This window comes from Monodelphis domestica, chromosome 7 (genome assembly GCF_027887165.1).
Source record: "Monodelphis domestica isolate mMonDom1 chromosome 7, mMonDom1.pri, whole genome shotgun sequence".
Classification (NCBI taxonomy): domain Eukaryota; kingdom Metazoa; phylum Chordata; class Mammalia; order Didelphimorphia; family Didelphidae; genus Monodelphis; species Monodelphis domestica.
In genome coordinates, this window is record NC_077233.1 from 184,671,651 (window position 1) to 184,960,008 (window position 288,358).

Sequence of the window (288,358 nt, forward strand, 5' to 3'; positions counted from 1 at the left end):
ATTTTCCAAAAATACTATTATATTGTGTACAAGAGTTTTTTCTTATTATCCATTCTGATTTCTTCAATTTATTTTTCTTTTCTTAGTTGAAAAATCTCTTGTTTTTATTTCTGTACTTATAGTCACTTTTTTGTGGAAAAGAATTGAAAATTAAGAAGATATCCATCAATTGGGGATAAATGAATAAATTGTGGTATTTCTGAGCTAGTATTTCTTGTACAATATTGAAGGAAGTATCTGAGGCTAGATTTGAACCCAGAACCTCTTGTCTCTAGGCCTGGCTCTCAATCCACTGAGCTGCCCCCTCAAATGTTTTTAATTGAGAATGAGTGATATTTTGTCAAAACCTTTTTCTGTATCTATTGAGATAACAATATTAGTTTTTGGTTTTTTGTTACTAATATAATAAACGATTCCTAATTGTCCCTATATTGAATTAGCCCTGAATTCCTGGCCTAAATCCTACTTGGTCACAATGTATATTGTGAAATATTGCTATAGTCTCCTAGCTAATATTTCAATTGGCATTTTTGTATCAATATTCATTGGTGAAATTTTCTAAAATTTTTCTTTCCCTGGTTTTGCTCTTCCTGGCTTAGGTTAGGTTTGTGTGTGTGTGTGTGTGTGTGTGTGTGTGTGTGTGTGTGTGTGTGTGTGTGTGAATTTACTTAATATTGGAATTAGTTGTTATTTAAATATTTGGTAGAATTCACTTGTTAATCCATCTGGCTCTGATGGCTTTTTCATAGGAAGCTCATTTATGACCTGTTCAATTTTTCTAAAATAGGTTTGTTTAGATATTCTATTTCTTCTTCTGTTAATTTGGCAGTTTATATTTTCATAAGCGTTCTTACATTTCACTTAAATTGTTAAATTTATTGGCATATAATTAGTCAAAATAACTCCTAGTAATTGCCTTAATTTCATCTTCATTGGTAATATATTCTCTCTTAGTTTTTGATATGTTATTTGATTTTCTTCTCTTGAAAATCATATTAACTAATGGCTTATCTGTTTTGTTGTTTTTTCTTTCATAAAATCAGCTCCTATTTTTATTTGTTAATACAGTGGTTTTCTTACATTCAATTTTATTCATCTCATCTTTAGTTTTCAGGATTTCCAATTTGCTGTTTAATTGGGGATTTTTCATTTGTTCTTTTTGTATTTTTTTAAATTGTACACTCAATTCATTGATCTCATATTTCTCTATTTTATTGATGTAAATATTTAAAAGATATAAATTTCCCTCTGATGACTACTTTTGCTTCCTCCCATAAGTTTTAGAATATTGTCTTGTTATAATCATTCTATTTAGTAAAATTATTGTTTTTATGATTTGTTCTTTAACCTACTCATTGCTTAAGATTAGATAAGTTTTTCCGTTTTTAATCAGTTTCCATGGTCTTTTATTAAGTAATTTTATTGCATTATGATTCTGAATAGAATGTATTTGATATTTCTTCTATTCTTCATTTGATTATAAAGTTTTTATGCTCTAATATTTGGCCACTTTTTGTTAAGATGTTGTGTATCATTGAGAAAAAGGTATATTCCTTTTTATTCCCTTTCATTTCTCTTCAGATGTCTATCATATTAAGCTTATAAAAGACTATTCATCTTGACATCTTCCTTTTTTTTTGGTTAGGATTTTTCCAGTCCTTAGAGGGGAAATTTGAAGTCCCTCACTATTATGATTTTTCTACTTCCATCTGTAATTCACTTACATTTTCCTTTATAACTTTGGATACTATTGTATTTGGTGTATATATGTTTTCTATTGCTATTATTTCATCATATACGGTACCTTTTAGCAAAATGTAGTTTCCCTGATTATCTCTTTTAATTAAATCTATTTTAGCTTTAACTTTGAGATCATGATTGCTACCTCTACTTTTTTTATATCAGTTAAAACATAATAAAATCTACTCCAAATATATATTTTTATTAAATATGTGTCTCTCATTTTAAAGTGTGTTTCTTGTAAACCACATATTTTCTGGTTCTGGTTTTTGATCCTTTCTGTTAACTGTTTCTGTTTTATGGGTGAGTCCATCCCATTCACATTCAAAGTTCTAATTATTAGTTGTATATTTCCAGCTATTCTATTTCCCATGTGAACCTTACTCTCATCAGAATTGACTCAATGAGGGAAGAACATACACAAATCAGCTGGGTATAGAAAACTACCCTGTCCTTCAGGAAAGTAGGAGGGGAAGGGAATATGGTAAAAGGGATGAATGAGGCTGATAGAAAAGAGGGCAAATTGAGGGAGGTGGAGGTCAGAAACTAAATGGGGGTAAATAGGATGGAAAGTAATACATAGTAATCCAAATGGTGAAAATTTTTTTTACAAGTCTGTCTAATAAAGACCTCGTTTCTCAAATACCTAGAGAAATGAGTTGAATATATAAGAATACAAATCTTTCCCTAATTGATAAATGGTCAAAGGATATGAACAGGCACTTATCAAAGTAATTAAAACTCTCTACAGTCAGGCAAAAATGCTCTAAGCCACTATTAATTAGAGAAATTCAAATTAAAACAACTCTGAGTGATCACCCCACAACTATCAGATTGTCTCTTATGACAGAAAAAGGAAATGACAAAACTTAGAGGGGATATGGGAAAGCTAGGACATGAATGCTTTGTTGGGGGAATTGTGAACTGATTAAATCATTCAGGAAAGCAACTTGGATCTATGCCCAAAGGGCTAAAAACAGTATATATCCTTTGACCCAGCAATACCATTACTAGGTTTGTATCCCAAAGAGGGAAAAAAAAAACAAATCAAAAAGTGGAAGGAACTATATGTGCAAAAATATTTAAAGCAGCTATTTTTAGGGGGATAAAGATTTGGAAAGTGAGGAGATACACTTCCTTTAGAGAATGGCTAAGTTATAGTATATGATTGTGATGGAATACTATTATGACAAGCAGGAAGATCTCAGAAAAACCTGGAAAGACTGACACAAACTAAGGCAGAGTGAAATAATCAGAACCAAAAGAATATTGTACACAGTGGCAGGAATACTTTCCAATGAACAACAGTGAATAATAGTTATTCTCAGTAATACAGTGAATCAAAATTATCTCAAAGGACTCCTAATTTTAAAAATGCCATCTACTTCTAAAGAAAAAGAACTGAGTTCAAATCCAAAGTGCTTTTTTTGCTTTCTTAATTTTTTTCTATTTGAGTTTCCTTCTATAAAAGGATTAATATGGAAACATGTTTAACATGATTACACATGTAGAATCTATATGAGATTGGTTAACATCTTGTGGGGGAAGGGGAGAATTTGAGACAATATTCTTTGAAAAATGTTGGAAACTTTTCACATGTAATTGGGAAAAAAATAAAATCTGATACCTTAAAAACGTTATAAATATGTTAGTCAACAATTTAACCTTATTAATTCCTTTTTGATTAGTATTCCATATTTATCTTCTAATGTTTGTCTTGATTCTTGTATTTCAAAATCAAATTTTCTGTTTAGTTCTGGTCTTTTCCTCAAGAATGTCTGAAAGTCCTTTTATTAAATAAATATTGATTTTTTACCCCCTTATATGATTACACTTGGTTTTGTTGGATAGGTTATCCTTGGTTGCAAACCCAACTCCTTTGCTCATGGAAATATATTCCATACCCTTTGGCTTTTTAATGTAGAAGTTAATCTTGTTTTATACTGTCTGTGGTATGAAAATATTTGAATTATGTGAATCTTAAAAACTGCTCAGACTCTACCTTAGAAGATTTGGTTAAGCTATTCCCTTATTGTAACAAATGGAGGTACTTGATCAGGAATGTATTTGGGAATTTTAACATTACCCCACCCATACTTAGGCATACTTTAGGGGAAGATAAAGTTGTAAACTCCTGATGGAACAATGAAAAAGTCCCTAACTCACACTTATAGTAAAGCTAGAACCTTAAGCCAGGTCTATTTTTAGATCTAATACAAAAGGGTGCTAAGTACCTATAAAGGTTAAATTAATCACTAAAAGGTCAAGCAACTTACAAAGGGAAAGCTTAGCAAAGACATATGAACTAAGAATGGTCAGTCCTAGGGAAAACGTCTAATGTGATTGGTAGATGTGAAAATTTAGGGGAGGTGACACATGAGAAAATTTCTTTAAAAGGAAGGAGAGTTTGAAATTGAATTAGTTGGAGTTCAGACTAGTTGGATTTTGCTGTGGAGGGGGAAGTTTGGAGTTAGTTTGGAGGAGCTGGTTCAAGAGTTGAGGATTTCAGTGAAGGAATGGAGTTTTGCTTGCGACAAATCTTGTGGTGAGTGATAAAAGACTGACTAGTCTCTCTTAAAGGTTCAGACCTAGGCCATTTGGCCTAGGCCCTTCATACTAATTTCTCTTATTCTCTCTCTCTCCCTTTTCTTAATTCCTTCATTTGTATTAATTAAAATCTCCATAAAACCCAGCTGACTTGGGTATTTTCATATTTGGGAATTTTTCCCACGGCGACCACTTATTTTTTATTGAAATCAAGACACTAAAAATTATCTTTACAGTTTTGGCAATTCACAAGTCTTGAAACCCACATTTTCGTGCTTACAATTATCTCTGGCATTGTTTATAATATTTTCTCCCTATCCTGAGAGTTTTATAATCTAGCTATAATGTTTCCTGGAGTTTTCATTTTGGAATCCCTTTAAGTTAATGGTAGTTGGATTTTTTCAATTCCTATTTTACTCTCTAGTTCTAAGACTTCAGGGCATTTTTCCTTAATAATTTCTTGAAATATGATGTCTAGGCTTTAAAAAAAATCATATCTTTCAGATATTCCAGCAATTCTTATATTATCTCTCTTAGATCTGTTTTCTAGATGAGTTGTTTTCTAATATTTCATGTTCTTTTCTATTTTTTATTATTTTGATTTTATTTTATTATTTTTTTGATGGCATGTGGAGTCATTAGTTTCCTCTTGTCCAATTTTAATTTTTAAAAAGTTATTTTCTTCAGTAAGTTTTTGGACCTCTTTTCCCAGTTGTTCATAATTTTCTTGCATTACTTATATCTCTTTGCTCCTCTTTTCTGATTCTTAAAGCCCTTTTTAAGCTCTTTAAATAATTTGTTGGGACTTGTGATCTCTTTACATTTTCTTTTGAAACTTTACAAGTAGATGTTTTTTACTTCATTGTTCTGAGTTTGACTCCTATCTTTTCTATCACCATAGTAGGTACTTAAGGATAGGGTCTTTTCTGCTTGCTATTTACTCATTTTTAAAAATAGCCTATTTTATTTTAGGGTTAGACTTGCTCCCAGAGTATAGGGGATAATATCTCAGGCTTCATGTTCTTCTGTGCTATTATTCTCAGTGCTCTACCTGTAGATCTTTAATTCCTTGGTTCTTCTGATGTGCTACCAGGCTCTTGCCTTGGTCTGTGAGTGACCATAGGCACTCCTCTTTGTCCCTGAGCCAAGACTAGAGCCTCCTCCCTCCCCCACTATTAATGAATTACTGGCTTCTGTTCTTCAGCTGTTGCAAGCATCAGTTTACCCCTTTGCCCTGGAATTAAAACCAGGGACTCTGCTCTCCTTCAAGTGACCACAACCAGTCCTTTCAGTCCTGGAGCCTGAAGCAGGGCCTCAGCCCCTCAATAAACATTCAGCAGCATGGGCTTGTTCCTTGACAGCCTGATCAACTCAAACTGGATCTTACTTAGAGTATAAGCCAGGGAACCCTCCTCTTCCCCCCAATCTTCCCCTGATCAGTCACCAATTCTCCCCACCCAATCTGTGGGGCAAACGTTATGGAAACCTGCTGCTGACACAGCTTGCTGTTTATTAACATGCTAACCTATTTCCTTCAGGCTAGATCACCATGGTGTAGTTAAAATCTTTCCTAACATTTTCCCAAGTTGTCTTAGGTTGCACAGTGCTTTACCCAGATTTTTTATTATTTCTGCCACTCTAACAGTCAATCCCAGGCATTGTTTTAAGTTATTTGTCTGGGAATATGAGGGAGCCAGGTAATTTCCTGTTTTATTCTGCCATCTCCCATGATCTCTCTCGGAGAAGATAATTTTTAGGGGAGAGATATTAATCATTTTCAAGCTGAGGTGTCAAACTAATAGACCATAAAAACTGGAGTACACCTGAACTAGATTAAAATGTAATTGGGAGCGGTGGCTAGGTGACTTGGTATATAGAGGGCTAGGCCTGGAGATGGGAGGTTCTGAGTTCAAATTTGGCCTCAGACACTGCCTGGCTATGTGACCCTGGGCAAGTCACTTAATCCCAATTGCCTGGCCCTTACTGCTCTTCTGTCTTGGAATAGAATGACTCTAAGAAAGAATGTAAAGATTAAAAAAAAAATTAATTGGGACATGTTTAACAAAATAAATAAAAATATAATACAATGCATATAATGTTCTTTTGTGGTTTTCAAAGTGAATATTTAATAATTTAATTTATAATTATATACTAATTTAATATTATTTATATATGATATATGATATAATGATTTATATATGATATATAATGATAATGATATAATGATTTATATATGATATATAATGATATAATAATTTAATATAATTTAACAATATTTAAATTTGATCCCTCTAGTCTTCAAATATTTGAAAGTCTATCTTACATAAGAGAGATTAAATATATCCTGCTTAGTCTCAGAGAGCAATTAGGAACACCTGGCAATTTGCTGACAAGTAGCTTTAAATGCTTGAAGTGTAACAGTTAGCACTTTCCAAAAGCTGAATGAGATGTTCAGGACACTGAATGTTATATGTTGTATAATGGATTCTTTAGGTAAGAGATGACTTATATGGCTTCTGATTCCTTTCCAAAGGATCATGGATTTAGAGTTAAAAGCCGTGTCAGAGGTCATCTGGTCTAGTTCCCTCATATTACAGACAGGTAACATTTCCAGGGTCATAGTGAGGATTCAAGCCCCACTGTTCTTTGATTCCAAATCTATCACTTTCTTCTCTGGACCACTTGCCCCTGAACCTGAGATTTTGTGCATGCCGTTGTCCTATGACTTTGTGGGGGGAATGACAGCCTCAGAGTCAAGATGATGGTGTTTTCATCAGTAATAGGGAAGTTTGGAAGAGAGGAGGGTTTTGGAGAAAAGATTATCAGTTCAGTTTTAGACATGTTAATTTTAAGATGTTTATAGGACGTCCAATTCAAGATATATATATATATATATATATATATATATATATATATATATATATATATATATATATATATATATAGGCAATTGGAGATGCTAGATTTGAGGTTGAGAGAGAATTTAGGGTTGTACAGTACATTTGTATAGATATGATAACTGAATCCATGAGAGCTTTTGAAATCATCAAGTGAAATATGGTGGGAGAAGGTTTAGTACAGAGATTTGGCGATGAAGCGTTAGCAAATGAAGTCTGGATGAAAATCCATCAGCCGCAAAAGAAGCAGTAATCCGGTAGACATAGAACCTGGAGAGAGCAGCATAAGGGAAAGCTAAAGAGAAAGGGAGGACAGTGTCAAAGGCTACAGGGGGATCAAAGATGAGGATTGAGAAAAGGCCATTCATTAGTTTGGGCAATTAATAGGCAACTTTGGAGAGAAGTTTCAATTGAATGATGAGATGGGAAGCAACAGTTGAAGAGAGAAGAGAGAGCAGAGGAAACGGAGGCATCTATTTGTAGACAACTTTCTCAAGGAGTTTAGATGAAAGGGAGAAGAGGTATAGAGCTGTACAGATTAAGTAAGGGGTTTTTGTTTTGTTTTTAGGGGGAGACACGGACATGTTTGTAAGCAGTGGGGATGAAATCAGCAGACGGGAAAATTGCAGCTAAGTGAGAGAGAGGAGATGGTAAAGGTGGCAGTCTGAAGGAAAGAATGGGATATCGCTGGATCACAGCGCTCATATCCCAAACCGCTAAGAACTTGGGGTGGGACTCCCCCCTTCAAGGCGGGTCCCGCACGGGGTGGCCGAGAAGCTGGGCTGTCTAATTAAGAGGCGGGCATGGGTCGAGAGAATGCCATTATGTCGCGACAACAAAACATCTCAATGTGAGAACTACGTCACGCCTTCTAGGTAGGAGACCTTTCTTAGCACCCTGAGGGAAGAGAAGCACCCCATTCCCCGCCCAGGGCGGGACTCGGTGAGAGGAAGCGAGGCGGGGCCTCGTGCCCCTGCGGGGACGTGGCTGGCCACGTGATGCGCGTCTGTGTGCGCTGTTTCCGGAAGTCTCCGTCGCGCGCGTCCCCGCCCTCACCACCACTGCCGCCGCGCTGCCACTGCCACCCGGTGCAGTTTAGCGGGAGGAGGGCTTGAGTGCCGCTGCCACCGCCGCGGTCACCGCGACGCTGCCGGGGTGGGGGGGGAGGGTGGGGTCACGGCGAGGCTGCAGGATGGAGATGATCCGGAGCAGTGCGTGCCTTTTCTCGTCCTACTAGCCGATTCCGCTATGTTCTCTCCCCCGTCCTCCCTCCGCCCTGGGCCGGGCTCCGACCCCCGGGCCTCTGTCAGGCCTCGGGGGCCGGGCCTGGAGACTGTAGGGCTGCTGCTTTCGGCCCCCCAGAGCTGTCCCAGCGGCACCTTTGGTTCCCGCGCGGAGAGCCCTCTCTCCTGGAGTCCCACATTGCTGCTGCTGTTGCTTCTGCTGCTGCTGCTTTTGCTGTTGCTGCTTCTGATGTTACTGCTGTTACTGTTGCTGCTCCCACTCCCTCACTCCCCATTCCCACCCCAGCTCCCTGCTCTCTAGGCAGCTTTGGGACTGTGAGTGCTTTGGAAGCCTCCATCTATTTCCTCCCCTCCCCCTCCTCTTCCCCTTCCCTGTTGCCCCGTCTTTAGATTTGTAGGGCTGAGCCTGGGGGTTCCAGGGCTGAGCCTTTTCTTGGTTTCTCTGCAGATTTTAAAAATAATCTTCACAAAGTGTACCAGGCAATAGAGGAGGCTGATTTCTTGGCAATCGATGGGGAGTTTTCAGGTATCCCGCCCGGCGTTTTGGTAGTGTCCTCTCCTAAAGGTTGCTTAAGGCTAGGGGCTCGAGATTGGGTCTACTTTGATCCTACTATAATAATCATACATTATATATTTGCCTTGAAGATGCCCATTATGTTTGGGTATTATTTTTTTTTTAATTTTGGAAACGTTTTAGGAGCCTCAGATGAATGTTGCCATATAGGAATAATATTTATAAAAACAATTAGGTGGGCTTTGGTGGTGGTAGGGCATTTTCTGTTGATTGGGAAATGGGACAACAGCTTACAAATAAGGATGAAGTTCTACATAGTTGTTTTAAGTATTATTGAAAATCCAGGGGCTATGCATGTAATGTTGGACCGTGAACCTACTGCTGTCTTTTTTTGGAACAAAACCCTACCTAATACTGTTAATTAAAACTAGTTTGATCACTTTTTTTTTCTTTGATTCAGACTCCTACATTTGTTCCCAAATTGACTGATGACTGAATTAATTGGCAAATGTGGAAAACCACTCAAGTGTTTATAAAGGAAATTGATGGCCTAGTTGGTCCATAAATTTCTCACAGTTCAAGAGAGGGTTTACAGCTTGCTCTTTAATTGGTGATATTAACAAAATTCTTTTTTTCTATTCCTTGAAAATGTTTTTGTTAATGGTACTAAACATATTTTTGGCCAAAATGTTTGATTCATTGGCTTTATGTAAATTTTTTGATCATTAAAACAACAACAACAACAAACTTCCCTTCTGTTATAGTATCAATTCCAAGGCAGAAAAAAGGCAGTGACTAGGTAAACTGAGTTAAGTGACTTGCCCTGGGGTCTGAGGGCAAATTTCAACCCAGGTTCTCTGAACTCCAAGCCCTGGCACTCCATCCACTGTGCTACCTAGCTGTCCCCTTGGTCACTGTTAAAAACATTTTCAAAAACAAGAAAATCTGTTTTTTGTTGCTGTCACTAGTTTATTCACAAAATGGAGATTGATATAGCTAGAAAAATATTCCTTACCTGGAGGCCAAACTTATGAATTATTCTTAACTAGGCAGGTACTTCCATAACAATACAAAGTCTTTATCTGGGCCTATACTTGAAACTTTTTTAGTTTCATAGGATCTTTTTGAACTTAAATTCTGCAGGCATAGACTAGAACCTAGAACTACCTCTACATCATGAATAATGCATCTGGTTAAGACTTTAATGGAGTTATTAATATTCCTAAACTCCTAATTTATACGGCATGTTGATGTTTGCAGATTTATTTCCACTTTTGAAAGAAATTAATTGTTAAGTGAACCCATTTAAAAAAATAAGATTGCTGTCTCAGGTCAAAACTCTATTGTGAAATTTTTTAGCATTGATTTTAGATTGACAGATGATTTGATATATGTTTATAGATGTTGTGATTATTGTTAATAATTGTCCTTGATATGAGAATTTCTGTTTAATTATTGCATGTAAAGATGTGAATCTTTATTTTCTGGAAAATGTTGCCTTTAGCAATGATTCATCACTGCATTTCTATATGATGTGTTTAATATTGAAAAGTTGTTAAAATATTAAATATATTTCCTAAATTTAGGAATCAGTGATGGACCTTCAGTTACTGCATTAACCAATGGTTTTGATACCCCAGAAGAAAGGTATCACAAACTTAAAAAGGCAAGTTAATTAAAAACATTTATCCTCTCTTTTTTAATTGCTTCCCCTACTGAATTTTAGTGAAGACAAATCATGTAAAACTTGTTACATACATTTTTTTAACAAGCCCCAATTATAAAAACAGTGTTTCTAATTAAAATGACAACATAATTATCTGTAGGAAAATATTTTTATTATTTGATTGACATTTGTGAAAATTTCAACATATTTGATTTGGAGCAATCTAAATATGGCTTTTTAAAAAAAAAATTTGGCTTTTGCCTAATATGACTTCTTGAAAGAAAGTAGTGACCCCAATATATAAATATTACAGTTCAGATATAAAGGTTGTTTGAGTGCATCTGATGAGATTAGTTAAATAAATGTCCTACTTGTGTTGAAAGTGGTCAGGTGATATGTCCTAGAAGCTTTCTTCCAAGATGGAATTATATGATGTAAAAATTCTATTTGGTTGAACTTATATTGCTTCAGTTGAAAGAAACTTCAGTCTCTTCTGATAGTAGTTGAAACGCTATTTTCTTCTTTTCTAGCATTCCATGGACTTTTTGCTTTTTCAGTTTGGCCTTTGCACTTTTAAGTATGACAGCACAGATTCAAAGTAGGTTGTTTTTTAAAGCATTAATTATTCTGTTATTGTGAAATAATATCATCTCTCATTTTTGCTTGTATTTTTCATTTTCATAGGTATATAATGAAGTCATTTAACTTTTATGTTTTCCCAAAACCCTTCAGTAGAACTTCACCAGATGTCAAATTTGTTTGTCAGGTTAGTAGTAAAATTTAGTTCTTTTTATTTGTGGATACCTGCCTTTCCATTATTTGTGATCATGAATGTAATCAAGGATACTTTCCATCCTGTAGAAAATGCAGAAGATGAAAAGGCCTCAGAAGGAATTCCTGAACAGATATTGAAAACACATAAAACCCTCAAAGGAGCCCTTATATAGTTTTGAAAATTCAAAAAGCACTCACAGTATTTCTTCTTAGAAGGAACTGGACTTACATTTTCCATTATGTTAACTTTTTGAAATTTACAGTAATCTCTTCTAAAGATTCCTATGTAATCCCTCTCAAATTCATAGTCACTTTGAAATTTAAATTCCCTCCAGAAAAATCATTAAGTTCAACTTGCTTTTTCTCCAAAAGCCTTTTGTTAAAGCTAAGTTTCACAAATAGCAAAAGGAATTAATTTGAACTTCCTCTTCTTTCAACTCTGTATTGTCACAGAATTTTGTTTGAATCCAAACTTTGTAATCATCTAGTCTCTCAGTTTATGGGTGAAAAACTGCTCAAAGTCATAGTGAGTAGCATATACTAGATTCAGACTAAGGTCTTCTATAACATGTTGCCTCTGCAGGGGCTGACCTAAGTGATCTCCAGAGTTCCTCTATAATTTCCTTAAAAATAAATTTCATATTTTTCAGTTAATGAGCATTTGTCTTTTTACCTTTACACTGCTTCCCCAGGAAAAAAAAAAAGTCCTTCCCCCTACAAATTCTCTTAGGCAAACAGATTCTCACATTAGCCATGACTAAAAAAATGCATGTTCTATCCTGCCTATCTAGACCATCGCTTCTCTTTTAGGAGGTGGGCAGCATTCTAAATTACCATCATCCCTGGAATCATGGTTTATCATTTAAATAATAAAAGTTCTTAAGTCTTTTCAAAATTGCTTATTTTTACAGTGTTTTTTCTTATAGTAGAAATTATTCCCCTGATTTTGTTCACTTCATTTTTTATTACTTCAAGGTGAGGTTCAGGTGGTTCCCTCTTTTTCCACTCTTGTTTGTAGTCTTCTATTTATTTCTCCACCATTGTTCCTCTTTTCTTCTCTGGCATATTTTTTTCTTCTATCCTTTTCCTTTCTTCTTTTGAGATCATTATGACATAAGAAAAAAAACACTTCCTGACCCCCATCTCATTTGACTCCCTTTATAATCCAATTGACATTACAGTTCTTCAGGGATATTTATATCATTTCCTCCTCTCCTTCCCATTAGAATGCAATCATATCAACTTTATAAATTCATTTCAAATTGCCCACTTATATTTATCTTTCTATTTCTCTATTCTTACATTTATGTTTTAAAGTTTCTACTTATCATTGACCTTTTTATTAGGAATACTTTGAAGTATTCTTCCCTCTGTAAGACCATACTCAGTTTTGCTTGCTAAGTTATACTTGGTTGTAAGTCTTTTTCTTTCTACCTTTTGGAATATCACAATCCATGCTTTCTGCTCCTTTATTGTAGTGGTTACTAAATCTTATATTGCTCTTGGATACTTGCACTCATTTATTTGCAGTATTTTTTCATTGACCTAGGAAATCTGGATTTTGGGTATAATGTTCCTAGGAATTTTCATTTTGAGTTTTTTTTCAGGCAGTGATGGTCAGTTTTTTCTATTTTCAGTTTGTCCCTTGGTTCTAAGAGATCTGAGAAATTTTCTTTGAAGATAGCTTGAAATATGATGTCTAGGCTATTTTTTTTGGTCAAGGCCTTCAGGTAGTTGTAATTTAAAAAAATTCTCTCTCCTTGATCTGTTTTCCAGGTCAGTTGTTTTTATACGGGACAGCTTAAATATTTGCCTATTTTTTCATTTTTGACTTCATCTTAATATTTCTTCTTGTCTTTTGGAGTCATTAAATTTTTGTCAACCCATTCAACTTATCATGGAGTCTGTTACTTGGGTACAGTTTTGTATCTCCTATGCCAGGTTGTTAATTCTCTTTCCTAGTCTCTTCTCCCTCAAGCATATTTTTCCCCCACTTTTTCTTCTTATCATTATACTTTCATTTTTATTTTAAAATGAATTTTTGTACTATTGCATCATTTATTCTAATAGTTCTGATTGATGTTTTGGGTAAGCAATGGGGTTTTTTCAGGCTTTGCTTGTAGCATTTTTGGAGTTATTTTCTTCTTCTGAGTTTGTGTTTTGGTTATCCCTGGATTAAAATAGATGTTTATCTATTTTTTAATTTAGTTATTCTTTCATCAGTCTATTCTAGGCAACCTCCTATTGCTGGCCTAGTTGAAAATTTTTTGAGGTTGAGTCTGTGATCCTGGTCAGTCCAGGAGATCCTGTTGTGCTGCTTTCCTAGACAGGAGGCTCTGGACACTGAGCTGCTGGTCTGGTCTGGGGCTAAGTTGAAGATCAACTCTTGACATCCTTGCACTACACTCATAAGTTGGAACTCTGGAAGCTGACTTCACTGAGTTGGTGCTATGTTCCCAGTAACAAGCCTTAGTTTTGGAGTCTGAGCTGAAGACTAAGCCATGGGCCCTCTGGGACAACCTTTATAGTTAGCTTGTACCTAGGACTGAGTGTTAATCTTTGGGAATCCCTGTGCTCTTGGCCTACCTACCTTAGAGCTCTGGATTTTGAGTATATGTTTCTGCCTTAAACTTTTTGGAAAGATCTCAGAGCTGATTCTGTGATCAACTCTGAATGTCCCTGAGCTTTTCCCCTTGCTCAGTTCTCTTTAGCCATTGAGTCTTTGATCTCAGCCAACCCTTGTTCCATAGTTCCTGCCCTGGTTACTTGCCTATAGGTCTAATTTGTCTTCTTGGGCAGGAAAGATGTCCAGGAAAAGTCATTTCTCCTTCAGTTTTCCATTTGCTACTCTGAGATTTTTCTTAAATCACTGTTGGTGTAGTTATGTGGGAATTGGGCCATACTATTTCATCCTACTTTTCTCCCTACTTTTCTCTTTTGGACACATCCCACTTTATAACATTTTAAGATTTCATACAGTCAAGAAAAATGTGGGTAGAAAGGCGACAAACACATATACCAAATACCACTGTTAGGACCTAGATAGCATCCTTTGAATTTGGAAAGTGCTAAATGTAGGACAAATGAAATAAAGTATTATAAAGTAAATAGTAAGCACCCAGAATTTTAGCTCCGCGAAATAGTAGAGACTGATAATATATAACTTGAGGAAAGGTTTCATAAATATCACTTGGTTAAGGGGAAGACCAGCATTTCTTTAACTTTTCAGGTTTAATGTCAGGGAGGACTACTATGCCCATCTACAACATATCCTTTAGTTCCACTGTTGGTAGACATATTGAACTGGATACATCACATATTTAATCCATTGTAAGAATAATGAAGCACTGAATTGTGAAACTTTTGTTGTAGAAGCAAAGAAAGCAGGACTGTTAACTTAGCAAGAGACAGTGAATGCTGGTTACAGAATTGAGAGAAAATTAACAAATGGTTCTGATGTTACTTTGCTTGTTATCAAATTCCAGGAAACTGCTGAGTATTTGTATTTTTTTAAAAAGAAATTTAGGTTTATATTTTCTTTTGTAGGGGCTGTTGTTCAGTTTTTGACCTAGAATATTATGAAAAACTAGTTTGAGTTGAATGTTTACTTTTGCAAAGAGACTAAAAATAATCTTCCATTCAGTTTGATGGGACATAATATTAGTTTTCTAAGTATGACATTTTGTTAGGCTGCCATACTTCTGTCAATGTGCCAGTCTACCAACTAAAAACTTTGTTTCTACCTTTTTTGTTTGTGGTGTAAATGTTGTTTTGCTTGACTTACACATAGATGTTTTCCTGATATGGTGAAAAAATTTTATTTGCAAGAGATACAAATCAAGAGTTGGTATTAATTAATAATATAAATTAATGCGAAATGAACTCTTGGTCTATCTTGAAATTGAAGCCCATTTCTATCAAGGTAGCATATTGCTATTTTGACTTTTTATCTTTACCTTCTTCCAGAGTTTCTTCTCTGCTCCAAGGGTTATATTTATAGGGTATATGCCATTACTTATTTCACTATTAACATGTGTGTTTTCTTTTTTGATAGAGCTCAAGCATAGATTTTCTGGCAAACCAAGGATTTGATTTTAATAAAGTTTTTCGCAATGGTAAGATTAGTTTTCACTTGTCTTCAAAAGTAATGAAGCTTCTAAATTTAGTGGGGCATGGATATAGGTGTAATTTAATTATAATTTTGTAATATTACCTGGGGGAAATGTATGACTTGAAGAAAAGATGAGTTAGTCATATATTGAGAGTTAGAGATAACTAATGGAGAGCCCATGTCATCTATTGGTATTCGTTCAGTGTTAAGAGAGTAAGAGGATATTGGATGGATCCCATTGTGGCAGTTTTTGGGGAAAGAATGTACAGGATTAATACAGAATGAATAGATATGGTTCAGTTATGTTTTTTTTTAAAACCCTTATCTTCTGTCTTAGAATTAAAACAAGTCTTCATTCCTAGGCAGAAGAGCAAAAAGGGCTAGACAATGGGGGTTAGGTAACTTGCCCAGGATCACACATTTCAAATTTGAATATAGGGCCTCCTGACTCCTGGTCTGGCTCTCTATCCACCGAGCCATTAATTAGAGCATGGGCTGAACAACTTACTCCAGAATGGTTAGATCTATTCACAACTCCACCAGCAGTGCATCAGTGTTTCAATTTTCTCACATTTCCTCCAGCATTTATTATTTTCCTTTTCTGTCATATTAACCAATCTGATAGGTGTGAGTTGGTACCTCAGAGTTGCTTTAATTTGCATTTCTCTAATTAAGAGTGAGTTAGAGAGTTTTTTCCATGTGATTATATATAGCCTTGGTTTCTTCACCTGAAAACTGCCTATTTATAAACTTTGACTATTTATCAATTGGGGAATGTGTTGTATTTTTATAAATTTGACTCAGTTCTCTATAGATTTGTAAGACCTTTATCAGAGATACTTATTGCAAAATTTTTTCCCCAGGTTTCTCCTTTTCTTTTCATCTTGGTTGCATTGGTTTTGTTTGTGCAAGAACTTTTTTGTTTAATATAATCAAAATTGTCCATTTTATATCCAATAATGCATTCTCTGTCTTATCTATAGATTTGAAAGGTAGACTATTTTATGCTTCTTTAATTTGCTATTATTTCCCTTTATGTCTAAGTCATGTATCCATTTGGACCTTATCTTACTATAGGGGGTGAGATTCTGGTCTGTACTCAGTCTCTGCCATACTTTTTTTCAGTTTTCTCAGCAGTTCGCTTGGGTATTAAAACTTAAATGAGAATTTTCTTGATCCTTCCAGTTGTTAGTTCTCTTTTCCTCTTGGACATTAAATTTTTACCTGTCCTAAAGAAGTTAAAAGCATTATATAAAGTAATAAGAGGAAGAAAAAACTAGCTTTTATGCTGGTTCTTCTTGTTCCTCGTCTATCATGTTGCAACCAAACAAAGTACTAACAACATGAGTAGATTATTGATTTTAAAAATATGGGCCTTTATTTCTTTGGAATGAAACCTTTCCTGATCTTTTTCTAATTGTACTCTCTTTCTTGAAATTAAAAAAAATATTTTGGTAAATATGTTGTATTTCTCAGTAAAGTTGAATATACACTGTATATTCACTGTACACAGACATTTAATTGTTGAACATAAGTATTAAAGAACTGAGGGAGAAACAAATGAACCCTAGCAAGTAATGTTCTTTCCTGAAAAGATTTTTTTTTTTAAACTCCTAATGAATGTCTTTTCTTCTAGGCTATCTATGAACTGTCGTTGGAGCTTTTTAAGCTTTCATGGGTTCATATAGGCCTGACAGTTAACTGTTTCTAATCATACATTTCTATTTTCCTCTAGTTTATGAAAACATATATGCTTGAGGGAAGAAGTGCATCCTATCAAAATTGTCTATAAATGAAAATTTAATAAAATAAATCCCATTTCTCATTAATTTCTCTTTTAAAAATTGGGAGGGGGCAGGTGAGTGGCTCAGTGGATTGAGAGCCAGACCTAGAGATGGGAGGTCCTAAATTCAAATTTGGCCTCAGATACTTCCTAGCTTTGTGGTCCTGGGCAAGTCACTTAACCCCCATTGCCTAATCCTTACTGCTCTTCTGCCTTGGAACCAATACTCAGTATTGATTCTAAGACAGAAGGTAAGGGTTTAAAAAAAATTAAGAAACAATTCTGTTGCTAGCCAAGTAGTTTACTCAGCATTGTAGGCAGCTGGGTGGCGTAGTAGATAGAAGGTATACCTGGAATCAGGAAACCCTGAATTAAAATCTGGCCTCAGATCCTTAGCTGTGTGTTTGTGCCTGGGCAAATCACTTAACCTGCCTGCCTCAGTTTCCTCAATTGTAAATGGGAATAATAGCATCTACCTCCTAGGGTGGTTGTGATGATTAAATAAAATAATATTTATAGTGCTCTTAACACAGTGTCTGGCACATAGTAGACATTTAATGCATATTTCCTTCTTTCCTCACATCTGATAAGTGAGAATTTTTAGGGTATACTTTGAATCTCTGATAATGGAAGCTCTTTGTGAGTGAGACCCTAATAATGAACCTTTACTATTAAGACTAAAACTTTCATATTTTCAGTTAAAGAGAAAATTTATGGTGCAAAATATCAATATTTTCAAGTTGAATTAGAGATATATCTCTGTTGATTACATTACTGGAATATAACAATATGGCAACCCAATAATTATTCTTTAATACTTTAAGTAGGCCATGTTTGATTTTAGTATTTCATAACTAAGTGATCAATTTACTGGATGTTGTTATTTTTTTCTCTTTTAAAAATAATGTATTTAATATGATTGTTATATATATGTTTATGTATATAAACACATATTTATATACTTTTTCAGGTTTTATTAGTTTACTAGAGGTAGAGATAGAAACTAGATCTATAACTTCTACCCATGCAGCTTAGAGTCTTGATTATTGTTTTCAAATATATATTGATTTGTTATTATGGTCTAGTTATTATGACTTGAGCAACTGTTTTTTTGCAAAGCTGAAAATACTTGTACACGTGGCTTAATATCCATTATTGTATTTTAGGTATCTTGCTCAGTTCTGAACAATCACCATTAGAACTAAGGTTGCTAGGAATCATTCATTTAGTAAAACATTTAAGAATTTTCTGATTGCCTAATAAGATTGAACCTATAAGAAATGCCCAGTAAACGTTTTTTGATGAATAAAATATGTCAATTATATAATTTTTTCTATATTAGATTCAAAAATATTCTGTGCTTTGACCATATACAGAGACTAACCTCCCCTCTTACATTATGTACATTAAAAAATGTAAATAAAGATCTATGAAGCACATGTTTTAAGATAATCCATTACCCATGCCATTTCTAACTGTACTGCCTTTGCTCAGTGCATTTTGTAACTCCTTTTCAGCAACTGCTTTGAGAGTCAAGTTTATGTTTCTTTTAAATGTATAAACCATGATTCTTTGAAGGTGCTGATTTTTAGAAATAGCCAGAAATCATTTGGAATTTACTACATAGTAAGATGGAAGGTGGATGAACAAGTTTGATAATTCTGTATTTTGTTTAAAATGAGGGGTCTAATAAGAGATTTTCAAGTATCTGAATGGCTTAAAATTTATTCTTAAAACAGATGCAGAAGAGCAACAGCAGCTTGGTTGGCAAAGATTTGTTGACTCATGGAGGACAGTATATTTGCATATTCAAGATTTAGCATGCTGAAAGCTTTTTTGTTATTTGTCCTACCAAATGTGATTGTCTTTTATATTGATTATGGCTGATTGTAAATCTTTGCTGTTACAACTAATCTTATTTAACAAAAAATCATATTCAAATTTTGTGTCTCCTAATAAAATGTTATTTTTAGGAATCCCATATTTAAATCAAGAAGAAGAGAGACAGTTGCGGGAGCAATATGATGAAAAACGTTCACAGTCCAATGGTGCTGGAGCTTTGTCCTATATATCTCCTAATGCTTCAAAGTGTCCTGTGATTATTCCTGAGGATCAGAAAAAATTTATTGACAAAGTGGTGTAAGTTTTTATACCAATAAATAAAAAACACATTCATTAATGTAGTGAGATGACTTTAATGGTAGTTGGTACAGGAATAAAAGGTACTTGGTCAGATTCTATTATGTTAAATTTTTTATTGTTTACAGACACAATGTTTTGAGGCATTTTAAATTATGGCATATATAAATATGTATAATGACTAGCTATATTACAAATAAAATTTCATCATCACTTATTTAAACTGGTTAATCTTACATAACAGTTCTCATGGTAAAACCTTTTTATTTATTTGGCAAGTATGCTTTCATATTGACTGTTTGCAGTTTTCATTCCTCTAAGGGTGATAGAATTGTTTATTTGCCAAGAGAAAGCATGATATTAAGGATAGAGAAAGGTATTCATGGTAAATTCTGTCTTCCTCTGTTCTTTATTTTTTTTTAATTGGAAAGTAATAAGAAGGTAGTTAGTGGAAAAGAAGGAGATAACCAGGTTTTTAGTGGAGAAAGCAAAACATGGAGATAAAAGTAAATGAGAATTTTCATAGTTTTAATAGTGGTTTTTGTCTTTGATTTTTCTTAGAAGATGTAGTCCTGACTCTTGAATAATTAGTATAACTCAAAATATCTAATTGATTACTATTGAAAATATTTTGTTACTTGCTGGAATTTGAACTGAGTTTTCTAATCCTTTTTACCATCTTGTGTTTGTAATAGTGAGTAGTTTAACACTGCCATTATTTCAATCCCAAAAGAATATTTGTATGATATATTCTTTTCTCCAGCATTTTATTTTCCAAATTACATGTAATAACATTTTTCAACATACATTATCCAAAATCATAAGATCCAAATTGTTTCACTTCCTTCCATTCCCTCTCTCTAAGATGTTAAGCAAGTTCATCTTGGTTATACATGTATGATCATGCAAAACATATATGCATATTGGTCATTGATATGAAAGAATACTCATATAGCCAAAACTCTAAAATAAAAACAGAATAAAATAAAATGAGAGTTTGCCTTTGTATAGTATATTCTAAAATTAATAAGTAGAAAATAAATATGTAGCATCTTAGGTTTCTTACCTTTTTTTTACTAGTATATATTGACATCAGGTTTTAATTTAAGGAGTAAAAGTCTCATAGAAACATATTTAGATATAAAAATATATAAGAACAAACTGGTGAAAAAATAATTGTTTGCTTTTTGTTACTTTGTGTCTTAAGACAGAGCTTTCCATCTTGAAAAAGGGTGAAAATTTTTGTTTATATACTCATATTTTTAGTTTAACAAAAAAATGTGGTAACAGATTTCCTCTTACCAGAGCAGGATGAGGTGAAAGCATATGGGAAAGGTCCAGGCTCTTTAGTGCTGGTTCCATGACAGATTTTTAGAGAGATCACAGTACTGTTTCAGTGTTTTAGATATAGCCAGACCCTGTTGGATATATCCTGCATTTTGGGGCTGAAGTTGCCTAGAAGTCAGTTCCCTACCTTTCAGGGTTATAACTGTATCATGCCTCCTAGCCTCATCCTAAGACAGGTCAGGGTACTGTCTTCATTATTAAAGAGGAAGTCACAACCTTCTGCCACATTCTGGGACACATTTTTATGCCCTTTGTATCCTGTCTGCCTCTTGACACCACAGTTTTTGACAAGAAAGCTTATCACTGAAATGTATCTTCTTTGTTAATTGAGGAATTATTGCATCTTTTATTTTTAAAGCTTAATTTTTAGATAAGATTATATTTCATTAAATAAAGAATGTGAAACTGACAGTGAATATGACATTATTCAAGCTAAATAATAAGTAAATCTTCTATGATCCCTAGAAAGTTTCACTCTAACTGAAAAAATCTTACCAATCTCAATTTTTTTAAAAATGGAGAATGGCCATTACAAAGTTTTTATAAACCAAGTCTTTCCCCCCCCCAATTAAATATTCATTTATTAAATGCCTTTTGTGTAAGGTTCTATAGGAGATAGAATGGAATTATTTCTACCATAGAATTTAACTTTAAGAGAACCTCCAGGGCTATACATTGCATTGGGAAACCATAGTACTTTGGAGGTTTTCTTCTTATATTGCTTCCAAATTAAAATCTATTTTTATAAAATGTAGATCATTTAACTTTTCAGAATCCTAACCCCACCTCTCACTAACATTGATACGTTCCTGAGCAAGACTGTATACTCCCTTTGGAGTTCTAGGGGTTCCCATGGGGGCCAGTGCTATTGTTTCAAGCCTCTATTCTAGTGTGTTCTTCCCTAGTGATTAGCATCCCATGTTCTTTTAAGCAGTTATCGTTAATTACAAAGGGGGTACTCACTAAGGAACTAGAGAGCGAGGAAAAAAGTACAAATATTTCCCCTCAACACCTAGAGACACACCCTACACTACTTCAGACCCTGGGATTAGTTGACATAGACTTAAAACAGTTTCTGTAGAATAATCTGATCAAATTAATTTCTCATTATGGCATAGCAGGTGGACAGCTGATCACTCGATTGTAGAATGTAGCATCTTGGCTGTTGGGTCATCCCACACCTGTGCCAGGACACAGTTGCTCTTCAGGTTGTGCCAGCTGATTGATTAGGCTCAGCCATTCTTCATTTTTGCCATGGATTCCAGTTCTTGGGTCTCTGCTAACTTTTCTGACCTTTTGAAGTCCACAAGGTCACAGCCTAGACCTTTCATCCGCTTAATACTCTATCACCTACGGCAGGAAAGAACGGATAGAACAAGAGGAGAAATAATAGCAGGGCCATGTGCTATGGCTTAACATTGACCAGTGTAATATTTATTGGGAAAGGAAGTGGGGAATTGGAAAAACCAGGATAATGTTGCCAGTTGCCCCTTCCCCCACCAACTATTAGTCTAGTTTCCTTTCCACACCAGGCTGGTGCCAGCTCTTTCCTCCCCACCTTGAGGATTGTAGCAGTCCTTGTTTTCTCACTTGCACATAACCAGGTACGAAGCCATAGAAGTTTGTTATTTGATGGTATATTGTTTGAATGTTTAGACATTTCAATTTTATTGTGTTAGAGAATCTAACATTCTATAAATATGATTTTTTTTGGTCTTCTTATTTCATTTCACCAGAGAGAAAATAGAGGATTTGATACAAAATGAAGAAAACAAGAACTTGGATTTAGAACCATGCACAGGGTTGGTTGCTCTCCATATAACATTCTATTCTTTTTTTGGAAAAAGAAAGTTATTTGAGTGGGATGACAACTAAGTCTGCTTTGATTAAATTCACTCTGCAAACAGCCTTTTCACCATAGAATCTTGCTTGAGCTTGAGGTTAATGTTAGCTCTGTTGGAGTAAGTATAGATTGTTTATTGAGATACCAAAGGAATACTATGCCTTTTTGGTTAAGCTTCTTAGTGTGAAGTCTTGTTGACCCTAAAGTTGTGCTGTACCTTCATGTATATGCAGCCTCTAACTTTGTGTATGAACACCTCCCAAGAGAAGGAATTATTGTAATAGAAAAATACTAGATTTCTAGTCAGGTGACCTCCCCTGTCATCACAAGAAAAGCATTTTCACTTATATGGTTTCCTAATCTGTAAAAGGAAGATGGAGTATTAGCTGAACTTTTAAAGTTCTTTTCTGTTCTATAGTAGATGCTAAGGGCAGAAATTTGTTGACAGTGACTTTTAAATGCTTTCCATTTCACTACCATGAAAATATGGACATCTAAGAATTTGGAAACTGAGAGATCTCTTTTAGTAGGTGTTTTTTTTTAAACAACTTCATAAATTAGTATTGGTACTTCACATATTATTTAGATGCTCTTTACATGGTCACCAGACAAAACATTTTAGATAAATATGGATATATTTTAATATTTCAGAAATGTTTTCCCTAACTTCTGTATGACCAGTTAATTTTCTCAAAATGTATCACATCTAATAATTTTTTTTTTTGCTTTTTTAGATTTCAAAGGAAACTAATTTATCAGACTTTAAGCTGGAAGTAAGTGTTCAGATTATATTAATTTCCTCTGGGAACTCTCTCAGAGGGACCTAAGTTTTAAAGACTATATAATCTCTTAGCTTTGGGTTTATTTTTGATTTTTTACTGTTTCTATCAAGTCATATAAAGGAATAGCTCCCATGTAGTACTTTAAAAGGGAGGGATTAGAAATAAAGATAGCATTTAAAGTTGTAGCACTGGTTTTTAAACTAGTGTATATATGCTCTTTTCAAATTAAATCTAGTCCACTAGCAATTTTTTGGAGAAAAATCTTCATTGAAAATTAAAATCTTTTTAAATGCTTGTTAGTTTTTTATTTTCAGTTTCAAAGAATAAAATGTTGTCTTTTGTGCTACTTACTGTTAAGATCTTTGGCACAGTTCAAGAACTTGCTGCTTGGAGTGTATTTTATTATAATTAAGTTGCACAGTGTACTTGGGTCACAGATGAGTGCCTTTTCCGCAGACACATAAATAATAGAAAAATAAAGGATAGGTAGTCATTTCTATTTGCCTTTGGATTTTTTTTGTTTGTTTTGATTTTATAGTTTATTGTTAGATATTTGGAAATTTGCTTTGAACTTAATGATATATGTTTAACAATATCTTGATTTAGGAAGGGTAGGGATATTGTCCAGTTTGTCCAGTCTGTTTCCTTTTTTAGATATTCTTGTAACTTTCTCATATTTGAAATAGACAGTTCCTGTCTGACTTATACAATGTACATTATAAAATATAGCTGTCCTTTCTTAAACCTTTTCCAAGAGAAAGTTATTAAGTTCTTAAAATTGGGCTTGTTGCAATCTTCAAATTAAATAGAATTTGCTTGATTTTAATAAGAGCAATTAGGCAATGAAGTGCTTGTTTTCTTCTATGCTTGAAAGCAAGTTTTGACTATTTGGAAACTGAAAATTGCCAGTGTTAAGAAAATGTAAGATCTTTCTCACAGAATACATGTTTGCATTGGTAAATAGATCAAAATGAAAAAGAATTCCCTTTTAGTTTTTTTTTTTAATTCAGGTAAATTCTTAAGCATTTTGCCTTTTATCCAAAAATATGAGCAAGAAAATAATAGATAAGAAAACAATTTATTAAACATTTTTCAGAGCAAGTAAAGTTTTAGTCTTCCTATAGTGTTGTATGGTTCATAATAACAGTCATTCCATTTGGTTGAAATATAGATGGGCTTTTACTACTTTAGCACTAGGCATGTGGTTTTTGATAGCTATCAGTTACTTACTAATAATGCATTTTCTTTTTTTTAGGTATCCCAAAGGCATACATGTTGAGACTTTAGAAACAGAGAAGGTAATCCAAAAAATGAACCAGGTTTATTAGGTTATTTTATTTTATTTTTTGTATTTAAGACCAAACAAATTCTTCTGTCTTAGAATTGATACTAAATATTGGTTTCAAGGTAGAAGACCAATAAGGACTAGGCATTTGGGGTTAAGTGACTTGCCCAGAATCACACAGCTAGGAAGTATCTGAGTCCATGTTCAAACTCAGGACTTCCTGTCTCCAAGCCTTGCTCTCTATCCACTAAACCTACTAAACTGCCCCAAGTTTACATTTATATATATATATATATTTAGTTCATATAATAATATATTGAACTCACTATCTTCCAAACTACTTATCTGTATCTTAGTTTAGGTTTACAATTTCCATCAATAGATAAAAGTATAAGCTGTTTGATAGTCTTCTACAATTTCACTGTTTAGTTAAATTATTTTATAGTTGGTCGGGTTCAAAACTGGTTGAATGACCTAAAGCAAAGCATTGTTACTGGTTAGTGGTGGATTAAACTACAAGCTTCATTCCCTTGACAGTATATTTTCCCCCCATTGACTTGGATGAAGGTATAGGCAGCATGTTCATCATATTTGTAAATGACACAAATTGCATGGGATGGCTTCTCTGCTGGTTGACAAAATGTGATCTGAAGATCTTAAGAAATGAGAACAATTGACTGAAATCATAAAATTGAATTTAGTAGGGATAAATGTAAAGTATACTATGTTACACACTTGGTAGACTTTGAAACTGGTTATTATTATTTAACCATTACATCTTTTTATTTATTTTTTGAATTTTATTTTTTCCAATTATATGTAGAAACAATTTTTGACAGTTGTTTTCTGACATTTTGCAATTCAGCTTCTTTCCCTTCCTCCATCTCCCACCCCTCCGAGGTGATAAAATAATCTGATGTAGCATAGCATTGCTTCCATGTAATACATATTTCCATGTTCCCCATGTTGTGACTGAAAACACATAATCACATAAAAAACTCTTAAAAGAAATAGTGAGGGATGGTGTGCTTTGATCTGTTATTAGATTCCAACAGCCCCTTCTTGGTCTGTGGATAGCTTTTTCTTAATCATGAGTCCCTTGGAGTTACATTAGAACCTTGTTTGCTGATAATAGTTTAGTTCTTTACAGGTGATTATTGTATAATATTTCTGTTACTGTATGCACTCTTCTGGTTCTGCTTACTTCACTTTGCATTAGTGTTTATAAGTTTTTTCAGGTTTTTATGAACTTATTCTGTTCATTATTTCTTATGGTGCAATAGTTTTTTCATTAAAAACCATATACCTCAGCTAGTTCAGCCATTCCCCAATTGATGATAACCCCCTCAATTTCTAATTCTTTACCTCTACAGAAAAAGCTACTAAATTTTCTTTTTGTGTAAGTAGCTACTTTTCCTTTATCTCTGATATAGATCCAGTAAGTGGTATTGCTCTGTTAAAGGGTATACGTAGTTGTATGGCCCTTTGGACATGGTTCTCTATTGTTCTCCAGAATGTGAGCCATTTATATCTTAACCAGCACTTCTTGTGGTTTGCTATAGATAGTTGATAGTATATTTGTGAGGCGAATGACTTAAAAAAACTAAAAGATTTTAGTGGAATGTACATTTGGTATCAGTCAGCAGTGTAGTGTGACCATGAAAAAACTAATTCCATCTCAGGATAATTTAATATAGCCTTGACAATGCTAGATGAGTGCTTGTAATAGTCAGTGATAAGGCTGTTGAACTCTGGGCTGATTGTAATGAATACATCTGCCATATTTCATTAGGTTCTGGGTATTATGTATTATGGATATTATGGACAGGCTTGAGCTCGTCCATAGAGGATAGGTTGAAATGGTTAGGGATATTTAGTCTGGAAGATGGGAGAATTAGGGAAGTGATTCTTGATCACTGCCTTTACAGTTTTGAAAGATTGTCACATGGAAGCACGGATGTTGTAGTGCACCACCCATTTCAGATACACATTATGTAACACTGCTCAAAAGTTTCAAATTTTTTTTTTTAAAGTAGGGAATGTAAATATGCAAGAAGTATGGTATAATGGAAGAAACAGTGGATTTGGAGTCAAAGGAGCTAGGTTTGAATTCTGGTTCTGGTTGTATTTGTGTGACTTTGGGCTCATCATTTCATTTTTCTAGACTTTAGCTTCCTCAACTATAAAATTGGAGGGTTTAGATTACCAAGATCCCTTCTAGCTATGTGGATAAAATGTATACTTAAAAGTAAATCTAGTTTCATCCAAGATTTATACCTCTCTAATGTATACATTTATAATGCATAGGTTGTGAATATAGTGAATTTTGGTGAAATGTTTAGTTGATATATATAATGTGTCATAGAACATCAGTTTTCTTTCCTCACAGATAGCCAGAAAATCCAAGTGTTATTTTCTTTTTTAAAAATTTAATTAATTTGTTTTTTAAAAGATATTTTTCCATGTTTCCATGATTCATTTTCTTTTCTTCCCCTCTTCCTTCCTCACTCCCAGAGCCAGTAAGCAATTCCACTGGGTTGTACAAATGTTATCACTTGATACCTATTTCCAAATTATTCATTTTTGCTATAGAGTGATTTTTTTAAAGCCTAAACTCCAAATCACATACCCACATATATATAAATATATATATGTGTGATAAATTATGTCACATGTTTTGCTTTTGCATTTCTACTCCCATAGTTCTTTCTCTCAATATGGATAGCATTCTTTCCCATAAGTCCTTCAGGCATGCTACTAGTATCAAAGTCCATTACATTGGATTTTTCGACAATGTTTTACTTTCTGTGTAGTGTTCTTCTGGTTCTGCTCATTTCACTCTGCATCAGTTCATTGAGGTTCTCCCAATTTATATAGAAAGCATCCAGATCATCAATCCTTACAACACAATAGCATTCCATCATCATCAGATACCACAATTTGTTCAGCCATTCCCGAATTGAAGGGCATCCCCCCATTTTCCAATTTTTTGCCACCACAAAGAGCGCAGCTATGAATATACTTGTACATGTCTTTTTAGTTATTGTCTCTAGGGTACAAACCCAGCAGTGCTATGGCTGGATCAAAGAGCAGACAGTCTTTTAGCGCCCTTTGGGCATAGTTCCAAATTGTCCTCCAGAATGGTTGGATCAATTCACAACTCCATTAGCAATGAATTAGTGTCCCCACTTTGCCACATCCCCTCCAACATTTATTATTTTCCTTTGCTGTCATATTGGCCAATCTGCTAGGTGTGAGGTGGTACCTTAGAGTTGTTTTGATTTGCATTTCTCTAATTATGAGAGATTTAGAACACTTTTTCTTGTGCTTATTGATATTTTGATTTTTTTTATCTGAAAACTGTCTATTCATGTCCCTTGACAACTTGTCAGTTGGGGAGTGGATTGATTTTTTTTAAACCCTTACCTTCTGTCTTAGAATCAATACTGTGTATTGGTTCCAGGACAGAAGAGTGGTATGGGCTAGGCAATGGGGATTAAGTGACTTGCCTAGGTCACACAACTAGGAAATGTCTGATTTGAACCTCCCACTGCTAGGCCTGGCTCTCAATCCACTGAGCCACCCAGCTGCTCCCTAATGGCTTGATTCTTTTGTACAATTGATTCTAAGTGTATTTTTTTCATAATAAAAACTAATATCTGAAATTGCCTACATGCAATTAATTAACTAAACACAGTGCCCTATGCTAATAGCTTATACTTTTTTTTTGGACTGTAATCAATTTAGTTGAATTAGATTTGGGAAATTAGATTTGGGGGAAAAAAAAGATTTGGGAAAATATTTGTAATGGAAATGTTGACCGAAGTTTTTTGGGTGGGTACAAAATACTTGTAACTGAGTTTAACTCATGGCAAATAAGGATAAAATGGGTGACTGCTTTGATTGTGCTCAGATTATTTAATTTCCTGGGTTTTAGTTGCTTCCAGAATATTTTATTTGTAAGTTGGTGTTTTTTGTTTGTTTTTTTTTTACAGAAAGAACGTTATATTGTTATTAGCAAAGTAGATGAGGAAGAACGTAAAAGGAGAGAACAGCAGAAACATGCTAAAGAACAGGTAAATGGACTCCATTTATTTACTTTCATATAAAGCTTACAGATTTTTTTCCTAGCTTTTGTTTTAACCACAACTCTGTAATACATTAATCAGATGAAGAAAGATTTTTCATTCTGGAAAAACTTAACTTATGAGTTGAATAAAAAAATAGGTAGTAGAAAAAATTAAAGCAACCAAGTAACACAGTATAGACAAAGTCAATAAAATGAATTATGTCCTTCCACAATTCATCTTTGTTCACTCTGCATACATATGAGGCAGTCCCATAGGAATTGTTATTCTTAATCATCATTTAATTTCTGTAAAAGACATTGGGAAACTTTAACATTTGAAAATTGACTTTTCCATATCTGTCTGAGTAAGGAAATAAAATCTTGGTTATTAACTAGTTTTGCCATAGACTTTAATTCTCTGTAGTTCTATTTTAAAAGCTAATCTAATCAGTAGCACATATATTGTGAATTACATACTTTGTGAGTCTATGTGATTTTGGATAGGGGTCTGTTGTTGCATGTAATGTATAATCTAGAAACCTTATTTAGAAAAAAATTCCATTATTTTTACAAAACAGTACTGGGACATTCATCAAAAAATTTCTTTTAAATATCAAGAGGAAAGCAAATGAGAGAAACTGTATTAGTGGATTTTTGAAAGAGGCCAAGATTTTCCACCCATTGAAACATGGAACTTGCAGTGGCATCTGGTTATTTATTCCAAGTTATTTCTACTTCACAAGGTTAAATTTTATTAATGTTCTGAATTGAATTCCGATTGAATTCTTCCTGTGTTATATGTAATGAATTTTTATTTGTGTATGGGTGGCTTTATTTTAAGGCAACTTGTACTTGATAAATGGCATTTTGAACTAACAAAGTTAATTAAGTTAATAAAGTAAATTATTAAAGTTAATTGAAAACAATTAAAAATTAATTGTTGTGGGTACTTTTTATGGTGATATAGGGAGTAGCATATCTTATCCCTTCTCATCCTGTTTGACTTGTCCATGTCTTCCCTTATGTACATTTTCCAAAGGATATTAACTTGTTATAGATCTCTTGAGATCACATGGATACTGATGGAGTCTCTGGGGTGTTCAGCAAATAAATTGATGGTTGTAAATTTCCTTTTGAGGATTCTTCACTTCACAAAAGTATTCACTGTAGTGTTTTTTGCATTGTGATTACTTTTAGTTTATTTAAATACAGTTTGATATGATAGTAGCTTCTAAAGAATATGTTCATGGCTTCACAATACTGAGCTGCCACTGTGAGCAGGAGTTGTAGCCCCACTTTATGTGTTTCTCAGAGGGAACACACATATAGGAGATAATTTTAGGGCTATTTTTTGAAATCTAAGTTTTTTTCCTTTGAGTTGATTCAACAAAGAATTCTCCTTTTGCAAAACCTTTTGTTTCATGCTGAATATAATTTGGAGAGTTTCACTTATTGTTTTTTCTGACAATTCATCTCTGGAAATATTTTGCTACTACTGTGCAAGGTTGGGTAGCTAGGTGACACAGTGGATAGAATGTTGGGTCTAGAGTCAGGAAGGCACTTCTTCCTGAGTTAGATTTGGCCTCAGGCACATATTACCTATGTGACCCTGGGCAAGGCACTTAACACTATTTGCCTTAGTTTCTTCTTCTGTAAAATAAACTGGAGAAAGAAATGGCAAACCATTTCCAGTATCTTTGCTAAGAAAACCCCAAGTGAGGTCACACATAATCAGACATGACTGAAAAATGACTGAACAACAATACCTACTGATATTATGAAGCTGAATAAAACTGTTCTTGACCTCAAGGAGCTCTTGGGTTAGTAATGATGAGAATAGCCATTTAGCATGTAAAATTAATTTTTAACCTTACAATAACAACTGATAATGCCCTAAGTTTTAGATGAGTGAATTAATTGCCAATTGTTTAAGACAAGTTAACTTCTATTAAGTCATTGTCGAGGGATTAATTGCTCTTCTTATTCTAATTGCAATTAATCCAAGGAACAATTAAAAGCTAAATAAAAACCAGCTTGGATTAAAGCAGAATTTTCTGAATAAAAGAACAGAAATTACAAGAGTATTTGAGATCATCAGACCACCACACTTGTATTTCATTGTATTTATTTAATTAAATTTTCTACTTTCCTGCAGTGTTTAATTTAATCACTAGGTGGCACATTTCTTTAATCAGTCATAAGAGATTGGGTGGGGAGCAGATAAGTGTCTAAATAATTGGGCTTAGAAAGTTAACAGACTACCTAATGGGTAAAATTTCAGATTTCTTTGTAGCAGTTTAAAATGACTAATTTGACATTTATTGCTGATTCTTAGTTTTAATGACTGAAGGCAAAAAGTTATTTATATTCACAGTTCAGGTGTTATTGTAGTTATTTTGGAAAATGGCAAAAGGCCTATAGCCCAAATGAAAGTGGTTCAGTGCTTGTTTGTAGTGAGTATTGTATATAAAGCTTTGGGGCTTCTAATTTTTTATGTCCCAACATTTATTTAAGCAAGGACTGGTGTTTTGTTTTTTTTTTAATAGGAGGAACTAAATGATGCTGTCGGATTTTCTAGAGTCATTCATGCCATTGCCAATTCTGTAAGTAAATCAGACTATTTCCTTTAGAAAAATTCTCTTAGTTAAGATGTTGAAATTAGTATCTTAAAATGATAGTGTTAATATAGAGATTTAAATTTTGATAACTTAAGAAGTGATAAATATGGAGGGAAATTATTAGATTTTTATAGATAGTATGTTAATTTTTAAATGAATTTTAGACATCTAAATTGCAAGGTTCTTAAAATGGGAATGGGTTCCTACAGTGTGTGGCAGGAGTATGCTATATTGTTCTTAATTGGCAAATAATCATTATGGTTTTTGTTTGAAAACAGTAACAAATGAAAAGGGAATTGGGGAAAAAAGTAAAGGATTTGGCAAAAAGGAAAAAAGATGTTAGACAGTTCCAGATTTATTATTTTAAAATATTTCTTATTGAAAAATAATTTTGAAAAACTATTCTTATTTTTTATTGTAGAAAATGCTACATTTGAGAAATATGGGACTGTCAACCTAATATTTTTCCTTTTGCTATAATAATTATATTTAGGTATCATATTGCTTAATCATATGACAATTTGACATGTTTTTTAAAATGTGCTGATAACTTGCGTGAATTTTACACATATAGCACACATTCTCTGTCTCTCTCTATCCCCTTCTGCCTCTGCCCTTTGTCTCTCTTCCCTCTCCTTTTTTCCTTTCCTTTTCCCCCCTTCCTCCCCCCCCCCCCCCACCTCCATTAGAGATATGCTCCAGATCTGAATGATATCCACATTTAGGTATAGACAGATGGCAAAGTTTAGCATTTTTCTCGGTAAATTACTGCATCTAGATTTAGCCGGTAATTCATGGTGCTCTCTGCTTCAGGTTGGAATCTGAGATCTCTTTCTTGGAGCAGAATGTGCCTTGAAAATAATCTTCTTTAGATAGCCTCTTTGACTCTAAACTTTGAAACAGGGAGCAAAAAGGCCAAGGAAAGTTCCCAGGACATCATTACTTGGATCTGTTTATGTGGAGGAGCATAGAGTCTCTGTAGCTTTGCTTCTTGGATCAGTCTCTAAGCATAGGCGTATTCTGAATGATATTGCTTTGTACCCTGACATTCCTATACCCTTACTGATAATATTTTTCAGTAGCATTCAATCCAACATATTCTTGTGAATGATCTCTATTTGTACTATGTCGGGGATTGGGGAAGATAGAAAGTTTCAATGACATATGATGCTTTCCCTTGCAGAGGATTATTAATGATTATCATGGTTAATATGAACTCCAACCCTATTGTAAAATAATAAAATTCCACCATAGTAGTTTCTCTGAGTTCCCATTTATGTTGTTATTATAGAATTGACTTCCTCTAGTTTCATCCAATATGTTTTTTGTAGAATCTAATATTATAAGAAAAGATGTGGTTATTACCTTGCATGATATTGTTAAATTTGACAGAGGCATAGTAGATGAACCCACTTCATAGGGGAAAATCAGTTTCATAGGAACAGCAGAATAAAGGAACATCCAGATTTCTTATGGTGATAGCATTTTGACCTCCAACTAGGATGTCTGACAACTTACCAGTTGAAATTCTACACATTTTCTCTTCTTTTCAACCCTTAACTTTTGACTTGAAATCAATACTAATCATATGTTACAAGGCAGAAGAAATATGTTAGACATAAGGGCTAGGCAGTTAGGGTTAATTGAATTACCCAGGGTCACATAGCTAGCAAGTGAAGCCAGATTTGAACCAAGGTCCTCCCATCTCCAGTCCTGGCTCTATTTATCCACTGAACCACCTGGCTGCTACCTTACTTTTTTTGTGTAAAGTAATTAATGACATTTTACTGCTCTCTTAATAGTAGGGTTAATACTTGGGCGGGGTGGAGCCCAATTTCCTCTAAATTACCAAGACATTTTGAAAAATATGTCATAATTTTAGAATGCTTTTATCATTGTAAAGTTACTTAGAGATACTCTATATAATAGCATATTAGAAAAATAACTTATTTGTTAAATAGATTACTAAGCAGACAGGGACTTGGGAACACACGCAAACCCCAGTTTTCTTTCAGTTTGTCATCTAAAGGAAAGGAAAAAATCCCTTCTATTGTATCAAACTAATGTCATGGTGATTTTTGTTGAAAGGGTGTTCTATCCTCATAAATAAAAGAAACCCCCTTGTTTTGTCTCATTATTTAATTTTTAAGTAAATGGAATAAATGAAAACAATTCTTTAATTTTTGAAAATTCTATTTATAAGAAGATATCCTATATGAACTTTGGAATAGATAATAGTAACATCTGTTTTTGCACTCTGAATACAGTTGTTTTTACCGTTTAGCATTACTGTGATTGAACTTTTTAATTTTTCTTAATTTTTAATGAAGAGTTTTAGAAATAAGAATATCCTACAAAGTACATTCTGTATTTTCTTACAAGATGTTTGATAATGCAGAAGGCTCAACTTTTATAAGTTTGACACTTTTAAAATTAAACTCCTCAGATTGAATTTTAAGTTAGTTTAGATTATAGAGAATGTCAAGACAATGTCAGGAAAAAAAAAAACTCAGGATCAATTGATCCTTTCTCATCATGTCCTTGTCATTATTAAAAAAAAATCAGGGGAAGAGAGAGCATAGGCCTTTTGAAAAAATAATTCTTATTGACATCTTTTTTTACATTGTTTATATTTCCCAATGAACATGTGTCTCATCCTTTGCTAGAGGACCATTCTTCCTTATAAGAGAGAAAGAAAAAAAAGAGGAATGAAGGGGGAAAAATTTTTGTGAAGCTAAACAACATATCCAAAAAACCTCATAAGGAATATAGTTAATATAAATAGGAATATAATTAGTGTTTGCATGGAACCAGAATTGTTCTTTGAAATTGGTGTGATATATAGTCTAATATGATATAAAGAAGTTATTTTATAAACCTGATTCTCTTTAGGGCAAACTTGTCATTGGTCATAATATGCTTTTGGATGTCATGCATACAATTCACCAGTTCTACTGCCCATTGCCTGAGGTAAGTGACTTAACAATCCTTGTTGACAATTTTAGATTATTGCAAAAAGTCTATATATATAAAGTGCACATGCAATTTCTTGCATGCTATGTGATCCCATCCCTTAGAAAGGAATTTATTAGGGAAAAGAATAGATTCTTTTTTTTAAATTTTATAATATTTTATTTGATCATTTCCATGCATTATTCATTAAAGACAAAGATCATTTTCTTTTCCTTCCCCCTAGCCCCTGTAGCTGACGCGTGATTCCACTGGGTATCACATGTGTTCTTGATTTGAACCCATTGCCATGTTGTTAATATTTGCATTAGAGTGTTCTTTAGAGTCTCTCCTGTGTCATGTCCCCTCAACCGCTGTAGTCAGGCAGTTGCTTTTCCTCGGTGTTTCTACTCCTACAGTTTGTCCTCTGCTTATGAATAGTGTTTTTTCTCCTAGATTCCTGCAGATTGTTCAGGGACATTACACCGCCACTAATGTTGAAGTCCATTATGTTCGATTATACCACAGTGTATTAGTCTCTGTGTACAATGTTCTCCTGGTTCTGCTCCTCTCGCTCTGCATCACTTCCTAGAGGTCGTTCCAGTCTCCATGGAATTCCTCCACTTTATTACTCCTTTTTGCACAATAGTATTCCATCACCAACATATACCACAATTTGTTCAGCTATTCCCCAATTGATGGGCATCCCCTCGTTTTCCAATTTTTGGCCACCACAAAGAGCGCAGCTATGAATATTCTTGTACAAGTCTTTTTCTCCATTATCTCTTTGGGGTACAGACCCAGCAGTGCTATGGCTGGAGCAAAGGGTAGACATTCTTTTATTGCCCTCTGGGCATAGTTCCAAATTGCCCTCCAGAATGGTTGGATCAGTTCACAACTCCACCAGCAATGAATTAATGTCCCTACTTTGCCACATCCCCTCCAGCATTCATTACTTTCCTTTGCTGTCATGTTAGCCAATCTGCTAGGTGTGAGGTGATACCTCAGAGTTGTTTTGATTTGCATCTCTCTGATTATAAGAGATTTAGAACACTTCTTCATGTGCTTATTAATAGTTTTGATTTCTTTATCTGAAAACTGCCTATCCATGTCCCTTGCCCATTTATCAATTGGAGAATGGCTTGGTTTTTTGTACAATTGATTTAGCTCTTTATAAATTTGAGTAATTAAACCTTTGTCAGAGGTTTTTATGAAGATTTCCCCCCAATTTGCTGTTTTCCTTCTGATTTTAGTTACATTGGTTTTGTTTGTACAAAAGCCTTTTAATTTGATGTAGTCGAAATTATTTATTTTATCTTTTGTGATTCTTTCTATGTCTTGCTTGGTTTTAAAGTCTTTCCCCTCCCAAAGGTCTGACATGTATACTATTCTGTGTTTACCCAATTTACTTATGGTTTCCTTCTTTATGTTTAAGTCATTCACCCATTTTGAATTTATCTTGGTGTAGGGTGTGAGGTCTTGATCAATTCCTAATCTCTCCCACACTGTCTTCCAATTTTCCCAGCAGTTTTTATCGAATAGTGGATTTTTGTCCCAAAAGCTGGGATCTTTTGGTTTATTGTATACTGTCTTGCTGAGGTTGCTTGCCCCCAGTCTATTCCACTGATCCTCCTTTCTGTCTCTTAGCCAGTACCAAATTGTTTTGATGACTGCTGCTTTATAATATAGTTTGAGGTCTGGGACTACAAGGCCCCCCTCATTTGTGTTTTTTTTCCATTATTTCCCTGGATATCCTTGATCTTTTGTTATTCCAAATGAACTTTGTAATGGTTTTTTCTAAATCAGTAAAGAAATTTTTGGGGAGTTCCATGGGTATGGGACTAAATAGATAAATAAGTTTGGGTAGGATGGTCATTTTTATTATATTGGCTCGTCCTATCCATGAGCAGTTAATGTTTTTCCAATTGCTCAAGTCTAGTTTTAGTTGTGTGGCGAGTGTTTTATAGTTGTATTTATATAGTTCCTGTGTTTGTCTTGGGAGATAGATTCCTAGGTATTTTATTTTGTCTAAGGTGATTTTGAATGGGATTTCTCTTTCTAGTTTTTGCTGCTGAGCTGTGTTGGAGATATATAGAAATGCTGATGACTTGTGGGTTTATTTTGTATCCTGCAACTTTGCTAAAGTTGTTGATTATTTCGACTAGCTTTTTGGTTGAATTTCTAGGATTCTTTAAGTAGACCATCATGTCATCTGCAAAGAGTGATAACTTGGTCTCCTCCTTGCCTATTTTGATGCCTTCAATTTCTTTTTCTTCTCTAATTGCTACTGCTAGTGTTTCTAGTACAATGTCAAGTAGTAGAGGTGATAAGGGGCATCCTTGTTTCACTCCTGATCTTATTGGGAATGCATCTAGTTTATCCCCATTGCAGATGATATTAGCTGATGGTTTTAGATATATACTGTTTATTGTTTTTAGGAATGACCCTTCTATTTCTATGCTTTCTAGTGTTTTTAATAGGAATGGGTGTTGTATTTTATCAAAGGCTTTTTCTGCTTCTATTGAGATAATCATGTGGTTCTTGTTGGTTTGCTTGTTGATGTGGTCAGTTATATGGATGGTTTTCCTAATATTGAACCAGCCCTGCATCCCTGGTATAAATCCTACTTGATCATGGTGGATGACCCTTCTGATCACTTGCTGGAGTCTTTTTGCTAGTATCCTGTTTAAGATTTTTGCATCTATGTTCATTAGGGAAATTGGTCTATAGTTTTCTTTCTCTGTTTTTGACCTGCCTGGTTTTGGAATCAGTACCATGTTTATGTCATAAAAGGAGTTTGGTAGAACTCCCTCTTTGCTTATTATGTCAAATAGTTTGTATAGTATTGGGATTAACTGTTCTCTGAATGTTTGATAGAATTCACTGGTGAATCCATCAGGCCCTGCAGATTTTTTCTTAGGAAGTTCTTTGATGGCCTGTTGGATTTCATTTTCTGATATGGGATTATTTAAGAATTCTATTTCTTCTTCTGTTAGTCTAGGCAGTTTGTATTTTTGTATATATTCATCCATATCACCTAAATTGGTGTATTTATTGCCATATAATTGGGCAAAGTAATTTTTAATGATTGCCTTAATTTCCTCTTCATCAGAGGTGATGTCCCCCTTTTCATCTTTGATGCTGTTAATTTGCTTTTCTTCCTTCCTTTTTTAAATTAGATTGACCAGTACTTTGTCTATTTTGTTTGTTTTTTCAAAGTACCAGATTCTTGTCTTATTTATTAAATCAGTAGTTCTATCACTTTCAATTTTATTAATTTCTCCCTTAATTTTTAGGATTTCTAGTTTGGTTTTCTGCTGGGGGTTTTTAATTTGGTTGCTTTCGAGTTTTTTTATTTGCATTTCCAATTGATTGATCTCTGCTTTCCCTAGTTTGTTAATATATGCACTCAGGGATATGAATTTACCTCTGATTACCACTTTGGCTGAATCCCAAAAGGTTTGAAAGGATGTCTCGCCATTGTCATTTTCCTCGATGAAATTATTAATTGTTTCTATGATTTCTTCTCTAACTAAACGATTTTGGAGTATCATATTGTTTAATTTCTAATTAGTTTTTGATTTGGTTTTCCATGTACCATTACTGATCATTATTTTTATTGCCTTATGGTCTGAAAAGGCTGCATTTATTATTTCTGCTTTTCTGCATGTGTGTGCCATGTTTCTGTGACCTAATGTATGGTCAATCTTTGTGAATGTGCCATGTGGTGCTGAGAAGAAGGTGTATTCCTTTTTATCCCTATTTATTTTTCTCCATATGTCTATTAATTCTAATTTTTCTAAGATTTCATTCATTTCTTTTATCTCTTATTTATTTTTTGATTTGATTTATCTAAATTTGATAATGGTTGGTTTAAGTCTCCCACTCATATGGTTTTACTGTCTATTTCTTCCTTCAATTCTCCTAGTTTCTCCATTAGAAATTTGGGTGCTATATTATTTGGTGCATACATGTTGATTAGTAATATTTCCTCATTATCTAAAGTCCCTTTTAACAAAATATAATTACCTTCCCTATCCCTTTTGATCAGGTCTATTTTTGCTTTGGCTTAATCAGATATCATGATTGCCACACCTGCCTTCTTTCTGTCAGTTGAGGCCCAGAAGGTCTTACTCCATCCTTTAATTCTGACCTTGTGGGTGTCTACCCGCCTCATGTGTGTTTCTTGAAGACAACATATGGTAGGGTTTTGGATTCTAATCCATTCTGCTATTTGTCTATGTTTTATGGGTGAGTTCATCCCATTCACGTTCAAAGTTATGACTGTCACTTGTGGACTCCCTGGCATTTTGATATCCTTTCCTAATTCTAACCTTTCTTCTTCAGCTCTACCTTTTAGTCCATTGATTTACTTTAAATCAGTTCCCCTTCTACTTCCCTTTCTACCCCCCTCCCTTCTTATTCCTTCCCTTATTTTCCCCTGTAGTCTTTTTAAAATCCCCCCCCACCTTCTCCCTCCCTTGTACTGCTTCCCTCCCCACCAGTCTGTTTTTTACCCTTCTACTCCCCTATAGGGAGCAAATCTATTCTCTTCCCCAATGGATTGGATTGTTCTTCCCTCTTTGGGTCAGTTTCAAAGTACGTAAGAGTTGAGTATTTCTTATCTCCAACCTCTTTACCCTTCCAGTGTATCGATGTTCTCCCCCCTCCCACCATGAGCTTCTTTGTGACATATAAATTTACCCCCATTTGTTTCTTTTCCCTTTTCTTTTGGTTATAACCTCTTTTCTTTTTTAGCTTTAGTCATGTCTATGTATATATATATATATATATACACATGTATATGTATTTATGCATGCATATATCTATATACGTATTTATGTCTTGTCCTTTCATCCTATACAGTTTGTCACTGTTCCCTCTAAGTGTACTTCTTTTTGCTGCCAAGGTAATAACAACAGTTTTTAAGTTACCAATGACCTCTTTTCTTATAGGGATACATATCATTTTAACTTATTGAGTCTCTTATAAATTTTTTGTTGTTGTTGTTGTTTTTTCCCCTCTTTTTTAATTACCTTTTGATGATTCTCTTGAGTTCTGTGGTTGGACTTCATATTTTCTGTTCAGGTCTGGTCTTTTATTTATGAATGCTTAGAACTCTTCTGTTGTGTTAAATGACCATACTTTCCCCTGTAAGAATATAGTCAGTTTTGATGGGTATTTTATTCTTGGCTGTAGACCCAATTCCCTTGTTTTCCGGAATATTGTATTCCATGCCTTTCGATCCTTCAGTGTAGATGCAGCCAGATCCTCTGTTATCCTCACCGTGTTTCCATGGTATCTGAATGGCTTCTTCTTGGCAGCTTGTAATATCTGTTCTTTCATCTGATTGTTTTTGAATTTGGCTATAACATTTCTTGGTGTTGTCAGTTGGGGATTAAATACAGGGGGTGATCTGTGGATTCTTTCAATCTCCACTTTCCCCTCTTGTTCTAGGATCTCGGGACAGTTTTCCTGGATAATTTCCTCTAGTATTATGTCCAGGCTTTTTCTTTTGTCGTGGTGTTCTGATAGTCCAATTATTCTTAAAGTGTTTCTTCTTGAACGATTTTCTAAATCGTCTGTTTTGTGAGTGAGATGCTTCACATTTTCCTCAATTTTTTCATTCTTTTTGTTTTGTTTTATAGTGTCCTGCTGCCTTGTGAGGTCACTTAATTCTAGTTGTTTTACTCTGGTTCTTAAAGATTGGATTTCATCTCTGGCTTTTTGGTCGTCTTTTTCCTTCTGGTCTGATTTTCTTTGAAGATCGTCTTTCATCCTCTTTACCTCGTCTTTCATCTCCTTTGCCTCATCTTTCATCTCCTTTGCCTCATTTTCCAGCTGGATGATTTTGGCTTTCAGGACACTATTTTCTTGTTTTAGTTCAAGTGCCTCTGTTTCCAGATGACTTATCTTAATTTTTAAGTTCTTTTCCCAATTGGCTTCAGCCTCTCTTAGTTGTGTTTTGAGTTCTTCCACAGCCTGTATCCAATTCGCTGGGATTTCTGGTTTATCGTTTACTGATCTCTCCCCCTCTGTTCCATTTGCTTAGTAGTAGCTGTCTATTGTATTTTCTTTCTTCTGTTTCTGTTACTTGTTCAAATTCACCCCTTCTTTACTCCCTGTATTTGTCTGTGCTCTTGTTCCTCTCATTTTTTTGTTTTTTGGGGACTTCTATTGGTCTCCCCTCTTGGAGCTTTAACAGAAGATCTATTGGTGTAATCTCTGGGGGATGGTTGTTGGGGGTTTGAGCTTTCCTGTCCTCTGGAGGCTTTTGATTGGCTTAAAGTCCAGCAGTCAATGAGGATGGATGGGGAGCCTGGGCTTCCCTGTGTTCTGGAGACTTTTGATGGGATTGAGTTCAGCTTAGTTGGGCTGGGTTTACTCTGAGTTTTAAACTTCCTGGACGGCTGGAGCAAATATGGAGGATCTCCAAAGCTCTGGCCAGGCTGCCAGGTCTATGCTCCTTCTAGGCTTCCATCTTGACTTCGCCTCTAGGTTTCTGTTTTTTCAGAAGACCCTGCTCCCTAAGGGGGGAGGTACGTGGCCTCCCTGGGCTCTGAGGGCTCCTGATGGCATTAGGTTCACCTCGTTTGGGCCAAATGAGCCCAGAAGCAAAAAACCTCCTCCTCCACAATCTTTGTTGAATGCCTGGAGACTGGCCTGGGTTGTTTTCAAGGTAAGCCCTTCACCGGCACTGAGGTTTTTGTTCTTTCAGAAGCTCTGAGGGCTCCTGATGGGATTAGGTTCAGGTGGTGTGGGCCGAATGATCCCCGAGCCAAAAAAAGGAAGAAAAAAAAACAACCTCCTCCTCCACAGTCTGTGTTGAATGCCTGGAGACTGGCCTGAGTTACTTTCAAGGTAAGCTCTTCGGAGCAACCCCTTTGCCAGCCCTGAGTTTTCTGTCCTTTCAGTAGCTCTGAGGGCTCCTGATGGGATTGGGTTCAGCTGGTGCCCTGAAGCTGGGACCTCCCTTGAGACTCAGATGGAAGGACCCAGCCAGGGGGCTACAGGCTTCCCCCTTCTCTCTCTGTTTCCTTGCCGTCTGTGTTGGGCGCAAGGTGAGTCCTCAGAGCCCTGAGGTTCCTGCTGCTGCCGTGGGCTCAGCACTCTGGGATGGGGGGGATGGGTCCTGGGACCTTCCTTCTGCCTATCCCTTAGATCTGAGTGATCTAGGGTTCTGGCTTTTGGAGTGCGGTACCTTTTGATCCAAGTACAGGAGGAGGGTTCCCCAGATCTATCCTGTTGTTCAGCTTGAATTTTGGTGTCCTAGGAGCACTCTGTTTGCGATCGGTAAGGAAGGGTTTCTGAGGTCTGAACTTGCGCTGCTTCTGCGCCGCCATCTTGCAAGAATAGATTCTTTAATGTTACATTACTGAACAGACATGCACTTTATTTTAAAGTAACCTCAGTGGTGTGAAAAGGAGGAAGAAGTAGTAGTCTTCATTCAGTGGTTTTTACCTCTTTTCTACTGAGGATTCATTTCTAAACCACTGGAAATTTCTAGTTTGCTGATGATAAACTAGACTTAGTAAATGTAGGTGATATTTTTTGGGGAAAAAAATCACCATAAAAATATGGATTCTTTCATATTGGGTGGTTTTATTCAGATTTTCTTCTGATCTTCTATTTCTTTACTTAAAAAAGAAGTAGATATATTGAATTTTGATAAACATTCTCTTTCAAACACCCAGATATGCCTACATATAGGTTAAATTTCTAAAGATGACTCCTTTAATTTTGCTAGTGTTATTCTAACCTTTTTCCTCTTCCTTGACCTCCTTGACCAGCTCTGATTTACCCAGCTTCATTAACAAAAGTTAATGGCACCACCATTCTCAGAGATAACCAGGGTTAAAACTTTGCTACCATGATAAATAATGTAATTTTTAAAATCTTTTTTTAATACTATCATAATATCCCTTAGTATCTCTTCTGTACCCCTCTAGAGAGTAATATCATATTTTTTCCAAGATTATAAACAAAAGGAAAAAGAAGGGGGAAAATCAGCATAATCTAAAAAGTCCGAAAATATGTACAATGTCTATCATTCATGAACATCTCACTTCTGCAAAGGCATGAGATGGGAGTGTTCTCTTATATATCTTCTTTTGAACTTTGTTTTTTAAATTTTGAAACATCAACTTTTTGTGTGTGTGTGTGGGGGGGCATATGGTCCTTCATTTGCATTGTTGTCATATATATTGTTTTCTTGAATTCACTCTGCATTAGTTCATAATAGATCATTCTATACTTCTGTATTTATCACATTCATTATGTCTTATAGTACAATAATATTCCATATTATTCTTGTGTCATCCCCAATTGATGGGCATCTACTTTTTTCCAGTTCTTTTCTATTTAAAAAAATATTTTGGTATGTGTGAGGGCTTTCTTATCATTAATGGCCTCCTTAGAGTACAAATTTAGTCATGAAATTTCTGGGTAAAGGATACAGGCACTTTAATCTCCAGATTGTTTTCCGGAACACTGATATATAGATATGGAGATAGATAGATAGATAGATAGATAGATAGATAGATAGATAGATAGATAGATAGATAGATAGATAGATGGATGCATAGCTACACCAATAGTGTATTAATGGGTCCAGTTCTCCACAGCTCCACTAACATTGATTTTCCCCGTCTTCCTTTGCCAGTTTGCACAGTATGAGTTGAAACCTCAGTTTGGATTTTGTTTTTCAGTTCTCTAATAAGAGATTTGGAGCATTCTTTCGTATGGTTAATAGTTTGCACTTATTTTTTTGAGAACAGTTGGTTATTTATTTATTTTTTTGACCAATCATCTGTTAGGGAATAGAGAGAGAGAGAGAGAGAGAGAGAGAGAGAGAGAGAGAGAGAGAGAGAGAGAGAGAGAGAGAGAGTGTGTGTGTGTGTGTGTTTTGCATCTTCTTGGGTACCGACCTGATTAGAGAAATTTGATAAAAGATTTTTTTCCCCATCTGGCCACTTCCCTTCCTATCTTAGGTGCATTAATTTGCTTGTTCAGAAGCATTTCAGTTTCATATAACCAAAATAACCCTTTATCTTCTGTAATTATTTTAATTTTTGCTTGGTTAAATATACTTCTCCTATCCATTGCTGTGGAAGTTATATGATCTGCTTCTCTTCTAATTTTTTTTAGACATTATTTTTATTTGGTCAATTTCAACCATTATTCATTGGATACAAAAATAATTTTCTTTTCCTCCCTCCCCTCCCGCCACCTCTCCCATAGCTGACACGCAGTTCCACAGGGTATTACATATGTCCTTGATCCAAACCCATTTCCATGTTGTTGGTATTTGCACTAGGATGTTCATTTAGGGTCTATATCCCCAATCATATCCCCTTGGCCCCTGTAGTCAAGCAGTTGCCTTTCCTCGGTGTTTTTACTCCCACAGTTTTTCCTCTGCTTGTGGATAGTGTTTTTTCTCATAGATCCCTGCAGATTGTTCAGGGACATTGCATTGACACTAATGGAGAAGTCCATTACGTTCTATTGTACCACAGTATATCAGCCTCTGTGTACAATGTTGTCCTGGTTCTGCTCCTTTCATTCTGCATCACTTCCTGGAAGTTGTTCCAGTCCCCATGGAATTCCTCCACTTTATTATTCCTTTGAGCACAATAGTATTCAATCACCAACATGTACTACAATTTGTTCAGCCATTCCCCAATTGAAGGGCATCCCCTCATTTTCCAATTTTTTGCCACCACAAAGAGCACAGCTATGAATATTTTTGTACAAGTCTTTTTCCTTATTATCTCTTTGGGGTATCTTAAATCTCTTTCACGCACAAGTGTCTTTGTGCACACTCATCTATACACCATAGATGAAAATACACAAAGACAATCGTCATCCTCGGTTACCGAGAGACTACTACTTTGGGGTACAAACCCAGAAATGCTATGGCTGGGTCAAAAGGTAGGCAGTGTTTTAGTGCCCTTTGGGCATAGTTCCAAATTGCCCTCCAGAATGGTTGGATCAATTCACAACTCCACCAGCAATGAATTAATGTCCCAACTTTGCCACCTCCCCTCCAGCATTTATTACTTTCCATAGCTGACATGTGAGCCAATCTGCTAGTGTGAGGTGATACCTCAGAGTTGTTTTGATTTGTATCTCTCTGATTATCAGAGATTTGGAACACTTTTTCATGTTCTTATTAATGGTTTTGATTTCTTTGACTGAAAATTGCCTGTTCATGTCCCTTGCCCATTTATCAATTGGAGAATGGCTTGATTTTTTGTACAATTGATTTAGCTCTTTGTAAATTTGAGTAATTAAACCTTTGTCAGAGGTTTTTGTTAGGAAGATTGCTTCCCAATTTGTTGCTTCTCTTCTGATTTTAATCACAATTGCTTTTGTATGTACAAAAACTTTTTAATTTGATGTAGTCAAAATTATTTATTTTACATTTTGTGACTCTTTCTAAGTCTTGCTTGGTTTTAAAATCTTTCCCTTCCCAAAGGTCTAATTTAGTTATTGTTTTCTTCTTTACATTCAAGTCGTTCACCCATTCTGAGGTTATCTTGCTGTAGGGTGTGAGGTGTTGATCCAAACCTAATCTCTCCCAATCTGTCTTCCAATTTCCCCTGCGGTTTTATCAAATAGTGGATTTTTGTCCCAAAAGCTGGGGTCTTTGGGTTTGTCATGGACTTACTTGCTGAGGTCATTTAACCCAAGTCTATTCCACTGATCCTCCTTTCTGTCTCTTAGCCAGTACCAAATTATTTTGATGACCACTGCTTTATAATATAGTTTGAGATCTGGGACTGCAAGGCCACCTTCCTTTGTATTTTTTTTTCTCATTATTTCCCTGGATATCTTTGATTTTTTGTTCTTCCAAATGAACTTTGCTATGTTTTTTTCTAATTCAGTAAAAAAGTTTTTTGGTAGTTCAATGGGTATAGCACTAAATAGATAAGTTTGGGTAGGATGGTCATTTTTATTATATTAGCTCATACTACCCATGAGCAGTTAATGTTTTTCCAATTGCTCAAATCTAGTTTTAGTTGTGTGGAAAGTGTTTTGTAGTTGTGTTTATAGTTCCTGTGTTTGTCTCGGCGGATAGATTCCTAAGTATTTTATTTTGTCTAAGGTGATTTTGAATGGAATTTCTCTTTCTAATTCCTGCTGCTGAGATGTGTTGGAGATATATAGAAATGCTGATGACTTATGTGGGTTTATTTTGTATCTTGCAACTTTGCTAAAGTTGTTGATTATTTCAACTAGCTTTTTAGTTGATTCTCTAGGATTCTTTAAGTAGACCATCATGTCATCTGCAAAGAGTGATAGCTTGGTCTCCTCATTGCCAATTTTAATACCCTCAACTTCTTTTTCTTCTCTAATTGCTACTGCTAGTGTTTCTTGCACAATGTTCAATAATAAAGGTGATAATGGGCATCCTTGTTTCACTCCTTATCTTATTGGGAATGCATCTAGTTTATCCCCATTGCAAATGATGTTGGCTGATGGTTTTAGATAGATACTGTTTATTATTTTTTGGAAAGACCTTTCTATTCCTATACCTTCTAGTGTTCTTAATAGGAATGGGTGTTGTATTATATCAAAGGCTTTTTCTGAGTCTATTGAGATAATCATGTGGTTTTTGTTGGTTTGCTTGTTGATATGGTCAATTATGTGGATGGTTTTCCTGATATTGAACCATCTTTGCATTCCTGGTATAAATCCCATCTGATCGTAGTGAATAACCCTTGTGATGACTTGCTGGAGTCTTTTTGCTAGTATCCTGTTTAAGATTTTTGCATCTATGTTCATTAAGGAGATTGGTCTATAGTTTTCTTTCTCTGTTTTTGACCTGCCTGGTTTTGGAATCAGTACCATGTTTATGTCATTAAAGGAGTTTGGTAGAACTCCCTCTTTGCTTATTATGTCAAATAGTTTGTATAGTATTGGGATTAGCTGTTCTCTGAATGTTTGATAGAATTCACTGGTGAATCCATCAGGCCCTGCAGATTTTTTCTTGGAAAGTTTTTTGATGGCCTGTTCAATTTCATTTTCTGATATAGGATTATTTAAGAATTCTATTTCTTCTTCTGTTAATCTAGGCAATTTATATTTTTGTAAATATTCATCCATATCACCTATATTGGCATATTTATTGCCATATAATTGGGCAAAATAGTTTTTTATGATTGCCTTAATTTCCTCTTCATTGGAGGTGAGATCTCCCTTTCCATTCCTGGTACTGTTAATTTGATTTTCTTCTTTCCTCTTTTTTATTAGATTGACCAATATTTTGTCTAATTTGTTTTTTTTTTCAAAATACCAGCTTCTAGTCTTATTTATTAGTTCAATAATTCTATCACTTTAGATTTTATTAATTTCTTCCTTAATTTTTAGGATCTCTAATTTGGTTTTCTTCTGTTTTTTTTTCAAGTTAAAATGACTATTAAATTTATTTTTAAGAGCACAAGGTGATAAATATGAAAGCAGAATTTATATAGAAAATATGGTGAACATGGAGAATTGAGGCACCATGAGCTAACCCTTGGTAATTCAATGGATCTTTTTTTTTTTTAATTTTTATTTGGTTATTTCCAAACATTATTCACTGGAAACAAAGATCACTTTCTTTTCTTCCCTCCCTCCCCTCCCCCCACCTCTCCCATAGCCCACGCGAGATTCCACTGGGTATCACATGTGTTCTTGATTCAAACCCATTTCCATGTTGTTCTTCTGGGGGTTTTAAATTTGTTCGCTTTCAAGTTTTTTGATTTCCATGTCCAATTCATTGACCTCTGCCCTCCCTAATTTGTTAATATATGAGCTCAACGATATAAATTTTCCCCTGAGTACTGCTTTGGCTGCATTCCATAAAGTTTGAAAGGATGTCTCATCATTGTCATTTTCTTCAATGAAATTATTAATTGTTTCTATGATTTGTTCTCTGACTAGTTGATTTTGGAGAATAATATTATTTAATTAACAATTAATTTTTGATTTGGCTCTTCATGTACCCTTACTGATCATTATTTTTATTGTATTATGATCTGAAAATGTTGCACTTATTATTTCTGCTTTTCTGCAGTTGTATGCCATGTTTTTGTGACCTAGTATATGGTCAATCTTTGTGAATGTACCATGTGCTGCTGAAAAGAAGGTGTATTCCTTTTTGTCCCTATTTATTTTTCCTCATATAGCTACTAACTCTAATTTTTCTAAGATTTCATTCACCTCTTTTACCTCTTTCTTATTTATTTTTTCGATTTGATTTATCTAAATTTGATAGTGGTAGGTGCAGGTCTCCCACTAGTATAGTTTTACTATCTATTTCCTCCTTCAATTCTACTAGCTTTTCCATTAGGAATTTGGTTGCTATACCATTTGGTGCATACGTGTTGATTGGTGACATTTGCTCATTATCTATACTCCCTTACCTTCCCTATCCCTTTTAATCAGGTCTATTTTTACTTTGGCTTTGTCAGATATTATGATTGCAACTCCTTCCTTCTTTCCGTCAGTTGAGGCCCAATATGTCTCACTCCACCCTTTAATTCTGACCTTGTGAGTATCTACTCACCTCATGTGTGTTTCTTGTAGACGACATATGGTAGGATTCTGGGTTCTAATCCACTCTCCTATTCGTCTACATTTTATGAGTGAGTTCATTCCATTCATGTTCAAAGTTATGATTGTCACTTTTGAATTCCCTAGCATTTTGATATCCTCTCCTAGTTCTGACCTTTCTTCTTTTGCTATATCCTTTTAACTCAGTGGTTTACTTTTAGTTCAGCTCCCTATTCCCCTCCCTTGATATGCTTCCCTTTCTGGCCCCTCCCTTTTTGTTTTTTTCTTGTTTTTTTAAGGTCTGTTAAGTTCCCTCTCCCCTCTCCTTCCCTCCCTTTTTTTTTGAACTCCCTTCCCCCCAACTCCCTTTAGTTTTCTGTTCTTCCTAACCCTGTAGAAGAAGATAGACTTCAAGATCCAAATGGATCTAGATGCTCTTCCTTCTCAGAATTGATTTTACTGAGAGTAATATTCTATTATTACCTATTAGCACTCTCTTCCTCTCTCTCTTATAAGAGTTTTCTTCCCCTCCCCTTCCCATGTGTATCTTTGTGTGACAAAGATTATTCTATTTATTTTATGTCTTCAAGTATCTCTTAATACCGTCATCGATTCCCCCTCACCCATTATTTTTGCATATCATTTTATAGCCTTTAATGCCCCAATCTTTTCCTATGAATGATTCTTCTCTTTACTATAATAATGAAAACATTTTTTGAGAGTTACAAATAACATTTTCCCCATATATTAATATATATAATTTGGTCTAATTGTAGCCCTTAAAGAAGAGTTTAAATTAAAAAAATTTTTTTTTCTCCTTTTCCCTCTCTATCATATTTACCTTTTCATGTTTCTCTTGATCATTGTGTTTGGATGTCAGACTTTCCACTTAGTTCTGGTCTTTTCCTTACAAATACTTGGAAATATTCTATTTTGTTGAATGCCCATACTTTATCCTGGAAGTATATAGTCAGTTTTGATGGATAGGTGATTCTTGGTTGAAGGTCCAGTTCTCTTGCCTTTCTGAATATCGTGTTCCAGGCCTTGTGGTCTTTTAGTGTGGAAGCTGCCAGGTGTTGTGTGATCCTTATTGATTCTCCTTTGTATCTGAATTGTTTCTTTTTGGCTTTTTGTAGGATTTTTTCCTTAGCTTGAAAGCTCTGGAATTTGGCAATTACATTTCTGGGAGTTGTTTTTTGGGGGTTTAGTGTAGAGGGTGTTCTATGAACTCTTTCAATGTCTATTTTGCCCCCTTGTTCAAGAACTTCAGGGTAGTTTTCTTGGATGATCTCTTGTAGTATGGTGTTAAGGTTTCTGTTTATTTCTGACTTTTAAGGTAGACCAATGATTCTCAGATTGTCTCTCCTTCCTTTGTTTTCCTGATCTGTCATCTTGTCTGTGAGATAGTTTAGGTTTTCTTTTATTTTGTCAGTCTTTTGACTTTGCTTTATTATTTTTGCTGTTTTGTAAGATCATTGGTTTCCAGTTGCTCAATTCTGGTCCTTAAGACCTGGTTTTCTGCTTTAATCTTTTGGTATTCGGCTATGATTTCTTCATTTTTTTTTAAACCATTTCCTACATCTCTTTCCAGAAGGCTTCCATCTTTTTGATAAGCTGCATTTGAGATTTTTCCAGACCTTGTGGACAATTTCCGTTTTTTTGTTTTTTTTTTCAGTTTTGCCTTTGTTTGAATTTTGTCCAGTATTTCCTCTGAAACCTGTGTTTTTCTTCCATAAAAATTCTTGAGAGTCACAAACTTCTTTTTGGGATTTTTTTGGAAGAATTTTGAGGCTCCTGTGCACAATTAGCCATTTTCCTGGATGTTTTCCCTTCCCTCTTTAGTCAGAAATCTGAGTCAGCTGGGTAGGTTCTCTGTGTATGGAGTTAGGGAGCAAGGATTTTGCCTGAGGCAAACTCTCAAATCTCTGCCGTCCTTTGCAGCTCTTCTCAGTGCTACCTTCCCAGGGGCGCTTAGGGTGTGCGCTCACTTGCCCGCCTGGTTTTCCAGTCTAACTGCTTTCAGGGGTGTTTCTCTGGTGGTCCTTGTTAGCTCCCGAGCACCTAGAAGTGCCCCTTGCTCGCTCTAGAAGTACTTCTCACTTACTCCCTGGTTCTGGTGGGCGAGCTGGCTCTGGGCACCTAAGGTCTGCAATCCCTCACATGCTGGAGTTTCCTGCCAAGCTGCTTTCGGGGGTGGGTCCCCTGCAGTACTAGTCAACTCCCAAGGACCCAGAGGTGTTCCTTGCTCACTCCAGGGTTGCCCCTTGCTCGCTCGTCTTGGTGTGCGCTGGCTCTGGCTCTGGCTCTGTAGGTGGGGGTTGGGGAGGGTGGATGGATGGATCCCATGCCCTACTATACAGCTCCTCCTCTCCTCTGAAAATGGTTCTTAATGTGTTTTGGGGTAGTGTCTGTGTGTGCTGGGGAGCGTAAGTGAGCAGCATTTAGACTGCCACCATGTTTACCCAGAAGTCCCCTCTAATAGTTTTTTAATAGCATGAACTTTAATATTAAAGTCACATATCCATTTCAAATGTTTTGTGGAATTTAGTGTAAAGTTTTGATCTGTCTTATTTCTGTCAGACTACTTTGTAGATTTCTTAGCAGTTTTATCAGGTACAGAGTTCTTTCAAGTTTATTAAACACTAGGTTATTGAGTTCCATTGCTTCTGATTCTTCCTTATCTAGTTTTACTTATTGATCTATTTTTCAGTTTTTTAACCAGTACCTGATGGTTTTGATTTACGACTGATATTTTATAATATAATTCAAGCTGTAGAAGTGCAATTTCCCTTTTGTACCTTTCTCTTTTAATCATTTCCCTTGACATTCCAGATTTCAATTTTTCCAAATGAATATTTGATATTTTATTACTATAAAGTATCTCTGATAAATGTATTGTCGTAGCATTCAAAGTGTAAATTACGGGGGCAGCTGGGTAGCTCAGTGGATTGAGAACCAGGCCTAGAGACGGGAGGTCCTAGGTTCAAATCTGACCTCAGATACTTCCCAGGTGTATGACCCTGGGCAAGTCACTTGACCCTCATTGCCTAGCCCTTACCACTCTTCTGCCTTGGAGCCAATACACAGTATTAACTCCAAGAAGGAAGGTAAGGGTTTTAAAAAAAACAACAAAGTGTAAATTAAATTTGATAGTATTAACATTGTTATACTGACACAGCCTAGTCATGATCACTAGATATTCCTCTGGCTATTTAAATGCTTTATTATTAATTAATAATTTTATAATTTAATCATTTGGATGAATATAATATTGAAGAAATCTTAGAAATGAGTCAGCCCAACGGTCTCATACTATAGATGAGTTTGTGGAGATTAAGCAACTTGCCCCAAATTGTATAATTAGAACCTAGATTTCTTGACTTGTTTGACTTTCTTGATTTCTTGATTTCTTGACAAGCCCCATCTATGCTACCTCTGCAGTTTTTTTTTTAACTTTCCCTTATGTCTTTAAATCAATAGTTAATATTGTTTCAAGGCAGAAGAGAAATAAGATATCGGGAGCTGTGTTGGCCAATGTCACACAACTAGGAAGTATGTGAGGCCAGATTTTTGCAGTTCCCTTTGTACTCATCTCCCTGCTACTTGATTCTCATTGCCCCAATCCTAGATAAGAGCTTCTATTTCTTCTTTTAAAAAGTTTTATTGATGCCTTTCATTTTTCATATAATCATTTCTTGATATATTCCCCCCAGTTATAATATCACTTCAAACAAAGGAAAAACTTAATCAGAACTTACTGATAGCATTATTCTGTACCTGTAGTCCCCTACATCCCTAATGAGAGAAGGAAGTATATTTCATTATAAAATCATAGTAGCTATATGTTTAAAGCTAGGTAGGACCTTACAGGTCATCTGTCCTCTGGAACTACATTTGTCATATTTAATCAAAGTTTAGCTCTCACTTAGTGTTCTTTTTATTTTTTAAATTATAGACATTGTGTATATTGTTTTCTGGTTCTTTTCTCTATATCCATTCATACAAGTCTTTCCATTCTTCTCTGCAATCTTTAAATTTGTCACTTCTTATGGAACTAGAATATGACATTCATTTACCTTAGTTTGTTTAGAAAGTCTTTAGTATTTAGTAGATGTGTCCTTACTTTGAATTTATTTTTTGGTTTCCAAAAAAATGTTGTTACACATATTTAATATATTTAATATAACATATTTAATATAACATAATATATGGGATCCTTTTTTTTGTCATCGACCTCCTTGTGGTATAGACCCTACTATTAATGTTGCTTAGTCAAAGGGTATGAACAGTTTAGTAAATTTTCATGCACAATTCCAAGTTATTTTCTAGAAAGTTTAGGCAGTTCATATTTCCAACAGTGTATTCAGTGTGCTTGTCTTTCCATAGCTGCATAGTGACTACATCTACCTATTTATAATCATTGCCAATGTGATGAGTGAAAGGTAAAACCTTAGGGTTGTTTTAATTTGCATTTCTCTTACTAGTAATTTGGGGCATTTTTTTTCATATTGTTTATAATGTACATTTCCACTTTGGAAAACTGTCATTATCAGATTTTTATCCAATGTTTGATGAAAAGATTTGTCTTTTTTTCCTAGAAACCCATTTTACTTTGAGTTTTTTTCTTTTGCTCCTGCTTTTTAAATAGTTGAGATAAGACTTTTATTATTTCCTCTATCGTTTGATTATCATTTTCCTCCTAATCATAGTGGTGAAAAATCACATTTTTATGATATTACCTCTGAAATTTAGAATAAAACAAAAATTCATCTTGAATGTAAATGTTTAAGACAGTTTTTTTTTTTTGCCAAACAGATGGATCATCAAGAATTCAGATTAATAGGTGCTTTAACATCTTGAGGACTTTATTCTTTACGTAGGTGACAGAGAATTGTATAGATTGCCATCTTCCTCAAGGCTAGTGAGTAAATATTTAAAATAGCAGATACTTTAAATTTTCAATTGTGGTCCAAAGAGAAGCTTGTTCTGGCCCAAAATAGCAGTCAACCAAAGAGATAGCAAATTGTATGTCACCATCCTTGGTGCTGATGATATCCTGATTTGATTCTTTGGGGATAAAGGTTGGGACAGAGATCCCAGTGACTTCCTGAAAGACCCTCATACTAGTGAGTACCAGGGGCTCAGGGATGCCTTAGACATGCCTCCCGGCTAGCTCCATGAGCAAGGCTAGGGACCCAACCATAGTGCATTTTGTTAAGGTCACTTGCCTTTCATTCAGTTCTTAGCACCATTCACTGTCCATCTGCAATGCCTATTCACTGTATATTTTGGCTGATTCAGTGAACTGTCTGTTAACCTGCCTCAGACATAGAGACTCAATACATATTTTTCTGGATGAAGGAATTGAATGACCATAACCTGGCCTGGCATTGGATTATACTTGAAAGAATACTAGGTTTTGTAGATTAGGAAATGTTTAGGACATTTGAGTTTGGTTCTGATTCTGTTGTTTTGTATTTGAGAAAGTCAGGTTGCTTGTTTATTTCTTTCTTTCCATCTTTCAGATGTTACTGGTAGTGTCTCTGTTCCTGCCTAAGAATAAGAAGGAAATCATGAGGAAAAATGAGATAATGTCTGAAATAAAATGAGCTCCCTAGAAGAAAGACAGTTAAAAAAATTTACCAATTTCTTGGGACCTCAGTTTTCTCATATCTAAAGTGGGGAGAGTAATACACAACTTATGGCACCAGGTTTTTATGGAGAAAGTATGATGTAAACCTTAAACTACAATATAAATGCAAGCTAGTAATAATATTAATAGCCTTGTTATGCTGGTACCATATGCTCCATATTTTCTTTGGGATTCTTGTCATGGAAACTTTTTTCTAGGTGAAAATGTCTCATAATGAAATCTTTTTGGCATTTGGTTAGAGAGTAAGCAAAACCTTATATAGAATTCAGCTTTGTATTATGGTCATAATACTAATTATAGAATCATAGCTCTCTTCTAGTCAAACCCATGCCTGAAGAAGTAGTCCTACAATGTTTCCAACATGTTATTATTAAGAAAGTTGTTGTTGTAGTTTTAAAACATAAATGAATATTGATGTCATCTATTAATTACATAAAGGCTTATTAACATTTGTTCACTTGCTCTGTATTTAACTAACTTCTTGTCCTTTGCTGGGACACAGCCTGTAATAATAGAACACCAAGCATCAGACCTGGGTCCTGGGGTCAGCTCTTCCATGGGCAAGCACTGTGACTGTGGGCAAGTCCATTAGCCATTCTGGGTTTCAGTTTCATAAAATTCAAGTGTTATTCAAATGTACATGAGTAGGGGCTATTTTGGTTGTAGAGCTTTGTCATTGCTGTGACAGAATTGTTTCTGAATTTTTTCTGCTTAGATTTAGGTTCATACTGCATTCTTGTTGTACTTAATGTAAAGTTGACCATAGTCATGGAAAAGCTAGTCAGAGAATTTCAGGTTTTTTTCCTTTTGTTAATTGTAAAATTTTAATTTTGGTATTTATAGATCCTTGAAACGATCATTGGATATGGTGTGCTCCTGTGAAGCATTAATAATGTTGAAGAACAATGTATTACAAAAGGTTAGGAATATGACTTTTAAGTCTACTATTGTCATGTATGCTCATTAGTAGAGTTAGAACAATCTCATTTCAGTTCTAGACTTTCTGATCAAAATCGAATCAATAAAAATGTTTTTTAAGTGCCTACTTTGTGATGAGCATTGTGCTTAGCATTAGAGATATAAAAAGAGGCAAAAATTCCCTGCCCTCAAGGAACTCACAATCAAAAGGGGTAGAAAGCATGTAAACAAATATATAGAAAGCAAAATATACAGGATAAATGAGAAATAATTAACATAGAAAAATTCATTAAGATTTCATTATTATATTTCATTTTTCCCCCAGGAAAAAAGTTTCTATGACAAGACTCCCAAAGCAAATATGAAGCATATGACTTTAGTTTAACAAGGCTATTAATATTATTTCAAGCTTGCATTTATTACAATTAAGAGAGATTGGTAAAGGCTTCCTGTAATTGGCACTTAAAGGAAGCCAAGGAGGTCAGTAGACCAGGTTGAGGAGGGAGAGTATTCCAGGTGTGGTTGTCAATCAGGGAAAATGCCAGGAGCCAAGAGAATGAAGTTGAACAACAGTGAAGTCTTGTTGGTTGAACAACTTGGAAATCAGTGTCACTTGGTCAGAGTACATGGCAGGGAGTGAGGTGTAAGAAAACTAAAGACAGGGGAAAGCAAGGCTATGAAATGGAAACAAAACATTTTATATTTGTTCCCAGAGACAGTGGAACCACTATAGTTTATTGAGTAACAGGATGACATGGTCAAACTTGTACTTTGGGGAAATCATTTTGGTGGCTAAATGGAAGATAGGTTGGAATGGGAAAAATACGAAGCAGATTCAGCAATGTACTATAATTTTTAACCCTTACTTTTCTGTCTTAGTCACAACTCTAAAACAGAAGGACTAGGGGCAGCTTGGCAGCTCAGTGGATAGAGAGGTAGGTAGGTAGGATAGGAGGTAGATAGGAGGTCCTGGGTTCAAATATGGTCTCTCAGCTATATGACCCTGCACAAATCACTTAACTCCAGTTGCCTAGCCACTGTTCTGCCTTGGAAACGATACTTTGCAATGATTCTAAGACAGAAGGTAAAGGTTTAAAAAAAAAAAAGCAGCAGGACAAGGAAGGTTAGGCAGTTGGGCTTAAGTGACTTCTTGCCCAGGGTCACACAGCTAGAAAGTATGTCGGTTTAGATTTGAACTCAGGACCTCTTGTCTCTCTAGGCCTGTCTCTACCCACTGTACCACCTAGCTGCCCCAAATAGCAAGTTGTTGTAATAAACTGTGTGTGTGAGGTGATGAGAGGCTGCCCCAGAGTGGTGACAGTTTCAGAGAGAATGGGGCCTATTCCAGGGATGTTGCAAAAATCAAATTGAAAATCCTGGGCAAGAGATTGGGTATGGGGATGTGTAGGTATAGATATTAAGGAATCAAGGCTGACTCATAGGTTACAATCCTGAGGGGCTGGGAGAATGGTGTTCTCTTCAGTAATATGGAAGGCAGGAGGGATTTGAGGGAATGATAATGAGTTCTGTTTTGGACATTTTGAGATTAAGTTGTCTATTGGACATCCAGTTTGCAATATCTGAAAGGCAGTTGGAGATGGGACATTAGAGTCAGCAGAGAAGTTGCTGGAGAAATGTTTACTATTAGCCCTAGACTACTGGTCCTGCTTTAGTAATTGTTGGGCTGGTTGAGTTGCCTCAGTAGTTGAAGATGCTGTGTTTTAACATGGCTGAGTTTAACATATATATTTAGTAGTATTGGTATGCTTACTAGACTCACCTGACTTTTTGGTATGTTTGTTTGCTTCATGAATAATTTGTCTTTTTAATAACTCAGAAAATTTCAGTACAAACTTATTATCTTAATTTACTTGATCTTATATAAAGGCCCTAGAATAAAATTTTAAGTTAGAACGAATAAGGCATTTATCAAACATTTATTATGTGCAAAGCATTTTTGCCAAACTTTGGGAATACAAATAGAAAATTAAGATAGTCCCTGCTCTCAGGGAGCTCACATTCTAATGGGAAAACAACACATGTGGAAGGTTTTGATTGCACATCAGATAAAAAGGTCCTGCTGAATTTGCACAGGAGATACTTCCTAGGATGACTTAGATAATGGGCTAGAAGCATTGATATTCCTTGGGCTATTGGGTTCAGCATCCTGAGCTTTCTCCATCAACATCTAAGGGGAGAATTGTGGTCAATGATGGTGGATGGACTGGACTGTCACATGCCGCTCTGCTTCCTGTTTCTCTCTTTGTGTGCTTTGCTACTTTAGCTGTGGGCCTATCAAAATATATAACCATAAGAATTCTTTTTGAAACATCAGGATTTTTTTTGTATGACTACTTAGGTTAGCAGTTTTTCATTGGTACTATTATTTTGGAAGTGTATGTACATTGTTCGAATTTTGAATTTTCAAAAAATTTTTAAATTGCCTAAAGTGCTTTTTTGAAGTGACAGTTAATTTGTAAAGTTTCTGGAAACATTGCCAGAGAATGGAGAAAGGTGTTATACCTGTGTTGCTTCTGGATATGGGACTTTCATATTGAGTATTACAATTTACAGGTATTAATGTAGAATTTGTCAGCCTAGCTATAATGAGTTGATGTTTTGCATTTTAGGACTTAAGTGAGTTTAAGGAGGTAACAACATGTGTCTTCCCCAGGTAAGCTTTCTTTTTCACTATTATCTCACATGCAATAGCATTTACCACCAATGTATTGTATTTGAGCGTGTATTATATGTATATTGTAACTTGATGGGACTATGAGCCAGAAGAATAGGTTGATAGATGTTTATCCTTTCTGGATTATTTATTGAGGGTTTCACAATTTTAGCTTTGTGATTATTTATTTTTGGAACTCATATTTTAGAGATTCTCAAAATAAGACAACTTCACTATTAAGCCTGAATCCTGTGTACAAAAAGGTATTTTGTCTCTTTCTTCACATGCATCATGAAATGAAAAGAACTGAGGAAATTTGCTGAGATGGTGCTGTATTATAAAACTGAACCTTATAAATACTGAATAGTCTCTATAGAGTACTCTGTAGAGAGGCAAGAGCTATTGCAAGTATTTCTCACTTTATATTAAATTCATTGCCTTCAAATTTTAGTGCATTGGAACAATTAAAATCAATTTTTACTTCTGGAAATTCCAGGTCAGATATTAACTATAGAGCCCAGATTTGTTTTTTCATATGATGGAACTCAGTCCTGACTTTTGTCAGTGGTTTGGAAGAAATTTTAATGAAGCCAACCTGCTCTAGATCTGCTATTCCTGTGGTTCCTACACTGAAATTATTTTTCTATGGAAGGAAATATTTGGCAGGACTTTTTATGTTAGAGCAAATAATTTCTAAAATTTCTCATCTATTTGGCACTATCATAATAAAATATCACCAAACTTTAATGTTATTCATGAGTATTCTGTAGGAAATAATACTCAAAAGTTGGTAGTAACAATTAGCAGTGATGGAAGTTGCATAATAGTATGAGAATTTTATGTCCTTGAAAGTATCTTAATGGGATTAAAAAAAATACAAACCCTCAGATTGCTGTTTTAAAGTTCTTTGTACTCTGACTCCAGCCTACCTCTCTAGGAAGCACATTATTCCTCTTCATAGAGACAATAGTACAGTTAAACTGACCTACTTGCTCTTCCTTGAACTGATTGTTTAAAAAAATTATTTTTCAGTTAACAAGCATTTATTTCCTCTTCCTATTTCCTCTTCCTTACTTGAAAAGAAAATAAAGGAAAACATTTGTAACAAATATGCATGAACAGGCAGAAAAAAATTTTAGACATTGTCCATATCTTATAAAACATTTCATTCTGCTTCTTGAATCCATCTCCCCACTGCCTGTTCATAGTCTTTGAGCATTTATCAATTGTGGAATGGTTCTTATTCTTATACTTTTCAACAATTTTTTTATATGTCTTGAAAATGGGCTTTTTATTAGAGACACATACCACAAAGATTTTTTTCACAGTACCTATTTCCCTTCTCATTTTTACTATATTGATTTTGTTTGTGCAAACTATTTTCATTTGTATTTAATCATAGTTGCTTTTTATTTTCTGTGATCCACTCAATCAATTGTTTTGTCATGGACTCTTTGAACTGTCCATTTCATTTCTTGCTTCCATGTCTTTGCTCTATGTTTGGAAAATGTTCCTTCTTAGAATCTTTATCTTTTTTTCGAAGTTCAGCACTTACCTCACATAGTTGTTGTGAAGATCAAATGAGACAATATTTTTAAAGTACTTTAGCATAGTGCCTGACATATAATAGATTCTTTTTTTAAAAAAAAAAAAACAAACAACCCTTTCCTTCTGTCTTGGAACCTAATAGTATCAGTACTAAGGCAGAAGAACAGTAAGGGCTAGTCAGTGGGGTTTAAGAGACTTGCCCAGGGCTCTTTATCCACTGGGACACCTAGCTATCCCATAATAAATTCTTAATAAATGCTTTTCTTCCAACCACTACCCCTGATCCCACCATGTGCTACCTTTGTTGATCCTCCTATGTTTTAGTAATGTTCTCCATTATCAAATTACTTGTATTTACTTATTTTTGTGTATGCTATAACCTCTTTAAGAGCAGAAATTGTTTTTTGCTGTATCCTTAGCTCTTAGAGTGGCACTTTACACATAACAAATACCTAATACATGCTTGTTGAATTGAATTTGATTGAATCATTTCACTCTCTTACATTTTTGGTAGAAAAGGAACATGTGGGGCAGCAAGGTGGTTTAGTGGATTGAAAGCCAGACCTTGAGACTGAAGGTCCTGGTTTCAAATCTGTCCTCAGACACTCCCTAGCTGGATGATTCTGGGCAAGTCACTTAATCCCAATTGCCTAGCCCTTACCTTGGAACCAATACACAGAGCTGATTCCAAGATGAAGTTTAGAGGGTTTTTTTTTTTTTCAGAAAGAAAAGGAACATGTCAATTCACTGCTAGGAGTAGTAGGCAGGACTCTCTTCTTCTGTTTGCTTTGCCACCCTGAACTGTTTAGGAAAATACTGTAAGATTTCTGGCATATTCACACCAACTAAAATACACTTTTCATCCTGAAAAGGTTAGAGAAAGTGTTCTCTCCAGTGCATTTGGTGACACTAACCTTTTTTTTTAATGTTGAAAAAATCATACCCAAATAAGTAATGAATAGATTTTTTGGCATTCAAGTATATTGTGTTTACATTTTGACCCTTTTAAAATTTTAGGTTACTGGATACTAAACTGATGGCAAGCACACAGCCTTTTAAGGTAATTTCTAAATCTGAATTATCATTGCCAGTTTTTCACAATTTTCCCATTTTTTTTAAACCTGATACCTTTTGTAACTGAAATATTTTTATAACCATTTGATGTTTTTCAAGTGCCTATCATATAATTGGAATGATTACGTATTGTGGCAAAGGCATAGTTTTGCCATATCATTACCTACCATAGAACTATAGGAATAGGCTCATCCAGAAAAGGTCTGTTCTGGTTGTAGCTATATCTGACATGCTAAATATAAAACCTGCCTGCTTAGCACATTTAGTAACTTTGACAGGTGTCCATGTCACTAAAGGACATAAGGTGGCACTACTCAACATATTTAGGAGTTGTCATCTAATATAGTTCTCCAATCCTATTCAATAATAATTGCTTATTCTTTGCTGCTCTTTGCAGGATATTATTAATAACACATCCCTTGCAGAACTAGAAAAACGATTAAAAGAAGCACCATTCAACCCACCTAAAGTTGGTAAGAGTTTAATGCTAAAAAATGAGGTCTTTTGGTTATGAGTTAATAAGCATAATTGATATACTCTCTTGTGAATGAACGTGCCATGGAATTCACTAGCGATTAACCAACGTTGTGTTGCTTTTTTCTGGTTAACCTTGGTCATTTCCTGTTTAAATTTGACTGAAGCAATTCAAACTTATATATTATCTCTTGACACTAACAGCATTTTCCCCAAAATTAAAGGAATTTTTTTTCCTTTAAGGCCTACCTTTTTTAAAATAGATTCTGTTTATGATTAAGTGCCAACATTATACATTTTTTGTGCTCTTGTAAAATTTTGAGAACTGTGCCTCTATACTGGGAGGAATGAGAATCTCCATATCTTTTGTTAATGTGGTATAGAATTGGAATCGGGGCAGGTAATCAAGGTGGCAGTTGAGGAAACTGAACATATGGAGGAGTGCTTCCAAACTGAGAAATGTTTGGTCTTATCACATCTGAACTATACTCTGTGTTCACTCAGTTCCTTAATCTGTTTTCCTAACTGTATACATAATTTGTTTACATTAGCCTAATAATGTCATTGTTGTGTATTCTAGAGATATTCCATTAGATTCCTCTAATTTTAACTGAAAAATTCTAAAATAACCAGTTAAAGATTAGTACTTTATTTTAGAATATAATATCTTTAAGCTTCCTTGATTATAGTTGTTTCTCTTTCTGAATAGTAACCCAAGTAAAACTGGATAAAAGAATGAAATTAATATTATTACTAATGACTTTGGTAAATGTGTGTGTATGTAAATGAAGAGAGGTAGTGGGAGATTTAGGGAATTAAGTTATGTAGATAGGAAACATTTTTTAAAAGACAGAGGTTTTAGGCTTATTCTTATTTAAGATCTTTTGGGGATTAGGAAATTCTCTGTGATGGACATTATATTGACGCAACAGTACTTTAAAAAAATTTAAACTATTATTTACTTTAATTACTTGATTCTAATATTGTAGCTTTCGTGCCTTTTATCTTTTTTTTTTAAATAAAAATCCTTACTGTCCATCTTGGGATCAATATCGCGTACTGGTTCCAGGGCAGAAGAGCAGTAAGGGCTAGCTAATGGGGGTCGTGACTTTTCCAGGCACACACAGCTAGTAAGTATCTGAGGGCAGATTTGAACCCAGGACCTCCTGTCTCTGAACCTGGTTCTCAATCCACTGAGCCACCTAGCTACCATGCCCCTGCTAGGAAGTCTCTGAGGGCAAATTTGAACCTAGGACCTCCTATCTCTAGGCCTAGCTCTCAATCCACTGATCCACCTAGTTGCCCCCCTGATTTTTATTTTAAATGATCAAAGGAATACTATATTGATTTATCAGACCTTGTTATATCTGCTATTGTATGTTATTTTATGCCTCTACACTGGAACTGCCTTATCCCTCTGTTCACTATGGAGTAAAATTTAGTGTAAATCAAGACAAGTAGACTTCATCCAAAGAGATGCATCCAAACTAATCCCTCCACCATCTCTCTTGACCCTAGTATATATAACAAAGTATGATAAAATAGTAAAAGGTTTTTGAGTTGGCCTTCTAGTAAGATAGTCTCATAGTATCAATCCTGAGGACAGATAACATTGTTCTGAGGTTTTTGTGTTACTTTGGATTTAATTGTGCTTTCTCATTTTGCTGTTTTAACTTGGATACATAGTACAGAAGTTCCCAGGAAAATGTTCTGAGCTTGAGCCAGTAATCTTTCATTTTTCAGCAAGTTGGTCCTGTTAGATTGGGCTCTACTTGTTAATGTAATCTCTAAGGTAAGAAATCCTTCCATGAATTTGGAAAGGATTCAGAAATAGAATATTCAGAATTAGGACACTTATCAGTTGGCAATGTTGAAAACATGGCTCCTATTTTGAGGTGGGCAAGTTATGCAGTTTCTGAGATATTGCTCATTAAAATTAGGTGAAGGAATACTTTCTCAGTTCTAAGGCTTATAAAACAAACTATTTTAAAATTAGATACTCTTGTAAAAATCTCTGATATTTGATAGTTAATATTGTGTAGGTGAGGCATTTGACATTGCTATGGATAGCAGCTCTGATTGTGAATCATATTAAATCAAAACAAAGTAAGTCTTGGGCTGTGGAAGAAATAGGAAATACTTAAATTTGCTGAAGTAATGTCTTAAAACTTTATTTTCTAGGGGGCAGCTGGGTAGCTCAGTGGATTAAGAGCCAGTCCTAGAGACGGGAGGTCCTAGGTTCAAATCTGGCCTCAGCCACTTCCTAGCTGTGTGACCCTGGGCAAGTCACTTGACCCCCATTGCCTAGCCCTTACCACTCTTCTGCCTTGGAGCCAATATTGACTCCAAGACGGAAGGTAAGGTTTTAAAAAAAAAAACAAACAAACTTTATTTTCTAGTCATTTAGGTTATTTCTGTAGAGGCTATAATAGAGTTAAGTATATTCAAGATTCATTATATTTCATTTCACCCTTTTTTTCCCTTTACTTTTAGAAAGTGCAGAAGGGTTTCCAAGTTATGACACTGCATCTGAACAGCTCCATGAGGCAGGCTATGATGCATACATTACAGGACTGTGTTTCATCTCAATGGCTAATTTCCTAGGTACTATATGCATGCTTCATTAAGAATTTGTATAATTGGGAAGGGAAAATATACCTTTCTATCTTTTCCTATGATTCACTCATTTGGAGGTGGGAGTCAATATAGAAAGGGAAGATATGTGAGAGAAGATGTAGTTGGGGAATGAAGTTTCTCTCCTTGAGCACGTTAAGGCAGTGTGGAACTTGGTTCTTATAAGTACTTGCATTCCATACCAAACTTATTTGTTGATTTATATGTTTTTACCTGAACTTCAAGCCTCATGTACATAGTCGTTTATGCCATTTATAATATCCTGCTTCTTTTTTTTTCCACTAGGTTCTTTTCTCAGTCCTCCAAAAATTCATGTGTCTGCCAGGTCAAAACTCATAGAACCTTTTTTTAACAAGTAAGTAATCCATGGGTCCCAGTGCAAAAATTATCTCATATAAAACAGAGTGACATGGAGAATGAATGATTCGCTGATGAGGAATAATTTTTAAAGGGAATTCTTTTTTGGTGGTAAAGTAAATGTTTACCAATAGCCATGTTATTTTTTTAAATGATAAGAAAAGCTTTGGGGATGAAGTTTTAAGCTTTGATAGTATATTTGTTAAGTAAGTTAAAAAAATACTTCCTAAATGCAATGGAATCCTTAATGACCAAAGCATAGTTGAAGCCTAATATTTAACTTGATTACTTCCAGTAATCTTTTTTTTTGCAGTTCCCTAAAGTTGATTATATGAAAAATTAACTAATATTAATGTCACTTGAATAAAACATGATAATTTTCAGATGAAAATACATTTCAGAGATTATGTAGAATATAATATTAAAAATTTTTTTTAAATTTTGAAATTACCCATCTTATTTCAAGCTCCTTGAGGCCAGGAACTGTCTTTTGCCCCTTATGGTATCTCCAGTGCTTTAGCATAGTGCCTGGCACATATTAGATACTTGAAAAATGTTTATTGATTGTTTTAAAAAAGAGAGAGAGATTGAAAGAGAGAAGAATATATATATGGAAAAGTCCAGTGCCTGCTCATATAATTTCTTTAATAAAATCATAGCAAAATCCCACTAACATGTCCTAATTGAAAGAAAGTTTGTGAGTTCTGGAAAATGCTAGAGTCCTGGACTTTTCTTCAAAGAATTGTGCTTTCATTATTTTCAAAAATAATATACTTGCTTATTTGATTAGAACTTATCATTAATGAAGTTACAGTTATAGTTTTGATCCTTGAGTGAATCACTTTGTTTTGGTCTACTTCATTTTAAAAGTAAAGTCATACCTCCACCCAAAACAAAACACAAAATCTCAAGCCTGCCTTATCCTAAATTAGCATTCTCATTTATCTTTATTAGTGATCCATTTTTTGTAAAGCCTAATAAGAGTGGGACCTTCAGGGAATTTTAGATAGCTGAGCTTAGACAGCGTGTAAAGACTGAATGTGGATTAGAAGGACTTTTTAACTTTTGCATTTCTAGAAAGATGGCATATAAAGCTTTATTACCTTGTACATTTTGCTTTTGGTTTCAAGCATCTTCCATAAGAAATTCTCATTTCCTTTGATTTTCAAGGGCAGAAAAAAAGTGCTAGGAGAGTGTTATATTTTAGTTATTGAAATGAGGTTCAAACCACTACCAATGGTAGGGTTATTTTTAATAACATTTCCTCTTGTTTATCTTGGACTTTTGTGGTATGGAAATGATTTAATTTTTTTTATAGCCATGGTCAATTTTCATCAATTTGTAGGAAAAAAAACAGATTCAAAGCAGATCCTTTGGAAAGATCCTTTTATTCTTGAACAGTCTAAAAATATTCTTTGCATTCACATTTTATTGTACCACAGAAACTACAAAAATCACATTCCTGCCTCGTTTTTAGGAGTAATAGAAATTTCTTTGGGATACTTTGAATCTCACTCATTGAATTATAGACAGTCTTTTTATCAGCTTGTTTTAAAAAAGATTGTGTTTCTTTGTTGCTCTAGTTCTCTAAAAATTTCTGGGGGTAGAATGTCAAGGGTACTGGGCATGGAGTCAGGAGATTGGGGCTTGGGTCTCAGCTTTCCTACTAACTAGCTATAGTTAGCAGGATTTTGGAACAAGTCACATCCCCATTTTGATCTTTAGTTTCTTAAACTTTTAAATGAGGGAGTAAGATGCTTTCCCAAGATCTATCTAATTCTAATAAATCAAGTCTTGTGAGAGTTGGAGTTGATGTTTGTTTGTGAAATTTTTGTAAAAAAGGTGTCTGTATTTGCCTCACATAATTATTGTATTCTGTTATTGTTGCAACAATTGTGTTGCCTGAGATAAGGTTGCTTTATTTCCTTTTCATGATTTGGTGTTTTTGGACTGGTAGAGATGCAGAGGGCTAAGAAGTCACAATTGGGATAGGAGACCTTAGAGAGGATGCCAGGAAGAATGTGTGTAGAATAAATATGCTATAGAAAATAAGATTATTTTTCATGAAACTGAAAAAAATGCTGACAGAATATTTGCTTAATACATGACAAGATGATTTGTAATGAATTTTGACAGTAAAAATAAATGGGCTAATAATATATTGAATCAGCTTGCTTATGAACATTGAAGTGGAGGTAAAATCAGTGTTGTTTATGAGAATATTTCTTCCTCCCCACTCAGTATCTGCTCATGAAAACATCAGGCAATATCTTACTGTTTCAGATGATGTATATGTAATGGAGGAATTGAAGATTGCTTTTATATGGAACACCCTTTTCAAACTAATACAGTTTAGGAAGTTTTAGGGGAATTATCAAATTTCACATTTAATGAATTTAGGGGAAATATTTTTGGTGCCTGAATCCTATTCTCTGAAATGAAGTTGAAGGATTCTTTTCTTTTTAACCCTTTCTGACTTCACTTCCCTGGCACCAACAAAACCTTATAGACTTTATCCTATATGAATAGGTGCTTGTGGGAATTAGAAGATTGCTAAGTAGGCTTGTAACATAGTTGAAAGAGTACTCAAATTGAAGTGAGAGCGTTGTTTGAATCCTGGCTCTGATATTTACCAGCTCTTTAGCCCCTGGCCTCTCTGAACATCTGGATTTGAGATGCACAGCTATTGTTTTAACTAACATTGCCTAAACTTATTTAGTTATGGAACACTAGGGCATATATTGACAAAATTTATCAACTGTTTCAGGAGACACTTTGAGACATAATACCTCTAAACTAAAGGGAAGGTTCTAAAATTTTAGAGCAAAAAAAGGAAATTAGGTTTCTTTTCATACCTAGTGTTGTCAGATGCAGTAACTATTAATTGATACATGACTTCCATGTTTAGTATTTTAGTGGGAAGAATATTACTAATGTTTTCTGATAAAACTTCTATTTATATCATGTAAAAAATAGGGAAATGCTTATTTAGACCTAGCCTACTAGAGTATTTTTTTTAAAATAACCCAGAGAAGTTCAACTCAAACGTCATTTCCCACCTGAAGCCTTTTTTTGATCTCAGCTGCTAATGCCATGTCTGTGTGACCAACTATATGTATATATGGACATGTCTTTCCTCAGAGAATGAAAGCTCTTTGAGGGCAAAAGCTGTTTGATTTCTGTCTTTGTATCCCCAGTGCTTGCTACAGAACCTGGCACATAGTAGTAGTAATAAATACTAGTAATCATAATTCACATGATTAATAAATGATTTATTGATTGATTGAAGGAGGGAAGAAGGTTTTGAATCACTGTTTGTCTGCTATTGATATTAGCCATCTTGTTTTATCTTGATTTTGTTTTAGTATGTCTTGGTATTTCATGAGGTCATTAGTTTCTAAACTACCTAATTCTAATTTTTAAAGACTGAATTTCTCCTACAACCTTTTGATTTTCATTTTGGTCCATTCTTCCTTTCATGTCATTCTTCTTTTCTTCTGATTTTTTGGGGGGTCATTCTCCAGCAGGTCAATTCTGGCTTTCAGTACCTGTGCCTCTGCTTCCAGATGACCTATTTTGCTTTTCAGGCCACTATTTTCCTTTTGCCATTTTTCTTTAACCTGTCTCATTTGATTTTTAAATTCCTTTTTGAGCTCCTCCATAGTCTGTATTCAATTCTCTGGTTTTTTTTTTTTTTCAGGCTTTGCTTGATGTTTCCTGGATCTTGTCCTTGTGCATTGGTTCTGTTCTTTAGTTCTTATCCCTATAGAAGCTTTCAATTGTAGTTTTTTCTCTTGTTTACTTATTTTATTTACGCCTCCCCCCCCCCCCCCCAAATCCTATGGCAGTGGTTCTCAACCTGCAGGTTTGTAGCAATGAGAATACATAATGCATATCAGGTATTTATATTCCAAATCATAACTGTAGCAAAATTACAGTTTTGAAGTAGCCACCAAAATAATTTTTTGGTTTGAGGTCACTGCAACATGAGGAACTGTATTGCGGGGTCACGGCATTAGAAAGGTTGAGAACCACTACCCTATGGACTATATATATATTGCCCCTCTATTGATTTACTGAACCAGAGTGTTTGAGCTGTTATGCCCTGAGTCCAAATCTTCTGTTTTCTCAATCCTATGCTTGAATAGTAGATTCAGCTAGTTGAGCTAACCTACTGAGCTGGCCTGCCCTGAGGCAAATTTTTCACTTTAGCCAGCAGGGTAAGGGTGTCCAGCCAGGTATGCCCTCCTCATCTCTCTCCCCAGGTTCTTCCCTGCCAGTCCTTGTTATAGTCCTGGACCACATGAAAAGACCAGACTATCTGTGTGAGACCCAGGCAGACTTTAGCTGCGAGGGTTTATCTCTGACCCACCACATGTGGTCCAGGACCTTTCACAGGTCTCAGCGCTGGGTGGGGGAGGGTGCCTCTCCCTTTTCCCATGAAAATAGACAAACTGTACCTAGTTTTAAAGTTGTTTTCAGTAGGAGAGTCTCATTACTTCATGTTGTGTTTGGATTTCTTTTTTCTTTGAAGCATGATATTAATATTGGTTTGGGAAGATTGTTGGAGAGGTTAGGGCTTTAGGCACTCTTATGCTGCCATCTTGGCTCCACCCTTTGTTTTATCTTGAGCATCTTAATGTTTCAATAGCACAATCAAACCTTCCACTTATCCTTCAAAAATCCTTATTTTAAAATTTAATATTCAAGTGAAATGAATATAGGGAACTGCCATGGAGTCAGAAAGACTAGACAAAAAGACTTATTAACTTGTCACAGAACTAAGCTACTCTCTTAAGGTAGAAGTCATGGGTAAATTGTGGCTCTGCATAAGGAAGGAGTTTCTGTATCAAGAGTTTCTTACATACATGAAACTGGATCTTCCTCTTTTTCCGCTTCTCACCTACTTTCCCTGGAAAGATAGATGTCTATATGTTTAGCTGCAAAAACTCCCTTATTTAAATATATTAGGTAAAAAATTCTCAAGTTTAGTTAAATAACAATTTTGTGCTTGCATGTATAACTTCTATATTGTTACAGATTTTAGGGCAAGTAAGGTAAATATTTAGTGCTGTCACTGGAGAGAGAGAATGTTTAGTTTTTCTTTTCACCTTGAATGTAGCCTGTCCAGGGGTTGATGCCACATATAAACTCTTTGATATAACTGTGTATCTCTGGATAGGACTTTATGTGTTGACAAGGGCAATCCAGCAAGCTTCTTGAGAGAGTACTTCATGGCTATCTGTATTTTACTTTAAAATATTTCTATACAAATTGGAGTGTGAGGGAGAAACTAACTCCTTCCTGTTTGCAGTTTTGTTTTTTTTTATGATAATGAAGAAGCTGTGTAAGTTGTGAGGAAATAGAGAATGGCAGCTCAATCCTCTCTTTCAGCCTCATTATCTGGTAGAAACACATAAAGCTGAAACAGTGCCTTTCAAGTGCCATCTTCCGAGACCCTGTGGTGGTCACTGCAGGGAGAGTTCAGGAGAAAATGGAGACAGGCAAGATAGGAGAAGTAGCAAGCTGATATATGGCATTCGTCTACAACATGCTGTAGAAGCAAATATTCCCAGAACTTAAAGGTATCACTTTAGCTTTCTTTTAATGGTAGCAGCACAGAGGAACTGGATGAATCATCATCCTTTTAAAAATAGTATTTTATGCCCTTTAGGCATCTTCAGAAATGTAACCTTAAACCATGGGGAATTATAACTCAGCCTACTTTTAAACTCCAACAAATTGGGTTTATCTTGATGCCATAAACATTCATTTCCAGATAGAATGAGCTTAGATAAATGGGTACTTTAAAATAAAGGAGTTTTTACAAAAATATATGAGGGCATATTTGAAGGTAGATACTTTGGTGAAATGGAATGATAACATTACATTAGGATCTTTTAGATAGATTCAAGGAAGAAATAAGCTACTGAATTTATTATTACCCAGTAGAGCATGCATTGGTCCTACATGCATTTATTGAAGCTGTCTCCTCTTCCTTGTGCCTGTTTGCCTTTTTCTCTCATTGCTCCAAACCTCTAACCCAAGTCTTCTCAAGCATCATCTTTGTATAGGCACTTCCAGAATAATTTGCAAGTAAAGACTGCCATGAGGCAGAGAGAAGAGAAATAGGGTATTGCTTATTAATTTATCTTCTGGCCTGTTATCTGAATTCTTTATTGTTTCTATTCTGACTTTTTAGATCATGTCTGAATCAGTGCTTGCTTTCAAGACACCATTAATGAGGGGTTTGTCATAGTTTGTTATTTGTTGACCTACATTAGCATTATTAATGACCAAAAAGTCTTGATTGAAATAATCCAGTTCTATGTTTGAGGGTTTGTCTGTGTGGGAAACCTTAAATGGCACTCACCTGAACTCATCCTAGAACCTGGCACCATCCACAATACTGACACATAGAAAGCAGTATGAGGCAGTCCAAACACCAAGCTGTCATGATGTGGTAAAGATGCTTTTATTACTTTGCAAAAATTCCTCTTCAGAATAAGTATTGACTTAATATGTTTACTTTAATTCTACCTTGTTTGGAAAAATAATATCAACCCACACATCCATATTTTAGCAACTTGTCTACTCTATTAGGGGGAGATTAACAGTGAAATGTATGAAAAATCAGCCTTGCCTTGTACTTACAGGGCTTAAGTTATGCTATGCTCCAAGCAAGCAGGCAAGTGGTTCTGGTTTAAGGATCTGTTGTTATCCTTTATTAAGGGTTAACAATCTAAAAATTGAGAAAAACATTCCAGAAACTTATTGTTAGTATTAAAGAATGATAATTTTAGTAGCTTTTTGTTTTCACAAACTACCTAACCCCCCATGGGTTTTAAGAGCTGTTGCTGACTTAACTGTTTTGGGAAATCACTATGTTTAGTTTACTCTTATATTTTAAAATCTATCCATCCAGATGAAAGCTGAAAGAACTATAGATATTGCCTCTGTTGAATGGCCACTTCAACATTTTTATTGCTGTATACTCTAGATATAATTTGATGAGGTTCATTTGGTGAATACTCTTCAAATGAACCTTCCTCACATTTGGTGTTGATAATGCTACATCTCTGTTCAGAGGAAAGCACACGAATTGACCTCTGGGAACAAATGTCAGGCAACCCTCTCTTTGTCCAAAGAGCAAGTGACTTGGTTGAAAATTGTGTCTACAACTGACTAGAAGTAAAATAAATAATTCTAAAACAACTCTCTTCTGTGCATTCACTCATATTTTACACAGAAGCATTACTGAACACTCAAAATAAATAGCCTTATTTGAGACACATTTCTGCTTACCTTTTCCTCCTGACGATAAAATTAGTTTTTCATAGCCCATAAATATGTATAATGATGAACCTTAGCATACAAGCTTCTTATGCAGTGCTTTTATTGCTGTGGCCTGGAGGAAATACCGAGACTATTTGCAAGTACAGTAGACCTGGTTAGTCATTAAATGTTTCAATTTTGAGTTGAAAAGCACAGAGTGAAGCTAAGCTACAAATTAATTCTTCACTAAAATTGCATCAAGATCAGATTTTATTCAATAGTTCTATCTCCTAGATTTTAGTGGGGCTAGAGAAGCACTTTCACTTGAAAATATCTAAATCTGTAATCCTGTGTGCATAATCTCTCTTGAGGATAAGTTTATTAGAAAGATGAGTATAGTTTTGATAATAGCAGACCAAATGAAATCTACATTTGGCCTGTATATAAAGTCTTAGCACTTTGAAAGAAAGATGGAAAATTTGATGACTGGAGATTTTTCTCTGTCAAAGAAATTAGAATAAGTTTTCTTTGGTAAAATGTGCTTTGACATGGTATTCAGGGTTCTGCTGACTAGCTATTAAGTTTATATAATTGTGTGATGGTCGCTTTCCCTATCAAGTTCAATTATTCTGCAACTTTCTGGTAGTGATCACTACATTAGAATTCAGATTCCTAGAAAAACATGGTACATGTGGGTCTTTTTTTCCCACAACATACTCTTCACAAGACATGTAGAAAGACTACTCTTGAATTGTAGCTATAGCTATTAGATTTCCTATCTATTGTTTCATCCCAACCTTCCTCTTAACTAATTGAAACCTTTCCTTAGAGAAAACCTGCTTATAGGTGGGTTCTAGGATAGCTCTGCCACTGTTTCCTCGCACATTATTTGAAACTAATTTAGTGTGTATGAAAAAAATATCCTTTCTGTTAATCTTTTTAGTGGTTAGTTGGTTCATCAGGTAGCTATTGCCTGGGAATCCTGTTATCATGCAGTACGCACACATACATTTGTTAAATAGAGATATGTGCCTTACTTACCTCACCAGAGTACTCTTAAAGGAAGAGCTATCTATGTAATCCTTAAGGCAAAATAGGCATGTGAGCGTTTCTTCAGATGGAAGTTGAATTTTGGGTTTGACGACATTGTTAGTGTTACTCTTTTACTGGGTTGATGGTTTGCTCTTGTAATGAATTAGCCAGTTGAATAGGTCAAGACCCCACCTAAATGTGGTCAAAGGTTTGGAATGTGAGGTCACACAGGTTAAGGTATTGCCATTTCTCTGTAGTTTTGGCTGAGTGCTTTTATTCATCTAAAAAGTCTTAGTGCCATTTAGAATCTTGTGTTTGCTTTTAAAAAAATAATTTAAGAAATAGAAGTGGTACAAATTTTTAAAATATATGAAAGATCAATCAAATTTCTAAAATATTTTTATATTTTTATGAAAATTCAGCATAACCAATGTCTTAAATACATGCCTGTCATCAAATTTTGCTTTGTAAAAAGCAGTGAAAAGATTGCATTTGTAATCTTAGCTATAACATTATCCAAAGAGCGGGGTTTTGATGCATACATGTCATTTTTGACATGACTCTTCAATAGAAATTCTAATGGACATAGATCTGGTGACTGAGGTGACCAAACAAGAAGACCACTTTGGAGCCACTGATTTGAGAAATTATCGTGCGGAAACTGTCTCACATATAAATCATAACAACTGCCTGTCTTGCTAAAATGAAAATTTTATTATTTAAAATTCACAAAATATGTACAGAAGAAATTTAAATAATTGAACTTTCAATGGAAGTATGTAGCATTGTTATTTCAGAAATTATTAAATTTTAAAGCTACAAGACTTTTTTGGGGTACCTTACATTGTAAACTCTGTATTTGTATTGATGCTTTTTTCCCCCGTGAAAATGATAGACTCATTGGAGAGCATGCTTCCTTAGAGAGGGAGGATAATTTTGTCTCCTTTAGTAACAAGGAAGGTAGGAGAAGGGAAAGTTTAGGGGGGAAAGATCTTAAGTTCAGTTTACGATGTCTCATGGACATTCAGTTTGAGAATTTTGGGATGCAGATGGGTGGAAGGTTAGAGGTCAGCAGAAAATTTGAGGCATTGTAGGGGGATTTGAAAATCATTAGCATAGAGATGGTAATTAAATCCATGGAAGGTGATGAGATCACCACATGAAGTGGTATTGAGGGAGAAGAGATGAAAATCCTGGATATAACTCTGAGGGACACCTGTAGTTAGAGGGTATGAAATCTGTAAAAGAATCCAGTAAAGGAGACTGAGAAGAAGTAGTCAAATAGGAAAAGATTCAAGAAAGAGGGCTCCCCAAAACCTGAAAGAAGAAAGTAACTGTGAGGAGAGTGATCAACAATGTCAAAGGTTATAGAGAGATGAAGAAGAATGAGAATTAAGAAAAGGCCACCAGATGGATTTGATAATGAGGCATTCACTCGTAAAACTTTGGAAAGGTCAGTTTTGGTAGAATGATATGGTCAGAAGCCAGATTGTAAAGGATTAATAAGAGTGAAAGGAAAGAAGACGGAGGTATCTATTGCAGCTGACTTTTTTTTTTAACCCTTATTTTATTCTATTTTTTAAAAAAACCCTTACCTTCTGTCTTGGAACCAATACTGTGTAAGGGCTAGGCAATGGGGGTCAAGTGACTTGCCCAGAGTCACACAGCTGGGAAGTGTCTGAGGCCAGATTTGAACCTAGGACCTCCCATCTCTAGGCCTGGCTCTCAATCCACTGAGCCACCCAGCTGCCCCCTTAAACCCTTATTTCTAAGACAAGAGTAGCAAAGACTAGACAATTAGGGTTAAGTGCCCAGGGTCACACAACTAGGAAATATCTGGGGGCACATTTGAACCCAGGCTTTCCTGATTCTGGGCATGGCACTCTATCCACTGTGCTATCTACCTGCCCCACAGAACGTCTCTTCAAGGACCTTAATAGTTACCAAGGGCAGAAGAGATCCAGACCGTAGTTATCAGGGATGGAAAAATTGAGTGATGGGCTTTTTTTCTCCCCAGGTTGGGGAAGATAAGGGAATGTTTGTAGGCAGAAGGGACCAATCCAAGGGAGAGAATAAAAATAAGTGAGAGTAAGGATGACAGAATAATATATTGGAGGAGACAGGATGGAATGCAATCATTTGAACAAGTAGAGGGGATAGCCCCTGTGACAAGGGAATCACTTTAAAAGACTGATATATATTAATTTAAGGTCGCCAAGGAATTCAGCTATGTAATTCCTAAATGAAAACTTAAGTCAGCAGTCAATCTTTTATGGAGTTTAATTACAATAGGAGGAGGAAAGGAATTAGAGATAGAGAGAGAGAAAAAGGGAGAGAAGGGAATAGGGCTTAAATACCCCTTCTGTTTAGGCTGGGCCAAAAGGCCCAAGCCCTTAGATAGCTGGGGCAAAGAAAAGAGATCAGTCCCTATTACTCACGTGACCAAAATGGAGAAACAGTCTCAGAGGCCCCCACCTTCAGCTTCCTTCAGAGCAAGCTCCTCAGAGCACACACCAACCACACCGACCAATTTCTCAACCCCCACCTCGAGTCTTTGGACCCCCCATCCTTAAGGAAACCATCCAAGTTCCCTCCCCTCAGTCCTCACATCTACCAATCACGGGTCCATCAATTTCCCTGTGCCAATGGAGGCTCTAGCTTAACCCAGGACCGCCCAGAGGTCTGGCTTTGCACATGTCTGTTGTAGGTCATAATTTCAAATAATTAAATCTTTGATCCTTTGCTACAGCCCTTCCTAAATCCTGTTAACCCGAGTAGGGTAGAGATTGGAATAATTAAATTTTGATCTAGGCTGTAGCCCTTACTCAATCCTGTTAGGACTGAATAGGGTGGAGATTGATTCCAAGTATCTCCATTGTATCAATTCTAAAATCAATCATGACTCAAAGAAATTCCTGTTCTATGCTTAAGCATAGGTCAAAGTCCTTTCCATTGTTCAGCAAAAGGTTTCTGTCCTAAAGTAATCTTAAGGGAAGAGAAGGAACTTCCCATGCCAATGGGGTTCACATTCCAATAGTCAAGACCCACTATCAATAGGAAATTTTTCAAGTATGAAATTTCCCAATGGTGAAATTTCCAACATTTATAAGTCTAAGAAATTTTGAGGTTTATACCCCTTCATCATGTGAGATGGGAGTGAAGGAGGAGATAATGGCAGAAGGTATCTACTTTGTTGTTTATGTCAGACATAATAAGATATTCATGAAAAGAGATGGAAGAATTAATTACATTAATGGTCTGAAAATAGGGTTTTTCTTGAATTTATTTACACTTCAATAGCCACATAGCACCATCACGGAAACAAGAATGAAATTTTGTAGAACTGTTAGTTTGAGTGAACATCTCTTGATATCTAAAGATGAAAGACATTCTGATTTTTCTTTCATACAGTTCACAAGAATTATAAAAATTTCTTTTTTTTGCTTAAAATGTATCCTCATGTAAGGTGATTTATATGTAAAGTGTTTTACAGTTCTCTACAGAATTAGTGTAGACCCTGTGACAACTAGTCTGCGTGTAATATACATCCACTTAGAGGATATTATTAAAATTTCAAAGACCACACATTTTTTTCCAGCATAATGGTCTACAAGCAACATTTTACAAGGGAGATGAGAGTTCTCTGAGAGGAGTTTACCTTGGTTTTTATTCCCAGAAGCAAAACTGCAAAAACAAGAGTTCATTTCAGTCTCATGACTTTTCTTAATATATTATTGCCTGCCAACTTACATACAGCATGGAGTTTCATGTTTTGACATAGTTTGGGTTCGTTCATTCAGTGTCCAAAACCAAATCACTAAAATCAGAAGAATGGGAAAAAGTTAAGGAATAAGTTGTGTGTAAGAACTTTCTATTTGGTTGAAATAATAAGCAGGCAAGATAATGTTGTTTGGATAGCTTTTTGTCATTTGAATAGTTTTTTTTTTGTCATTTGAGTATTTTATTTTGGCTAGAAATTTTAATTCATAAAAATGTTTTATATCTAGAAAAAATTTGTAGACAACTTATAACTTAGTACAGAAAATTGACATTGCTTTAAATAGCACATATTAATGAGAGTAATGAAGGAGGACCTTTAAAAATATTAAATCATAGGTTATATATATATAGGCAGATTGAAAAGATTCCACAACTTTTCCAAATATAGTATTAGGTAAGCCTGTAACTAAAAATATCAAACAAAAAAAAGAATCCTCTGTCAATGTGTTCCCTTCCTTCAACTTCTTTCCTTTTTTTTTTTAAATAACACCTTTAGTATCAGTTCTAAGAGAAGAGCAGCAAGGGCTAGGCAATCAAAGTTAGTAACTTGCCCAGAGTCACCAAGCTAGGAAGTGTCTGAGGCCAGATTTGAACCTAGGTCCTCCCCAACTCCAGGTCTTGTACTCTATCTACTTTACTACCTACCTGCCCCTGTTAATGCCTTTTATTTGATTTTTATTTAAAAAATTTTATATTTTTAAATATTTTTCCATGTTAACATGATTTATTTTCTTTCCCTTCCCTCTTCGCTCCCCGCTCCCAGAGCTGACAAAGAATTCCATTGGGTTGTACTTGATATCTGTTTCCATTGTTAATGCATTTTAAATAATTTCCCTTAGTTTAAATTTGACCTTTTTCTCATTCACAATGAACTTCTCAGCCAGTAAAATAGTTTCCTGAGATATATTATTAATAATGTCATGCTTTCAAATATAGTCTGGAAAAGTGACCTACTAATTGAAAATTTTGGAAATTAATGCTTTGTCTATTGACTGATAATTTCAAAGATGATTCAAAGTATCATGGACTAAGAACTGGAAAAGACCTTGGAGTCCATAACCCTTGTTTTGCAGATGAGGAAACAGGCAAGAAGAGGTTAAATGACTTACCCAGCATTTTGAACAGCTTGAGCACCATTTGGTAATCATGTAATATTTGAGGTAGGGTTTAAATTTAGGGCTTCTTGACTCCAAGTCCAGAACTTTCTCTACCAAAACATTTAGCTGTCACTTTGCATTTCAGTTACTCTTCAGTTGGAAAATACTTCTATCACTTCAGGGATTCATGACCTTCCCTTTCTCTTGAATCTTAATTAATTAATACTTAGTGACTACAATATTAAAATTATTTAAAGAAGCTCTATTATAATTCTTTCATTATATGAATTATAATTCCTTTATAATATAATTCATATAATTTCTTATAATCTCTTCCTTGTTCTTGAAGTCTTATGATATTTTAATACTTTTCAGGAATATATTTCTTTTTTTTAACCCATATCTTCTGACTTAGAATCATTACTGTGCAGTGGTTCCAAGGCACAAAAGAGTAGTACAAGTTGGGCAATGGTGAGAGTTAAATGACTTGCTCAGAGTCACATAGCTAAGAAGTGTTTGAGGACAGATTTGAACCCAGGATCTCTCATCTTTAGGCCTGGTTCTCTGTCTACTGAGCCGCCTAGCCTGTTCCGCCAGAATATAATTTTTAAGGAATGTAATTTAACTCCTACTTTTAGGTTCTTAAACCAATAAATAGAGGATACACTAGAATTCAGGGATTAATTTTTTGAATTTACATATAGAGAATTTAATTTCATTGAATGAATTTTTGTGGCACAGTATATTGAGACCACTACACTATTTGTAAGAATAACTTCCCAAGTTTTTAGTTTGAATGAGCTCTTTTAGGCCAATTCTTAGATGTTAGGATTAATTTAGTAGGCAAAAAGAATCTTGAAAAGTGAGCACTTTAAAAAAAATAAGATAGACTCTCTTGAAAAAAAACTTTATTTTTAAAGACCCTTACCTTCCATCTTATAATCAATAGTGTGTATTGGTTCCAAGGCAAAAAGATGTAGGCAATGGGGATTAAGTGACTTGCCCAGGGTCACACAGCTAGGAAGTGTTTGAGGCCAAATTTCAACCCAGGACCTCATCTCTAGGCCTGGCTCCACTGAACCACCCAGTTGCCCATGAGAAATTATTTTTAAAAATAAAACTAGTAAAGATTTTGTAGTCATGAGTAGTATTTCTGGCTTCATTGAAAAAAGTAACACAATCATCATTGAGTTTATACTTGAGAAAGTAAAATAAGAAGTAAACAAGTCATGATTTAAGAATGAGGGATATGTGTGTGCATATGTGAATTGCACTGGTGGAAGTGACCATACAGTAGACAACCTGAAACCCATTTAAATATAAATTTTAATTAATATTTTAAGAGACTTTTCATTTAAGAAATAAAAATGGAAATCAGAAGCATAATTTTCTTAGCAGTTGAGGATTCTTTATCTTTTGTTTGATACTTTTATTAATCAAAGCCAAAAAAAGGCATTTAGGATGAGTGAATAAATATAGCATTTACTTTTCTTACCATGCTAAGTAAGAGGAATACAAAGCGGTAAGTAAGACAATCCCTGCTCTCAGGGATTATATAAAGAATATTCTAATGGAGAGATAATACATGTGAAAGTTTCCTGATCTCTGGGAGGTTATATTCCAATGGGGAGGTAATACATGTAAAAGTTTCAGCTACGAGTTGGATGGAAAGATCCCATGGTTCTTAGAGTAGTACAGTGATAAGGCAAATGTTAATGTCTCCTTAATATCAATTCTGCCAATAAAATCATATCAGTTTCTGATTTTGAACCATTGGAGCATGCCAAGGATTTAGGTTGCAAGAACTTTTTTAAGTTAGTAAAATAAGTAGTCTCTAATACTTTGTTTCATTGTAGTCTAAATGACTGTGTCACTTTCTATCATTTATTGTTGCTACTGATACTTATTAGTCTAAGTTACTACTTTTAAAAAATATAGATGATATTTACTATGCTAGGATTTGTGAAATAAGGTTGATTCTGTTTAGAATGCTTAAAGAATTCCATATTTCCGTTTTTTAAAGTAAAATGTAAGTTTGGCCATTATCTTTCCCCCTTTCTTGTTATTTTAGGTTATTTCTTATGAGGGTCATGGATATCCCATATCTCAATTTGGAAGGACCAGACTGTAAGTGATTTTTATTTCTTTAAGTTTGAAAAAATCGGTATGTGATATTTAGGGCTGCCAGGAATAATATCTCTCAAGAAAACTCATTCATTGCAAAGTGGAGAGTGACTCTAATTTTATGATTTCCTCCAGATTTTTATATCCAGTTTTATAGCAAAAACTTATATATCTTTTTTACTTATAGTTATTCAGTAAACTCAGCTTTTCTTCAGCAATCACCTTTAAAAAGCCCTAGTTTTTTGGTAGTATTTGGATATTTTTCTCCCATTAAAAAGACTGCATACTTAGAAGAAAAATGCTTCTTTTTCTCTTTCTTCTGTCTGCCTAATTCATGGTTATCCTTTTTTTCTGCCTAACTTTATCTAAGTTATGATTTTGTGGCTTAGGAGTGAAGAATTGAGAGACTTACATTTAAGCAAAACTGATATAAGTAAAGTTGGGCAATGAGTCTATTATCTTCTAAACCAGTATAAGGAATGAACAGATTAAAATGAGAAGAAATGGTCCAGTGAAAGATCCTAAACAAAGAGATCTTTACATCTTTAAAAATAAAATTAGTGGGAGTTACAAGAGGATTTTTGTGAGAACAAAGAATATTTTACCAAAAGGACTCTGGGAGATTTTTGCTATTTAGACAGCTGGGTGGTTTTGGTGAATAGAACACAAGGCCTGGACTCAGGAAGACCTAAGTTGAATTGTGGCCTCAAACACTCAATAGCTATATGATCTTGGGCAATTCTCTTAACTTCTCTTTGCTTCGGTTTCCTCATCTGTAAAATGATGAAAATAATAGCACTCTTTCAGTCTTTTCTACTCCCAGGGTGGCTATAAAGATTAAATGAGATAATGATCATAAAATAGCATAGTGTCTGGTACATAGTAGGTACTATATAAAGTTAGCTATCATATTATTATTATTATTATTATCATTACTACTATAGCAAAAACTGAGGTCAAGTATAAGATGCCTTTCATTTATCCTATTAAAAGAGATGTAGTTCTTGAGTACCATTTATTAATCATGTAACATTAATAGAGAATCTCCAAATTAGTCTGTGCTTGATATCTACTAGGAAATGTCTTGAATAGAAAAATAAGTTAAAGGAAGTAGTAGAGCTTAAGTTGCCTTTGAAGTAGGTAATCTAGTGTTGTACCTGAGCCACCTTTCAAATATAAACCTTCCATTAAAAATGTCTCATAGTGCAACCCAAACGAGATCATGTTCTACATGTGACATTTCCCAAAGAATGGAAAACCAGCGACCTTTACCAGCTTTTTAGTGCCTTTGGTAAGTAACTCAAAGTTACAGATTTACTTTTGTACTTTCAATTAAAAAAAATTTTTTTTTTTGCTTAGATGGTTAAGTAGTACATAGAAAGCATCAGTTTAGGAAAAAAGAAATGTTAATGTGCAAGGTTTTAACCTTACTCTTGGTCTTTCTCATTGTGGCATAATATAACCTTTGTAAAAACCATTAGAGTTATAATATTTAGGGAAAATTACCAAAAAAGCAAGATAAAATTGTTCTTGATGTAGTTAAATTTCTGTCACCAGGGAAAACAAAGAAGCCCAGATAAAGGATAAAATTTTTTAGGTTCTGTTAGTGTCTGATAATGATAAAATTGTCTTTATATAGCACTTGATGTTAAAATCAGTGATATGTAGATCTTTAAAAATTTTTTAATTTATTTAAAAAGTTTTTAATTTTTAAATTTTTTCCATGTTTACATGATAATTTTCTTTCCCTCCCCCTTCCCTCCCACCTCCCAAAGCTGACAAGCAATTCCACTGGATTGTACAAATGTTATCATTTGATACCTATTTACAAAAATTATTGATTTTTGTTATAGAGCGATTTTTAAAAGCCTAAACCCCAAATCACATATCCATATATACACGTGATAAATGATGTCATATATTTTGCTTTTACATTTCTACTCCCATAATTCTTTCTCTCAATGTGGATAGCATTCTTTCCCATAAGTCCTTCTGATGGCATATGCAGGCTTATTGCATTGCTACTTGTATCAAAGTCAATTACATTGGATTTTTCCACAATGTTTTACTTTCTGTGTATAATGTTCTGGTTCTGCTCATTTCACTCTGCATTAGTTCATTGAGGTCCTCCCAATTTATATAGAAAGCCTCCAGATCATCAGTCCTTACAGCATAATAATATTCCATCACCATTATATACCACAATTTGTTCAGCCATTCCCCAATCAGGGGACACTCCTTCATTTTCCAATTTTTTGCTACCACAAAGAGTGTGACTATGAATATTTTTGTACAAGTCGTATCTTATCTCTTTGGGGTAAAAACCCAGCAGTGTTATTGCTGGATCAAAGGGTATGCATTCCTTTAAAGCCCTTTGTGCATAATTCCTATTGCCTTCCAAAATGGCTGGATTAATTTACAACTCCACCAGAAATGCATTAGTGTCCCAATTGTGCCACAGCCCCACTAACATTTATTATTTTCCTTTATTATCATATTGGCTAAGTGTGAAGTGGTACCTTAGCATTGTTTTCATTTGCATTTTTCTAATTATGAGAGATATAGGACACTTTTTAATGTGCTTATTGATACTTTTATTTTTTTTAAACCCTTACCTTCTGTCTTGGAATCAGTACTGTTTATTGGTTCCAAGGCAGAAGAGTGGTAAGGGCAATGGGAGTCAAATGACTTGCCCAAGGTCACACAGCTGGGAAGTGCCTGAGGTCAGATTTGAACCTAGGACCTCCCATCTCTAGGCCTGGCTCTCAAGCCACTGAGCTACCCAGTTGCCCCTGATATTTTGATTTTTTTAATCTGAAAACTGCCTATTCATGTCCATTGCCCGTTTGTCAATTGGGGAATGGCTTAATTTTTTTTGTACAAGTGACTTAGCTCCTTATAAATTTGAGAAATGAGACTTTGTCAGAGGTTTTTGTTATAATTTTTTTTTCTTAATTTGTTGCTTTCTAATTTTGGTTGCATTGGTTTTCTTTGTCCAGAAACTTTTTAATTTTAATATAATCAACAGTATTCATTTTATATTTTGTAGTGTTCTCTATCTCCTGATTGGTCTTAAATTCCTTCCTCTTTTATAGATCTGACAGGTATACCTATGTTCACCTAATTTGTTTATGATTTCCTTCTTTATATTTAAGTCATTTACCCACTCTGTGTTAATCTTGGCATACGGTGTAAAATGTTGATCTAAGCCTAATTTCTCCCATACTGTTTTCCAGTTCTCCTGGCATTTTTTGTCAAATAGTGTGTTCTTGTCCCAAAACCTGGATTCTTTCTGTTTATTGAACACGATTTTGCTCCTGTCATTTATTCCAAGTCTATTCCATTGATCCATCCTTCTATCTCTAAGCAAGTATCATATACTTTTGATGATCACTGCTTTATAGCATAGTTTGAGATCTGATAAAGCTAGGCCTCCATCCTTCCCTTTTTTTTAAATCATTTCCTTTGATATTCTTGATCTTTTGTTCTTCCAGAGGAACTTTGTAATAATTTTTTCTAATTCTATAAAAAAAAAGTTTTTTTGGTAGTTGGATAGGTATAGCACTGAATAAGTAAATTTAGGTAGGATTGTCATTTTTATTATATTAGCTTGTCCTACATGTGAGCAATTGATGTTTTTCCAGTTGTTTAGATTGTTTTATTTGGGTGAAGCGTGCTTTGTAGTTACATTTGTATAATTCCTGAATTTATCTTGGCAAGTAGATTCCCGGGTATTTTATCTTGTCTAGAGTGATTTTAAATGGAGTTCCTCTTTCTAACTCTTGCTTCTGTGTTTTGTTGGAAACATATAGGAATGCTGATGATTTATGTGGGTTCATTTTGTACCCTGCAATTTTAATAAAGTTATTGATAGCTTTTACTAGTTTTTTTAGTTGATTTTCTTATATTCTCTAGGTATACGATCATGTAATCTGCAAAGAATGATAGTTTAGTTTCCTTATTGCCTACTTTGATCCCTTCAATTTCTTTTTCTTCTCTAATCACTACTGCTAGCATTTCTAGTACAATATATTAAACACTAGTGGTGATAATGGGCATCCCTGCTTTACTCCTGATTTTATTGGGAAGGCATCTAATTTATAACCATTGCAGATGATACTTGCTGATGGTTTTAAATAAATATTGTTCATTATTTTGAAGAAAAGTCATCTTATTCCTATATTTTCTAGTGTTTTCAATAGGAATTGGTGTATTTTGTCAAAGGCTTTTTCTGCATCTCTTGAGATAATCATATAATTTCTATTAGTTTAGTTGTTGATATGGTCATATGGTTTTCCTAATATTAAACCATCCTTTCATTCCTGGTATAAACCCCACCAGATCATAGTGAATAATCCTTGTGATAACTTGTTATAGCCTTTTAGCTGGTGTTTTAGTTCATATTTTTGCATCTGTGTTCATTAGGATTATTGGTCTTCTTTGTTTTTGGTCTTCCTGGCTTGGGAATCAATACCATATTTGTATCATAAAAAAGAATTTAAGACTCCTTCTTTGCCTATTTTGTCAAATACTTTGTAGAGTTATGGGGATTAATTGATCATCAAATGTTTGATAGAATTCACTTTTAAATCCATCTGACCCTGGTGATTTTGTCTTAGGGAGTTCTTTGATGGCTTGCTTAATTTCTTTTTCTGATATGGGATTATTTAAGTAATCTATTTCCTCTTCTATTAATCTAAGCAATTTATGTTTTTGTATATATTCATCCATTTCACTTAGATTGCCATTGTTTTTGCCATATAATTGAACAAAATAGTTCTTAATAATTACCTTAATTTCCTCTTCATTAGAAGCGAGATCATCCTTTTCATTCATGATACTATTAATTTGGTTCTCTTTCTTTTTCTTAATTAGATTAACCAATACTTAATTTTATTTGTTATTTCAAAATACCAGCTCCTAGTCTTATTTATTAGTTTAATAGCTCTTTTACTTTCAATTTTATTAATTTTTCCTTTGATTTTTAGGATTTCCAATTTGGTCTTCATCTGAGGGTTTTTAATTTGTCCTTTTCCTAGTTTTTTTAGTTGCATGCCCAATTTGTTAATCTGGGCACTCAAGGATATAAATCAATTCCCCCACTCCCACTCCGTGTATTGCTTTTTCTATCTCCCCCAAATTTTGATATGTTGTTTCCTCATTGTCATTCTCTTCTATGAAATCATTGTTTCTATGATTTGTTCTTTAACCAACCTATTTTGGAGAATCAGATTATTTAATTATTTACTAATTATATTTTTATCACATTATGGTTTAAAAAGTTGCATTCATTATTTCTGCTTTTCTGCATTTATTTGCAATGTTTTTATGCTCTAGTACATGGACAATCTTTGTGAATGTACCATATGCTGCTGAAAAGAAGATATATTCCTTTTTATCCCTATTTACTTTTCTCCATATATCTATTAACTCTTAATTTTTTCTAATTCATCTTTTAGTTTAATTTATCTAGATCTGAGAGAGGAAGGTTGATGTCTCTCTCTAGTATAGATTTACTATCTATTCCCACCTTAAGCTCCAATAGTTTCTCCTTTAAAAATCTGGATGCTATACCATTTGGTGCATACATGTTGAGTACCGCTATTTCTTCATTGTCTATACTGCCTTTTTTCAGGATGTAATTGCCTTTCTTATCTCTTTTAATCAAATCTATTTTTACTTTGGCTTTGTCAGAAATCATGATTGTGACTGCTACCTTATTTTTCTCAGTCGATGCCCAATAAATTTTGCTCTAGCCTCTTACCTTTACCCTATGTGTATCTACCTTCCTCATGTGTGTTTCTTGTAGACAACATATGGCACAATTTTGGTTTTTAATACACTCTGCTATTTCCTTTTTATGGGTAAGTTCATTCCATTCACATTGAGAGTTATGATTTACCACCTGTGTATTCCCCATCATTTTGATTTCCTCTCCTAGTCCTGCTCTTTCTTTGACTATTTCTCTTTAAGATCTATTAATTGCCCTCCCCGCAACCTTTCCCTCCCTTTAACTCCCCTTACCCCAGTCCCCACCTTCATTATTTCTTTTCAACTTCCCTGTAGGGTAAGATAGAGTTCTATACCCCAATATATTTGTCTGTTCTTCTCTCTCAGAACTGATTTCACTGAGAGTAAGGTTTGTGTCTTACCTATTACCATTCTCTTATAATAATATTCTTCTCACCCGCACCCATGCACCTCTTTATGTGGTATAATTTATCCTATTTTTCTTCTTCTTAGTTTCTCTTAGTACCATCCTCTTTTTGTGTCCCCCCAATGTTTTTTTACATATCATCTTAAATAGCTTAATACTACAATCTCTACCTATGAATATTTCTTCTATCTGCTATGATAATGAAAATAATTTTTAAGAGATACAGATATCATTTTTCCATATAGGAATATAATCAATTTAACCTTACTGAATCCCTTAAATTTTTTTCCCCTCTTTCATTTTTACCTTTTTATAGTTCTCTTACATTTTGTATTTGGACATCAAATTTTTCATTTAGTTCTGATCTTTTCTTTAGGAATGCTTGGAAATCCATTTTATTAAATGCCCATACTTTCCTCTGAAAGTAGTCAGTTTTGATGGGCAGGTGATTCTTGGTTGTAGACCCAATTTTCTTGCCTTCCTGAATATCATAAACCAAGCCTTGCTGTCCTCTAGTGTGGAGACTGCCAGATCTTGTGTAATCCTGACTGGGGATCCTTGATATTTTGATATATTGTCTTTTTCTGGCCTTTTACAGTATTTTCTCCTTGGCCTGGAAACTCTTGAATTTGGCTATTACATTCCTAGGGGTTTTCTTTTGGGGATTTAATGTAGGGGGTGATCTGTGGATTCTTTCAATGTCTGTTTTGCCCTCTTGTTCAAGAATATCAGGGCAGTTTTCTTGGCTTAGTTCTTGTAATATGATGTCAAGCCCCCCCCCCCCCCCCCCCTTTCTGGTAGACCAATAATTCTCAAATTGTCTCTCCTGCATCTGTTTTCCATAGAAGTTGTTTCAATAGATATTTCATGTTTCCTTCTACTTTTCCTTCTATTCTGTCCTTCTTCTTTTGGCTTTGCTTTATTGTATCTTCCTGTCTTGTGAGATCATTAGCTTCTACTTGCCCAATTTTAGTCTCTAAAGACTGGGTTTCAGCTATGATTTTCAATTTGGTCTACCCTGCTTTTCATGGCTTCCAGTAGGTCAATTCTGGTCTCCAATTTGCTTATTACTTCCTATGATTTCTGTGCTTTTTACAAGTGAATAATTTTGTCTTTTCATCTGTTATTTTCTTTTTGAATTACTTTAGTTTTTTTCCCACTTTTCTTCCCATTTTTCTTCTATTTTTTTGGTTGGTTCTTAAACTCCTTTTTTAGTTCCTCAAGATCTTGTAACCAATTGCCATTGGGGGGAAGTGGACTTTGGATATGTTTGCTTGTCACTCTCTAATGTTGCTTCTGTATTTTGCTCTTTTTCTCTTCAGAAATTATCCAGGATCAAGAGGTTTTTGTTTTTGTTTTTTCTGTTGCTTATTCCTTTTGCCATTAGTGGATTGGGATTCCTGCATGTTGGTGGTCATTACTTTCTTAGCTTCTGTCTTTCAAGGCTTTTCCTTGGTAGTTTTTTCCCTTCCCAGTCAGAACCTGAATGAGGGGAGGTAGATCTGTGGTGTTCTTTGTGTAGCATGCTTTTAAGAATTTTGCCCTGAGGCTGTCTTTCCAGCCCCTGCTCCCTAGGCTGTGTCCAGCCTTGCTTCTGCCTAAACTGTGCTCTGCTGCCCAGGCTCTACACTCTTCAGCCTTGAGTCTCAAGTCTCACTGCCAAGGCCTTGAACTGCCAGCAAGGGTAAGTCTGTAGTGCTCAGCCAGCCCTCAAGAATTTAGAGATTGCTCTGGCCCTCACTTTGACTCTGGTGCAGTAAGGTGGTGTGGGGAGGGGGGCTTTGATTAGTTAAGTTTTGTCCCCTTATAGAGTGGGAATCCCCAAACATTGCCTACCTTTATAGCTGTGTCTAGTGGGAGAGCCCCTTTACTTGCCTGGTTTTGATTTCTGTCCTTTTGAGACACTTTGTAATGATCCTGCTACTACGCTGCCTTCTTCGCTCTGCCTCCTGATAAGTAGATCTTCATGTAGATAAGAGGCTGAGTAGAATTGAGCTACTCTTTTCTTTCTCTTTCAGGAGGCCTCCTTTGATCCTCCCTCTGACTTACTTCATATTTTGAAGCTTCCCATTTCTGGCACCCCTTGTATTGTTGGCATAACTGATTTTTGTTTGTTTGGTCATTTAATGTGTTTATGGGGCCACAAGGGATTATTGAAAAGGAAATTACTTTTATGTCATTGATTATTATATTAAAACAAGGAATAAACTGCAACTATGATTTTTAGGAAGGGTTAGACCCCATTAATAAACTGTGTATAAGATATCAATTATAATAATATATTAACCATAGTATTAGAAAAGATATAGTGTAGAGTATTAGAATACTATAGCTATCAATAAAATTAAGAGCTTTTGTTATCAATTTTGGAATATTAGGTATTGAGGTATTGAGCTTGAATAAATCCTGATTCCTGATGAAGATAACAGAAACAATCATTGAGTCAGTAGTAGAAATTAGGAATTTATTACAAGGACAAGATGGTATTTGCTTTTGTAAAGGATTTACATTTACTATAGGTTCCACAGAGTTTATGGCCCAGAGAGGTGTCTTTTGAGTTTATCTTTAAGTTTACTCCCATAATCAGTATACTATAATAAGTCTGATTATGTCGGTCTGTAATTTGTAGTATCAATTAAAGGTAATTGAAAATTGTCTCCTCATCAGATTAATTTGTGTATTTTTTGTGATTGTTATTTTCAAATTGCAATGATGAACAGTGCTTGTAACATAACATGAACCATTCACTCTAGAGACTAAGACACTTAATAAAGGCCTTGATCTTTGTAAATCCTTCTGATGTTCAAACAAGGTCTTAATTGGTACTAAATCACCAGAAATTACAAGACCAAATAGGGCTGCCTTTCTTTAATCTTTGTTGGAATTTATTAACTCTCTTAGCAAATATTTCCTAAACTTTAGTAACATATATACATTTGATTTTATTAAAACAATTATGTTAATTGATTGTCAAAAGCCTATAAAATGACTGTTTACATCTAAATGAGGTCTTTGCCACAGGCTGGGTGTGGTGAGACTTCCAGCCCCAATTTCCCACTATTAAAGATGTATCTTCAGTTTAGGATGAAGGCTCAGATTTTCTTTATTTCTAATATCAGTTCATTGGAGCTGCTTGAAATGATCTTTCTTTCTTTAAAAATCTGAAATACTTTATTTAATTAAAAAAATTTTTAAATGTTTTCCCCAAGGTTAGATGATTCATATTGTCTCCCTTTCCTCTTCCCTCCCCACTCCGAGAATTGACAAGCAATTCCACTGGATTATACATGTATTATCACTCAAATCCTATTTCCATATTATTCATTTTTGTAGTAGAATAATCTTTTAAAACTAAAACCCCAAATCATATACCCTTATAAACAAGGGATAAAATTTTCTTCTACATTTTTACTCCAACAGTTCTATCTTTAGATGTAGATAGCATTCTTTTCATAGGTCCCTCAAAATTGTCCTGGATCATTGCATTGCTATTAGTAGCAAAGTCTATTACATTGGATTGTCTCACAGTGTTTCAGTTACTGTGTATAATGTTCTCCTGGTTCTGTTTATTTCACTCCACATCATTTCATATAGGTATTTCCAGTTCTTAAAGAAATAAAAATAATCTTCTCTTGATTCACTGTTCATACTGCTTTGTCATGTCTTCCTTAATTTCCTCCATATTTTACATGTGCTTATTTAAATACATGACCTATTCTCCCTGGTGAATTGTCTATTGAAGGCATAGGCTCCATCCCCTTTCATCTTTGTTTTCATTAGTATTTATCATTTGCCTTATATATAATTTAACGTTAAATAATTTTTTTATTTATTGGCTCAATAGCATTTCAGGTGATTAGATTAAGGTGAACAGGATTCAGAATTGATATTTGGAACAATATTTTGATTATGATCAAGTGATTATAGATTCTAAACAAAGAAAGGCATTTTCTTTGAAGATTGTTTTATAAAGAATCAATTTAGCAAATATTTATTTATTTAAATGTTTTTATTTTAAACTTAAACATCCAAATAGAATATTTCTATATAAAATCCTTGATTTCTGTTTCATGTTTCATACTTCTTGATTTTTATTTTTGTTAACCATATGATAAATTCTACACATTACTTTCAGAATAGTTTAGCTGATCTCCCTTCTTTCTTGACTTTCCTTTAGTTCCTTCCATTTAAAACAATGCTACAATAGCTATTCCCTAGTTGTTGAAGAAGTAATCTAAGGCATCCTTTTTGATTTTAGGTCTTTTCTTCCCTGTTCTGGATGAGGACATTCATTAGAACTACATCATTATGCCAAAATTTATCTTTCTAGCTCTCTCTCAGCTCTTGTGTTTGTATTTCAGAATTCTTACAGTTTTTCAGTAGAAACAGTTGAAAGTCCCTCTGTTAAATATTATTTCCTTTTCTTACCCATAAGATTACTCTCAACTTTTCTGAGTAAATTATTGTTGGTTGTAAATCTATATCTCTTCTTATCTTTTAGAATATTCTATCCCAGGATCTCTTATGATATATGGTAAAAGCTACTATATCTTCTGTGAACCCAATTCTTTGGTAATTGAACTCCTTTCTGGATTTTTAACAACATATCATGTTTATATATCATCTACATATCTATATGTATCTATATTTTTTTGGCAATAACATTCCTAGTATTTTTCTCTTGGGGTTATCTTCAGGTTGTGATTGGTAAATTCTTTTAAACTTTACTTTGTCCTCTAATTCTTATTTATTTACTTTTTAATTAAAAAACTCCCTTACTTTTTATGTTAGAATTGATATAAGTATCATTTCCAAGGCAGAAGGATGGTAAGGGCTAGGCAATGTGTATTAAATGACTTGCCCAGGGTCACATGGCTAGGAAGTGTCTGGGGTCAGATTTGAACCTGGACCACCTGCCTCCAGGTCTGGCTCTTTGCCCACTGAGTTACTTAGCTGCCCTTTCAATCAGTTTGGACAGTTTTCATTCATGATTTCTTGAATTATAATGTCCATACTTTTTTCTTTAAAACACAGTTTTCAAGAAGTCCAGTGATTCTCATATTATCTCTTCATCTTTTTCAGGCAATTGTTTTTTATATCGGGGGTATCTTTTTTTCCCTTTTTGCTTCATTCTTTTGATTTTCTTCTAAGATTCCTTGCTCTATCATAAAGTTACTGATTTCCATTTCATATATTTTAGCTTTTAAATGCCATTTCTTGGTTAAGATTTACCACTTCCTCTTTTAAGCTACTTATTCTTCTAATTAACTCAAAACCTTTCATTTTTTTGTCCTTCATTTTGTATAATTGAAAATCTGTTACCCTAAAGGGGAACTACATTTCTGGAAAGCCCACTGACTTCCTGTCATTACGTACTTCCTGTAGACAGAGGATATAATGCAAGGATGGGGAGAGTCCCACCTCTCTGCTTTGGCATGCAGCCAGTGGTAATCGTGGTAAGATAGGAATCTTGAAAATGGCTAACCAGACACTTGATCTTTATTTTGTATCCTCTTTATTCCTTTATTTCTTATGATCATTTAATAAACTTCCTAAAATATAATATTTTTACTATTAAGATATAATTTTAATTTTTACAGTTGGCAACCAAGAAAGGATGAGAAAATCGTCCCCCCCTCCCCCCTTTTTTAAGATAGCCTAGATAAAATTTTAAGCCATCTTTCTCCTGCCAAGGCTTTTCGCCCATCCACCCACCTCCATGAACTCTGAGCACTCCAAACTCTCTACCTGAGCTGCTGCCTTGCTCCTGCCAGTTTGTTTGTTTTTTTCTTTTTGCCTGGTCTCCCTCCCTATGGGCCTGACCATTTTCAGTTTGAGGACTCTTGCACTCTGCTTGAGGCCATATTCCTCAGTTCCTCGCCCCTGACTCTGGCGCATTGCTAATACTGCTTCCTCCAGCTCCCAACCCCGATCACTCATTGGACCCTGATCGCTCATCCAGCATCTTTGTGTATGGCTCAGCTAAGGTAGAGGGATATGAGAAATGAGGGATTGTCATGGAAAATTAATAGACTGAGGAGCTAAAAGTTCTTAGGATGTTTGAATTAAGTGATGTCAGAAGCCAGACTGCAGGGAGAGCAGAGGCTGTATAGGCAAGGAGTATGTGCTGCTTTTTGATGGTGTTTGGCTTAGAAAGGATGAAGAGAAAAGATAGGGTCTAGTTGATTGTGTCTAAGCATGGGGGAGACTTGAGCATGCTTGAACATACTAGGGATAAACTAGTAAATAGGAAGTTAAAAGTTGAAAGAAAGTAGATAGTCAAAGGAACAGTCTTCTGAAGATTGGAAGAGGTGTGTTCTAGGGCACATACATTTAGAGGAATTGATTTTGGCTAGTAGACCTTGGTCACCTCCTTATGTGAAAATAAGAGAAAAGAGGAGGGTATGGGAGATGTTAGAAAGGGACTTAGAGTTTAAGAGAGAGTTTATAGTAGGCCTCAGCAAAGTCTCCTTTGTAAAGTAAGAGACAAAGCCTTCAGCTAAGCCTGAATAAGATGATAGGCAGGCTTCCTGAGGGAAGAGTATATTTGGAATCACTTCACTGAGTATTGGGATAGGATATTAATTAGGGGGGGCTAAAAAATAAAAATATTCTCTTAAAATTCATTCCCACTTAAAATTCAGTGATTCTGAGCTACTATAGCAGTTTTCTAACAGGTTTCCCTGACTTTAGTTCTTATCCCCTCAAATCTATCTTGCCTATTTCCACTAGATTAATAAAGAGTCCAGACTCAGTGACCTGATCCTTCAAACCTCTCAGTGATCTGGACTTTGAATACCTACCTAGATTTTTTCTTTCCTTACTCCCAGACCCTCTATTTTAGCCACCTAGTCTCATTGTTCCTAGAACACATTATACTTAATTCCAACTCTGACCTTCTGTCCTAGATTTGGTTCATTCCATCTCCATCCTTGTATAACCAGCTGAATGATACATTAGATAGAGAGCTGGACCTAGTGTCAGAAAGATCTGAGTTCAAATGCAGCCTCAAACAATAAATGTGTGGCTCCTAGACAAGTCACTCAAACTTTACCTCGGTTTCCTCATACCCCCAGTGGAGATAATAATAGAACCTATCTCTCAGAGTTGTTGTGAAGATAAAATGAAATAATATTTGTAAAACACTTTGCAAATCTTAAAGTGCTATAATAAATGACTTATTATTAAGACTAATTAACCACTAAGTTCTACCTTTTCCATAACATCTTCTATCATCAAGATTTCTTAAATTGGAGTCTATCAACTTGTTTTTTTAATTATAATTAATTTCTTCTGTAATTCTCTGGATTTTAAAACTTTTTTTTTTTTAAAGATGGGATCTATAGGTTTCATCAGACTATCAAAGAAAGGTGGAAAAAGGATTGTTCTATGACCTCCAAAAAGGGTAAAAAAAAACCTGCCCTGATAAACTCCTTCTCTGAACTTATATACCACACTGATCTTGGTGTATATTATATTGTTTTTTATTTAACAATTATATTTATGGTTTTTAAAAAATATTCCCAAAGAAGATATTAGCTTCTTGAAGTCAGGAATATTGTCATTTATTTCTTTAGATCTCTGACAAACTAGCACAGTACTTTGAACATATTAAGCGCTCAATAGGTATTTGTTATTGAATAATTGGTTTTACTTTGAACCTTTCTCATTTCGATCTCTTTCCCTCTTCCTTAACACTTTGTGTGTATTGTGTTTGCAGTTAACTAAGATATCTGAGATACATTTCTTTCATTTGGTGTAGGAAGGAGATGCTTATGAAGTTTTTCTTTTTTATTTAATTATTAAATAAGTATATGTTAAGAAATTATTTTCTTTTGCTTCTTTCATACAAAAATTCAACATACAAAAGCATTCTGGTTAATTGAGAGCCCAACTAAGGCTTTAAGTATTGTAATATAATACAGATAATCTTTTCAGATGTTTATGTCAGTGCTTAATTATCTTTTTTAAGTATACTAAAAAGAGTACTTCAGATACATAAATCAAATTTGAGAATTCATAAACTCATATTCACTTGAATTGTATTTCATTGTTACAGGTAACATTCAGGTATCTTGGATTGATGATACATCAGCATTTGTCTCTCTCAGTCAACCTGAACAAGTACAAATTGGTAAGTATCTGTGATTTTTGTTCTTTCCTAATCTGATTATTAAATCATGTGTATACTTTACTCACAGAACAAAAGAAATAGTGGCTTTAGAAGACTCTTTAGTTTTCAAAGACTTGTCCAAATAGCGACCCAAAAACATTAATAGTAGAAACACTGAGTATAGACAGAAGCCAACTCAGATTTCCTTATTCCTTTAACATACTTAATCTTTAGAATAGAGACTTCATAATAGATGTTACATTTGGTTTTTTGGATGTTTTTTTTCCAATTTCATTAAAAAATACAAAATATAGCTTCAAATTTATTAGCTGTACTTTATTGCATCAATTAGGCCTTTTTTTGAGTACATGAAACAGTAGGGGTTCCTTGATCTTGAACAGTGGGAAATATGAGCTTTCTAGATAATTTATGAATAAAACACTTAACTTTTAGTTTTTATGAAGCTAGGTCTTCAAGAATGTCAGATACCTTGATGTTGAATTATTATTAAATATTAAATTAAAAAATTAAATTAAATATTAAATATTAAAAAAGTATATTTTTTAACCTATACTTTCCATCTTGGAATCAATACTGGGTATTGGTTCCAAGGCAGAAGTAAGGGCTAGGCAATGGGGGTTAAGTGACTTGCCCAGGGTCACACAGCTGAGAAGTGTCTGAGGCCAGATTTGAACCCAAGATCTCCCACCTCTAGACCTGGCTCTCAATCCACTGAGCCACTTACATGCCCCCTAAAAAGTATTATTTTAAAAAGGTATTTTTAGTAATATATCAGATTGATTTAAATGATAAGAAAGTGCCAGATGCTGAACTTACATAACCCAAAGAGAATAATTGCATTATGTGAATCTGAACATTTTTAGTTATATATGATGATGACTTCAAAGCCATAAAGACCTAAGTTCAAGTTATCTTTCTGAAATGTTAATTATGTCACCCCTGGACAAGTCACTTACACTCTGAGTACTCTAAGCAACTCTCTGAGACTGTAACTTGCAGAAAAGGTGCTGACTTGTATTAGTGGAGGGAGTTTGCTTACCTGAGAGTTCCCTGTATTAATAAGATCACAGATCCAGGCCCTATCTCTTTCCCTGTTTTCTAGTATACATATTCTCATTTTACCTTATTACATACCCATCATATCCATCATATAGTTTAGTAATCCAGGCAACCTGTGTTCATGATGTTATGTACATAGCTCAGTAATGAAATGTTAGTGTTCTAAAATGAATTCAGTATATAATGACAGAGTAAGAGAAAACAAGGAAGGGAATAAAGTGTTGTTATGGATCAGTTGTTAAATTTTTTTCCGTGGTTCAAGACTTAATAAGTAGTGAAGGTCACACACATAATAAATGGCAGAATCTTGATTTACACCAAATTCCTAAAGCTCCCAATAATATATTTCAGAGTTCAGGGTTATAGAGTAGTCACAGGCAATAGTGAATTCAAGGGTGTGACTATCCCTTTGTGGAGGATCATCTTAACTGAAGAGATTGATTAGTTGAACCAGTTATTTGCAGGTTTTTGTCAACATGTACATTGAAATCCCAACATATGAGGCCAAGAGATAGGCTACGGTGAAAAATCATTCATTGAGCATTGAATTCTTTGAGAAATGAGGACATCTGACCTGGAGACAGGTAGATGTCAGCAGGAAGGATTTTAACCTGGTGGTAATGGTAGATAGAGTGAACCTCAAACTGAGAAAAGTTGTGGCAAAGTGATAGTCTGGAAGGTAGAGGTAGAAGTTACTCTACTTGATCTTCATAAGAACTCTATTTGGCAGTATTAAATATTATGAGAGAGGATGGTATTGTGGAGAGAATAGTGGACAAGGATGAGAGTAGGATGGAGGAGATATTGATATTAGTCTTTGTTTTGCCACTGACATACTGTGTCAGACTTACTGTGAAACCTTGGGCAAGTCATCTCTAGGTCTCAGTTTTGTCATCAGTAAAATGACTTGGGGGTTGGACTAAGATATCTCTCCAAGATCCTTTTCAATTGCAAAATTCTGTTTTCTTTGTTTTTAGAAAAGAGAAAAGTAAACTCAGAGATTTCAAGTAACACTTATCCAAAAGCACATAGCTGTTAAATGAAGAAGCCAGAACTTAAGCTCAGGTCTGACTTCAATTTCAATATTTTTCCACTAGAACACTTTTCTGCAGAGCAAAATTTAGTATGTCCAATCCATCTTAGACACACTCCAATAAGATTTATTTAATAAAACATCAAGGATAGTCAATGTACCCCTCTGACAGAGACTCCTGAGGATAACATCATAGGGATATTCCAAAGTGTTTATTTAAAATGTAAACATGATTCCTTGTTTAAATGTATTGAGTGCAGAAAATATTTTCTAAGAAAATATTTAATGCCAAATTCTTAATGCTCCACCCATTATAATGGTTTGGTTTTAAACCATAACCACCAAGCAAATTATCTCACCCCTTATTTAATGAGGAAAATACACTTTTAAGATAACACAGTATTAAAGTATCTCCATGAATTCCATAGACAGTAAATGAAAAATCTTTCATGTTCTTCATTTTTTTTTCATTACTACTTGTTTTTGACACAGCAGAACCCCATCTTCCATAAAATGCATTTCCAGAAAACAGTTAAGCAGAACCACTTTATCAATGTGATTGCAATTGATTGTGTATCTTTAAAGGCTTTTTTTGCTAAAAGGAAAAAAATTTCCTATATAAATGATTTTATGCAAATTTGCCAATAGAGTTTAAATGTCACTAATCTCTTTTTTTTGTTTGTTTTGGGGGTCTTTTAATATACATAAATTCCCATTTAGCTATATGCAGTTCAGATTTGGAAAGACTTTTAGGCTGAGATGGCCATCACTGGAGACTTTGGTATTTTACCATAACTTTAGAAAATGTTCAGATATTTGATTAGAGGACTCCAAATTTGGATTTTGATAGTGATGATCTGCAAATATCCATTTAAATTACTTGGTCACAGCAGGGGAAATATTGGCAATTGTTCAATCAGTATTGTAATTTTGGGAATCATTAAATGCCTATTTATGAAGTTGTTTGTAATCACAACTTTGGATCATTTGCAACCTTTGAAAACATATTTAAGGAATTAAAAAAATTACTTGACTTTTCTTTTGTTAATGGTTTAGCACAAGGTTCAAGAGTACATTTTTACTATGCTAAAAATCAGATTAGATACAATGTTTGGACAGTGTTTATGCTTTATTTATTTTTTTAGAAACCCATACCTTCTGTCTTGGAATCAATACTGTTTATTGGTTCCAAGGCTGAAAAGTGGCAAGGGCTAGGCAATGAGGGTTAAGTGACTTGCCCAGGGTCACATTGCAGGGAAGTGTCTGAGGCCAGATTTGAACCCAGGACCTCCCATCTCTGGGCCTGACTAAATCCACTGAGCCACCCAGCTGCCCCTGTGTTTATGCTTTATGATTTCAAAAGTGTATACATTTTGAAAAACATCCAATGTGAAATACTGAGTTCATTTCTTAAACTAATTTTAAAAACTATTCTAATGGGATATTTTCACTGTTCTTAAATTAGTTAAATTGTCCTGTGTCACTCATTTCAATCTTCTTGCTTTTGCTTGTATAAAGATAATAAGTTTGTGTGATGGCTTTATTCAATAGTTGTGTCTGTCTAAAGGGGAAAAAATTACACAGCACTTGAACTTGATTTTTACATTTTGCATTAAACTAACTTCGTTTACTTCAGTTTTGTGAAATGTTGAAGTAGATTGTCAAAAATATCTCCTTGAGAAGAAACACAACCTAATTTTAATTTACTTCTTCAAGCATTTAACAGAATAATGTTAAGAAACCTCACATAGAACAAAGGTGACATCAAGATGAGGTCTTATGGAAATAAAACTTTTTGTGGTTAATGCAAATTAACAAATGCTTATTCATACTGAAGAAAATCCACAATTAAGTACAAAACCAATAAATAGCTATTATTCATTTGCATAATACATCCATAATCTTGAATAGCAATGTAGTATTGACTTTTCTCAGAAAATTACAAATATAAGTAATAGACACTTTAAATTATGACAATATCTCTTTCTCAAGGATACCTGTACCTGCAGTAGTAATCAGAAATGTTTTTGTTCTACCAGATGCTTTTCATGTTTAAATTATATATACATTTCTGAATTTCCTATTCTCTTACTACTGAGCATCATATATTTATGTTAAACATAATAAATTTCCCTCAGGAAAAGTAAATGAAGGTGAGATACAGGTATGAATGCCTCCTGCATAACTACTTGATTGCAGAGGGTAGAACAAAGCTCCTTAAGAATAGGGATTGTTATATTCTTTGGATTTGTATCACTGGTACTTATCAGAAGGCCTGAAATAGTAATTAGTAAATGCTAATTAGCAATTGATTGATCCAGTAATTTATGGTTAGTGTTGTTATGACAGGAATTTGGTGAGGAATGAACAAAAGGTAACATATAAAAATTTTTTATTCATTGGTTGGGAAGGGGAGGAAGGAACAGGGGTTTAGGAGAAAATCTACAGGTTATCTTACAATTTAATGTCTATAAACTATCTAAAACGATCTTATTAAGCTTAGCAGTAATTTCCCCCAACAGCCAAATCTCACACAAGGAGTCCAATAAAATGAGCCAGGATCTATAGTTGATTAGTGTCCAAACAGGTCCAAAGGTGATCAATACTGTATTTGTAACACCTTTTCCTTTAAATCAAACATGTAATTGCAAGATCAGTGTTAATATCTTTGAGATCTTAAAAATCTTACTTAGCATAATATTTAAATAATAGTAGCATTTTAAAAAGTTGTCAGATATTTTTCTAAGACCTTGTTATACTTAAAGTATTAGAGCAATGCTGTGTTAGCACTTAAGAGAAGTAAGTGAAGGATTATCAGTTGATGAGAAATAAGTTTTTAGTTTTTATTAAAAGTTTCACTTGTTTAAAGTCTTGATTTCTTTCTTACTATATACCAGTTTTCTAGTTCTTACAGAATCTTCACAATCTCATCATTATTAGAATATCTAACACATTTACTAACAAATGTAAGGTAATTTTTGGAAGTAGGTATTTATTTTGATTTTTTAAACACATGAACATCATTTTACTTAGTATAGTGCTATCCTACAGTGAATTTATGGTATTTCATGAAGCCTGGGTAGAAGTTTAAGGCAAGGAGATTATCAGATTACATAAAGCAATTGAAATATTCAGATTCAGAATTAAAATGAAAAATTCTGGTTTCCTAATTTATTCCTGAATCTCTAATGCTGTTTATGGATATTCTCAGCATTGGTTCTTTTTTTTTTTAACCCTTGCCTTCTGTCTTAGAATCAATACTCTGTAAGGGCTTGGCAATGAGGATTAAGTGACTTGCCCAGGGTCACATAGCTAGGAAGTGTCTGAGGCCAGATTTCAACCCAAGACCTCCTGTCTCAAGCCCTTGCTCTCAATCCACTGAGCCACCTAGTTGCTCCCATCCAGCATTGTTCTTGAAATGCATCATGGTTGGTCATTGGCCTTTGCCAAATTCAAATACCAAATGTTTTGTTTGTTTTTTTAATCACTGACACATCTAGTTTTAAGATAGTTATTGATTAAAATATAGCTTCTTTCCTTAGCAACTATTGAATAAATGTGATTATGGTATGTAATAATTAAAATTATGAGACTGGTAGCAACTTAATAACTTTATTAAATCAAAGTAGTAGTAGTAAAGAGAGGGAAAGGTAGGAGAGAAGTAGAGAGATACTTAGTTTTCTTATCTGCAGACGCCATTTGGGCCTCTAGCTAAAACTCTGACAAGGGTTCATTCCACTCTCCACACTCTAGCCAGAAAGCGGTTTACTTCTTGCTGGGTCTTCCCTTATAAATTGTTTTCTCCACCCACTAACTCTCACATGTCATAACTCAGGAACCAATCATAGTTTCTTAATGTGCTTGGGCCACCCAGCAGGGCAGTGCCTATGGAATTAGTTTCCTGTCTCATTGGTTCCTTGGTTATTTAACTTCCTTTCTCTGAGAGCTTATCTATACCAGAATTTACTCATTGGTATTTGACCTCCAGGTCACTGAGAGATGATGTTAAAAAGGTGACACAATGGAGGGAAATTTGCTTCTGACAAGTATATTTGAAATTTAAATGAATGCCTTTTGTAGATCTCATTGTATAAATTACCTTGTATTAAGGGCTAGTTTACTGATTAATAAAAAAATGACCTGATCATATAAAATAACCTGATAAGTAGCAGAATTCAGCCAACCCAATTCTAGTTAAACTTCAAATCATAGTTTCCTTGTTTTATCTTATATTCTTATAGCTTTAAGTTTAATTTCTGGGATAATTTTTCTGCTTCTTACCTTTTTAGACTCATTTCTAACTTAAGTTTTTTTTAATTAAATCTTTTAACAACTCTAGGAGATAAAAGTTTATCATTGTTTGATATTCATGATAAAGTACTATATTTTCCTAATTGATCCATTATTAGATGAAGAACTTAGTTATTCTACAAAGGACCCAAAAGTCATCATTATCAAGTCATTATTAGCATATTAGGGATATTTGGTAACTGTTAATTCATGTTGACAGTGTCTTGTATCTACAATATACCTTCACATCTGTAGTTCAAATGATTGTATTGTGTCTGTAAAATTGGCTTATAAAATAGATGGAATTTTTTAAAAGTAGCATAAAATAGATTTATAACAAGTCTTTTCTCTTATACTAACTGGTTAGTCATATTTTTTATATTTACTTTTTTGTACTCAGTTTTCATTAACAGTTGATAAGAAAATATTAGAATGGTAGAAATTATGGCAAAGGACTTAGAAAATTTAAGTTGGAATTTTTCAACTGAGAAATTTTTGTGTGCACACAGGGTGCCATCAATAGTTTTAGCATGAATAAATTTTTGAAAATCAAGCAGCAGGGATTACAGAGAGAGGGGCAGAGCCAATATTGTGGTTTAGTAGCAGTGAAAACTGAAACTGCTCTGATAGTCCTTCCAAACCAATCTTTTAAAAGTGCCCCAAAATGATAGGAGTCAAAAACCAACAGTTAGACAGAGTAAGGGGGCTCTCCCACTGAACACTACATGAAAGGTAGGCAGAGAGAGAGAGAGAGTTGATTTTAATGGGATAAGGAGGAACTGGAAGCAAAACCACACACAGAGGAGTAGTGGCCTACAACCTCCCTCTTCCGCCTCCCAACTGCACCAGATTCTGAGCCTGGTCATAGGCCAACTTCAGGATTCCAGGACCTTGGCTACACCAACAATAGAGCACCCACACCCAAGAATCACCCCTTGAAGTCTCAGGTCTTGGCAGCACCTCACAGTGAGGTCCAGAAGTCCATAGCTCTTGACCCTTTAAAGCCTGCACTGTGGTGAGGACTTCTCCCTAGGGCAAAATAGCTTGTATGGTGCCAAGTCTAACAAGCCATCAGCAGAGGAGACAGAATCATCAGCTTTCAGAATTCCTAGTCCACAAGCAAAAAAAAAAGCCTAGGAAAATTAGCTGTTGCAACAAAGAACAAAGCACAGACTCAGTAGGGAATGGTGAGATCCAAGCAACCACATGCAAAACTTCAAAGAAAAATGAAAATTGATCTCAATCACTAGAACTCAAAAAAGGAATTTAAAAAATCAAATGTCAGGTCAAAGAAAAATGGGGAAAAGATATGAAAGTAATACAAAAAGAAAATAGCTTAAAAAGCAAAATTTGCCAACTGGAAAAAGAGGCACAAAAATGTAATGAAGAAAAGCGTCTTCTAAAAAACAGAATTTACCTACTGGAAAAAGAGGCCCCCCCCCCAAAAAAAAATCCAATGAAGAAAAGAGTTCCATGAAAAGGAGGATCAAGAGGTCATGAAAGAAATTCAGTCTTTTAAAAATTAGAATTGGTCAAGTGGAAGCTAATGACCTCATGAGGCATCCAAAAACAAAACAAAATCAAAAGAATGAAATAGAAGACAATATGAAATATTCTCTTAGACATCGTTATTATAAGAAATTATCCAAGAACACTGCCCTGATATTCTTGAACAAGAGGGTAAAATAGAAGTTGAAAGAATCTACACATCACCTCCTACAATAAATTCGGAACTTCTAGGAATGTTACAGCCAAGTTCAAGAGCTCCCAGGCCATGGAGAAAATATTGGAAGCAGCCAGAAAGAAAAAATTTATATCTCATGAATCCCCAGGTTTATACAGGGTCTGACAGCTTCCACATTGAAGGACCTGAAGGCTTGGAATATGATATTCCAGAAGGCAAGGGAACTGAGTTTACAATCAAGAATAAAAATTAGGTGCCAGGCCATGGGAGTAGGTACTGGAGATGCAAATATGTTGGGAAGGCAATCGTTTTCCTCAAGGAAATTACTTTCAAATTTCAGGAGACAGTACTTAAAGAGGAGGGAAGGAAGTTAATTGAAATTTAATTTTATGGATAATAATTCAGAAATAATAGTAATAAGCATAAATATAATGTATTAGATCACTGAATAAAGTCTTAATAAGACTTAACAAATATTAAAGTCTTGTATTGATATAAATAGTCTATATTTAAACCCTTAAAAAAGTTTGGATCATTTCCTAGCATAAAAACTAGTTTATATGGTGCCATATTTTTCTTTTTTGTATTGGGTACTAAATCTTCACATCTGTTAGGGTTTTTTCAGTCTTTTTGTTCCTTAACTAAGAAAGACTTATTGTTATTATTGAGACTTATTTTTATTATTATAGCTATCTTACCAACATATCATATAACAATTATAGTCTGGTAACATATATATAGTCTGAAAACTTAAGTATTCTCCCATGGTTTCCATTATGAAATCTGTAGTATCACGTTCTTGTCTTATTATCAATAAGTTGATTTTCCTTTATTTAAATTTATTCAATCAGTTAAGAGATGATAGTATGCATAATTGATTTTCCTATAACTTTCTTTTATGAGCTACTTCGGATTATATCTCTGAAGAACTTCCAAATATACTTAAAAATGTTTGTCAGGCATATTTGAATGAATTGGCCAGCATGCCACTTACTTTCTGCCAAAAGTAATGTCTAAAAAAGAGACTGCTTTTGGAAAGCTTGTCTGTTTATGTATAAGTCCAAAGCAAAAAAAGACACTATTCTGAATATAATTTTTCATGCATAACTAAGAACATAGCCTCAGAGATATACAATTGAAGCGTTTTTTAAAAAACAGAAAACATTGTTTTCCTACAACTACTTTTTCAATTGTATTATTACTGCTAATGAAAAGAACCAAATGAGATTCATTTGAGACCTAGCCATTTCTTATAAAATGCTAAATAAGATAAAGAATTAATAATTGTTTTCTGCTTAGAATGTTTGGCAGTATGCTTAATTTTATATTTTAGCATTCATGGAAATTGTTCCATAACTTTTAAAAAATCATAACTTTTTGTTATATTATAATAATTCAGTAAATATTTGAGTATTTGTAGCTTTCATAGTACTTTGGAGAATATTAATTGCATATCTTTGTCCTCATGAAGCTTATATTTTAGTCTGAAAGAGAAGATAAACATACTTTAAATAAGGTACAGAGTATATTAATAGTATAACATACTATCAACTGCAGCACTTTGAATTCAAAAGAAGTGAGGTCAGAAAGACTTTTTGAAGGAGATAGGTTAGCAGGGCTTTTACAAATCAGCAGTATTTCAGCAAACAGGTTAGGGAAATAATACGAGTAAAGACAGGAATGAACAGGAGATATATATATATATGTATACATATATATACACACATATATATATTTACTAGACTGGTTTATATAAATATATACAGATATATATACAGATATATATTTATATAAACCAGTCTAGTAAATGAAGAGTGTTTATATAATGTACTAGTGAGAAAAAAATTTGGCACGTCTGAATCTGGACCATGGAATGCTTTGAATGCTTAGCCAGTGCCATTACACTGGATATATTTATTATGTGATCAGTGGAAAACCACTGAAAGTTTTTGAGCAGGTAAATAAGATAAAAGTATTGTTTTAGGAAGTGTTGCAGTGTTCTACAGAATCTATAGAGGAAAAAGAGACTAGAGGCAAGGAGATGAGATTATTGTTGGGATGATTAAATCAAGTTTGTGTCAAATGCTTTGAAATTTTTGAAACAATATCTAAATATTCGTTGTTAGAGAGTCCCTGTTATCAGAGTTAGAAGATAGACCTGGGTTCTAGTCTTAGCACAGATTTTACTGCTGTGAGATCCTAGTCTTGACACTTGACAACTTTGAGCCCTAATTTCCTCATTGGTTAGACTACTTCCCCCATAGAAAATTTTTGTTTTAAGGAAAAGTTTTCTAACTCTTAAAGCAAAACATGAGTTATTATATCAAATGTGGTTGGATTGTTGGGAAAATACATTTTAAAACTCCCATTGACATGATTGGCATTTAAATTTAATTAAATGAATTGGGGTGTATGGGATGCTCAAGCAGGAGTAGTATCTCTGGTATGGAGGGCTTGTCGTGCCCTCCTAGGGCTGCTCTCTAGCCTCTGACCCCCACCTGACATCCATCTCTCACTTATGGCTCCCAGTAGCTGCTAGCATGTGGCAGCGGCCACACCCTGGACAATGGCTTCGACAGGCCGGCTAAACCTTGTGAGGGTAGCCATCAGGTCATCGACCCCTGGTGAACTAAGGCTTTGCTCACCCAGCATGTGAAGACTGCTTCGGCCGAAGAGACGGAAGAAACCAATAAGAAGGTTCAACGGCTGAGATGGCGATGCAGCAAAGCACTGTGGAGTGCTTAGGGCGTGATGGAGCACAAAAGACAACACGGCCATCCAATGCAGCTGAGGAGGTCTCCAGGTGTAATGATTTTTCGTGCCAATGGACCCAGGCTTCCAATGCCAAGAGAGTGGGACTGTCTCTGTGCACCGACTTTTCCACTTAAATCTCTTTCACGCACAAGTGTCTTTGTGCACACTCATCTATACACCATAGATGAAAGTGCACAAAGACAATTGTCATCCTCGGTTACCAAGAGACTACTACTAAATGAATTGGAATTGCCACAGTGTTGTTCGAATGTGGAATCTATAAGTTTCCTTCCATTTGGGGATTATTCCCATGGAAGAGCAACGAAATTACAAAATATTTGAAATAAAAATCTCTTTTATACTTATTTCCTTCCTAAAATTTTCTTTCCTATTTCCTTTCTAAGTTTTTGACTCATTACAACAGCCACAAGATGGTGCTGTTATGCTAATGAAAACAAGATTGTAGTGTAACTCTAGTTAAAACTTTTTATCTCAAAGCATATCCATTGTACTTCAGTCTTGTGGTCTAATGAATACTGGTAATAGGAGAGGATTCTTAGGGATCATCTGGGCCAACAATTTTACAGACCTGGAAGCTTGGGCAAGTGCCCAAGACCTGAGAGGCAGGAATCACACACAGATCTTTTTATTCCAAATCCAGTGCTATTTCTACTGTACCCACATCTTCTATTAATTAGGGTATCTTGTCCACTCATCCTCCTCTCAAAAAGCTCACATATACCTATTAGCTTTTTTGATTCTTAGTAACCCTTTTAAAAGGTTGACCTAACCAAAAGAGAAATTGAAGCACAGAATTTAATCATATAGCCAGCTTTAAGGGTACTTTTTTTTTTTGGCTATATTATCAATCTAACCTGAATTTAATGGAATTCACATTAGTATATTTTTGTAAACTCAGTCATCATGTTGATTTAACATGTCTAAGGTCATATTTGATACTTCTACATCCTGATATATTTTATAGAAAGTCAAACTAAGCAATACTATAAAATATTCATGTAAGAATCAAAACCTCTTGCTAATCTAGAGCTCATAAAGATAGGCAATATGGTACTGATACATTACTCACTTGTCTACCATACTTTGGCATTTTGCAATAAGTGGCATTCTTTTTTTTTTTTAAATCCTTACCTTCCGTCTTGGAGTCAATACTATGTATTGGCTCCAAGGCAGAAGAGTGGTAAGGGCTAGGCAATGGGGGTCAAGTGATTTGCCCAGGGTCACACAGCTGGGAAGTGTCTGAGGCCTAGTGTCTAGGGCTAGCTCTCAATCCACTGAGCTACCCAGCTGCCCCCTTGGCATTCTTAATAAGAACAAGTTTTATGATTGTTTTTTTTTTAAACATTATTTTATTTGGTCATTTTCAAACATTATTCATTAGAAACAAAGATCACCTTTTTTTTCCCTCCCCCCATCCCTCCCATTGGCGATGTGTGATTCCTCTGGGTATCACATGTGTCCTCAACCCGAGCCCATTTCCATGCTATTGGTTTCCAGTTTTATGATTCTTTATATTATACCCAATCTATATATGCAGTCAACTTAATAATTTACTTAGTTTATCTATATGGAGGGTATCAGAGGAGTTTCTATGATGAAAATTGCTTTTTAAAAATATACATGCATAGCACATTTTAATTTTTTTTTATATTCCCATCACTTCTCAGTTTTCCTTTCCCATAGAACTTTCTTTTAGAATAAATAAGTTCATTCAGGTGAAACAAACATGTTGGTGCTACCTGACAAATTAAGTTTCATTCTGCTCTCATAGACCACCTTGTCTTTGCCAGAGGAGAGGGTTATGGTTATGTTAAATCCTCAGTACAATCTAGACATTATTGCTCATTGCTTTGATCAAAATACCGACATCTTTTGATGTTATTTTCCTTTATGTTATTGTGATCATATTTTTTCTTGATTTTGCTATACCTGAATCAGTTTATAAAGACTTTCCTTGACTCCTAAACCCTAAATTTGTCATTTTTTTTACAGTACAATAATAATTCATTATATTCACAGCCATTCCATAGTTAATGGGCATCTGCTTTGCTTTCAGGTTTTCTGGTTTTTTAGGGGGTTTTTTTGGTTCCATGAAAAGAGCTGTTTTTATATGTATGGTACCTTTACCTCTTATCTTTGACTTCTTGGAGTGTATGCTCAGTAGTGATATTGCTGCCACAAAGGACCTATATGATATAGTAACTTCTAGTATAATTCCAAAGTATTTTCTAGAAGAGGTAAAGCAGTTCACAACTCCATCAACAGTGCATTAATTTGTCTGTCTTCTCACAGCTCCTCCAGCCTTTTTTGTTTCTGTTATCTTTGCCTCTGATAGGTGTGAAATGAAATCTCAGTTGTTTTAATTTGCATATTTCTTGTTAGTAGTAAATTCCTGTTTTTTTCCCTGTTATTATTGATTGAATTTCTTCTTTCAAAAACTACGTATTCATACGATCTAATTGGGAAATATATATATTTTAGTGAATTCTTTGTATCATCTTATTTCACTCATGCCTTCTGATACTATCTTCTCTTTTTCAAAGCTGTTTTTCATTTTGAAGTGACCTTACTCCTTATTTCGGCTAACCCCTCTACCACACACAAGCAATCCCATTTTATCTTCTCCAGCAGATTGCTTTCTGTTGCCCCTCACTCTTATCACTTATTTTGTATTTCTCTCTCTCTGTTGCCTATTCCCCTGTTGCCTACAAACATGTACTTGTCATCCCTTCACCCAATTCTGAAAAACCTCTTATTTGATCCTACTATCTCCATTAACAATAATAATAATAATTTTGTCCTTTGTGCCCTTGAAATTTCTACAGTGAACATTTCTACTGTTTCTCCTCTCACTCTCTTCTTAACTCCTTATAATCCAGCTTTCAGCCTCATCATCCACAAAAAAAACAGTCTTTCCAAAGTTACCAGTGATCTCTTAGTTGCCAAATCCAATGGCTTTTTCACAATTCTCATTCTCCTTGACTTCTCTGTAGCCTTTGACACTGTCGATCATCCTCTCTTCTTTGACATGCTTTTCTTCCTAGGTTTTCAGGGATACCACTTTCTCCTAGTTCTCCTCCTATCTATCTCATCAGTCCTTCCTAGTCATATTTTCTGGTGATTTTTCTCATCTAGGTCCTACCTTTTAACTTTATAGGTACCCCACAGGGCCCTGTCCTGGACCTTCTCTTTTTTGTTTGTACTACTTCACTACTTCACTTAACAGCTTTCATGAATTCAGTTATCATTTCTGTGGTGACAAATCTCAAATTTACCTATCCAGCCCTAATGTCTCTCCTGACCCCCAGTGTCACATCACCTACCTTTTCAGCATTTCAAACTGGATTCCAGTAGACAACTAAAGTCAACATGTCCAAAACTGAATTCATTGTATTTTCCTCTAAACTCTCCTTTCCAGCAAACTGATCACTATCGATCACCTTCCGTATCTACTCTCTTGCCAAACCCTGTCACTTTCACCTTTGCAACACCCATCAAGTACTCTCCCTTCTATTCTTTAATACTCTCCACCACTTAAGTGTAGACCCTCATTGTCTCTTGTCTGATCTTTTGAAATAACCTGCTGGTGGATCTGCCTGGATTAAATCTCTCTCTGGACTCCAGTCCATTTTCCAATTTGGCTATCAAGAAGTAATTTTCCTAAGCACAGATCTAATTATGTCACATTGAGAAGACAGACTCAGTAAACTCCAGTGGCTCCCTAGGATCAAGTACACAGTCCCCTTTTTGGCTTTCAAAGCTCTGTATAGCCTAGCCTCTTTTACCTTTCCAGTCTAATCACACTTTATTCACAGACATGCACTCTTTGATCCATTGATACTGGCCTCCTGGCTTTTTCACCAAGAAGATATTCTGTCTCTTGATTTGGGACATTTTCTATGGTTGTCTCCCTTGCCTGGAATGCTCTCCTTTCTTCTCTCTGCCTACTGACTTCCATGGTTTACTTTAAGTCCCAACTAATATCTCATCTTCTTCAGGGAAGGTTTCTAGAACTCTTATAATTTTTTCCTCTTTATTCCTGTATATAACTTATTTGTACATAATTATTTGCTTATTGTCTGACATCCCCCATTAGATTTTTGTCAGCTACTTGAGAGTATAGAGTCTCTTTTACCTCTTTGAATTCCCAAAGTTTAGCAAAGCACCTAGCACATACTAGGTGCTTAATAAATGTTTGACTGACTACTTGACATATGATGATAAGAATTCATGTGTTTCCTCTTTCTTCTTGCTTATTACAAATTTTTGCTATACTTCTAAGTAGAGAGATACTTGGAAAATTAATATCTATAGTGATAGTCTCCCCAACTGATTATAAACATTTGCTATCAATTTTCATTTGCTAATAGTGATGGAACAGTATGGGAACACACAACAGTTTGGGGAATTATCTGTGAACTTAATTTATATTGGCCACTTTGAGAAGACCCAAAATACAAAAATCTAGATTCACCCAAATAGCTACTATGAAAGTATATTTACTTTAGAGCCTTTATTTTACAAAAAAATTAATCATAAGATTCTACTAAACAACAAATTCCTTCAGTACCGTTACCCAATGATTCAGTTTGCAAAATTTCAATTTACTCTCCTTTTCTGGAATTCCTGACTTATGTATAGTGAGGCAAACTTGTCATCTCATCTCTTTTATTACGTATTTAATCAGTGTTGGTGGAAAATAAAGATAAATTACTTTAGTTTTGTCTCCTTTCCCTTTCCATGGCCATTTAGTGATGGAGGGAGGTGCTAATGAATTGTAATAAAGTAGCCAAGATTTTGGCAGAAAGTGGTAGAAGGAAGAAAATGAAATGGATAATCTAGAAACTGAATGTTTGTTCACTTAACAATCAGCAACTGACTTATTGCAAAATTGGATAGAAATAGGCAAGTAACTTTTCTGTTTTTCCATTCAAAACTTTTACTAAAAGTTTCATGAATGAATTATGATTTATAAACATGAAAGTGTTATGCAAATGAATTGTTATTTATTATTATATGGTAAGTGTGTAAGCAAATTAGAGAATAAATTAATTTCATGTTCTTGTGGGGAAAAACCTTGAAGACCATAAATCTTTTTACCCCTACTTAACTAAATTTCTGTATATCAATTCATGAATATGTAACTGATGCAATCAGATTAGTTCAGGATTTGAGCCTTTTATGTTGTGCTCTTCTGTACTATTTTGCGTTGGCTTCTTGAATGGAGTACAAGAGCACAAGCTACATTTATTTCATGTACCTATAACCATTGCTGTCAAAGTGTGGTTGGTGTATCATTCCTAAAGGGTCCCAGATTTATCAGACAGTCATCAAATGTTTTTATTAAGCATCTACTAAATCAGACACTACACAAAGAATGAATCTGCCTCCTCAGAAGTTTATATTCTAATAGGGGAGAAAAAAATACCAATATAAATATATATAAAGCAGTTAAATACAAAGTAGTTTGGGAGGGAGTAGACTAGTATTTGTGGGGAACAGGCAAGGTCTTAGGCAGAAAATAGTGCTTTAGTTTCATCTTAAAAGAAGAAAGGCAGAAAGATGGAAGTAGTAAATTTCAGAAATGGGGGATATCTGGTGTGAAGGCACAAAGATGGAAAATGAATGTTATGTCCAGTGAAACTAGAAAGATCAGGTAGGGGAGGTGTTGCTTAGAACTATAAAAGCTAAACTGAGGAATTTATATTGATTTTAGAGACAATACTGGGGTAGAGTCACATGGTCAGATCCGCACTTAAGGAAAATCACTTTGGCAGTCATGTGGAGGTTAGATTAGTGTGGGGAAAGACTTGACATAGGCTAATTAGAAGACTATTGCAACAACCTAGGCAAGAGGTGATGAGAGCTTCAGCTAATATAGTAGCTGTGTGAACAAAGAGAAGGAGTTAGGGTTAGCTTAGTGGTTCGGTGGACAAGTACCAGACAAGAGGATCTGGGTTCAGATTTGGAATCAGATACTTCCTAGTTGTGTGACCCTGGGCAAGTCACTTAATCCAAGTTGCCTAGGCCTTTCTGCTCTTCTTCTTTAGAACTGATACTTGTATCAATTCTAAGACAGAAGGTAAAAATTTTTTAAAGAGAGAGGGGAGGTGTTAGATGCAAGATTGGTTTTGGTGGAGGAAATGGCAAAATTTGGCAACTAATTGGATATGTGGGATGAAAGAAAGTGAGGAGTTGAGAAAAATACAGAGACTGTCAATCTGGGAGATTGGAAGAATGGTAGTGTTTTTATAGAAATGGGGAAATTTGTAAGAGGGAAGGATTTGGGGGAAAGATAATGAGTTCAGTTTGGGCATGTTTAGTACAAGATGTTTTCATGATACTTGGTTTGAAATGATCAGTAGGAATTTGGTAAGGCAGAACTGAAACTCAGGTGAGAGTCTCAGTCTGGATAGGTAGATATGTGAACCACCTATAATCTCATGGGAGCTAATTTGGGTACTTAGACGGAAACAGGAAGAAAAAAAGTGGTATATATATAATGAGGCATTATATAGATAATTAGCCAGCAAAGAAGAAAAAGGAAAATCAGAGGGGTAGGAGGAAATATAGGACAGAGTAGAACCACAAATTCCTAAAGGAGGAGAGTATCTAGGAAGAGAAATTGGTCAGCAGTGTCAAAGGAAGCAGATAAGAAGACAGAATGAGAGAAGACCATCAAATTTGACCATAGAAAACTCATTATATTCTGTCACTGAAGAGAGTAATTTTAGTTGAGTGATGAGGTTTGAAGTCAGATTACAAAGGGCTGAAGAAATAAGGGATAAGGTAAGAAACGAAGAAGTGGAGATAGAGTAATAGAGAGCTTTTTCAAGTAATTTGGCTGAGAAAGTGAGGCAAGATATAAGATGATTGTTGGCATATTAAGGATATATTTATAGGATCTCTGTGCCATAGTGCCCCCACTAGGTATGTCCAAGGATAGAAAACACTACAAGGTGAATTTACTTATACCTTAATTTAGAAGTGAGGTTACAAAAGACTTTTTGCATTCTCAGTATCTTAGTTTGAACTCTGTGAGAAGATAAATGGGCATCTAGCCCATTATACAATTTCTTCTCTTACCTCTATAGTATGGCACAGTCAGTTATCTCTTGTTAGGACCTGAAATTATGGGAAGTATTGCTTAATTAGAAAGCACTTAGGCATGTTCAACTAATGTAATCATTCGATTGACTGAGCAGCCCTAACTCTGTAATTTGGCCTACAGAGTCTTTTAGCACATGAATGATAATTAAGAGAATAGGCATTAGGATTCTTAACCATTATCTGTTTACATAGGAATAGCCTCATCTCATCATTATACTTTGTACTTTCACAGAAAATTTATTTCTGAAGAAAATATATCAATTATTGACCACTCCATTAATTTTAATTTGGTATTTGTGGTTGTATATCTTAATTCTTATGTGATTTGACAGTTCTACATTGCTATTTACAGAGAATGTTTCTGTTTTGAACATTGCATATACATATAACATCATATATACTACTCACTAACATTGTATGTAGTTATAGAAAAAAGTTTAAACAAGATTTCCCAAATATTCTAGAATTTGCCTTCTCTTGAGAGGAGTTGTATAGACTTTGTTTGCAAAACTGATTCTACATCTACAAAGTTTCATATTTAACACAGGTACTTTGTAAGAATTTAATCCCAATGGATATTCTTTTCAAGCATCTTTTAATTAAAATCCTATGGAGAGATTATATTTAGGAAACTTGTATATAACTCCAGACAGAATAGGGGAATTACTCAAGGCCTCAGTGTTTTGGGACTTGGAAAATATCTGTTAATTATTAATGTGAACTTTGACATCTCTCATTGTTTATGATTTTTGTTTACAATTTTTTCTGATAGAGTTGCTATCTTTTCTGTCTCTTCCACTCATCAAATTGTCGTGTTACTCAAGGATTTTAAAAGATTCATTCTTTCAGAATTCTAAACTAGGCTAGATGAGGAGTGTAAACATCTAATCTTTGAGATTCCATAATTTCTTCATTTAATCTGAAATGGAAGATTAGGCCATTTAATATGGTGGCACAGTGAGTCTAAGTTTTAGTAAAGATAATTATGCTTTATTAATGTTAAATGAATGTGGATAATTTAACAGACATAAAAATATAGAGTGGTTTCTTTTTAGAAAATATCTGAAAAATATTTTGACAAGGAACTTAGAGATGTATATATTTGATAATCAATATTAATTTTAATGTAATTTCAGGTACTTCTTTAAGTTTTCTTTTTGCAAAAAGTATATCTTTTACTTCCTACTTTAAATATTTGCAAGTACTTAAACCATGTGACCACTTCTCTAATTTTAATTTGATCATCTTCTCCTGGCAAATTTAAATTGTCATTATATTGCAGTTCAGCAGTGGTGAATAAACAAAACTATGATGAATTAGCTTAGATTATTTGTTCTATAAGAGAAGTTTACTCTTTTGGGTAGAAAAACCTACCAGCAGAGAGTCCTGATTACCTACAAGGCAATTTGGTAAGGCAGAATTTGCCTGTCATCTCAACTGTAAAATATGCAATTCTTGGGGGCAGCTGGTGTAAAAATGAATATTCCTTGAATGGTAATAAAGGTTCACTTCACTGATAATGGTGGTGTATCAATAAAGTAAGGAGAGGCCTTCAGGAAAAGGAACAGGGAGTGAGGGAGTGAGTCTAAGCTAATATGGATGTAATAGCTGTCTCTTTCCCCAGTGATAACAGGTTGTTAGTTACCTCACTGTTTCCCCAGAAGTGGCTGAAGGGAATTTGATGATGAGCTCCCTTGTCAGCTTCACTTAAGGATTACTTCTGAGTCTCCCTTTCAGAGAGGAACTTGAGGTAAGCTCTACCAAGGGTCTTGCCTCAGAGAGAACTCGGGTACTCTTTGTGAGACCTGTCCCTAGTTTCTTGAAGTAACCTTCCAAATAGTAGTGAGAGGCTAAAATGACTGTCTGTTATAGAAGGTTTATTATTGGGGTTCAGATAAACCGAATGAGGGGAGAGGGAATGGGTAGTCCTGTTAAGATCCTACAAGGTTCATGATCTGATGGGCCTGTAATATTGCCCAATAGACATCTCCATCCCAGCTAAATGACCCCCCTCTATTATCTTATTTAACTATTAAAGTAAGAGAGTTATGAAAGAATAAGTTCAAGGAGGCAGGGAATGACAAAGGGAGCAATGCTCTCCTCAGAGAGTCCACAGCCCCTCCTTAGGGGACTGAGATGTCTTTTCCTTCAGGTTGAGGAGGCAGGAGATGTATGTTGAAGGGAGATCAGCTATGAGCTTTGAGGTTGACAGGATCCTCTCAGGTGGCCTCAGCCCTCCAAAACTGGTCCTGACAGCTTAAGGTCCCAGGTCAGAAGACCTCAAAGGCTCCTCAGAACCCTCTCAGAACCATTTTTCTTCCCAGAAGTCTTTTCTCCTCAATTACCACTCCTCCTCTTTCAGTCCTCATCTCAGAGTTCCAGATCTTTCCTGCCCCCTGTCCTTACACTGGGTAGCTCAGTGGATTGAGAACCAGGCATTGAGATGGGAGGTTCTGGGTTCAAATATGACCTCAGACACTTCCTAGCTGTGTGACCCTGGGCCAGTTACTTAACCCCCTTTGTCTAGCCCTTACCACTTTTCTTTCTTGGAAGCAATACACAGGTATTTTTTTAAAATGTGCTTCTCTGTTTTCAAGAGTTTATGATAAAATTGAAACAAAAACCTATAACTGGATAACCTTCTTGGGGATCATAAGATATTTAGGAAGTTTTTATGTTTTAGATTAAGAAGAAAGAAAAGTTATGTGTGTTTACTTTTTAAAAAAATAACAAAGCATTTTAATTCTTCAATCTAAAGATTTTAATTACTAGGAGTCATATAAAGAACAAATAATTATTTTCTCTTATCTAATTAGCTACCCCCCAGATTTTTTATATACCATAAGCCTTCCCATTGGGGGCAGATATGTGGTGCAATGGGTAGTATAAGGATACTTTTGGTAACTGTATCCAAAAGTCCCTGTTATCTGTTGTTTATAAGAAGAGGCCACCTAGCTGTTTAGGCCTTGATCTCAGGGCCATACACAATTATCAATTAACTGAGGAGACTGTTATAAAAATTTAACCTATTTTAATAAATTATAGGATTTAAAGGGTGTAGGATATATTAGGAAGGGGCCCCTAAATCTGAGGGGATTTCTAATTAATAATACACCCACTTTTCTGATGCCTCACAGCCTCTCCCTTCTTCCTTGAAAACCAGGTCTACTCTGATCTTCCTTATACCCACTAAAACCCAATATTCTATTTAATTTAATTTAATATCTTTATAAAATAAATTATATATGGCTTAAAATATGGCTCCAAAATATTAGTGCTTTAATGTCAGCCTGTCAGAGTTGACCAGGTTGAGGCCTGGCCAAAACCCTACCTTCACTCTGGTTTTTCACAAAGCTCAAAGAAAAGATCTTCTCTTGTCAGGTTTATTGCTGAAGAATTTGTCAGTCATTTCTCTTTTCCCAAAACTGCTAATTCCACAAAGGTTTGGAAAGGGAAAATCCCAGAGAGTCTAGGAAAGCCTGTGTCTTGGACCTAGCTTAGTCCAAAGACCCTTCAAACTTCTCAGTGTTCATTGGAAACTCCCCCTCTCACACACAGGATTCTAACAGAACCCTGCTCAAGATTCCAACTCACCCTCCAAGTTACTTCTGACAGAGTTTTTATATTTCTGACACTCACTTATCAAATTCTTTATAAGATATCTTAAGTCTATAATATTCCTAATAACAGAATGTTGGATCTGGAGTTAGGAAGAAGTTTTCTTTTTGAGTTTAAATTTGGCCTCAGATGTATGGCCCTGGGCAAATCATTTAAACTCTTTTTGCCTTAGTTTCCTCATCTATAAAATGAGGTGCAGAAGGAAATGGCAAACCAGTATTTTTGCCAAGAAAAGCTCAAATGTGCTCACAAATAGTTGGACTTGTTTTACTACAAAACAAGAATTTCCTTACTAAACTTTCTATTCCTCCAACATTTTAATTTTTAATAGAGTGGGATAGACCTTTATAATTCTTTTGCGGGAATTAAGAGAAATATTCTAATCTGTCCTCCACAAATCTAATTCAATAATTTCATATACCTCAATTTATTATTTATAGTAAGATTCTGCAAATTTAGTTGCTGAAAATAAGGATTGGATTTTTAATTTTTTGTGATTCTCATTATTTGTAACATTTAGTCAAAACTGCTATTAGCATTTACATAGTGCTTTAAGGTTTGCAAAGCACTTTATAAATATTTCATTTTTTCCCTCCCAACAACCCTTATATATAGTTGCCACTATTATCCCTATTTTACAGATCAGGAAACTGAGACAGACAATAATTAAGTGACTTGCCCAATGTGAAGAGAGAATTAGACTCTTATTTTATTATTTTTTTTAAACCCTTACCTTCCATCTTGGAATCAATACTGTGTATTGGTTCCAAGGCAGAAGAGTGGTAAGGGCTAGGCAATTGGGGCTTAAATGAGTTGCCCAAGGTCACACAGCTGGTAAATGTCTGAGGCCAAATATGAACCTAGGACCTCCTCTCTTTAGGCCTGGCTCTCAATCCACTGAGCTGCCCAGTTGTCCCCTCTTAGTTTATTTTTAATGGCAATCAATCAGCAACCTTTAATTTAATCAAATCAAGAAATTTAAGTATTCCTACTTATCACTTAGCTAACCATTAAGTAAGAGTGTTGTTCACAAGTCACTTACTAGAGAAAGTTCATACCTCCAAAGGGCACTATTACCCCCCTCCTCCTCCCCCTTACCCTTGCTAGGCAAATTGGGAGGTTGTGATTGGTTCCCATGAATGGGGGAGTGACAGGAAGTGACATTGAGAAAACTCCTTTAAAAAGACCAGTCAGAGGATTCATTCATTGATTCTGGTTGGTGAACCAGGCTGAAGGGAGGCTCTTGGAGCCAGTCACTTTTCCTGGTCTCGTCCTGGGATGGAGCATTCTGAGCTGGAGAGGCTGGTTGGGTGAGTGACTGACTGAAGGAAGAGGCTTGGGTTGGGGATTTCTGACTTGAAGACCCCAGGACTTCCACGTGGAGATCAGGTCTTGAGGGAGTCCTTGCCAGGTACTGAGCTGGACTTCCTCGGAGCATCACTTAGGGTGGTAGGCTAGACAATTCTCTACCTCCTTCCTACATTTCCGACTTTAATATCTCTAGCTGCTAACAGTCATTTTGACTTAAGGGCTAATATTTATATTTTATAATTTATATTTTATAATTATAAATATATTTATATAATATAATTTTATAATTGGTGGCCACAATCTTCTTTTTAACTCATAAATATTTTGTCAAACCAACTTTTTTCCTTTATACCAGGGTCATCCAGATACTAAGGCTCCAATGCTAAAATTAAACTTGGGTCTTCAGGTCCAGTACTCTTTCTATAAGAAGTTATTAGTGTGAAGATGGAAGCTGAAGAACCTAATGTTTTAGAATTCAGTTTCCAAATATGGAAATTTTTGTATCTTCACAATCCCTGTGGCTATATGTTTCAAAATTTTAATATAACTTGCATATAGGTATTCATGATACTTACAAAGTAAATATAAAATAACGTTAGAAGGGAAGATACTAGCAGCTAGGGGAAATGTGAAAAACCTCATGTAGAAGGTGTGTCTTAAGCTGAATCTTGGAGGAAGGTAAAGATTCTACTAGGTTACCATGGGGAGGGGAAAGAAAATATCAGGAATGGGAAGTCCCTGGTACAATGTGTCTTCATATGGAAGAAACTGTAAATACACCAATGTGGCAGGATTGTAGGATGAAGAGAGTGATGTTTAAGAAACCCAGAAAAAATAGGAAGGGATGAGGTAATTCAGAATTTTAAATGCCTAAGGATTATTTTGTTTTAGATGTTGTAGCAGGCCACTGGAACTTATTGAATAGGAGAATGGTATGATTAGACCTGCCCTTTAGAGAATCATTTTGGAAGATTGATTGGAGTGAGGAGAGAGGGAGACAGGGAGATTAATTAGGAAACTATTATAGTAGATGAGTAAGACCAGAACTAAGGTGAAGACTGAGAATAGAAAAGAGGGCATCTCTGAGAGATAAAAATTACAGGATAGTGAAACCATTCAAGATTCATCATTTGTTAGATGTTCAGGAGATTGTGGGGTAGGGGGTCTTCAGTGGATCAGCACATTTTTAGAAAGCCTTTCTTTGCTTTCAGACAGCAGGCAGGCTCTGGCCCACAGCAGCTGTAACAGCTCATGTTTTGGTATATTTTTGTATACGTGAACTGCTAATCCCCATAAGCGTGAAAGTTCTGTAGGAGCCAAGTTATCTTAGCTAAGGCTTAATCTCTCTAAAGAGAAGTAGAGATTTTAGACTATTGTATGTTGACTATTATGTTTCATTTTACTTTTAATATAATAGTAACAAGGTATTTATGTTGGCTAACTACATCATGGCAGTTCTTGTTATGATTGAATAATAAACCAAATGTCTTGACTAATTTTTAAAAATGTAATTTATTTTTTGTGTTTTTATATCACATTCATTCCACAATTACCCTTCCCATACCCAGAGAGCCATCTCTTTTTTAAAAAATTAAAAAGGAAAGGAAAAACAAGCAAGTTCAATAAAATAAACCATGTCTGAAATTATTTGCTGTATTTATCAATACTTTTCTACCTCTTGAAATTTAGGGAGGGCACAGGGGACAAGCTTGGTCTTAATCACATTGGTTTTATTTTGCAGGTTTTTTGTTTGTTTGTTTTTAACATTGTTGAAGTTACTGGGTATATTATTTTCCTAGTTCTGCTTTATTCACTTTGTAGCTGTTCATTAGTCTTCCCATACTTCTCTGAATTCTTTATACTTGCCATTTTGTATACTGCAGTAATATTCTGTTACATTCATGTATCATAATTTGTTTAATTATCCCCTAATTGTTGGACACTTAATTTGTTTTCATTCTCTTATTATCAGAAAGAAATATGATTTTATTTATATATAGTATATATACACACACACATATATATACATATATATTATAAGGATGATATTAGAACATAAGTATTTTTTTATCAGTTTAGAGATAAGTAGAATAGCTGACGAGAAAGAATTGGGAGTTTGAAGCAGTGCTGAGAGAGCATGTCATTTTCAAATGTTGACAGTTATAACCATTTTTCTATGTCAGTTACTCTCTCTGGGAATTGGTATCTGGCAGTTGGCAGAGATACTGACTCAGAGATTCTCAGGGCTGGAGGAAGGTAACATCTTTACCTCCCTCTCTGTCTGAGGGAAAGACCTGAAGGAGCTCAGTGTCCTTTTTCCCACTTGGGAAACACTATTGACTGTCTATTTCTGTCTTCATAAATTGGTTTATATCTGGTTTATATCTGAGATGTGGTTTTTGGTTTGAATTCTTGAGGCTCTTAAGACTGAGAGTCCTAATGTGATTCTTGTTGAGATTCAACCAGCTAGCCTTTGTTATTTTATAACTGGAAGGCGAAATTAAGAATTATAAGGATAATAGTGGTAGTTTTATTTAGAATAGTATAAATTGGGGTTATTCAGATCAGGGAGGATTAGTGTAGCCACAGGAGAAGTGGTTCCTTGCAGAACCAGTGAGTTTATTTGGTGGATTCCCTTAGAATTAGAAATCCCTTTTATCCTCACATATTTCAATAGATATTTTATTTTTTATAGTGAGTCTCTTTAGTGTCCTTGCACCTGGCCCTGAAGGAAAGTTCACACTTGAGCTTCATTTCACTTTATCACATCTATCATAAGTATCTGAACAGTTTTAAACCTGTATTGGCATAGTTTTCCCATCTATTTTTATGTAATGTGCCATTATTATTTTTACAATATATATGAAACCTTTCTGATGATAGTAAATTAGTAAGCTGGGAGGCTAACACTGTTGAGCATAAAGAGTAATATTTTCTGCTTAGTTTTCTAAGCTGTGGGTTATTGACAGAAACATCATGTTTCTTTTTAAAAATGAATAGCAGAGACTTGATAATAGTTAATAGATAATAGAGTATTCATAGCAGCACTTTACATTGTAGCAAGAAACTGGGAAAAAGTGGATGCCCATTAATTGTGTAGTGGCTAACAAATTATGGTGCATAACAGAATGTGCTGTAATAAACAATAAGTGTGTTACATTTGGAAAAGCATAGGAAGGCTTACACAAACTAATGCAAAGTAAATATCCCATACTGGATGAGCATAATTACTGTAGTGCCTAAACAGTATTGGATGACTTGTTTGTTAATCTGTGAGTCCTCTTCAAATCAAATCAACACACATTTATTAAGCATTTTACTTAGGGTTTGCTCATTTTGTAAGTTTAGAGCTAAATTGAATTTTATCTTAGAGATCTCAAATAACTGCAAATGTACAATGTTGTTGAATTAATAAGACTGGTAAGCCAGTAAAGTGGGCCATGGTAGCTATTTATAACTACTATGACACAGTAGCCATTTACCAAGCATCTTCTGGGTGCCACACACTGTGATAGGGCACAGTTAGAGCTACAAGACTTAGGTCCCTGTTTGTATAGAGCTGGTAATCAGTCAATAGGGCATATGACATACACAAAATAATTATATAAATCAATATTTATTAAGTGCTCAAGAGAAATGGGAGCTTACTTCTAGGGAGAAAAGATTATCATGTCTTGAAAGATTTAGGTAGGCTTCATTGAGTAGGTAATATTTGAGTTGGCCTTTAAAAGGTACAGAGAATTCAGTATAGGTGTAGCCTGGCTTAGGGAGTAATGGGAACAAAGTTATGAGGACTGGAAATTTTAGGGTGTATATAGGAGATAATCAAATTAGGTTGGAACATAGGATACTTAGAGGGTAATTTACAATGAGATAAAACTAGAAATAGGATGATGCCAGACTGAGTTGGCAGATCCCTAAGACAATATAAAATGTAGCATTCTTCCATGATGCTCTAAATTTATATCTAAACTGACAACCTTGTGTTGTAGAATTCATAGTAATAGAAAGTCTTGACTCTATTATTTTTATGAAATAATTATCAAGTTATTAAGGATATTACTTTTTCCACCTTCTAGTTCAGAAGTTCTTCATCACTGCTGGCCATTTCCCTTCTTTTTTTCCTCTCTTTTAGACTAACAGCACATATTTGAATGGATTATTGTACCAGGTTTATAGTTGGTGGCCCTGAGAGAGAATAGAGTTATAATTGGTGACCACAATCTTCTTTTTAATAGAGTTAGGGATGTGATCCAACACATGAACTTTTAAGAGAAAATGAGATCCTGACCTTATCACCATGATCTAAATTGCTAAAGTAATCAATCTCATGATTTAGGCTTTCATTTAATAATACATTATTTTACCTCAGAAGAAAAAGACATCAAATTTCACAAAGGGTAACAAATATGTGAATAACTTATTAAAATAAAAAATTCTATAGTTTAAAGGGAGCAAAATGAAGAAATTGAAGAGCTAGTAGAAAAATACGTCTTTGTTTAAACCAAAATTTTGTACTAAATAGTGGTGGTTCTTTCATGCACTAATTTCTGTGATCTAATTTATGTATTCTTATTTATTTATTTAGAATATTTTCCTGAGAAAAAGAAGGCAGGAGTTGCAATCATGATATCTGACAAAGCCAAAGTAAAAATAGATCTGATTAAAAGAGATAGGGAAGGTAATTATATTCTGATAAAAGGCAGTATAGACAATGAGGAAATATCAGTAATCAACATGTATGCACCAAATGATATTAGCATCCAAATTTCTAAAGGAGAAACTAGTGGAGTTAAAGGAGGAAATGATAGTAAAACTATATTAGAGGAGACCTGAACCTTTCTCTATCAGATCTAGATGAATCAAACCAAAAAATAAATAAGAAAGAGGTAAGAGATGTGAATGAAATCTTAGGAAAATCAGAGTTAATAGATATGTGGAGAAAAATAAATAGGGACATAAAGGAATACACCTTCTTTTCAGCAGCACATGATACATTCACAAAAATTGACAATGTATTAGGGCACAAAAACGTGGCAAATAAGTCCAAAAAAGCAGAAATAATAAATGCAACCTTTTCAGATCATAATGCAATAAAAATGACAGTGAGGGTATGTGGAGAACCAAATCAAAAATTCATTGGAAATTAAATAATATGATCCTCCAAAACCAGTTAGTTAAAGAACAAATAATAATTAATAATTATTGAATTAATAATTTCATTGAAGAAAAAGACAATGATGAGACATCCTTTCAAAATCTATAGGATGTAGACAAAGAAGTACTCAAGGGGAAATTTATATTCTAGAGTTCATTTATTAAAAAATTAGGGAGGGCAGAGGTCAAAGAATTGGGCATGCAAATCAAAAAACTTGAAAGGGAACAAATTAAAAATCCCCAGTTGAAAACTAAATTAGAGATCCTAAAAATTAAATGAATAAAAATGAAAGTGAAAGACCTATTGATTTAATAAATAAGATTAGAAGCTGATATTTTGAAAAAACAAATAAAATAGACAAAGTACTGGTCAATTTAATTAAAAAAAGAAAAGAAGAAAACTAAATTAACAGGATCAAAGATGAAAAGGAGACCTCACCAACATAAAATATTTTGCTCAATTAAATGGCAATAAATATGGCAATCTAGGTGATATGGATGATTATTTACAAAAATACATATTGCCTAGTGTGAGATTTAAAATGGTTGAGGTCTTAAACTGTAGTGAGTTAAAATGGTGGAAGATATAAATTGTGATAGATATAAGAGAGGGTGAGTAAATTTGACCGCAGAAAATATGTTTCACTACAGTGTCTTGGTTTTTAAATCAAATATAAGGTAGTCGCCAGGGAAATATTCCCAATTATTCAAATGCCCAGGTCAACTGGGTTTTATAGAGATTTTTTAATTAACAATACAATGAGTAATCAAAGAAAGAGAGAGAGAGAGTAGAAAGGAATAAGTATGAAGGGCCTCAAGCCAGTATGGCCTAGACCTGAGTCTTAAGAGAGAAATCAGTCAGTCAGTCTTTTAACACTCACCACAAGGTCTGCCTAAACAAGGATTCTAGTGACACCAGGCCAGCTCCATCTCAGCTGACTACACCAGAGAGAGCTCCAGCAAGACCTCCTTAGAGATTTGTCCTCCAAGAGCTTCCCTTCTCCAGAGCCTCTCTCAAGAGATTCTTCCCAAGCGATCCTCATCAGAGATCCTCCAAAAGGATTTCTCCAAAAGGATATATCCTCAAGAGATTCTGCCTTTTCTTATATAGGGTTTTTTTCTCCCATGTCACCTCCCCTAAGTCCCTACATCTACCAATCACTGTAGACGCTTTCCAAAGGACTGCCCATCTAAATTCCTGCTAAGTCAAGCAATCTCCTCAGTAAGTCTGAATCAGAAAAAAATGCTGCTGTGTCGACCAATCTCTTCAGTATGTCTGAACGAGAGAAAACACAGCTTAGTCAACTAATCTCATCAAGAGAAAACTTACCCGACCCTTTTAGGTACCTAGCATCCCATTGTATCAATTCTAAAAACAGGCCTGGCTCAAAGAACTCCTTGCCTTATTATAAGCACGGGTCCAAGTACTTTCATCGTTTACCAAGGAGTTTTTTTTCCCCTAAAGCGGTCTTAAGTACGGGTGGAGTAGAGGTCCTCCCATTTCTGATCCTGGCGAGTTCTCACATCAAAATGGGGAATGTTTCTCAGTAGGGAATTTGTTCCAATTAAGAATTCCCTGATGGGGAAAATTTTAACATTCACAAGTCTGAGAGATTTCAAGATTTACATTAGATTAACAGAAGAAGAAATAGAATACTTAAATAATCCCATATCAGAAAAAGAAATTCAATGAGCCATCAAAGAACTCCCTAAGAAAAAGTCCCCAGTGCCTAATGGATTCACAAGTGAATTCTATCAAACATTCAAAGAACAACTAATCCCAATACTATAAAAACTATTTGACATTTGCAAAGAAGGAGTTCTACCAAATTCCTTTTATGACACAAATATGATACTGATTCCAAAGCCAGGTCAAAACAGAGAAAGAAAACTATAGACCAATCTCCTTAATGAACATAGATGCAAAAATTTTAACTAGAATACTAGCAAAAAGGCTCCAGCAAGTGATCACAAGAGTCATGTATTATGATCATGTGGGATTTATACCAGGTATGCAAGGATGGTTCAATATTAGGAAAACCATCCATCCACATAAGGGACCATATCAATAAGCAAACCAACAAAAATTACATGATTATCTCAATAGATGCAGAAAAAGCCTTTGACAAAATACAACACTCATTCCTATTGAAAACACAAGAAAGTATAGGAATAGAAGGGCCTTTCCTAAGAATAATAAACTATATATATACATATATATATATATAACATCTATATGTATTTATATGTGTATATATATATATATATATATATATAATCATCAGCAAGCATCATCTGCAATGAGGATAAATTAGAAGCATTCCCAATAAGATTAAGGATGCCCATTATCACCTCTATTATTTAACATTGTACTAGAAACACTAGCTGTAGCAATTGGAGAAGAAAAAGAAATTGAAGGTATTAAAATAGATAATGAGGAGACCAAGCTATCACTCTTTGCAGATGATATCATGGTCTACTTAAAGAATCCTAGAAAATCCACCAAAAAGCTAGTGGAAATAATCAATAACTTTAGCAATGTTGCAGGTTACAAAATCCACATAAATCATCAACATTTCTATATATTTCCAACACATCTCTGCCATCTCTGCAGCAAGAGTTAGAAAGAGAAATTCCATTTAAAATCACCCTAGACAATATAAGATACTTAGGAATCTATGAGACAAACACAGTAACTATATGAACACAACTACAAAACACTCCACACAATTAAAACTAGATCTAAATAATTGGAAAAACATTAATTGCTCATGGGTAGGATGAGCTTAACACAATAAAAATGACAGTCCTACCCAAACTAATTTACTTATTTAGTGCCATACTTATTAAACTACCAAGAAGCTCTTTTATTGAATAAGAAAGATCTATAACAAAGTTCATTTAGAAGAACAAAAGATCAAGGATATTCAGGGAAACAATGCAAAAAAATGTGAAGGAAGGGGGCCTTCCAGTCTCAGATCTCAAAATTTACTATAAAGCAGTGCTCATTAAAACAACATGGTATTGGCTAAGAGACAGAAAGGAGGATCAGTGGAATAGACTTGAGGTAAGTGACCTCAGCAAGACAGTCTATGATAAAGCCAAAGATCCCAGCTTTTGGGACAAAAATCCACTATTTGACAAAAACTCCTCGGAAAATTGGAAAACAGTATAGATCAGATTAGGTTTAGATCAACATCTCACACCTTACACCAAGATAAACTCAGAATGGATGAAAGACTTGAATATAAAGAAGGAAACTAGAAATAAATTAGATGAACACAGAATAATATATACTTGTCAGATATTTGGGAAAGGAAAGATTTTAAGACCAAGCAAGAGTTAGAAAAAATTACAAAATATAAAATAAATAATTTTGATTACATTAAATTAAAAAGTTTTTGTACAAACAAAATTAATGCAACTAAAATTGGAATAGAAGCAGCAAATTGGAGAAAAATCTTCATAACAAAAAACTCTGGTAAAGGTCTAATTACTCAAATTTATAAAAAAAACTAAATCAATTGTATGAAAAATCAAGCCATTCCCCAATTGATAAATGGGCAAGGGACATGAATAGACAATTTTCAGATAAAGAAATCAAAACTATCAAACACATGACAAAATGTTCTAAATCTCTTATAATCTGAGAAATGAAAATCAAAACAACTCTGAGGTACCACCTCATACCTAGCAGATTGGCTAACATGACATCAAAGGTAAGTAATGAATGCTGGAGGGGATATGGCAAAGTTGGGACATTAATGCATTGCTGGTAGAGTTGTGAATTGATCCAACCATTCTGGAGGGCAATTTGGAACTATGCCCAAAGGACAATAAAAGAATGTCTACCTTTTGATCCAGCCATAGCACTGCTGGGTCTGTACCCCAAAGAGATAATGGAGAAAAAGACTTGTACAAGAATATTCATAGCTGCGCTCTTTGTGGTGGCCAAAAATTGGAAAATGAGGAGATGCCCTTCAATTGGGGAATGGCTGAACAAATTGTGGTGTATATTGGTGATGGGATAACATTGTGCTCAAAGAAACAATGAACTAGAGGAAGTCCATGTGAACTGGAACGACCTCCAGGAATTGATGCAGAGCAAAAGGAGCAGAACCAGGAGAACATTGTACACAGAGACTGATACTCTGTGGTACAATCGAACATACAGGACTTCTCTGTTAGTAGCAATGCAATGATCCAGGACAATTCTGAAGAACTTATAAGAATGCTATCCACATTCAGAGGAATATCTGTGGGAGTAGAAACACAAAAGAAAAACAACTGCTTGATCACATGAGTCAATGGGGATATGATTGGAGTTATAAACCCTAAATGACCACCCTAGTGCAAATATCAATAATATGGAAACAGGTTTTGACCAGTGACACATGTCAAACCCAATGGAATTGTGCATCGGCTATGGGAGAGGTTTGGGGGGAGGGTAGAGAAAGAAAACATGATATTAGTAATCCTGGAAAAGTACTCTAAATTAATCAATTAAATGAAATTTAAAAAAATATATATAGAATATTTTCCCATGGTTACATGATTCTTGATTTTTCCCAGCCCTCTTCCTTCCCCCCTTCCAGAGCTGACAAGCAATTCCACTGGGTTATACATGTATCATTGGTCAAAATCTATTTCCATGTTATTCATATTTACAATAGAGTGATCTCTTGGCATCAAAACCCTAATATCCCCATCAAACCATGTGATCACAATCATGTTTTACTTTTGTGTTTCTGCTAATGGAGACAAATTCTTTAAAAGTTTTATATTGAAAATAAAACTTGAAATTGACAAGATAGTTTCACTTCCTTGAGGTAAATTGTCAGTTTCCTAGTAACATTATTTGATTTTTGTACTATTCTTGTCTATCCCCTTTCTTCTGTTTAGCGTGCCAGAACAACAAGTTTTGCTAGATAGTTTATGTACTTTATTTTAATAGCAAAGCAAAAACTTGTCAAAATTTTTTGATATTTGAATGGTCGGCTGAACTAGTCTTCAAAGGACAGATTTCTTCCAGTTCTCTCGCTCTTGCTAAGCCCTGCTTCTACATTCATAGAAATTCTGTAGTGATTGGGCTTAAACATTGTATCTTTATGTTGCTTCCTGAAACTAAGACTGAGTTAAGATTTTTTTCTTTCATATTCTTTTTTTCCTTATTGCAAAAATTAGATTCTAAAATATAGGAAGTTTTTTTAAATTCTCATTTATTTATTTGTTTGTTTGTTTGTTTATTCATTTATTCGTCTATTTATTTATTTGTTTGTTTGTTTATTTAAAGCCCTTACCTTCTCTCTTGGAGTCAATACTGTGTATTGGCTCCAAGGCAGAAGAGTGATAAGGGCTAGGCAATGGGTATCAAGTGACTTGCCCAGGGTCACACAGCTGGGAGGTATCTGAGGCCACATTTGAACCTAGGACCTCCCATCTCTAGGCCTGGCTCTCAATCCACTGAGCTACCCAGCTGCCCCCAATATAGGAAGTTTTTAAAAAATCATTATTTTAAGAAACTCTGTATGATTCTTCAGTAGTTATTCCTTACCACCCTCCATTTTTTCCTTAAATGTCAATGAGATTGACAGAAAAGCACCGTGCTGGGAAGGTCAAGTGCCCTTTGTGTATTGATTGATTAACAGGAGGTTCACTCTGAAGTATTTGACAGCTTAGGGAGAATGTGCAGTTTGGGTTAGTTTCTACTAAGCTCTTGGAAAATCTGATTTGGTAAAACTCATTGCATGGCAGGAAAGCTGACCCTGACCTTTTCCTCATTTGTCTAATGTGTGTTTTTCTTTAGCACTTATGTGACAGGGATGCTCATTCCAAAGATGCTTGCGATGCTCTGGCAGAAATACCAAGAAAGTTAAATAATTGTCTAAATCTTGAAGCTCTGCAGAGTAGAAATAGTTGTTTTGGCTATTATATTTGTTTAGTTTTATTGTCATTGTTAAGATTTTAAGACTACTTACTAAAAGCAAAAAAGGATCATAACACCTACTGATGGTTCATTTTTTAAAAAATTGTTTTGATATCTTTTGGTTTTGTATCTCTTATATTTCCCATTGTGACCCTCACCCCATTACCTTCTGAGGGTGCTATCCTTTATAATAAAACATGCAAAACCCAGTGGAATTTCGCATTGGCTAAGGGAGGAGGGTGGAGGAAGGGAAGGGAAAGAACATGAATCTTGTAACCATGAAAAACATTCTAAATTAATTAAATAAAATTTAATGAATTTTAAAAATTTAAAAATATGGAAAAGGTAAAACTAAACATCAAAAAAATTCATATATTTAGCATCTCTATACCTGTGGTCTCCCACTCTTACAAAGAAGTATGAGAACATTTTTTTTGTTTTTTTTGTTTCTTCTTTAGCATTAAACTTATACATTGTAATTTACCAGCATTCAGTTTTGGCTGTTTTTTTTTTTTAATTGCTGATTCTGATTACCTCACTTTAACTGGTTCATAGATATATATATATATATATATATATATATATATATATATATATATATATATATATATATATAATCTTTTTTTGGTTCTCTATGTTCTTTTTGTTAATCATTTCTTATAGTACAGTAATATTTATATACATGCACCGCATTTTGCATTTTGCATTTTGCACATTCTTCACTTGATGGAGACCTACTTCATATTCAGTTGTTAGTACAAAATGTGCTACTTATAAATATTATGGTTTAATATGGTGGTGTGTTCTTATTGCCATTGATCTCCTGGGGCACAGGGCAAGCAGTGGAATCTCTGGTCAAAGACATTTGATATTTTAGTCACTTTCTTCATATAATTCCAAGTTATTTTCTAGAATAGTCATATCACTTCACAGCTCTACCAACAATGTGTTAGTGTGTCTATCGTTTTACAACCCCTCCAACACTGACCTGACCTGACACATTTTAAATGGCCTAGACAAAAGGACATGGAGAGTTATCCATAGCCTTTTCCTAATTTACATTAATAAAGTCTAATCCTCACAGTTAATTTTCTCCTATGATAAAAAAAGTGTATGTGTGTATAAAAATACATACAGGGTATTAAAAATATCTATTGAGCTGAATTTTGTTTGAAATAAATTACATTCTGGAAAGGATATTTTTTTCCTCTTAAATTTTGTTTTATTTGTGATTTGTATAATTTACTTTAAAAAGTTGTACTAATGCCTTTTGTTTTAATATTATAGTTACTTCCAAATATTAAGTTTTCTTTTCCCCTTGATCCCATCAAATAAGACCATATCAAAAACAGGTAAAGCCAGCTGATAGAGTGACTGAGGATGACAGTGTATGCAATGTTCCACACCTGTAGTTCCTCAACTCTTCCAAAAAGGGAGAAGTACTTATCTCTTCTCTGGCTTTTTTGGTCATTTGCGTTGACTTAATGTTTAGTATTGTTTTTGTTTCTGTTGTAGTCATTGTGTATATTGTTTTCTAGTAATAATTATATACCTCTGCATTAGTTAATATAGGTTTTCTCGTTTTCTCTCAAATTCCCATAATGTTTCATATTATTCATATGCCACAATTTTTCAGCAATTTATCAACCTGTGGGCACCCAATTTGTTTCCAGATTTTTTTTCTGTCACAAAAAGTGCTGATCTTAATATTTTGGTATATGTGGATCTTTTCTATCTTTGACCTTCTTGGTATATATATGGATCTCTTGAGTTTAAAAGAGTATGAACAATCTAGTGATTTTTCTTGAATAATTCCAAATTATATTCCAGAATGGTTAGACCAGTCTACAACTTCATTAGCAGAATCTTCCCTTTAGCATTCATTATTCTTTTCTTTCATCAATAGATCAATCAAACAACAAATATTTATTAGGTATATATTATGATCCAGGCATTGTGATAGGTACTGGGGGGACACAAAGACAAATTTGTAAATAAACATTGCCCTTGAAGAAGTTTGTAATCTAGGGAGCAGCTAGATAGTTTCCTGGATTGAGAGCCAGGCTTAGAGATGGGAGGTCCTGGGTTCAAATATGGCTTCAGATACTTACTAGCTATGTGACCCTGGGCAAGTCACTTAATCTCCATTGCCTGACCCTTCCCAGTCTTCTGCCTTAGAACCAATATATGGTATTGATTCTAAGATGGAAGGTAAGGGTTTTTTTTTTGTTTTGTTTTGTTTTTTAAGGAAGAAGAAAAATTTGTAGCATGGCAAGAGGAAGGAAATCCACAGGGACAAAATATAGGTTTATACAAGATATATGTAATACAGATACAGTGTAAACAAGCAGGAGTGGGTGAGAAGGAAGCACTAGCAGTTGGAGGGGCGCTGTGTTCTGGAAAGGCCTCATGTAAAAGTTGTCTTTAGAACTGCTAGAAATAGAGGAGAGCTAAATGCAGAGGCAGAAGGAGATGAGTCATCTGAGGAATTTCAACAAGTTCTGCTTGGATTCCCCTTATTTATAAGAGGAGTAACACACCAAACAATGGGCTTTGTATTTTATCCAGGGTCATATAGCTATTTGGTGTCTGAGGCCAGATTTGAATTCTGCATTTAAGTCTTCCTGTCCATTGTTCCTCTTAACTGCCTGACATGAAATATAGACAGAAATTTCAAGATGAACTGAACACTTAATGGTCTGCTTCTAGCTCCCTCTTTTCCGGATGAGAATACAGGACTGAAGAGGGGAAGTAATTTTTTCAAAGCATTCCTGTTGAGTAATGACAGAACCAAGATCTCCTGTCTTCCAATTTTTACTTTTTTACACTACACCACAATGATTACCTTTCATTGTGAAAATAAACATAACTCTTAGCTACTTGCATTTGAAAATGTGTACTCCCAAATTAGTCTAACAAAATCTGAGATTTGAGAAATTGACTAAGTAGTATATTAAACTATCACAAATTTATTTGATTTCATCTTACTGTTAAGTCAGTTCTCATGATGTTCAACTCCTTTGGTTATGTTAATATTGTACTTGAACCTTATTTTTAAGTGTCACCACTTAATATATCAAACTAAGCATAGTGCCAGTGTTTTTTTTTTAAAAGATATAAAAAGGGGCATTTCTCAGTCATTATGAAACATTCCATTCTCTGTGATGTTTTCTCTTTTTTGTTGTGGTGGTAGAGGAGGTGGTAGTTTTTTGTTTTGTTTTGTTTCGTTTTTTTAATTTGCCTATTTCTATATTGCTTAGAATCTCCCTTTTAAATATATTAGTTTTGTAATTAGCAGCAACAAAAGGGCCACAAAGCCTATTAATATTTGCTTCAATTGTCATTTTACAACTAAAACCAAATTTAAGTGTCTTATCATGAACTATTATAATGCCTTTTTTCAGGCACATATGTTATAGTAATTGTCTTGGAAATTCTCTGGCCTTTTGATTGTTTACTTTGTCAGTAAACTATCATCCCATCTTATTAGTCTGAACCAGAACTTGAATTCATATCTAATAGTTCCCTTAAAAAATAATTATATGCATCTACATACTATAGTGTCTTATATAATATAAAATATTTGATAGCTGTTTGATAGATATAGAACTAAAAGGAGAAAGCATTTAAGCTGTTTATAGCACTATGATTTTCTGTCATGGTTTATATTGGATCAGTTTAATATGGTCTCCGATCATATAGTTCATTCTTTGTTAATAGGATTATATCTGTATTCATTAGGCTCTTACACTTTAAATTGAATGAGATTCAGTCAGTGTAACAGGCAAATGAATTAGAAAATTGCAATGGTTAAATAATCCTAATAAGATAATTAGCCTTCTGATGCATGAATATCTTTGTATTCTTACTGTGGTCCAACATTTTTTGAAAATGCTCAAAACTGCAGTCATATAAGATCATGGATCATTTCCTCCCCTCTCTCACCAATAGGCAGTAGAAATGCAAGTTAATCACCAAGGATTATTATGCTTCAGATATTGATCTTTTCCAATCACTGTAATCTCTGGTTGGAATTGACAGTTAGGTTTGAAATGTGCATTAAGATAGCCAAATGATCAGAAAATTATTTTGGTAAAAAACTAATAACAAGTTTAAAACATTTTAGATTTAAAGAAGAAATCCTCCATTTTACTATCTAGTTACATCTTTTCTTTTCACTGCAACAAATGTTAGGCATTTTAAAATAGAGATGCAGTGAAATTTTAAATTATAGAGAAAAATTATTACTTTTATATAGAACTGATTTTTTTTCTGTTGCCATTTAAAGTAGTGGTTATATATATATGTGTGTGTATATATATATATATATTTCAGGAATATTTGAAGAAGATATGGTGAAAGTGGCTTGTAGATTACAGTAATGTTCATGTTTAAGGCAGAGTGTGTTTTTATACTATTTTAGTTTATTCTATTGAGCTAAAAAGTGAAATTGCAGTAGTAGAATATTAATCTAGCTCCCAGCCACTTTTTTTTTCTGCAAATGGCATTGAAAACTTATGGTATACACAAGAAAGGTGGAATACAAACCAGTTCCCATGTCTTTCTCTTCCTACTTTGTAAAAGTCACTGCCAGATGCTTGCTGTAGCATGACAGTCCATTTAGGAAGCAGTGGGGCCTCATCATCCTTCCTTCCTCAAGTTACTGCACAGTGTAAAGGGGCTGAAACCTTAGTTCAAGACTTTTAAGTTTCCCAAACCATTTTGTTGTAAAAGTTAACTTGCACAGGGGAACCATTCTTTTACCTTATATTGATAAAATAAGCATTACCTTAGAATCATATTTTGCCTCTTTATAGAGCAAGGTGACCTTTCAGAAGCATTCCTTTTTATTTTTTCCCCACCCTCACTGAGTTTTTTTATAAAATATAGATTTTACTTTCCAAACTGTAATGTAAAATTACTTTAAACTTTAAGCTTTTCTTTTTCCCATCTTAGGTTGCCTAACTAATGTTTTCTTCTCTACCTATCTGTACTTGATGTGCCTCTATCATTGACCTTTATCTGGGAAAAAAAAAAGCAAAAACAAAAAGAAGATATTTTCATGTTCTTAAGTACACGTAATTCTTAGCATCTATTTATTGTTCTTTTAATCCATGGTACAGATTGATTTGTATAAATTGATATCTGTGGAGATCCATTTCACTATCCTACTGACAAGAATAAAAAAGATTCAGACCTTCTGATTTGAGAATTTAGCCCATACACTCCGAAAACAGAAAAATATTTGACTAGAAATACTAACTTCTTTTGAATGCTGAGTTGTCAAACAATCAACTTCCCCTGCCCTTCTAAATACATGATTAGCATGTCATTAAGTTCTGTGAAAAAAAAAAAGTACACAAGATCATTTAGTTATTTCTTTTCTCAAGAATACTTATATAGTCTGAAGGGCACAAATGGAAATTAACTATGAATTACAACTTTTTTTGGCATCAGAAGGAAGGGAAAACAAAGCCCTAGGGAACATGATTAGCATTGGTTTTGCTCCATGTTTATACAGTTTGCTTCTCTGAGGTAGCCATTTCCTTAATGCATCCCACATAGCCTTTTTAGTATACATTTGCAAGGAAAAAATGTCATTGTGAGAGGAAAGAGGCAAGAATACACCTAGACTATGAAGCCATAACCTATTAGAAATGACTCAGCACTGTACTAGGCCACAAACCTTCAGAGGATACTCTTAGTTATTGCTCTTAATAAAATGGCGCCATGTTGCCTGGCAACCTGAAAGTTTGTATGTGTGTGTTTTCCCTTTTAACAGAACAGCCCTGTATCAGCTGTTGGCCATTCACATGGGGCTGAGTAGGAGAAACACTTGGCTATTTGTTTGTTTTTTTTCTTGTTTTCCAAAACCCTTCCTGCTTTTTTGACAACCCACTTTTGTTTCCCTAGTTCTTTTTTTGTGTCATGTATAAGATAGGAATTGGTCAGTATTGCCTACAAACATGCTTGTAGGGAATCAGTGCTAGAAATGGCATTCTGTTTCTATGTTAGGCTCAGATATTTTACATTTCTGATTCAGAGTTGGAGATTTTTAACAACACAAAATAGAAGTGACATTATCATAGTTTTCTGATTCTCTTATTTAATTAGATTTAATCAGAAATATCAAATTATAATCACTTAACTAAAATAAGCTTGTTCTTTTTTTAGTGTTAATGGTCCTCAACTGCTTTCCTCACATGGAAAGGGAAAAGTGTGGTGTTTAGAACAGTCACTGGAACTAAGCCATCTCATGATGGGAGAGGCTGGGCTTTTACATTTATCTTGTCATACAATTGATAGTTTTTCCTTGTTACAAGTGCATTGTGATTTTTCCTTCCAAGAAATTTGTACAATATAGTTGAAATACAAATGTTGAATAAAAAATTCAGCTTTTGGAGCAAAATCAAAAAAGTTGATAATGGGGGAGCATAAACAAAATTCATGGAAAACCATTATTTTTTTAAAAAATATTCTTTATGTTACAGATAGAAAATGTGAGTTGTAATTTGTGATTACTTTTTTTATAACAAATTTTTAGTTATAAATCCACAGCCTCAAAACAGAATTTATAGTCTCAAGTAAATATTCAATGACTTTGTTCAAGTGCTTTTTTTCATTTGCTAACTTTTGTTCCAGAAGAATAGTAGTGTAGTATTGTAGGTTCCTGGAAATTATATAGGCTAACAATTTAAATTTTTCAAAAAAGCAACAGAAATATAACAGTACCTGTTACTGTGTTCCATTTTCTTCTAGGAAAAACAGCGAGGGGAGATAATATATAATTTTCAACCCAGTCGCTTTTTGTCAAATATCCTTAAAAAAATAACATCTTAAGTGATTTCTTCAGAAGACTTATAGAGTTCATTTTGTGCATTGTCCATTAAGAGGTATCCAACGATGTTAGCAACTAAGCTTTGAAAATCATATTCTAGGAAATGGTTAAAACCCCGATGTCATCTCTTTTTTTTTTATCCTTGTTACCTCATCTCATTCTAATAAAGTAGTTTACAAGTGCTGTAAATATCTATCAAATGACCAAGAAATTCAAATGTATTTTTATTTCATTTGAAAGTTGATTTGTTTTGACAACTTCATAGTAACATCCAATATCTAAATGTAGAAAGCATTGTTTGTTGCTATTTCATGTTAAAATATCATTTAATTTACATTTTCCTTTTAGCAACTTTTAAGGTATCTCTTAAAATTCTCCTTTTGAAAATAGACCTGCCTCAGTTTTTCCTTATAAAACTTGCTCATGTTTGTAGGCATTCCCTCTTTCCAGTAATTGATATTTGTAAAAGTTAAATTAGTTTCTAATAATAAAAGTATTATATTTTATGAGGGTTATTAAGGATTATTAGAATTAAGAATACAAATCACGTGCCCATGGCTGATTAGCCAATTCAGACTCCCCACACTTAGCATACTCACTACATCTTGCAATCTCCAAGTACAGGAAGAGCTCTTGGGAGGCAGAAAGCCTGTTAAATACTCAATTGTGATCTCGCTAGGTGGGGACTGAGGTAAGATTATAGGGAATTTTGGGAAGTACCAAGGATTTCTGGGGATTGAAATCTGGGGTTCAGATCTCCATTTTTACACATCCCCCTGTGATCGTATTAGGAAACCAGTTTCCCACAAAGGATCATGGAAACATAATCAACTTAAAAATTAAAATAATTTGAGGATAAAAGGGGGGGGAAAACAATGATTACTAGGCGCATTGACAAAAAAGCCAGTTAGGGGGCAGTGCCCTTTGGCAAAAGAGTATACATACAAATTAAATGTTCACTCAACCACACCTGAAGTTCAGTCTTGATCTTCTCGTGTATAGCTTGTGGTCTGTGAAGGCATCTTCATGGTGTCTTCTCCAAACAGTTCAGTTTCTGGATTTGGAGAGGTAGCATGTTTCTTAACCTAAAATTTCTCTCTCAAGGAATTTAAACTTTGCAATTTAAAATAATAATAAATTTTACATTTTTACACCCCCCCCCCCAGAGGGTGATTGAAAAATGCAGGATCACTTAGGGATGCATGGCTGAGTTATGAGGTATATGAATCAATTGGCAAGAGAAATAAAAAACATCAGAAAAAAATACAAATAAAAAAAGATAATTTCTGGATGAAATACAGACTATAAAAGTCTTATGTGTGTGTAAAAATTCTAAGTAAAGAAAAAATAAATCTATAACAGGCCCTTGAATCAGGGCCCAATTAAAATGATATAAGCAATTAAGCATTTACCCAGTCAGTAGCCAGGACTACAGAAAGTTGCTACACTATGGAAGACAGAAAAGGGACTAGATTCTAGGAGCCAGGTAGGAGCCAAATTTGAGATACTTACTTATCTGTAAGTATTTTCATGAAGAGTATGGATACAAGGAAGGCTTACATCTTAATGTATGTTAAATGTTGCAACCTTGAGTCTCACACCTTTGTGTTGGCTTAAAATTTTCATCAACCCCATTGGGATTGGTTGGTCTCTTTGACCTTGTGCTCGATTGGCACTGTGCAGGTTTACTTTGTGCTTCTTTAGCCCTGTGCAATGACTCTTTTTGTATTATTTTGTCCTGGAATCAGACAGAATCATTAAGCAAAGTCCCATACTTTTTTTTTAAACAATTAGTGGCATCATATTTACAGTATCAAGCTTTTGGGGCATGCTTTGACATTATAGCAAATGTATTTTAAACTTATATTACTGCAAAATAAAAAAAGTTAAAGAAAATCTTAATACTGTTGACATGTGCTTCAAATATAAAAAGGAGAGAAAAAATAAAAAACTGAAATGGTATATTTTTGCACATGCAAGAAAAATATAATAATAAAAGTTTTAAATTCAAAAATATAGCTTACAATCATTGACACACTATGTCAGCTAAGGAAATATAGAATACAAGGCTTTCTCACCAAAAATGAGATCCATTTCCTCTTTCATGCCTGGCCATGATCCACTGTGAATACAAGCAAATGAATTTTATGAGGTAACCATTTTTTAAATAAAGAACAGTAGTACAAATATGTAGTTATCAATATCCCCAAAATTCTCAATAGCCCGGTTAATTAAAATAGCAAACAAACCCACTACCATATTTCACATAAGTTGCTGTATGGCATTTTAAAAAGCCAACTGATAGATATTTGTCACAAGTTTTTCAAGTGTAGAAATGTTTCAACCTTGGCAAACATTTTTAAACAGAGTAAAACTTATTTGGGTCTGGAACATCATCAAGAAATCTAGATATCATGCTGGTGGAAGTAAGTGAGCTGAAGAGTTATAAATAAGAGATGCTCCTCTTTGGGGAGTCATCCAGAGGGGTACAATGCCCTGGGATTAACTTCCCAGCTCCTTTGGTATGAGATTGTGATGTCCCATTTGTTCACATTTTTCATAAATGTGGGAGGTGGATATTATAATTGTATTTCACTTCAGCTACTAAAATGGACCTTACTCCTGTTAGAGGCAGGCAAAATGACCAGAGATTGTTCAAAAAAAATTCTAAAAATCATGTCTAAAGGACCCCTAAAAATCAATTCGAGATATTTAGCTCATTAAATTTTCCAAAGGTTGTTATACAATTGTAACCAGTTTTTATAAAGTCCATCTATCCTCTGTGTGACAATTTACAAATTCAAAACAGAAAAAGCCTGTTTTTATATGGGCTTATTCAATAATATTTGTTTAGTATAGTTATAGGGGAAAAGCAACAGAATATAACAGTAGTTAAAACCCAGTACATTAAAACTATTCAGTGTAGTATTGAATGCATTAATATATGAACTTAAAACCAACAAAATTAAATCTTAAACAAAACAATCAGCAAAATGCAATAAAATACAGAGGTTTGTATAAAACATTGGAGTCTGAAAAGCCTTAAAAATATAACCTCCAGTCTCTTTAAAGTTTGTTGTTGTTTTTTTTAAATTATCCATTTAGATACCTATTATCAGAAGGCAGAAGATTGGCAAGGGATAGACAATGGGGTTCAAGTGACCCGCCCAGGGCCACACAGCTAGGTAGAGTCTGAGGCCAGATTTTAACCCAGGACCTCCCGTCTCCAGGTCTGGCTCTCAATCCACTGAGCCCCTTGACCTGCCTCCCCATAGTGAGGGTGGGTTTTTGGAATCTCAAGATTGGGCCACAGAATTGCAGGGAGATGAATTTTCCCCTCAATCTCAGGTGAGATAAATAACAAAATCAGTGCACTCAAAAGATACCGTTTGAAATAAGCCATGCTTGTAACTTCCTGTTTGGAAAAGTCTCTTCCTTCTCCTCTTTCTCTCCCCATTGTGGTCCCCTGCCCCCACATAGAGGCTAATTGTAGCCTAAGGAAAGATCACCCCCATTTTTTACCAGCTGGTGTTGACACAAAGGGCAGCTACCACCAGCCTGGGTCCTGGGGCTGTGCCTGGGGCGATCTAGAGTTGCTGGGGACTGGCCGACTGGTCGGATTAGTTTCCAATAATAAAAGTATTTTATTTTATGAGGTTTATTAAGGATTATTAGAATTAAGAATACAGAGTAGAAAACCACGTGCCCATGGCTGATTAGCCAAATCAGACTCCCTGCGCTTAGCATACTCACTACATCTTGCAATCTCCAAGTACAGGAAGAGCTCTTGGGAGGCAGAAAGCCTGTTAAATACTCAGTTGTGATCTCCCCAGGTGTGGACTCCGGTGCGATTATAGGGAATTCTGGGAAGCACCAAGGACTTCTCGGGTTTGAAGTCTGGGGTTCAAATCTCCATTTTTACATATTAGTGAAGGAATTGGAAACAAAAATGCAAGTTCAGAGAAAGTTTTAAAAAAATGGAAGAATAGTGTTTTCAGGTCATTAAACAACATAAGAAAATAATTAAAAAGAGGAAATATTTTAAAATCTAAGATAAAACAGTAAACATGGACAAAGAATTTCTCTTAAGTGGTTGTCAGAATATTTTTATAGTTAATGTGTAGAATACAGTCTTCCAAGGAAATTAATTGATTGTTGGATAAAATTGTCTCAGTCAAGACAAAGAATAGAATAGGCTAGAAAATTTAATGAAATTCTCTTTCACTTTTAATTCAGTTTTCTAGAGCCACTCTTGGGAGAGGCAATAGGGATATGTTCCCTTGAAAATGGTTTATTTTCTGAAATAAATTAGTTATGAAAGATAAATTATATATTTCTTACATAATATATATTTCTTCATTTGGATTTTATATATATATTTCTTCATTTGGATTTTTTTTTAATAACAAATTTCCACATCAGTTTTCTGAAGTTATATGATCCACACTCTCTCCTTTCTTCCCTCATCCATAAATTACATATTTCTGAAGGCTATGTCCTCTGCAAAGATGATTTCAATCTGGATGTGAAAGGTAGGGGGCAGCTAGGTGGTTCAGTGGATTGAGAGCCAGACCTAGAGACAGGAGGTCCTAGGTTCAAATTTGGCCTCAGGCACTTCTTAGCTGTTTGACCCTGGGCAAATCACTTGACCCCCATTGCCTAGCCGTTATGGCTCTTCTGCCTAGGAACCAATGCATGATATTGATTCCAAGACAGGTGAAGGTTATTTAAAAAAAAATGTGACAGTCTTATTGCTGCTATGACTTTGAGTCAAAGATTGTGTTTCTTAGCAATAAAAAATGAGGTTCAGCATTCCCAGGGTTTTAGCTGTTTGGTAGCCAATAGCCATCTCATGACACATCCTAGAAACAGGGAGAAGTATTATGGAAGAGGAAGTGTAAGAGGTTAAGTCTTTAAAAATTTAAGTTATTAAATGTTTTGTTTTCATTATGTTTCATTTCCATACATATGCATATCACACACACACACACATACACACTGTTAAGGGTAAAATTATGGTTGTTGACTGAATATATTATATTAGTGGTCGCCAGGGATTTAAATTCAATCCCAATAAAATACTCAAGTCAGTTTGGGATTTTTTTGGTGGTTTAATTACAATAGTAGGAAGAAATTAAGAAGAAGAAGAAGAGAGTATGGGTAGGAGATTTTCTCTGACCTGGAAAAAGTCAAAGGGAGTTCAGAGGCCTCAGCCAAGGGGCCTTCTCTGAAGATTAAATCTAGCTTGGCTTCCAGCCACGAGGTCTCCTCCAAGATGAGGGACTTTCTAGGAGGATAGTGCTTTTAGGAAGTCAAGGAAAGGAGCAATCAGCCTAACCACTCACAAAGTTCACTCAGGGAAGATGCCTCACCTAAACCATACTACAGAACCAAAACCCGCAAGCATGCCAAAATGCCACCCAGAGCTCCCAATGCCGCTGAAAGAGAGGGAGAGAGGAAGTGGTGTGAAATAAATAGGCAGTTCTTTACATCATTTCCTGAGTCTCACATGTACCAATTTAGCTTAAGCTTGGCTTAGGACAGCCCGGGGGGTCTATCATTTATGTTTTGTCACTTGATATAGTACATGTCAGTCATAGGATATCCTCCTCCCAGTTAATCCTTAAGTGGGGGTGTATACATTTCTGGTTGTTAGAATTCTAAAGACTAAGCAGGGTGGAGTAAAATCTAAAATTCACCACACACACACACACACACACACACACACACACACACACACACACCCTCTGTTCCTTATAACAATGAATCAGAGTTCGAAAAAAAAGCAGTTCTGCAAAACTAATCAACAAATTTTATGTTGTGTTATGTTCAGAGTTATTGCCATTGTCTTCACTTTTATTGCTGTCATTATGTGTATTGTTTTTCTGACCTTCCATCATTTTGCCTCAGTTGATATGCCTTATGGTGCTTCTTTATATTCTTCATATTAATGCTTTTTAATGGCTCATTCATAATCCATTACCTCCATTTAACATATATAATTTATTTAGTCATTGCTTAATCAATGGATTTGTGTTTCTAAAGTTATTTGCTAGTACTAGAATATTTAATATTTGCTGTATATAGGATCTTTCTGTCTTAGACTTCCTTGGTGGTATCTGTGAGGTCAAAGATAAGGACTTTTTAAGGAATTTTTTAAAAAGCATAATTCCAAATTGCTTTACAGAATGGTCAGACCACTAACGTGAATATCTTTCCATAGCATCTCCCACATTGAACATTTGTATATTTCATCAGAGGAAACTAGATGTACAGTGGATGGAGGGCTAAACTTGTAGTCAGGAAGCAAGACTTGAAGTACATAGAAATTGATTTGAAAATTAAGATGAGGATAGGGTCCTGTAGGGGTATGTTACAGGATAAATGCCCTTTTGTGATAAGGGAGGAAGTAGGGTTGAAACTTAGTAAGTGGTAAAATAGAAAAGGCCCTGGAGAAAGTAGTGTTGGGTAGTCTGTGGATGCTTGGGGGTCAATAGACAGAAGAGTATCTAAGAAGAACCAAAGAAAAACCTTGACTGTTTCCTAATTTTTTATGGGTTCTATATGAAATGACTTCATTTATATTAATTCAATTACTCTTCACTATTGTCCTTGTAAGTTGGGAGAGACAGCTTTGGTGACTGACCCATTCTCCCAGAAGTTATGATTCACTTCAGCTGTGAAAGCACAACCTGATAAGGACTTGTCACTTCCATCTTTCCACTACTTCCCTCTCCTTCTTGGGTTTCATATGGTTAATGAACAACCTTTATTGGTTCTTTTCTCCAATGTAAACCACATCAAGGCATCCAAATAGATAGTCAACTAACCCTTAATATTACAGCAAAGAAGTCATCCATTTTTTATTTACACATACACCTACTTCAAGGTTTGGATATTAGTGATACTTATCCAGATAAGTGTCACTTATCCAGAATATCTGTAACTATAGAATGGAAACTGAGGAGGCAGGAAACAGCTACTGGCTTTCCTCTCTGTGAAATAGATTAAGCAGATTTGCACCATATCTTGTACTAGGGACTCACATGTGGAACAAATTAAGATCTGTTCTGGAAAAGGCATGTGTAAATTGAATTTTTAAAAGTTTAATCATCTTAACTGTTAGAGAATTTGAAATTTAAAGGATTTCAGTGATGAATCATTTTCTCAAGTGAATATCACCACCTCATTTTTCTTTTTGTAAGCTTAATTTTTTCTATGTTGAGATTCTTTAAAAGCACTTTATAGGTTACTTCCATAAAAGTTATTGATGGTGTGATTTGTCTTTAGTAGTACTATTTCATGGCCATCTGCCAGGGTTAATTAGACCATAATTACCTTTCTGATCCATCTTGTTCTGAATGGTTAGCAACATCTGAGAATTCTCTGAGATTTAAAGAAACCTTCTATGCCATCCTAATAGTTTACACAGACAGAACAAAAAGATACTATAATTTAGTCCTCCCTGTGGTGAAATTTACTTAATGTTCTGGCCACTTGGGGATATGTTGTTTTCCAGGATCTCTGACTTGAAATGTTTACATGAAAATTTTTAACTAAATTTGTACAGTTGGCTCATTAATCTTTCTTCATAAAGTTTAAATAATGTTAAGATTTTCCATTTCTGTCTTCCATAGCTGTCTGTCAGTTAAATATTTTATCATAGCTGCAAATGAGTTTTGTTGGACTTTTCCCGAAGAAATTATTTTCCTAAGTAGTAAACTGAGTATTTTAAAACTCAGATTGCATATCTATTTGTTTTTATATGTATTTATTTCCAAGTTTCACTATTTTTTTACCGTTCTAATAAATTTCCAAAATTATATATTCCAAACCTTCAGAATTTCAAAAATGTCTATTCATTTTCATTATAAAATTATTTATTCCCTACTTTCCTGTCAGAATATTTCAATGTTTCTGACTGATTTTCAGACTCTTTTGTGCATTTATGGATTTGTTTTTTGGAGAATTTGTTAATTCTGTACCTATCATAGACCATGGAAAAAGAGACTAGATTGATCTGCTTTAAAGCAAAATTATTTAATACCAAATAGAATAAACATAGAGATTGCACTTGTGATCTCGGGTTCCTCCCAGGAAAGAACTTTATCGATGGATAAATGTCAGTACTTTCTCTGCAATTTAGTCTTAATTATCTGGAGTGCTGAGCAGTTAAATGATCTACCCAGGATTTTCCATGTGTCAAAAACAAAACTTGAACCAAAGTACTTCCAGTTCTAAACCCATCTTTCCTCAATTTCTTAGGACAAAGTAATTAATGAAATATATTGACTTAGCCATGCTACCTCATACCAAATAACTAGAGTGAAAACATAATGTAGGTTGCTAATTAATTAATCCTCAGTGACTACACAATCCATTGCAGTTTTGAATTAATATACATGGTACCTCTATAGTAATTGTGATTCATTTAGAAACAGCCTGAGCAACACATGTAAGAATAAGTGTTAAAAAAGTAAACTGTGATGACATCAGCAGAAATGAATTAAGTAAACTAAGGTGAACTAATGATTTCAGTAATTATAATTGTAATTTGAAATTTATATTTAAAAATATTGTGTAGCACATCTGTATAAATAATTCAATTTCTGACTTTATCTTTCTGAAATATTTTGTTAAATTAGATTCATATACAGAATTTTCATTATTTTTATTTAAAATCCTATAAGCTATTGTGATATGTTGGTAATATATGACTATCTACAGTATTGTGAAATGAATGGAGAATATCTTTATATAATGTCTTAATTGAGGTTTATGTCCAACCCGTTCATCTTTTTTTTTTTTTATCCACAATTTTTAAAAAATTTAGAATAGTTTTCCATGTTTACATGATTCCTTCATTCCCCACACACCCCTCCTTCCTCTCCTCACTCCCAGAGCTGATAAACAATTCCTCTGGGTTATACATGTATCATTGTTCAAAACCTATTTCCATGTTGCTCATATTTGCAGTAGAGTGATCTTTTAACATCAAAACCCTAATCACATCCTTATCAAACTATGTCATTGATCCTGTTTTTATTCTGGTTTCTGTTGCCACAGTTCTTTCTTCTGGATGTGGGTAGCATTCTCATAAGTTCCTTGGGATTGTCCTGAGTTATTGCATTGCTGCTAATAGAAAAGTCTATTACATTCGATCGTGCCATAATATATCAGTCTTTGTGTACAGTGTTCTCCTGGTTCTGCTCCTTTTGCTCTACATCAGTTCCTGGAGGTCGTTCCAGTTCACATGGAATTCCTCCAGTTCATTATTCCTTTCAGCACAATAATATTCCATCACCATCAGATACCACAATTTATTCAGCCATTCCCCAATCGATGGACACCCCCTCATTTTCCAATTTTTTGCCACCACAAAGAACACGACAATAAATATTTTGGACAAGTCTTTTTCCTTATTATCACTTTAGAGTACAAACCCAGCAATGGTATGGCTGGATCAAAGGATAAACAGTCTAAAAGACTAAAAGCCCATTGTGCGTAGTTCCAAATTGCCAAATGCATTCATTTTGAAGCTTTTTGATGAATATTTCTCTAAGCTATTGCAGGAATGAAATACCAACACCATCCATATGCCTGATTTAATATAATTTTTATTGAGTATTAATGTTTACCATTTTGGGCCTATAACTAAAACTAAGTGAGTAAACTCCAAACTAGTTGTCATACCTTGTGGTGTATTTGGCAACATTTAGAAATAATCTTTCTCCAGATTTGTTTTCTTACTTCCAAATGCAAATTTTGTGTAGTAAATCTAAAAAGAAACTCTCTCTTTGCTCTTTTCTACTGTTATGATTAAACTTTTTAGTTTCTAGTAATAAAAGTATTCTATTTTAGAGGTTTATTAAAGATTAAGAAATAAAGAAAATATGAATATAGAAAGCATGTGGCTAGGAGGGCCGAAAGGCCCATTCAATTTCACTCACTACATCTTGGGAGACGCGTGTCCCTAGAAGCAGAAGCTGAGAGCGAGAGCCCTCAGTAGGCTTTACAGCCAGTTTGAATAGAAATTTTGATCTCGCCTAGGTGGGGATCTCAGTGATATTAGAGGGTATCTTAGGAACTAGAGCAAGGCTTTCTGGGGATTGAAGTCTGGGGTTCAAATCTCCATTTTTACACTATAGATACTGGGTTCGTTTCTCTTCATCCTTTGTTTCTTGCATTATAGGAATGTGTTTTCTGTTAGTATGTTCTTTGTAACAAAATTCTGCTGTTAAAAAAGTTTGAATAACTCTTGGATTTTTTTGGAATGAGACTATACCTATATTTTACTTTGCATTAACTTTCCTTATAAATGCTCTTCAGCTATGAATAGGTTCTGTCTTTCTGATTAGATTTTTTTTTCTCATGAAAGACAAGTATTATGTTGTATATTATTACCCTCAGGATCTACAGAAATGTGTGAACTATTTGGGACAAAATAAATGAATAACTTAATGACTTAATAAACCTGACAATTATTTTTATCTTTGTAAATCTTTTAATTTAACATGCCTTTTTGTTGCATTCACCTACCTTACGTGATTAGGAATTGAGGCCACAGAATTTTGATACATATTCTTTAATTGTTCATTGCAAAATCACTTTTATCACATTTGATATTTAATGTTCACTTGATGAATAGTCTGTTTTCCTAAGCCTATTCTTGATTATTATCCAAAGGTTTTTGGTGGGTTTCATGGTATTTGAAACCAACTATTGGAGTATGTTTGCCTCTATCACTTAGATAAGTTTCATAACCTTTTGAGATATGTGACACAGTGAAATACTTTGTTGCATTATTCCATCTTTATTTTAGTATTTCTATTAATTGTAACATCTCACACATATCAAAATCTATTGTTCCCTCAATGAGGACAAGTTTTAAGACCCACTGGAAATTTAAAAAAAATTTTTTTTCCCAAACATTTTTTTGGTTAGATGTTTAACAATCTGATTAATATGCTTGGGGCTTACAGAGTTAACTGAACTACTTCCGACAACAGATTTGGCATATTCTTGAATGAAAAAGTGAGTTTCATCAGTAAATACCTTTTTTGCAATTTTCATATATCAATCTTGGCATTATCTTTTTTAGGACAGACTTTTTCTTTCCCCATAGCAATGGTTAACAATATTTTTTTTCCTGGTCACTACATTATTCTTCCACTATCCAGAAGCTTATTCTGCATTCTAGAAGAATCAATAACAACTACTCCAGTTGACCAGGTACTTTTAAAGGTTGTTTTATTTTCTGGGGATTAATCATACAGTAGTAGTTTATCAGTTTTTGATGTTATCTCACATTTTCCACTTGCTTTTTTTCCCTTAGTCTGTGGATGTGACTATCTCTGACTTATTGTGATCTTGAAAGATCCAGCTGCTCGAATATCTTTAACAGTCATTGAATTATGCTCTTTAAAAACTACAATTTATGCACATTTCCTTGGAGTAATATCCATTCCCCAAAATCACAGAATTTAAAACCCAACCAATAAGAGCAATGAAGTTCCTTTGCAGAGTGTGGAAACCAGCCTGATTCTTATCTGTTTAGGTCAGTCTAGAATCAATAGAAATATATACAGAATAACACTAGATTAGAATTATTGTGTCCCAAATAATTTGCACACCACTTCTATAGTATAGTGTCCTATACTTTATAGTGACTCAATAAAGTATTTAATAACTATATAATTAGGTGAATTAAATTTATATGTGAATTGAAAGTAATTAATATATGCAAATGCTCCGAGTGATATTTATATTGTACACTCTTCCCTTCCTTTCTCCTCCCTATAACTCACCTTAGAGGTAGAGAGAGGAGATAATTGAAATCTACTATCAGTTTCAAGTGACATTTATATTATACTCTTTTCTCCTTCTCTCCAACTCACCTTAAAGAGGTAGAGAGAGAGGAGGTGATTGAAGAAATCTACTATCAGTTTTACTTGAAAATATTTTTCAAAATAGCATTTTATTTCTCACATTGTCAATTCTGCTGCTGAATAACTCAGCTATTATGCAAAAGAATGATGAATTTGCTGGCAGTGGCAGCATTCTGGTATTCTGTGATGCTACATATAATTAATTTCCCAACTAGTCTTAAACTTTAAAAGTCATTCAGTCTTTGTACCTTTGTGATTTATTTTGTAACTAGTTTATCTGTTATCTTATTAAATAAAAGTATAAAAGTTTATGAGGACTTGTTCTTCATTGAAAAAGAGGCTGTAGTTCTGTAAATGAATTATTCTTCCTTCTTTTTCCTCCATTAATATTTTTCAGTTAGGTGGTTTTAAAGTTTCTGTTCATAGCATGACATTTTTTATGGTTAAATATTAACTTGAAAAGTAATTCTCTACTGAATAAATTATATTTCACATTTACTAGCAAAAACCTCCCCACTAAAACAAAGTATTTTCATTCATCTATTTTTATTGGTTAGAATGCTTATAACTAAAACTTAATTTGATATTAAATCAATGACATTTTATTCTTTAATGTTACAAACCTAATTAGCCATCAAGTCAAAATTGTCAGAAAAAAAGAATACCATGAAAACCTAAACCTAAAAATACATTGTTTTTTCAACATATTTATTAAAAAGTTATATTCACCATTGGGCTAGTTAGTTGGTGGTAATGATTTTTTTCATCATTGCAAAACCTTAACATGAAATAAAATTTAAAAACTCTATCCTTAAATTCTATGTACTCTTTTCTGTTTTAGCAGTAATAATGTTAGAGTGGTAGAAAAGAAGAGATTTGTTAAAGATATTTTTAGAACACATATATTAACCTAATAGTTGATCCTCTAAATGTAAAATTCTTGGCCATTGAGGATTGAGTACACATACTGTTGTGATCTGCCAAGAAACTTTAAAATGCCTGTTGCATGTTAATTTCTATTAGTGCCACATGCCTAGGATACAAAGATAAAAGTGTATCAAAATGAGCACATGACCTAGGCATAAAGGGAAATATAAGCAAATTAGAAGAATAGGGAACATATTGCCTATCAGAGTTATGAATAAGAAAAGAGTTTATGAATAAAAAAGAAATAGAAAACATTGTGAAATATAAAATGAATAATTTTAATACATTAAATTGAAGAGGTTTGTACAAATAAAAATAATGTAGCCAGTACAAGAAGGAAAGCAGTTAAGTTGGGGAACATTTTTATAGAAGTTCTTAGATAGAGGTTTCATATCTAAACTACTTATAAAACTTTGTCAAGTATAAGAATATGAGCCATTCCCCAATGGTAAATGGACGAAAGATAGGAACAGACAGGTTTTTGAATGAAGGAATCAAAGTTAAATATAACTATATGAAAAAATGCTCTAATTCATTATTGATTAGAGAAATACAAATAAAAATAATTCTGAGATATCTCCTACCTATCAGTTTGGCTAAAATTATAAAAGGGGTAAATGACAAATATTAGAGGGGATTTGGGAAAATGGGAACACTAATATACTGTTGGTTGAATTGTGAAGCGATCCAACTATTTTGGAGAACAATTTATACTTAATTTATATATTTATACTTAAATTTACTTATACTTAAAATTTATACTTAAAAGAGTTAAAAAGTTGTGCGTATTCTTTGACCCAGAAATAACCACTATTAGGTTTATTTCCTAAAGTGAAGAAGGAAAAACACCTATATATTCTAAAATATTTATATGAACTCTTTTTGGTGACAAAGATCTGGAAATTGAAGGAAAGCCCAGTGCTACTGTGCCATAAGAAGTTACACAGATTAATTTTGGAAAAACATGGAAAGACCTAGTTGAAATTCTGAAGAGTGAAATGGACAGAACCATAATAAAATAAGACCAAAATAAAAATAAAAAACATATTATTTACAGCAACAGAAATATTGCTTGAGGAGACTTGTATATGTCTATCTCCAAAGAAAGAACTGATAAATAAAAATAAGTAAGATAATTTTTATATATACATATATCTTTTTATCAGATGATGCCTTCTCTAATGGGGGGGCAATGGAGGGAGGGAGTTAAGTGAGTATATTAATATTTTAAATGTTACAAACAGATTTAAAAAATAAAAGTGTAATAATAGTCTCTGCCCTTGAGGAACAAAGTATAAACAAAGGTAGTTTTGGAATAGAAGAATGCACTAATAATTTGTGATAATCAAGAGGGGTCTTATGTAGGAAGTGACTTGCGCTGAGCTTTGAAGAAGATTAATGAGTCTAATTGGAAGAGATGAGGAAGGGGAGCACTTCAGGCATTGTGATTGTTATTGTTGAGTTGTTTTTCAATCTTGTTCACTTCTTCAAAACCCCATTTCAGATTCTCTTGGCAAGAATACTGGAATGGTTTGTCATTTCCTTCAGGCATGGAGAACATTGCAGAGACATGGAGGTAGAAATAGAATGGGAAGGACTAGTTTTGCTGGATTGTAGGTTATGTGAAGGGAAGCATAACAAACCTAGAGTTTTAAGCAAGAGCCAAATTGTAAAAGGCTTTAAGTGCCAGAGAAAATTTAATTTCATCTTACAAGAATAATGGAACCAGAAGAGCTTCTTGAATAGGAGAATAATATAGTTAGACATGGGCTTTAGTATTATCTGTTTGGCAGCTTTGTGAAAAATAGAAAATCAGGAAGCTCAATTGGGAAGCTGTTGCAATGAAGATGATAAAGGCCTGAGTTAGTATGGTGGCCATGAGAATAGAGATGGAAACAAACTTAAGAGAGGGTATATGGAAGCAGAATTGACATGACTTGGCAATTGATTGGTTTTGGTGTTATGGAAGTGAGAAATTGAGAATGATTTTGTGGTAGGGGTTTGGAGTGGCTGAGTGATGACCTGTCAGTCAAATGAGAGTGTTCTATATGGATGGAATGTTACCGGCAGTTGGAAGCCAGACCAACTGTTGGCTGAGCCTGGTTGCCTTGAAAGAGGGAAGGAGTTTTTCAACTCTCTTGAATTTTGAGACAGAAGTCTGAAGGTGATCTCTTGATTTTGGAGACTGAAGAAAGGACAAAAGTCCAGATATCTCTCTCTCTGACTTGCTCTGTTGTGATTGTGAATGAACTTCCAGACCTGTCAGCCATTTCTCCCAATTGAACTATATTCCACCATCCTCCAATCTAAGACTCATCCTAGTGATAGGGAAACCTCAAAATCCTCTTTCCTTCCATTTCTTATCCTTCCCTGTCTTTCCCAATAAACCCTTTATTTAAGATAGAGAAGAGAAAAAGCATTTCATTTGAAACATCATACACTCACCCCTGAGTCGATTTAGAAGAAGAGAGGAGGAAGAGGGGAGGGGAGGAAAAGGGAAGAAGGGAGGAAGAAAGTAGGTAATAGCCTGATCTGTTATATATCAATTACCAATCAATAGAGTCCCTTATTACTACTTATTACAGTGTCTAGGATGACTTTTATTAGATTTAAAATAGTTTTGAGCATTCAATTGTTGTAGATAAGAAAATGGGAGCCATAAACTGTGATAATTAAAATGTTTGGGAGCAAGGGAAATATATATATAACAATTATGACCGCTGAAATATGTTTTCTACTGTGTCTTGGGTTTATATAAATATGAGATGGTCACCAGGGAATAAATTCCCAATTTATGAATATACCCAAGCCAACTGGGTTTTATAGAGAAATTTAATTTATAATACACTGATTAATCAATAGAAAAAGAGATAAAGTAAGAAAGGAATAAGAATGAAGGGCTTCAAGCCAATAAGGCCTAGACCTCAGTCCTAAGAGATGAATCAGTCGGTTGGTTTTATCACTCACCCAAGATCTCTCTAGGTAAGGCTTCTCATGCCAACCTCAGGCTCCACCTTCAAGAGAGCCTCCTTTCAAGAAAATGTTTCCAGAGAATTCTCCTCCTGACTCCTCCTGAGTTCTCCTTCCACAGCCTCCTTCAAGACCTCTCCAGGAGCTCTCCCTCCAGGACCTCTCTCCTCTCAGACCTCCTTCAGAGCAAACCCTTCTCAGAGCAAAACCTCCTTCTCTGTCCTCAGACCCCGCTATCTTTTTCCCCTCAGTTCTCACATCTACCAATCACTGTCGATGTCTCCCCTGTGCCAGTGGTGGCTCTAGCTTAACCCAGGACCGCCCAGAGGTCTGCCCCCCTTTGCACATGTCTGTTGAAGGTCATATTCTCAAATAATTAAATCTTGATCTTTGCTGCAGCCCTTCCTAAATCCTGTTACTCTGAGTAGGGTGGAGATTGTATTTTCCAAGACCTGGTTCTGTCATTCCAAGTATCTCTATTGTATCAATTCTAAAATCAATCATGACTCAAAGAACTTCCTATTCTATGCTTAAGCATAGGTCAAAGCCCTTTCCATTGTTTAGCAAAAGGTTTCTGTCCTAAAGTAGTCTTAAGTAGGGAGGAGAAGGATTCTCCCATGCCAAGGAGTTTCATATTCCAATAGAGTTCTTACTATCAGTAGGAAATTTTTTCAAGTATGAAATTTCCCAATGGTGAAATTTCCAACATTCATAAGTCTAAGAAATTTTAAGGTTTACACTTTGAAGTTGTAAACTTGGAAAACTTGAGTAGATAATGATGCCTCTAATGATATAGAAAGTTTTGAAAAGTAATAGGTCTGTGGAGGAAAATACGAAGTTCTATTTTGGACATACTGAATTTGATATATCTGTAGGACACATCCAGTAGATGATTAGAGAGATTAGGGGCTAGTTAGAGATATAGAGATATAGAGATGATCATCAAATCTGTAGAAGCTGACAAGATAACTGAGCGAGAAATCTCTCATATCAATATTAACATTCTCATTACTTAAAAGACTACACATCAAAAGGAAATTGTAGCTAAATGGAATGATGTCACACTGGACCTTCTTAAAGAAGCAAGGCAAGTAAAGGCATCAGAATAATTTCATGGAATTTATCATCTCAAACTGCAGTACTTTGATAAGTGAAGATCACTACTTCTTTCATATATGAACAGTTGGATTGCTGAAAGAGGCAGAAAAAGAACATTTGTATAAGGAAAATTGATAAAAAATCAGAAAGATTGATAAAATTTTAAGATAAGACTGATTGATCTGAGGACCCAACAAAAGGACTTCCCCTCCTACTGACTGCACCTCTTCGAAGATATGATAGTTACTGAGATAATGATAGGTACAGGGCATTGTGACCTATCAGCTTATTTGCATATGTCTGTTTTATTTTTAAACCCTTACTTTCTGTCTTGGAATCAATGCTGTGTGTTGGTTCCAAGGCAGAAGAGTGGTAAGGGCTAGGCAATGGGGTCAAGTGACTTGCCCAGGGTCACACAGCTGGGAAGTGTCTGAGTCCAGATTTGAACCCAGGACCTCTCATCTCTGGGCCTGGTTCTCAACCCACTGAGCTACCCAGCTGCCCCCTGTGTCTGTTCTTTTAAAGTTTATAAATGGGAAAAAAATTAACTTCATAACTTAGTTTTGTAATGTCACAGTTTTTCTATGATTGAAAATGCAGGCTTTCCTCTACTTCTTGACCCTGCTTAAGGGGAAAAAATCTAGTAACAGTGGCCAAAAATGCAGTTAAAATAATTTCTTCTCTTATTGATATTGTTACCATGGTAATGCCAGGATTCATATATAAAAGAGAATGTATAATTAATAAACAAATCTTATTAAATGAGATTTAAAAATTGTAACTCTTCATCATCTCAAACACTTCTTTCTACTAATGTATATATATGTGTGCATGAATACATCTAATTATGCCTATTTACTGAAATATATGCATGTTATATATTTTTGAATCAGGTAAATAATGAAAGCAATTAAATGATATTTTTGCACAATGCATAAATTTATGAGTTTATATATTCTTTCAAGATTGGCTTAAAAAAAATTATCAGGGACAGCTGGGTAGCTCTGTGGATTGAGAACCTAAAGATGAGAGGTCCTAGATTCAAATCTGGCTTCAGACACTTCCTAGCTGTGTGACCCTGGGCAAGTCACTTGACCCCCATTGCCTAGCCCTTATCACTCTTCTGTCCTGTAACCTATACATAGTATTGACTCTAAGGCAGAAGGTAAGGATTTTTAAAAAACACATACACACATACACAAACTATTATCTACTTGTATATATTATATTATATAGACTTTAACTGATAATATAACCTTATTGATTTGCTGTACCCAGTTTTACAGGGTCACAAGTTGGTGAAAGACCATTTTTGTCTTTGTATCGTTGAGGTGATCCAAAAGGAATGTGAATACTATGTCTATTTAATCTAGTAATGGTTAGAAGGAAGGGAAACAGTGGTTATGGTTGGGGTTTTTTTCTATGAAGGATGTTTATAGTGACTACTAAATTTTCTTACATCTTTGAGCATTTACTCTACTATACATTCCAAGAATCTATCCTCATTTCTATTTCAGATGACATTTTAAGAAACTATCGGTCTAACACAACTCATCTTTATGCACAATTATATGTAATGTGAAAGAAACATTACCAAGGCTTCATCAAATGAAGCACATGTTTTTCAGATCAAATAAGTTTTCCTTTAAGGAATTTGAGCATCCACCATCAAATGCTGACCATATGCCTGTATATTGCCACAAAATTGAGAGCTTAAAATGACAATGTAGTAAGTACTGTCCTAACTGGGTGGAGTTAAATACTATTTTTAGAGACCTCAAAGCAAATGCTCCTCTCTACCATATTTCTGATTGAAGGAGTTGACTTTATCATTATTGTTAATTAAAGGCAGCCCTTATTGAGGGTGGGACTTGACTTGGGAAATTTGAATAGAGTGACTGTTTTGCATATGTAGCCCCTGATATTGTGAAATACAAACTAGACTCTTAAGTTACCAGTTCATTCTGGTATTCCTATAAATAAAGTATATAATCTCTCAAACTTTTATTCTTTGTGTTCATATAGATTAGAAGTTGTAAAAGAAATCTCTTATCTTAAGGATGTATACATCGAAGTTAGATATAGACTTAATGTCAATCATCTGCTCACATATTTCAGTTGTTCCTTGTCTTTTTGTTGAAGTTCATAATCTTTTTCCTGATATTCAATATCCTTCACAATCTGGCCCCACCATACTTTTATCTTATATCTTTCCTTTTAGTTTGTGCTATAGCTTAACTGAAATAGTCTATATAACTGGTACTTTCCGACATCTATATCTCTGCTTATGAATTCCCCTGTCTCTCTCCCTCCTATTCCTGCCATTCTTATTTATCCTTTTTAAGGCCTACGTCAAACACCAGCATCAACTTGATCCCTAAGTCAAGAATAAATTTCCTTTTATGGATCTTAAATAGCATGTTTGGAGAGCCTCTCACAAAATTTAATGTATTGCCTTATGCTAGAAGTATTTGTCTCTGTGTCATATTTTCCTACTATATTCCAAGCTACCTGTGGACAATGACTATTTCTTAATCTAAACCTTTTCTCCCCTCTCCTGGTGCTCTGCCCAAAATTGGTGAATAGTAAATATTTGTTGAATTTGAATTTGAATTATTTTAGGTAGTGTTGGTGGATGGTAAGAATTGCATGTGATCTGGAGCTTTTCCCTTAGTGTGGATAAGCTCATGACCATTTAATTGATAGTGCTCATGTAATTTCATTAGAAATTGAAAATGATGCTAGGTATTGATAGAATTTACCAGGGTTGTGGAATTAATGGTGTGGAATGTTTTCATTGCTGTGGAAGTTGCATAAGTAATTAAATCTATTTCAGGGGTCTGAAGACTAAATGGCAAAAAAAATGTTCCTAGTTAAATGAGGAATCCTTAATAAATACTCACATTCCAGCAGTACTCATTCATAGTCCATATCATTTATAGAATTTTATTTCTTTAATAGTAAAGATATTACCATGGATATCTAGCTATTTTAGTTTTTAAGGCAAGGCACAATGGGGCAGTTAGGTGGTGCAGTAGATAGAATGCTAGGCCTAGAGTCAGGAAGACCCAAGTTAATATCCATCCTGAAACACTAGCTATGTGACCCTGCTGGTCTCAGTTTCCTTACTTATTAAAGAAAACCGAAGTGGGGAAAAAAGAATCATGAAGTCAGATACAAATGAAAAATAATTAAACAATAACAAAAAAGGCACAATTTATGCCATTTGTGTTGAAAATGGACTATGAATTGTCTCTTAATTTTTTAAGATAAACAGCAATGAAAATGTATAGTAAGAAATTTTAATAATTTGTAAAAATGAAATCCTCAGGAAAAAATTGACATAAAAATAGAAGACATGAACAAAATGTGAAATAGCATTGATTTTGTAACATAGAAAAGTCAAATAATTAATATGCTTTTTCCCCCCAAACTTTTTGCTTTTTAAAACTCATTCTCTTAGAATAGATCAGTTTGAAGTTAAAAGAGCAGTAAGACCTAGTCGATTGGGGTTAAGTGACTAGGAAGTGTCTAAGGCCAAATTTGAACCCAGGTTCTCCTGTCTCTAGGCTTAGCTCCACTGAGCCACCTAGTTGTCCCTTCTCAATTATTTTTGAGAAGGATAACTGAAAGGTGGCTTTAAGTAATTTTTTTTCATCAACTAATATATAAAAAGTTAGAATGTGACTAATCGGTCTGCAGTATAGTCTTTTAGACAGTCAGGTTGGAAACAGGGGAGGACACCAGTTCACAGCCAATTTATTTTGCTGATTCATGCGTTAGAATGATGGCTTTGGGCCAGAGCTTGGTTTACAGATTAAAGGCTATGAGCTGCAAAGCTGCCGGGACTTGAAGGAATGTTGGTAAATTGTTGCTATGTGAAGGCCAGAAGTGAAAGTGTGCTATTCTCCACTCCCCTCTTTTTCTTTTTTAAAATTATCCTAATGCTACATATGTTGAGATAAATTCCTTCTCTATAGAGAGGTAGTTGTTTGATACATGTGGTACAAATAGTCAGGAGCTAAATTATTGGGAATAATAACAGAGATCAGTTTGGCTCATTAATGAGCCTACTGTCGTCTTTGCAATTATGTACAATATTATCTCAAACTGGCTTGATTTCCTTTGCAGTAAAAATTAATCTAGAGAAAAAGATTATTGCCAATGTAGTCCTTTTCAAACACTCTCAAAGTAAACCTGCTAAGTTAAGTAATGAAACTTAAAGAAAAAATTCACAAAGCTTTCTTTTGCCAAAAAGCAATATGGAAAGCATAATGATTATAGAATTGATGATTTCTCATCACTTTGAGAAAATTAATCATTTTGTAATACCTGGGATCATGCTTCTGAGGAATCTACTTTAAATATATGTTGGCAACAAATTAAATTTTAGATTTGAAACCATAACCAATTAGAAAAAGGAAAACTAACATTCACTAATAAGTAAATTTCTTTTAAGAGAGTATAAGATACTATGCCTGTTTTGTGTTCCCCAAATTTGTTTATGGAGCCACCCTTTATTTCTAGATTGAGTATCCATTTTGACTTTATTCTAGTGTATGCTGTGAGATGTTAGATATAAAACTTTTTAAAGAGAAAGATAACTTCGTTATTTTTAAATCATAATTCATTACTGGTACCTGGCATATGACTTATGGACTGAACTCCTTAGACAATCCTGTGTTGTCTGTTCTCTTTGCTTTGGTCACCCCTTTCGCCATCCCTATAGGCTTTAGCTAGGTCCAAGCCACCTAGAGATCAAAAAAGTCACCACTGTTTTAAAATCTACATGTATCAATGGCAATAGGTATCTGCTCTGAAAGCTCTGAGTAAAGATGATAATTCCTGCTATTTCTCTTCCTTTAGTGTGTGCTTTTTAAAATTACCTGGATGCTAAGACTGTCTTGGAAGAAGGAGAGCCTTTTACTTTCTTGGTTTGAAGAAAGGTTAATGTTTTAGGGTAGTAGCAGTGGACTGGGAGAGCAGAAACATGCAGGAAGGTAGTAATTAGGCAGTCCCATTTGCCAGTAGGTATTTTATTCCTTTTCCCTCATAGTTTTATAGCCCCATAATGCCCTAGCCAACAGAATGTACATAGAAGAAAAAGTGGCAGCATGGTATCTGCTTATTTTGAGGCATTGAAACTGACTTAAAGACATGATGGGGAAGTCAGAACGTAACTATAGCCCTTGAAGTCCAGGTGCTGATGGGTGGGGTGGGGTGGGGATGGGAACTAGAAGCTTTGAAGTATGAAGAAAGGAATGTAAGATAAGAAAGGAGAAGACCTATCTGATTATTATAAATCTTCAATTTGCCGAGTCCAGGATAATTGGGTTTTATTATATTGGGTTTATCATGGAAGGGAGAAGGGAAACAAATATTTATTAAGGATCTGCTCTGTGTCAGACATTATGCTAAGTGCTTTTCAAATATCATCTCGTTTGATCCTTGTGATAACCTTGAGGGATAGGAGCTATTATTATCCCCATTGAATTGTTAGGGAAACTGAGGCAGGCAGTGGTGAATTGACTCACTCAGGTTTACACAGCCAGGCAATATCTGAGGTCAGATTTGAATCCAGATCTTCCTGGTTCTGGGATTGGCACTCTGTGCACTGTGACCCCTAGCAGACACTATTATGCTAGCTTTCACTACTGAGTTTTTATAGTTTTTGAACTAATAACAATTTCTATTTTCTTTGTGTTTAATGGATTCAAAGAGAGAATACTTCTGGGACAAATTAAACAATTTTTATGTATTAAATTAAAACAATATTTATGTATTAAAGTATCTTTTTCTTTCTTTTTGTTTTTCTTTTTTTTGGGGGGGGGTAGCCGTCAATACCAGCAAGTACGCAGAAAGTTATCGGATCCAGACTTATGCCGAATATGTTGAAAAGAAGCATGTGGATAAACAGAACAAGAGAAAATGGACAGAAAATAGTTGGAAGGAGGTTGAAAGAAAGCGGTTAAAAACACAGTGTACATCGTATAGCCCACAAAGTCGGTATTACTGTGTTAACAGGTAAGAAATATTTGGCTGTAGGCCATTAGTAAATCTTACTATAATTCAGTTTATTAAATTGGTATTGGGTGGAAGGGATAAAATGACATTTGTATCAATTTTTCTTTTTGTTCCTCATAGAATTCTAAATGAAGAAACTGACTTTTGAGGAAGAATGTTTTCCCACTCAGCTAGAATATGTAATCAGTACTTTCAATCTTCAAATCAGCATAGTTCCATAGCTACATGTGAAAGGAATGACATTACCATTACTTAACAAGTGTTTGAAGTATTCCTATTATAGGCAGTTTTAGTGAAATCCCAAACTTATTTTTATAGTCCTCACTAGCAATACAAATAAATTGTTTATACTTCATTGTGATAATCCAATTCATTTTTACTTTGTTCTGAGCATTTGGAACAATGAAGGACTAAAATAATAAGCTTACTAGAACTTTCTGCCTCACATTTCCTAATGCTCATGCATAGCTGGACAATGTGGCCTATAGATAAATAGTCGTTCATCTCTGGTTTAGAAGGTAGGAACTTGAATTTGGAATATGTTATTGTTTTGCATTTCCTACTCCTTTCCATATCTTGAATTGTTTCTTAGAGTTACTATAAACAGGATGCTTGATCGGAGATTTTCTTCCACATCTTTGGTAGGAAATGTATCAATCCAAATCCTGATTCTTCTTACTAAATATAGTAAAGGTGTTTAAAATTAGACTTAAATTAATCATAAAAAGTATATTCTACTTCTCACAGAGGCAGTAAGAGACTTTTCTTGATGTTCTCTATACTCTTTATATTGATCTGGTAACCACTTTCTGTGCAAGTGTTTAATAAAGGAAAAAAGAAGGATCATATAATAAAATACATTAGTGTGAGACTGAGACTATATTACTACAATAGAAATAGATATTGCACTAACAATGAAATAGAGGAGTGGAGAGAAGTTAAAAATTGAAGCAGTTGTGATTTAGAAAGTCACTTAGTTTTCCACAGGCAGTGTGGTTGACAAGCCAATAGCTGCAGATGTGAATCACTTTAAATTACCTTTAGAGAACTGACTTTGAGATCTAGCTATCTAGAACTACTTGACACCTTAATCTTTCCTCTCCACAACTAATGTTTCTAATGCAAATAGATTTCCATCTCTTCTTTGTATATTATTGGTAGTTTATATTTTCTTTCAGTAGTAGAATCAGGGTCTAAAATTAAAATTATACAAGGGTTTGTATTTGACAGATGGAAAAATATAGGGTTTGTATTTTAGGAAATCTGGCTTGGAAGTAAATTTGTTTGAATAGAACAAGACGAGATTTAGAAGTACCATGAAGTTCAAATACACATAAACATTGTATGTGTAAAATATTTTCTGTAGAATCAAATGTGGGTAAATTAATGAAATTATAATTAGTGGAAATAGTTTTGAAAAGTTACTGATAAATATAAAGTTATTCAAAGCAGTGATTATTGAGCTTCTGATTTAGTTTGGCTACCCATAAATACTTCCTTGCTTCTAGCCTTTCTTGTCTTCCTTCCTATAAGTCTGAAGTTGTAAACTTTAGCCATGAAGTATTTATCAAATCATGTATTGAAGTTATTCGCATTGGATTAGTGGCTTTCTAAAGTAACTATGTAACTTGCAATTGGAGCTGCAAAACAAAGTTATTTCCAAGCCTCATAGAAAAAATAATGCTTTGTTGAACTGGTTATAATAAATAGTCCTATGAAATATATTCTTTCTTTGATCCTCATCTATTTAAAGTCACCATTTTTTAAAAAATTACCTTTTTATTTTACATCTTTTTTTGAACATCAGCAGTGTGGTATCCTGGTAAGGGGCCAGATAGGGGTTAGACCAGTCATTTAATCTCTCTAGATCTCTGTTTCCTTACTTATAAAATCAAAGGGTTGGACTAAGATTCCTTGTAGTTCTAAACCTATGAATGAATTTGAAAATATTTTTCAATTCTTCTCAGCATTTCCCATTTTAGTATTCTAACCATCAAAAAAAAAAAAAGCTCACCTGAACTCCCAGACCACTGAGAAAAACAACACAACCCAGGAACTTGGAAATGGATTCAAATAGACAGGTAGACACATACTCACAAGCACATACATACACACACATCCCCCTCATTATTTTGTCTACTGATTTAAAACAAGTCCTTTTAGTTGTTGATTTACTGAAGAGGTGATATAGTGTAGTAGAAAGAGCATTTGGAATTTGGATTTAGAATTAGTGAACCTAGCATTGAGCCCAGATTTTACTAGTTACTAACTGTAAATCTGAACCATTCACTTCAACTCTTAGCTCAGCTTTTTTTTCTGTGAAATTGAGATAAAGATAGTATTGTGTCTTTCCACTGGATTTTTGTAAGAATACAGACTGGGAGTGTGATTTCTAACACATTCTGTTCAATTTCATCAGATTGTTTTTAAACAATATACATATCCCACAGAGTATTATTAAAAAAAAACTAGCTATGGAATAAAATCTATTTTAAGGTTTATGTGAAATTCCCAATGAAAAATTTAGATAGTTGTAAAAAGATTTAGAGAAACTAGCATTGCAACATTGGATCTGGATTAAACACTCACATGCATCCGTGTGCAATTTTAAATCTAATTGAGAATGTGATTTATTCAGGTTTGTTTAAAATCTTAAAATTATTGATGACATATCAACTTTCTGTTCAGTAATTAATACACTCACTGAGAAGCATCTGCAGTTCTTTTTAAATTTGGCATCATTCCTGTTCAAAACAGTTTCTTTCCAAATACAAATCCCTCCTATCCAAATTAGTATGATCTGTAGTATCTTTTGAAAGACAAACCTTTTATAAGCTACTTGCCTTTAGTTTTCCCTGTGCTGTACTTAAATAATTCATTTTATTTTATTTTTTCTGAGATTGGAACTGATTTTGTCTTCTATGTCACAAGATGTAACTTTACTTAATTATTTTAAATCCTTTTACATAATCATTTCATTTATTTTTATCTAGAGATTAACAAGGTTTTTTTTCCTCCCCTTCAGGTTTATGAACTTAGCAACATTTATCATGTAGTTAATAGTTTCTCCTCACTACTAATTTTTTTAACTTTTGGAGGGAAGACATTTTTACTTCTCTTTGCTTTTCCATTCTTCTCTTCTTTCCAGTCTCTTTCTCTCCTTTCTGCGTCTCCTTCCTTTTTCATTTCTACCTCCTACCTTTCCTGACTCTTCATGTCTCAGCTAAAGTCCTACCTTCTTTTCTTGGTCTTCCTTAATGCTAGTACCTTCCTTCTGTTGATTATCCCCAGATTATCTCCCCTATTAAACTGGAAGCTCCTTAAGAACAGGGACTATCTTTTGCCTTTTTTTGTATTCCCCAGAGCTTCTTTAGCAGAGCGCCTGGCACATACTGGTAGCTTGGTAAATTACTTGTGTGCTGACATACAAAAAATTGTGTGTATATCACCACTACAACCACCACCACCACTACCACCTTCCATTGCTCCTTAGGAACTTCTTGGGAGTGGCCATGGTGGAGAATATGTGACTTAAACTTAAATGAACACACATTTGCTCCAAAGAGGAATGGATATATATTGCATGTGCTTTTTAGAGGTCTTAAGATATTTCCAAAATGGAAAGTTGAGAAAGTGAATCAGGAAATCTGATTCATTTTAAACTTATTTATTTGTTCTTTCAGCAATCATCTATTAAGCATGTATTCCTTGCTAGATCCTCTGATAGGAGCTCAGGATACAAAGACAAAAATAAAAATAAGCCTATTCCTCAAGAAGCATACATTATATTGGGAGAAGATATAGATATATATATATATATATATATATGTGTGTGTGTGTGTATATATATACATATACACACACACACACATATAGTGTGTGTATGTAAACACACATGTAAATAGATATATAATACATACAGAATAATTTTAGAGAGAGGCAACTGAGGAATAAGGGAAGGGTCATGTAGGAAGTGGCATTAGAATACCATTTCAAAGAATACTAAGGATTTTTAGAGGGGGTGATGAGGATAGGGAGAGAGGATATTATAGGCATGAGAATAGCATATCGCAAAGGCATGGAGTAAAAGATAGAATTCCATGTGTGAGAGAAACACCAAGAAGACCAGTTTGGTTGGACTTTAGTGAATGTGGAAAGGGATTCATTGAGTAAGTCTGAGAAGGGTAAATTGAGCCAGCTATAGCTCTACTATAAAGGTTTGGAGCTAGCAAAGAAGAGTTCAGGACAAGAAATAAGATTTCAGAGTCATTTGTAGATATAGGTCATAGCTGAAATTTTGGTTTTGAATGAGCTCTCTAAGGAAGAAAGTATAAGAATTGGGCTAAAGGCTTGGTTTTTGGATAGTTACTCTCTGAAATTTCCAAGGCCCTTCCCCTTCCTAAAATTCTGAATTACATACTGACTCTTTTTTAAAATTTTTCTAGATTACATATGTATATAATTTAAAATAATCATTTTCTGACATTTTGCCATTTATGTTCTCTCCCTCCTTCTCATCCTTTCCCCCTCCCCAAGAAGGCAGATAATATGATCTTGGTTGGATATTTATTATCATACAATACATATTTCCATGTTCATCATGTTGTGGAAAAAGATACCTCACTCTAGAGGAAAATTCATGGAGAAAATAAAGTGAAGAATAGTAGGTTTTAGTCTACATTTGGACTTCATTTATTCCTTCTATGGTGATAGATATTCTTTTTTTGTCATGAGTCCCTTACAGTCCTATATCCTTGCCTAGTTGATAATAGTTGTCATTCACAGCTGATAATCATATAATGTTGTTGTTACTATATACAATATTCTCTGGGTTCTGCTCAATTAACCTTGTATTACATATGATGATGGTCATATACCATCGACTTGTTCAGCCATTCCCCAGTTGATGGAAATCCCTGCAATTTCTAGTTCTTTGCTAACAAAAAAGCTATAAATATTTTTGTGCATATAGGTCCTTTCCCCTATCTTTAATCTCTTTGGGATATAGACCTAGTAGGAGTATTGCAGAAAGGGTATGTACAGTTTCATGACTTTTGGATATGCAAATATCTTTTGTGAGTCTTCATGTATTGGTATTGAGAAAAAAGCAGAACATAAATCAACCACAGTAAAATATTTTGCATGACTTGGGATATATGAAATAATGGTAGCAAGACTTGGTACAACTGGGTAAGATTTTACCACATGATCATTCACAGTTCTTAAATCTTGTATGAACCTATAAACTATTCATCCTTCGGCATCTAGCTTGGGTTTTTTAACCGGTAAAATCAGGGTGTTATATTCAGAGATGCATGGTATTATTATGCCTTGCTGCAATAAAGAATTTATTATTGAGGGGCGGAGTCAAGATGGCGGCTTAGCAAGCAGCAAAAGTTCAGACCTCGTGGAAGATCCTTCCTTACCGATACAGACTGAATGCTCCTAGGGCACCGAAATCCAAGCTGAACAACAGAACAGAAGCGGGGAACCCTCCTTCTGGACTCAAATCAAAAGGTACACCCCCCAAAAGCCGGAATCCGAGAATACTCAGGGCTAAGGGGAAGGCAGAGCGAAGGTCCCAGGACCCCTCCCCCACAACCCAGAGGGCTGAGCCCACAGCAGCAGCGGGAACCTCTGAGCTGGCAAAGGTGCTGGTTTGGAGGGTCTACCTTGTGAGCAGCGGAGAGCCGGGCTCGGAGCATCCAGCTTGGACAGTGGGGAGGAAGCCAGGGAGAGATGGGGCAGTGGCTGGGTCCCTCCATAGAGCTCCAGCCTCACCTTTGCCTCAGGGCACAACCAGATCAATCCAGTTGAACCTAATTCCATCAGAACTCCTCAGAGTTTAGGGAGGCGGGCAAAGGCACTTGCGCACATCAGAGAAGCAGCTGGAGAGAACTGGAGAGAGCCTGGGCGGCCCAGCCTTCCAGGAGTCTTCAGAGCCTCAGAGCTTCATACCACATACAGCCCAACCCACTTGAACTCAATCCAATCAAAAACCTCCAGAGGACAGGGAAGCCAACATTCCTCCCCTATACACTGTACCAAGAGATCTGACAAAGCTCCAAGAGGGGAGACTGACAGCCCCAAAACCAAAACAAAATGAGAGGAGCAAGAGAGCACAGCCAAATACAGGGAGCAAAGAAGGGGTAAACTCAAGCAAACAACAGAAAAAGAAGAAAGAAATTACAATAGACAGCTTCTGCACAGGTAATGAGCAAAGAGCGAATGAAACAGAGGGAGAGGGATCAGCAAAGGAAAAATCAGAAATCCCAGCGAATTGGATACAGGCTTTGGAAGAACTCAAAATGCAATTCAAAACACAATTAAGAGAGGCTGAAGACAATTGGGAAAAGAACTTAAAAACTAAGATAAGTCATCTAGAAACAGAAAATAGTGTCTTGAAAGCCAAAATCAACCAGCTGGAAAATGAGGCAAAGGAGATGAAAGATGAGGCAAAGCAGATGAAAGATGAGGTGAAGAAGATGAAAGATGACCTCCAAAGAAAATCTGACCAAAAGGTAAAGGACGACCAAGAATTTATTATTGAGGTGATCCCATCAATGACCTCTTTACTAAGTGGGTACTGTGGAATGCATGTTGATGGACCTCTTTTAGTTGGCACTTCAACAGGGGTTGATTATTTTAATAAATCCACATCTGTAGAATCTGTAGCCCATAAGCCTTTTGAAATATCATCTGGTGTCTGATAGATGTTATTCCCTTCCCGCTCTGACTCTACTGTATCCAGGATAATACAGGGAAAAGGTTCAGGGATTCTTCTGGGAGTTTCAAAGAAATATCTCTGGTTGGTATACATACTATGATTGCTCTCAATGTACAAAGAAAATCCCTACCCACTAGATTCATTGGGGAATTTGGCATTAAGAGGAAAGAATGTTCTACACTTAGAGGTCCAAGTGAAACCATTCTTGGTTCTAATTTCTTTGTAGTTTTCCCATCACACCCACAACTTCCATTGAACCGACTGCTTTGGATTCTTCAGGGAATTTCTGCAACACAGATTTGGCAGCACCTGTGCCCAAGAGACAATTGTAAACTTGGGTTCCTATTTTTAGGGTTACATGAGATTCTGTGCTGTTTTTTGGGGAATGGACAGGCATTACAGGAGCTAATACACTAGGATCAGGAAAACTCAATACTTGTTCCTGTTTGTCATTCTCTAATTCTTCATTGATTCCTCCTCTACTAATTTGCCATGTTTTTAAAATCTCTTTGTCATTTTCATTAGTTCTTATTTCATTGCCCATACTTCCTAGTCCATTGTCTCCATATACAAGATCTTTAACTGCACAGTCCTTGGCACACCTTCATAATGAAGTTGCACCTTTTTGCATATTGAGTTTTTGGGTATTCCCACCAGCTACTTGGAAATATTTTGGACAAGTACCTGCTTTGATATATTCTTGCATAGAATTCAGGTCTGGGGCTTGTTGTGAATTATGGTAGCATCCAGTATCAAAATAATTTGGGTAGTTTGGTCTCCCATACTAGAATGCATTATTAAACCCATTATTGAATCTGTTGTTAAACCCATAATTTCCATATCCATTTTGCCTGAATCCATTAAAGCGATTAAACCTATTGCCTTGGTTTCTCCATAAGTTTTGTCCAAAGAATTATCCCCTAAATCTGTACTCTCTCATGAGATGACTAGGTCTGTCTGTATTTTCTGGCGTTGTAGTTATTTCTGGGTTGTCTATAAGTTCTTAGTGCAGCTACTGTTTTTTTCTGCACTTCATTGGATTTCAGTTTTTGTTTAAGCTCTCTGATTTCTTTGGTTAAGTTATCAATTATGTCATTTTTCTCTTTTGATTGCCTATCTTTCTCATCTTGGAAAACAACATTAGCAATTCTCCAAATTTCAGAAAGACCCATATCAAACCAATTTGGACAGTTACTCTGAAAATAATTTCGTATCGCAGGGCATGCATTTTTTCACAAACTGCCTGCTAATGTGTTTACATTTTCCTTTGTTAAAACTATCCAACCCAATCCATTTTTCAGCATAGACAATAATTCTATTGAGGAAAGTAGAGGGAATCTCTCCCACTTCCTGCTTTAGGCACTCAAATTTAGACCAGGTTCCTGGGCATCTGGAATTTTGCCTCATAGTTTCAATTATTGCCTCCTTGACTGTAGTTAAGTCTCTGTAACCTGCAACTGAGCTAACTTCCCTTCCAGGATTCTCAGTTGGCCAATCCACAATTTGGGGGTTCTTATTAGTGTCCTCTGTAATCTTCTGTTTCTCCTTCTTTGTCAATAATCCATCCATAAGGATGTCAAAGTCCAAATAAGAAGGATTGTAAAGCTTAATTAAGCACTTGAACTGCTTTACAACTCCCATTGGTTCTTCTTCATATTGGGGGTATTTTTCTTAAAACTGTCTATATTAACTTGCATAAACCTTTTGTGGTACATGGGATTCACCATACCACTCTCTAGGGACACTACAGGTACCTCCCTTAAAGGAAACATATGAGCTGGTATGCTTTCTAATGCTTCAGTTTCCATTTCTAATTTAGTTGGTCTTTCTGATTTAGTTGTACCCTCTAATTTAGTTGCTTCATATTCTTTCTGCCATTATGCCTTTAGCCTTGAGTAATTCCTCATATTGTGTTTCCATTCTATCTAGTTTAGTCTCTAGATAGTTCACTTTTAACATTAGATCATTCTTTGCAGTAACTTGCTTGATACTTGCTTTTAAGTGTTTAAAAACAACTGCCAAAAATTAGATCATCATGTTAAAGCACAAGAAAAACAATATTAGCACAGGAACATAAGAGATTAGTTGTAGGAGTGTCAATGAGAGTAATGGCATTAGAAAGTCATAGGCAAATAATTTTTGTATATAATCTGGTACAATAGTGAAAATGAGAGAAACCATATCTAACAGAAAAAATCCTATGATGATTTTATGTAGCTAATTCACCAGCTTTTCTGAGAGCACAGAGCCTTTGAGTCAAGTTGACTGGAAGATGGGTTTTGGAGCCACCTAGAGTTCAGCTCACTGTTACTACAGCTCACATAGAAACTGTCAGTTCTGGCTGCTTCCACTGACCCCCTGCTGGGATAATGGTTTAAACTGCCCAAATTGACAATTGGACCCTTAAAATCAGATTGTCTGGTTCTTTGTCCTATGTAACTCGCCAAAACTGTAAAAATAATAGAGTAATGGATTGATTATTGATTATAAACTGATTTTAGATACTCTACTTGTGGTACTTACAAAGTACATTCAGTTTATCAGTGAAGTGAAACTCATAGAAGAACTTCTCTTCAGGGCCAGGTGCAAGGATGCTAAAGAGATTCTGGTTACAAAAAATAAAACATTTATTGAAATATACAAGGATAAAAGGATGTCTAACTAAGGATTCTAACTCCCTGGTTCCACAAGGAACTGCTTCTTCTGTTTTCACAGGCTACACTAATCCTTTCTGATCTAACCCAAATTTGTACTATTCTAAATAAAACTAACACTATTACCCTTATAATTATTAACTTTGCCTTCAAGTTATAAAAATAACTAAGGCTAGCTGGCTGAGGCTAACAAGAATCAAGTTAGGACTCTGAGCCTTAGCACACTTAAGAGTTCCAAGACAAAGACCAGATCTTTCTTTGGTCTTCTCAGATATAAACCAATTTATAAAGACAGCAATAGATAATCACTAGTGTTTCCTAAGTTGGAAAAGGAAAACACTTAACTCTTTCATGTCTTTACCTCAGACAGTGAGAGAAAGAGGCAAAGATGCTACCTCATTCAAGACCTCAGAGAGAGACTGCCAACTGCCAGAGACCAATTGCCAGAGAAAAACCGTTAGACTTGAAACTGACACTGACTCAGCTCTGTTTGAAACTCCAATTCTTTCTCAAGCCAGCTTCTCTACTTATCTTAAACTAATATAGCAAGACTTATTTTCTAATATTATCCATATAGTATGCACAGTTTTATGACCTTTGGACACGGTTCCAGATTGCTCTCTAGAATGGTTGTATCCATTCATAATGTATTATGGTCCCATTTTTCCACATCCCTCCAACATATATAATTTTCCTGTTTTGTCATGTTAATCAGTCTGATAGGTATGAGGTGGTACCTCAGAGGTGTTTTAATTTGCGTTTTGCTAGTCAACAGTCTTATTTTTTTCATGTAGTATTAATTTTTTAATCTGAGAATTGCCTGTTCATATCTTTTGACCATTCATCATTTGGGAAATGTTTTGTATAAATTTAACTCAGTTCTCTATGTATTTAAGAAATGAGGTGTTTGTCAGAAACCCTTGCTATATTCTTCTCCATTTTGTTATTGTTTACCTTTTAATTCTGATTGCATTGATTTTGTTTGTGCAAAACTTTTTAATTTAATGTAGTTGAAGTTATCTATTTTACATCTTGTAATATCTTGCTTTAACCTAAATTCTTTTCTTAAAACATAGTCTCTGCCCTCCAAAAGCCTAAATCTGATGGGAGATAATAAACAAACAAATACATACAAAGGAAGCTATATACAGGATAAATAGGAAAGAATTAACAGAAAAAAGATATTAGGATTCAGAGGGATTGGGAAAAAGCTTCCTGTAAAAGATGGAATTTTAGTTTCCATTTAAAGATCAGTAGTTGGAGTAGAAGAGAGAAGAATATTTCAGGCATGGAGGACAATTAAAATGCCTGGAGCCAAGAGATGGATTGCATTATTGGTGGCAAAACCCTGAGGCTAGTATTATTGGATCAAAGAGTACATGAGAGGGAATAAGGTGTTCAGGAAGAAGCTGGGCCATAAAAAGATTTGACTATCAAACCAAATACTTTGTATTTCATCCTAGAGGCTATAGGGAGCCATTGGAGTTTATGGAGGAGGAGGAAGGATGACATGATCAGACCTGTGCTTTAGGAAAATCACTTTAGTGACTGAATAGAGAATGGTTTAGAGTATAGAGAGACTTCAGCCAGGCAGACCCCCACCAGCAGGCTAGTGTTATAGGTCAGTGATGGCAAAACTTTTAAAGACAGTGTGCCGAGCCCCACCCTGCCCCTCAGACTGTGTGCTCTGCTCTGCTCATTCCCTCCTCCCCACTACTTGCTGTGCCCCCCCCCAAGAGACTGAGACCCATCTACCCCAGTGGGGTGGGAGAAAGGGAAGGAAATGGCCCCAGTACTCTGCTCAGGGGAGGGAGAGGCATTTCCAATACGTTGCTGGGCAGAAGGATGGGGACTTGCAGTGGGGAAGGGGAAGGGAGCAGCTCCACTGGAGTTCCTCTGTCTTTCCATTAACAAACTCTGGCAGGTGATGGTGTGCATGCCTACAGAGAGGCCTTTGCATGCCATAGGTTCGACATCATGGTTATAGTTGATGAGGACCTGAGAGAGAGGGGGAGGGGGAGAGGAAGGAAGGAAGGAAGGAAGGAAGGAAGGAAGGAAGGAAGGAAGGAAGGAAGGAAGGAAGGAAGGAAGGAAGGAAGGAAGGAAGGAAGGAAGGAAGGGAAAAAAAATAAAATAAAATACATGGCTTCTGCCCTCAAGGAGTTTACATTCAAGTGGGAAAGAAAACAGGCTAATAACTATGCAGACAACATTTATATAATGTAACTAGAAAACAATCTCAGAAAGCATAATAATTGAGAAGAAATGGGAAATACCTCATGCAAAAGATAGAATTTGAGATGAGTCTCACTAGAAGTAAGAGAAGCCAGGAGGCAAAGATGGGGAGGTAAAGAGTATTCCCAACATGGGAGACAAGCTCTATTAAAGCAGGTCATATAAATAGGAACAAAAACAGTAGACCGTAGTAGTATTCCACAGTTGGGGTTTGACAAGGTATGTTTAAGGGGCCAACAGACTAATGTGTAGAGGATACTATAGAAGTTGAACTTATTCAACAAGGGGTTAAGAAAGAGAGGAAAGAAAGGCTAGGCAGGTAGTTCAGTGGATAAAGCACCAGGTCTGGAGATGGGAGGTCCTGGGTTCAAATATGACCCCAGATACTTCCTAGCTGTGTGACCCTTGGCAAGTTATTTAGCCCCCACTACCTAGCCCCTTACCCTTCTTTTGCATTGGAATTATACTCAGTATTGATTCTAAGACAAGATAAGGATTTAAAAGAAAGAAAGAAGAGAGGAGAGTATAGCCAATATAGTGATAATTGCCTTGGAAAGAACTGAGGTGTGGAGGAATTGAGATCATGTAAAGATTAAAAAACAGAGTTTAAGGGGTTGTATGGCAGAGGAAAAGAAAGAATGATAAAAGATTATGGTCAGGTAAGACTACCGGTGGCTACTCAGGACCTAAGGATTTACCTGTAGTAGCTTTTTAGATGATAGTAGCCCAGGTAAATCCTTATAGCCAATGTTATTTTGCTCCAATTAGTCTGTACTACTGATTCACTAAGCAAGTATCTCTTGTCCTTATGCTGTTGTGAAAATGAAAAAATATGTACATTTATTTAAACAGACACTACATGTTACCTCTTTTGAATATCTGATCCAATATTCAGAACCTCAGTTCTTTAAAAAGAAAGTGACAAAAGAGGGTTTTAAGAATTATTTTTTAATTACATATATTCAGATAAAAATTTGCATGCCATTTTAATGAAAAATTGATTTTATGTGGCAGAACACTTTTTTCCTAAGCAGAGAAAGTGCTAAAATAAACAAATTCCATTAAAGTGTCTGTCACTTTGAATATAGACAGCATGGACACCAATAACAGATAAAGGTACTTATATTTTTAATAAAAAATTGATGTAGTGAGAATCAAGGAGAGATGCAGGTGCTCTGATAGACCTTTCAAGTAATCCAGGCTCTGCTGAAACATTGATAGGAGAGGCAATAAGATCCATTCAAATTTCTATGAATGTTTGACATTTATGTTGTTGGTGACCATCTTAATATAAAATGTGCTTGGTCAGCTACATGAAGATATTTACACTCTGATCCAAAAGATCAGTCTAATGTTTAAATCTTGTGAATTCTAGTAGAGACCAAGTGTTCTACAGCTACCACAAATTAGTTCATATTTAATAGTGTCCCAATAGTCCAAGTAGAGTTTAAAGAATTTAGTAGTTTAAAACTGCACTAAACAGTAAGGCAAATATTTTTTTCATCTTATTTGAGTAGGATAGGGCAGTATGGCTAATAAGGAATTGAGTTTCATATAATTTCACATGTGTAATAGGTATCTTATTGTTTGCCTTCTTAATAGATGAGTAAGAAACTCTGGGGAAAGAATGAGGGTAAGAAACTCTGGGGAAAGAATGAATTTGGAACTCAATTTATTTTTTGGAAGCTCAAAAAAAATTTTAGTGAATGTTTAAAAAATTAATAAATATAAAACTGTATTAAGACTTTGGAGACACCCTATTTGAATTCAGACCAAGCATTTTTACCCCTCTTTTCCCTTCTCTCTTCTCTAAAGCTTGGAGGTAATGCATGTTTAGTATAGTGATATGGAGTTAGCAAATATATGCACTAATTCTAGAGCCCCTTTTGAGTTGTGTGGGTACATGTATATTTTTGTTTATACATGTATATCAGTTTGATGTATGTAAACACAATACATTTACATGTATATGTATATACAGTGTCAGTCAATAGAGGACTGGCCTTAGATACAGTATATCTTGGATTTAAGACTTTTGAAATATAGTGCCTCTATGACCCTTGGCAAGTCACTTAAATCTCTCAGTATCCTAGGTACGCTTTAACATTATAAATTATTCCGGGGCAGCTGGGTAGGTAGCTCAGTGGATTGAGAGCCAGGCCTAGATTCAATCTGGCCTCAGACACTTCCCAGCTGTGCAACCCTGGGCAAGTCACTTAACCCCCAATGCCTAGCCCTTACCACTACTCTGCCTTGGAGCCAATACACAGTATTGATTCCAAGACAGAAGATAAAGGTTTTAATTTTTTAAAAAAAGATTATAAATTATTCATGAGATATCAGTCTGCATTGATAGAGGTTTCCTCAATAGGAGTTCCCTATATGAAAGAAGGCACAAATCTGTTTCAAAAATCTCTCCCTCAAGTGTATTGCCTAATTGTAATAAATGGTGTTGTAGAGGAAATGTGTCTAAGTAGTGTAAAGATTAAAATTTAGGGGAGATGGGGAGACTGAGGCAGGTAGAAATTAGTTCTCTCTGCAAGGAGTATTATATTTTTTTAGAGGTTTATTAAAGTTAAGGATTAAAAGAAAATACAGGATAAGAAAAAACACGTGTCTAGGCCAGAGGCCTAGACCTCACCTACATTCTGGAAAGAGCCGTGTCTGCTCTAAAACGGAAGTCCAAAAAAAGCCAAAAACCCCCTCAAAAGCCTTTGAATGAGCTTAAATCCCTTCTCGATCTCGGCCCAGGTGAGATTACACGGCATTCTGGGGAAGTGGAGCAAAGGCTCATGGGGATTGTAGTCCTGTATTCGAGTCTATTTTTCACAGTAGCCATACTTCCAATACATCAGGGTCTTTACCTTACTCCTTGATGAAGGGGAAACCCAGGGACCAACATATTGATTATGAATCAGCAGGCATAATAACTGTTAATTAAAAAGCAAATGTGATACTAGTAGGCATTAATAGGAGTTTGACATACAAAAGATAGAAAGTAATTTTTCGACTTTGTTCACCATTGGTCAGAATTCTAATACTGTGCAGCACTGATTCCTACATTTTAAGATGAATGTGGAGAAACTGGAGTAGGTCTAAAGAAAACCAACTTGTTTAAAAAGAAAAGAAATAGACCCTGTGAGGAAAGGTTTTGGGGCTGTTTCACTTATAGCAAAAGAAGCAAGGGGAAGAGCTAAGAAAGGGACTTAATCACTTTCAAGTGTTCTGAGCAGTGCCTTCTATCTTCATGGAAGACTAGGCAAGAGGAAATAGGTTCAAATACATAAACATAGCTTTTGCTTAGACTTAAGAAAAGACTTTAAAAAACTTTTTAGAATGATCAAACACTGGAACCAAGTTATCTTAAGAGCTTATTGAGTATCTATATTGGCCTTAAAGAGAGGAAATGTGTCCATCTATCTTTCATTGTTTAAGCAATCACCTGAGGCCTGAGACTTCTATAAATAACTTCTTAAGAGTCATGTATTTTAATGAACTTCCAAAAAGGCTCAGAAAAAAAATTTTTAAGTCTTTAATGTTGTAAAATCTTACTAAGCTGTAGAATTTCACAAATTCTTCCCATTGTTACTAGAGACATAACTGCATATGGGAAGCATGCATAAATGCAGAGCTAGTTTGTAGCCTGTACTTTAATTTTTATGATTAATTTTGTTTTTTTATAGCCTGATTTCTTTTATATCTAATTAGTTATTTCAGGCCTTGGTCTCAAGCCCTGCTAATGTGGGTGCTATATATATCTTAGGGTTCTTGTTTTCTCAAAAAATATAAATCCCATTAACAAATTGGTTTCTCTATTGTTGTGTAATTTTTAGAATGTCTCAACATATTTGCATCATAATTAATTTTTTCTGGGAATTTTGATAATCTTTCTTCTTTTCAGAAATATAATATTTGAATCAGATGTCATTGTTTTGACCAGTGGCATAGGTTTTTAAAGTATTCACAAGTACCATTGGTCATTTTACAGTGGTAAAAATTATATCTTATATTTTTTATAATTTTTTTATATTTATGATACTCTCATTCATTATATTGCTTGTTCCTTACAATAGGTTGGATAAGGACTTTCATTATCAACAGAGGTAGCAGTTAAAACTGAAATTGACATGAAATTAGCTAATTAATAGTAGTTGTAGAATTTATTCTTTTCCCTCCAAACTCACTCCTCTTCTAGACTTCCCTATTTCTATCAAAGGCAGTGCCATTTTTTTAGGCTCCCAAGTTTATAATCCTTGACTATAATCTTCAACTCCTCCCTCTCCTTCATCTCTCATGTCCAGACAGTTGCCAGATCCTGCTATTTTTACTTCTGCAACCTCCCTTCTTTGCTAACACAACTTTCATTCAGACACTCATTGCCTCTCACCTACATTATTGGAACAGCCTCTTAACTGGTCTCTCTACCTCAAGTCTCTTACCACTTTAGTCCATCCTCCATATTTCTTTAAGTGCAGATCTTACTATGACTCCCCTACTCACTTAATTCTATTGATTCTCTGTTACCCTTAGAATCAAAATATATACACCTCTGTTTATCTCTTAAAGCCTTTCACAACCTGACCCACATCTGTCTTTCCAGTCTCATTATAGCCTTCTCCCTGATCCTCCCTCACCCTCCATTTCCTGTTTTTGAGCCTTTGCCCTGATTGTCCCCCATGACTGGACTGCACAGCCTTATAGAATCCCTCTCTTTCATCAAGATACAACTCAGGTACCACCTTCTATAAGCCTTTCCTGATCTTATGAACCTATAGTGCTATACTCTCCTAAACACCATTTTATTTTATTTTATTTTTTTAAACCCTTACCTTCCATCTTGGAGTCAATACTGTATATTGGCTCCAAGGCAGAAGAGTGGTAAGGGCTAGGCAATGGGGGTCAAGTGACTTGCCCAGGGTCACACAGCTAGGAAGTGGCTGAGGCCAGATTTGAACCTAGGACCTCCCGTCTCTAGGCCTGGTTCTCAATCCACTGAGCTACCCAGCTGCCCCCAGACACCATTTTATTTAATTGACTACTTTTGTGTTTATTACATTTATTCAACTTTAACCCCTCACTTTCTGTCATATTCTTTCTTCCCAGCCCCTGTATCTAATCTGTTGCCAAGGCCTGTTCATTTTACATTTGCAACATCTCAACATGCCCCCCTTTTCCCTCTGACATTAATTATTACCCTATTTTATGCAGATTCTCATCACCTTACATCTGGACTAATTCAGTAGCACATTAGTGCATCACCTTCCTCAAGTCTTTCCCCATTCCATTTTATCCTCCAAAAGATTTTCCTAAAGTGCAGGCTTAACATTCTCCTTCTTTCCCTCCCTCCCTCCCTCTCCCCGCCACCTTCCACCTCAACACATACACACTCCATAAACTTCAGACATCCTCTTATTTCCAGGATCAAACATAAAAATTCTGTTTGGTGTTTAAAGCCCTTTATATTCTACCTGTCTTCTCTTCTCTTTCCAATATTTTTTAAAAAATCTAAACCCTTTCCTTTTGTCTTAGTATCAATTCTAAGACAGAAGAGTGACAAGGGCTATGCAATCCAAGTTAAATGACTTGACCCAGGGTCACACAGCTAGGAAGTGTCTGAGGCCAAGTTTGAACCCAAGTCTTCCAGACTCCAAGCCTGACTCTATATCTACTGTATTACCTAACTGTCCCTCCTTTCCAGTCTTCTTACACCTTACTCCTGTTATAATTAAAATAGTGGAAGATATAAATTATAGTAGATATAAGAGTAGGTGAGTAAATTTGTGACCGCAGAAAATATGTTTCACTACAGTGTCTTGGTTTTAAATCAAATATAAGGTGGTTACCAGGGAAATATTCCCAATTATGAATATACCCAAGTCAACTGGGTTTTATAGAGAATTTAATTAATAATACAATGAGGAATTAAAGAAAAGAGAGAAAGAGAGAAAAAGGAAATAAGTATGAAGGGCCTTAAGCCAACATGGCCTAGACCTGAGTCTTAAGAGAGAGATCAGTCAGTCAGTCTTTTATCACTCACCACAAGGTCTCTCTAAGCAAGGATTCTAGTGACAGAGTCTCCTCAGAGAGAGTTCCAGCCAGAGTCCTCCTCAAAGAGCCTTCCAGCTAGAGACTGTTTCAAAGGGCCTCTCTCAAGAGCCTCTGGAGGGGCAGAGTCCCCTCAGAGGAGCTCCAGCGAGACCTCCTTAGAGATTGTCCTCCAAGAGCTTCCCTTCTCCAGAGCCTCTCTCAAGAGATTCTCCAAAAGGATTCTCTTCAAAAGGATTGTCTTTCAAGAGATTCTGCTTTTTCTTATATAGGGGGTTTTCTCCTATGTCACCTCCCCTAAGTTCTTCCATCTACCAATCATAGTAGACGTTTTCCAAAGGACAGCCCATTCTAAAAACACTGCTGGGTCGACTAATCTCTTTAGTAAGTTTGTACCCGAAAAAACTTCTGAATAAGTTTTCACCTCTTTGCTCCTGGCAAGTTTACAAGTTGCCTGACCTTTAATAGGTACTTAGCACCCCATTGTATTAATTCTAAAAATAGGCATGGCTTAAAGAACTTTTTGCCTCACTATAAGTATGGGCCCAAGTACCCTCATTGTTTAGCAAGGAGTTTTTTCCCCTAAAGCAGTCCTTAAGTACCGGTGGAGTACAGGTCCTCCCATTTCTGATCCAAGTAGAGTTCTCACTGTCAAAATGGGGAATGTTCCCAGTAAGGAATTGTTCTAATGGAGAATTCCCCAATGTGGAAATTTTTAACATTCACAAGTCTGAGAAATTTCAAGATTCACACTCCTAACTCTGATCCTTGAACATAACACTCCATTTCTTGGTGTAAGGATTAAATTTACAGTTGGACTAAATATAAGAGAACGTGGTTGCTGATATTATAACTCAAGTCAAAATGACTTTATTTAACATCTTTATTTACAAAATAGAGGGAAAGAGTAAAGTAGAGAAATGTGAAAGACAGTAGAGTAAGCAGTCTAGCTTATCACCCTAAATGTTTCTCTAGTGCCTGGCTCAACTCGGGCTGGGCCCTCAGTTGGAGGGCCATTTAGCCAGAGGACCGGTGGTGAATAACCAAAGGGCCTTTCCCAAGACAGGGAGGCCTTTCCAGAAACTAATCTCTCCAGAAGCCAAGAAAGGAGTCATCCTTTTCACTTACCCATGTTGTAATCCAAAGGGAAGATCCAAGAGCAGTCTTACCAGAAGCAGTCCAAGTGTCAGAATCCAAGCTGAGTTCCCAAGTTGGAGTTCCTCCAAAGCCAAGTCTGAAGAAGAAAGTGAGTTTGGACAAGAAGTTCAGGGTTTTTATAGTGCTTTTTCCATGTCACTTCATGTCCCTTCTTCCACTTTACAGGGACCATTTGTAGTCTTTAAATTTGCTTAACACTAAATATGAATAATATGGAAAAAGATCTTGATCCATGACACATTTAAAACCCACTGGAATTGCACGTCAGCTACAGAATGGGACGAGGGGAGGGGAGGGTAAGAACATGATTTTTGTAACCATGGAAAAATATTCTAAATTAACTAATTAAATAAAAATTTCCAATAAATAAATAAATTTGTTTAGTGCTGCCCAGGGGGTATAGTCACTTGCGTCTGAGTTGTCACCCACTTTTGCAGTGACTTGCAGATCTCCCCTACTTCGGCATTAAGTAGCAGTGTCTTTGCTTTTGGAGGTGTAAACTCCTATAGTAAGTAGTTTGTGGACTTCCCTTACTTTAGGAATAAGCATGAGTGTATTCACTTTTGTTGATTAATTCAAAAGTAGACAAAGGAAAAGTTAATCCTATTTTCATATTAGCCAGGCAATTTCTCAGGCGGTTCCCCATGCCTAGAATGTTCTCCCTCCTCATCTTCATCTCCTGACTTCCCTGGCTTCCTTCAAGTCTTAACTAAAATCCATCTTTTAGAGAAAGACTTTCCTACCCCTTTTAGTTCTAGAGCCTTACCTCATTTATTTTTCATTCGTTTGTCTCCCCCATTAGATTATGAGTGCCCTGATGGAGAGACTATCCAGGGCCTTTTGGGGTACCTTCAGTATTTTCCACAGTGCCAGGCACATAGCGAATGCATATTTATTCTATATATACTTAATATATATTGTTGTTTCTCCCACTAGAATGTATGCTTCTTGTGAATAGGGATGATTTTATTTATTATATTTGTATCCCCAGCACTTCTAACATTTTGACTGGCACAGAATAGGCCCTTCATAAGTGCTTCTTGGTTTAATCAGTTTTTGGCAACAATTATTTTTTTCAAAGGTCTCTCTCTGCAAATCACTCTCCGTAAGAGTAAGAGACTTTTTTTTATGTTTCCTGTGCCTTCCAGGACAGAGTTAATCAGGACTTTAAGGATATATTTTGTATGTACAATAGTAAAAACCTCTCTTCTCCTATCCAATTGATTTGCAACCCTTTATCTCATCCCAACTAAACAGTGAAAGAAAGGTATCAGAAACTGTGATGTAAGTAGATTTTCAGGAGAGCTAATAAATATGCAACAGAAACTAGGGCCTAATTAGTTTAAAATGCATTTTAATTATGCCTTTCTCAACACAAATTGAATGATTAACAATATGGTCTTACCAGCTGAAATGTTCCCAGAATATAGTAAAAATGAAGTTATTATTAAAGGTATAAGCCTTTTATACAAAGATTTTTTATGATTTCTAAAAAGATCAGGTCTTTTCTCCTAGCACCTGTGATTATATGAAAAAATGGGATTTAGTTTTTTGAACCACAGTGTTAGAGGAAGCTATTGGCTGGTCATGGATTGTGTTATGAGATCTGGAGAGTACTTTGCTTAGTTATCAGTGTATCTTGATCTGTTTATTCTCTTCAGCGATGCTACTCATGACTCATTTGTGTCTGCCTGTCCTGAATGACTCTGGTCTAGTGCTCCCCCATTAGCTTGCTCTGGTTCCACCCAGCATATTGGAGGATTTTTTTGCAGTCTCTTGATATTTGAAGGATTTCAACAGAACATATGAATGCTATATTTGTCATTCTTGTCATCAAATGGGTTGTGATCATACATTTTCTTTTCAAGTCATACATTTTTTTGGTGACTTCATTTCTGAAACATAATTTATTTGTATTATGTTACAGCCTGCTTATTATGATCACTCTGTGCCTCTCCATTTCCCTTTACATGATTCTCAACTTTTAATTCTTTAGAGCCTGTGGTATTCCATACCTTCTATATATGCCCAGAATAATTTTAGATTCAAAAGTAGGCCTCTCCAGAAATATGAGGTCAGTAAAATAACTGAAGTTATTTAACTAGACATCTGGTGGCATAGAAGATAAAGTACTGGACTTGGAATCAGGACGACAAGTTCCAATTTGACATTATATACTTACTAGCTATGTAACTATGTGCAAGTCACTTAACCTCTGTTTGCTTGAGTTTCTTCAGCTATTAACCAGGGATAATAATTCTCAGAGTTGTTGTGAGGATTAAATGGAATAATATTTGAAAAAAGGACCTGGCACATAGTAGCCATTACATAAATGCTTATTTCTTTCTCCCTTTCTCAAAGGCATTTCAATTTAGTCTCTTCCTGTTTAATTCTGAGCCAAACTTATTATCAGTTTGAAATATCTGGCTAAGATATAGAATTTTATAGTAAGCAGCTTTTTTTAACAGTAGACAACCACCTCCATTGCTATTATTAATTTGTTTTATTTTTTTAATGTATACTAGCTGATACCCTCTCTAATATCTGGGTATTCACAAATAGAAACATCTTAAAGACACCTCCCCTACAGATTATAACAAACAAGAGAAACAATTCTGGTATTCCTGTTTTCAATTGGCCAGATACTGTAGAGCATATCGGGTTTGGCAAAAAATTAACAGTGGAGGGGAGAGCCTATTAACACTCAGGAGGAAATAACTGGAATGAGGGATAGTAACAATATCATGACCTCAAATGTTTATATTGCACAGTTGGGATATAACAATAGTAATAAAAAGTAACCTTAAAATTTCCATTCCAGAAGGAAAACTAAGACCTGGTAAAGGGAGATTGATTCCTGGAAAATAGCACTTGAGGATTACACTATGTTGAAAAAACTAAATGCTAAAACATATTCTTATGTTAAAATACATGAACCTGAGAAGTATGGTAGGAAGCACTTGCATGAGGATGACATAAGAAAGAAATAGAAGTATTTCCTTTGTGAAGAAATAATCTATATTGGAGTTGGCAATTATGTTCCAGGGGCTGAATCTGACCCCCACTACCCTTACTGCATGTTTTTTGTGACCCATGAGCTAAAAATGGTCTTTACATTTTTAAATGACATTCTTAACTTTCTAGCTATACAGAAACAGGTAGCAGACTGGTTTTGGCCTCTGATCTGTAGTTTGCTGACCATGATATAGACTTCTTAATTGCAAAGTTGAAATCATTTCTAATATAGATCACGAAAGTGGAAGAGAAGAAATTCATTAGGAATGAGCAACTAGATTAATAGTGAGAAGGTTAAAGGGGAAGGGAATAAGCATTTATAAAGTGCCTACTATGTGCCAGATTCTATGTTAAGTACTTTTTACATCTCACTTAGATCCTAACAACAACCATGTAAGATTTGTGCTATTATTAAACTTGTTTTACAGTTTTCAGAGGAAACTGAGGCAAACAAGTGAAGTGAATTACCAAAATCACAATCAAGCGAGTATCTGAAAACCAGATCTAAATTTGGTTCTCCTTGACTCTAGCTCTATCTACTGGGCCACTTAGCTACCTTGTTTTCTGAATATCTGCTGGAAGTCTTATATACAAAAAAAAAAAAACATTTAATAAATGATTGCATTGCCATGCTGATAGTATTATCCCTTAGAAGGAAATGGGTTTAACAGGAATTATGTAAGAAAATGATGGTATCACTTTAAAATTTACAGTGGCTAAAGAGGAGAATAAATGGGCATAGCTATTTATGTGTCCTGGGTTTTTAGAAAACAGATTTCACATTAAAAGGGTCAGTGTGACTTTACAGGAAATCTAAAGGTTCAGATTTTAAAAGGCCACAAAATGGAACCAGGATATATAACCACAGAAAAATACTAAGTCACACAGTTCTCATATCTAAAATATAGACAGAACTTTGTCAAGTATATAAAAATACGAACCATCCCCCAATTGATAAGTGGTCAAAAGATTTGAACAGATAGTTTTTGGATGAATAAATCAAAGCTATATGGAACTATATTAATAAATACCATAGATAATTATTGATTAGAGAAATGTAAATCAAAACAACTCTGAGATATCATACATACAACCTAATGGTTAGCTAAAATGATAAAAGTGGAAAATGATAGATGTTGGAGGGAATGTGGAAAAATGAGTGCACTAACAATATACTTGTTGAAACTGTGAGCCAGCCATTTTGTAGAACAATCTGGAATTATGCTCAAAGAATTATAAAACTGTATATACTCTTTGATTCTGCAATACCACTATTAGGTTTATTTTCTAATGTTATCAGAGAAAAAGGAAAAGAATGTATGTTTTAAAATTTTATAGCAGCTACCTTTCTGGTGGCAAAGAACTGGAAATTAAAGGGATGCCCATCAACGGAGGAATGACTACACAAGTTGTGCCATATAATTGTGATAGAATACTACTGTGCTATAAGAAATGGCAAACAGGTTAGTTTTGGAAAAACATGACAAAACCTACATTGAACTATGAAGAGTGAAATGAGGAGAACCAAGAGGACATTCTACACAATAACAGAAATATTATTTGAATAATTATTTGTGTATTTTCACCTCCAGAGAGAGAACTGATGGAAATAAGATGTAGTTTTATATATACGTATATCTTTTCATCAGAGGATGCTTTCTCTAACGGGGAGAGGAAAGGGAGGGAGGGAGTTAACTGAGTATTTTAATGTAACAAACAAATTAATTGAATTTTTTAAAAAAGGTGGTACAGATCAAAGGGTATATAGCTCAAATTGAACTGAGAAATATGAGGAAAATGGCTAATGACAACTAAAAGGACTTTAAATGATATATAAAAACAGGAAGAACAATGACAAAGAGATAGGTGCACTGTTTGCAGATTGTGGTAATCATTAATAATAGAGAATACCATTTGGTGGATGATTAGAGAAAATTTTTTTTAATTTAAAATCTCTTTTTCTTAACTTAAAAACCAAAAAATTATTAATTTGAAAATATTTTGAAATTCTGTAGACTTTGAGCAATAGCCATAGCATTTTTGTCAAAATACCTTTTAGATCTCTTTTTTTTTTTAAACCCTTACCTTCCATCTTGAAGTCAATACTGTATATTGGTTCCAAGGCAGAAGAGTGGTAAGGGCTAGGCAATGGGGGTCAAGTGACTTGCCCAGGGTCACACACAGCTAGGAAGTGGCTGAGGTCAGATTTGAACCTAGGACCTCCCGTCTCTAGACCTGGCTCTCAATCCACTGAGCTACCCAGCTGCCCCCCACCTTTTAGATCTTAATAATTAGGAAATATTAATTAAACTGTTTGAAATTTAAGATCTAGTCATAATTTTCTAATTTATTAAATTTACTACAGCACTTGGTAAGGAGATGAATTATGTTTTATATTAAACTCTACTTAAGTAACTGAGTTTGTTTGCGGAAAGATCAACTATACAAAAGTTAATGAATAGAACTGCAGTAAAATATAAAAAAAATAAAATTTTAAGACCATTATGTTTGGTTTATTTAAAAACCTGAATATGTTCTTTATTTTAGAAATTTTTGTTTTTAAATCACTTTCATTTCCCAATACATGTCTTTCTCTTCTCCCAAAGAGTCATCCTTTATTACAAAAAATAAAAAGATGGTGGGGGAGGAGTTTAATAAGACTAACTGACATCTACAAAAAATCTGACATTAAATCACTTGCATTCCCTCAGTCCCCCACCCCTCTGCAAAGAAACAGAAGCAGAAGGCTTTTCCGATCTATTTGGAGAGATCATGCTTGGTCAGTATAATTTTGCAGCATTTAATTTTGGATTGTTTTGTTGCCATTGTTTTCTCCATTTACATAGTTGTAGTTATATATTTATTCCATCTTCCTAGTTCTGCTTTACTTTGGGTCGAGTTATAGATATTTTTCTGAATTTATCATGTCCATTCTTTCTTACAGTGCAAGTAATACTCCATTATATTCATGTAGCTAGATGGCACAGTCGATAGAGCTCTAGACTTGGAGGCAGGAAGACTTGAGTTCAAATCTAGCCTCAGACATTTAACTTACTAGCTTTGTGACTTTGGGTAGTAAGTCATTTGACTTCTGCCTCAGTTTTTTCATCTGTAAAATGGGGATAATGTTAGCACCTACCACTCAGGGTTTTGATTACCAAGAGATGATACTTGTAAAGTGCTTGACAGTGTCTGACACATAGTAAGAGCTATATAAATGTTAGCTGTGTTTATGTGCTACAATTTGTTTTACTACTTACCATTCAAATAGGCATAAAATTTAAACCCAAGGTATTTTAGTTGGAAGCAAGGGATATTTTTTCTTATCTCAAATCCTTCCTTAGATAATATCAGGGATGAGATTTTCATTAAGGAGTAGGGAAGAAGACGAGGAGGAGGAAGCTTCATTAAAGCATTTTTTAAAAGCACAAAAAAAGAGCAGAAGGAACTTCATAAAGGAATGCAAATATAAGGAGAGAGCAATATTGTAACTACCATGTTAAATTTAATATATACATAAACAAAGCTGTATGTAATCAAAATTAAGTGTGACATATACTCATTCCTTATGGAAATATTCATGTTTGCTGATGGTTCTCAAGTTCATGACAAAAAAGAAGTTGTGGTGATGGTGTGGATCTGATTGTTTAAAGAAAAAAATATCATGGATGTTTAAAATACAGTAGCATGGCAATTTGTGCTCCTTTGGTCAATGAAATCAACATTTCCATGAAAAATCCTTATAGTCAGAAAATTGAGCCTTGACAGATAAAACACATTACCTGATAAAATATTGCCTTCAGAGTATTTTTCAAGTTACAGAATTGCTAAATAGGAATACCCTGGGTATTTATATGCTACTTTTAACTTTTTTCTAAATGTTGTTTTGGCTATTCTTTTCAAATTAGCAACATTATTTGGAAATATAGCATAAGCTTATTTCTTCTGTATTTTTTAGTTTGTATTAGATAAATCAAATTAAATCAATATTATCTGCCTCTAAAATGTCATTAATTAATTTAAAAAATATTGAGTTACATTTGGGTTCTGGTTTGATATATCTGCTATAGATAAATTTTCATGAACAATGTCATAGATTTCAGTGATGGAATGAAAAATTGTTGTGATCTGTTACTCTGGCTCCTATTTTCTTTTTTTTTTATTGCAAGTTATTTATTTAGTCAATTTAGAATGTTATTCCTTGGTTACAAAAATCATATTCTTTCCCTTCCTTCCCTCCCCCCACCCTTCCCGTAGCTGGCACACAGTTCCACTGGGTATTACATGTGCCCTTGATCAAAACCTATTTCCATGTTGTTGATATTTGCACTAGGATGTTCATTTAGAGTCTCCATCCCCAATCATATCCCCTCGAACCCTGTAATTAAGCAGTTGTTTTTCTTCTGTGTTTCTACTCCCATAGTTTTTCCTCTGAATGTGGATAGTGTTCTTTCTCATATATCCCTCCGGGTTGTTCAGGTTCACTGCATTGACACTAATGGAGAAGTCCATTACATTCGATTATACCATAGTGTATTAGTCTCTGTGTACAATGTTCTCCTGGTTCTGCTCCTCTCACTCTGCATCACTTCCTGGAGGTTGTTCCAGTCTCCATGGCACTCCTCCACTTTATTATTCCTTTGAGCACAATAGTATTCCATCACTAACATATACCACAATTTGTTCAGCCATTCCCCAATTGAAGGGCATCCCCTCATTTTCCAATTTTTGGCCACCACAAAGAGTGCAGCTATGAATATTCTTGTACAAGTCTTTTTGTCCATTATCTCTTTGGGGTACAAACCCAGCAGTGCTATGGCTGGGTCAAAGGACAGATAGTCTTTTATCGCCCTTTGGGCATAGTTCCAATTGCCCTCCAGAATGGTTGGATCAATTCACAACCCCACCAGTAATGCATTAATGTCCCCACTTTGCCACATCCCCTCCAGCATTCATTACTTTCCATTGCTGTCATGTTAGCCAATCTGCTAGGTGTGAGGTGATAGTCAGAGTTGTTTTGATTTGCATCTCTCTGATTATAAGAGATTTAGAGCACTTTTTCATGTGCTTAATAATAAAGTTGATTTCTTTAACTGAAAACTGCCTATTCATGTCCCTTGCCCATTTATCATTTGGAGAATGGCTTTCTTTTTTGTAGAATTGATTTAGCGCTTTATAAATTTGCGTAATTAGACCTTTGTCAGAGGTTTATCTTGGCGTAGGGTGTGAGATGTTGATCTAAACATAATATCTCTGCTATTTGCTTGCATTTTATGGGTGAGTTGATTCCATTCACATTATGAGTTATGATTACCAACTGTGTAGTTTGATTTTCACTCCTAGTCCTGCTTTTTCTTCTTTCGCTTCTTCCTTCTACACCAATGTTTTGTTTTTAATCAGTCCCCCTAATTCCCACCCTTATTTTACTTCCCTTTCTACCCCCCCCTTCTTATTCCCCTCTTATTGTCTTTAAAGTCTTTTTAAACTACTCCCCCCACCTTCTCCCTCCCTTTTACTGCTTCCCTCCACACCAGTCTGTTTGTTACCCTTCTACTTCCCTATAGGGTGCAAATCAGTTCTCTACCCCAATGTATTTGATTGTTCCCTCTTTGAGTCAATTTCAATGCAGGTAAGAATTGAGTATTTCCTATCTCCAACCTCTTTAACCTCCCAGTGTATTGATATTCTCCCTCTCCCCCTCCCCCTCCCGCCATGTGCTTCTTTGTAACATATAAATTTACCACTTTTTGTTTCTTTTCCCATTTCTATTAACTTCTTTTTTAAGCTCTAGTTCTTTGTGTGTATATATGTGTGTGTGTATGTATTTATGCATACATATATCTATATACCTATTTATGTCTTGGTATTTCATCCTATACAGTTTTTCACTGTTCCCTCTAAGTATAATTCTTCTAGCTACTCAGGTGATAATAACAATTGTTAAGAGTTACCAATGACCTCTTGTCTTATAGGGATACATATAATTTTAACTTATTGGATCTCTTTAAAAAATGGTTGGTTTTTTGTTTTGTTTTTATTTTTGTTTTTTCCCTCTTTCTTAATTACCTTTTGATGATTCTCTTGAGTTCTATGTTTGGGCATCAGATTTTCTGTTCAGGTCTGGTCCTTTCTTTACAAATGCTTGGAATTCTTTAATTTTGTTAGATGACCATACTTTCCCCTGTAAGAATATAGTCAGTTTTGCTGGGTAGTTTGTTCTTGCTTATAGATCTAGTTCTCTTGCTTTCTGGAATATCATATTCCATGCCTTTCAATCCTTCAGTGTAGATGCAGCCAAATCCTGTGTTATCCTCACTGTAGTTCCATGGTATCTGAATGACTTCTTAGCAGCTTGTAATATTTTTTCCTTGATCTGATAGTTCTTGAATTTGGCTATAACATTCCTCGGTGCTGTCAGTTGGGAATTAAGTATAGGAGGCAATCTGTGGATTCTTTCCATCTCCACTTTTCCCTCTTGTTCCATCTCTACTTTTCCCTCTTGTTCTAAAATATGAGGACAGTTTTCTTGGATAATTTCCTGTAGTATGATGTCCAAGCTTTTTCTTTTGTCATGGTCTTCTTGTAGACTAATGACTCTTACGTTGTCTCTCCTAGAATGATTTTCTAAATCTTCTGTTTTGTGAATGAGGTGCTTCATATTTTCCTCAATTTTTTCATTCTTTTCATTTTGTTTTATAGTGTCCTGCTGCCTTGTGAAGTTGCTTGCTTCTAATTGCTGTATTCTGGTTTTGAAAGACTGGATTTTATCCCTGGCTTTTTGGTCATCCTTCTCCTTCTGATCTTTAATCTCCTTTGCCTCATTTTCAAGATGATTAATTTTGGCTTTTAAGACACTGTTTTCTGTTAACAGATAACTTATTTTGCTTTTTAAGTTCTTTTCCCAGTTGTCTTCAGCCTCTCTTAATTGTGTTTTGAATTGTATTTTGAGTTCTAACAAAGTCTGTATCCAATTTTTTGCTTGCTGTTCCTTCATCCTTCTCTGTTCTGTTTGTTCTTTGTTCATTGCCTGGATAGAAGCTGTTGATTGTAATTTCTTTTTCTGTTGTATGCTCATATTTACCCTTTCTTTATTTCCTGTAGTTGCCTGTGCTTTTGCTCCTCTCATTTTGTGTTGGATCTCTAGTTTCGGGCCTTTCTGTCAGGCTTCACTCTTGGTGCTTAGTCAGCAAATCTCTCAGGTAGTCTGTGGGGGAGGGGTGTTGGGGCTTGTGCTTCCCTGCCCTCTAAAGACCTTGATGGGATTAAGCCTAGCTGAGTTGCAGAGCTGGATGTACCCTGAGGCCAAAACCTTGGGGGGGGGGGGGGGGCGGGGAGCAATATGCTGCAATTAGGCTGCCTGCTCTGAGCTTCTTCTCTAACTGCTTCCCCACTGCCTGTGTTCAATGCTCTGAGCCTGGCACAGCTTTGACCTTAAGGTTCCCCCTCCAGACCAGCACCCTTGCCGGGCCATAGGTTCCAGCTACCGCTGGAGGCTTAACACTCTAGGGTGGGGAAGGGTTCCTAGGACCTTGCTTCTTCCTTCCCCTTAAACCCGAGTGTTCTCGAATTCCGGCTTTTGGGGGCATACCTTTTATGTTGAGTCCAGCAGGAGGGTTCCTTGGCTTTGCCCTGTTGTTAGGTTTGACTTTCAATCCCCTAGGAGCATTTAGTTTATAATCGGTAAGGAAGGATTTTCAGAGGTCTGAACTTTCGTTGCCTCTATGCCGCCATCTTGACTCTGCCTCCTGGCACCTATTTTCTTATGAGGCAATATATTAGGATGGAAAAAGTTCCTCCATAACTTATTAGTTGTGTGGCCTTAGATAAGTCACTTAACCTTGCCGAGTCTCGGTTTCATTATCTATGAAATGAGCATAATAGGTATAGGTAATACTTCAGAGAGTGATTGTAAGGATCAGATAAAATAGTATGTATAAAGATCACTTTGCAAACCTATTCAAATGTCAACTTTTTCTTTTTTATTTGTGTTTACATAAGGCGGCAAGATTGCAACTTATTTATCATTGTGTCTTTTCCAGCTTTTAGTACATTAACATTTTACATAGGTTCCTAATATGTCTTTGTTAAGCAAATAAATGAGTGAGTGACTGAGGGATGGTATAGATAGATGTACACTGCTGGCTTTAAGCCCTGCTTTGGTAGTGGGCCTGCTGGTGTTTTCCTGATAGAAACTCTTGCTAAGGGTTTGTGAGGTTTCTTTTTCTTCACTCAAACATCTCTGCTACAGAGGACAGATTTCTAGTATCTATATTGCTTATATCACTGAAGCAAAGTCTCTATGATGTTTGGGGTTCTAAAGACAAAATAATGTAACACTGTTGTGTGTTTTCAAAACTTCATTCAAATAAGGACATTTTCTTCTAGAAAATCTTTTAGTCTGTACCACTAGGTAGACTTTGATAGATGATTAATATTGTTTTCCCAAAGGTGAAATCATTAATTTCTGCTTTATCTTCCTCATTGTTACTGTCATCTAAAATTGCACATTATTGTTGCTATGAATACCAGGTCACTTAGAAATTAAAACAGGTATATATTATTGATGACTAGGAGTGTTATAGCTTAACTACTTGTTCATGTCAAATTTTAACTGCCAAGAAAACACTTTGCATAACAGATTCTTTGAGCCTTTCCTGTCTACTTCACTAGCCTTGTGCAAGGAGACATTTTCCAGGATGTCTGGACTAACTAACCACAGTCTAGTCTATATTTTCATGTTAACTCAAAGTAATGAGTTCTAAACCTTTGAGATTTTTTTTTTAACTTGGTGGGGGGGAGGGAGGGTTTTCTCCTCTTTTTTCTTTTCCTCCTATCTATTTGAAATAAAGAAATGAAGAATTCTAAAAAATGACCATAAGGTACATTAGCCATAAATTTTGAATAGGTCCATCCAGGTATGGTGACTTTCCAATTTAATTGAGTTTGTCTAAACTAGATTGGTTGGTATCTGGCTTACTCTGGTTATCAAGTGTTTGTCGTGATATAGAAAACCATCTTCCTATGAGTAGTGAATAGTCATGAGAAAAGTTTATGCATTATAATCACATTTGAGCCCCAGAAACCATAAGAAAATACTATAGGCATTATTTATTCTCATTTTACAGGTGAAGAAAGTGAGATTCAGTAATTTGCCTATACTTATCCTAACTAATAAATAGAAAAAATTGAAATCCAAATCAGGATCTCTGCTGTCTCTAACGTCTAGTACTTTTTCCATTACACTGTACATGTTTGAAAAATGCAAGACAAAGAACTATGATTTTCTGGTCTTTTCATGAATTAAAATGGCTTTGCACAGTTCATAGATTAGAGTAGTAGCACTTTTTTCTTTATTTGCTGTAGTTTTAAAGTTCCATAAATTCACATGTTGATTCATCCATCAGATGAGATTATTAATGCTAATTATACACTTGCAGACTGTGTATGACTTAAATGTATTTTTGGAATGGTTAAAGTAAGAAAATTAATAAAATCTTTAGAATTTGGACAAGAATATCCCACTTAGTATTTTTGTTACCTTTGCTTTTTCTTCATCCCACAGCTTCTCCCCATTAGCTCTGAACATTCTGTAACAGTGAGAACCAGAACTAGAATCTTCTGGGAATTTGAAGAGATCCACCTGTCCCCTTTAACTTTGTAGGCATGAGTCTAAAAGCAGTGCACCTCTATAAAACATAGCCAACCAGTTAACATTTGAAGGAATTTTTCTTTAGAATACCTGTAGTTGTTTCAAAGGGTATCTAGGTGATACAATATATGTATATTATCTATGCCTAGAGTTGGGAAGGCCTGAGTTTAAATCAAAACCCAGACACTTACTAGCTGTAAAACCTGGAGCAAGTCACTTAAATCTGTTTGCTTCGGTTTCCTCCTTCCTAAAATGAACTTTACAAACCTCTTCAATATCTTTGCCAAGAAAACTCACTCCAGATGGGATCACAGAGTCCAACATGACCCAAACTTAACAACAAAAGTTGATTTAAAAGAAAGAAAAAAGAAAACCAAAGATAATTATTTGTTAAGGAAAGGGCTCATCTTTTTTTTTTTTAAGATATATGTACACATACAAGTAGATCATTTTCTATATGTTTAATTGTTATTTGGGTTATTGAAGTTTTGAACAATTTTATGCCCATTTTTGTCACTGGCCATTATATAAAGCCACATTTAATTTAAATTAATTGAGGAGAAAACCAACTTAAATGACTAAATTATAAATAGATATAGATATTCAGATATACTTATATATGTGTGTGAACATGTATATACACACTTCTCGTTTTACATATGTATATTTAAAATCCAGAACCAGATTAATAAAGAAATACCTTGATAATAATAGAATTTTGGAGTTAAAAAGGACTATAGCAGTGATGTAGTCCAGTCTCATTCATTTTGCAGATAGAGGAATCCAGAATCCCAAACAACTTGTATCACACAGCTTCTTAGTGGCAGTAGAACCCATCTCTGTTGAGTGGACCAGCCTCCTATCCTTAAAAAGAACTCTTTATTAATAGAAAAGATTAATTTTTTAAACTAGTACACTAATTGTTTACATATAAGATACATAGAAGGGGAATATTTGTATTAAATTATTTTATAGGAACCTTCAAGTTCTAAAATTCTATAATTCAAAATATATATCTTAGAAACAGTTTTTTCTCTGAAATAGTTGTTCTCCTGATAAACTGTTTATATTATTTTGCTTAGCAGATATTTCTTTCAAAAATAATATGTATGTGAAACTTGAACTGTGAACCTAGATATCCAAATGAACAAATTCTTAGTTAGGCACATATTTTTAAAAATAAAATTTTATTGATATCTTTTGTTTTCACATCCTGTGCATTTTCTATAGCAACCCTCCTCCTACCCAAATCCCAAAGAGTCAACCTTTATAATAAATAAGAAAAATAAAGTTCAGCAAAACTACCTACCATATCCATAGTTTCTCACTTCTGTAAAGAAAAGGATAATTTCTCATTTCTCTTATTTGGGGCCCTCCTTAGTTTATTTTGTACCATTTGGTTTCTGTTTATTGGTCTTTCCATTTCCATTGTAGTTGGAGTCTCTTGCAAGGGCTTATGTCTTCATTCTCTGAACTAGTGTTCTCACTCCAGCCTATTCTTATACTGGTAGGCCTAGGTTCTCAGAGAAAGAATATCACTTTACAGTTAAATTCAAACTTTATCAAGGTGAGGGAATATTATCTAAATTACACCACCATTTTGACTCTTACCCCCCCTCCCCCCAATATGTTTCCATTTACATACTATCCAGTGACAGTAATATAGACTTCGGGATCTTAAACCAACCACTAACTTAACAGTAAATTAAAAGAAATAACAAAAGTTTTCATATATTAAAGTAAATGTGGGAATAATGAATACCTAAAACTGGGACATTCTCTCAATATTTGTAGGGGGAAAGTAAGCACATATTTTACAGAAAAGCTTGGTGAGGAGAAAATTAATGAGTAAAAACCATGTGATTGAAGTAACTCACAAATTCTGTCCCCTAGGAATTGTCCTTAAAAATTCTTGTGAACATGTTTTCTGTATTGAACAGATACACCCCCTTGATAACTTGAGTTGCTCTATGATAATCTTAACTAAAATGTTATTGCACACGACAATTTAGTCAAATTATTCCATCTACTGAGTGACTTCTCAGAGTTTTTGCTTCAAAATGATTTCACTTCTCAGCTGGATTTGCTACTCAATAGCAGCTTTAGGATCTTTAATTTCCAGCCATAAACTTAACTAATAGAGTTCTGAAATCTTTCAATCTTTACTTTCACTCTATCTCCTAACTTTCCAGGTTCAGAGTTAGCTTCCCTTCTTGTTTGCAACCAAAATCTTTTGCTTATAATAAGATACATTACACGTGTGACCATAATCAGAGAACAAATCTACATCCATAGCTCTCTACTGTATAATGTAGCCTGCCATGTTCAAAACAAATAATTCCAATTTCTTGAGTCATAATAACAATAATTCTCAAAATTCTAATCAGACTTAATTTAGCAACAAACTTCTTAAAGTGATAATATCTTACTATCTTCTTGCATTACTTGTTGCACATCTTGTTTTCCTGGTGCTGTTTACTTCATTTTGGATCAGTTCATATAAATGTTTCTATGCCACTCTTAATCTATTATACCCGTTATTTCTTATATATCACATTGCATTCATGTAACACACTTTATTTATTAGCCTTCCCACCCCATCTTTATCATCATTTTTATAATGCTTTATGCTCTATGTGTATCTTTTTTTGTACATCTACATTTTTCATTATTAATAAATTGTTTTCACAGAGCCTTTACTTCTTTAGTGCTTATTATACTTTTCAGTCTAAAGTTTATTATTTTTAGGATCACAGTTATGAAAATATTACATTTAGCCCACAAAACTAATGACCTTAAGTGACTGGTTTATAAATTACAGGTTATCCAAAATCATCTTTATGGCACAGTGAGTTTAAGGCAAAAATATAGAGTCAGCCAAATACAAGAAACTTGAATTGTAGAGATGAGTTTACAATAAAATATTTAGCCAATTTCCATTCATACCTATCATTCCCAAATTACTTTTCTATGCAAATTCTTCATTCTTGCTGTAGTATATTTGCACAAAATATGAAGTGTATTTACATGGAAGAGGTTGTCTGTATATTGTGTAAATATACATGATTCAGTATAAGTAAACCTATATATACTCCTTGTGTTTTCTTCCTCTTCCTGAATCCAGTTTTAAAGATAAAATGTTCAGATTTTTTTTCACCTCCTCTGTGGTAGATTACAACCTAACATAGTGAATATTGCTGAACTTGAAACTGTTGTGGCTCAGTCATTTCAGTAGGGTCCAACTTTTTGTGATCCCATTTGAAGTTTTCTTGACAGATACTGGAGTGGTTTGCCTTTCCAGCTCCTCTTTGTTACTTTATATTTATCCTGTTTATAAAATCCTATATATACAAAATAAGTTATACTTGCTTTGTATATATTTGTTTGGGTGGTTCAGGGGACAGCTAGATAGTTCAATGGATAAAGCACCAGTTCTGGAGTCAGGAAGACCTGAATTCAAATCAGGCCTCAGACTATGTGACCCAAGACAGATCACTTAACCCCAGTTTGAATAAGCTAGAGAAGGAAAGGGCAAACCACTCCAAAATCTTTGTAAAACAAACAAACAAAAAACAACTCAAATTGGGAGAGGGGGGCAGCTGGGTGGCTCAGTGAATTGAGAGTCAGGCCCAGAAATGGGAGGTCCTGGGTTCAAATATGGCCACAGATACTTCCTAGCTGTGTGACCCTGGAAAAGTCACTTAACTCCCATTGCCTAGCCCATACCACTCTTCTGCCTTAGAACCAATACCCAGTATTGATTCTAAGTAGGAAAGTAAGGAGGGTTTTTTTTTGGTTGTTGTTTTTGTTTTTTAAAGAAAGAAAAAAAAAGAAAATCCCAAATTGGGCCATGAAGAGTCAGAAACAATTGAACTATCTCTACCTTAGATTGTTAGCTCCTTTAGGTCAGGGATGGTCTTTGGTCTCTTTTTATATTTTGAGTAGTTACCACAGTGCCTAGAACATAGTAGGTGCTTAATAATAATACTGATTAAATGAATGAAAGAACTGCTTTGGGGGAAGTAATTGAATATAAATATTAGGATGGAAACTTATCTTTGGTGTAGCTGTAGCAGGCAGATGAAAGAATCTTCATTCTGTTCCCACATGGTTGTAAGTTTCTTCCTCCATTTTTATATTTGTAAAGCTTTTTATTCCATGTAGTTTGGAGACTACAAGTATTATGTATGTTGGCATCACTTAACATTGTTGTTAAATTTTTATGGATATTTGTTATGTCTGAGCAGTGTTTGACAACAGTTCTGTCTATGATGTTGCTTTAATTCCAATACAGCATATATATTTGTTGAATTCTCCAAGATATTTTGGGATTTAATTTGTAATAAAGGCATTTATTGTCTTCTTGTTTACAAAGGTCAGTATACTTTTGCTATAGAATGATCAATATTTTTCTAGTTATTTGCTCAGTGCTTAAATTTTTGTAACCTGCAGTTATATGTCATAATAGGATGCATCATTTCATTACATAATTTGCTTGATTGAGTAAGTTCAGGCTTCTTAAGAATAACTTTTCTGTAATTTTAAGTGGCATTTACATGATCCTGAATTACTACAGCAAACCCCTTTGTATTGATAATCAAAACTTCAGGTCTCAGCCAGTTTTTAACACTGTAATATTTTAATATTTTTAATACTGTAATATTGACTGCAGAGTGCCTTATAATGTCACTCTTTGATTTAGCCATTTCATAGTCTCCCCCATCTATAGATAAACTGCTTTTAGTTATATTCAGCAAATCCAATGACATATTCCTTTTGTCACTCTTTACTATTGATTTGTAAAATGTGGTTTATTTGCTCCAAAATTATTTCTGTCCATTTTTAATCTCTTTTTCTTGTGCTCTTAGAAAATTTATCCATCACCTTTTTCCTTTTTGACATAGAGGAATCTTCTATAGTTTATTTGGGGTGGTAAACCCTGTGCTTTCATATATTGTATGGATTTTTTATTGGACTTTTTTAGAGCCTTTGTTATATATTTTTCATTGTCTTACTTTAAGACTGGTATCATGTGTTAATTCTTCTACATTTGTTTTCATTAAGCTTTGACTTGAGAATGCTAGTCAATCTCTTAAGAGACTTTAGTTTTCTTCTTGATAGTCTTATGCTCAGAGTGTCTTGACTGAAAACACACCTTTCAACTAATGGATTCCCACTCAAAACCTTCAGTTTCCATTTTTCCTTGGTATACACTAGTAGTTTTGCATTTACTGAGTACAAATAGCATTTTGATATTGTTGGAGAGAATTTTTATAAGATGAAATGGCTGTGTGATGTGTTTTTCAGATCAACCATATTGCTTGATGTCAACTTTGTACTTCAAGTGATAATAAATGTTTAGATACAATTCTTTGACCTGAAAGCTATCTTTAGTTCTCTTCAGGAGTGATGATAATGGGTTTAAGACTTTACAGAACTATGGCAGGCCTAAACTGTTTTTATGTTATTTATATTTATATTCTATCAGTTTTTCTTGACATTGTATTGGTAGAGTATTTAAAATAGACAATAGCTTTTCCTGTATCTGTCAGATACTCTGGTGTCCTCACTATGCTTGGGTCTGTTTTACATATTCACAGTATAGGACTAAATCACGATGGGACTAAATCATGAGTGCAGAACTGAATTGAAGACTTTGTGGTAATCAACAAAAGTGAAATAATTGATATAGTGTTGGAATGACTTGTTCATTGATCACCAAATTCATAATGAGTTATTCTTTACTCCTTTGGAACTTTGAGGCACATATATTTTGTTCTTCAGCCAACATATTGTATTCTTCAATTTATACAGGTTTTTGGTTAATATAAACAATGAATGCTTTGTGTAAACTAGATAAACAGTTAGTTAAGCAGCATTTGGAGGGGTCACTGGTATTCCCATCTTTTGGAAATAAATATATAGTTTTTCTTTTCTTTTTTTTTTTTTTGAAGAAAGATGAGAACAGACTTGCTCCAAAGAGGATATTGGTAACATGCTTTGCTAGGGATTTATGTACCTCTGTGAAATGTTTGAGTTAATAATTATGGTTCTTATCTGGACATGTTACTTTATAGTTTTGCTGGGATGTTTGAGTTTGTCTACTATCTTGACATAATCCTTTCTATCGTTGATTATATTAATGGTACACACATCTTCTGTTGTGTGTTTGATCCAACTTTAGTTCTGTTGAACTTCTTTTGACCTTAGAGATTACCAGAAAATTTTCACATCTACCTTTGGGTATATATTCTCTCTCTCTCTCTCTCTCTCTCTCTCTCTCTCTCTCTCTCTCTCTCTCTCTCTCTCTCTCTCTCTCTCTCTCTCTCTCTCTCTCTCGCTTTGTAGTGTAAATTTTGTTTGTTTTGATTTTGCTTCTTTGACTTGTCCTACTACTGTAACATTTTGTATTTCAATTTTTTAGTAAGAATATCAAGAATTTTTATCATACTTTATTTTCCAGATTTCATTTTGCAAATTTCTTTTCCATTGCCTTTAATTGGGCGATATAATGTTCAACTTTTCTACTGCATGTACTGGCTAGACACTAATGTAATTAATCTTTGGATTTTTTTCATTAATTTTTTAATAGTTTTCTTAAGCCTTTTCTTCTGTGATGATATTCCATGCCTGTCCTGAGGCATTTTTTCTTAAACATCTCCACCTTTCTTCTTATGGTTCTTAAAATGTCAGCTACTATAGCGCACACTATTGTATACAGGGCCTATATTTTTGGTCAAATATTGTAGGATAATGCATTTTTATGATGGTTGTACTGAATAAATTTCACTCTATTTTGGTACAGTTGGTCTCTTCATTGTATGCATGCTGTTGATATCATAAATGACTCCAAAATTCCTGTCTTGTTTATTCTTTACTTCAGATTCATTCAGTTTATCATTGTCATTATTAGGTAACTCTTCTAGAGTCTGTGTTAAATGTTTTTCAGTGCCTTCAGATTCTTCAGCTTTTCCCTCTTCTGATTTAAGTAACACCTCAATTTCCACTCTTATTTCATCTAATGTGGGCTTAGGAATAAAGTTATTTCTTATGATTGCCCTGAATAATCTGCAATATGGTATTATATAACTTGGAGCTAAGGATCTGTTTGACAAAAGCAGTATAAAGCCCTTGCCAATGCGTTGTAAGATCTGTTTCTAATTTTCTTGTAATGTAACACGGACATAATAAAAGTATTCATATCTTCAGTTCATTTCATGCACACTCTTGGGGCCTATTTAGTGGTCAATGCCTCTTGCACAGAAGCATTTCCAACAGATGGAGTATTAGTGCTTCTGCTCTTCTGATGTATCACATACCTTCTTGAGGTACCAAAATAAGTTTCAAAGAGGGACAGCCTACAACTCTATGCTAGCCCATCTCTTTCTTAGATTCCTAGCAGAAGTTATATTATTCTGGCCAGAGCGCTAACCCTGATGATAGATAGATCAATCAGTAGGTTGTCTATCTATGTTGCATGTCTCAGTCTCAGGGCACAGAATTCCACTATACATCAACCTGACAGACATTCCTTTACTTGGCTGTCACTTCTGTTCCAAACCCCTACACTCATGACATGGATGATCAGCTGAGTTGGGGGGAGTGGAGAAGATTGTTGTTGTTACAACTACCAGTATGGTAGCATGATTCTCCCTAAAGGTGGTTGAATCTTCACAAAGGTTGACTATTTGAAAGTTGGGGGGTAGGGATGGTAAGAGTGGGAGAAAGGTAAAGATAGACCTTTGATTTCATCAGAACAGTACATTCCCAATCTGAAGATTCCCTCCACAAGTGCAAAGCATCACATACTCTATGACTTGACTTAGAAAATTACCTGAGGGCACCAAGAAGCTAAGTGACTTTCCCAGTCATGTAGTCATTATGTTTTAGAAGCAATACTTGACCCACATCTTCCAGGCTCAGCCTTCTATCCAATGCAGCATGTTAGATATCACTGGAGAATAGAGTTTTAAAAAATGTTTCTTTAAAAAATAGCTAATTGTTCTGTAATCCAACAAATTACTCATATAATTTTTTCCATTCTTTTAGCATCAGAAAGGATTAAATCATACAGGTTACTTTGGTACATGTTGTACTTTAAGTAAATATATAGGAGGTATTTCACTATTTTTCAGAAGTTCATAAATTCGGTGCATTCAGTCCTAAAAGTTAAGATTCATGAGTTTTTACTTTAATGGTATTGTTATGCCTTTGAATATTACAATATTGAGCAACAGGGATAATTTCAGATACATTAAACCAATATTCTCTTACACCTTCCTCTTTTCATCATCATTACTTTAAAGAAATGTAACATTACATACTAACACACCAAGCTTTGCTGAATGTAACAAAAATTACTCCTTGTTTTGCAGACTCCTATTGTTGGATTCTGGTTTCTAATCCATTTTGCTCTCTACTTTATGGGTGAATTCTCCCCATTCATTCACAGCTATGGTGGCTATGTGTTTCCCTCTGTCTTGTTCCCTTCTGTTATCCTCTTCAAAAAAAAACTATCTATCTTGTTTTGCCTCTGACTACTTCCTCCCTTAATATGCCCTCCTTTTATCACTCCCCCCTTTTCTCTTACCCCCCTCTCCTGCTTCCCAGTTGGGTAAAATGGATTTCTAGTCTCAATTGATAGTGTGAGTGTGTGTGTATATGTATATTTTCTCTCCTCTTTGAACAAGTTCATTTAAGAGTAAAGTTAAAGTATTGCCCCTTCCTCCCCATTTTCCTTCCATTATAAAAATTCTTCCTTGCATGTTTCAATAATTACTCCTTCAAATGCTATCTCTTAATCCCATTGCAAGTTTTAAAAAAATGTTCCAAGTTGCTTGTCAGGACATCAGTCATTACACTCATTGCCTTTCACCAAAAAGTACCCTTTAAATATCACTTGGGGGGGGGGGGAAGTAATTTCTCAGCTATTATTACCAAGAGAGGAAAGTATTTTCAGAGCTTGAAAATACTGTTTTTCTATCAACAAATTTATTTTTCCTGGAAGGGGAGGAAATTAATGGTGCAGTTTATACTTCCAGAATTTAATCAGTCTATCTTCAGTTGTTAGCAGCAATATAATTTATGTCATAATTCTCAGTTTCCCATCTACTTACCAAAGTACTCGGCAACCCAGCAGTTTTATTACTTTAAATGCTTTTTGAACCAGGCTAATTTAATTTGCTGTTTTATTTCATATACAAATGCTTATCAAGGTTAATATACTATTTTGATCTGCCAAATTATAACTAACATTTTACTTCTTAATTAATCACTACTTCTTGTGGTGTATTTAAATATACCTTCCATAATCATTCCAGATAAACTTATTTTGTGCAGTATTATTATAGTGCACACTAATGAGCTACCAGTAAGAAAGGCTTTTTTTTTTTTCTGGCCCTGACTTAAAATAGAAATTTCATTTGAATTTTGACTCTTGAACTTATCAGTTAGCAAATATTTATTTAGAGCCTACTTAGAACAATGCTTTCATTTAGGCAACAACAAGCACCTTGCCTTGAAGAAATACTTGTTTCGAGATTATTTATGAGAACTGAGAATCTATCAAGTGAACTGTTACTTTCCCTGATCTTTTTAGAAACATTAAGGAATACTCATCAAATTATCAAAAATCTTCCAAGGTTGAATATTGGTTTTTATATTGTTTATAATTTCAAGGAATCTGCTTTAATAGCATGAGTACTAATCAAGCATTTTACAGTAATAACTTAAATTTGACATAAGATTTTGATAATAGAAGTTTGGTCCGCAAAATTTTAGATTATGCTGGATTCTGATAGGTGAGTTTTTGCAAGTTTATCATTCCTGGAATCAGATCTACATGTCACTTGGCTATGGCCAAAACAAAAATTTGTCTCATACTTGAAGATCTTTACTTCTTCATCAGGGAGAGGACAGAATGTTTCATTATTAGTCTTTTGGTAATGAAACTGAGAAGAGTTCAACACGATCATATTCTATTACATTTATGTTCTTTCATTCTCTTCCTCAAAAAAAAAAAATCTGTCCATCTTATTGGTAGGCACTTCTCATATTCCTATTCTTTGTCTCCCCCCCCTCCCCAAAGCTATAAATATGTTTATATATGCCCAGAGTTTGATTTGCTTAAGACTAATCCTTCCCATTGCTATTTCTAAACCATGCCACCCACACTATAGCCATCTTCCTTATTGCCCTTTTATTGCAACCTGGACCCTGCCACTGGGCTTATTGGTGAGCTTTTTCCTTATTTTCCCAGAACTATGTCTCTAGGTCACTTCTAAATCATGCCACTACTCCACTACTTTAGACACTGCCTCTCCACCATTTGTTCACCTCCTCCAACTCTGCTTTATTTGTCTTTCCTGACATTCGAATGTAAACTCTTTGTGGGCATGGAATAATTTATCTGTATTTATTCTACCATTTCTTAGTATAGTGCCCGGTACATAGTGAATATTTAATAAATGTTTTCTAAACATCATCAAATGCTGTCTAGGTTATATGAAACCATTCCAGCCACTGGACAAATTGGCTTAAACATTTTTAAAAAATTAATTTTCCACAATTGCATTAGATCTCTAAGGGACTTTAGAATTTGATGATCAAGCTCTATCTATACATTTTGAAGATGAGAAATTCGGTCTAAGAGATGAAGAGATTTGCTCAAACACCGAAGAAAAACAACTGCTTGACTACATGGGTCGAGGGGATAAGGTTGGGGATATAGACTCTAAATGAACATCCTAATGCAAACATCAACAAAATGGAAATAGGTTCTGATCAAGGACATATATAATACCCAGTGAATTTGCATGTAGCATGGGCTACGGGAAGGGTGGGGTAGGGGAGGGAGGGATAGAATGTGATTCTTGTAACCAAGGAATAATGTTCTAAATTGACTAAATAAAATTAAAAAACAAATAAACAAAAAACTGTCACCAAGAGCATGGATCTTGTAGTGCGTTCAGGATTTCTTAGTTCTATGATGGTTTCAGTTTGCCAACTTGATTGTGAGCTCCCAAGATCAGGGACCAAGTTCTATATTCTATATATATATTAAGTAAGTACTTAAGAAATGTTTTGATTTAAAGGATGCTTAACAAAAGTGTTGTGCTGCCCAAGTGGGAAGTGAGTTTTAAACAGGTTGCCCTATCTCTTGCCATAATCTTAGAGGTATTTTGGGGAAAAGGAATAAAGAAATTAGTTATACAAGTACAAAAAGTTTTTAACACCAATCTTTTCACAATATTCCCACTCACACACGAGTTCCTCTCCTAATGAGATTTTATCAATTGACTCAATTATCATGTTTGATAATCTATACAACATTCTACTTCCATAGTGCCCCATCTCTTCAGTGAAAGATTGTAGTTGTATACATATATTAAATTTTTTATTCTGAATTTAACACAAAAAGAGAAATAATTTCCATATATGAATAACAGAAAAAGAGAATTGCATGTGACAATATAAATCTCTACTATATGTAGTTTGCTTTTTTAAAAAAGTATGTAATAAATTTGATATATTACTTTAAAAAAAGAGAGAGAGAGAGATTTGCCCACAGTAGTGGCAGAGTTAGAAAGAGAATTCGGGTTTCTTACCTTCTGCTATGGTCTTTTCTTTTTGTTAATTGTTGCTATTATTAATAATGATGATGAAATTTTGAGATTGGTTTGGATTTTACAAATCTACTCCGCTCATTTTTAAGAAAAGGCTTAATTGACTTTTAGTGAGAAATCTACTTTATTGTTTAACTTCATAAGCCTTTGCAGTCTGGTTAAAAAGTGACTTTTCAGTCAGTTAAAAAAAACTGGAAGGTTTTTAGGTAATTTTTAGGTAATAAATCATTCAGGTAATCATTTACCTGGTTCCAGTAACCTTGGTCTGGACACAGTATAGCAGATGAGGTCTAGGATCTTACAACCTCAGGCTTATAACCTAATCTTCCCATTTCTTAGCTTCTTACTTCATTTGAAAAATTTAACACTAACATTGTAACATTGTTCTTGGGTTCCTTGTCTTAGAACTGTGTTATTAGAGAAATAGTGTTAGAATCTGGAGGTTCTGGTATTTCCATTTAGTAGACCAGGCCTTTAGAAAAGGGCATAGGTTGCTTTTTTTGCCATAACAGGACATATTTTAGTGGTGGACTATCTTTATAGGCTGTAGAGGTCTGAATACCAAGAATAAATATCAAAAAGTTCGGTTCATGTCTTGAAAAATGTTGACTTAAGTCCCTCTGAGCATAAAAAATGCTATAACCTTGCCTGAAGATCTGGTTCCCAGTTTCCTACTGTCTAAAACATTAGGAAGGCTATAACCTCTTAATCTCTTTGACTGTAAGATGAAAGGGTTGGGCAGAGTGATTTCTTTTGTCCATACTAGCTCTTGAAGGCTTTCTGAAAATTGAACACTAGCCTGTCAAGACAACTTTGGATTTTAAAGCAGAAGATATTATTTCTGAACCTCTGAAGAGATGGGTGGAATGGAGAGATACTATGCTGGTGCTATACAGCTATTCCAAGTACCCCGTGGTGACTCATGGTGTCCAGAAGACCTGCCTCTGATCAGGACTAAAGTTGGAATCCATCAAATCAGAGGGACTCAGAAAAGTGACATCGCAAAAAGCATAAAAGCAGACTAGGGAAAGGAAGTGCATATTTTTTTTTTTCTCTGAGAACATGCATTCATATATACATCAAGAAGTAGATAGGAATTAATCTAGACCATTCCTCTCAGTTTTACAGATGAGGAAACTGAGGCTCAGAGAGGTTAAGTGACTTGCAAAGGGTTGTACAGAGGAGATAGGAGGTGGCTAGGAGAGCGATGGTGAGGCTGTAGTGTAGCTGTTCACCTAGCTTGTGGGGAGGCAGCTAGGAGAGGGCCAGCTCAGGGGACTGCTGGCTAGTGGAGCCCCAGTGCAAGGAACTGCTCAGGAGATCACCCCAGCACACCTGAGGTTTGCCTAAGGCTGACCTCAAGTGACTGGTGCCTTTTCTTTGTCTGGACTACTTTTTATTATTTGATTAATAATTATGAATTAAAATATAGTCTCCAGAGAATTTTAATCTTAATAGCTTTATAATGCTCTTTTTAGCTTCGGAATTACCTTTCTTCAGTGGATTGCTTTTCAGCATCTTTATATTAAAGAATCCAAGTCAGATAAGCAAAACACTGCTAGGAAAACTTTTTCTGTATTCTGTTCCACAACTAAAGTTGTAGCAGTGCTTGATAATAAGCCAGCTTTAAGCATACCATCATTACTATTAGTAATGTTTTTCAATGTTTTACAGTGGACAACCAACTTTGTTTATGTTCAGTGGAAATTATGACAATACAAAGATTTATCCACTATAATAGAAATATTATACATTCAGTTAAAATAGTTCCCATTGATGAGTCCTTGGAGTAGAATTTTAGATATGAATTAATGCCAAATGTTCCTCTCCCAATCTCTAGCAACTTAATATTGGTAAGGGATGTGAATCTTAGTTCCTAGCACTAGTGCCCACATTCCCTGGAAAAATGATAACTCTTTATCAGGCTAACTGGTACTTTTTGGACTACAAGACCTTATAAATGGCAGTTTGAAAAATAACAGTCTGGGCAACGATTTTTAATACTTTAACTATACATACATATTATATGTATATGTATATTTATAGTATGATCAGTATTTGTAGGCATATAGGTGAATATACACATACAATGATCATATATTCAGTGATTTACTTATGCATGTGCATATATATATATATATACACATATTCATATATACATCAAGAAGTAGATAGGAATTAATCTAGACCATTCCTCTCAGTTTTACAGATGAGGAAACTGAAGCTCAGAGAGGTTAAGTGACTTGCAGAGGGTTGTACAGATAATTATAGGTCACAGCTAGCATTTATATAGAGCTTACTGTGTGTAAACCTTAAAATTTCTTAGACTTATGAATGTTGGAAATTTCACCATTGGGAAATTTCATACTTGGAAAAAATTTCCTACTGATAGTAAGAACTCTATTGGAATGTGAAACTCCTTGGCATGGGAGGATCCTTCTCCTCCCTACTTAAGACTACTTTAGGACAGAAACCTTTTGCTAAACAATGGAAAGGGCTTTGACCTATGCTTAAGCATAGAATAGGAAGTTCTTTGAGTCATGATTGATTTTAGAATTGATACAATAGAGATACTTGGAATGACAGAACCAGTTCTTGGAAAATACAATCTCCACCCTACTCAGAGTAATAGGATTTAGGAAGGGCTGCAGCAAAGATCAAGATTTAATTATTTGAGAATATGACCTTCAACAGACATGTGCAAAGGGGGGCAGACCTCTGGGCGGTCCTGGGTTAAACTAGAGCCAATGCACAGGGGAGACATCGACAGTGATTGGTAGATGTGAGAACTGAGGGGAGGGAACTTAGATAGTTTCCTTAAAGATAGCGGGTTCTGAGGACAGAGGGGGGAGGTTTTGCTCTGGGAGGTTTTTGCTCTGAGTGAGGTGGCTCTGAAGGAGGACTGAGGAGGTTGCTCTGTGGGAGGACCAGGAGAGAAGGCTGGCTCCGAAGGAGGAGAATTCTCTGGAAACATTTCTTGAAAGGAGGCTCTCTTGAAGGTGGAGCCTGAGGTTGGCATGAGAAGCCTTACCTAGAGAGATCTTGGGTGAGTGATAAAACCAACTGACTGATTTATTCATTCTTAGTCCTTTCTTACTTTCTCTCTTTTTCTATTGATTAATCAGTGTATTATAAATTAAATTTCTCTATAAAAACCCAGTTGGCTTGGGCATATTCATAAGTTGGGAATATATTCCCTGGCGACCATCTTATATTTATATAAAACCAAGACACAGTAGAAAACATATTTCAGTGGTCATATTGATATATATATTTCCCTTGTTCCTAAACATTTTAATTATCACAGTTTATGGCTCCCACTCTCTTATCTACAACTAATTAACACTCAAAACTATTTTAGATCTAACATGTGTATCAGGCACTGTGCTAAGTGTTTTTCAATTATTATCTCATTTGATCTTCATGACAAGCTTGCAAGATAGGTGCTATTATCATCTCCATTTTACTGATTAGGAAAACAGAGAATACGAGTTTGAGACTGGATTTGAACTTGGGTCATCTTGACTCTGGGCCCAACACTTCATCAATACCCTTAATAAATGCAGTTTGGGCTGAAAAGCCCAAGTTCTTTGTCTCTAACTCCAACATTCTTCTACTGTACCTTTTTGTGCTTACTGCATGAGAAATTTGCCAAGAGTAAAAGAAGGCATAAATTTAGATTCCCTTGGACAGCATTAAAATTTTTTTCAATTTCCATTTTTTAAGATCTTAAATATTTAATTTGTTTTAATCAGCCAAAATGTACTTTTCGCCTCCCCTTAACTTTCCCCACTGTGAACATAAGGAAAAAATATGAGTTAGTCAATTTTGTCTCATTCTGTACTCTGAATCGATCATCTCTCCATCAGTAGTTGAGTAACATGTTTCATCATTAATTGTCTCAAATTGTGGTTCATTCCTTCCTTCCTTCCTTCCTCCCTCTCTCCTTCCTTCCCTTCCTTCCTTTCTCTCTTTCTCTCTCCCTCCTTCCCTCCCTTCCTCTTTCCCTCCTTCTTTCCCTTCCCTTCCCTCCCTCTCTTCCCTCCTTAGTAACAGCTCTAGGACAAAAGGGCAAGGGGATAGACAAATCAGGTTAAGTGACTTGCCTATGGTCACATAGTTTTGAGGCCAAATTTGAACCCAAGACCCTCTTGACTCCAAACCTGGCTCTATTTACTTCTACCTAGCTGCCCCTGGCCATTTCACTGAAAAGAGTTCAACCCAATTGTATGCTATCACATTTATGTACTGAAACTTATTTGTGCATTCTTCCAATATGTGGACAATCATTTTTTTTCCAGCCATATCTAATTCATCATGGCCCATTTGGGGTTTTCTTGACAAAGATCCTGAGCAATATGCCATTTCCTTCTCCTGCTTATTTTACAGATAAGGAAACGAAGGCAAACAAAGTTAAGTGACTTGCCCAGGGTCACATAGCTATTATGTGTCTGAGATTAGATTTGAACTCAGGAAGATTACTGACACCATGCTAGGCACTCTATTTTATTGCTCCACTTACCTTCCACAATACATGAGTATACCCTGAGTTTCTCATTTTGTCATCTCAAAAAGAACTATAAATATATTTTCTATATACTTAGAGTTTATTTTGCTTAGGACTACTCTCTCCCTTAATCTACTCTTCCTCTAATTACTTCTCCCTCTCTTTTTTCTCCTATTTATGTATTGAGTGAAATGTATTTCTATACTCCACGCTGTGTATGTATGTATATTCATTCTTCTTTTGACCTGTGAAAGCAAGGTTTAAATGTCCGCCTTACCTCCCCCTTGTTCTTTGTTTAAAGATCTACTTGTGTATCCTGATTATGTGAGATAATTTTCCCTAGCCTTCCATTTCCTCCCTTTCCCCCTCCCATTTCTATTTGACCCCTAATAATAATATGGTTCAGAGGGTATGTTTGGGTCATATCTTTAAATGTAAGCAGTTTGTCCTTGTTAAATCTTTTATCATTGTTCATTCATGTTTGCCTTTTTATGTTTCTCTTCATTCCTATGTTTGAACTTCAGCATTTCTCTGTAAATCTGGTCTTTTCATCAGGAATATTTATAAGGCCTCTATTTAATTAAAGATCCATTTTTTCCCCTTGTAGTTTTTATTAATATTATTATTTTATATTATTATTATTATATTATATATAATATATTATATATAATATAATAATATTAATATATTATATACTATATTAATATTATTATTGTGGACCACTTTTTAAAAATTCTCAATTATATGTAAAATAATTTTTAACATTAATTTTTCACAATTTTGAGTTCCTTCCCTTCCCAAGATAGCAAGTCATCTTATGTAGATTATACATGTGCAATCAGGCAAAACATATCTCCATATTAGTTGTTGTAAAAGAATATACAGACCCCTCCCCCCCAAAAAAAAACACAAAAAAGTTAAGTAAAAAAATAATGTGCTTTTTGATCTGCATTCAGACCCCATCAACTCTTTTTCTAGAGGTAAGATGGCATTTTTCATCATGAGTTTTTTGGAATTGTCTTAGATCATTATATTGTTGACAATAGCCAACTCAGTCACAAGTAATCATCCTTAATTGTTACTGTGTGGTGTTCTCCTGGTTCTGCTCATTTAACTTTTCATGAGTTCATATAAGTCTTCTGAGGTTTTTTCTAAAACTATCCTGCTTGTCATTTCTTATAGTACAATAGTAATCCATCACAATCATAAACCACAACTTGTTTAGCCATTCTTCAATTGATGGGCATCTCTTCACTTTTCAATTCTTTGCTACTCCAAAAAGTGTTGCTATAAACATTTTTGTACAAATGGGTCTTTTTCCCTTTAAAAAATTCCTTTAGGTTATGGAGACCTAATAGTGGTACTGCTAGGTCAAAGGATATGCATAGTTTGCTAGCTTTTTGGATATAGTTCCAAATTGCTCTCCTGAATGGTTGGATCAATTCATAATTCCACCAATTGTACATTAGTGTCCCAATTTTTCCACATTGCATCCAGCATTTATCATTTTGCTTTTCTGGTGGATAAGCTTTTTAAATTTGGACTATCCAAATAAACTTCTCTTTTAAATTCTAAGCTAAATTGACATTAAATTTAAGTGGTTAAATTTATAGATAGTTATGTTTTCATTATAATTAAGATATAGCAAAATTATATCATATGTATTTTGCATTTCTGTTCATTTTATGAAGGAATCAATATGGTGTAGTGGGAAGTTGCTGAACTAGGAAACTAGGTTGTAGTCCTCATTCTGCAGTGAATTTGAGCAAGTTACTTAAATCTTTTTCTTTTAGTTTCCTCATTTTAAAATGAGTTTGGACTAGATGATGTGAGTTCTTTTGCTTCTGTGATCCTGCAAACATGTGGAATGTTTAATCATAATTTGATATGTGTCTGCTGCTCTAAGCTATAATGAGATCAGTGGATGTCATTGTAGGTGTGTGTTCTTAAGGTCCTTTCCAGATGTTCCAAGAACCATAGAATTTGAGAAGTTTAGAAGAACCTAAAAAATCAGTTGTCCAAGCGAAATCTGAACAGAGAGCTTCTCTACAACAATCTTTTTTTTTTTAAACCCTCACCTTTCATCTTAGAATCAATACTGTGTATTGGTTCCAAGGCAGAAGAGTGGTAACGGCTAGGCAATGGGGGCTAAGTGACTTGCCCAGGGTCACACAGCTAGGAAGTATTTGAGGTCAGGACCCAGGACCTCCCATCTCCAGACCTGGCTATCCACTGAGCGATATAGCTGCCCTCTCTCTACAATATTCTTAAACTAGAGCCTCCTTGAAGATTTCCAAAGATTAAAGCCCACGTCAAGCTAACATCTGCAACCAAACAGATTCTAACTATTGCTCATTATTCTTCCCTCCAAAACAAAGTAAAATAAATATAATTTTCCATTCATATAACAGCCCTTGATATACTTGACGACAACTATCCTGTTCTCACTAAATCTTTGATCTTAAAACCAAATATCAATTCCTTTAGGTCATCCCCGTGTGATATGATTTCCAGCCCTCTTGCCATGTTTAGTTGCTTTCCTCTGAACACATTCACTTTGTCAGTGACTTTCCTAAAGTGTGGTGCCCAGAACTTAATAAGATACTCCAAGTGTGCTCTGACCAGGGCAGAGTACTTCAAGGCTGTTGGCCTCCTTGCAATGTGTATTTCTGTTTATGCAACCTAAGATTGTATTAGCTTCTTTGGCTGCTTCAGAGAAACTAATGGGTTTGGGAGTTTCGTATTTGTGCCTAAGATCTAATAGACTATGTTCCTCACTGGGAAGATTGTGTTATTTGTTCAACGTACTTGTTCTGACACCCAATGAACTTAAAATTTGATGGGGGGAAAAACTTCAATTTTGGAACTCTAGTTTTTATTCTACGATTTTATTCTAATTCTTTGGAGGCAACTTTTCCCCTATAAAGAACCTTTTTTCTAGACAATGGCATTTGAAACATTCTTGCCTGCAAGCAAAACCCTAGAAATTACATTTGGGGCACATCCAGCCCTTAGGTGAGGCTTCTATTCTTCTAGTCCCATTTAATATAAGGGCTTTTTACTATTATAGATATCTTCTCTATGGATCAGCGTACCACTTATTTGTAATAAGCTATCTATCAAGCATAATTCATGACCTTGTATCTTTAGCAATTCTGTTGTAATGCTCTGCTTTCTATATTTCTCTAATCCAGGAATATCTCAAGACTCTATAGACTGATGCTTTTGATATATCAAGACTATAGAATGATGCTTTTGTAAAGTTGTATAGTTTTCAATTTCTCATACTTATCCTTAATCTGTTTGTTCCAGGTTCCTCCTGCCTTTTCCCAGAAAGGTTCTGATTTTTACCTAATACTTGTCTTCATGTTATTTCCGATTTTTAAAATACCTTTCAATTTTTCCCTTTTGCAAATCTGTTTAAAAGACTAGAGGTTATCAGTTTTTTGTTGTGCATGTAGGGCTGTGCTCGCAGATCTAGCAAGACCTTATCTTGCAAAATGTAAGGGGGACCTAGGACTTAATGATTTACAGTAGAACTTCATTAATTATTACAAAGGGTTATAAGATTTATTTCATAGTCTTTTGTATAATAATTATTATCTTTGCATTTGAAATCCAAGGTCAAGTTGAGTCAACAAGCATCTTTGAAGCACTTACTCTGTGCTAGGCATGATGCAAATGTTTGGAGTAAAAAAAAAATCTTTTTTTTTTTAAACCCTTATCTTCTGTTTTAGAATTGATACTAAGTATCTGTTCCACCGCAGAAGGAGCAATAAGACCTAGGTAATTGGGATTAAGTGACTTGCCCAAAATTACACAGGTAGGCATTGTCTGAAGTCAAACTTGAACCCAGGACTTCCCATCTCCAGACCTGACTTTCTATCCACTGAGCAACCCAATAATGCCTCCAATAGTCTTTATTTTCAAGAAACTTACAGTCTAATAGGCAGGACAACATGCAAATGATTCTATACAGTAAAATATATACAAGGCAAATTATAGTTAATATTAGAGAATAGGCACTAAGATTAATGACTAGAAAAGAAAACTTCTTAAAGGTGAGACTCCAGTTAAAACTTGAAGGAAGCCAGGAAAACCAGAAAGCCAAGGGGACATTTTAATCCCAGGTGGCTGGGGTGGGGGTGGGTATACAGAGATCACGTGTGAAAATGCCTTGAGTATCATGTGAGAGGAATAGTTAGGAGGCCAGTGAAACTGGATGGCAGAAGAAGAAGGTGTAAGGAGAGTGGAAAAGGCTTTAAAAGCTAAATAGAGGATTTTATATTTGATCATGAATGAAGCTTTGGAGTTGTTTGAGTTGAGGGACAGGATATAATGGTCAGATTTCTGCTTTAGGGATTTTTGTGACTAGATCAAAGTTGCCACATCTGTGGAAGTTCCAAAGTGATTCTAGATTTTGGAAAATAACTTCTATAGGCCTGAAAGGCAAGGATTTGGTACATTCTAAAAGGTCTAGGTAAATCTTGAATGTTGTATGCCAGTCTGCTAAGTGTTTGGCAACTTTTATGTTACCAACCTAAACATTTATTAAAATCCTGTTTGGCAGAGAACCAACAATTCTGACTAATGCAACTTTCCTGTATTTTCATCATAACTTTTTATAATGGAAAACCAAATTTTTAATTGGTTTCTTTCCATCATCAAAAATTTTAGAATTTTGGAGCAATCGCCTAAGGTTTCTAATCCTTATGTTTTATAGGATAACTACTATCTGACATATCAGTTTTGAAATTTGCTATTTTATTATGTTCTTGTGGTGTTTCTACTGACTAGAAAAGTTATATTAGTTTTTTCAAATAACAGGAAACATAATCTGTTTGCTCTAAGACAATTAGTTCAGAATTAGAGCTGTCTCAGCATTTCTTCAGTTTTCTAAATTATTCCTACTGTGGTTCTTATTGTACCATGTAAACAAAGTGTTATTCTAATTCAATTAGGTGATGCAGTAGAGTGCTGGGCCTGGACTCAGTGAGACCTTCAAATTCAGCCATAGACATTTACTAGCTATGTGGTGCTGGGCAAGTCACTTAACCACCGTCTGCTTGAGTTTCTCCATCTATAAAATGAGGATTATAATAGCACCTGCCTCCCAAGGTTGTTAAGAGAATTAAAAGAGAGAATATTTATAAAGAACTTAGTAAGTAAGTAAGATAAAAGTAAATAAAACACTTAGAGATAATATGTATAAAGTACTTAGCCTGGCACATAATTATCAGTTAAATGATTATTCCTTTCTTTTGGTGAATTTATGATTTCATTGGGTAATGATCTTGCCTGTACTTGATACAGTTGAAGCCACTCTTTACTCTCTGAATTATTGTGTGTTTTTTGTTCATTTTTTTCCCCTCAAGTCTTTGATAGAGGATCTCCCTAGCTTAGGGAAGCTTAGACCTTCTTATTAATCTTTTATTATCTGGGGGTTACAAAGGAATAAGACCATTTAATTGTCATGTGTTCAAGTCCTACATTAAGACTTGTCTTAAGTCTGTCATTCTTGCACCTTTTCCTATCATTCTTATCCTTGAGAATCTTTTAACCCATTTCTCACATACTATTATCTCATATTTATGCTAACCATTTACATGACAATCTACTGAGCCACCTAGCTGCCCCTAATCATAGTTTTACTAAACTAGGGAAATATGGTTGTTTAAGAAATGGCCTTTTGGGGGGCAGCTGGGCAGCTCAGTAGATTGAGAACCAGGCCTAGAGACGGGAGGTCCTAGGTTCAAATCTGGCCTCAGCCACTTCCTAGCTGTGTGACCCTGGGCAAGTCACTTGACCCCCATTGCCTAGCCCTTACCACTCTTCTGCCTTGGAGCCAATACACAGTATTGACTCCAAGATGGAAGGTAAGGGTTTAAAAAAAAAATGGCCTTTTGGGGGCGACTGGGTAGCTCAGTGGATTGAGAGCCAGGCCCAGAGACGGACATCCTAGGTTCAAATCTGGCCTCAGATACTTCCTAGCTGTGTGACCCTGGGAAAGTCACTTAACCCCCATTGCCTAGCCCTTACCACTCTTCTGCCTTGGAACCAATACACAATATTGATTTCCAAGATGGAAGGTAAAGGTTTAAAAAAAAGAAGAAGAAGAAGGAAAGAAATGGCCTTTTGTTGTAGTGGACAGTTTGCAATCAATAATTAATATACTTATTAATTATGTACCAGTACATAATCCTAGCTAGATTATTATTTATGTTATTTTTTGTCTTCTGTTTTCTCTATTTGTCACTTAGCATTAACCAAGTTTTCCTTCATAATACGCCTGTAGTAATTTTTAATACTAATAACAAATTTAATGAATTGTTGCTACAGTTATTTCATTAAAAATTTAAGTACTCAAAGTTTACCATATTCTGAGATCTATAGAAGTATATTGATCTGAATCTACATTGTATCTTACCTTTCCTTCTAAATATCTCTGCTAGAAGAAGTTTTCCAATGAGTTTTAATATAGAGATGAAACAGCAATGATTTTCTAAGTATGCACCTAATCCTAAAAGTATAAGCACAAGGATTCATTACTTTCCATTCCCACAATTGTGTGCTTCTTGAAGGTATCAGGAAAAACAATTCCCTTTCTCTTCTCCATGATCCTAAAAGAATGAAATGTGACTTCAGAAGTGATTTGAGTGTACAATTAGTTTGAATAGTCAGATAATGAAATTTTCTACTGTCATACTTACAAAATTTTTGTTCTTGGGAAAACTGTCTTTGGTTGGGGGGAGTATATTTTTAAAACCTTCATGGCATACTTCATTGCATGAATCAGGGTTTTTTGATTTTGGGGTTGTTTTTTTTTTGCCTTTTATATAACTTCGACAGTCTAATACAACTAACCCTTTTACATTGAAAAACAGAATGGATCTCTAATATATGAATTATGGCCTGTGATTTCTGTATGTAGTTGTATTTCAAGAGACTTTGCACATCTGACTCATAAGCAATATTATTACAGGTTTTAGAGTTTATCAGTTCTACAGTGTACCTATTTGTCATCCTTGGTATATTTAAGAATAATGTTATTCAGCCCAATCTAAAAGTTACTATTTTCCTAAAATGACTTTAATCATAATAACCATAATGATTATAGATCTAAAATTGGAAGAGACCTTAGAGAGTATCTGGGACAACTTCTTCATTTTCTAGTCAAGGAAACTGAGACCTAGAGATTAAGTGTCTTATCCAAGGTTACCCAATAAGAGAGTCAGGATTTAGACCAAAGTCTTGTGACTCATATCCATTGATCTTTCCATTGCACTGTGATAGTCTCTACTTATTTTTTAAAAGCCCACTGGAGCATTTTGTGCTCATTCATTGATATAGAAATATATTTACACACAGTTTTCAAATCAACCTTCTGAATATATCTTCTAAATAGTACATTCCTAGATTTTATTACTTAATAATTTCTTTAAATTTCAGGTGTGGGTAGCTTCCAGTTTGCTGATTGCTGATTAAGTGTTATTGGCAGTAAGAGTATTTAAAATGTAAGGAGATTGGCTTATAAAAATAACTGACACCTGTGGTGTTGTTTCACTTTTCAAATTTCAGTTTTACAGCTACCAGTGCAGTAGGAAAGAGAAACATGAGCCCCATTCAAGAGGAAGCTGGCTCTGAAGACATAGAGTCAGTGGAAATATCAGACTGTGAGCTTGATCAGACAGATTCCTGTGCAGAATCCCTTACAGAGGGGAAGAAAAAAGCCAAGAAATGTAAAAAAATGAAGAAAGAACTCACTCCAGCCGGTATGTATTATTGCTCTAGGTTAGAGCTCCCTTTCTCCCAGGTAGCTCAGCCTTGAACCTTATATAATTTATATAATAAACTTATATGTTTGGAGAGTTTTCATAGGACTATTTAATTGTGGCATGTTGTGTAGTTCTCCATATGACCAGCGATAATTTAAGACCAATTTTTATTTGCACCTGTAAGATTTAACACAGAATTTTTCAAAGCAAAAATTAAAACACCACAAAAAGACCCTAGTTATAATTTGGGGGTGTTAAGATTTATTAAATATTGCTATTTTTAAAAAAATAGATATGTGACATATTTCCTATCCATTTACCTTTTCACATATGAGGTTAATTGAACTTCATTAATATTAATGAAATCAACAGTGAAGCCAAAATGTTGCATGTACTTTAAAAATATATCATGGTTGGGGCAGCTGGATATCTCAGTGGATTGAGAGCCAGGCCTAGAGACGGGAGGTCCTAGGTTCAAATCTGGCCTCAGACACTTCCCAGCTGTGTGACCCTGGGCAAGTCACTTGACTCCCATTGCCTAGCCCTTACCATTCTTCTGCCTTGGAGCCAATACACAGTATTAACTCCAAGACGGAAGGTAAGGGTTTAAAAATATATATATATCATGGTAAAGCTTAATTGACTTGAAACTATAACACATACTAGATGCCCTAGTTATGCATCCTAGTTAGCTCAGGAAACATCTCTTCTTCTCATATTACTTGCCATTAAAAAAAAAAAAAACTTATGCATTTGTTTGTTTTAAATTTTTGGCATAAGTAGTAAACACCTTCTGCCTACTTCATTGTAGATACTTGTCAGCTATTAAATATTCACCATCAGTGCTGCCTTTCAGCATTTTACAGTAAGATTCTTCATGTAATTTTCTTGTGTTTCATTTTATGTATCACAATTTTCCTTAGATTTTTCTCTGTTTTGCATTCTGAATCTTTTCATTTTTTGCACTTCCTTGGGAGAAGTTTTTAATTCCTTTTGTTTTCTTTATTTATTTGTTACATTAAAATACATACCCACATAATTCCCTCTCCCTTCCCCCACCATTAGAGAAGGCATCTTTTGACAAGACAAAAGAATAAGTGTATATATAAAACTATATTTTCCTTATTTCTACTTATCATTTCTCTGGAGGTGGACATGTACAAGTCCTGTTCTATTCATTTCTGGATAATCTTTGAGGCTTCTAAAATTAATACCTATTAATGGATCCTTTAATTAACTATTTGTTGCTTTTATCATTTTAAGTGAAAACATTTTGTAGGATTAAAGCATTTGGGATTTTAACTACAAGTAAAGTAGACAGTTTTCTCCTGTGGACAGTAAAGCTGTCATTCTCTCAAATTTTGATCTCAAAACAGACCTTTTACTTTTGCAAACATAGAACTTTTACAAATGGACGACTTTTAATTAAATTGGCAAAATCAAATGAGTTGAATTTTCTTCTGGACTGCCATTCATAAAATAAAAAAGCATTTTGACTACAAATGAATCCTTTTAACTTAGTTTGTTTAAGCATTTAATCCTATTAGTATCAGTAAGATGTGGGTAAGAGATAGCAAATCTTAACACGTTGAATCTAACAATATTTATTGTCATAAGGCACTAGAACTTTGTGAAGCACTCAAGTTCAAACAATTTAAATGGTCTGTGTTAAACTCTCCAAAGCATATAAGTGCTTGGTATTAGGGCAGTTTGTTTTTTTAATACCCCTGTTGTGATAAACAAAGTGAAGCTTCACGAAGAACCCTGAGAACAGAACTCAAAGGTATTCCCAGTATTCCTTAAGCTATAAAAGCACAACAGCGGATGTGCTTCTAAACATTAATGCACTGAAGTGTTCAGTGCAGCTGAGGAGAACCTCATGGGAAAAATTCCAAGTTGATGAGTTTGAGTTTCTCAGCCTGGGAGTGATTCCACCAGAATTAGAGCAGGGTTCTTTGTATATCTTACACTCATTTATAGTATTGCTATAAAAGAAATGTGTAAGACGTGAGCCCTCCCTACTAGTAAATTATAGTAACTTAAGTATACTTTTTAGTAATCTATTATAAATAACTGAAATGATGAGTTGTATGGCAACCCCAAAGAAGTGTTGCTAACCAAACCTTCCACACATATAACACTTGAATATTCAACATCATGTAGTGATAATATTTACATGGTACAGTGCACCAGATTTGAAGTCAAAGGACTTGGATTCAAATCTGCCTCTGCCACTTTCTACTTATTTGACTGCACATGTCCCTTTATCTTTCTTGGCTTTGTTTTCCTCATTTGTAAAATGGAGGGATTGAATGACCTTTTAGGTCATTTAGCACTTCCAGCTCTAACCCTGTGAGCCTCATAAATTATTCATTTATTTTTTTATAAAAGGACTTTAAAAGGCTTTATTACAAAATCAATAGTTAATTAATATTTTAATCAATAACTAATATTGGTAAGTGATTTTTATAGGACTTTATTTTGTCTCATAATTGTCTCATTTTACTCCTGATGCAGATAATGCAAGTATTATTGTACCCCTCTTATAAGTAATTAAAATGAAACAGAGTGAGGCTCCTAACATCATACACAGCTAGTAAATAACAGAGCCGGCTTTTAAACCTAGATGTTAGCCCTAAGTATTTTGACTATAAGGTTTAGCATTTATTTTCCTTTGTCACATCACTTCCCGTGGGCGGCAAGATCATTTAAATGTACAGAAAGAAGTTTATTCAAAAATATAATGGAAAGAGGCAGCTGGGTATCTCAGTGGATTGAGAGTGAAGCCTAGAGACAGGAGGTCCTAGGTTAAATCTGGCCTCAGACACTTCCCAGCTGTGTGACCCTGGGCAAGTCACTTAACCCCCATTGCCTAGCCCTTACCACTCTTCTGCTTGGAGCCAGTACACAGTATTGATTTCCAAATCAATAGAATCAATAGAAGGTAAGGGTTGATATATCTATCTATCTATCTATACACACACACACACACACACACACACATATATATATATATATATATATATAAAATGGAAAAGGGGTGATTTATTACAAAAGTATTTTCTATTACTGTGCTAGGTAAGAAAAGAGAACCTTTTTTTCATACCTGCAGTTATTAGGACCACTACCTTATTTTAATACCCATTCTCGCTAAATATTTGTTGAATGAATAAGCTTTTATGCTCATAGTTTAGGATTTGTACAACTCCTTCCTTCTATTCACAGGAAGCATGTGTATAAAGAACAATAAGTTCCTCGTTTGTATTTATTATAATCAGTATTGGGTTATTAGTCTCATCATGGTTTTCCCCAGAAGAGCTCACGGTACTATCTTTACACTGTTTTGGAGTTAGATGTTAACAAAAGAAAAATTGTCCAACATGTAGTGTGAATTTCTGTCTATATATCATGTTTATATCCAAGAAATATAATTCCCCAAATTTCTTTTACTAGAATAGACTTGTCCAGCCTACTAAACTTACATGGTGAATCAGTCATGAGTATGTGGCAAATATAGACTGAATGCCATTATCTCTTGTCATTATAGAGTTCTGTAGCCTCACCTTTCCATCCCTATACATCTATCTCCCAACCATCCTCCTGTTACACTCTGCCAAAAAAATTGCATGACCAGGAACACAACCTGATGATGACAAGATTGACAGGCATCAAAACCTTCTAGGATACCACTGAAATAGAATCCTTTTTAGGGGAAATTTCTAGTTGAGTTCAAAGAGAAGATATACTAAAATACAGCTCATAGTTAAACTTTTGAGAAATCTAGCTCCAAATTTTAGTCTCTTCTCCTCCCCTCACCCCCAACACGTAAAAAGCATGATATTTTAGAACTTTCATGTTTGCCAAGAGCCATGTTTTATTGGAGTCTTGGAAAAACTGCTGAACTTTTAAATCTTATCCCCTTAAGTTACACTGAAAAGTTTAGAATCCACTTAAAGCAATAATCTTCTCAGATACTATTACAGGTTTCATTAAAATTAGAAATAAGTTCTAAAGTTGCTATCAGTCATGTGAAAGGCCGGGCAAAAGAAGTTCAGTTACCCCCCTTTAAGATTTTTTTAATGATCATATTAAGACTGGTTTATAGCTTAAATATTGAAAAAAATATTTGTGAAGCAAATAGCAGCTTTCGTATTAAAATCCGTGCTTGTGTCTCTTCTTTGCCTGGTGATGTACTAGAGCTTCTTAGAACATGCTGTAGAGCTCTGTTGGAAGTATATGCTGTAAAACCCCCATGGGGAAATATTTCTTTATATGGTCCCTTGGACACCTTACTATAATGAAAGGATAAAGGCCCAAGATTGTCCTTTTTCTGAATTTTTCTTTTCAGTGATTGTTTGCATGTTGTCTCCCCATTAGGCTGTGAGCTTCTTGAGATCAGAGACCATCTTGCCTTTCTTTGTATCTCCAGTACTTAACACAGTGTGTAGTACATAGTAGGTGCTTAATAAATACTTATTGCCTAACTAATGTTCTAGTGTACTTGGAAATTTTTTTAATTCCATTTTGGTTTGGCATGGAGATAGTCATAAATTGTGGGAAAAGTTCTATTTGCCTTTGTGTTTCTTCCTTTTTCAAACAAGTATTTAAATTTGATCAGAAGAACAAGTAGATTGAACTACATTTATAGAGCCTTGGAACAGGAAAAGACTTTAGAAATCATATAATCATAAGGTCAAAAATGTGGAGTTGGAAGGATCCCAGGAGCATCTATTCCAGCCCCTTCTTTACAGTTGGACAAACAGACCCATAGAAGGTGACTTGTCCCACCAAGACCACATACATAGTATGAGTCTACAGCAGAAGCTAGCATCATACCTCTGAAGGTGGAAGGGCCTCAGAGACCCTTATTTTAGAATGAAGGAACCAAGACACATGGGTTACTTGGCTTGATCAAAGTAGTTGGCGGAAGAAAAAGAAAAAGATTCCAAAGCCTCCTGATCCTGGTACAGTAGGGTTTTTTGGTTTTTTAAATTTATACACCATGTCAGACATAGTAGTAATTTCAGCAAGAACCATTGATGGCTGATGAGTGTGTGTGCTGAAAAACTGTTTTGGGGGGGCAACTAGGTAGCACAGTGGGTAGAGTGCCAGGCCTGAAGTCAAAAAGACCTGGGATTAAATCTGGCCTCGGACACTTCATTTAATCCCAGTTGCCTAGCCTTTATCCTCTTCCATCTAGTAGAGATTCTAAGGCAGAAGGTAAAGATTTAAGAAAAAATAAAAGCTATTATTTAGTAAGTCTTTGCACTATTGTAAAATAGTGCCTGCAAAAATCCAGTTCTAGAAAGACCTGGTCCCAGTCTCAGGACTTAGGAACTTCAGGGATTTCAGGCGCTTCTTTGTTATAGGATTGAAGAAAGTTACTGGCAACTAATTAAGGTTTATCTTTTTTTTTTTCACCTTAGTCACAAAAGTAAGTCCTAAATAGGCAGCCATTAAAACTCTAGCAGTTGGTTAGATTTTCTTTTGCCTCCATCAAATGCACCATTCTTGGCTATGTAGTTGTTCAGTTTAGCCACCTGAAATGGGCATTTCCATGTATTCAAAGATTTAGCTTCTGGGACATGCTGTGGTTTTTATTTTACAAATAAGTTAAAGAGTAACATTAAAGATAGGATAAGAAAATCTTGAAGGTGGAAAAATATTTCTGGCAAAGTTATCATTAGTTCTTCTAATTCTTTCCAGACTTAATGAAATAGATATATCACAGCCATAGTCTCCCAAAAGAATTCCAATATTTGTGTTTCTCAGTTGTATACTTTATATTAAAAATCTTGCCCTCTGCACAACATGGTTATTATCAATTTAAGTCTAAATTTACTTTGATGGTACTTTGAAAAGGAGGTGGGCTGTTCGTGTCATTATTAATAAGTTTTACAGCCTAGATGTTGTATCCACGTATTTTGAAGTACAAGAACCAGAGGAGGAAGTAAGGAGGAGGATGAAAGGAAAAGCGCAGAGGAGGAGGAAAAAACCTAGATGCTAGAAACTCTCTTTATGTTAATATAATGGAGAAATTGTATTCTTATACAATTCTTATACAAGGACATGTGGATGGGTTGATCAGCACATGTCTTCACATTGAGATTATAGGTTTGAATCAGAGTTCTGACACTGACCAGCTAAATGACCATGGACAAGTCACTGAATTTATCCAACCCCGTTTCTTTGGTTTGTAAAGCAGGATTAGTAATACTTGAACTACCTGCTTCACAGGGTTGCTGTAGGAAAAGTACTTTGCATTATTTCCATAAATGCAAGTTGTCCTAATCTATATAGTCTGGAGACCCTTTCTGTTAGTACTAATTTTATGAATTGACTGCTGTATTCAAACCCATTCCACTTGTAGTAGTTTCCAACCATTGTTAATTTTGGCAAATGTCAGTGGTGGCCCACTTTGCAGAATGGGTAGACATGAGAAATCTTGACATGAGGCTGATCAGTTTTAGACTCCAGGATGCTGACAGGGATGTGGTATATCCTTGTGGAGATGCAGCATGGCAAAAAGGGTATTTTTAATGCTATTTTAAAAACAAATGCTAAAAGGTATCGTGAAAAAAAATAATAAAAACAAATGCATGCATTTTTAATGATAGAAAATTTCCTTCCTTTCCTATTAAATATCTGCAGGTGTTTATTTTGTTTTGCCAGGAAAGCTTAAAGCTTCAAGAATGGAATTTTGGAGGTGGGAAGGAGGGAAGAAGAGGCAGAGACATGCAGTTTTCAAACTTTACTTTCAATCACCCCAATTTGCTTCATCTAATGATTAAGATTAAACTTTAAGAAATAACTAAGGGGGCAGCTAGGTGACTCAGTGGATTGAGAGCCAGGCCTAGAGGTAGGAATGGGTTCAAATGTGGCCTCAGACACTTACTAGCTATGGGACCCTGTAGAAGTCACTTAACCCCCATTGCCTAGTCCTTACCTCTCTTCTTTCTTGGAACTAATACACAGTATTGTATCTAGAACAGAAGGTGGTAAGGGTTTTTAGAAAAAAAGGAAGTCAGTCAGTCTAGTCTGTCTTGGTCTGTTTGAGGGGTAATCTTCCCTATTCACCATGAAGTAAAATAGGCTCTCAGAACCAAAGTCTATAATTAACTGTAATTTACCCAGATTTGCTCACTGATAATACATACATTTGTACATTTTTTAAATCTATGTAGCAGTTGCATAAGAAATGTATGACATATATTATTTGCTGATATGGAAATTGAAGGTTAGGGAAGCTCAATTACCTGATTTGGGTGACACATTTGATAAATACTGGAATTGGACCTCAGCCTCTAGGTCCTAATCTATTTCTCTTTCTACTATGTCATATACAACTGTTCATTCTTATCTTGGAGTGACTTCTATGATACATAATTATATCCCTTACTTTCTCCCACATTTTTAAAAACTTAAAAAATTTTAATAATAAATTTTCACACAAGTTTTCTGAAGTCATATGATCCAAATTGTCTCCCTTCCTTCTTTCCTCCCCTCCCCTCCCCCTTCCCAAAACTAAGAAGCAATTGAGTCTAGGTTATATATGTATTATCACATAAAACCTATTTCTATATTATTCATTTTTGAAAGTGAATAATCTCATCCCAAAGCATATAGCCAAATAAACAAGTGATAAATCCTATGCTTTCATCTGCATTCCTTCTCTAACAGTTCTTTCTCTGGAGATGGATAGCATTCTTTTTTCAAAAGTCCCTTCAAACTATTCTGGATCATTGTATTGCTGTTAGTAGCAAAGTCTTTCACATTGGATCATTCCACAATATTGCTGTTACTACATAAAATTTTTCCTGGTTCTGCTTTTTTCAATCAGCTCATGTCGATCTTTCCAGCTCTTGCCAAAATCATCCTGTTCAGCATTCCTTATAGCACAATAGTAGTCCATCACCATCATATACCACAATTTATTCAGTCATTCACCAATTGAGAGATGTCCCTTTAGTTTCCAATTCTTTGGTACCACAAAAGGGCAGCCATGAATATTTTTGTATAAACAGGTCCTTTCCCATTTTTTTTAATCTCTTTTGGATACAGACCTGTACTGGTATTGCTGGGTCAAAGGATATGCATTCTTTTGTAGCCCTTTGGGCATAATTCCAAATTGCCCTCCAGAATGGTTGGATCAGTTCACAACTCTACCATGTAAAGATTGAAATGGATATACAATAACTAAATATTATGTTTTATAAAGTTTTATTAATAATAACTAAAGCAAAAGAACAACCTGAATTCAGCCCAGTTGCAGGTCAAAAAGAGAGCCTGGGAGGAGCATACATCCACTTAAACACCAATAACGTGATCTCACTAACGTGGAGACGCAGGAGAGATCATAGGGAATTTGGGGAAGTACTAAGGACTTCTGGGGAATGGAGTCAAAGGTTCAAAATCTCCATTTATACCCCCCCCCCCATGATCCTATTGGGAAACCAGTTTCCTCAAAAGGATCAGGAAAATATTATCAACTTAGAAATTGTATTATTAATTTGTGGATAAAGGGGGGGGGGAGAACAAAACCAATGATTACTAGCTTGACAAAAAGCCAATTTGGGGGCAGTCCCCTTTGGCATTAGAGTATATATTCAAAACAAAGGCATTTCAACCCCTCCATAGTTCAATTCACATCCCCCAAAGTTCACTCTGGATCTTCTGGTGCAGCATGTGGTCTCTGCAGGCATCTATCTTCATGGCGCCTTCTGGATCCTGGGAGGTAGCAAGTTTCTTATCCTAAAATTGCTCAAATTTAAATCAAAGTTCACAACAATAACTTGGCCCCCCTGAGGTGAATAATAAACAGAGGGATCACTCAGGAATACATGACTGAGGTATGAGGTATATGAGTCAATTTGCAAAAGAAAATCAAAAACATGTAAGTAGGTTCTGATCAAGGACACATGTAAAACCCAGTGTAATTGCGTGTTGGCTATGGGAAAGGGTTGGGGGAGGGGAGGGAGGGAAAGAAATATGATTCTTGTAACCAAGGAATAATGTTATAAATTGACTAAATAAAATTAAAAAAAAAGAAAAGAAAAACCATGAAAAATCCAAATAAAAGAGAAAAATAACTTGTGGATGAAATACAAAATGTAAAAGCCTTATGTCTAATAAAATCTTAAGTAAAGGAAAAACAGATCTATAACAAACAGGTCCTTGAATCAGGGCCTAATTAAAATGATTTAAGCAATATGCATTTACCCAATCAGTAGCCAAGACTATAGAAAATTTGCCATACTGTGAAAGGCAGAAAAAGGAACTAGATTTCAGCATCAAATGGAAGCCTAGATGGCAGTGGAAAGGAAGTGCTTGATAAAATGTGGCGCAAGCAGATGGACAGGAGAAAAAGCAGGCAGCTGGGCAAGGCAGGAGCACAGGCACACCCTGCCACTGGACCCTTGTGGTGGGTGGCAAATGGGCAAACTTACTATCTTTACTGTAAGGCTATCTGCTCAAAAATTTTTGAGAATTCATAACCACTTTGTGGTAAGCCAAAAATGTAAAGATTAAAATTAATATACAATAACTAAATATTATCTTTTATAAGGTGTTATTAATAATACCTAAAGCGAAAGAACTGCCTGAATTCAGCCTGGTCGCAGATTAAAAAAAAAAAAAAAGCCTGGGAGGAGCATACATCCACTTAAATACCAATAATGTGATCTCACCAATGTGGAGATGCAGGAGAGATTATAGGGAAATTTGGGAAATACTAAAGACTTCTGGGGAATGAAGTACAAGGTTCAAAATCTCCATTTATACAACCAGCAATACATTAATGTTCCAATTTTGCCACATCCCCTCCAACATTTATCATTTTCCTTTGCTGTCATGTCAGGTGTGAGGTTTTCAGAGTTTTAATTTGCATTTCTCTAGTTGAGCGATTTAGAACATTTTTATATGATTATTGATAGCTTTGATTTCTTTATCTCAAAACTGCCTGTCCTTTGATCATTCATCAGTTGGGAAATGACTTGCATTCTTATAAATTTGACTTAGTTCTTTATATATTTAAGAAATGAGACCTTTAGAAATGAGGAGTTTGTTTTAAAACTTTTTCCCCTTCTAATCTTGGTTACCTTGGTTTTGTTTGTGAAAAAACTTTTAATTTAATATAATCAAAAATAATTTCTTTTATAGCATGTAATGTTCTCTATCTCTTGTTTGGTCATAAATTCTTCCTTTCTTCATAGATCTTATAGGTAAACCATTCTATGTTCCCCTAATTTACTTATAAAATCAGTCTTTATGTTTAATCATATGCCCATTTTTTACCTAATCTTGGTGTGGGGTGGGAGATATTGATCTAAACCTAATTTGGGGGGGGGGGGCCAGCTGGGTAGCTCAGTAGATTGAGAGCCAGGCCTAGAGACTCCAGGAGGTCCTAGGTTCAAATCTGGCCTCAGACACTTCCCAGCTGTGTGACCCTGGGGGCTGACCCCCATTGCCTAGCCCTTACCACTCTTCTGTCTTGGAGCCAAGACACAGTATTGACTCCAAAATGGAAGGTAAGGGTTTTGAAAAATGAATAAATAGAAAATAAACCTAACTTTTACCATGCTATTTTCCAGTTTTCCCAGCAGTTTTTGTCAAATAGTGAGTTCTTATCCCAAAAGCTGAGATCTGCATTTTCTGCTACATTTTTTTTTTTGCCTACATGACTGTTTTCCAACCTAACATTACCTACAAGTTTCAGGAGTGTTGAGTTAATATTTAATTTATAGAATTGTATTTCTTTTCCCTCTCATTTTTAAATTTACTATTTAAAATATTACTATTTTACTAAATTTTTACTTTTTGCTAAATTTAATATTTACTATTTTACTAAAATTTACTAAATTTAAATTTACCATTATAAAAAAGCTATTTTTAAATATACTCAGATTCCCCATGTAAGTCATTTATCTATCTATGAGTATAGACTTATTACAATGAGCCATCTATATTATTGCTTTTTAACTTCTTTATTCTTTTCATATAGACTTACTAAAATTTACTCCTTGTTTGGGACTTTTCTTATCCCATTCTTATTTTAAAACTACTTTTATTCCTTTTACAGTCTTATAGGCTCAATTCAAAATTTAGGCTGAAGATCCATTAGATAGGAAACTAAAAATTATGACTCAACATGTGCTCACTTAGATTTTTTAAATTTTATTTCATTAAATATTTCTCAATTACATATAAAAAATGTTAACAATCATTTTTTAAAAATCTGAGTTCCAATTTTTCTCCTTTCTTGCCCCTTCCCACTTTTTGAAAAGGTAAGCAATTTGATAACCTCTAAGGTCTTGGAAAACATTTCTATATTATCCATGTTGCTAAAAAAGAAAATGCTCACAAACTAAAGAAAACAATAAAAATAAAGGAAGCATGCCTTATTCTGCATTCAGATTTCATCAGTTTTCTCTTTTTGGAGGTGGATAGTATTTTTCATCATGAGTCCATTGAAATTGTCTTGGATTTTGTCTTGATCAGTGTAGCTAAGTCTTCCACAGTGGATCAGCCTTACAAAATTGCTGTTACTATATATACAGTGTTCTCTTGGTTCTGTTTACTTCATTTTACATGAGTCCATATATGTCTTCCCAAGTTTTTCTGAAACCATCCTGCTTCTCTAATAGAACAAAATAGTATCCCATTCCAATCATATACCACAACTCATTAAGTCATTCCCCAATTGATGGGCATCCCCTTGATTTCCATTTCTTTACCACTTTAAAAAGAAGTGCTATACATATTTTTGTACAAATAGGCCCCTTTCCCTTTTCTTTGATCTCTTTAGGTTACAGTTGGAATAGTAGTGGTATTACTGGGTTCAAAAGATATGCACAGTTTTGTAGCCCTTTGGGCAGAGTTCCAAATGCCCACTTATCTTAATATAGCAATGTAAATTATCAGAAATTCTTGTTCTAGAGGCTGCTCTTTATATAATATTGTAAACGTAATGTTTATAAATGGCAAAACCCTTTTTTATTCAGTATCTTATTTGATTCCCATAATAACAACCCTGTAGATAGATATATATATATATATCTATGAGGAGGTACTACAGGCATTTTCATCTCAATTTTACAGATGAGGAAGTTGAGGTAGGTGGCTTGCTATGATCACACAACTAATGTTAGAGGTGAATTTTGAACTCAGGTGTCTTCTGATTGCAAGTTAAGTCTCATATTCTACTCTGCCATACTTAATTCTTGCTTTTGAGTTCAGTTATCTTCAGGCTTCCCTGTTCCTGATGATAAGCCCCTAGATGAGTGGTTTGCTAGAAATATTTTTTCTTCTTCTTTTTATCCTCTCTTTAAAAGATGCTTTCTGATTGGGGAATCATCAAAGACTTTACTCCCTTTTAAAGTATTTGGTGTGTTATCAGCATCTGGGCAATGAGAAACTGTGAATTTTTCCCACCGAAGCTGCTTTATAGTTTAAGGAGCTCGTGATAGCATTTGTGTAGTTAATGCCTGGCCTGTCACAGTTTCCATTATAAACTTCACTCTGGACTAAAATTTGGTGTCTCAGCTCCTGGCATTTATGTTGCTGTTGCCGCAAATGGTGTGAATGAAGAAGGACTGCTGGCTTTGAACTGAAGCAGTTTTTACTGAAGACTCTTGGGTCCCAGCAGAAAACTAATTATTATTGAGTGGGAAAAAGCCCCACACTTTTCTTTTTGTCCATCATGATTCCTCTATTCCCACCTGTCAGCTTCCCATTGTGCCATGTCAGCAGGCCCCTTCCATTTTTCAAATAAGTACCACATACACTGAAAACAGACTGATGAGTCTTATTCTCTGTTGATCAGAGAAACTGACTTTGTCGTGCTTTTGTCTTTTGGCCAAAGGGAGCATATAGTGGGGCTAGAAAGGCAAGAGTAGAATATTCTGTATATTCCAAAATTTTAACATCTTGGAACAATCCACATTGAGCTTGAAACTCCATTAATCTAGCTCGCTGGCATTTTCTGACTATGGTTTTCTGTAGCTTTTCATTATTTTCCCTGCTCCAATCTGTAAATACAGGCATGGTCCCAAAGGGCTTCTTCTAGTTGTGGTTTATGCAGCTGGCCCCACCCTACCCCTTAGTATGAAAGCCAGTCTCCCCCACCAGAGCTCTACACTTATCTCTGCTTTGAATTGTTTAGTACCTTTTCTTCAAGATGCTAGCTGTGGATTGTAATGTGATTGGTGGTTTCTCCCCCCCTCTTTTTCCACCAGGAAGCATCTCCAGCAGTTCTGCCAAGCTCTTTGAAGTTCCTGATTCATGGTAGCCAACAGTTGGAACGAAGAAAGCAGGGACTCGGATTCAGAGAAATCACCAGACTTGCACCACTTGGAAGCCATACTGTATTTAATTTAATAAAATGTGGTGTGGGCGTGGTTTAAAAACAAAGTATGTCTCCTGAAAAACCAATTTTGTTTTTTTAACTGTCCATTGAATAATCATTGCCACTTTAGAGTGTCATAAATGTATATCTCATTAACTGGTTAGATTTGTTTGTCATGTGAAGCTTTTGCTGTCATAAATGTGAGATCCAATCATCAAATTTCATTGTACTCAAGGCCACCTGAGATGGATGCTGGCTATGAAGTGTGCAGAATGAGCTGCTGGCATTCTCTCTCATGTGCTGTTCCAGGATTTTGTGTTAAGCTCTTTCTTACTTTCTGGGTTATCACACACCTCTTCATATTTGAGCTTTTAGGCAATCGCAACACATGGTCATCAGTCTCACAGTAAATAGACCTATCACAGCCTCACTGCTTTCCACTCATTCCTCAGCCTGAAATCATTGTATTCTCAAGCTTGTTTTTCCAGTAAGAGAATTTCTACCATTGTCAACTCAGAAATGAACCTGACATATCCAACAGCTTTTTGAAATCATCATTTATGAAGTTATGTTTCCGAAGACATGATTTTCTCCTGTGGGATATGGGGACATGAAAGGGTCAGTTGTTTTTTTAAAACACATTTTGCCCATATTCACTCTTTAAATCTTTATCTAGCTTTTGGTGGGAGAGGGGTAATGAAGTGGAGAAAAATCTTTTGATAAAATTGTGTGTGTGTGTGTGTGTGTGTGAGAGAGAGAGAGAGAGAGAGAGAGAGAGAGAGAGAGAGAGAGAGAGAGAGAGAGTGTATCTTTGTATGAAATCTATGACAGACCTACAAAATACACCAGCCCTGACTCTATTAGAAAAAAGTAACTAAACAAAGAAAATACAATAAAATTCCACAGATCTGCTTTAGTCCAGATCAGCTTCAGATCATTGTTAGATATTAAACATTTTTGTATCGTGAAAATAAAAGTGGAAAATGTATTTCCATAAGATGAAAATTAAAGAAATTTCCATAGGACTCAAAAGGTTTTAAATTTTTTTTCCCCTTTTTACTAGCTACATTAGTTGTTTTCTCCCCTTCTTTATATTCTCTTCTATAAGCTACTCCTGAAAATGTTGTCTAAAAAGAAATTACTTAGATTAGTCTTTTGGGATTTTTTTTACCTCTATTCTTGTCTTTGTTATGTTAGGCCAAATTCTCAGCTGTGTTAGCACCAAATCAGCTATGTAGAGTGGTGTCATAGCCCTCTGAGGTCTTTCAGGATAGGACTGTTTGTTAGAAGGAATGACAGGCCTAGAGTTCTCTGTGGACATGGCAGTTTATATTTACACACCATTTTTTTATCTCAAAAAATAATCATAATTTTTCCTTCTCCCCTCCTCACTTCCCAGCCTGGCCAAGTTATCATACTTGGCTTGAGCACACAAGTATGCATTCACTGCCAAAAAGAACCATTCTTAGACAATTCCTATCCACTCTCATTCTACCATTAGCCATGACTCTAGAGGGGAGAAAATCAAAAGGTGGAATAGAGACAAGAAGTAAAGGAAGATATTCAGTGAGAGATCTCAGAAAGAAGCTGCTGGACTTCATTGAACTCAAAATTAAAAAGTAAAACTTAAAAATACAAACAGGGGGTCATAATATTACATCTCATTTTTGTAATGTAATGAAAAAAATTTGGAAATAGCAATTGATGTTCAAAGCTAACTCTACATAAAAGAGACTTATGTATCTGATCATATTTATGTTCGTGCTTCTGTGTTAAATAGCAGTTTTATGGGAATAGACTCTGTCTTAGAATGCTGTTATCATACATAGAGTAGTGATGGAGCCCAGCTATAGATATCTGTGGTTGTATACAGTTTTAGGTACCTTATGGTGTGTCTAATTCTAGGAAAGGTTTCTTTTTAAACCTTAGAAGTAGAGGGCAGCTCTGTGGTTCAGTAGATAGTCAGACCTAGAGATAAGAGGTCCTAGGTTCAAATTTGCCTCAGACACTTTCTAGCTGGGTGTCAAGTCACTTCACCCCCATTGCCTCTCTTCTGCCTTGGAGCTAATAATACGCAGTATTGATTCTGAGATGAAAAGTAAGGGTTTAAAAAAAAGAAAGAAACCTTAGAAGTCATCTAGCTAGCCCAGAGATGTCAGACAGCTGGCTGGTGGATCCACAGCACTCCTGAATTTGACCCGAGCCAGCTTAAAATGTTATTGGTAAATATTTAGCAAAATAAATATTTGGCAAAATAAATATCTACAATAAAGCATAGATATTACTAAGTTTCAGTCCATGGGGATTGTTATGGTTGAACAGCCCTCATTTCTATTTGTGTTAGATACCCCTGATCTAGACCAGCCCCTTTATTTTAAAGAAGAAGAAACTGAGGTCCAAGTAGGCCCATTGCCATCATGGTGGTTTTGAACCCAAGTCCTCTGATTCAAAATCCAGCTTTTGTGGTTCAATGGATAGAGCAAAAGGTCTGCAGTTGGGAATACTAGAATTTGAATGTGACTTCAGACACTTACCAACTATGTGACCCTGGATAAGCCACTTCACCCCTCCCTCGGTTTCCTCATCTGTAAAGTGGCAATAATAATAGCACCTACCTCCCAGGGTTCTTGTGAGGATTAAATGAGATAATATTTGTAAATCGCTTAGCACAGTGCCCAACACATAGTAAGCTCTATATAAATGTTAGCTATTACCTGCAATTACTGTATGACCTTCTGCAAGTTACTCAATCTCTGTGCACCTCAGTTTCCTTATCTGCTAATTGGGAATGATAATCACACCTATCTTAGAGGGTTGTGAAGCTCAAATGAGACAAGTGCTTTGCAAACTTTAAAATGCAATCTCTTTGAGCTATTCTTATGGGTCTTTTTTTTTTCCATTTGGGTAGGAGAGAAGAAGAGAGACAAGAAAGAGGACAAATTACTAGACAGGAAAACCATTGATAACATAGTTAATTGGCAAGCAATTGTTTTTCATTAAAAATAGAAAGGAGTAGACCCATCATTCCAACAGAGTATATTTCCAACGCATACATTTTTAGCCACTTTTCGCATGGTGTAATTTTAAAAAACCAAAGCATTTATGACATAAAAACATTAACCAAACGTGTCCTTAGTTACCACTGCCTGCCAGGCCAGGAAATTCTGTCTCCTGGCATAAAAGACTTGTGAGTATTAAAAATAGATCAATCTTTTTTGGATGCTTTTTATGATCTCATGACGTATTAGGTTTCATTCCTTTGGCGAGGGGGGTGGGGAAGGAGACAGACAGAAAGATGATCAAATGATGTGTGGTGTAAAGCAGCACTTTTGATTCTTTTGAAGAAAAGAAATTAACATGTGTTTGCCCTTTCAGCCTGCCTCATATATCCTTGAGGTGGGCGCTACCCTCACCCTCCTTAGGTGTGTCTTCATCTGTGGAGCCATTTGTATCCTCAAGCCTCCCTCTGTCGGTAACGCTGAGTGCTTGTGACTAGCCATTTGTTGTCAATGGAAGGGCTTCGCATTGGCTAGCTGGGAGAGGCTATTTAGGAGACTGAAGTGCTTTTGACAAGGCAAACTGGATCTGCACCCTGCCCTCCCCCCAAGAAGCTAATTAAAAAACACCATTTACACCTTAGGTTTCCATAATTTTAAGCTATTAGGGAGGGATTGTGAATCGCCATATGGATGTATTTATTTGTTTTATTGCTGTATGCCTGTGTGTGTGTTTTAAGTGAAATACATCATGAAACACTAGATTAAGAAAACTGAAGTCACAGGAAGCAATGCATGTGTGCTAAATGAACCTTTCTAAAGTATACTGTATTATATGGGGAAATGTTATAACCCAATTTCAGGCCAACTTTTCCATGGAAAAATTGTACTGAATAAGGAATACCAGCCAGAGTACAAATGAATCATTTTTAACTTTTACCCTTTTCTACTAGATGGAAGGATGAGAAGCGAGAGCTATTTTCCAAATTTTCTCCAGTGGGTTAATCGTAGCGCTGTGGATCCTTTCCTGCCCACGTGTATTTTTATTTTTGCATGAAGAATCATTTTCGGAATGTGGATCTTGAACATAATAGGCAATTATAAATACGTTAAAGGAATCAACATGGTTCCTAGAACCTTTGCATTTAAAGATGAGGCATTAAAATTTGCTCCTCTGATTATAGTTTGTATTCCCCAGATAAACTGATCAAGCAAAGCATCTTGCTAGGTTGGAACCACTGGTTCCACCCATTAGATTTGTCTCAATCTGCTGAAGAAGGTAAGAGAGGGAGGATGGACAGACAAGGACTTTAAGAGCACTTCTGGTGCTCTGTAGACACAAAAGGCAGCAAGGTAACATTTGCCCAATTGTGAGAACTAAGATATTTTGCATCATTGTAGAAAGGAGAAGCCCAATGGAATTTTCCTGAACTCCATAGCTATAGTCCACAGCCTAAATTTTATCTGATATATATATATATAATAAATAATAAATAAATTAATAATAAATTAATAATAAATAAATAATAAAAAATATATATAACTGATATATATATATGTATATATATACATATATATACATATATATATATCAGTTATATATATTTTTATATATATATATCAGTCAATCCTACAAAATTTTGATGAAGTGCCATGAAAACTAAGCAACCTGAAGTTTTTTTCATCATCATCTTCTCATCTTTCTATTTGAGCCACTCAATCTCCTTGGCTCTTAAAAATCTCCATATCAGTAATTGAGTTTGGAGAAATAAATGTATGACTCACTTGGCTCTTCAGTTTATAAGTTATAAACAGTGGCCAGCTTGCAATATAGATATCTACTGTCACAGGCAATTTTGGAAATCTAAAGAAGACGGCATCCCCGAGTCATAATGCCTTCTCTTCTTAAGTGGGATCTCTGACAGGTATGTAATCCAACACTCTTCCCCTGCAAACATTTGCTGCAGGTTTTCTTCTGCTACTTTCCAATACAAGGGGAATCGGAAGCTGGCGGGCTTCTTCTGGAAGGGAGATACTAGACAAAGAGATGGGGGGAAAAAGAATGGTTGAAGAAGAGAGGTGGGAAAGAGGGTTGTCTAGTATTCTCTTTCTTCATGGCTCCGTGATACACCTGTGAACTTGGGGCATGTTTTAGGATCCTAGGCCCTGGGGTCCGGCTGTCTTCATGCACATTTTCCTCTATTTATAGAATGGTATATAACATTATTTGAATATAGCTATATGACTTTAACAATTAACCTACAAATTGAATGCATTCATAGATGCCATGCATTCTCCCTTTCCCTTACATCCTAACCTCCACCCCTTTAATTGTCAAAAATAAATGACAAAACCCAAGGCATCTTTGTGTCTTCACTACAGATCCTTGCCCTACTCAGAACAGAAGGGGGCTGGGGGCAGGGAATCACCAGGGAAAGCATTCTGTTTTTAAGGTATGCCAAATGCTAAACAAAGGTCCTGTCATAGCAGGAGGCCTGGTTGTTCTCATGGTGGAGCTGTTGCTAATTATGAACAACCCTTTCCTTCAAGCAGATCTGTAAATCTTCAACAGTGATGTCCTAAACCTAACAGGAAGAGGTAGGGCAGAGTAGGACTGTGGGTGTAATTTGAAACAAGAAAGTCTCTTCCCTCAATACTGAGATGGATCTGTGATTTCAGCAATTTGGACATTCCCTCCGGTGATGCTGATGGCAACTCAGCCCTACCTGCCCCTTCCAGGTGACTTGTCCTATCCACCACAGGAAGTTTTACCCAGTATTGGGGGGGAGGGGGGGCTCTACTGACATTGTGAGGATACCTATGGGGTACCCAGCACACCTCAGCCACATAACCAGGTCTGGTTTTTTATTGTAATTCTTGGAATCTTATTTGTTTTATGTTGCAACTTCCTGCAATTTCAGCATTAGAGTTTACTTCCTATGAATTGTGTTGTCTTTCCAAGGCCATCTTTTAACAGCAAGGAGGCTCAGTGGATTGAGAGCCAGGCCTAGAGATGGAAGGTTCATATGTGGCCTCAGACACTTCCTAGCTGCCTAGTCCTTTCCTCTCCTGTCTTGGAAGCAATACATGGTATTGATTTGAAAACAGAAGGTGAGGATTTTAAAAAAATAAAATGCAAGAACCCTTAGGAAAGCCAGCATTGAATTATTAACGTGAATTTTGTGATCCTTTAATGGTAAGAGATATTCAGGGGTACCTTGAGAAGCCTGGCTATCTGGAGAGGGCTGTCAGATTATGGAAGCTGGAGCACAGTTAAAGCTTCACGATTTTGTTATTCAGTCATTCCATCATGTCCAGTTCTTTGTGACTCCATGGACCATAGCTAGCCACTGGGTTTTCTTGGCAAGGATACTAGAGTAGTTTCCTGTTTCCTTCTCCAGTGGATCCTTTTGTCAGGCAATTAGATGAAGTGATTTGCCTAGTGTCACACAGCTAGGGTATGTCTGAAGCTGGATTTGAACTCTGGTCTTCCTGACTCCAGGCATCATGTTCTAATCACTGAGCCACAGCTATCTTTTGAAACATCACAGTTTTACTTAGGGTCAGACCTGCAGCCTAATATTGAAGGGTGCATCTGAGAATCTCCAAGGTGTCTCTTTGTTCTGTATGGTCCAACAGCATCATTCAGTAAAGGTATATAAAGCCCATCAGGGCTAGGCCTGAAGTGTTAGGCTAGTCTTGCCACCCAGGACAAAGCCCCCATTTGCAGCCCCCTTTAAAAACAGAACCCTTACTTTCTGTGCTGGTAACAACTCTAAGCCAGAAGGCAAAGACTAGGCAAATAGGATTAAGTGACTTATCCAGGGTCCCTCAGGAAGTGTCTGAGGTCAGATTTGAACCTAGCTCCTCCCAGTTCCAGGCCTGGATTTCTATCCACGAGCCCCACTATTTGGAGCTTTTAAGAGAGACATTCATAATGGTGAAACCGAGACTCCAAATATTTTCCCTCAGGGGGTTGGGAAGGAGAAAGGGAAGCCAAATGAAATGTGCACAGGCATCCAGATGCGTGGAGGAAATTTGCAGGCTCTTCCAAAAGTTCTGTTTGCAATGAGAAACCAACCTTGGCATGCTCCAGATCTTTCTGTATTGTAAAAATAGGCCAATGTGCTGAGAAGTGGCTAAGTTCTGAAAGCAAACATACTTTATCAGAAGAATAATTATAGCTCATTGCTGTGGTGCTATATGCTTTCCTGCAGCAACATTATAAGCTACAAGAATTAATATATCCATTTTACAGGTAGAAATTGAGGCTTAGAAAGGGGAAATGACTTACTTAAAGTCATAGTGTCAAAGTTAGCACTTCACACCAAGCCCAATGGAAGTGGAGCACTCTTGAGTAATGGTGAGATCTGAGCACAGCCTTCCAATCAATATCAGAAATTGACTAAAAATCAAAGCAGCTTACCCTGTACTGTACTTTTTTTTTATCTACCTGCTAAAAAATTAAGTGAATTTAAAAAGCAACAGAAGTTTGACTATCACTCTACTAGAGAAAATGATGCCCCTGATGGGAAAGAAATTACTTCAGGCTAAACCAAAAAAATAAAAAACTTCCTGGACCTCAGGCGTCCTGAATCCTGCCAGTTTGTGATGAAGGTAATTGTTTGAAGTGTCTGTCTTTGGGGAAGTGGTGAGAAAGAAGCTCAGGAACAGCTAGTTCTGTTTTGCTTCTGGATTTGTAGCTTTCCATTTCACTAAAAATGAAATGTTACTTTAAAAGAGTAACAGAAGAGACAAACCTAGAGGCTAGAGTGGGAGAAGAGAGACTAGTAATCTTCATATATGTCCTGCCACCCACAACTACCCCTCTGGCTAGCAAACTCCCCCTACCTGTTACTCTCCTTATTTTGGTTACTTAAATACTGCTTACCTAGCAGTAAATGACTCCTTAATTCCAATTTATCCCACCCAATCCCAGATTCCCATGTTCCACTCCAACTCTGCCCACCCCATCCACTGTGCCCTCAGCAATTCCCCATCCACAATGAACTAATTTCTTTTTTCTAAGCCTTTCTGTCCTAGTAACAACTTAGGACACAAGGGTAAGTGCTAGCCAGTGGGGATTAAGTGACTTGCCCAAAGTCACACAGCTAGGAAGTGTCTGAGGCCAGATTTGAATTGAGGTCCTGACTCCAGGCCTGGCTCTCTATCCACTGAGCCACCCAGCTGCCCTATTAAATGCATTTTAATCCATTAATTCCTATACCTGTAATCTACTTATGCTTCCGAAAACTTGGCCATCCCCAGAAGACTGTGCATCCCTGGCCACCTTTTCTAGCATCAATTCTGTTTTCAGGCATAATGATTAGCACTTTCTTAAAAAAAAAAATCTTCCTCTTCCTTGTTTACCTTTTCATGTTTCTCTTTAGTTTTATATTTGGACATCAAATTTTCCATTTAGTTCTGGACTTTTCTTTACAAATACTTGGAAATCTTCTATTTTGTTAAATGTCTATACCTTTCCCTGGAAGTATATAGTCAGTTTTGATGGATAGGTGATCTTTGGTTGTAGGACCAATTCTCTTACCTTTCAGAATATCATATTCTAAGCCTTTGTGGTCCTTTATTATTGAGGCTACCAGATCCTGTGTAATCCTGATTGATATCCCTTGATATCTGAATTGTCTCTGGCTTCTTGTAATATTTTCTCCTTAGCATGGAAGTTCTTGAATTTGGTAATTATATTCCTGGGGTTTGTCTTTTGAGGATTTAATGTAGATTTATGAACTCTTTCAATGTCTGTTTGGCGCTCTTGTTAAAGAATATCAGGGCAGTTTTCTTGGATAATTTCTTGTAATATGATGTCAAGGTGTCTGTTTATTTCCAGGTTTTCAGGTAGACCTATGATTCTCAATTGTCTCTGCTGGACCTGTTTTCCAAGTCAGTCATTTTCTCAGTGACATATTTCATGTTTCCTTCTAATTTGTCATTCTTTTGACTTTGCTTTATTAATTCTTGCTTCCTTGTGAGATCATTAGCCTCTACTTGCCCAATTCTAGTCTTTAAAGACTGATTTTCGCCTAAGATCTTTTGATTTTCCTTTTTGGTTTGGCCTATCTTGCTTTTCATGGCTTCCAGCAGGTCTCCAATTTGCTTATTTTATTTCTGGTATTCTTTTTCCAGGTGGGAGATTCTGTCTTTTTGAAGTATTTCCCACTTCTCTTGCCAAGTTTCTTCTATCTTTCTCACTTGGTTCATAATATAAAATCTGAGCTTCTCAAGAGCTTGTGATAAATTTCCGGTTTGTTGTTGTTTTTTTTTGGAAGGTTTGGATGTGTTTGTCATTTGTCATCTTTTTCTTTTCTTTTCTTTTTTTTTTGAAGGTTTGGATATGTTTGTTTGTCATCTTTTTCTTTTCTTTCTTTTTTTTTGGTAGTTTAGATTGTAGTTCTTGGGTGTTGGTGGCCATTGCTATGTTAGTTTTTTCTTCCCTTCCCAGTCAGAAGTGTGAGTGAAGAGGGTAAACAGGTCTTTGTATCAAGCTACAGAGCTGTTTTTGTCCTGAAGCTATTTTTCAGTCTCTACTGTGTCTGCTGTGTGCAGCCTCTCTCTGCCCTATCTCTGTACCCAATCTACACATTCCTCAGCCTCCTGGGGTCCCAAGTCTCACTGCTCTTTGGGGTAAGTCTTTGGTGTTCTCAACCAGCCCCCAAGAACCTAGAGATTGCCCCACACTCACTTTGACTCTGGTGCCATAGGTGGAGTGGAGATGTGGAAATTAGCTCACACTTTGGTAGGAGTAATTTTACCCCCTTATAGTATGGAAATGCCCAAACCCTGCCTACCTTCAAGGCTGCACCCTATGGAAGAGTCCTTTAATTCATCTGATTTTGGTTTTTGTCCTTTTGAGGCACTTTATATTGGTAAGTGGTGAGGAGAGGAAGACCTTGCTTCTACTCTGCAGCCATCTTAGCCCAGAAGTCTGATTAGCATTTTCTACATCACTCATCACACTCATCTTGGAGAGAGTGAGAGCTGAAATACTCATTGCTCCTCACTGCCACTTCTTGACTAGTCCTTGGCCACCATCACTCAGCAACCTCTCCTTTGAAGTTCATTCTCTTGAAAAAAAATTTTTTTCACTCTACACAGAACACAATGATTGTTGTCTGCCAGCCCCCGATTCATTCTCCCTACTTTCTCAAGGAACGCCATACCTGAGGTCAATGTCTTTCCTACTCAATTCTTGCTTTTTTTTTTACCAGAGAACTTAGACATTGGTATTGATGTTCCCTCAGATATTAACTGCCCAATCCAGCAGTGTCCTTAGATCTCATGATGGACTTTGTTTCCTCACCCTACCTTGGTCTTCATGCACACGAATGGCTACACCCCAGATCTCACCATAATGCATGAGCCTCCACTCCCACGGATCAAAACCTCTGACATCTATCTCCCTGACCACACCCTTTTCAATAAAGATGTACATACATATATGGGTGTATGCCTGTGTGTATGAACATGTTGTCTTCTCCCCAATAAAATGCAAGCTCTTTAAGAGCAAGGATCATTTCAAATTGCTTGTCTGTGTCCCCAGGGCCTTTTGGGCCATAGTTGAACCTTAGTAAATGCTTGCTGATTGAACAGAAAGAAAGGTTATGGGTAAGGACAACATAGGGAAAAGAGCTCTGAATCTGAAGTTAATGCACCTGAATCTTAATAACAGCAGCTCTGCAACTCACTTCTGGGTCTTGACCTCTGGAATCAGGCTAGATGACTTTTGAGGCCCTTCCCAATATAACTAATAATAGTAGCATTTCAAGGTTTGCCTCATTTGATGCTCATCACAACCCTAGGAGGTAGTTGCTATTATTATCCCTATTTATAAAGGAGGGAATTGAGTCCAGTAGGAATTGGGACTAGCTCAGGGTCATATGGCTAGAAGTGTATAAGGCAGAATCCCAACCCAGGACTTTCTGATCCCAAGTCCTAGTGCTCTATCCACCGTACTACCAAGCTGCCTCTGTAATCTCATGAACATCAGATCAACCACCTCCCGCCTTAGGGGGCTCTCTAGAATGGTGCTCTGAAAGGCATTTGTCCAATGTAGCTTCCTGGAGCATATTCTGGCTCAAGGATTCTACAGCTGTTTACTCACTTCCAGCATATGAGCCTACTACTTCTTCCTACTAACTATAGCTGACTATTTTCCTCTCTAAACTGTGGTCATGGTTTCCCTTTTGCAGTGAGGGAATGAGAGTCAGTCCATTCCATGTGTTGTTCAGTCATTCAGTTGTATCCAACTCCATGTGACCCCAAGGACTTTTGTCCATGAAGTTTTCTTGAAGATACTAGAGTGGTTTGCCCATGCACTCCCATTATACAGATAAAGAACTGAGGCAAATAGGGGTTAAATGACTTGTCCATGGTATCTGAAGTCAGATTTAAACTCAGATCTTCCTGGCTCCAAGCCCAGTGCTCTATCCACTGCACCACTTGGTTGCTCCCACTCCACATATTGTTCAACTGCCAAAGTACTGAGCAGAGCCAAAATATTGAACTCTAAGCCCCTGACTTTGAGTCCAAGGCAATGGCCATCCCTCCATATCTTATTTGTAGCAATAGGGCAACATTCTGTTGTTGCATATGAGTAAAAGTAGATGTGGGCAGGCAGCATGAAGAGAGATCAGTCCACTAGGCAGAGAGAAAAAAAATACCCCAGAGTTCCTTCCACGGGATACATAAACCATGTGGGAAGAAATGTTTTATTTCTAGACCAATATCTTACACCATTTACTAAGATCAAAATGAATACAAAATGAAAAAGGAGATATAAGCAAATTAGAAGAACAGGGAACATATTACCTATTAGATTTGTGGATAGGAGAGGAATTTTTGAGTAAGTGAGGTTTGTGAGATGTAAAATGGATAATTTTGAGTACATTAAATTGAAATGTTTTTGTACAAATAAAACAAATGTTGCCAAGATCAGAAGGAAAGCAGAAAATTGTGGAAATTTTTCCATAGACATAGACCTTGGATAGAGGTCATATATTTAAAATTTATAAGAACTTTGTCAAATTTATGGGAATAAAAGCCACCCTCCAGTTGATAAATGGGCAAAAGATATGAACAATTTTCAGAGGAAGAAATCAAAGCTATACACGGCCATATGGGGGAAAAATGCTATAAATCACTACTGATAAGGGAAATGTAAACCAAAATAATTCTGAAGTTATCATCTCAAACCCATCAGATGACTAAAATGACAAAAGGGCAAAATGTCAGAGGGAATATGCGAAAGTGGGGACACTAATACATGGTTGGTGGAACTGTGAAGTGAACCAACCATTTTGGAGAGTAATTTGGAATTACACCCAGAAAGCTTTAAAACTGTGTATACTCTTAGATCTGTCTATTATCGATTTCCCAAGGAAATTAGGGGAAAATGAAAAGAACCTATATGTTCCAAAATATTTATAGCAGCTCTTGTGATGGCAAAGAACTGGAAATTGAGGGGATGCCCATCAACTGAGGAATGACTAAACAAACTGTGGTATATGGTTGTGATGGAATACTACCGCACTGTAAGAAACAATGAGCCGATTAATTTTTTAAATACTTGGAAAGAACTACATGAGATAATGAAGTGAAACAAGTAGATTATTATAAGAGAATATTATAAATAGCTACAGATTTAATATTTGAAAAATGGCTTGTGAAATCTTCATCTCCAGACAATGAACTGAAAAATTGACACAAGAAAGCTATAATCTACATATACATATCTATTTGTCAGATAATGCCTTCTATGGTGTGGGGAGGGGAGGGATGAGCTGAAATGCCTGGAAATAATTCTATGAATAAAAAAAAAGATTTTTTAAAAAAAGAAATGTTTTATTTCGTAAAGAGCATGAAATAAAACAAAGCAAGCAGTCTTTTTGGTGTTTTGTTTTTATTTTTTCGTGGACGCATTTCAACATCTATTATTCTGAATATAATTGAAGGATTATGTACACATTATTAGGTCAGGTACTTAGACCACATGTAGGTATGGAGTCTGAGTTTTTCTTGGGGGAAAGAGACTGATAAATGCCAGGTTTCTGACTAGTCGATAAGCTTTTGGCCCCCTTTTATTTCCTCATGTTAGGCTATATTTTCCTTGTTTACTTTTGACTCTAAGTTATACACGGATTTTGTTCATCCAGTTGACTCCTTCATGCGTAATACATGGGTGACTCTTATATACTTATTGATTGGATCATTGATTTGTCAAGCCTCAAGTCACATTGGTATAGAACAAGCAATTTTAGAAAGAAACCAATACCGCCACCTCCCAACAAGAGCCACAGCACTATTCTTCAGAGAGAGTCGGATTCTGAATTGAGACTGAAGGGACCCTCCAGGCGTCTCATCCAACCCTTTTGTTTTATAGATGAGAAGACTGAGGCCCAGAGGAGTTAAGTAGCTTCCCTAAGGCCACGAAGGTAGAGCAGGGATGGGATTTGAAACCCATCTGACGTCCAATCCAGGATTCTTTCTTCTTTGTCACCTGCCTCTTGTCTTAAGTTGGGGGAAGAAGGCCTGAATGTGAATCCTCAACATAGACACTTTCTTTCTGTGTAATCCTAACCAAGCCCTTTAACCTTGTAGCCTTAGTGTCCTCATCTATAAAATGGGAATAATAATAGGGTCCTAAAAATCAGACATGAATGCAGAGCACTCTGCAAACCTTAGATCTCATTCATCATTGTCTCAGACACATCCAGCTCTTCGTGGCCCCATTTGGGGTTTTCTCGGCCAAGACAAGTGTAGTGGTTCTCCATTTCCTTCTTCAGCTTATTTTTCAGATGGGGAAACAGAGGCAAGCAGGATTGAGTGACTTGCCTAAGGTCATGCGGCTAGTAAGCATCTGAGATTTGGACTTAGAAAGAGGAGCCTTCCTGACTTCCTAGCCTGACACTCTATTCACAGTGCCCATAGCATCAATTGTTCAAGAATTAGTCAGTCCACCAGCATGAGCTTTGAGGCCTGTTTTCCAGTTCTCCATCTTGGTGGATGGTCAGAAAATGAACTCTGGCCAGGGGCCAGCTCTGGGGGGAGGGAAGGGGGCGGTGCTGGGCCCCTTGACCCCTCTTTTCTCTCTGCCTCTGCCAGGAGTAAGCAAGCCTTGTTCCCCCTCCACTCCCCTGCCCTAGTGACCCGCAAGCTCAAAGTCACTGGTCCTTGGCAGAGCAGATCCCCCAGCTAGTCTGTCAGTGAAAGGCGTCAGCGTAGTCAGAGGCTTCTCCAGGATCCAGAATTGAATTGAATTCAACAAGCATCCATCCAGGGCCTCCTCAGAGGGAGGTGGGAGGCCAAAAGGAAATAACGGTAAATACGAGGTGGGGGTGGGGGGCGCTGAGGGCTCCCCGCTGGAAGGGGAGGTCAGGAAAGGCTGTTGGCATGAAGAAGGGAAGATTCTAGGAGCAGGGAGGAGGAGGCCACCCATGCCGGGCCTGGGCAGCCTGGGCCGGTGACCCGGGAAGAGCTTGAACGTGAAGAGGCCGCTTGTGGGAGCGAGAGTCCCCGGGAGGCCCCATTCTGGAGACGGGTCTGGCACTGCTAAGAAGCAAGGGCCCTTCCAGAGTCGGTGAGACGGCTTTGGAACTCATGCACGAAATGAGTCTGTACTTAAAGAGTTTCTTTCGAAAGCGGCCTAAATGGCGTTTTTGGTTTCCGATAAAATCCTTGTTTTCTGTGCTTTGTACTTGAAGGGCTCTGAATTGGTCCAATTCAGAGTCACTAAAAGGGTAAAATTAATAAAAAGAAAAGAAACAAGGGCTCCTTCCAAGGAAAAGAGCGTAGAAAATTGAGGGAATTTGTTAGGAAAGAAGAGCAGGGGGAAGCCAACGAATGCCAAGAAGTGGCATGGAGGCCGACAGAGGGCCTCGGCTGCCAAACGGAATTCAGCCCCCTGGGGAAAAATACAAAAGAACCCTCATTCCTTTGGAAGCGCTCATTTGGATTTTTTTTATTTTAAAGTCAAGAAGGCCCTATTATCTATGAAAAAAGTGTGCTAATTAATATAATGACGGAGGGGAGCTTCAGGAGGTTTTAGAACAGAGGCAAACAGGCGACACAGTCCGTAGACCACCCAGCTGGGAGTCAGGAAGACCTGAATTCAAAGGAGACCCCAGTGATACCAGCAGAATCACTCTGGGCCAGTTCATTAACTTTGCATCTCTCCCTTTCCTCCGCTGTAAACTGGGGATACGGATGGCATTTTCCTATTGTTGAGGATCCAATGGAACAAGAGCTTGGCACAGAGTAAGGGCCTGCCTAATAGGTGCCTGCTTCATCTGTAGGCCTAAAAGGGAAGCCCAGATTTGTCTAGACCAAAGGAGGAAGGGCAACGAATATTCATTCACCAGCCAAAAAGCAAACAGAAACAAAGGCTGAAGATATATTAAAGTGTTTTGTAGTTTCCCAAAGTTGGTCCAGGTTTTTCTCTTCTTCCTCTCTAATTCTGAGCTCAGCAGTGGATGTCTAAGATACGGATTCTCTTCCAGGAGCTGCATTCATTCAACAAGACTCATGAAGTGGTGAAGGCTTCCAGCGACAGGCACCGAAAGCTGGTGTCACAGGGCTGTCCCCCTCCTGCATGTAGCACAGGGGTGTCACGTAGGGCTTGCAAGAAGGCCAGAATCTCCATCATGTCGTCCCTGCTGCATTTCTCTAAGGGAAGAGCTTTTTTTAATTTTTATTAAAATATTTTTAATTTTTAAATTTTTAAATATTTTAATTAATTAATTAAAATAATATTTAAAATATTAAAAATTAAATTTTAAAATTAAATTTATTAAAATAAATTTATTTGTGATTATTAATAATTAATAATAATTATAATGAATATATTATTGTATTTTATATAGAAATATGTATGTTTATATATTGTATATTTGTATATTATTATATAATATTGTATTTATTGTGGTATTATGTTAATATGTTAGAATGGATGATATAAAAACACTAAATATTTATTACAAAATAAATATTTAAAATTATATTTAAAAATAAATAATTTTAATTCTTTCCAGGAGAGAAAGTAAGAGGTTGAGGCCAGAGGCTGGCCTTGACTCTGCCCTCCTCACAAAGATGGGGTACCGGCCTAGAAGTCTAACTGCCCACTCTTAAATATTATCAGGCTGTAAGAGAGCTAGCTCTTCCATAGGGTTTTGAGGTTTGCAGAAGCCTTTAGGTATGTTCTATCATATTATCTCACCGGAAGTTCACGGTGACCCTATGTGGTATGAGCTATCACAATCCTCGTTCTACAGACAAGGAAACAGGCTGAGAGAGGGTGAGCCAATTGTCCAGGAAGTATCCCAGACTGGATTCCAACTCAAGTCTTCCTGATGCTAAGTTTGTCCACCGCAGCCCCTCAGGGCCCTACGGTGAATGAAACCCACCTTCTTCCTTTACCAGCATTCGAAAAATGTGCCCATCCTAAAGTCACTCATCCGAGGACAGGGAATATTGCATGAGGACCCCGACTTCGATTTGTCTGCACTTACGGAACTAATGAATATCTGTAGAGTACTTTTAGGCTTTAGACGTTGATGTCTAACCTACATTCCGGATGTGTTCCTTAAACTTTTCTAGAAAGAGTAAATATTATCCTCTTTCTGACCAGATGTCCCCCTGCCTCAGATTTCTTCCCATTCTCATCAGATTATATGATAACATTATTTTATAATGTATTATTAGTGGCACATGTATATAGTTGATTTAAAAGTAAATGTACGTTTATTGGAGGGGTGCTCAAAATTCTCTCACTCTGTCTCTCTCTCTCTCTCTGTCTCTCTCTCTCTCTCTCCCTCCCTCTCTCTGTCTCTGTCTCTGTCTCTGTCTCTCTCTCCCCCCTCTCTCTGTCTCTGTCTCCCTCCCTCCCTCTCTCTCTTGCTCTCTCTCTGTCTCTCTCTCTCTCTCTCTGTCTCTCTCTCCCCCTCTCTCTCTGCTCTCTCCCTCTCTCTCTCTCTCTCTCTCTCTCTCTCTCTCTCTCTCTCTCTCTCTCTCTCTCTCTCTCTCTCTCTCTTTCTCTCTCTCTCTCTCCCTCTCTCTGTCTCTGTCTCTCTCTCTCTCCCCTCTCTCTCTGTTTCTCTCTCTGTCTCTCTCCCTCTCTCTCTCCCTCCCTCTCTCTGTCTCTGTCTCTGTCTCTCTCTCTCTTCTTTATATCTCTGCCTCTCTATGTTATCATCATTATCAATACACATATAACCCAGGCGGAATTGCTTACCAGCTCCAGGAAGGGAGAGGAGAGACAATTCGGATCATATAACTTTGGAAATTTTTTAATACATGTAGTGGTAGTCTCTCGGTGACCGAGAATGACAATTGTCTTTGTGCATTATAATCTATTGATGTACCCTCATGTGGCTTTGGAGTCCAAAGGCTGAGGCGCAGAGTCTGTGGCACGTGGGGCCTGGGACGCCAGTTGTTACGGGAAGACCACTTAAAGGGATGAGCCGCCAGCCGCGGTGTGCTGACCGGGTGTTTGTAGGGCAGGCAATGTTTGGGACAGCTTTTCTAGTCCCCTCCCTTGATTAGGGTGAGCAGTGCTGTCCTAGAGAGGGCTGTTCAGTCACCCAGGATGCTGCCAAACGTCCCTGCTGCCCACAGGGCCGAGCGACCACTGGTCCGTGGGCCGCCTACGTGCAGAATAGTGACTACAACTGCCAGTGGTCACCTCCACCTGTTGCGTCATCACTCCATCGCTGCAGGTCTTGAAGAGGGTGGACGGGGCTAGGATAGACGAGTGTGCACAAAGACACTTGTGCGTGAAGGAGATTTAAGTGGAAAAGTCGATGCACAGAGACCGTCCCACTCTCTCGGTGTTGGAAGCCTGGGTCCAGTGGCACGAAAAGTCGTTACATCTGGAGACTTCCTCAGCTGCATTGGATGGCCGTGTTGTCCTTTGTGCTCCATCACGCCCTGAGCACTCCACAGTGCTTTGCTGCATCGCCATCTCAGCCGTTGAACCTTCTTGTTGGTTTCTTCCGCCTGTTCCGCCGAAGCAGTCTTCACATGCTGGGTGAGCAAAGCCCTGGTTCACCAGGGGTCGACGACGACCCGATGGCTACCCTCACAAGGTTTGGCCGGCCTGTCGAAGCCATTGCCTGGGGTGTGGCCGCTGCCACATGTCAGCAGCTACTGGGAGCCACAAGTGAGAGCTGGGTGTCAGGTGGGGGTCAGAGGCTGGAGAGCTGCCCTAGAAGGGCACGACAAGCCCTCCATACCAGAGATACTCCTCCTCCCTGAGCACCCCATACACCCCTAATACATGTAATTGGCAAAATAAAATATCTTCATAATAAAAAATATCATTACCTAGTCATTTAGATATTTCCCCCATTGAACTGTAAACTCTTTGAGCCTAGGGATGGTGGTTCTGTTTTTCTTTTTCTTTCTTTTTTTTTTAAACCCTTACCTTCTGTCTTGGAGTCAATACTGTGTATTGGCTCCAAGACAGAAGAGTGGTAAGGGCTAGGCAATGGGGGTCAAGTGACTTGCCCAGGGTCACCCAGCTGGGAAGTGTCTGAGGTCAGATTTGAACCTAGGACCTTCTGTCTCTAGGCCTGACTCTCAATCCACTGAGCTACCCAGTTGCTCTCTCTGTTTTTCTTATATCTCCAGGGGTTAGCAAGACGCCTAGCAAGAAGGTGCTGGATAAATGGTGCTTAATAGATGCTTAGGAAATGTTGTTGATCGACAAGCAGAGTTCTGTTGGTTTTTCTCCCCCTTTAATGTTATTCTGATGAAAATCTTCACATCACAAATCCCAATTAGTCTTAGAAAATTATCACCCAGGATGTTGAGATTAGCACGTGCACATTCAGTATGACAGAGGCAAGACTTGAAGCTGTCTCTCTTACTCTGCCTTGCTCTTTAGCCATTGGGCTTCTTGTAGGGATTGTTTTCATTTTTGTTTTCTTTTTACAAATGGAGGATCTGAACCATTAAGATTTGTCCTGTTACAAAACTAAGAAGTGAAGGAGCTGAGACTTCAACCCACATTTTCTCATTACAGTTCTAGGGCTTAGCTCACTAGGTCATGGTGCCCCTGACTCATCTAGTGCCTCCCACTAATTTTATAGAATCAGAGATGTTAAGTGACTTGGATAAGGTCACACAATAAGTTGGTGGCAGAGCAAGAAAACCCAACCCCTAAATCATGGGTCCTTCTATTCCATCTCTGAAAACAGTCAGATTCAACTTTAAACTTTAAAGTTCACTATAATGTGGTCACTTCTTTTTTACAATCTCATTGTTTTACTTTTTCAACTATTACTTATTTTTTCTTTTTTTTAAATGATCAAAATGAACATTTTTTTCAATGATCAATTTTTCAATTTATTCAATTATCCATTCATTTCCCCTTCCTATCTCCTGAGGTGACATAGCACCAGGCCTGGAATCAGGGAGACTTGAGTTCAAATCCAACCGAGACTCTAGTTATATGACCTTAAGCAAATTACTTACCTTGTTTGCCTCAGTTTTATCAACTGCAAAATAGGGATAATAAAAACACCTACTTGAAAGGTTGTCACGAAGATCAAATGAGATAATGTTTATAAATCAGTTAGTTAGCACAATGCCTGGCACTTAGTAAGCACTGTATAAATGCTTCCTCTCTTCCTTTTTCTCCCATCCATTCCCTAATCGAGTTCTCTATTCCTACTGAATCTTTCTTCTCTTCCAGTTTTGGAATATAACTAAATAGTCTATACCAAGGGGTCTGCAAATTATAACCCAAGGGCCAAATATAGCCTGGTACCTGTTTTTGTACAGCCAGAAATGGGAGTTTAAAATACCAATTCATTTTAAAATGCATACTTATATTTAAATTTTTTCACATTTAAAAAATGTAAAAACTATTGGCCAACAAAAACAGGCAACATGTCAAATTTAGCCCCTAAGGCATAGTTTGCCCATCTTCTGATATAGATTATTTTAACAGTGATAGAACTTCTATTTCTCTCTCCTTTAAATTGTCATGTGAATACTTCCTACCATGCTTCTCAAATTCATGGATTTCCACACAAGAGAGGGAGAAAGGGAGGGAGAGAGAAAGGAAGGAGGGAAGAAGAGGGAGAAAGAGAGAGGAAAGAAAGAAAGAAAGAAAGAAAGAAAGAAAGAAAGAAAGAAAGAAAGAAAGAAAGAAAGAAAGAAAGAAAGAAAGAAAGAAAGAAAGAAAGAAAGAAAGAAAGAAAGAAAGAAAGAAAGAAAGAAAGAAAGAAAGAAAGAAAGAAAGAAAGAAAGAAAGAAAGAAAGAAAGAAAGAAAGAAAGAAAGAAAGAAAGAAAGAAAGAAAGGAGGGAGGAAGGAAGGAAAAGTATAGTCAAGCAAAATAAATTTCTGCATTAGCTATGTCCAAAAATGTGTTTCTTATTCTGATTATTAGTTCATTATGTCTCTGTCATGAGATAGGCAGCATTCTTTTTAATCAGGTCTCTGGAATCATGTCATTTTTGATTAATTAGTTAGTTGATCAGAATTAAGTTTTTCAAAATGATTTCTTTTAATAATATTGAGGTTAAAATATAATTTTTTTTCTGAATCTGTTCACTTCCCTTAGGTTCATGCAAGTCTTTCCACATCTTTTTAAAACCATCTTCTGAATTTCTTACAGCACAATCTAATTATATCTCAATATATTTCTATCTCACAATTTATTCAACCAATACCCGGTTGGTGGGCATCTCCTTAGTTTCCAGAGTTTTTGACCATCACAAAAAACTGCCACAAATATATTTATACATATGTTTGTATTATTTCATACACACACATATACATACATAGCCTTTTGCTTTTATCTATTTGGAGTATAGTGTAAAGGTAATTTTAGAGTTGTGACTTAATCTAAATTAATTTGGTCGCCAGAGAAAATCCCAAATAAAATACCCAAGTCAGTTGGAAATTTATGGTGATTTTAATTAATATAGAGGGAATATAGGAGGGCATAAGATTTCTCCTGCCTGGCCTGTGTCAGCGGAAGCTCAAAGACCTCTGCCATGAGGTCTTTGAAGAAGATTAGAGGCTTTTCTAAGAGGATAGTGTTTGGAAGATAAAGAAGAAAAGAATCAACCTAAACTCCAAGAGAGCTCAGTGAAGATGCCTCACCTGAACTAGGATACTAAGCTTCTCCCAGTAGAAAGGAAATCAAGGAAAACTCACCACCAACCCTGGACAACAGCTGCCACCACACCAAGATGCCGAAATGCTCAGCAAGCTGCCTCCAGAGCCACCTCTCCACAGAAAAGAGGCCAAAGAGAGGAAGTGAGGCGAAATATATAGACGGTTTTTACATCACTTTCCTGCGTCTCACATGTACCAATGGTAGCTTAAGCTTGACTTAGGACAGCCCAGGGGTCTGTCAGTTGTTTCTGATTTGTCGTTTGCTAGCACATGTCTGTCATAGGCCATCCTCCTAAATGCTTAATCCTTAAGTATGGGTGTTGACATTCCTGTTTTTGTTAGACTGAGTAGGGTGGAGTAATCTAAAGTTCACAATAGGCTGGGACACAAAGTATGCACTGTTTAATAAATTTTTGTGCATAATTTCGACTAGTTTTCCAGAATGGTTGAAACAATTTATAGATCCACCAACATTGTATCAATATACTTCCCACCCACACAAACACACACACAGCTCCTCCAATGTTTGTCATTTTGGGGGATCACCTTTGCCAATCTGATGGGTATGACATAGAACCTTGGAATCACTTTAATTTGCATTTCTTTCATTATTAATGATTTGTCTCCTTTAAGATAGGTTAATGTCAGGTTTATGGGACAGTGGTTTGGGTAGTCTTCTTGAATGAAATATATGTGAGCATTGACACCTCTTCACCCTCTCAGTTTTCTTTATTAGACCTTCCCTGTTATCTCTGGTGATCATCTACAGAATTATTTTGATGTGACAGCATCAAGACCTAGATCATTCATGGTTTCCATAGGGACTAAAAGCCGATGAGTGACTCTCATTGGTCTTTCATGAAATGTGTCTAAATTCAGGTCAAAATTTCATCACTGTTGCTTGCTCTCACTTTTCTTTAAAGTGGCAGGTTAGACCATTTCATTGGTAGAGTCATGAAGCTTAAAACGTCATATTAAATACAGTAAAATTCCATGATCTTTTAGAAAGGAATAGGACAAGAAAGAGAAAGAAAGAAAGAAAGAAAGAAAGAAAGAAAGAAAGAAAGAAAGAAAGAAAGAAAGAAAGAAAGAAAGAAAGAAAGAAAGAAAGAAAGAAAGAAAGAAAGAAAGAAAGAAAGAAAGAAAGAAAGAAAGAAAGAAAGAAAGAAAGAAAGAAAGAAAGAAAGAAAGAAAGAAAGAAAGAAAGAAAGAAAGAAAAAGAAAGAAAGAGAGAGAGGAAGGAAAGGGAGGGAGGGAGGGAGGGAGAATAAAGTTGTCAGGCAGCTGGGTGGCTCGGTGAATTGACAGTCAGGCTCAGACAGTAGGTCTTGGGTTCAAATGTGACCTCAGGCACTTCCTAGCTGTCTGACCCTGGGGAAGTTACTTAACACCCCCCCCTCCCTCCATAGAACCAATATACAGTATTGATTCTAAGGTGGAAGATAAAGATTTAAAAGAAAAGGAAAGAAATTGCCATAGCCACCCCAACTTTGAGCAACCACCACCCTGATCAGTCAGCATCTATCAACACTGAGGCAAGACCCTCTATGGCAAAAGATTATACCTTGCCAAAGCTTCTGATGATCCTTGGCTTTTTTTTTTTTTTGCAATAAAGCATTTTAAAATGAAGATATATACTTTTTTAGGGAAAATACTATTCTACATTATAGTGTAAACATAGCTATTATATCCACTGGGAAACCAAAATATTCATGTGACTTGCTTTATTGTGGTGGTCTGGAACAGAACCTGTACTATCTCCACAGTATGCTTGTACAAAGGGCCAGAGATATGTCTTAGCTCTTTCAACCAATCTCAATACACTTCCTGTGTAACATCATCTCCTTTTTTCCAATGGCTCAAAGCACGTCACTCCCCACAAATTGACCAGCCCTGTTCACCCCTAGCTTTCGCGCTTGGCGCATTGATCGACTCACAGAGGTGTCTAGGAATTGTTCGCATCTAGTTTACACCTTGGACTGATCGATTGGCTCTGTAACTCAGTCAAAGAAATGCTCTGACCTAATAAGTGCCTCAGAGCATAAAGCTTCTTTCTCGTTAATTATGCCAGTTGATGTAGAACTGTGTGGGATACCCCTCTTTGAGATCACATGACAATATCATTTGAAATAGCACATTTACTATTAATTTAACAAAAGAGTTCATTTTCCAAGGGGAGAGAGCGAGTGAGCTGCTCATTCTATACCTGTTTCTTTCCATCACTCACCTTGCTGGATTGATGTGAACAGAAATAGACACTGAGATTCAGTTAGTGGCAGCTCTCCAGAGCTCTAAGAGCTCAGCTAACCTCTGTAAGGTTAGCCACACAACCTCAAGCCAAATGCTGAAACTTCAGGGCACTGTTTTCTAAAAATGGGAGCCCCGAGGGCCACGGGGGGACGTGTTGCCGATGTGACTCATTTCTCACAGTGCCTCTTTCCACCGGTGCTCGTTTGTACACGTCACATGTCTCAGGCTCTGAGCTGGATTCTGCGTTTATAATAAGGCTGTAACGCTTCTTCTCCATTATTTTTCAGAAAATGGAAATCAACCGCAGTGAACGATGCAGTTGAGTGAAAGGCAGATAACTGACTCAGCCCAGACGAAGAGACCGCCGTAAAACAAATTATTCAGGGCTTTAGTAATATGGGTACCATTCACCGAAGACTGAAGAGAAAATATTGACCTCTGAAGAGTTTTTCCAAGTGAAGGACCCAGGAGCTCTGTCTTCTACCATTTTGGAACAACAAGAAAGAAGGAAAAGTAAAGGTGGTCATTAGGCATGGTTGCTCAGACCAATAAAGTGCATGAAGCAAATGATTGTAAGGACAGAAGATTGGCTTATTGGAAAGTTAATGGCCAAAGGGAGAGGCTCGTGCCTGCAAATGTTTGGAGGTTACGAAGTGCTTTTCTGCGGGGATATTTTTAGATTTCCCTCTCTGAGTACTTTAGGGGAAAAAAGGACATTCTTGTTATTGCTTTTTCACTTGGTCTTCTACAAAGGCTCTGCTCTGTAAAGAGAAATATTAACTGTAGAGGCTTATCTTTTCCAGAGTTTCACATCGGAAGATTGCCCAGGGGTCTACGAATGGTTCAGGGTCTTACATGAATGGGGTAATGGGAGGCTAGCCTGTTTTACAGTTGGGGAGAAGGTCCTTAAATGAGGAAGCAAGAGCCCAAGTCAAGCAGTAATTTGGGAGTGAGGCAGGCTAAGAATGACTTCTGATAGTTTAAATGCTTTTCATGGTTCTCTTTCCTAGACCCAGCCACTAAGAAGTTACCACATAGCCCAAAGGATCATAGACTTAAGAGGACCCTCAAGGTCATCTCATCCAGCAACCTTATTTTACAAATGGAGAAACCAAGGCTGAAGGAGGTTAAATGACTTGTCTAGTTAAATAGGCAGGATGTAACAAAGCTAGGATTTGAATTTAGGTCCTCCACCTCCAAATGGAGTACTCCCTCCTGCATTGTGCTGCCTCCTACAATCAAGAGTATCATCTAGTCCCAGGAATGCCTCCGGGCAGACTCTAGTTCAACACAATTCTAGTTTTTCCTCCTTCCCTATGAGGCTCTGACCATAGCCCACATTGGACTTTATATCTATCTATCTATCTATCTATCTATCTATCTATCTATCTATCTATCTATCTATCTATTTTTAAATATATTTTGTTTGTTTTTTTAATTTTAAAAAAAATATATTTTGTTTGGTGTAGCTGAGTATCTCAGTGGATAAAGAGAGACAGGAGATTCTGGGTTCAAATTCAACCTCAAACACTTCCTGGCTGTGTGATGCTGGGCAAATCACTTAACCCCAATTGCCCAGCCCTTGCTGCTCTTCTGCTTTGGAACCAATACTTAGTATACATTCTAAGACAGAAGTTAAAGGTTCAAAAACATCTTGTATACTATACTTCAATTTAATTGGCTTCTTTTGCTGTATTTATATATCTTATACATTTAAAATAGAATTCTGAGGAGGCAGTCTCTAAGCTCTACCAGACTGCTAAAGGGATCCATTGACATTCCAAAAAGGGTTTCAAAGCCCTGTTTTAGGCTGATATTGAAGATGCGGGTGTTTCTAGGATATATTTATCTGGACAGCTGTGGGACCTCAAGGATGGGCTAAACACAGGTTCTCCGCCTTCACTGCCTATAGGTGGCCCCAGACCAAGGAACGGAATGCAGTGCTTTCCAAGGGCTTCCCAGAAGAAGTGCCTCCGGAGCACCTCATTCTTTGACATAGCCTGGGTCCAAAAGAGTTTTAAAAGTTCAGAGCTATAGATTTGCAGGTGGGAGGGAAAGAGGAAGAGGGAGAGGCAGAATTGACTCTACTTTTTTGTTCAATAAGACCATTTACCTTTCCAAATATTTTTCAGTTCCTTCCTTGTTTGTTCATTTTCCAAAGAGCCAATTTCATCTTAAGGTGATCTGAGAGTCAATGGCATATCTCTGAAAGCTGGGACTTGTGTTGTTGAGGTCCTTCAAAAATGAAAAGGGAAGCCAGAGGGATCTCTTGCTGCCAGCTGCCCGGGTTCCTGGTGGGCTGCGAACTTGGCACGTCCAATCGCTAGTGGCCAATCCAGGGGGCTGAGAGCCCAGAGCGGGAGCCCCAGCTTCCTTAATTAGAGCTCAGAGAACCAAAATGACCACAGATGAGCTAACCGAGCAACATTAGCCGAAGCTGTTGTAAGAGACAGAGCAGGGAAGATGGCCCCAGGGAATGGGATGAAGGCAAGCAAAAGCAGGTGGGGGAAGTGGATTTTATTTACTTGGAGAGGGGAAGACCTGTGGTTAGGAGTGCATGTGTTACCTGTGTTTTGAAGCCAGCTGTGTATAAGTAGGATTATTGCCATACTCTTAGGAGGCTGACAGCACTTAAAGTTTGCTGCCACTTCAACTCCTTCCCGCATTATCCTTTTGCCACTCCCTCCTCAATTTCTCCATGTATTTCTTTCTTTGACTGTATCCATGCTGGTCTTTGCCAGATTTAAGAAACAAAAGCAAAAAACCCAACCATATGTTTTGGTCAACAAACTATTTAGTTGGCTGCATTTCAACAATCCCCAAAAGAGATTCCCCACAATTTTTACTGGCAACAAAATAAATGTTTGCTTTAAGTGGACCTTAAACTAGAAAGGAGTGTGTCAGGGACCTAGGTTTCACCAAGGAGATAGGAAATAGTGTCTTCTCCAGTTTTCACCTTACTTCATTCCTCAGAATCGCATTTGTTCATTCACTCAGCATATATTTATTGATCACCCACTAAGTGATAGACACTATGGAGGTAGATACAGATGCTTGAATCAAAGAACTAACAACCAAGAAGGGAGGATAAGTCATAGCCATGAATGATTACAATGCAAAGACTTGGGACCAATGTATTGGAAGAGTGAGTATAACATGGAAAGATAACAGAATCATTTATTTAGAGCAGGAAGAGTAGCTCAAAGTCCTTGAGTTTAATCACCTTATCAAATAAAGAAATCAAGAGAGGTTAAATGATTTCCCCAAGGTCATATAATTAATATGTACAAGGAGATATTTGAATCCAGTCCTCTCTGTCTTCCTTCCAGCTCTAAATCTGGCAAATTGTCTAAATATTATGACCCTATGCCAAAGGAAAGGATGCCTTTTGGAGGGAAACATCCTTGAAACTATCAAAATTTAATGCAACAAATTGCTCCAGGATAGAGGGGTAAGCAGATGCATACAGTCTCTAGAAGAACCACAGGGAATAAGACTGTTGAAAGTGATAGCATTGCTGGGGACCCTTCACTATAGAAATTAAAAGAACCAAGAGATTAAAGACCCCCAGGGAGCTCAAGAAATAACAACAATAAATTAAACTCACACACACACACAGAGAAAAACTTGACACTTGAATAAAATTGACAATTAAGAAATAGGCTGCTTAAAAAAAAAACATGGGTAAGCAAAAGAGAAAGAACCCAAACACATAGAACTTCTTTGAAAATAAAGATCAGAGTTCAAATTCAGAAGAGAATAAAATTAAAACATCTACTTCTGAAACTTTAAAGGAAAATATAAAATTAACACAAGTCAAAAGGAGTTCTTGAAAGAGCTTCAAAAAGACTTTAGCCATAAAATAAGAAAGGTTGAGGAAAAATCTGAAAAAAAATTAAAATGATGCAAAATATATAGAAAATTATGAAAGATCAATCAATTGAAAAAAGAAATCCAAAAGCTCACTGAAGAAAATAATTCATTAAAAAATTAAAGTTGGGCAAAAAGAAGCTGATAACTTCTTAAGACAACAAGAAATAATAAAACTAAATTTAGAAAATGAAAAAATGGGAGAAGATAGCAGACATCTTATTACAAAAGCAACTGACCTAGAAAACAGATTAAAAAGAGATAATACAAGAAATGCTACCCTTCAAGAAATTATTAAAGAAAGTTTCTCTGAAGTTTTGGAACTTGAAGATAAAGTAAAACTTGAAAGAATTAATTGATCACCACATGTAAGAGATCCCATCAGTAAAACACATGGGAACATTATAGTTATGTTTTGTAACTCCCAGGTTAAAGAGAAAATACTACAAACAACTAAAAAGAAATAGTTTGAAGGCTCTGGAGATACATTAGGGATAACATAAGATTTAGCAGCTTCTACATTAAAATAATGAAGGGCATGGAATATAACATTTCAAATAGGAACTGTGTTTCCTGGACTTACAACCAAGAATAACATCCAGCAAAGCTGAGTATCATCATATGAGAAAAGAAATTGTTTTAAAAAAATAAAAAACTTTCAAATATTTTTGAAGAAAAGACCATAACTGAATGGAAAATTTGACATACAAGAATGAGAAGAAATATAATAAGATGAAAGCCCAATTATAAAGGATTTAATAAATTCAAAATATTTACTTCTCATATAGGAAAATGGTATGTTTAGACTTTTAAAATGATATCATTAATTAGGTAATTTGAAGGAGCATTTATAAATGGAAGTTTTGAGGTAGAACTGAATATAGTAGAATGAATTAAAAATGAAATAAAATTGGATGGGGAGGGATAAATTAAAATAATTATCTCACATGAAAGAGGCAGGAATGAAAAAAATGTTACAATGAAGGGAAGGAGAGGATGGAGAGATGACAGTGCTAGTATTTTACTCTCATCAGATCTGGGTAAAAGAAGAAATAATTCATGTATATAGGAAGGCTTAAATTTTGTCTTAACTTAAAAGGAGATAAGGGGTTGAGGAACAAAGATTAAAAGAGGGAATCTTAGAAGGGCATATAGATTAAGAAAAATGAAGGCAAGGGAATAAGATAAGGGATGGTGTTATAGAGGTCATTTATATAAAGTAAGAGCATGAGAGGGATAAGGGAGGGAATCATAAAACAGTAAATAGGATAAGGGGAAGAGAAAAAAGTCATGGTGGAATAACTATAATTAAAATACTAGGTAGAACAAGTAATTATAACTAATTAACTATTTATTAAGCTAAAGGAGTCAAGGGAAGGGGATTTGGAAAATCTAATCTTAACCCACAAAGTCAGTGTACTAAACCCCACTAATAATTTTCTATACTAATCTAACTACTTCCTTAATAACTATTTAAGATTAAGGGAGGGGCTGGTAGGAGCAAGGATAAGGGCCAAAATACTCTCCCAAACTGGAGTCCTCTTTTGGATCTGGCAGAAGTCCCAGTAGGAAGAGCAGCACTGCAGGACCACACAGGATCAGGAGGGGAGTGATGGTATAACTGTCTGTGTGAACAGTTCCTCAGCTCCTGAGAGTTCCGGAATGTTGACCTTGCAAGATTTTCTGCTCTGGCTCTGTAGCAAGGAGCTAATTCCTATATTCTCATAACAGTTGTTAGAGGAAAATTATATTTCTGAGGAGGAATAAGATAAAAGAGAAACGAAGAAGAAAAACAGTGAAGAAAATAGTATAGAGGGAAATAAACAACTTAGAAGTATAACTTTGAATGTAAATGAGAAGAATTCACCTATATATATATATATATATATATATATATATAAACAGATAGCAGAATGGATTAAAAATCAAAACTAACAATATGTTGTTTATAAGAAATACATTTTAAAAGGAGGCACACATAAAATAAAAATAGAGGGATGGAGTAGACTATTGTAAGGGGAAAGGGGCTATTTATAAAAGGGTTGGCCTGGATTATTTAAGAGTATGGTCTCCAGGAATGTAATTTATTCCAAAGAGATTTATTTACAATTTATTTACAAAAATGTAGAAAGAGTAAAGTATGAAAATCAGAGTTAGGATAGGGTAAGATATCTAGCTTAAGCACTAAGTAATTTACTTCCGGCCTCTAGCCTAACCAGGCAGGGAGAGTTGGTTCTCAGCTGGCTTCAGCAAAGCCAAGGACCTGGGGAAAAACTCTCTCAAGAGGCTAGTCTCTCCTGAGGCTAGTTTCTTCAGAAAATATGCAGGAAAGGAATCAGCTCTTTCACTCCCCATGTGTCAGTCCAACAGTCTCATCAGGTACGGGGTCTCAGGTCCAGTCAGCAGATTTTCTCCTTCAGCCTCCACTCCAAAGAATGAAGAAGACTCTCTCACAGGAAGTGACTACTCCTTTTAAAGACACTTCTTTTGCATGACTTCCTGTGTCTTCCTCCACGTTTTACGTGGGCAAATCATAGTCTAAAACCTTGCTTAGGACTGCCCAGGAGACAGTCAGTCGATTCTGATTTGTCACCCACTATTGTACACGTGGGTCACACATGGATACACTTTTGGTGATTAGATTTTAAAATGGGCAGATCTTCCCACTCAACTTTAAGAAGGGTGTTCTAAAAATAGGCAGGAGTTACAATTTTAATCTTTACAATTAGGGGATAGTTAAATTCAATCTTCACACTATATTATGCTTCAGCTTACAAAAACAAAGGCAATTAGTAATAATAATCTCAGACAAGGTTAAAGCTGAAATAGATCTAATTAAAAGAGATAAACAAGGATGTTACATTATCTTAAAAGCTACCATAGATAATAAAGCATTATCAATACTAAACATATATATATATATATATATACACAAAATGCTACAGCATACAAACTTTTAAAGGAAAAACTAAAGGAATTACAAGAGGAAATAGATAACAAAACTATAATAATTGAAGATTTAAACCTTCTCTAAGAACTGGATATATCTAACTGAAAAAATAAATAAGAAATAAGATGATAAATAACATCTTAGATATGATAGATATCTGGAGATAGAAAGGAATATACATTTTTCTCAATAGCACAGAGTACTTTTGCAAAAATTGACCATATTTTAAAATACAAAAATTTTGTAATTGAACTCAGAAAAGCAGAAATGTTAAATCCATCTTTTCAGACCATACTGCAGTAAAATTATATTTTAATAAGGGACCATGGAATCACAGAATAAAAATTCATTGAAGACTAAATTGGACTAAATAATTTAATCTTAAAGATTAAGGGACTAAAGGGACTCATGATCAAAAAGGCTATCCACTGCCAAAGTGGACAGTGCCAAAGGAACAGATGAAGTCTGCCTGAATGCAGATTAAAATATGCCATTCTTCACTTTATTTCATGAATTTTTCTCTAGTGTAAGCAATATATATCTTGTTTCACATGATGAATAGGTAAATATATATTATCTGATAATGTATGTATAACTTATATAATATTACCTGCCTTCTTGGGAAGGGAGAGGGGAAAAAGAATAAGACATAGATTTTTGGGGCATACCTAATGTGAGAATTGGTTTCTCTTAGAGAAGTATATTTATTATAACTTATTACATGTTTATAGCAAATCATATTAAAAAAGAAATGTGCCTCCAAAAGGAGATAAGTGGATTGTGAAGGACCCAAATGAATTGGTGATGAAACCCCACCTAGGGACTTTCCCAGGGTCAGTGAAGCTCAAACCCCTTGAGGTTATATGAAAACACAAGTTTATCTTGCTTATTAAGGTTAGAGAACTGATAGGTAAGATCCAAAGGGTCCCTCCCTGTCTTTACAAAACTCAATCTCCACCCAGTTCCTATGCTCCTCTCATGTGGAAGCCCTTTTTTTGTTAATTTAGTCAATTTAGTTCTCCTCCAACAAGAATCAACAAAAGAATCCAACAAAAATCAACAAGAATGCTTGTTGATTTGACTTGCCTTGACTTGTCTTGACCAAAGGGTAAGAGATTAGAGATAAGGACTAGCCCTGGGATTTGATTGATATAAGGAACTCCCAGGTGTAGATCCCTTTACTAATGTAATTGGCTACTTTCTCTGAAAACTCTAGCCTTGGAGAGTTGCTTAAAACACTGAAAATTGGCTTGCCGGGAGTCACAGAGTCACTTGGTCAGTTACCAAGAATTGATTATGTGCCTAATCCTATGCCAGGCACTGAGCTGAACACTATGGATGAAAAGAAAAGCAAAATATACTTCCTGGCCTCAAAGAGCATCACAGTCTAATAGGGGAGACAACATATAAATAAATAACTAGGCACATCAAGCTTTGTGAGAGGCGAGACTTGAACCTAAGTCTTCCTGGCTCCAAAACCACTGGATAAGGGCATGAACATGTACCTTATTCGAGAAGACAGTATCTGTGCCCCACCAAGTCCCCTGCATTTGACCCTCTCTACCTTGGAAATACAGGATTCCACTAATAAGGTTTACCATGTGTAAGGAATTAAATTGAGAATTCTAAAATAATATGATGGTCACCAATAGCTCAAGCCAAAATGACTTTTAGTAGCTTTATTTACAAAGAGGTGGAAAGAGTGAAAGTAGAAAAATGCAAAAAGAGGATAGAAATTATGTCCAGCCTATCACACTAAATATCGATCCAGTGCTCAGCTCAGCTGCTTGCTAACCCTTCACCAGAGGACCTAGTGTTCCACCCACATAGCCTCCTCCAAAAGAGGAAGGCCTCTCTGGAACTAATCTCTCCAGAAGTCAGGAAAGATAGGCCACTCCCCCAAGAAACAGTCCAAAAGTCAAGGTCCCAAGTCGAAGCTGTTCAGGACTTTTTAAGCCCTTTCCTGTCCCTTCCCCTCTTCACAGAGGCCAATCACATCTTCCAAATTGCCTAGCACTGCCCACAGGGATGGCGGTGGGGCAGTGTCTGTGGGATCCACCTCTTATCCTCTGAAGGTGTCAACTCTTATCAAAGGATTTACAGATTTCTGATTTATTGGATTAAAAGGGTGGAGCTCTTCAAGTAAGTGACTTGTGAATTCTCTTACTTGATAACAAAGTGTAAAGTAGGGGTTAAGTAGGGATTAAGTAGGGGTTTCTTAGATTGATTAACTCAAAATAGACAAAGAGAATAAAGAATTCCCTTTCACACATGTTGGTAAAAAGAAGTAAATCTTGGCCCAGATTTGCTGGGCATTCATTGTGCCTGGAAGTTTCTAATTGCCTTACTGAGAGACCTGACTGCTGCCTGTTCTCGAGGGCTCAGATAGGAATCATTTTAGCCCAAGATTGCCTTCCTAATGCACATTGCTGCCTCATGATACTCCCAGCCTGATTGAGTGCTGGGCTTTGGCCATAGGCCTCCTTGCCAGCAGGAAAACTGGCATTGATCCAAGGAGAAAAGAAATGCTCAGCTGATGAAAGCCTTTTCCAGAACAGGCCATTTTTCTTTGCAGCTGGGACCACTTCAAAGGGAGCAATTCCCTCTTCTTCCCATGAGCCCTGGGGCCCTGGCATCTTCCTACGGGACCTCAATGTAAAGTGATGTTTCACTGAAGGGAAATACATTACTGGAGAACACTTTTCTGCCGCTTTTTGGTCCTTCAGGACCCCGGGGGTTCTGTGCAGGGTATCCCAGTTGCTATATAACTCTCCTTAAAGGAGTCACTGTTTCCTGCTTGCAACAGTTGGCTACCCAGTATTCTAAGAATGTTGTGCTAAATGTGTGACTCTGTGTATGTGTACTTATGTGCGTGTATTAGGGAAGGGGGAACAGGAGACTGGACCTAGGTCTATTCAGTTGACTTGTGCAAACATCAGTTGAGCACTTACTATGTGCAATGTACTGAACCAAAATCCTTTGACCCCAAATTCATCATTCTTTTCATTGTACCACACTGCTTCCTATTCAACTTTAAGTCCAACTGATTGACTATCTGTTGTTTCTGTCCAATGTTGGTGTGCTCGTGTACTGATCCAATGGGCTGCCCATTTATCTGTTTGTCATAGCCAGGTCAGAAGCATTTTTCAGCTATTTGGTTTTTCCTGCATGACTTGAAGTCAAAGCAACTTGTCTTGAGTGATCACAAAGCTCATGAAGGAAGCTCTGCAACTTGATGTAAACAACCTATAAACCAGCACGTCTTAAGGATATACTATGGGCCAAAAGCTGTGCTAAGCCCTGGACATATAAAAAAAAATTGAAATAGTTCCTTGCCTCAAGAATCTTACATTAAAATGGGAAAGATATCTATTCACATTTATATATAATTTAAATGATGTTTAAATAAATAATAGAATTGTTTTTTCATTATTAGTAAAATAATACTTAAGCAATACAACTAAAATAATATATTCGAAGCAGACACAAGTTAACTTTGGAATAGAAGGCATTAATAGTTGGAGGGGGCATTTAAGTAGCTCAGGGGATTGAGTGTCAGACCCATAGATAGCTGATTGTCCTGGGTTCAAGTCTGGCCTCACACACTTCCTAGCTATGTGACGCTGGGCAAGTCACTTACCAAGATGACCAAGACCCTTACTGAAGGTAAGGATTAAAAAAAAAAGAGTTGGGAAGACTCAGAAATTCTCCTGCAGAAGGTGAATCATGAGCTAAGTATTGAAGGAAACCAGAGATTCCAAGAGACAGGTGAGGAAAAAGACATTCTAGACATGGGTGGCAATCAGTACAAGTGCTTCAAAATGGGAGATGGAGCACCATGTGCAAATAAGCCAATACAGCTGGGCTGTAGATTACTTGGAGAGGATTAATGTGTAAGACTGTAAAGGAAGAAAAGGATCATGTTTTGATGAGCTTAACGTGCCAAATAGGCATTTCTGTTTTAACTTGGAGGGAAGGAAACCATTGAGTTTATTGAGTGTCCTTCATGTGTATATGGTGGTGGTGGCGGCATCACCTTTGGATACTATGACAGCTAGGGAGCCCAGTGGATAGAGTCCCAGGCTTGAAGTCAGAAAGACTCCTCTTCCTGAGTTCAAATTTGACCACAGAAAAAAATTTTATAGCAAATTTCTCTGATAAAGGTCTAATTTCTCAAATAGATAGAGGACTGAGTCAAATGTATAAGAATACAAGTCATTCCCAAATTGACAATATGGTCAAAGGATATGAATAAGCAATTTTCAGATGCAGAAATAAAAACTATCAATATCATATGAAAAATGTTCCAGAGGGCAGCTGGGTGGCTCAGTGGATTGAGAGTCAGGCCTAGAGTTGTCCTGGGTTCAAATCTGCTCTCAGACACTTCCCAGCTGTGTGACCCTGGGCAAGTCACTTAACCCCCATTGCCTAGCCCTTACTACTCTTCTGCCTTGGAGCTAATACACAGTATTGATTTTAAGGTGGAAGGTAAGGATTATTAAAAAATAATAATGAGAAAAGGATTGCCATAATAGAAGTGAGAGGTCAATGAGGGTCTGAATTAGGGTGACGGCTGTATGAGTAGAGAGAAGGGATGTTTATGAAAGATGTTATGAAAGTAGAAAAGACAAGATCAGGAAAATGATTAGATATGTGAGATTAGTGAAAGTGAGGAGGGGAAGAAGACACTGATGGTGGTGCCTTCAACAGCCACAGTTCATCAATTGGTCTTGCACAAAAGAAGCAACTCACCATCTGTAGGACATCTTTCCTTCATCTCTCTTGCAGGGCATCTTCCATGAAAGTGGAGGTAGCTTTTTGTGACCGTCTGTCTCCCTGATTTATTATTCACTTATTTTTTGCCAATCCTATAACCTCAGAGAGCAGATTGGGTGCTAGAACCTAAAAGCAGTATTTCCACTATTATTAATAATGAAAATAGGCTGTAATAGAAAAGTTAACAGATATGAACTATTCTTTGCCTGCTGTCCTCTGTCTATTTTTACCGCTATATGTAAAGATTATCTGACTTGGAGCTTGTGTCAAACTTTTTGCAGACTCATTTTCCTTTCCACTACTTTTAACTATTTGTGAGGTTGTTATTCCCCTCAAAATCTTTCACTATCTTCCTCTGTAAGATTTTGTAAACTAATTTATATTGTGGAACCTGGGAGTTTACTTGGGTGGATTTAGAATCCCTTAGAATTAGAAATCCTTTTTATCCTCATATATTTCAATAAATATTTTATTTTTTATGAGTCTCTTTAGCGCCCTTGCACCTGGCTCTGAAGGGAAGTTCACATTTGATCTTCACTTCATCACTGAGGATAATTTTGATTACTTCTATCAAAAGTATCTGAATAGTTTTGAACCTATATTGGAATTTTTTCTATCTATATTCATGTAGCTCACCATTATCATTGTTTTTTATTTATTTTTACACTCCGTAAGGTTTTGCAAACTAATTTATATTTTAAACCAATGTTTCCTTTGGCTTCCATGTTTTTCAGTCACATCACTTTACCCCAATTGCCTCGCCTTTATCACTCTTCTGTCTTGGACAGTATTGATTATAAGATGGGAGGTAAGGGCTAAAAAACAATCAGCCCAACTATATATGGAGTGGCTCATCACCAGCCAAAAGTACCTTTCTTGTGACTTGAATGGACATATAACTGATTAATACACACAAAAGAATAGTGTAGAAGTTGGTTTGGAGAGAAACTACGATCCAAAAGAAATCAGCATTAAGGAACCAAGATGGAGCTTGGGAAAGAGGTTCCTCTAGACCTGGAAATCAGGAATTATGGCCTTATCGTATGTCAGATCACAATAATCTGATATGATTCTACTACCATCAAGATACAGAAAAGCAGAAATATTTTCTGTTATGAATATGGACCACAACAGCCACAAATATGTTAACTGCACTTAAAAGGAGTGTTATTGTTTGATTTGGAGGAAGTCAATGTCCAAGGAAACTGGGTGATGTGTCCAGGGTCACCTAGCTAGGAAATGTCTAGGACTGGCACTATCTACTGAGATACCTAGTTACCCCACACTGTGCTGATTCTTCAACAATAGTGGCATACATCTCTACTGGTGACTCTCTCACATTTGCTAATTATAGTCTTTGCTCTCTTGGTCTTCCATTTTCATGGAATGAGCTGTTGTCTGATTCTCTGGTGGAGCCTCAAATCTGCACCTGAACTCTTTTGTGATAAGGCTCTCCCATGGGCTCTTTCCATTACACACAAAAAAACAGGTACTATCAACTCTTCAAAACTGAGTAAGTTCTGTAGGAGTCTTTGTCTTCCTATTGTATAATATATATCAAGGTATTAGGCATTCACTCCAATCTAAGGGGATACTCTTTTTCAGACCTTACTGCACTGACTTTTATTGGTCTTTGTAATATGGAATTCACACAACCCTTACTTTTGAAGCATCCCCATGGTCTTAAAGAGATAGTGACAGTAGAACAGTTTTTCAAACAGATATTAGAGGAGAGACAAAATCTAGAGGGCTTACACTCTCCCCATTCCACATGGTCCCTATACATTATAGTTCTTCACCCATTATCCTGTGGCATGGCTCCCTCCCTGACATCATTCTGCATTTGAGGGAGGCATTTATTATGGGTTGGAAGTTCAGGACATAGGATGGACTTCTGGGGACAGCTCCCCTCATGCTACTGTACTCTACCACAAATGTCTCACAAGAGAAATACCCCTGGCACAATGAAGGAGAAGGCCAGGGAGTGGGGGAACTATACTCCAAATGAGTTCCTACTCTTCTCCCTTCCAGTGGCAGCCTTCTCTCCCCACTCCTTCCCCAACACTGAGCTTGCCCCAGGCACTAGAACTGCTAATCATATCTCAGCTGATGTCCACTCTGTATTTTTCTTTGTATCATGGGTTATAGTGGCCAAATATGTCATTAGTTAGTGGCCAATGACTGGCAATGAACCACTCCATATATCATTGGGCTGATTCTTAAGACAGCGGACACAGTCTGTCATTGGGATTTTCCATATTGTTAAAATCTTCCAGATTTTGTGCCCCATTGGAACTGCCTTTTGGAACCTCCAAACCACAATGAGACTGGATTTGAACTCAGATGTTTGTGATGCTAGGTCCAAAACTCTATCTATTCCACTGCCTAGCTGCCTCTAGAAGAAAAGAGAACTTTAATCTTCCCCCTGGCCCTTGGGTCCTTTGTTTTTGCCACCAACAGCTCTTGGTTTCTCCTGACTAGACTTGAGCAAATATAGCCCAGAGGTGGCCCAGTGCTTTTTCTTGGGAGACAGGAAGAGGAAAGAAGTAATAGGCACAGGCTAAAAAGGGAAAATAAAAATTGGTTACTACTAGAATGTTCCCAGTTCTTCAAACTTGTCCTTTTGTTACCTATTGTCTTACCTCTGTACAAGCTATGGTCTATGCCTAGGATGTCATCCATTCCTTATTTCTGCCTCTCGGAATACTTATTTGTTCAAGGTTTACCCATTCCCCTCTTCCCTTAGATGAACCCTTCTCAAATTATCTTGAATTTATTTTGTAGGCATCATATTCTCTGGGAACTCTTCAAATTTTTTCTTTTGTGGGACTTTTTTGAGGGTCTGGAGGTGTGTTCTAATACACAAAGGGAACGAAAGCATTTAGCAAATGTTTGTTGAATTGAATTGATTCATATTTCAGTAAAGCTGATAAACTTCCTCTCTACTCACCCACAGTAGAAATCTTTTTCTTCTTGAGAAAATGCACCTTCCTTCCTTCCTTGCAAAGGGTGGGAGCCTATGATTGTGGAATGATATTAACAACAATAATATGGTAACCCTCCTTGGCCTTCTTGTCCCAAAATTTCATGCTCAGCTGGCAAGGACATGGAAACTTGGGATGGGCCAGGTTCAAGGCATAATGTGAAATTGAAGTGGCACTCAAGGAAATACTATGATAACAATAGTTCATATATCTATTGTAAAGATGAATTTAGAGTTGTGACTTAAAATTTAGATTTAATTGGTCACCAGGGGAAATTCCAAATAAAATACCCAAGTCAGTCTGGTATTTTATGGTAATTTAGTTAATATAGGGGGAAGGAATTAAGGAGAGAGAAGGAAGGGGATATAGGGTTTCTCCTGCCTGGTCTGTGCCAGGGGGAATTTAAAAATCCCTGCCTCTAGGTCTCTGAAGAAGATTAGAGGCTTCTAAGAGGATAAAGTCAGAAAGTAAAGGAGGAAAACTCAGCCAGAAACTCACCACCGAACCGGAAAATAGCTTGTAGCCATGCTAAGATGCCAAGGCTCAGCACGCTCTTCTCAGCTAACTCTCCACCACCAATAAAGGAAAGAGAGTGAACCCTGAGAGACAAAAAATCCCAAATATATAGATCTTTTACACTTGTGTCTCCTCCTCTAAACTTTCACATCTACCAATCACATCAAAAGCTTTCTCCAGGACTGCTCATACTTTTAGTTCTCACCTTCTTTGATTAGATTTTTGAGTTACTTAACACTTCTTTGTTAAGTTCACCTTTTGTTAGTTACTTGACCTTTTTTTGATTAATTTAATCTTTATAGTTACTTAACACCTTTTTGTATGAAGATCTAAAAATAGACTTAGCTTAACGGTCTAGCTTCACTATAAGGTGAGAACTAAGTACCTTCATTGTTCAATCAGGAGATTACAACTTTATCTTCCCCTAAAGTAAGTTTTAAGTAGGGTGGAGTAATTTAAAGTTTACACTATGGTGCTTTAAGGTTTGCAAAGCATTTTACATAATTTACATAAATTATTAATGGTCTCTTACTGGCCAGATCCAAAGACATTTTGCCAGTCATTCTTGATCTCTCTGCTGGTGTGGATGCTATGGATCTCTCTCCTCTTTGAGTCTCTCTTGTCTCTTAAGTTTTTGGAATAGCAGTCTCTCCTGGTTTTCCACCTACCTCTCTGACTGCTCCTTCTCTGTTTCCTTTGCTGGATCCTCCTCAAGATTATGCCCCCTAATGCCCTGAGATGTCCCTCAGGGTTCTGTCCTTTCTATCTTCTCACTCTTTACTATTTCAATTGATGATTTCATTAGTTCCCATGAATTTAATGACCATCTTTATGCTGAATATTCTCAAATCTACCTTTCCTGACTCAGACTCTCTGCTGACCTCCAATCACATATCTCCAATTTTCTTTCAGACTTCTCAAACTAGATATCCAACAGACATTTAAACTCAACATGTCTAAAACAGAATTCATTATCTTTACCCCTGAACCCTTCCTATCTCCTATCTTTCCTATTATAGTAGAGAGCTATACCATCTTCCCAGTCTTTCAGGCTAAAATCTAGGATTCATCCTGGATTTTTCACTCTCTTTCACCCCTCATATCCAAGATGTTGCCAACACCTGCTGATTTCACTTTTGCTACCTTTTGCAACAAATACTTCACTGTTGTTCCCCCAACCCCTCCACTCTCTTTGGGTACTGCCAAGACCTCATGCCTTCATTATTCCAGTAATCAAGATAGTCCTGCTTCAAGTCTCTTCCTACTCCAATCCATTCTCCATTCAACCAATAAAATTATTTTCTTTCTTTTTTTGGCATACTTTTAAGTTTAATTTGCATTATTAACATTTTCTCCATCACTTTCTTTTCTTAAATAAATATGCATTTTATTTAACTTATTAACTATTAGATTTAATGAAATTTAATTTAACTTAATACATATAAAATAGAATAAAAATACAATTATTTTACCAATTACATGTAATAACAAGTTTCTACATAAGTTTTCCTAAGTTATATGATCCAAACTGTCTCCTTTTCTTTTTTCCCTCCTCTGGCCCAGAATTGGTAAGCAATTTGATCTGGCTCATAGATGTATTATCATGCATAACATTTCCATACTGTTCATTTTTGTAAGAGAATAATCACATAAAACCAAAGTCCCCAAAATAAAAACTTGAATAAACTAAAGTAAAAAGCTATATGCTTTCATCTGCATTCTGACTCCAACAGTTCTTTCTCTGGAGGAGAATAGCAGTCTGTCGCAAGTCCCTCAAAATTGTCCTGGATCATTGTATTGCGGGAAGTAGTCAAGTGTTTCACAGTTGATCATTCTACAATATTGCTGTTACTGTGTACAATATTCTTCTGGCTCTGCTTATAAAATGATTTTCTTTTTTTTTTAACTCTTATCTTCCACCTTAGAATCAAAACTATATATTGGTTCTAAGGCAGAGGAACAGTAAGGGCTAGGCAATAGGGGTTAAGTGACTTGCCCAGGGTCACATAGCCAGGAAGTATCTGAAACCAGATTTGAACTTCGGAGCTCCCATCTCTGAGCCTGAGCTCTCAATTCACTGAGCCACCCAGCTGCCCCTAAAAATGATTTTCTTAAAATAAATCTGATCATGTCATTTCCCTACTCAATAAAACTCCCATGGCTCCCTATATAGCTTCTAGGAGGAAATATGAAGTGCTCTGTTTGGCATTCAAAGCCCTTCATAATCTATCCCCCTCTGGCCTTTTCAGACCTCTTACACCTTATTCCCTCCCACCTTCCATCCAGGGACCCCAGCCTCCTGAGTGTTCCATGAATAAGACACTCCATCTTTAGGCTCTGGGCATTTTTTCTGGCCACCCCCCATTCGTGGAATGTTCACCCTCCTCTGCTCTTACAGCTAACGACCCTGGATTCCTCTAAGTCCCAATGAAAATATTCTACCCTCCCCATCCCTTCTTTTTTTTTTTTAAACCCTTACCTTCCGTCTTGGAGTCAATACTGTGTATTGGCTCCAAGGCAGAAGAGTGGTAAGGGCTAGGCAATGGGGGTCAAGTGACTTGCCCAGGGTCACCCAGCTGGGAAGTGTCTGAGGCCAGATTTGAACCTAGGACCTCCCGTCTCTAGGTCTGGCTCTCAATCCACTGAGCTACCCAGCTGCCCCCCCCCATCCTTTCTTAATTCCAGTGCCTTTCCTCCCATGAAGACTTCCTCTTTATCCTGCAAGTAGCTTGCTTTAGCCATACTGGTTGGCATGTTGTTTCTCCCATTGAACTGCAAGCTCCCAATGGGCAGGGACTGCCCTTTGCACCTTACAGGGCCTGGCATGTAGTTGGCCCTTAGAAAATGTTTTATTGTATTTCATGGAATATTCCCTCCTATGATCCTCCCAATAACCCTGTAAGGTAAGATATCCCCTTCTTATAGAGGAGGGAACAAAGAGACTTGCCCATAGTCACCCAGCTAATATTTGAGATTTGATCTGGACCTAGGACTTCTCCACTCCGAATCCAGCACTCTATCCACAGCTGTCATGATTTCAGCAGGCGGGAGGGCAAGCCTGGGGAATATCAAGTACACCGAGATGGAAGAATACAGGATGAAACTGGAAAACAGCTGGTATTCCCGTTTGGCTGGAACACTAAGTTCAGGAAGGAAAGTCATGTGAAATAAGGCTGGAAAAGACAGTTGGCGCTAGATTGCGAAGGGCTTCAGATGTCAAGCCAGAGTTTATATTTTATACTATAAACAGTAGGGAGCCACTGAAGGTTTTTGAGTAAGGCAGCAACATGGGGGGAAAAAAAAGATGAATGTATGCAAGAAATATTCCTGTTTCCAAGCCAGTCTGTGGTTATCCTTGTTCCCTATTTTGTGGTTCCATTCTTTCTAAAAAGCAGGGTCACAGAGCTCTTTCAAAGATAAGATTGAGGGAAGAGAAGGATTTAGACACTCAAGGGTCCCAAGAGAAGGCTGGGAGTCCACGGCCTCACTGAGAGCCTGCGTGTCCCAGTGACCCACATCAGCACTCCCTAATGCTGCTGGCTGAGTCCACAAAGGAAAAGACTTTTCCAAAAGGGAGGGAGGGAGGGGAGGAGGGGGAAGCTCTAGACTCTGAACAGCAGAGAGAAATGTGACATTCTGATGAGGCCTCTTTCCCAGAGCCAAACCACTTCAAAGCCTTTGATGAGGGCTTTAGCTCTGGCTCCTGCCTGGGGCCTCTTCTGTATAGTCTGAGTCCCCTCAACTCATCGTGGGGGCCCCCAAAGAAAGGAGGCTTCACTTTCCCTTTGTAGGCTGGCTTCACTATGGAGACAGTTTTTCACAAGTCATGGTAGCCACAGACTGGGACAGCCAAGCCCAGAGGAAGAGTCAAGGAAGCGGAGGGAAGGATTGGAACAAGTCATCCCTGTGGTGATCCTCGAGCCTTATTTTATTGTTCTGTTCTTTCTGAAGAGCTAAGCTCTTTCAAAGATAAGGTTGGAGAGAGGCAGAAGCAGAGGGGTCCCTCCCTTTCCTAATTCTGACCTAGTCTCTGGGGCTTCTTTGTTCCTTGTGGTTGGCCATTCGTTTTGGAAGAGGACCAATGACGTCCCAGGATGATGGCTCGACTTGATCCTGAAATGGATTTAGGTGATGGTTGACAGCCTCACTCTCTCTCCCAGGGTCGTCAAAGTCCAGTGGCAAGACAGAAGTCCGGACTACCGGCAGGGTTCCAGTGCAGCAGAGACCTTGGTGCCTCCAAGGTTGGACCAAGTCTGGTAGATCCACAGAGCTTGCCTCCACGGCCACTGTCACCAATTGTTCTCGTTCCCCCATTCCCCTGGGTAGGGCTCCCCAAACTTTTTACACAGGGGGCCAGTTTACTGTCCCTCAGACCGTTGGAGGGCGGGACTATAAAAAAAGACTATGAGCAAATCTGTATACGTCTGTCTGGGATAGCGGAGGCTGCAGCGCTGGCTGGGATGGCCTGTCACACCTTGCACAGGCACTGCCACCACTACACCGGGCAGCAGTATACACACTGCGGAATCCCTTCCCCCAGATCACAGTTCACATGCTGACGTCTTCCATTGCGCAGCCACATAATCCTTTGTGCGGTGCCTCGTTCTCCTTCGGTTACTCTCAGAACAAGGCGCCACACAAAGGATTATGTCACCGGAAGTCGTCCTGTATGTGAGTGATGCTGCCACACACAGCGCTCCTCTCACTGACCACCAGTGAAAGAGGTGCTCCTTCCAGAAGTGCGGTGGAACCGCTTGTGGCCAGCAGTCTGGGGACCCCTGCCCTGGGGGATGTCTTCACCCAACACTGAATCCCTCAGGGCTCGGTGCTGGTCATTGAATGAGCTAGAGTTCCTTTAGCCAACACTCTAGTTAGGAGGGATCTGACGTCCTCTAGTCCAGTCCCAGTACCTGGCTGGCCATCCCCGCTCTGCCCCTTCTACCAAGTGGCCAGCTCTAATCCTCTTGAAGACCCTCTGTGGCCGAGAGCCCATCAAACAGCTCATTCTGCTTTCGGATGACTCGGAGGGTTAAGAAGTTCTACTCGTATGCTTAGAAATCCACCTCCTGGTAGTAACTCAGCCATCCGTGCTGGTCTTGCTTGCTGGGGACCAAGAAAATGATAATGATTCATTTCTGTAGGGCTTTCGAAGCCCTCGAGGCAGCGCTTCCTTTCTCAACCATCTGTGCGGCAACGGTTTGGTCAGGGAACCGAGGACAGAACATCGGATACTTCGTCAGACGTTATTTTTGGATGGGATACTTTTCCTTTGTTTTCTTTGTCAGGAGGGTGGCAGCTCAGTCTGAGCAGAGGTAGGAAATGAGTCTGGGGTCCAAGGACAAAACATATTTTTTGATGAAGGTCATATATTGGCATTATTAAACCCCATTTTACAGATGAACCCCTTGAGACTCAGAGCAACTGAGGTCGCATGGCTAGCAAATAGGAGAAGTTAGATTGGTTAACTTTGGGTCTAGTTTGATTTTTTTTTTTTTAATATATTTTATTTGATCATTTCCAAGCATTATTCGTTAAAGACATAGATCATTTTCTTTTCCTCCCCCCCACCCTCCATAGCCGACGCGTAAGTCCACTGGGCATTAGATGTTTTCTTGATTTGAACCCATTGCTTTGTTGATAGTATTTGCATTAGAGTGTTCATTTAAAGTCTGTCCTCTGTCATGTCCCCTCAACCTCTGTATTCAGGCAGTTGCTTTTTCTCGGTGTTTCCACTCCCATAGTTTATCCTTTGCTTATGAATGGTGGTTTTTTTTCTCCTGGATCCCTGAAAGTTGTTCAGGGACATTACACCACCACTAATGGAGAAGTCCATTACGTTCGATGATACCACAGTGTGTTTGTCTCTGTGTACAATGTTCTCCTGGTTCTGCTCCTCTCGCTCTGCATCACTTCCTGGAGGTTGTTCCAGTCTCCATGGAATTTCTCCACTTTATTATTCCTTTGAGCACAATAGTATTCCATCACCAACATATACCACAGTTTGTTCAGCCATTCCCCAATTGATGGGCATCCCCTCGTTTTCCAGTTTTGGGCCACCACAAAGAGCGCAGCTATGAATATTTTAGTACAAGTCTTTGTGTCCATTATCTCTTTGGGGTACAGACCCAGCAGTGCTATGGCTGGGTCAAAGGGTAGATATTCTTTTGTCGCCCTTTGGGCATAGTTCCAAATTGCCCTCCAGAATGGTTGGATCAATTCACAACTCCACCAGCAATGAATTAATGTCCCTACTTTGCCACATCCCCTCCAGCATTCATTACTTTCCTTTGCTGTTATGTTAGCCAATCTGCTAGGTGTGAGGTGATACCTCAGAGTTGTTTTGATTTGCATCTCTCTGATTATAAGAGATGTAGAACACTTCTTCATGTGCTTGTTAATAGTTTTGATTTCTTTATCTGAGAACTGCCTATCCATTTCCCTTGCCCATTTATCAATTGGAGAATGGCTTGATTTTTTGTACAATTGATTTAGCTCATTATAAATATGAGTAATTAAACCTTTGTCAGAGGTTTCTATGAAGATTTTTTCCCAATTTGTTGTTTCCCTTCTGATTTTAGTTATATTGGTTTTGTTTGTACAAAAGCTTTTTAGTTTGATGTAGTCAAAATTATTTATTTTACATTTTGTGATTCTTTCTATATCTTGCTTGGTTTTAAAGCCTTTCCCCTCCCAAAGGTCTGACATGTATACTATTCTGTGTTTACCCAATTTACTTATGGTTTCCTTCTTTATGTTTAAGTCACTCACCCATTTTGAATTTATCTTGGTGTAGGGTGTGAGGTGTTGATCTATTCTTAGTCTCTCCCACACTGTCTTCCAATTTTCCCAGCAGTTTTTATCGAATAGTGGATTTTTGTCCCAAAAGCTGGGATCTTTGGGTTTATCGTATACTGTCTTGCTGAGGTCGTTTTCCCCCAGTCTATTCCACTGATCTTCCTTTCTGTTTCTTAGCCAGTACCAAATTGTTTTGATGACTGCTGCTTTGTAATATAGTTTGAGGTCTGGGACTGCAAGGCCCCCATCATATGTGTTTTTTTTCATGATTTCCCTGGATATCCTTGACCTTTTGTTCTTCCAAATGAACTTTGTTATGGTTTTTTCTAAATCAGTGAAGAAGTATTTTGGTAGTTCAATGGGTATGGCACTAAATAGATAAATAAGTTTGGGTAGGATGGTCATTTTTATTATATTGGCTCGTCCTATCCATGAGCAGTTAATGTTTTTCCAATTGTTCAAGTCTAGTTTTAGTTGTGTGGCGAGTGTTTTGTAGTTGTGTTCATATAGTTCCTGTGTTTGTCTTGGGAGATAGATTCCTAGGTATTTTATTTTGTCTAAGGTGATTTTGAATGGGATTTCTCTTTCTAGTTCTTGCTGCTGAGCTGTGTTGGAGATATATAGAAAAGCTGATGATTTATGTGGGTTTATTTTGTATCCTGCAACTTTGCTAAAGTTGTTGATTATTTCCATTAGCTTTTTGGTTGAATCTCTAGGATTCTTTAAGTAGACCATCATGTCATCCGCAAAGAGTGATAACTTGGTCTCCTCCTTGCCTATTCTGATGCCTTCAATTTCTTTATCTTCTCTAATTGCTACTGCTAGTGTTTCTAGTACAATGTCAAATAGTAGAGGTGATAATGGGCATCCTTGTTTCACTCCTGATCTTATTGGGAATGCATCTAGTTTATCCCCATTGCAGATGATATTAGCTGTTGGTTTTAGATATATACTGTTTATTATTTTTAGGAATGACCCTTCTATTCCTATGCTTTCTAGTGTTTTTAATAGGAATGGATGTTGTATTTTATCAAAGGCTTTTTCTGCATCTATTGAGATAATCATGTGGTTCTTGCTAGTTTGCTTGTTGATGTGGTTAATTATGTGGATGGTTTTCCTAATGTTGAACCAGCCCTGCATCCCTGGTATGAATCCTACTTGATCATGGTGAATGATCCTTCTGATCACTTGCTGGAGTCTTTTTGCTAGTATCCTATTTAAAATTTTTGCATCTATATTCATTAGGGAGATTGGTCTATAGTTTTCTTTCTCTGTTTTTGACCTGCCTGGTTTTGGAATCAGTACCATGTTTGTGTCGTAAAAGGAGTTTGGTAGAACTCCCTCTTTGCTTATTATGTCAAATAGTTTGTATAGTATTGGGGTTAACTGTTCTCTGAATGTTTGATAGAATTCACAGGTGAATCCATCAGGCCCTGGGGATTTTTTCTTAGGAAGTTCTTTGATGGCTTGATGGATTTCAATTTCTGATATGGGATTATTTAAGAATTCTATTTCCTCTTCTGTTAGTCTAGGCAGTTTGTATTTTTGTATATATTCATCCATTTCTCCTAAATTGGTGTATTTATTGCCATATAATTGGGCAAAGTAATTTCTAATGATTGCCTTAATTTCCTCCTCATTGGAGGTACTGTCCCCCTTTTCATCTTTAATGCTGTGAATTTGCTTTTCTTCCTTCCTTTTTTTAATTAGATTGACCAGTACTTTGTCTATTTTGTTTGTTTTTTCAAAGTACCAGCTTCTTGTCTTATTTATTAAATCAATAGTTCTATCACTTTCGATTTTATTAATTTCTCCCTTAATTTTTAGGATTTCAAATTTGGTTTTCTGCTGGGGGTTTTTAATTTGATCGCTTTCGAGTTTTTTCAATTGCATTTCCAATTGATTGATCTCTGCTCTCCCTTGTTTGTTAATATGAGCTTTCAGGGATATGAATTTGCCTCTGATTACCGCTTTGGCTGCATCCCAAAAGGTTTGAAAGGATGTTTCGCCATTGTCATTTTCCTTGATGAAATTATTAATTGTTTCTATGATTTCTTCTTTAGCTAAACGGTTTTGGAGTATCATATTGTTTAATTTCCAATTGGTTTTAGATTTGGTTTTCCATGTACCATTACTAATCATTATTTTTATTGCCTTGTGATCTGAGAAGGCTGCATTCATTATTTCTGCTTTTTTGCATTTGTGTGCTATGTTTCTATGACCTAGTGTATGGTCAATTTTTGTGAATGTGCCATGTGGTGCTGAGAAGAAGGTGTATTCCTTTTTATCCCTATTTATTTTTCTCCATATGTCTATTAATTCTAATTTTTCTAAGATTTCATTCACTTCTTTTACCTCTTTCTTATTTATTTTTTGATTTGATTTATCTAAATTTGATAATGGTTGGTTTAAGTCTCCCACTAGTATGGTTTTATTGTCTATTTCTTCCTTCAATTCTCCTAGTTTCTCCATTAGAAATTTGGGTGCTATATTATTTGGTGCATACATGTTGATTAATGATATTTCCTCATTGTCTAGAGTCCCTTTTAACAAAATATAATTACCTTCCCTATCCCTTTTGATCAGGTCTATTTTTGCATTGGCTTTATCAGATATCATGATTACCACTCCTGCCTTCTTTCTATCAGTTGAGGCCCAGAAGGTCTTACTCCATCCTTTAATTCTGACCTTGTGGGTGTCAACCCGCCTCATGTGTGTTTCTTGAAGACAACATATGGTAGGGTTTTGGATTCTAATCCATTCAGCTATTCGTCTACGTTTTATGGGTGAGTTCATCCCATTCACGTTCAAAGTTATGATTGTCATTTGTGGACTCCCTGGCATTTTGATTGCCTTCCCTAATTCTAACCTTTTCTTCTTCGGCTCTACCTTTTAGTCCAGTGATTTACTTTGAATCAGTCCCCCTTGTCCCCTCCCTTGATGTTTCCCTTTTTAGTCCCTCCCTTTTTGTTCCCTCCCCCTCCCCCCTCTCTTTCCCTCCCTTTTTGTTCTCCCTCTCCCCCTCCCCCCCTTGGTTTTTCCTTCTCCTTACCCTTGTTGGGTAAGATAGAATTCAAGATCCCAATGGATCTGGATGTTTTTCCCTCTCAGAGTTGATTTCCCTGAGATTGAGGTTTAAGTAAACCCCCCCCCCTCTTCCTCTCCTTCTTATAGGAGTTTTCTTCCCCTCCCCTTCCCCTGTGAATCTTTGTGTGAGAACCATTATTCTATTTGGTCTTTCTTTACCCCCTATTTATACATTACATTTTCCCCACATATTAGTATACATAGGTTGATATAAATGTAGTCCTTATAGAAGAGAGTTTGAGTAAAAGAAGATAACATTTTTCCCCTTTCCTTAATATTTACCTTTTCAGGTATTCCTTGCTCTTTGATTTTCGGTATCAAACTTTCCACAGAGCTCTGGTCTTTTCTTTGCAAAAAGTTGGAAGTCTTCTATTTTGTTGAATGCCCATACTTTCCCTTGGAAGTATATAGTCAGTTTTGCTGGGTAGCTGATTCTTGGTTGGAGACCCAGCTCTCTTGCCTTTCTGAAGATCATGTTCCATGCCTTACGATCATTCAGCGTAGAACTTGCAAGGTCTTGTGTGACCCTGATTGGCATTCCTTTATATCTAAATTGTCTTTTTCTGGCTTCCTGTAGGATTTTTTCTTTTGTTTGATAGCTTTGGAATTTGGCAATTACATTCCTGGGAGTTGTCTTTTGGGGGTTTAGTGTAGAAGGTGTTCTGTGAGCTCTGTCAGTGGATGTATTGCCCCCTTGTTCTAGAATCTCTGGGCAATTTTCTTTGATTATATCTTGTATCACCATGTCCAGTTTGGTGTTTATTTCTGGCTTTTCTGGGAGTCCAATTATTCTTAAATTTTCTCTTCTCCCCCTGTTTTCCAGATCTATCACCTTGTCGGTGAGATATTTTATGTTCTCTTCTAATTTCTTGGTGTTTTGGCTTTGCTTTATTAGTTCTTGCTTTAAAGCCTGGTTTTCTTTTACAGTTTGGTCAAACTGGTTTTGTAGATGCGTGAATTTCTTTTGCATCATTTCCCACTTTCCCTCCCAGAGGGCTTCCATCTTTTTGGTCCTTTCTGATTCAAATTCTTCATGTGTTTGTGGAGAGTTTCTATTTCCTTTGGAAGATTTTGGAGAATTTTCTTGTATATCTTCTTCTATCTGCTCTGTATTTTGTATTTTGGCTCCATAGAATGTGTCCAGAGTCGCCCCTTTCTTCTTATTTTTCTTGGTATTTTGGGGTTTCTGTGCTTCTGTAGAGTTTGTCATCTCTGAACGTGGAGGATTGGCTTTTCTTGTCTTTGTCTGGTGATCAGAGGCTTTAGTCCTGGGCAGATGTTGGTTCTATGAGCGTTCCCTGGGTTAAACTGAATATGCCTCACTGGAACTGGAATGGAAGGGTCGGACCACGAGGCCACACTCTCCCCCTGGCTCGATTTCCGGAAGTTGCCTTCAGAATCCCTGGCCGTGAGGCTGTTTCGTCGGCCTGCGGGGGGATGGGCTGCCGCTTCCCCAAGCTCCGAGAGCACAGACTTTCACTGAGACTTGGATAGCAGGATCCAGCCCGTGAGGCTGTCTTGCCCGCCCTGAGGGTTGCTGTTGTTTTGACCAGCTCTCTGCAGCGGAGGCCCCAGGCAGTAACTTTCACCCGGACCGACCAGCTCTTTGCAGTGGAGGCCCCAGGCAGTAACTTTCACCCGGACTGGGACTTGGGTAGAAGACCCTGAGGGTTGTTGTTCCTCAGACCCTGCTCTCTGAGCCTGGCGCGGCTGCCGCTTCCGGGAGCCTTGGACTCTGCGCTCCTACCCCTGAGGTCCGAGGGATCTCGGGTTCTGGCTTTTAAGGGGAGCCGTACCTTTTGAACCGGGTCCAGGTCCAGGAGGAGGCTTCCCAGGGTCTGTGCTGTTGATCGTTTTGAATTTCGGCGCCTTAGGATCTTCTAGTTTGAGATCGGTAGGGAAGGGTTTTCCGGAGATCTGAACTTCAGCTTTCTCTAAGCCGCCATCTTAACCGGAAGTCCCTCTAGTTTGATTTTAACTGCGCCCTACTTTCTGTCCCATGTGATACTTCCTCAAATTCTCTCTCTTTCACGAGGACAGTCCCTCAGTGGCTTAAAAGTGGCTGCTATCTCGCCCCCACCCCCACCCATAGCTTTTCTTCTGCAGCCTTGCCATCCCCTGTTCCAACCTCAGTTGGAATCATGGCACACTTTTGAGGACTCCCAATCATCTTACTCATTTGGGCAGCCCCGACCACCCTGCAAGAAGTGGTTGGACCAGGACAAAGGTATGCAATGGTTACTACCTCCCTCTTTCATTCTGGGCATCTTGCTTTAATTATTTTGGCCTAGAATCGTACACAAAATCATTCTATTCTGCCATATTTTATGGCAGATTTAAAGGCATTTAAATGCCACATTTAAAGGCAAAAATGATCTTGGGTGCCCGGCTCTCCCCAGCCAACAGTACCAGCCACAGGGTGCCCAGGATCTTCATCTTGTTCTCTAGCCTCATTTGTTGGAAGTTCAGTTATTTCAGTCAGGGCCCACCCTTTGTGACCCCATTGGGGGTTCTTGGCAAAGGTACTGGGGTGGTTTGCCATTTCCGACCTCAGCTCATCTGACAGGTGAGGAAATGAGGGCAACAGGGTTAAGTGACTTGCCTAGGGTCACCTCACTAGTAAAAGTCTGAGGCTGGATTCGACCTCAGAAGGATGAGTCTTCCTGACTCCAGACCCAGCTCTCTATCCATGGTACCCCTTAATATTTACTCTCATAGCATTTCCCTTTGACATACTTTCCCAATAGTCGAGATTATTTTTCCCTTTCCCTTACCAAAACCTAAAGGTTTTTTATTCCTTTCAGGGTCTGCTAAATAATCAACTGCCTATTTTGACCAATTAATTCATGCTGAAATGTTAATAGCTTAATTGTTTTTAACTGGAGTATTTACCCCCAGAGGCTATTTCTGGGTAACAGTGTTTTGGCCCAAAGGAAGGAATTTTTAAATGAGAACCAGCAATACTATCTTACACTGTATTTATATAACGTGATAGTTCAGAGTGAAGTAGAGGGAAGACTGGATTTAGAACTACAAAAGCAGGGTTTAGATCCTCTGCTCTGTGACCTTGGATAAGTCACTGAATCTCTCTGGCCTTCGGTTTCTTTATCTGTAAAATCTCAGGGTTTGACCATCTTAGAGATTCTGAGAGTGTGTGTGTGTGTGTGTGTGTGTGTGTGTGTGTGTGTGTGTGTGATGTCCTTTGTCAGGCTTGTGAAACCTATTTTCCTGACCCTTTCTCATAATAATGTTTGTATTTTATTATATTTTTAAAGCCTTACCGTGTATCTTAGAATTGATATAAATATTGGTTCCAAAGCAGAATATCAATAAGAGGAAGAAGCTGAATGGCTCAGTGTCTTGAGAGCCAGGCCCAGATGTGGGAAGTCCTGGGTTCAAATCTGGCCTCAGATACTTCCTAGCAGTGTGACACTGGACAGTGACCCAATGCCTAGCCCTTATCGTTCTTCTGCCTTGGGACCAATATACAGTATTGATTCTAAGATAGAAGGTAAATGTTTAAAATTTTTTTATTTAAATTTAATTTTTTTTTAAAGAAGAGCAATAAAAGCTAGGCAACTGGGGTTAAGTGATTTGCCCAGGGAAAACTAGAAAGTGTCTAAGGCCAGATTTGAACCCTGGACCTTCCATTTCCAGGTCTGGCTCTCTAATCAATGAGTCCCCTTGCTGCTAAATAATTTTTTTAAACCCTTGACTTTCATCTTAGAATCAATACTGTATATTGCTTCTAAGGCAGAAGAACAGTAAGGGCTAGGCAACGGAAATCAATTTATTTGCTCAGGGTCACACAGCTATGAGGTGTCTGAGGCCAAATTTGAACCCAGGATCTCCTGTCTCTAGGTCCAGCTCTCTATCTAGTTAGCCATCTTGTTGCTCTGGGCCTATGAACTTTAAAAATTATTAATTAGGGGGCAACTAGGTGGCTGAGTGAATTGAGAGCTGGACCTAGAGAGGGGGAGGTTCTGAGTTCAAATTTGGTCTTAGATACTTCGCAGCTGTGTGATCCTGGGCAAATCACTTAACCCCAATTGTCTAGCCCTGACCTCTCTTCTGCCTTGGAACTGATAGTATCAATTCTAAGATGGAAGGTAAGGGTTAAAAAAAAGGCCCTAAATCTCCAGAATCCTTTCCAATTCTATGTTCCATTGTCCAATTTTGTCCTTACAACAAAGGATAGGGATTAGCTCCTTTTTCTAGAGGAGAACACTGAGGTTCAAAGAATCTTTTTTTTTAAATTTATTTAATTAAAATTTTTTTAAACCCTTACCTTCCATCTTAGAATCAATACTGTGTATTGGTTCCAAGGTAGAAGAATGGGGGTTAAGTGACTTGCCCAGGGTCACACAGCTGGGAAGTGTGTGAGGTCAGATTTGAACCCAGGACCTCCCATCTCTGGGTCTGACTCTCAATCCACTGAGCCACCCAGCTGCCCCCTGGTTCAAAGAATCTTGCACAAGGTGACAAAACCAATTAAGTGGCAGAACCAACTCCAATCAGATCTTCTGGCTCTGGTTAGAGATATGGTTAGAGATATTCTACGGTGCCATTAATAGAATAGAAATATATTAGAGAACAGTGTTCTCTGATGAATGAAATGTGGTAGAGGTGGGGGCAAAAGGATTTGTTGAGGAAGAGGGTCTTTGGAATGGTCCTCTTTAAATATCAACTGGGGGAAACCAGCCAAGTTTAGAAGCGTTTCCCCTGGACGGGTAGGCTAGAGACATCCCAGCCCCTAAAGAGAGAGCAGGCGTGTTGGAGCGATCTTTTCTGGGAGGGTCCAGGGGCTCTTTATTTCTATAACTTTAACAGATGTCAGTTTTCTCTCCTGGGATTTTTTTTTAAACTTGGAATTCTCTAATAAAGGTCCCTGCGTTGCCAAGATATAGTCCTATTTGGAGCAAGGGAATTTGCTGGCTCCCTCAGCTCATGTGTCAAAGTGACTTGTGCATATGGACGATGAGAAATCATTAGGATGATAACCTTCTCCCCCAACCCCACCTCCAGACGTGGATGCTTGCTTTGGCTAAATCGAGCCAAGGCAAAACAAAGGATTTGGGGATTGGCTTCCACTCCCCAGCTCTTCCCCCCAAAGCCCTTCCATACGCATCCTCTCCATCTGCCTGCACCATCTTTGTTCTGGGGTCTCGTTCCAGCCAAGAGGGAGCAGCGCAGGATTCTCTTTCCACTTCCAAACCCAAGACTGAGTATTGCCTGGTCTAAAAAGAGATTGATTTCATGGAGAAGAAGGGCCCTTTTCCAAGCACCCCATTAGTCAGTCAGGCCAAGATTCTCCAACTGTTGCAAGGGTTTGAGCTTGGCCTGGGAGTTGGTGGAATAATCATCATCTCTGGCTCAGTTGGGCTTCCTGCCAGACATCCTGCAAGATCATCAGTGGAAATTGCTGCTCACCCCTTCCAACAGGGCGATGATCCACAGAGAAGCTGTAACTCAGAGGGATTTTCCTTTCTTCAAGTGCCAGAATCAGATCCAGTGCCCTGATTTTTATAGACGTGGTAACTGAGACTCTCTACTATGAAGGGCAACTAGGTGGCATGGTGGATAGAGTGTCAGGTCTAGAGTCAGGAAGCCTCATCTCCTGAATTCAAATTTGGCCTTGGACACTGTATGACCTTGGGCAAGTCACTCGTCTCTGCTTGCCTCAATTTCCTGTTCTATAAAATTTGGAGAAAGGAAAAGGCAAACTACTCCAGTATCTTTGCCAAGAAAACCCCAAATGGGGTCATGAAGAGTTGGACATGATTGAAACAAATGAACAACAACAATTCTATAAATAATAAAAGTAAATTAGTTACTTCCCTAGAATCAATCCTCTGCAGTCCATTTTCAGATTAAAGACAAACTCTTCCTCAAATTCTGTTGCAGTTCTCCATAAGTTCTCAACCTAGCACTGTCCTACACAGAAAAAAATTGTGGTATGGTAGAAAGAGCAATGGACTTGGAAGTCAGAGGATCTGGGTTCAATCCCCATTCTGCCACTTGCCGTGTGACCTTGGGCAAGTCGGAATTTCACTGGGTTTTGGTTTTTTTCATCTCCCCCATCTAGTTCTAAATCTCTCCTCTTGGAGTAGCTAGAGAGCTGAACCTGGAGTCAGGAAGATACATCTTCCTGAATTCAAATCTGGCCTCAGACACTCACTACCTGTGTGACCCTAGGAAAGTTTCTTAACCTTGTTTGCCTCAGTTTCCTAATCTGTAAAATAAACTAGAGAAGGACATAGCAAATTACCCCAGTACCTTTGCCAAGATGGACACAGCTGAAAATGACTGAATAACAACAGCTACAGAACCACAACGATTCTCTCCCATCTGTCAGCTTTGAGTTAGTTTGATAAAGTAGAAGTGCCAGATTTCAAGGTACTTGACTGGAAAACTGAAACCTGGGTTTGAGTCCAAGCTCTCCCAGTTATGAACTGGATTGACCTTCAGCAAGTCACCTCACATCTCTGAAACTAACTTTCCTTCTCTGTGATCTAATTTTTAAAATTTCATTTCGAACAAACTGTGGTATATGTTGGTGATGGGATACTGCTATGCTGTAAGGAATGATGATCTGGAGGAACTCCATGTGAACTGGAACGACCTCCACGAGCTGATGCAGAGTGAGAGGAGCAGAGCCAGGAGAACATTGTACACAAAAAGTAACACTTGTGGAATTATTCAATGTAATGGACTTTGCTACTAGTAACCATGCAACAAGCCAGGACACTCCTGAAGGACTTATGGGAAAGAATGCTAATCACATTGAGAGAAAGGATTATGGGAGTAGAAATGCTGAAGCAAAACATATGACATCACTTATCACATGTATATATGGGTATGCAATTTGGGGTTTAGGGTTTAAAAATGCTCTATAGCAAAAATGAATAATATGGAAATAAGTATCAAATGAAAACATTTGTACAACCCAGTGGAATTGCTTGTCAGCTCTGGGACAGCGGAGGGAAGATGGGAGGGAAAGAAAATGAATCATGTAAACATGGAAAAATATTTTAAAATAAAATAAATAATTATAAAGATTAATTTCTCTGTAAAACAAGGTTTCAAGGCAGTGTGGTATAGTAAACAGAGACTAGCCTTGGATTCAGGAAGACTTAGGTTCAAGGACTGCCTCTGACACATTCTAGGTATGTGACCATGAGTAAGTCATCTGACTTCTCAATGCTCCAGGCAACTCTCCAAGAATGGAAGTTACAGAAAGGCAAATGAGCTTCCAGTCTTCATCAGCAGAGAGAGTTTTAACATCAGAAGGTCCCTACCCTGATGAAATAATCAGTCCAGACTGATCTGAAAAAAGGAAGGGGAGATAAAAATGGGGATGTTTTTACTACCTAGAACCCAGGATTATTATAAGGCTCAAATGAGATAATGAATACAATAATGATGATGATGATGATTCTAATAATTTCGTTGTTCATGGAGGGAATTACATGTGAACTGGAACAACTTCTAGGAAGTGATGCAGAGCGAGAGTAGCAGAACCAGGAGAACATTGTACACAGGGACTGATACACTGTGGTACAATCGAGTGTAATGGACTTCTCCATTAGAGTCAATGCAATGCTCTAGGACAATTCAGAGGGACTCATGAGAAAGAACACTATCCACATCCAGAGGAAGAACTGTGGGAGCAGAAACACAGAAGAAAAACTTGATCACATGGGTCGATGGGGAGATGATTGGGGATGGAGACTCTAAATGATGACCCTAATGCAATTATCAATAATACAGAAATAGGTCTTGATCAATGACACATGTAAAACCCAGTGGAATTGTGCGTCAGCTACAGGAAGGGGTCTGGGAGGGGAGGGAAAGAACATGAATCTTGTAACCATGGAAAAATATTCTAAATTAACTAATTAAATAAAATTTTCCAATTAAAAATAATTTTGTTGTTCAGTCATTTTAGACACGTCTAATTCTTTATGACCCATTTGGATTTTTTTTTTTTGGCAAAGACACTAGAGTGGTTTGCCATTTCCTCCTCTTTTTTTTTTTTAAACTCTTACTTCCTATCTTAATAAAGACAGAAGGTCAAGGGCTTGGCAAATGGGGTTAAATGACTTGCCCAGAGTCACACAGCTAGGAAGTATCTGAGGATGGTTTTGAACTCAGGGCTTCCTGATTCTATACCTGGTGCTCTGTCCACTGTGCCACCCATCTACAATAATAATAATAATAACTAACATTTATTTATTTATTTTAAGCCCTTACCTTCCATCTTAGAATCAATTCTATGTGTTGGTTCCAAGGTAGAAGAGTGGTAAGGGCTAGGCAGTGGGCGTTAAGTGACTTGCCCAGGGCCACACAGCTAGGAAATGTCTGAGGCCAGATTTGAACCCAGGACCTCCTATCTTCAGGCCTGGCTCTCAATCTACTGAGCCACCCAGCTACCCCCAATAGCTAAAATTTATACAGAACTTACTACACACTGGACACTGTGATAAATATTTTGCAATTATAGACTCAGTTGATCATTGCAACAACCCTGGTAAGTGCTGCTCTCTCATAGTGTTTTGTGAGGGGCAGAAAGCATATTTACTAGCAATCCCCTAATACAGAGTCATTGGGTTTGAAGTCCCTCCTCTGACTTATATTGGCTCTGTGATCCTGAACTTGGTGCTCTGTACAGCTAAAACTATCAATCTCAGAGTAGGTGTTGGAAGAAAGAAAGAATGGGCATCCTTGATGCCAACTAAATCACAGGCTAAGGAAAAAAGGCATCTCTGTATATAGCTTATATTATTAGTGACTAATATTTTCTCCCTTACCATAGAGTGCTCCCTTGATCCATGTTCAGAGCAGCCTTTGGATCTGCTTTCTTGAGATTTTCCCAAGGAGAATAAATACCACCGGCTTCTGTCTCCTCCATCCCCGTTACCTCGGGCCTTTACAATTGAGGAAGAAAAGTACCTACTCAGCTAGGAATAGGTCCTTTACTTTTTTCTCTTGCCACCCCTCCAAATACAGCAGAAAGAAAATTCAGAAAAGGACCTGTCCCATAAGTTTCCACCAGCCTAGATGGAACATTCAAACTCAGTTTTGATTTTGCATTCAAAATTCTGTTCCACTTTATCTCCCAAATTACTTCCACATTCAGGCCAAGGTCTGTGGTTTCCACTTGTTTTTTGTAACCCGGTCTTTCCAAGTACTTGGCACAGAGATTAGTCACTTAGTCCTCTAGAGGGTTATTTATTTATTTAGTTAGTTATTTTATTTATTCACTCATTCATTCGTTTGTTTATTTATTTGTTTGTTTGTTTGGAAATAGAAAGGGTTTCGGTTTATTTCATTGGAAGAGAAAAGGCTGGGCAAGGAGACAGTCCACCATCCCTCTAGAAGGGGGTTTGAAGCAAACCATTGGACCCAGCTCAGCTATTATTCATTTATTTTTAAACCCTTACCTTCTGTCTTAACAGTTGATATTAAGTATTGGTTCCAAGGTGGAAGAGCAGTAAGAGTTAGGCAATGGGGGTTAGGTGACTTGCCCAGGGTCATACAATGTTATAGGGTGTGTAAAAGAAGGTTTCAAACTAGCTATATATGTAAAGTTTATTAAACTAAAGGGAAAAAGGATGGGAAGGGAATCAAGGAATAACCTACTTCTAACACACACCAGATATTAAAATCCTAAAATTTCTATCATTATACTAAACTAACTAATCAATTAAAGTTAAGGAAGGATGGGTAGAAGCAAGGGCAAAGGGCCCAAAGAAATCTCACAACACAGGAGTCCTTTCTTTGATCCAAACAGCAAATCCCAGTTATATGTCACCAGCAACAGCAGAATCCACTTCTCTGTATCAGTAGCAGTAAATCCAGGCAAAATATCAGGACAGCCAAAGAGAGGGAGCCAATGGCTTTTCTGGGTCCACCCCAGAAGTACCAAACAGCTACCCTCTGGGTATCCTGACAGCTAGAGCAAAAGCAGGCTTCTCTCTCATCCAGAGTCCACCAACTGCCAGCACCAGCCTGTGTGTTCCATTCCTCTCCTCCTGGAAGCTTTGGAATGCTGGCCCTTGAACCCAGACCTTCGGACTTCAGAAACGTTCAATTTTATGTATTTAAAAATGTCTGTTTTTTGTGTTATTATCTATATTCCTTGTTTGGTCAAGAACTCACCTCCTATCCAAAGTTTCCTTCTCTTTTCATTTGCTTCTGATATAACCTTTTTTTAATATTTAGGCTACATGTACATTTCTGTGACTACTATTCTTCTTTAAAAACATTTAGTTATTTATTTATTACCAATTACATGTTATAACAAATTTCCCCACGAGTTTTCCCAAGTTACCCATACGTACAATTGAAGGTTATTGTACTTCTTAGTATGGAGTATAGATCTAAATCTAATTTCTGCACTAACTGACTTTTGTTGAGCTGCCTCTTAGTTATAAGCAGTGGCTCATGGTCCTAGTGATGCCTCAGGAAATGTAATTTTATCCTTATCAGGGAGAGGGAGTTTAGCATGTTGGAAAAAGAAATGGATTTGAAGTGAATATACTTGAATTTGAGTCTTGGCACTGCCACCTACTACCCACAGGATCCTGGACAACCCACCCCCACACGCTCTGTACCTCAGTTTCTTCATCTGTAAAGCCAGAGGTTGGAAGACAAATGGAAGCAACAACTAAAAACATGCCAAACTGCACCTTGTACAGTTTTAATAATCAAGCTTGCCCCTACAGAAGAGATGAGAAAATATACTCTTGCACATATTTACGCAGAGATGGGGGATTATGGGGTGGAATATCAGAGTTACTGTCAGACTCAGTTGATATTTTGGTTGTTGAGCTGCTTTTTCCTCTTTTGATAGATAAATGGATGACAGATAGAGAAACACATAAATGATAACGTGCTTACTATGTAGCAAGCCTAAGTCCTAGGGATGCTTAGTACAAGGAAAACACACAAGATGACCCCTTCTCTCAGCAAACACGTGTTCTACTGGATAAAGACAAAATATAAAAAAGGATCTGGAAAATTGGGGCCATGGAGTGGGGTGCGGGAGGTGGAGGAGAAGAGGATACCTGATTGGGGAAAGACAACTGATGGAGAGGTGGAGCAGTCCAGAGAATGAGCTGAGTTGAGAATGAACCTTATGACCTCGAGAAATGGTGATCCTGCCTAGGGACTTTTTATTCTTTGTTCCAAGGCACTGTTCACTAATTAGGGAAGCTGGGAAGGTCATTCTTCAGAAATTAAGATGATATAAAACAAAAAGATATTAATAAATGTTTTCTAAATAAAGAATTTGGACTAGATGACCGCTAAGTTTCTTTTCAGCTCAACAAAGTCTATGATCTCTGTGAATTTCAAAACTATTCCACCCTAATCAGACCATTCTTTAGAAGATCTGATTTATTCATTTCCTGATCAATAACAATAGAGATACTTGGAATAACAGAATCAGGTCTTGGAAACTACATTTCTCCTCCCTTCTTAGTTTAACAAGATTAGGAAGGTCTGCATCAAACTCAAGATTTAATTATCTGAGAAAATGGCCTTCAACAGACATGTGCAAAAAAAGGACAGACCTCTGGGCTTTCCTAAGTCAAGCTCGAGCCACCATTGGCAAATGTGAGACACAGGAAGTGAGGTAGAGAACAGCCTCTGGAGTTCTCGTGACTTCCCATGGAGAGGGCTAGAGTTCAGTTCAATACTGGAGCTTGAGTTTGGAGGAGCCCCGCAGACAGCTTTCCTTCAGACCGGTTACATGAGTGATAAGGACTGACCCCTTTCTTTGCCTTGGCTTTCCAAGGCCTTAATGCCCGCTTTGGCTCAGCCTGAGCCAGAGTGGTTCTGAGTTAAAACCTCCTTTCCTTCTCTCCCTCTTTCCTTCTTTCCCTCTCTCTCTCTCCCTCTAATATTTTCTTCCTCCTGTTGTAATTAAATCACCATAAAAATTTGGCAGCTGTCTTGGGTATTTTATTATTTGGGATTCCCCTTAGTGACCATTTAAATTTAGATTTTTTCAGTCTCAATCATAATATCACCCTTTACATCTCTACATATTGACAGACAGTCAGCTAAGTGGTATAGCGGATAGAGCACCCAGGCCTGAAGTCAGGAAGAGCTGAGTTCAAATCCAATATCAGATATTTACTAACTGTGTGACCCTAGACAAGTTACTTAATCTCTGTCTGCCTCAGTTTCTTCAACTGTAAGATGGGGACAATAATAGCACCCCACAAGGCTGTTGCAAGGATCAAATGAGATAACATTTGTACAATATTTGCTACATAAGGGATACTTAATAAATGTTTACTTTTGTCTCATTTTCCCACTTCAATCCACCCTCCATTCAGGCACAAAATGATTTTCTGAAATTTGTGTATCTGACCATGGCTCAATAAACTCCAGTGGCTCCCTTTTACCTCCAGAATCAAATGCAAACTGTTCTGTTTAGTATACAAAGCCCTTCCTACCTTTCCAGTCTTATACCCTACTCCATATCAGGTTGTCTTCTCTCCCTGACACTGGTCTAACTATCCCATGAACAAGATATTGCATCCCTCAGCCAGATTTTCTGTGACCATCCCCTATATCTGTAATGTTCTCCCTTCTAAAGTTCACCTACTACCTTCCCTGGCTTCCCTCCTCAACTAAAATCCTGTCTCTATAGGAGGTCTTTTTCAGCTCCTCTTAATTCTAGTGCCTTCTCTCTCATTTATTTTCCTACTTATCCTGTATACAACTTATTTATGGATATTCGTTTGCTTATTGGCCACTCTACTAGATTATGAGCTCCTTGAGGGCAAGGACTGTCTTGCCTCTTTATATATCCTCCATATTTAGAAGAGTGCCTGGCATATAGTAGACATTTAATAAATGGTTATTGACTGGCTGATGGAGAATAGCCATTATAACCAAAAAAATGGCCCTGAAGAGATGAGTTTGAGAAGTTAATAGCTTGGGGAAGCTCAGTGACTATGAGATCAATGAAGATGCCCAACAGAGTGAAAGCAACAAGCAACAGAGACATAATGCCCAGCACTGTTGTAGGCACAGCTCTCAAGCCAGTGCCATCTTGGTTCAGGTTTGATGTTGGGAAAAATGAGACACTTGCAAATTATTGAACATGTAACAAAGGGGGAGATTTACTTTGCCCTAACATAACACAACAATATTTAGCTTCTCTACTTGGAGCCCCCCTCATTTCCATCTGAAAACAGGCTTGGTCAGTAAGTTATCAGGACATGGCAGGTCTCATGGTTCCAGGCACCCATCAAGTTTGAGAGAAGGTAACTATAGATGGCTGGGATTTTTCATGCTGCCAGACAAGGAAGCTACCATCAGGGAAGCTGGGACCAATCAAAGTCAGGGCAGACCCATCAGGAAACCATCAGTCCTACCACAAGCACAGAGATAATATGCCCAGCAAAGTCAAAATACTCAGTAGGGAAGCCCAGAAAAGATTAGAGACATGATGCCCATCAAAGAGCAGCATGATGACATCCCAAGATGGCAAACATCCAGTGGGGAAGGCATGAGTTGCTGCTCTATGCATGTAAGTGCCCCACATGTCTTCAGTGTGTAACTACTCAGACAAACATATTCTCTATGGATGTCCACTCTTCCTGACGATGGTATGTCTGTTTGTGGGACAGTGTGAACGGGGAATAGTTTCTTGCTGGATTTCTTACCATGCTATTTCATTTAAATTAATTCTGTCCTCTTGCTGACTAGTAACAGTAGATGTATCAATGGGGGCTTGCTAACTATGGTTCAAGTAGATTCAGGTCCCCAGAGTATACTGAACCAGCGGTAGTTTTTGTTTAGGGGTTCCCATGTTACAGTGGTTGCTCTAGATGTTACACTCATCAAAGCAAAGGGCAGAATGCAAAAACAACCAATAAATTGCTATGCTACTTTATGTTTTCCACTTGCTTGGATTCTAGATCATCAGGAATTTATGGTACAGAGACACACAAAGAGGCATCACCTATCTATCACCTCCCCACTACCATTGTCATCACACAACCTCTACCTTATATGTCCCAGGTGACCCAGAGAAATGAGGAAACTTTGAAGTTCTCTGCGACACACCCAAGTCCTTTCTATCAGCAGGTAAGCTATGGTCATTTCTTTTTTTTTATTAATTAATTTAGAATATTTTCCCAGGGTTACATGATTTATGTTCTTTCCCTTCCCTCCTCCCATTGCCCTCCCATAGCCAATGAGCAATTCAATGGGTTTTATGTCTCATTGATCAAGACCTATTTCAATATTGTTAATTATTTTTAATAAATCCTAACCTTCTGTCTTAGAATGAATACCAAGTATTGGTTCCAAGGAAGAAGAGTGGTGGGGCCTAGACAATAGTGACTAACCCAGGGTCACAGAGCCAGGAAACGTCTGAGGCCAGATTTGAACCGAGGACCTCCCAGGCCTGGCTCTCAATGGGCCACCTAGCTGCCTCCCCACTTCCCCCTGTCCCGATTAATTCCAGTGGAAGTCCCCTCAATATCTTACACCCCTACCATAACCACTTCTTTATAATTTTTATGACTATATTTCTGTATTGAGGTGTCTCCATCTCTTATGTGCCCTGCCAATTGCACTCAAGGGAGAATCACAGAGACCTTTGGGGAGGAAAAAAGGGTTAGAGCAGAGGTTTTTAACCTAGTGCCATGTGTAGATCTCAGGGGCTTGATGAATTTGAATGAGAAAAAATTCATCTTTATTTTCACTAACTTGATTCAGCATTTAAATTAATTTCATTTAGCAACTGAAAT

General features: G+C 36.1%; 1 protein-coding gene across 2 annotated transcripts; it reads left to right on the top strand.

The window, feature by feature from the left end:
- The first annotated feature begins 8,203 nt into the window (after window positions 1–8,203).
- Window positions 8,204–225,282, top strand: PARN (poly(A)-specific ribonuclease). 2 transcript variants are annotated; one of them, XM_007498625.3, is made up of 24 exons: window positions 8,204–8,395; window positions 8,877–8,954; window positions 10,529–10,608; window positions 11,139–11,206; window positions 11,293–11,374; window positions 15,437–15,497; window positions 19,250–19,415; window positions 22,499–22,564; window positions 23,340–23,378; window positions 24,643–24,685; window positions 28,668–28,748; window positions 31,288–31,344; window positions 34,252–34,329; window positions 57,049–57,092; window positions 59,658–59,700; window positions 60,112–60,187; window positions 62,682–62,792; window positions 63,108–63,177; window positions 78,435–78,490; window positions 79,692–79,778; window positions 92,704–92,778; window positions 156,297–156,486; window positions 211,679–211,872; window positions 225,108–225,282. In XM_007498625.3, exons 1-24 carry the CDS (start codon window positions 8,377–8,379, stop codon window positions 225,158–225,160), a joined length of 1,917 nt encoding a protein of 638 aa, XP_007498687.1. In that variant the 5' UTR covers window positions 8,204–8,376; the 3' UTR covers window positions 225,161–225,282. The 2 variants fall into 2 exon arrangements, with proteins under 2 accessions (XP_007498687.1, XP_056662134.1); XM_056806156.1 differs by lacking the exon at window positions 11,139–11,206 and having other exon boundaries at window positions 8,330–8,395.
- The last annotated feature ends 63,076 nt before the right edge of the window (window positions 225,283–288,358 follow it).

What these genes read in the sequence shown, in the direction of transcription:
- PARN (XM_007498625.3), top strand. An exon ending in AATCGATGGGGAGTTTTCAG is followed by an intron (nt 8,955 to 10,528) that starts GTATCCCGCCCG and finishes TCCTAAATTTAG; the next exon opens with GAATCAGTGATGGACCTTCA. An exon ending in ACCTGAACAAGTACAAATTG is followed by an intron (nt 92,779 to 156,296) that starts GTAAGTATCTGT and finishes GGGGGGGGGTAG; the next exon opens with CCGTCAATACCAGCAAGTAC.